Source organism: Amblyomma mixtum, chromosome 7 (assembly GCF_055824585.1).
Source record: "Amblyomma mixtum isolate Tamu chromosome 7, ASM5582458v1, whole genome shotgun sequence".
Taxonomy (NCBI): domain Eukaryota; kingdom Metazoa; phylum Arthropoda; class Arachnida; order Ixodida; family Ixodidae; genus Amblyomma; species Amblyomma mixtum.
The window spans coordinates 70,949,207-71,236,286 of record NC_143018.1 but is presented as its reverse complement, the minus strand read 5'-3'; the positions used below and the strand labels follow the sequence as shown (position 1 = coordinate 71,236,286).

At 46.9% G+C, this 287,080-nt stretch overlaps 11 protein-coding genes, 1 long non-coding RNA gene and 1 pseudogene across 15 annotated transcripts in view; 5 read left to right on the top strand and 8 right to left on the bottom strand.

Annotated features, from left to right (window-relative positions):
- Window positions 1-73,889, bottom strand: part of mib1 (E3 ubiquitin-protein ligase mind bomb 1) — a 547,510-nt gene extending 473,621 nt beyond the window's left edge. The window contains exons 1-12 of the mRNA XM_089552897.1: window positions 73,510-73,889; window positions 71,802-71,973; window positions 70,091-70,325; window positions 67,881-67,947; window positions 67,544-67,674; window positions 65,786-65,862; window positions 64,205-64,406; window positions 62,010-62,154; window positions 58,699-58,832; window positions 55,375-55,482; window positions 52,216-52,413; window positions 50,369-50,520 (exon numbers count right to left, since the gene is read on the bottom strand). Of these exons, the coding sequence (XP_089409023.1) occupies window positions 50,369-50,520; window positions 52,216-52,413; window positions 55,375-55,482; window positions 58,699-58,832; window positions 62,010-62,154; window positions 64,205-64,406; window positions 65,786-65,862; window positions 67,544-67,674; window positions 67,881-67,947; window positions 70,091-70,325; window positions 71,802-71,973; window positions 73,510-73,750 (1,862 nt within the window). The 5' untranslated portion in view covers window positions 73,751-73,889. The remainder of the gene's footprint in view (window positions 1-50,368; window positions 50,521-52,215; window positions 52,414-55,374; window positions 55,483-58,698; window positions 58,833-62,009; window positions 62,155-64,204; window positions 64,407-65,785; window positions 65,863-67,543; window positions 67,675-67,880; window positions 67,948-70,090; window positions 70,326-71,801; window positions 71,974-73,509) is intronic.
- Window positions 73,890-79,862: 5,973 nt separating this feature from the next.
- On the top strand, window positions 79,863-133,552 carry LOC149336434 (uncharacterized). 2 transcript variants are annotated; one of them, XM_089552896.1, is made up of 3 exons: window positions 79,863-79,985; window positions 106,230-106,401; window positions 129,121-133,552. In XM_089552896.1, the coding sequence occupies exons 2-3, from the start codon at window positions 106,362-106,364 to the stop codon at window positions 129,438-129,440; spliced, it is 360 nt and encodes a 119-aa protein (XP_089409022.1). In that variant the 5' UTR covers window positions 79,863-79,985; window positions 106,230-106,361; the 3' UTR covers window positions 129,441-133,552. The 2 variants fall into 2 exon arrangements, with proteins under 2 accessions (XP_089409022.1, XP_089409021.1); XM_089552895.1 differs by lacking the exons at window positions 79,863-79,985; window positions 106,230-106,401 and adding an exon at window positions 81,596-81,881.
- Window positions 98,852-102,433, bottom strand: LOC149336436 (uncharacterized). The gene is made up of 2 exons (XM_089552894.1): window positions 101,734-102,433; window positions 98,852-100,637 (listed from the first exon to the last, which is right to left on the bottom strand). The coding sequence occupies exons 1-2, from the start codon at window positions 102,007-102,009 to the stop codon at window positions 99,609-99,611; spliced, it is 1,305 nt and encodes a 434-aa protein (XP_089409020.1). The 5' UTR covers window positions 102,010-102,433; the 3' UTR covers window positions 98,852-99,608.
- LOC149336435 (uncharacterized) lies at window positions 111,753-113,725 on the bottom strand (annotated as a pseudogene).
- Window positions 133,553-138,502: 4,950 nt separating the features above from the next.
- On the top strand, window positions 138,503-143,895 carry LOC149336433 (uncharacterized). The gene is made up of 2 exons (XR_016284279.1): window positions 138,503-139,039; window positions 139,486-143,895. It is a non-coding gene; the product is annotated as an uncharacterized LOC149336433 (long non-coding RNA).
- A 2,823-nt stretch (window positions 143,896-146,718) lies between these two features.
- Window positions 146,719-186,164, bottom strand: LOC149336432 (uncharacterized). The gene is made up of 10 exons (XM_089552893.1): window positions 185,966-186,164; window positions 168,669-168,885; window positions 165,166-165,314; window positions 161,508-161,625; window positions 159,616-159,674; window positions 157,268-157,384; window positions 156,119-156,196; window positions 152,868-152,934; window positions 151,029-151,115; window positions 146,719-148,603 (listed from the first exon to the last, which is right to left on the bottom strand). Exons 1-10 carry the CDS (start codon window positions 186,029-186,031, stop codon window positions 148,545-148,547), a joined length of 1,017 nt encoding a protein of 338 aa, XP_089409019.1. The 5' UTR covers window positions 186,032-186,164; the 3' UTR covers window positions 146,719-148,544.
- A 1,079-nt stretch (window positions 186,165-187,243) lies between these two features.
- On the bottom strand, window positions 187,244-189,292 carry LOC149336431 (RING-type E3 ubiquitin-protein ligase PPIL2). Its single transcript, XM_089552892.1, has one exon. It carries the CDS (start codon window positions 189,186-189,188, stop codon window positions 187,629-187,631), a length of 1,560 nt encoding a protein of 519 aa, XP_089409018.1. The 5' UTR covers window positions 189,189-189,292; the 3' UTR covers window positions 187,244-187,628.
- Window positions 189,293-193,168: 3,876 nt separating this feature from the next.
- On the bottom strand, window positions 193,169-226,973 carry GlnRS (Glutaminyl-tRNA synthetase). Its single transcript, XM_089552891.1, has 16 exons — window positions 226,816-226,973; window positions 226,452-226,605; window positions 223,126-223,311; window positions 221,718-221,848; window positions 218,320-218,389; window positions 214,342-214,502; window positions 211,329-211,515; window positions 209,506-209,693; window positions 206,627-206,988; window positions 204,481-204,568; window positions 202,785-202,870; window positions 201,208-201,469; window positions 201,009-201,136; window positions 199,277-199,343; window positions 195,595-195,720; window positions 193,169-193,733 (listed from the first exon to the last, which is right to left on the bottom strand). The coding sequence occupies exons 1-16, from the start codon at window positions 226,948-226,950 to the stop codon at window positions 193,683-193,685; spliced, it is 2,382 nt and encodes a 793-aa protein (XP_089409017.1). The 5' UTR covers window positions 226,951-226,973; the 3' UTR covers window positions 193,169-193,682.
- A 5,774-nt stretch (window positions 226,974-232,747) lies between these two features.
- Window positions 232,748-233,535, top strand: LOC149336429 (uncharacterized). Its single transcript, XM_089554713.1, has one exon. It carries the CDS (start codon window positions 232,956-232,958, stop codon window positions 233,385-233,387), a length of 432 nt encoding a protein of 143 aa, XP_089410839.1. The 5' UTR covers window positions 232,748-232,955; the 3' UTR covers window positions 233,388-233,535.
- Window positions 233,536-234,823: 1,288 nt separating this feature from the next.
- Window positions 234,824-249,567, bottom strand: Sec6 (Exocyst complex component Sec6). The gene is made up of 9 exons (XM_089552890.1): window positions 248,999-249,567; window positions 245,461-245,790; window positions 244,441-244,572; window positions 242,095-242,273; window positions 240,942-241,314; window positions 239,397-239,666; window positions 238,136-238,426; window positions 237,120-237,213; window positions 234,824-236,079 (listed from the first exon to the last, which is right to left on the bottom strand). Exons 1-9 carry the CDS (start codon window positions 249,296-249,298, stop codon window positions 235,781-235,783), a joined length of 2,268 nt encoding a protein of 755 aa, XP_089409016.1. The 5' UTR covers window positions 249,299-249,567; the 3' UTR covers window positions 234,824-235,780.
- Window positions 249,568-250,733: 1,166 nt separating this feature from the next.
- Window positions 250,734-252,160, top strand: LOC149336427 (non-selective voltage-gated ion channel VDAC2-like). The gene has a single exon (XM_089552888.1). It carries the CDS (start codon window positions 250,839-250,841, stop codon window positions 251,685-251,687), a length of 849 nt encoding a protein of 282 aa, XP_089409014.1. The 5' UTR covers window positions 250,734-250,838; the 3' UTR covers window positions 251,688-252,160.
- SerRS (Seryl-tRNA synthetase) lies at window positions 250,773-268,320 on the bottom strand. The gene is made up of 11 exons (XM_089552887.1): window positions 268,104-268,320; window positions 267,826-267,896; window positions 267,369-267,452; window positions 266,270-266,428; window positions 265,268-265,408; window positions 264,128-264,283; window positions 262,690-262,899; window positions 259,607-259,736; window positions 258,661-258,818; window positions 255,076-255,205; window positions 250,773-253,852 (listed from the first exon to the last, which is right to left on the bottom strand). Exons 1-11 carry the CDS (start codon window positions 268,237-268,239, stop codon window positions 253,731-253,733), a joined length of 1,497 nt encoding a protein of 498 aa, XP_089409013.1. The 5' UTR covers window positions 268,240-268,320; the 3' UTR covers window positions 250,773-253,730.
- Window positions 268,321-268,442: 122 nt separating this feature from the next.
- LOC149336425 (uncharacterized) lies at window positions 268,443-278,123 on the top strand. 3 transcript variants are annotated; one of them, XR_016284278.1, is made up of 7 exons: window positions 268,453-268,558; window positions 269,539-269,647; window positions 272,936-273,094; window positions 273,163-273,294; window positions 277,112-277,273; window positions 277,381-277,542; window positions 277,655-278,123. XR_016284278.1 is itself a non-coding variant. In XM_089552886.1 (5 exons), exons 1-3 carry the CDS (start codon window positions 268,505-268,507, stop codon window positions 277,247-277,249), a joined length of 351 nt encoding a protein of 116 aa, XP_089409012.1. In that variant the 5' UTR covers window positions 268,449-268,504; the 3' UTR covers window positions 277,250-277,273; window positions 277,381-277,542; window positions 277,655-278,123. The 3 variants fall into 3 exon arrangements, 1 of the variants encoding a protein (XP_089409012.1); XR_016284277.1 differs by lacking the exon at window positions 269,539-269,647 and having other exon boundaries at window positions 268,443-268,558; XM_089552886.1 differs by lacking the exons at window positions 269,539-269,647; window positions 273,163-273,294 and having other exon boundaries at window positions 268,449-268,558.
- The last annotated feature ends 8,957 nt before the right edge of the window (window positions 278,124-287,080 follow it).

Sequence of the window (287,080 nt, the reverse complement as noted above, 5' to 3'; positions counted from 1 at the left end):
GTAAGAGCACTGCATTGAAATTAGGCAAGAAAAACAATAGTTACAAGCTATGCGCTTAATAATGGCGACAATACTCTCAAATATCTGACAGCGGGAGACCTCCAAATACGCGTATAGTTGTTTCTTTGAACCACCATCAACGTGAAATGCAACGCGCACAGCACGATTGAAACGTAAAGACAAAAAAAAACACAAATAATAGTTCGTGATTCGTTAACACCTCCACGAACGCCCGCCGCGGTGGCTCAGTGGTTACGGCGCTCGGCTGCTGACCCGAAAGACGCGGGTTCGATCCCGGCCGCGGCGGCCGAATTTCGATGGAGGCGAAATTCTAGAGGCCCGTGTACTGTGCGATGTCAGAGCACGTTAAAGAACCCCAGGTGGTCGAAATTTCCGGAGCTCTTCACTACGGCGTCCCTCATAGCCTGAGTTGCTTTGGGACGTTAAAACCCCAATAAACCAATAAACTAAACCTCCACGAACGGTTTTCGCAACACCGAAGTAAAAAATCAAACACCCTGGTATTCAGTCTACTTCAACTAAACACTTCTCAACCTGCTGTTCCTCGTTTAGTTCCTCGCTGACGGTACGTACGTTTACATGACGCTGTCTCTGGTCGAAATCCTTCCGCTAAACTTTCCTGCGGCGTCCCTAATACACAAACTTTCTCACGGAAAAATGCGTGAACTTAATTCTGATAAGCTCTCATTGCCGAAGATACGGAGAGAGTAAAGTTTACGCACGTTTATTCCCCAGTTCCCAAACATAAAATTAAATGTTAGAAACTCTCACGAAGCGAAACTCAAGAAGCGCGAATATTTGGGCAAAAAGAAAGAAAACTGAAACGCCCGAATGCAAGCGATGCGAGTCGGAACGACTTCAAATTATCAAGGGCACAAAAAAAAAAACACAAGAAAAAGAAAGGCCTCAACTCAAGCGCCTCGAAGCAACAATGCTCCGAGCTCCGACACAAGGGTCCTGGTTGGCGATGTCGGCGTGAATGATTAATGACTCGGCGACGTGCTAAGAAGAGGCTCGCAGTATCCGCGCTCGCTCCCGATCGCATCGATATCGATTCTGCGAACTCCCAGCAAAAAAAAAAATACAAAAAACGTAAGCAGGCAAGAAGGGATTCCCCGGCAATATATTCGCCTCAGTGAAGCCGCACCACCGGGATGCGCGTCGGAATCCGCTTCCCCGTACTGCGCGCCACTGGCGGGAGCGTATGTCGAGGGAGGAGTATCCGGGCGTCGCCTCAAAGTTTGGCGCCACAGTGAACGACGAAAGCGAGAGAAGCAGAGAGAAAAAAAAAGACGTTCGAATTCCAGCAATTCGTGCGCGTTTTTCTTTTTTTCCGTCTGAAGCAGCACCCGGACAGTGATAGTATACGAATGGCACGGGCTTATAACGTATCGGCGCTGCAAGCGAGAACAACGCAAAGAAAGAAAGAAAGAAAGAAAGAAAGAAAGAAAGAAAGAAAGAAAGAAAGAAAGAAAGAAAGAAAGAACGAAGGAAAGAAGGGAAGAAAGGAAGGAAGAAAGGAAGGAAGAAAGAAACAAAGAAAAGAAAGGAAGAAAGAAAGAAAGACAGAAAGAAGGAAAGAAAGTAAGAAAGAAAGAAGGAAAGAAAGAAAGGAAGAAAGATAGAAGAAAGAGAGAAGGAAAGAAGGGAAGAAAGGAAGAAAGAAAGAGAGAAGGAAGGAAGGAAAGAAAGGAAGAAAGAAACAAAAAGGAAGAAAAAAGGAAGAAAGAAAGAAATGAAGAAAGAAAGAAACAAAGAAAAGAAAGGAAGAAAGAAAGACAGAAAGAAAGAAAGGAAAGTAAGAAAGAAAGAAGGAAAGAAAAAAAGAAAGGAAGAAAAAAAGAAAGCAAGAAAAAAACAAGGAAAGAAAGAAAGAAAGAAAGAAAGAAAGAAAGAAAGAAAGAAAGAAAGAAAGAAAGAAAGAAAGAAAGAAAGAAAGAAAGAAAGAAAGAAAGAAAGAAAGAAAGAAAGAAAGAAAGAAAGACCCAAGAGCCACGTTACACGTTGACATATTTACTTGCTGATCACAGTGAAACCGTGCAATTCGAAACCAGGAGCCTTTCGAAGGGGGGCGCGCCAAGAGGCAGCCTTCCTTAGAACATCCTAGTCTTCGCTCTGAGAGCTTAAACTTTCCTGCAGGGAAAGTGCAGGTAGAAGCTCTGTGAAAGGGAACACCTCCCACGCGAGCAACGGTAGCGTCAACGTTACGTGCTGAAAGGGACTCCTTCCTGTAGTATACCCGACAACGGAGAGGGCGGAAAACACTACCCACCTCTCTGCTGCCCGGATCGGGGGCGGTATTCCCGTTTATTTTCCTCTCGCGAAACAACGCTCCAATAATCACCCGAACTGTTCCAATAGGGACGCGAGGTAGAAACGGGAAGAATTAAAGGGAGGGTGACTGACCGACAGCGGTTATCGGACAAGCTCCCCCCCCCCCCCCCCCCCCCCCCGGAGGGTACAAGCTGCGGGTCCATCCCCAAGCAGCCAGACCGCGCAGGCCCGATGGGGGGGACTCTAATGAACAAAAATTGGCTGCGGCTAAACTCAGTTATGCCTGGATGTGAGTAGCGAGAGGTACGGTTAATCTTATTGTTTAGCTTGGTTATCTCTCGGGTTACATCTTTATCGTTTAGCTTGGTACGTCTCAGTGTTTAGGTTTTGTTGTTACCTATCGTTAAGTCATGGTCACATTAAAGACTATGTATTTTTAAAGTGTAACGCGTTTATCTTCAAAGTCTCCATCTTGTTGTTTCTCAACTGCCACAAAGACGGCCCGATGGTCGGTGAAGTAGCATGCAGCCGTCTCAATGGCTCCGACACAGTACTGGCGTCAGCCCTGGCACGGCGAACTAGCCGACGAACCATCCTCATCTGAATCCACTCGCCAGGCCGCTTCGTACTTACGACGCTTCTCGAGGCGTGCGGCTCGTTCTTCCTCCGTCTCCTCGGCTCGCTGCCTCCTCTTGGTTTCGTTCCGACGACGAAGCCTGGCTTCTTTCAGTCTCTCCGACTCACTTTCCATATCTGCCGACGAATCCCACCCAGCCGCCCCTTATATAAATACGATTCGACGCCGGCTCCTCCTCTGACGTCATGCCAGATGGCGCGGCGAGCGGCGCAGCCAGCTGCGACGGTTGCTAGGCAACGGCTCAGCTCGCGGTGCGGCCACCGGCCACAGCGAAACGGCGAGAATGCGGCCAATGTAGCTCTCGCTACAAAACGGTAGCAGCGACCTCGCATTCGGCTCCCTCAGGAGGCACAATGCCCCTAAGTGCTAACGAACACATTCACTTCCAGCTTCGTCAACCGTCCAGCTTCGTCAACCGTCGAGCTTCGTCAGCCCTCAGTACCCGTCATTCCAGCACTCCTTCCAAACTAACCAGTCTTCGGTGCTCCCGCCAACTGGAAGACCACGGGCGGTGTTCGGCATTAGGAGAGCGTTCCCGGACACATTGCGGCATTTGTCTTCAAGAACGCCGAAGAACTCTCCGAAAAAAAGACACAGCTCCAAAACGTCATCGAAGCGATGCCGCACAAACATACACCCCCCCCCCCCCCCTCCCCTTCCCTCCGAGCAAAACAAAAACATGCATCCCGGGCAGCACTCCCCAGCAGCGTTCGCCGCGCGCATAACAGATGGCAAAAAATGGGGTAATTTGAATGCGTCTCGTTTCGGACCCCGTCGACTCGGGGCGCGGAAGCAAAATTCCATTCCATTACCGAGCTGCAAACATTCATTTCCTCCTCCTCCTCCTCCTTTTCTACCATCCTCCCAACGTCCAGTTAAGCACAGCGCATAGGCAGCCAGGCAACTAAGTCCCGCGCAGAGCAAGACGCTTCTGTCCGTACAGCCCCCCCCCCCCCCTCTCCTCGCTCTTCTTGGTGTTCAACGCTGTGGCCGCGGCAGCCGTACGCAGTGGAGCGCGTGCATGCCGTTTGCTAGCTGTCCCCGCTTTTGTCTCTCTCTCTCTCTCTCTTTCTCTCTATGCCAAGCAATGCAGCGCAGAAACGGTCGGCGAGTTATGCGCATTTCAAATGAGAAAAGAACGCTTCACCCGTTTGCCACACATGCCCCCCTCACCTCCCGGACGAACACGCCCCCTGGCGGAGGGAAGAAGCGTTCGCCACAGCACGCATGGCGTAGCAGAGTCCACATCCATCTCGCTGTTTGTTGCTCGCCGTCCCCGTTTCCCCCAGCGTATTCCCCGTCCGCTCGCTGCGAGTCGCCCCTGTCCAGCTCCCGAGCAGTATTTCAGCCGCCTCGGTCGTCGTGTAAACGCCGGAAATGATGACGAGAGAAGCGACGCAAACCGAGCTTCGCATCGTTCGTTTTTCCATTTGTCTCTTTTGATTTTTTTTTTCCTTTTTTTGTTCCGATTCAACGCCGTAGCGCGAAATGGTTCCGGGGTAATGTTTCGGACACGATTCATTAGGGAGAGTTAGGGAAGCGAAAAGAGCGCGAAACAAAAAGCGCGCGCAAACCGAGGGCGAGAGAAAAAAGGGGAGAGAGACGTCCCTGTCAGAGTCCGTCAGGCCGACTAGCCACAGTTCGTCGCCCCTCTCTCCCATCGCTGGATCGATAGTATAACTTTTGGGTTCATCAAAATGAGGAGGCTCATGGGGAGAGGGACATAGTTATCAGGAGAACACAGTGCACACTTTTTTTTGCTGTTTTTGTTGTTTTCTCAGCGATAGCTCGGGTTCGGTTTACAGGCTGCGGTGGTAGGCAGAGAGGTTCATGTTCCCGCCTGAATATCGTACACAGACTTTCCCGGCAAACTCCGCACCGCTAAAGCTCGCCGCAGAATAAGATATCCCGCGGACGTCGCAATCACGGTGGACTGAGGTCGAATGATAGGAGCGCGATCATATGTTGACAGAGGCTGTGTCCCGTTTACGTTTCCTATCAATAACCAAACACCGTCCCGAACGAGAGACCGGGCGAGACACATCCATACGCTCCGGCATGTTTCGGATCAAAAGGGGGGAGACAGTTGAGAAAGGTTTCATCGACCGCCCTGATTAAGAACTTTCAGCGCAAGCAGTGGATGCCGGAGCCGAGATGCACTGCTCCGAAACACGGCCTTCTTTACTGGACTATACCGGGCAATAACTTGATACTAGCACAGTGCGTTTTTGTATAAAACTCTAACAGGAAGAGAGACGACGTAGCATCATGACGAGCAAACTAAGCGCTGAATTTTTAATTGAAGATGGGGTGTTTCAGAGCCTCTACTCTATCGAAAATAACTTCGATAATATATGCCGTCAAGTCAAGATGTCACTAAAGGCGTCAATGCGACCAAAACTAGCCGCGCATGCGTATTTACAAGCAACGGGCATTCCGCATTTACCGGTTTTGTCCTACTGCGTGACATCATCGTTGAGTTCGGTGGTATAATTTGTCATTTCAATTTACACTAAGTAGCGGATACACACCTATATTCAAAAGCGCCTCTCGTATTAAAATTAACTTGCTAGCGCAAGGTCGCCCTGTGCCGCCTCTTCAACTTCCGTTCTACTTGCGAACTCCACACGTATTTTCGTTCAGCAATAAAAAGAACCGAAACCTCATTACCTGAAGCCTTCGGTTTGGCACCCACCCCCAAAGCTCAACAGGTGCGCGTGCATAAGCGTAGAAAGAAGATATGACTCGAACGGGACATACACGGCTACTCCATCGGACGATACGAGATAGAGACAGACACGCAGTTTGTTCCCTTTTACATAAAGGCCCCACACAAGGTGCACGGTCGGAGAGGTGCTCCCTCCATCGCTTGTTTCCGGCTGGGCCGACCGTCGCACTAAAGGACAGGCCAGGAACGCTCAACGAGAGCAGAGAAAGGCGGGGGGGGGTAAGGAAGCAACCGGAAGCACATAGCCAGCCACGATAAGGCTGACTACGTAAACGACGCCAACGAAGACGATGCGAATGAATTGCAGCCTCACATCGAGAGGGTCACTGGGGCTGGAGATAAAAGGAAGGAACAGGACTCGGAAGCAGATGAGGAAGTGGAAGCAGGAACAAGCAACGAGGAGAAAGAGAGCGGAAGTAGTAACGACCAGGAGAGAGAAAAAAAAAAGGAGCGACATCCAGGGGACAACAAACGAGAGTCTGACCGGTACTGGGACGAAGAAAAATGGAAAACAATGGTTGCTGTGTAGATGTGGGCTAGGTTGGGTGTTTGGTTATTTCGCGTAAAAACAAGTGACACTAGCGCGCTACAAACAGAGATTTGAGGGTGTACTCTTTCTCTCAAAAAAAAAAAAAAAACAAACTCAGTGTTTCGGTAACGCGGTATCTTTCGGGGAGGCTTAAACAGGACATATACAAGTACGTTTAACGCTATACATGAGACTACATCATGAAGAATAAAACGGTGAGAAAAAGAAACACGCGAGAAAAGTGAAAACAAGAAGAAATAAAAAAGATGCAGGGTGCGTAGACAGAAAGCGCTCCACCATTTACGTTCAGCGAAACACCAAACAACAAAGCGATTAACAAAAAGCGACCAAGAGAAGCGAGATCAGGGGTCTCCCCGGCAGTGACCTTAACAGTCCCGCAAAGAGGTGCTGCACACAGAGTTCGGAAACAAAAACAAGAAAAGCAAGGCATGGAGCAAAAATTTGTTTTAACTGAAGAAATGAAAATAAAAGCGGGAAAAGAAAGAACCCACCGCGTTCTTCCCCACTTGGGAAAAATGAAATTGGCTTGACACAACCCCTACTTGACTTGTTTTTTTTTCTTTTCGTGAGTAGTACATATAGTTCACTGCAATGGGCTACTGAGCAAAAAAAAAAGCGCAGTTCCTAGGTGGAACCGACAGGCTCGACCTCTACACAGCCCTTGCCTGTTCCGAACCCCGCCTCGGGGTCGACGTAGCTTCCAGCCAAGCTCATTAAAAACAACGCTTGAATAACACGTCCCGAGATAGTCGGTTGCTCATGACGAAGCAAAACAGCCCCAACTTCACAAAGCAGACAGAAACAGCGCCAGTGTATCGTCTTTTCTTTCCGTGCACTTTGCGAAGTTTTCGCTCCTTCGCTTCGTGAAAAATAACGCAGCGAAAAAAGCGACAACACAACTCCCACCCGCGCGCCTCAGACTCCTCGGACATCGAGGTAGGACTAAAGATACAGGCATGAGACAAAGTCAACCTCCTGCACTTCACTCCGCAAGAGCGTCTTCCTCCACGCCGAAGCACCGCTCCAAAAAGAAAACAAAAAAGGGAAATGAGGAAGCAGTACTTGGAAGGAGAAAAGGATACAAGGAAGGCAAGACGGGAGAGAGGGCGGAACTGCAACAACTAGCGGAGCGTCGGAAGGGGACGCTGGGAGCTACTAGCTACCTGTCAGATGGCCCCTCGTCTGCACTTCCGGGTTCCGCTACTTCCGGGGAGTCCTTCCGGGCCGAGGACAATCTTCCAAGGCCGGAAGCCATTGTGTCTCTCGCCGACAGCGCGCAACCCGCGGAGAAAGGGAAGACGCGGGGAGAGGGGAATAGGGGAGGGAGAGAAGGAGCTATAAGTTTGGCAGGGCCGATTAGGCGATGCGGCCCGATGGGCGCACCGTTGGCGGCCGCGGAGAAGACACTCGAGAATTTTTCGCGTCAATTTACGAGCCACATTGCTCGGACGGGAAGGCCCAACTAAGAGTATGCCAAAAACGCCGCAGTGCTGCGCGAGAACCCCACGTCATGTTGAAAAAAAAAAAAAAAATCCGAAGCCCCCTCCCCCCCCCCCCCCTTCCTTAGTACGGCGTCCATCACAGCCTACACAAAGCCAGGTATGGGGACGTAAAGAAAAAGAGAGAGAGAGAGAGAGACTTCAAATTCTTTTCTGGTGCTGACAGTAGGGAGTTTTAGCATAGTACTGACGCACTAGCGTAGACGTATAGAGGGTTACCGGACGCCTTGTGAGCGCGCACAGTGGCAGGGGCGGAGCTAAATGGGGCCACTGCGCATGCGCACCCGGTAATCCGGTATACGTCTACGCTAGTGCGTCTGTACTATGCTAAAGGTAGCCCATCACGTGCACGGGTTCTACGCTACCGCGTAAGAAGCGAGCTTGTAAACGTGTTTTTCGCGTGCAATGCGTTACCGTGAACGCCTACGGGGTAGCCGAGTCAGTGACGTAAAAATGCCAAGGTTTCTGACTGAGGCGGTTTGCTTTCCGTGACAACACGCGACCATCGCTCACCTTACGACGGAATCGATCACTCTGATGCTACTAGACACCTTTAGCATACCGTGTACCGTGTTCCCGGAACCGGAGTACCGGGAGCCCGCGCGCAGCCAATGCGCATGTGGAAATCTCCTTGATGTCGCCAGATGGCGCCACGTACCCGGCAGCTACGCGAGCGCTTGCAGCATCGGGACCAATCAACGCGTACTCACCGGCGGTGGGCGGGCTCCCGGTACTCCGGTAACGGTAACGGTAGTACGGTACACGGTATACTAAAGGTGTCTAATAGCAGAGCTTATACCACCGGAGTCACCAAAGCGGGTTATAGCCCAGCGATGAGCATCCTCGGATATCACCCCACTGAGCCAAAGTGGCTTTCATCAAGCAGTAAGTATATTCCAACCGCTCTCCGTAGTTTATCTCCTTTCTACCCAAACAGGGCGGTGCTCTTTCACTCCATTTTCCTCGCTAACTCTTCGGCGACTTTACAGCCACACTCAACAAGAAGCAATTCGATCTAATCCCTTCTTTATTTACTCGGACATGACTTTCCAGACTATCTGTCGCTCTACCTGTTGCACCCTGCAGCGACGTCAAGCAGTCCTCGCACAGACTCCGCAAATTTAGCCAAACATGGTTCATCAGCGATCGATCGACACGTAGGAAGACCAAGGAAAACCGAGAAAGCCTGGTCGAGGCTGGATTCAATCGGTCGACAATTAGATTCTAAGAAAGGCGAGCTACCGACAGCTTGTGAGCCCCTCTTTTGTTTTTTCACACGCGTTTGACACGGAGAAAAAAGGACACACATCTCCATCGGGAAAGAAATAACACAAATAAAAGGAGCTTATACTTAAAGAACGGAAAGCTATCGATATGCCCTTCCATTAGCATAACAGTACTTGCGCCGTGGTACCACGACGTAAGTGTGCAGCTTAAGTGCACGACCTAAGTGCAATTGAGCTCATTGAGCTGCAGAGTTCCAGATAGTAAGGCGCGACACCTGTCAAAGCAATCTTCGCGCGCGGTAGCAAAACAGACCCAGGCGACGATCAGGCAACGCATCCCATGATGCTAACGACTATCTTATCATGCACTCCTAGTGATTGTTCCTTCCTTCCAGCTGCTGACTAGCGATAACCTGGAGGACCAACGGGCCCTCATACAACAGGACCGCAGGGCAGCTCAAGCCAGTGGAGCCCTGGAATCAGGACTCCACCCATAAGCTCGCACAACTCCCCTTCACTGTAATCAAGTTTTCCCTCTCCCTCCTCCACCTCGAGCTATGCGACAGACTAATTTCGCTTTATTTTTAACCTCCTTCAGCCAAAATAGTCGTATTTTGCGCTCCGATATCTACTTACACGCTGTATCTACTTATCGATATCTACTTATCGCTTTTTTGTTGCGAAAGCAACACTACGCGACTCGCCGAGCCATTTCGCGGAGCTGACGAAAGGCCATACTGCACATGCGCGAGGAGCAGTGACGTCACACGGCGCACAGCAGCGCGCCGCCGCCGTCGCTGCGCGGGTGACTCGCAGGCGCCGCCGCCGCGCTCGCCAGTTGTGCATGCGCAGTAGCGACGCATAGCTAGCGTGCTGGGGCCGCCGCGCGCTCTCCATCACCTCTCTCTCTCTCCTCGTTGCTTTCGCAATCCTCCAGGTTTAACCAGGCCGAAACCACTGCCCATTTTTATGCTTTGTTTCTCACTTACGGAGCACAGAACAACACCATGCGAAAGCTTCGAAATGCAGCCAACGTCGCCAGAACTCGAGAGTAATAAAACAAACGTATCGGCAGCGCCAGATGTGACACTGCGTTATCATTTCTTTGTTAGACAAACAAACATCGAAAAGCAGTGGCAACGTTTAGCTTGACGCCAGCCGATGAAGTTTCAGATAACAACCTCGAAACGAAGGGCTCCCATTAATGATACCGAAACACATAGCAATAGTTCGGCGATGTTCGTCTTGCATTTCGGATGATTTTGCGCTTGACAATGGCAGCGTTTCGCTTTGAAACGAGATCACTAGTCATTTCGCTTTGAAGCCTGCCGCGTACTTATTCAAGTAAGAGAGAGGCAGATCCCGTCGATTCCACGTTTTCAAGACACCCACACATACCCGCACACAGACGCCCATATAACATGACACGCACAGAAAATCTATGAACAAAGACTGCTGAGCCTGCGGCTATCAAGTTTTTGCCGCTTGCTAGGAACGATTTTGGTCAGATCTGACGACGGTACATAAAACTTACCGGTCAAAATACGAATTTCCACTCAATCTCACTAATGTCGAAACCGACCCGCCTCGCGAGTATCTCACTAAGTTATTACAACTGGCGCACTAAAACGAAATGAGTCGTCCCATTCGCTTAAATGAGCCCCGGCAAACTTCCCACACAGCACTGTCTTTCAAACAGCCGAGAGAAAAAAAAAACGGCCAATTATTTCAAGAAGCAGTTGTATTAATGCGACGATCAAAGCCCGCACCATTGTCCGATGGACCCACATGAGCGCCGTCTGCCGGCCGGTACACCTCACTTTCAGACCGGAGATTTTAGAGCGTTCGCGTTAGAACGGAACATATGACACAAAAGGTCATTCAAATGGGACCAGTGGGTGGTACCATTGGTACGCAGATTGTGGACCACCTAACTGGCGTAGAATGTTCGGAGTGGTATCAAAGGATTCAGCGTGTTACGAAGCATAAGATTACTAGTAGAATCAAAGCGTAGCATATCGTAGGGATTCGCAACGACAACCTTTGGTTCCCCAAACCGTGGCATATTGAAACTTCAAACGTCCATTACGACCAAACTAATTGGTGTGGGTCGTTCGAAGTGGTCTGAAACGATTTGTGTTCTTGCACTGTATACGTTGCCATCAAAAAGTAGATGCCCGGATGTAACGAAAAATTTGTACCCGATATAGCGAATATGGCTAATGACGCAATATTTGTTCGATATTGCTAACGCTCGATACTAATACGTTGCCCCAGCGTTTTACCAGGTTTCTTTTTTCATTCAAGTTTCTTCACGCATTCCAGAACAATCCGGGAGTCAGAAAAATCGACCAGGAAGGCGTTTTTCTCTACTGTCTGCCAGCTCACAACGGCAGTATCAAATACAATGCTCATTGAACGGCGAAGAAACGGCGCATTTCAAAGGCACATATGCAGGAAGTGAGAGAACCGAAATGTATTCCTATTCCTATTGTATGTTCCAGCAAACGTGGTACAAAACAAGGCAATATGCTTTCAAAACTCCTTCCTTTTCTCACCGACAGACTCTAAGCAAACAGTGAAATCACCGCCGACAGTATAACATCGAAAATACGCAAGACAAATGCAGGAAATCAGTGCCGTTAAAGAATGTCTCGACAAAAAAAAAAGAAAAAATAAAACAAGCAAGTCTATTTGCTTGAAGACCAAACAAAAACGTAAGTAAAGAGACGACGTGTTCGTAATGCAATCGAAACACAAAAGCGCCTTGAACACAGGAGAGGAAATGAAGGGTAAGAAAGCGCATATAGTATATCACAAAGACACAGACATCTCGAAAACACACACGGCGCATATTTCACTCTTCTTAGAAAAAAAAACAAGAATCCTGCGGCTTTTAGGAACACGAGGAGGTTTGTTTCATATCTCTAAGACGGTGAAATCGAATTGAGCCGGCCGGTTATAAAGCCCAACGAAACAGCGCGCCAGAACCGCGTCCAGCTCCCATCCTGAAGCCTCGGTTCCCCCCTTGAAACGAATTTCTCAGAAAGGTGCCGACTGTGGTTACTCTTTTTCCCACCGCAACTTTCCGCTCCCTTTGTAGTTCCTCCCGTTAGCAAACACCAGCCGCTCCACAATTGTGGAGCCTGGACTGCCGAACGCTGGGCAATCTCGCGAAAATACGAAGGACGGTAAGTCCGCGGTGCCGATGTTTGTGAAAGCAGAAATGACAAAAGAAAAAATTAGCAGACGCTGAGGCAGCGATCGCATATCGAGCGTTAACGCGCCTAACATAGGTCGCCGGTTCGAATCCCTGCCGCGAGCTAGAATCTAACTTAAGTGGTGCCTTTATGCTGCACGAAACGCGAAATCGTATGCCACCACCCCGAACACTCTGTGACGAACGGTTGAGGCGCTATGTTCATATGAAGATTAGTAGAGACGTGCGATTGGGGATACATAGGTCACCGGTTCGAATCCCTGCCGCGAGCTAGACTCTAACTTAACTAATAGGTTTATGCTGCACGAAACGCTGAACCGTATGACACCGGTGATCCGGAAAATTTTGCGGCAAACGGTTGACCTACAAATTTTACACGAATGTCGGGGCTAAGTGGCCCGACTTTGATGCCTGATATATATACAATCGGAGGTCGTGGGTTCGGTTGCCGCCGGCGGCATGTGGTTGTTTTTTTCTTCTGCTTTTCTAATCAATTAGATTTAAGCGATAACATATTCTGTAATATCATCCATTGATCACCGCCCAAAATAAATAAATATAAAAAAATCCCCTGTGTTCCCTTGGTTTCTGTGGCTGTTGGCTTCTCTCATATGTATAACGAGCCTCTCATTCCCCTTTCTTTGTCTGCTTAGTCGCTTAACGAGGGCCTTGGTTCTGCCAGCCTTGATGCCATAGGAAGCATAAGAGGGTTCTCACACAGCTTCCACCCTCGCCGTTCGATGACGTTCCACGTCACATCAGCGGTAACTCAGGGCGTACTACGTCCGCCGCTTAAGAACGTGGGTGGCGCTGATGAACACTCTCAAGGTTAGGTTACTGGTAAACATAAATACCCCCGAAAGCAGAAGATCTGACAGCCGTCGCCGTAACTCAGTTGGTAAGAGGACCGGACGCGTAATTCGGAGGTCGTGGGTTCGGATCCCACCGGCGGCATGTGGTTGTTTTTTCTTCTGCTTTTCTAATCAATTAGCTTTAAGCGTTAGCATATTCAGTAATATACTCCATTGATCAACACCACAAATAAATAAATATAAAAAATTCCCGTGTTCCTTGGTTTCTGTGGCTGTTGGCTTCTTGCGTGCGTGCGTGCGTGCGTGCGTGTGCGTGTGCGTGTGTGTGTGTGTGTGTGTGTGTGTGTGTGTGTGTGTGTGTGTGTGTGTGTGTGTGTGTGTGTGTGTGTGTGTGTGTGTGTACCGGACCGGCATGGTTTAATTTCGAGTTGTGGTGCTCGGGTATCACGATGCCACCTGTTATTATTTTACTTCATCATGTAACCACCTCGGTTACCATGACAACCACTTAGGTACAGTGTCGTTGCTATGAGGCCGCCATCTTGAATTCTATCCATGGAATCAGCATAGCTCGAAGCGCGACCAGTAGAGCCAGCGCTCCAAAAGCGAAATGAAATCGCCAAAGCCACGAAAGCAAGAAGAAAAAGGGCGCGAAGACAGGCAAGGAGCGGCGCAATCACCGACGCTACCACGGATGGACTAAAAGAAAATTGAAGGAGCGAAAAGCAAACAAGAAAAAGGCGCTTTCCCGTCGAGTATACAGGGCTGAATAGCTAGGTACATTTTGAAACGACGCGAAAATAACCGAAGAGGTGAGACCCACGAACAGGCGAATCTTCACGGCGATCAATCTAAAACAAACAATGCGCTAAGCGAAAAGTGGAGAATAAGCTTGGAAATGCAGGGGGGGGGGGGGGGGGGGGGGGCAACGCATGCAGCAACGCGTGGACCGGCATGGAGCAACGCTCCATGCCGGTTGCAGCCCGTGAATGCAAAAAAAAAAACAGAAGCGGCATATACCCCATTGCGCTGTGCCGTTATGTTTCTTCTCTTCCTGTGTTTCTGCGCTGTGTTAAAAGGCAACTGAATCGGTTTCAGAATTCCATGAGTTTAAGGTTGCCGAATGTGCAAAATGCGGAGGTAAAGCCTGCGAAATGGTTTTGCTCTAGCATTTGAAATGGTGGCGTAATCGCCGAATAAAGTCTTCGTCCGCGTTCAGGCTTCTCTGAAGTGCACAGCGACGGGCAGAGGCCTCGATCATGACGTCACGTATGACGGCACTACGTTTCCAGCGAAGAAACGGTTATTGCGTGGAAGAAAACCGGCGCCATCGGAGGTGAAGCTCACAATGCATTGTTTGGCACCATCTCACGACGCACAGCAGCATGCAGGCGTAAGCAGCGGACATCTGAAATTTCGGAAACAATGACGTCACCGCCGAGTTTCCTCGCACTCCTCCAATGTAGTGAGGAGAAGACTAAACATCATCGCGGTTTTAATCGAAGATTGTGCCATCATTTTAAATGCTAGTGCAAAAATACTCTGCATGCTTCATCCAGAAGCTTGATAGATTCGAATTCTTGAATAACCTCGAATCCTCAAAAAACCGTTTCAGCTTCCCTTTAACTAGAATATATCAACCTGCCCGTCTCCGCCTTAACTAATTCAAAGTAGGGACGAAAGAGGAAACAGGGAAGAGGAGGGGTCAGAGTGTGGGTTGTGGAAGCGCGCAGCATTTCCTTCGAATATGTCGCCAATGAATTCATGATGATGATGACGATGATGTTTACGGCGCAAGGGCAGCTTCTGGTCAAAAAGAGCCGCGGCATAAGGAATTTTTTTCCACTACACAAGCTGGGGTCACAGGACCATTTTTCAAACATTTTACTCAAAAGGATCCGAGCACCAGGCAAGCGAAAAGGTTGCACCCATCGTACCATCGACGGGTAACGGCCGCACTGGTGATCGAACCCCACACCTCCCGCACGAGAGGCGAATGCTGAAACGACTAGGCCATCACTGCTTTTTTTTTCTTTATTGTCTAGGCCATCACTGCGGTGTTAATGTATTCGCGACGAGCGTCAAACATTGCTTCTCAACCTGATAGGATACGATATGCCTCTGAACAGCGCCCCAGAGGAACAGCAAAAAACATCAACAACACAAGCTGAACACGATCAACATAATGACGTCTGAGAGGTGAGAGAGAAAAAATATCGGGCGATTAATGCGACCGATGCGGAGAGGGATGCGTTTGCATGAGGGCTCCAACTTCGTGAGCGACTAATGTTGAACTGAATTCATTCACACCAATGACGATTTAGGTATCGGTCTTACAAATTACATCCTTGCGTGTTTTAAAAGTCTTCCAAACCATTTGGGCTACCGTCCAATAATGAGATGTCCAGTAGCCATCGAGCGCAGGCTTCAATCCGGCCACGCGTTCGAACTTTGCCTCTCGCTTCCAAGTGCCCGCGTATACGCTAACGTTTGCAAGCGGTCGCACAAAACTGGCCGCGGTTTCGAACATGGGCTCGCAAGTGCAGGTGTCCGCGTGCTATGGCATTTGGACTGTGTCGCTAAATAGGCGCACACGACGATATTCTGAAGACATCGCGAGAAGCCGGTATTAACACGACAGGAGAAAGGCTGCGGCGACGGCCGTGCGGTCCAAAGCAGCGGCAAGCGAAGGTGATGTGCTCACACCACCGCGGTTCGAATCCCATTCGAGGCCATAGGCATGGTAAGTGGTTTCAGTGCGCCAACACTTATAGTGATTAAGCAAACAAGGGAAGGGGAATGAGGGGCTCGTTATAAATATGACAGAAGCCAACAGCCACAGAAACCAAGGGGCACAGGGGATTTTTTTAAATTTATTTATTTAATTTGTGGTGTTGATCAATTTAGAATATTACTGAGTATGTTATCGCTTAAAGCTAATTGATTAGAAAAGCAGAAGAAAAAACAACCACATGCCGCCGGTGGGATCCGCACCCACGACCTCCGAATTACGCGTCCGGTGCTCTACCTCTGAGCTACGGCGACGGCTGTCAAATCTTCTGCTTTCGGGGGTATTTATGTTTACAAGTAACCTAACCTTGAGAGTGTTCATCAGCGCCACCCACGTTCATAAGCGGCGGACGTGGAACGTCCTGAGTTACCGCAGGTGTGACGTAGAACGTCATCGAACGGAGAGGGTGGAAGCTGCGTGAGAACCCTCTTATGCTTCCTATGGCGTCAAGGCTGCCGAACGTCGTGGGTTCGGATCCCACCGGCGGCATGTGGTTGTTTTTTCTTCTGCTTTTCTAATCAATTAGCTTTAAGCGATAACATACTCAGTAATATTCTAAATTGATCAACACCACAAATTAAATAAATAAATTTAAAAAAATCCCCTGTGCCCCTTGGTTTCTGTGGCTGTTGGCTTCTGTCATAACACTTATAGTGGCCATTCCTAGCATTTAGCCTTTGTTTGTTTGTTTGTTTGTTTGTTTGTTTGTTTGTTTGTTTGTTTGTTTGTTTGTTTGTTTGTTTGTTTAAAGCCTGTTTCAAGTCAGCCTGCTCACCTACCCACAGTGACAGGCGGCAGCCCATGTAATCGTGAGAGGTTGCTCGGGAAGAGCAGCCTGGGTCGCAACCCTAGTCCCACTGATGCGAACACCTGTCACAGAAGGGCAGTGGCGCATCGCTTGACCGCTGCACCAGGAGTGGTAGAAAGAGTCCCAGGGATCTACGAACATAGTGAATGACCAGTTTCGCATATATGGACATTGTCCCCATTATCGCTATCCGAACAACTGGCATCCGTGAACGCACAGGATCTGAGCACAGGAACCGAAGTGAAAACCGAACTGCTAACGCACCTAATTCGAATCTGGTCAAAAATCAACCATAATTTTTTTTTCCTGCTCCCTCTTTACGGTCAGAAATCGCTGCGGAGGAGGTTTTAACGCTGACAAAATATACTACATGACCTATAGATCACGAATACGCTGCTCAAAAGAAACGGCGGTTTCGACACCTCCAAGACGCAATCGAATCCTATTTCTCGGACTACAAACCTTAGCATCGCATCCATACATACAATAACACAATATGGGTTACTATTTATTTTTACGCGACCAACGCAATGGCTACGAGGAACGCCCTTGTGGGGGGCTACACATCACATTTTCGACCACCTGAAGTGCTTGCACGTGCACTGAAATCTCAGTACACGCGATGGGTGTTCTCACATTCCGCCTCCACCACAATGGGGTCACCGCAGCAAGAAATCGCACCCACGACCTCGCGTTCAGGGTCGGAACGCCACAGAGTCACTGCGCCGCCGCGAAGGGCCCCATGTTCGCGTGAGCCAGGCTGGCGGGCTGAAGTGCTCGACTCAATGTCGACGTCTTCTCGGAATCGGCTGCCAGCTAATTTCCGGGCCCTATTGTTTCCTCCTCAGACATTCCTTTCGTCGCCTTTCTTCTGTTCCTTTGCCGCTTCTTCCTCTCGCTTCTCAACTATCTCGTCCAGTCTCCGGAGTAATCATCAAGAGTACGGACACCTGCCCCAAAGCAGCACCGATATCTTTGGCATTTACCATTGTTCTCTCTCTCTCTTTATCTCTCTCTTTGTTATCTCTTCCTCCCTCTCTCTTATATATCTTTATCTTTCTTATCTCTTTCTCTCTTTTTCTCCCTCTGTCTTTCTTCCCTCTCTCCTTGTCTCCCTCTTATCTCTCCTTTTCTCTCTCTCTTTCTTATCTCTCTTCCTCCCTCTCTCCTTATCTCTCTTCCTCCCTCTCTCTTATATATCTTTATCTTTCTTATCTCTTTCTCTCTTTTTCTCGCTCTGTCTTTCTTCCCTCTCTCCTTGTCTCCCTCTTATCTCTCCTTTTCTCTCTCTCTCTTTCTTATCTCTCTTCCTCCCTCTCTCCTTATCTCTCTTTCTCCCTCTCTCTTATATATCTTTATCTTTCTTATCTCTTTCTCTCTTTCTTATCTCTCTTTTTCTCGCTCTGTCTTTCTTCCCTCTCTCCTTGTCTCCCTCTTATCTCTCCTTTTCTCTCTCTCTCTTTCTTATCTCTCTTCCTCCCTCTCTCCTTATCTCTCTTTCTCCCTCTCTCTTTTTCTCTGTTATCTCTCTCTCTCCTACTACTCACCATACCATTTCCTACAATTAGTTCGCATGTTCAGTGGGACGAGCAGTCGCAAACTTTCGTGCAGCGCCGCCGCCAATATACAACAAGATCCAACTCCCAGACACAGCAATCCCACGCACGCGACACGAGTGGGGGGATCCTGCGTAGCGACCTAAGAACGAACCCGCACGCTCTTTCTTTCACTCTCACTCTCTCTTCTTCACTCTCTCCCTCATACACAATCGCGCGCAGTGCTGTTCCAACCCAGCGCCCACGGGGCACCCGAACGACGATCCGACGCACCGGCGCGGCGGCAGTTGCGAGATCGCGCGCGCCTGCTACCGCATGCGTGAAAATCGAAATCGCTCGGCGGCGGCACACCCGACCAACTCCCCGAGCGGCGTGCCATGCTTGCACTGAGGGAGAAAGAGGGAGAGGGAGACAGTGAGGACGCATCGTTATCCCACTCCGGCCGAACCGGCGACGCAGGGAGGACCGCTGCGGCGTGCCATCCACGTTGGCGCCAGGGAGATTTCGATCCTCCGTTTCGACCCGGCAAGACCGTCACGCACCGTGTCCACCCTTCTCCCCTCGTAGCCGGTCGTCGATGACGCGGCGAACTGTGGACGCCGGTGTGTGCTCCCAAATCAACCGGAGGCGCATTTGGTCGGTACACTCTCGCCGCAAAGAAAGCGGGGCGCAGCATTTCGGGTGTAATGCGGCAGGGCAGCGCGGGTCCAGTGCAGGCGACCGCTGAAAGGGACGAAGACGGTTATGCGCGAGAGCTGTTTTGCTGAGCCGCCTTTCTCAGCTGAATGGACGTCGCGCTGACGCTGCCGTGATCGCTGCCATATGACCCACCTACCCCCTTACACAGGAAACGCCAGGCGGGTCTGGGGGTCGGGTGTACGCACAACGGGCGCGAGGAATGCGATACTTTTATTAATGAGAAAGCATTTCTTGGCTGTGTTGATTGGTTTCTTGGTTTCGTGTCCGCAGAAAGGACATAAAACGTGTCGGCAGCCCTTGCGTCGTTCCAGGGTAAAATAATGACTGAATGTGATAGAGAATGATAAAATGTCGTTGCGCGTCAAAATTGGCTGACGTGGAGTCATTAGTTAATTAATTGCAGGCGAAAAAGTAGATTAGACGTCGAAATAACTCCGGACGTCGATATAGTGGGCGGACGTCAAAATAGCCGTGGACGTCGAAATTGTGAAAAAATACACAACTAAGCCGGACGAAGGTTTCGCAGTAGATTAAAAAGTGAGTAATTAACGTTAATTAGTCAACTGAAAAAAGCTTTCGTTTATGTGGAGTAATAAGAAGCGATTAAAACCATGGACGTCGATGTAGTGAGAGGACGTCAAAACAGCCTCGGACGTCGAAAGAGTACAAGCCCGCCAATGCATTCGCATTCTCCCAATGCGGGTCGCCTCAGTGATTTCACCGGTTTTTTTTTTTTTTTCTTTTTAACGCGGACGCTACATCATTCGGTCCGTCGTACTGGCAAGTGAACCCTCAAGAGTTTTCGGCTACAACGCACAACGACTGCGTTTACGCGAAAGAACGCCCGATATACAGCAATCCTTGCAAAGCAGAGGTCAGAACAGTCCCAAGCGCTCACTGACCACGCCGCAAGACACCGGCGGCACAATACAGGTACGGTCCATGGTTCGAGCGTGACAGCGAACCCGTCCGTCCAGGCAAGCAGAGTCGAAAAGCGGCCCGCTCCCGAGAACGTATATTCACAGACCACGGTCCCGACAGTGTCGAATCAAAGAGCGTCGCGTCGAGGCAGCTGCCCGGAAAGAATGACGGCGCTCGGCTCTCCGCCGCATGGCAAGAGACGGGGGGAATTGTTCAGAACCGCTTACATACGAGCTCAGCCCAGGCAGCAACGGCCGGGCCGGCGGGAAAAGAAACGCATAAGGGGTTTTACCTCCCTTCCCCACCCGAACGCCTCTCTTCGTCCCCTTCCCGACACCACTTGAACGGCGCGCGACAGCCGACGTCGCCCTGAGCCGAACGCAACGCCGAATACCCACGCACGCACAGACAGGCAGACACGAAGACGCACGCGCGCACACAGAAGACAGCGCAACGGTCGTTTCCGAAACGCGCTGCTGGCACCAAGAACCCGCCCTGTGCGCCGCTCCTTCCTTTCTTGTCCCCTTTCTCGCCATTTCCTTCATTCCTTCCCTTTCTTTGTCTCGATCCCTTATACCGGCACCCGCCGTCTCTACGCCCGCACACGGACGCACGCACACACACACACACACGTATCGAACAAGAGGAAAGCGACCGATCGCTGCTGGCGTTCGGTAAATGGAAAAATCGATGCCCCTATAAATCTCCCCTCCTCTCTCTCTCCATCTTCCGACGCCCTCCCCGTCCACCTTTTGTTCCCCGTTTCTCCTTTTGTCTCTCCTTGTTTTTTTTTCCTCGCCACGAGGTACACATCTCGCGCGCAGTAACCTGCCCGCCCCCTCATCCCCATTTGCTTCCTTTCTTTCCCCTTCTTTTCCTTAGTTACTTCCCACCACTGCTACCGCCAAGCCGCTGCCGTTTCTTCCATCCCGTTTCATCCCCGCAAGCAAAAAAAGAAAGGCGCCGCGAGGGAAGGGAGGAGAGGCTGACACAAGGAAAACTGTTTTCTTTTGTTAGGATTATTGGCGCGGCTCGCAGGCTAGCCAGCGAGCGAACGCAGCGAAACGGGTTCTCTTTCTCGACTTTACAACGCCCCTTTTTTCTTTTTAGACCGTTTCTGAGCGTGCTATTTGTTGGCGTTTAGTTTGTCTCCAGTCCGAACTCAATTTGTTTAGGGCGTGCGCCAGCATGCGCGCAGTTATGCCATCTTTGTTCTTCGCCCCGGGTAACCAGACTGCGCCTTCTCCTCTGCCGCTATTCCCTTTCCTCGTTTACTCTTCTGGTCTCGAAAGAGCTCGATCCACCACCTTTTGTTTCCCTCCCTCCCTTTTTTTACCCCTTCTTGAGAACCAGTTTTCGTCTCCACTCCCGTTTTCCCCATTTTCGTCTCGCTTGTATTAACCAAATTTACCCGCAGCTCTTTGACGACCCCGGCCGTTATAACTTCTGTCGTCTTTATTGATCCCCGCTGCTTCCCCTTACATTCTTCCACTCTCGTAATACACGTGGTCTTTCTCTGGCGGTGCAGCTTACTACGCTGTCTCAACCGTTCTCCTTTGAAGCCCACAGCCTCGTTCTGATGCATTGAGGAGCAGACGCGTCCCCCCTTCGAACCTGCCTTAAAGCCTTCCTCTACGAGGCGACGTTGTAATTCGTTTCCCAAAGCGTTTACCCGCCGCGGTGGCTCAGTGGTAAGGCGCTCGTCTACCGAGCCGGAGTACCCGGGTTCCAACCCGACCGCGGCGGCCGCGTTTCGTTGGAGGCGAAACGCAAGAGGCACCCGTGTGCTGTGCGATGTCAGTGCACGTTAAAGATCCCCAAATGGTCGAAATTACTCCGGAGACCTCCACTACGGCACCTCTTTCTCCCTTTCTTCTTTCACTCCCATCTTCCTCCCTTCCCTTACGACGAGGTTCAGGTGTCCGCCGAGATTTGTGAGACAGATACTGCGCCATTTCCTTTCCTCAGATAACCAATTTAATTTAATTCAATTTAATTTAAACACCGCGCTTCGTTACAGAGCGTTCGCTCCAACCGTAAGCGCCGAGATCCCCGACTGCTTTCAGTTTCTCAGACCCGACGCACTGCGGCGACACGATGTCGGTCCGCACAGAATGCCAGAAATCGAAACGTGACGAAAAACGGAACCGCAAACTCGGCAACCACGCGGGCCGACACAAAACAAAAAAGAAAAAGAAAAAAAAGGAAACACAAGAGAGAGGCGCGCTTGCGTCTCAGAATGGCAGTAATGTAGCGGCTGCAGCATCTCTGCCCTTGGCGCGCGCGCCAGCACCGCTGCGTCAGCGGAACCAAGTCGAACGCCGGGTTCTGTTCCGCGCCACTCGTGACATTCCACGCGATCCGCCCTGCCACCCCCTCCAGAAAAAAAAAAATAAACGAACTGCAGCATTTGTTCGTCGATATTTCGCCACGCTCTCTGTTTTGATCTGTTTGTCTGACGCGAAGAGAAAGTAGTGCGCAAATTGTATTCGAAAAGCAGAACTCCTTTGTATATATTCACGTAGAATGGACAGGCGAAACGGCAGATGCACACCCCCGAACGCGGCCAATGGGTCGCACGCCAAAACCGACGGACGCGATGTTACCCCCACATTACATACATACATACATACATGCATACATACATACATACATACATACATACATACATACATACATACATACATACATACATACATACATACATACATACATACATACATACATACATACATACATACATACATACATACATACATACATACATACATACATACATACATACATACATACGTATGTACGTACGTACGTACATACATACATACATACAAAAACCTATAATGTACCACAAGACTGACAGACTTTCCCAATTTACCTAGCCCAGTGCTTTCTGTAATCTCTCTTGTACTACTTGATAAATAAAAGTACAATTATAACGTAAACATATTATCGGATTTTTTTCCTTCTATCCAGTCCTCACGATAACGCTGCAGCAGTGGAATTTTTTAAGCCGCAGTCAGCAGCAGCAGTAATGCGGTTAAAAAAAAACACCAAGGAAGTTCCGTACCAGACAAAATAAAACCTACGGTGCAAAAGAACCGCTGCTTGGACAAGAAAATACGTCCGCTTCGGGCAGGCGTGAGAGGCCCTCTCTAAACTTTACTCTCCTCCTACGCAAACAAGGCGACGATTATTATTCTTTTTTTCTCTCTCTCTTTCTTACTCAGAAAATATCGTCTCCTGTGCAAAACCCCGAGCAAGCAGGCGGCATACATCTATTTCCCAGTCGCCGATACTCAGCAGGAAAATTACAAACCTACGCCTCTCTATTCCTCTTCCAGAGTCAGACATGCCATGCATAATTTGCGTCACCGACTGCATCCACTAATGCGTAAAGTAAGCCGACGGCGAAAATTTCCCACTCCGAAAATCTACAGCAGCGAGGCCTCAAAAACCGGCCTTCAAAGAGCAAATTTGCAAACACGCGAACCGCTGCGTCGTTTTTAAGATTCCACGCCAGTCGCCCCATATCCGCTTCCAAAGCGCTTCATGGTGAGCGAACAAACATTCCGTTCTTAATATAGCCGCACGACGATCGCGTCGTGTTTACGTAAACACCGCTTTCCAAATAAACAAGCTTAAAAGCGAGCGTTCAAACATCTCCCCTTAACGATCCATATGCTGCAACTGTACGAACCTGACTGCGACAGGTGGACCGAAGACGCGACCTCTGCAGAAATGTCATGCGTGCGACATTTGAGTAAACATAGCGGTGCGGCGCGAAGCCTGTTCGGTCTCAACGATGAATGCGACACGAAAAAGCAATAAAAACACGCCTACGTGTACGCCACGCGGACGCTGAAGACACAGTGAAATTGGCTTGCATCGCCTGATACCTGCGTACTAATCACAACCGGCCTACTTTATTGAAAAATGATTTCTTATAAACTAGAAAACACCCAATAAATTAAACGCAGCCGTTCTCATTAAAACTGCTCTCACGCCAAGTGCTACCTTTCTTTTTAATTCAGATCTCTGAGGCTAGAAGGCACGGCGATCCACTTCGAGCTGACGATCACGGAGTCCTCAAGAACTCGTCATAATTAACGTCACAGATCTCAAACGAGTGGCGTAAAAAAAAAACGGCTACGTTTCTAAATAAAAAACTTTCAATAACAGGTAGTTTTTTTGCTGCCAAACAAACGTCAGCAAAGCAAGAATAAAGCCGCCAAACAACCGAATAGTACTGAGGTGAAAACTCTTGCCCTCAGTGTGCTTTTGGTTTCGTTCATTAGGGTTTAACGTCCCAGAGCGACTCAGGCTGTGACCGACGCCGTAGTGGAGGGCTCCGGAAATTTAAACCACCTTGGGATCTTTAACGTGAACTGACATCGTGCAGTACACGGGCCTCTAGAATTTCACCTGCATCGAAATTCGGCCGCCACGGCCGGGATCGAACCCACGTCTTTCGGGTCAGCAGCCGAGAGCCGCAACCCCTGCGGCGGGGCCCTCAGAGTGCTTTTAAAACACCACAACTGTCTTTCTAGCCTAAGCTCCAGTTCCTGGAAACAAATGAAGCAATAAAGCTAAGCGTTCTTTACTGACCCTCGAAGCTCGCAAAACCGTGTGATCTGAGGAGAAAGAATTTCTGCAATAAAGTAAATAGCCTTTTTCCAGGCGCCTCTGCCACGGTTGACTAAAATCTATGCTCTCTGTAAGGGCATTTTCGTGAACTGCGAAACACTGGAACGCACTCCTCTTTTTTGTATGATTCTGGTTTCTATTCATTTTTTTTTTCAGCATCAATACACTATAAACACGAATACGCCTATATGGAAGTAAAAAACTATGGGGGCACTTTGGCAGCCTAAAGTGCGCTAGGCGAAAGCCTTTGTCGCGCTCCTTCGACTGCCAGTGACTTCCTATGTTTTGATACGGCTGCACCGCCAATTGGGAGCCATCCTCCTCCACTAGCTGCCGCACACCGACTGACGACGGAGCAGCGCTCGACGCCGACAGCTCCACCTGTCGACGAAGATGACGTCACCTGTTGGCAGCTGCGCTCGTCGATGAGTCACCCCAGGCGCTGCATGGATGTAACGCCGGACGGACGGGAGAATGAGCCATTATAGGCTTTCGCCTTTAGCACACTTCCTTTTATAAAAGGGAGGACCGTTCACTTCCTTTTTACTCTTTTCAGTTTAGAGTGTAGCTTGCTCCAGTGAGCAGACGACGCGAGGTCTACGATACACACACGCCGCACAGCGACACAACGCTATCGAATGCGATCACTCACGTGACTCTCTTGACGTCAGCCGTCACCTCCGTAACGTTTTTCGAAGCGGGCGATTCCGCGCACATTCGCCAAAGTCGGACCTATGCACTGCATCCTTCCATCTTCGGTACACTCCTTTCTAAACTATTCTCGCAGACGTGATGATAAGCGTTGAAGGAGGACGCCCAACAAATAGAAACTTCCCGCGTGTTGCAATAAAACACGCGACGTGCATGCCGAACGTGGACTCTTTCTAGGCCAAAAAAAATACAAAAAAGCGAACCCCCCTGAACTAGAAGGAGACGGCATGCAAAGTAAAATGGTAATGGCTCGTACACCTTTACAGAAAGAAGGGTGTCCTCCATTCGTCCATTAACCCCCCCCCTCCCCTCCCTCCTCGACCCCATCTCACCGCAGGGCATGTGTCCAGAACTCGATCTACGTAAGTGGCACCAGCACTCGACAGAAAAAAAAAAAAATATTTAAAACGAAATGGCAGCAAACGCGCCGGGGCAGCGGATGCGATGCCAACGACGCAAGAAACGCAATCGGAATTCATGATGGCAGCAAAAGGGCCCACTTTCGCGGCGGGTTTTGCATCTCCGTCTCTCTTTTTTTCTTTTCTGACCTTCTTTTCTTATTCTTTTAAAACGGAACGCAAGAGCTGGCATTATTACGCCAGGTTGGGCCCCTGGCGCAGGCGCACCCTGACGTCTCCCGGTCAGCGTGCGCAGTGCGGAGGTCTCTGTAGCACGCCTTGGGATACATCTAAAGCGTGCACAGTAAGCATAGGCGCCCGAGACATCGGGCCTAACCCGATGTCTCCTAACCACCGACCTCATAACCACCGACATGACTTCTAATGTGCACGCTCCAATGACTCACGCCAACGGTGTATATCAAGCTCAATCGCAGCGACCTGCCTTTGTTAAGGCGAAGCAATAGGAGACGGGGTATTAGGACACTTATCAAGTGCCCAGCGGCATTACATTGTTCAAAAGAAAGACTCTCACACAGACCTTCCACCCTCCCTTCAACTTCCCTCGAAACCAAGTCGCAGGAATCGTTGCACACTGCCTGACCGACAGCGGATCACATGACAACAGTTCCAGGACATCCACGTTCCAACAAGAGCATTCATTTTTCAGCCCACGTACTCTTCCCCTTTGGCTCCAGTCTGGATAACCGATAGCGAAGGATTTTAGCCTTCCCACAGTGAAAGGTCAACACAGCTGCCTCCCTATCTTAGCTCCCGTAGAAGCAAGAATTCGGAAGTTCACTGCAGGGTAGTAAACACAGCTGCTCGCTTTAGCCGACGCCTCCTACAACCAAACGTTCCTGCTGGACGCCAGAGCCCTCAGCTCTCGCCTCCGGACTCTACTCATATACAGGGCTACGGAACAGGGCAGCTTCAATGTAAAGACGCTCATTGTAACCTAAACAAAGAAGATACAACAGGAGAGAGTGAAGCAAAATATAACCGATGACGGTGCGACAGTATACCGGGCGAACCACAACAATGAACAGATTTTCGCCGCCGCGACCGAAAAAAAATACACAACAATCAACAAAGAACATCTCGCTTCTCCTACCACAGGAGTGCACAAAATGAAGCACGCTTTCCAAAACTATGAAAACGAGAGCAATGTTCGCTTCTCCTGTTCGCTTCTCCTCGCGCACAGGTGCACAAGGTGAAGCACGCTTTCCGGAACTACGAAAAATGAGAGGAGTGCATCTGCTCGCTTCTCCTCGCCCATAGGTGCACAAGGTGAAGCACGCTTTCCAAAACTACGAAAATGAGAGCAATGCATCTGCTCGCTTCTCCTCGCGCAGAGGTACACAAGGTGAAGCACGCTTTCCGGAACTAATAAAAACGGGACCAATGCGTCTGCTCGCGATTCTACGGCACCGAGAAAGAACAAAGACGATGTTTCGTTCGATTTCTTCTAAGGCTTTCTTTACTGACAGGATGTACCATTGCTGTGCGCTACTGTCTCTCTCGTTAACGTTCTGATTGCATTGGCTACTGTATAGATGTGTGCAGAACTCTTCGGCTATTTTAACTGTCTTATCCATATTGCTAATGACATTGCCCGTTTTGTCTCTTAATGCATACATCTGGTTTTTACTGCGTTTTATACGTATAGCGGAGAACATTTTGCACACACGCTGTTTTTTGTCTGTGCATTTTTTATTTTGAGCTATAAGCTTATGTTTGCAATTTTTCCGATCTCAAAACTTTTGTTTCGCGAATTTTTCAGTGAATGTTCAAATCCCTACGTAATAGTTTCCACTTAATTAAAGCACGTTCATTTAGCTCGATTTCTGTTAAGCTAACCAGCATAATGAGTCAAGCCGCCTCTTAAAACAAAAATAAGGATCAAGATCAATAAAAACTGCTTTTTTACCATGGTAGGGAGAAAGATAAACGTAAATTGGTACCTTCACCGATAATTAGAGCCTTGCGCAGTCATGCCTGGGCCCACAGTCAATAGAGCAATGCACCTGCGACACACACACCGACGAACATTGCCGTTCATGTTGCTTAGCTCCCAGCAAAAAGAAGAAAAAAGCTCTCCCTACCACGCTACACTGCACTTATGATATGAACACCCGGTGGCACTTCCTACTGTGGTTTTTTTTACCGATTATTTTATAAATCGAGGAACCAGCGAGGGACAGAGATTCAAATAAAAAATTTCGGTCTCTCTCGACCCTTATGGCCTTCTGGAGCCAATTAGCTGCAAGTACCTCAATTTTCTTGCCGTCTCGCTTTCGTCGCATGTGGCCCGGTCGCTCTGTAGTTAATCAGTGCAACCAAACCAATTCATTCAAGTCTCTTCTTTCTTGCAGTCTGCTTCCTACCCTTTCCACTGCGAACAATACCAACCACCTTCACTTTTCTTGTTTTGCTTTGTATTTCAGCGATATTTCCAAGGCGAAATTCTCGGATGTGAATGGCGCAGCATACGGGGTAGTATGCCGTAACCGGAAACATACTATCGCTGCAATTTCGGTCGCTACCCGCGTCAACTTCCTTCACCCCGGGCTGTGCTGAAATTCTACCGGATTTGTTCAATTCCAAACCCGGCACAAGCTTTCAGAGCATAATCTGCTACTACAGGCGCATTAGCAATTCCCGTTAGAGAAAAACAGTGCAGTCGACCCTCGTTACAACTAAGTCAAACGTGCGCCGCGATTTCTTCGTTATAGCTGCTGCTTCGTTATTGCGGTGCGCGACCTTGGTTGCAACTGTCGTGTGCCAGTTACCTGCTGATATGTACATAACAAGGACAACAAACGCGGCGTTAAGCGTACCACCGATGCGCGTTTCGGGAGCCTTCAACATTCGCCAAGATCTTCCCCCAGATATGTAGCCGAATGCAAGTACACCAAGTATGTCAGACATAGCAACGCGCATCCGTTTCTTCAGCGAACCACATGGTCTCCAGTGCTTAGACAACCTCTCTTGGACGAATAATGTTGTGTAGGGAAGGCAGAAACCTGATCACAGTATTTAGCTTCGTTTTCTGGCTGCTGAAGACTATACTGGCTATTGTAAAAGAGGACGCGAAGCGCCCATGATGTCGCCAGTATCTATTTTTTTTTGGCTTCGCCGATGAGCCCACCCTTTAGCATAACTGAAATGTCTTGTGAAGAACGCGTATGCCAGATGGAAGGCTTTGATGACGGCTAACTTCTGGTCAATAAAAATTGCCTCACGCTTTCGTTTACCGCAGCTGAGTCCTGAGAAACCAGCGGGACCTCGATACCGTCAAGCACAACCAAACACACTGCCAAGCGGTTTTAACCATGTGACCATTTTGCGAGAACGGAAACTAAACTGCAAGTGGAACTAGAGATGTAGGGAGCGCTCACAGTGGGTCTTGTGCGGCGAGGAGGTTTGAGCACGGGGGGGACTGCAGTTGGCCACTTCCAAGTCGCTACGGAGGTGCTGGACATCGTTACAAATTGACATACACATCGCTAAATTGTCAGCGGGGTACTTTAGGTTCGTTATATAGTGATGTAGGAAAATTTTACTTCGTAAAAACGAGATATCAAATCTATGGACTTCTACGGGAGCTTCCAGAAAGAACACAACGTTTTGCCTTGTCTCTTCTCTCGTCCTTGAGCAAGTGCGCTGTTTTAGCCTTATTAAGTCATACCAACTTGCCCATCAGTCTGCGTTGTTTCAAAGGGAATCGTCATTCATTCGTTATATCGATTAATTTGTTATGATGAGGTTCGACAGTGACTACAAGCTTTCAGCCGTCCTCAAAGAAGACACCAAGAAAACAGATGAGGATTCAAGCAGAAGGTATTAGGCCAGCGCTCTAGGCTTTTTTTTTTTAACAATTGAGCCAGGGATGGTCTAGACTAGCCGCAAGATGCGTGACGAACACAGACACACCGAGCCCCTTTGACCGCGTCTTCTTTATTGCCTCGCCTAATCAAGGTCGCGTTAGAGCCAGACGTGATCAAGCGAACAGATGCAGGGAAGAAATGAGGACACAAACAAAAAGCGAGGACATGAAAGGAGTGCGAAGAGCAGCATTTCAGCGCGAAACACAAAGGGCCCAAAACATGGGCCCGGTAAATTGAGGGTGCCCGAGGAAATGAAACGCAGAAAAAAAAACAATAAGGGATAAATATATGCAGACAAATCTGTAAAGTAGTCACAATAAACGAACCGACACGTGGCCTACAAGAACCAGAAATAGTGCAGCGACGCAGAGGGCAGAAAACACGAGAGAGACAAAAACACAATATGGGAAACGCACGAGCAAACTACTTTTCGCGGCAAGAACCCCCTGGCCCATGTACAAGAAACACACCCACGTGGAAATAACCCGAACAGTCAAAAAAAAAAGAACAAACCAACGCTATAATAAAACAGAAAGAAAAACGCGATGAAAAGAGTTCTAAAGCTAGAGAGCACCAACTAGAGCAAGGATTGAGGAAAAAGGCCGTCATACTCTTTACCACCCTTTCCCCATCTCCTGCTTTCTCGAAGACAAGCCTCAACGACGAAGGACGTATTAAAACACAAAATGCAAGTCAGGTACAGAAATAAAACAAAAACAAGACATAGGTACAACGACGATCGCACAGCGTGAGTTCATGCACGAAGGAACACGAAATTAGATTACGCGCGCCGATGCGGCGGCCATGTTGATGCCCTTCCCCACCGCTTCCGACCCCCCCTTTCCCCCCTGCACACACAAGCACGGCCGCAGAACTAAAGAAGCTCAAGCTTCTCCTCTTCCTTCCCTCCTCCCTCCCACCTACCGCGCCACCAATCCCGCTCATCTGCCGCCTTAACTCGGTGCCTTTTCACGCATATACATCTTCCGCCTTGACTTTTTTTCACTCTCTCTCTCTCTCTCGCTCTCTCAACTCCTCGGTCTCATCACGCACCTTTGTTAGCCGCCTTGCTTGTATTTTGCTTCCGGCGCACCCTTCCCCGGAGTGGAAAGGTAGAGTAACGCGTCTTCCTCTGTAACGTTCCTCTCCTAACTTTAATGTGTTTCCGTCCTTTAATTTTTTTTTATTTTTTTACGTTTCGCTCGCCAGTGGAAAGCGGTAAGAGCGAAGCGGAGGCACCGATCATGAAATGGGCACGTAGCAAAAAAAAAAAAAAGAAGCCAGGTTTACAGGAACGGGAATGAGAATGAAGAATAGTAGCTGGCGCGCCGCAAGGCGCGGGTTCTCGGTTCCGACGTCAGAAGTTCCGACGTCAGAGAATAAAAAAATAACGACCTCGATGGACGAGGAACACCTAGCAGCCAGGCACGTATTAAAGCGAGGACCACGCATAGAACAGTATCGAGAACAAAGCCGAAGTGTGTGTAACCAAGCGCGCAGGGTAGACAGACAAGGTAACTCCGATATGAGAAAACAAGGAAAAAGCGATGGTGTTCAAAATGAGAATACCCCGAAACTGCCGAAAGAGGAATGCAGCAAAAAAGAGAGTAAGTGAGAGTAAGAGGCAGATGAATTATATGAACAAGAAAAGAACTGCGGCCCGCGGCGCGAGTGAACAAAGTTTCAAGACCGAGATAACGATACAGACGCCAGGGAGCAACAATGCGAGAGATAGGGAAATGAGGACGATGCGGTGCGGAGGAAGAAGCCGAGACCGACAGTTCCCCAAAAGGGAGATGAAGGCACTAGGAGGAGTGGAGGCCTCCCTGTGGCAATAAGGAAGGGAGAGGGGAAAAGGGGAAGCGTGAGCCGCAAATTAACTCTCGCGAGAAACTCGCGCCCGGTTTGAAGAATTAAGGCGGCGCGAGCCCCCAAGAAATTAGAGGCAACATTCTTCTGCCGTCATGGAAAGGGCTCAAGAAGAAAGGGCCGGAATTAAAGCAGCAGGGGAATAAATAGAAAGAAAGAAGGGAAAACGCAATCAAAGTGGTTACTCGCTGAAGCGTAGCGCAACGCCCTGGCAGCAGCAAAACGACGTCGGAAGGGACAGAATAGTAGGGAAAAGATGGGGAAAGGAAGGTACTAATATAGGTAGCAAGTAAATACTTTGTACAGGCGCGGCCATAAGTAAACGGAGCACGCTATTGCGTTCGAAGTGCAATCACGCTTTCTCTATTGGTAATGAAGAAGCGTTGTTTGTCTACAAGAAAACCCACCAATCTCCGCTACCAGCATGCGCGCACCACTGCTGGATATTTCAATTAGGTGACGCGTGAAAAATATTCGAAGACAGTTGCGTGCTCCGTTTACTTTCGTCCGCGCCTGTACGTTAGAGTCGCTGGCACTGCGAAGAACACAAGGTAAATACGGGAGTAACAAAAGAACGAAGTACATACAGTGAAGCGTACGTCACGTACAAAGGTGGTAAGAAAACGTCGTTAAATGTCACGCTGGTTAACTGGACCCCACATAGCTGTTGAAAAGGTTGAAAAACAACAGCAAAGTGCTGTCACAACCCGTGGTATTGAATAAAACCAATAGCGCCGAAAATAACCAATAAATACACAACGTTCGATGCATACGTTCCGATCGAAAACGCCACCAAAACAAAGTGCCGAACAACGTGCTGTGATCCCAGTAGCGCGCGCGCTGAGGTCCCACCATCGAAATGTCAACTATAATTTGAAGAAGTTGATGGTTTATGCAGTTTAACATCCCAAACCGATTCAGGCTATGAAAGACGCCGTAGTGGAGGGTTCCGGAAATTTCGACCACCTGGGGTTTTTTAACGTGCACTGACATTGCACAGTACACGGGCCTCTAGAATTTCGCCTCCATCGAAATTCCGCCACCGCGGCCGGCACCGAACCTGCATCTTTCGGGTCAGCAGCCGAACGCCATAACCACTGAGCCACCACGGCGGCCCTCATTCAAGAAAAGTTCTGAGGGAATCTGCTTCGGTATTCAACCAACGCTTCCGATAAAGAAACTACGGTCAAGAGAAATCTCGGGGAGCAGATCAGTACAAAACACGATGACGTCAAAAGTTTACCCTGAACCACGAGGCAAATACGCTTTCTACGCTTTCACCTCAGCAGTTACACGCAGCCCTCCTCTTTAAGGGCTCTCTCTAAATACATACAAAAGCAAGGATCCGTAGCCTGTCAGGATCACTACCAGGAAAACATCGCAAGTAATAACTGAAGTGTGCCTCCACATCCTCCGTAGCCTGAGTGCCACCCCCTCACACCACCGCCGTCTGAACCGAGCCGAATAACATGAGAAAATTTTAACACAGTGCGACGAGCTACCAGGATACGCTTACGCTGGAACATAAGTACGTCTGCACAGTGGCAGATACGCCGCCGCGGTGGCTCAGTGGCTATGGTGCTCGGCTGCTGGCCCGAAAGACGCGGGTTCGATCCCGGCCGCGGCGGCTGAATTTCTTTGGAGGAGAAATTCTAGAGGCCCGTGTACTGTGCGATGTCAGTGCACGTTAAAGAACCCCAGGTGGTCGAAATTTCCGGAGCCCTCCACTACGGCGTCTCTCATAGCCTTAGCCGCTTTGGGACGTTAAACACCATAAACCAACCACCAGATTTTCCCCGCTTCTGCGCATCTGTGCATGAGCAGTTGGGGACACGCTGACGTGCACGTACGCAGAAAGCAATATGAGAAAACGGATCACGCTTCCCTAAAACTGTAATGAATAACAATACGTAAACGTTCGCAGTTAAACGGTATTAATGAGAACTGAGCACGCTGCACTCGAAGGCAGCGTCTAAACGAAGAGAAACGCAGAGCCGTGCGCCGTGCAGACCAGGGAACGGAAACTCGGCTCGAAATCAAAACATGGCGACGATGCCACCGGCGCCAATAAGTCGAGTTTAGTCGAAGCAACGAAGTACTGCCATCATTCGAACCGCACATCCCCGGTTAAGCTCACCCTACTTGCTCGTACTCTCCGAAAAAAAATCAGCGTAAATGGAAAGAAGCACTTTACATATGCTAATCAGATGATCGGCACCGCAGCTTCGAGTACATGAGCCCATGCATAATTTACTGGGTTACATGCAAAAGCCGTTAGTGAACGGCCCCAGTTTAAAAAAATATGATGTAAACAAGAAGCAGATCACAACTGACAACAGTACTTGAGAGCGCTTAGCAATTCACAAATTCGGCAGACACTTGATAACGTGCTATCCAGGCGCTCGTTACTAATGAATGCACGATAACGAGGAATGAATTTTATGCCAAAAACTAGTGAGCTTTTGAAAGCTAATTTGGTATCGCTCGTATTGCTTCGCAGATCGTCCCGTGCTCCACACAAGTGAGTTATCGCTGCGCAACAACAACAGAAACAAAATAAATCTGTGCATTGTTATGTTCTTAAGTTTTAACCTATAGCCAGTTATGAGCACTGTAGCGGTGTTCTGTGGCTTAATTATCAGATACTTAGAGCCGTTTAAATAGACTATAAGCTCCTAAATGAGTTCAGTCTAAACTGACACACACCCTATCAAAGATAATAAATCTCCAAATTTGAGTAAAAATAGAGCTATCTTGAAGAGAACAGCGGGACCGTCCGCAGTGCCGGAGGGCTTTTGCGGGCAACGGACACTGGCAATTTTAACGCGATAGAGTTACAGCGGGCGTTCGGAGGAAAAGCCGTGCGCGTTGTCACACTAATTCAGGATTGGTCGGCAGAGGTCGTGACGTCACACCGCAATCAACCACTAAGAGGGAGACGCCGCTCATTGGATGCCAAAGCGGACGACGCATGACGTCACATATATCACTGGCAGCAGTCTACTTAGCGTTGCAAAATGGTGGCTGCCGTGCCTCTATACCGCACCGTTCCCAAGCATCGCTGAGGTGCAGCCTATGCAGAAAAACTATCTCCTTACTTCCTGTATCACGGCAGCTGCAGCTGGCGTTGCTACACTCTAAACACGAATACGCCCACATGAGAGTAAAAAGGGAGTAAACTGTCAGTTTGCTCCCTTTTTACTTTTTTTACTCCCTTTTTACTCTCATGTGGGCGTATTCGTGTTTAGAGTGTAGTAGCGGGCGCTGCTACACTCTAAACAGGAATACGCCCACATGAGAGTAAAAAGGGAGTAAACTGTCAGTTTGCTCCCTTTTTACTCCCTTTTTACTCTCATGTGGGCGTATTCGTGTTTAGAGTGTAGTAGCGGGCGCTGCTACACTCTAAACAGGAATACGCCCACATGAGAGTAAAAAGGGAGTAAACTGTCAGTTTGCTCCCTTTTTACTTTTTTTACTCCCTTTTTACTCTCATGTGGGCGTATTCGTGTTTAGAGTGTAGTAGCGGGCGCTGCTACACTCTAAACAGGAATACGCCCACATGAGAGTAAAAAGGGAGTAAACTGTCAGTTTGCTCCATTTTTACTTTTTTTACTCCCTTTTTACTCTCATGTGGGCGTATTCGTGTTTAGAGTGTAGTAGCGGGCGCTGCTACACTCTAAACACGAATACGCCCACATGAGAGTAAAAAGGGAGTAAACTGTCAGTTTTCTCCCTTTTTACTTTTTTTACTCCCTTTTTACTCTCATGTGGGCGTATTCGTGTTTAGAGTGTAGTAGCGGGCGCTGCTACACTCTAAACACGAATACGCCCACATGAGAGTAAAAAGGGAGTAAACTGTCAGTTTGCTCCCTTTTTACTTTTTTTACTCCCTTTTTACTCTCATGTGGGCGTATTCGTGTTTAGAGTGTAGTAGCGGGCGCTACTACACTCTAAACACGAATACGTCCACATGAGAGTAAAAAGGGAGTAAACTGTCAGTTTGCTCCATTTTTACTTTTTTTGCTCCCTTTTTACTCTCATGTGGGCGTATTCGTGTTTAGAGTGTAGTAGCGGGCGCTGCTACACTCTAAACACGAATACGCCTACATGAGAGTACAAAGGGAGTAAACTGTCAGTTTACACCCTTTTCACTTTTTTACTTCCTTTTTACTCTCATGTAGGCGTATTCGTGTTTAGAGTGTAGTAGCGGGCGCTGCTACACTCTAAACAGGAATACGCCTACATGAGAGTACAAAGGGAGTAAACTGTCAGTTTACACCCTTTTCACTTTTTTACTTCCTTTTTACTCTCATGTAGGCGTATTCGTGTTTAGAGTGTAGTAGCGGGCGCTGCTACACTCTAAACACGAATACGCCTACATGAGAGTACAAAGGGAGTAAACTGTCAGTTTACACCCTTTTCACTTTTTTACTTCCTTTTTACTCTCATGTAGGCGTATTCGTGTTTAGAGTGTAGTAGCGGGCGCTGCTACACTCTAAACACGAATACGCCCACATGAGAGTAAAAAGGGAGTAAAAAAAGTAAAAAGGGAGCAAAAAGGGAGTAAACTGTCAGTTTGCTCCCTTTTTACTTTTTTTACTCCCTTTTTACTCTCATGTGGGCGTATTCGTGTTTAGAGTGTAGTAGCGGGCGCTGCTACACTCTAAACAGGAATACGCCTACATGAGAGTACAAAGGGAGTAAACTGTCAGTTTACACCCTTTTCACTTTTTTACTTCCTTTTTACTCTCATGTAGGCGTATTCGTGTTTAGAGTGTAGTAGCGGGCGCTGCTACACTCTAAACACGAATACGCCTACATGAGAGTACAAAGGGAGTAAACTGTCAGTTTACACCCTTTTCACTTTTTTACTTCCTTTTTACTCTCATGTAGGCGTATTCGTGTTTAGAGTGTAGTAGCGGGCGCTGCTACACTCTAAACAAGAATACGCCCATATGAGAGTAGAAAGAGAATCAACAGTCAGTTTACACCCTTTTTACTTTTTCTAGTTATAGTTTAGTTATCACTCCGTTTACAGTAATCAAGTGGAATGCAGGAGCATTTTGTAAACACACTGTGGACCCCATAAGCATACTGGGGACCCCATAAGGATTGGCGGGGAGGATCAGTTATGAGAAAGTACTGCACTTTCTCATTACTTTATTTTAGGGCGTTTCACATTAGTGAGAATATGGTATTACTATCAAGGAAAAACAAGAGAAACCTGCGAGAAGTCCTTGTTTTTTCCCCACGGCAGGGAAATAGCTGAGCGCTGCCACACTCCTCCTGGCTCCCACTGCGTAACATTTTCGGCGGGCTAAACGAGCAGTACGCAGATTTGGGCAGTGCGTCAGACGAGATACGCCGTCGAGGGCCGTTGCGAGCGTCCAAAGGCGGCGGACGGAGTCCATAAAATAACGCGGCGTTTCCATTTATTTTTTCTCTTTCCAGAAACTCCCAAGTAATCACACCAGACCCGACGCGCCCTGGACTTCGTCACGACTGGTCGTGCGTCTTGCCACGCTGTACAACGGCACAAGGGCCTAACGGAAGCAACAGGCGAATGCCGATAAGTGTCCCGATTATTTCGTACTTTTCATATTTTATTCCCTTAAACTGCTGAGAAAAAAAAAATCGAAAAAAAAAGGATTTCCTCAAACGGAGCACGGCGTACACGTATTACTATACGGCTCGGGCGTGCTGACCAGAATTAACCGCGAAGTATTCCAGCAACTGCAAGCAAAAAGATATACAAAAAATCCCACACACTTTCAGCGATATTAGGCTTATAAATTATAGTCGAACGCCAGCAAGCAGCAATATTCCTTCTCCGGCCGAATAAATGGTGGAATGGGAGAGCCGCATGGTATTACGGGCATTAGCGGCGTCTCTAGTGCACGGGGCCTGGGTTCCTTCGCGATCTCGGCGCTGAAGAGATCCAGAGGTGGTGTCAAGAACAGCGCGCCGCATCCCAAGTCGCGCCGCACGGGATTCTCGTTAAAAACCTCCCGAGCGCGGCCTGCATTAGGGCGTTAAGTGAATACGACCGAAGGACTTGGGCGCTCTGCTCACGTCTGCGTTAAATCACCGCACGCGCAACAACGTCCCGGAGTTCTCCGAAGAAAAAAAAAGATCCGGACCAGAAGCAAGGACTGTACATGCGGACGCTCTCCTGAAGCGTGGTAACAACGCCAGAGGCCAGTAGTAGAGTAGTAAATAATAACAATAGTTACAGGACGTGTTAAGGACAGGGTTAATTGGAGAGACACGGGAGAGGCCTTTTCCCTGCAGTAGGCGTAGTCAGGCTGATGATCATGACGATTACAGGACGCTTCGGTGAGCCGTGCCGTTGTCGGGTGCTATGAATCAATTTCGGCCTGCTGTGATTCTTTAATGAAATCGAGGACAAGGGTGTTTTCATTGCATCTCCCAACCACTACCAGAATGGAGCCTCGCCAAGGCCAAATTTGAGCCCGCGACGTCGTGTTCATCATGCAACGGCGCGCCATGGCCGCTTAGAACGGTTCGCGATCCGCAACCGTGACTCGCTTACGCGGGCACGCAGCTGCGCCTCCGCAGTGACAGGCGTATGCGCGGACCTGGCACATCGGTACCGCCTGCGCATGCGCAGTAGGCCCCAGGCGGAACCGAATCGCGGTAGTGGATCGCGCTATACTAAATCTCCCTAGTATGAAATTCCTAAATTCCTGAAAATCGCAATAGAAACCTTTAGCATACCGTGTACCGTGTTACAGTTACCGGAGTACCGGAAGCCTGCCCGCCGTCAGTGCGCACTCGCTGATTGGACGCGATGCGGCAGGCGCACGCGCCGCTGCCGCGTACCTGGCGCCATCTGGCGTCCTCAAGACGACCTGCGCGTGCGCACTGGCGGTGCACGGGCTCCCGGTACTCCGGTAACTTTAACACGGTACACGGTATGCTAAAGGTGTCTAATGATCGTAGCGCAACGCATAATGCGAGACTGACTACGCTCCCCTTCGCTAATGAAGTCATCTCAAGAAATAAGAGCCCGAGATTCGACGCCGAAACAGTGAAGCACTGGACTGGTCGGCAACGGCGACATAATACTATAGTAGCATACAATTTAAAAAAAAAAGCAGTTGTTAACACTGGGCCACGGCATCCTGTATTACGCTGCTAGCCAATCACAACAATAAACGAAATCAGCTTTTTAATGTCTGACTATTAAACGAGATCGGTACCAAAATTCTATAGCTTATGATTGTCTTCGTGCGACTAGATTCTTATTTAGGTAACAAGTTTTAACGGACTGCCTTTTTGTCAGGGAGAAATTCTGTGCGGCGGACCTGAATGTTGGCGGAGCTTTAATGAAGAGCGCGTTCCGCTGCCATTAGCAGCTCCCGCGGGGCGCCACTGCGCATGCGCAGATCGTCCTGAGGGCGCCAGATGGCGCCAGGTGTCGGCAAGCCACGAGATCAATTAGCGCATACGCACTTGCAGTGTGGAAGCGGATCACGGCAGCGAATTGCGGATCGCGCTATGCTTTAACTCTAACGAGGCCACATGCGTAGAAGGCTATCCTAAGCCACCCTAAAAAATTGGCAGTGGTTTAGCTCCGGTTAAACCTGGAGGCTTGCGAAAGCAACAAGGAGAGAGAGAGGGGGGGGGGGGGGGGGGCGATGGTGAGCGCGCGGCAGCGACGGCGGCGGCCCCGGCACGCTAGCTATGCGCCGCTACTGCGCATGCGCAACTGGCGAGCGCGGCGGCGGCACCTCTGAGTCACCCGCGCAGCGACGGCGGCGGCGCCAGCTGTGCGCCGTGTGACGTCACTGCATCCTCGCGCATGCGCAGTATGGCCTTTCGTCAGCTCCGCGAAATGGCTCGGCGACGTTGCTTTCGCAACGAGCGATTCAACGAGTGCGCCTAGCGATATCCTTGAGCATCATTTAGAAGGATATACTTCTTGCCTGAGCAGTATTCCTTCAGAAACGCGATGCTGCGAAGAGAAACTCGAGAGGGAGATTCTCAGAGACATCAAAAACAATCTCGAGATTACAATCTCGAGCTTATAATGACATGCCTCAATGACGCCGCCTCAGACGCACAGCCACACGAGGAGCGAAAAGTTTTTCAGGCATTTCGTGCAGTTTTATTTCTAATGGGAATTTCTCCGCCATTTCAATCGTTTTATGCACAAGGCACACGTGTTGGTGCGTTGCGACCACCTTCCTTTTATGCTATGCTCACTTTTATGTTCCAGATCCCGCGCGCGTCCAGTTTCCGTTTTTCACTTTAACGCTCCTTTGCGTCAGGCGCTTTAGGAAACCGAATGCACTGGCTTCTTGTGGTTAAATTCGGTTCCTAGTCGCGCTCGTTTTTGTCTTATCCTGTCGTCTTCGTCCGGTTTGGCATATAGCGTGTTTGAAGAAGTTGAATACAGTCCTTTTCACGCGCTTTCAAGTCCGATGCAGAAGTAACAGTAATCTTGGGCTTCAGTCCGATCGAAGTGCTAGCTTTAGTTCTTCTGGCACCCTGTACACGTGCGGGAGGGGCCGGGGTATCCCTCATCCCCCCCCCCCCCCCCCCCCCCCGCTGCACAGCTAATGTGCCCAATATCACGGTCTCACAAAGGACCAGAGTGATGCAACCATCCACTTCCAACATTGGACCCACTGCCTGTGTTGCTTGGGCCAACACATTACGTATATGCTTTGCATTCAGTGCTTTTTTCAAACTCCCACCAGCGACAACCAGCTGCCCACGCCAGTACATGCCACCCACGCTGACGTTCAAAAGCTAACGGTCAGGGACGGACGATGAAAAGCGGGAATAGCTACAGAGCAATAAAACAACCCCAGACCAGTTTTTTTTTTCTTTCCGACAACACAAACGCAAAACAAACATGCGCCGAAGGAAACTAGACAAAGGAAAAATGTGGCAGTACAAATCGGTCGCCATACAGCGGCGAGACACCGCGAGCCCAAAGAATCCCACGCAACCCTCTCTCCGGACGCATTCGGAATCAAAGAGCCCACGCGACGAGAGAATGGATAGATGAATGAATGATCGGATGGATGAATGGTCGATGCTAGGTGGCGCCGCCGGCGCCACCTCAAGGAGGAGGAGGGGTGTCTACGGGCGAGAAACACGACGATGCAACAGGACAGCGGCATTACGAGAGCTATTCGCGAGGCGGCGGCAGGGTTGAAACCTCGGCGAAGGAGGCGACGCAAAAAAGCAGCGAGGAGCCGAGTCTGGAGTGCGTGCGAGCTGGCCAGACAGAAAACAAAAATAAAATAAGAGGCAGGTGATCGATGAGTGAGACAGCCACGCAGTGCAGCATGGGCGATACATAGGGAGCTCGGAGACATCATCAACCCGGCATCGCCAGCACCACCAACAGCGGAGAGAAATACGGGCGCCGGGCCGCCCAGGGCGTATAAGGCACGAGAAGTAGCAGCAGCCGCATGCGGTCCGGAGAGCAGAGGCCCCCCACAGACGGCGCGGCCTCTCTCTCTCTCTCTCTGTGCAAGCGCGCTCTGCAACAAAGACGTTGATGGTCCGGAGAAACTACTACGCGGCCCCGGCGGCGAGGTCTCACACCCCAAAGCAAGCGACCCGTTCGATAAGGCGCCGCCGACGACGACGAAGAATGGAGGAGGCCCCGGCAGCATAAAGAGGGGAAGGAAGTGAGGGGGGGGGGGAGTCTCTACGATGACCCGGCCCGATTACGGAGACGACCGAGCACGACGACGGTGGGGGTACGCGCACACAAAGATGGCGGCGGCGACGCAACGGTGAAAGAGAGAGAGATCCGATGGTGGTGATGACGTTGATGATGATCACGACGGATACCGGGAGGGGGGAGGGCGCACTGATTCGAAAAAGTTAAAAGGCAAGGGGAAAGGGGAACAGGTGTAGGTGTCCTCCGAGCCAATGCGCTGATAGCGACGACGGCCTGGACGCCCGCTCGACTGGCCATCGAGTCCCCTTATACGACGGCGGAGGAGGCGCTGAAAGTCAGTCTTAAGAAGTTAAGAGATAGAGAGAGATAACATTTATTGACACACGTCAAAAGGTTGACCCGGATCCGAGTCGCAGCTCGGTCCCAGCCATGTCCTCCCCTTTAACCGTCGACCGGAATCTCCTGGATCTCGGCAGCAGCCTCCCAGGACTCAGCAGTTCTGTAAGGCTCTCCAAAGAAGTTAAACTTTAGTTTAAAGGCTTGCTTAACAATGAGGAGACGCATCAGCGTAGGCGGACACCAGACCAGTTGGATGCTGCGCTTGCGCAGTGTCAGGTCCGCGACATCATATAGCCACTGCGCGTGCGCAACATACGTCTCCGCTTTTAAGTCCGTGGCACTGCGCAAGGACAGTGATTGGAGGGGAGGGGGGCTGCGCGTGCTCACACGGCTTCCGGCAAACGGGCATACATCTACGCTACAGACAGATACAAGTCGAGAAAAAAGCGGCTTTTCCCCGTCAAAGGACCCCCTTCTAGCCAGTGGCGTCGGCCGATTCTCATGAACCTAGCGGTCAGCGTGACAATGCAGGCAGCGACAGATGGAAGGGGATAGCACCCTTACTCCATGGTCGGGGATATTCCGGCTACCCTGCATTGTCACGCCGCTCCCTGCACTGCCACGCTAGGAGGTTCATGAGATTCGGCCGGCGCCAATGGCTGGAAGGGGACCCTTTGACGGGGAAAAGCGGCTTTTTTTTCTCGACTTGCGCTCGACTGCAGTGCCTCCGCTAAGAGAAATCAGTGGCCTGTAGCGCCTCTCACTCGACAGAATTTAGAGGTTGAGAAAGCGTTCACATCAGCAGAGGTAGATATACCGGCCGTGTCTGTCCCTGGCTTGCTATTCCCGAGGCGGACCACACTGCTTGTTCTCTCTCTCTCTCTTCCCTCTCAGCGTACCTTTTTCCAAGACATCAATAGTTGCGCAAGCAAGCTAGTGAAGTATCCAAGACGACCGCGATGATACAACCCCCCTGCCCCAAGACAAAAAAGATGCCCAGGCTTAGCTTGGTTAAGCCAAGAATGCGTTGCATATTGCGCGGTCTTTTTGCGCGAGGTATTGCTTGGCGGCACTCGATTTTCTCAGCAGTTTTTCCTCCGTGACGTATGGATGGATGGATGGATGGATAGGAGCGCCCCCTTTGAAACGGGGCGGTGCCAACCGCCACCATGCTCAGCCGTTCTTTTTTTTGTTTTTGTTTTTTTTTCCCTTTTACTATGTTTGCAATTCTCACCAAGAATCGCCATCATCTTTACCTACGGTTTTTCCTCCGGCTGTCGTCACGTCACGTCACGTGGTTTGGTGGCTGCCCGGCCGCGCCCAAGGGCTGAACTGAGTGATTGCAATATGCTACGCATAAAATGTAGAGAATGAGGGAGGGCAGAGGACCACTAAGCGGACCGTGAAGGACGAAGATGATCACGAGAACACGCTCAGGGACCTCGTGACGAGGAGACAGGCAAGACTGAAAGCGCGCAGAACGTGAGCGGCTGAATCGCGGAGACGTCCAGACGACGACGACGACAGCACGGAGCATGTTGGCGACGCCAATAACGTTGATGAAGGCGGAGAACACGCACACAAACCGGGGCCCAGAAAAAGAGATGCCACGGACGTGACTCGGGTGGCGACAGGGTGCCTGAGACGGCAACAGCATGTGCCACTTGATGAACCGACGTGGCAGTCTGCAAGCGCACGATGACTGTTGTTGAGCTTCTATTCCTCTCGCAGTATAGAAACCCGGTTCACTAAGCGACACAACCGGCTTCGTTTTCCCAAGTAATGTGGGGGTCATTAAGCGGGGGGGGGGGGGGGGGGGGGGGGAGTGATTACTGTTTTCAGAAACTGCCTCGTGAATTGTGAGTGGAAGATTCCCAAACAAAACAGACGCGTCTGTAGCGGCCTGAATTCGAAGCCCGAGTTTTCGCAAACGGGCTGATTCGAGAACCTCAGTTTTAACGAACAACACTGATCCGAAGCGACCAGTCACGGCGGCTCGCTGGTAATGGCGTTCGGATGCCGGGCGCGCGGTCGTGGGTTCGATTCCCGGCCGCGGCGCCCCCACCGCTTCCATCGAAACGCAAAAACGCCCCTACGCAGAAACTACCCGAGGTATCCAAAGAAATCCGCGGCCCTCAACTACAGAAGGCCTCAAGAAACGAAACTGTCGCTTTGTCCGGTATACAAATGAATCGGCGAATGACGGAAGCGACGACTGAGCCGCTGTGCTGCGCCTATCACAGCTTTCTCCCTCAGCCCACATCTTTCATACAAACATACGAGATGAACCGAAGTATTCAGGCCTGCGTCATTCAGTGAAATGACGCAGGCCTACAAAGCCGAGCGTCGGCTCTACCCCCCACCTCATCCTTCCCTCGACAATTACCATCAGACACTTTGGAGGCGGCTCCAAACACGCACTTTGCCCTCCCCTTATATACGCTCGCGATATCACCCAGTCCACACGAACCCTTCATGTACCCTCTGCCACCACCCCAAAGCCACCCTCGACCATATTCTTTTCCTCTGCCCGGCGGATCCTCCCCGCGGGGCCTGGAGCACCTTACCTCATGGGAGGCTTGGGAGACCCTACTGCGCTCCGAGGACCCGGCCAAGCAAGCCATCGCCACCGGCCGGGCTGCCAGCGTCATGAGCCTCCGGGACATGAACGTTTGAGTGCAGTGGGGCCGTGCGGGGGCCCAAGGACCGACGTGTCCAAAACTCCCTTGTTATAAATAAAGTTTTCATCATCATCATCATCAGCCACTGGAACATCGATTTATGCCAGATGACGCAACGCAACGAGGAAAGGAAAGGCGCAGTACCCGTCTCGCATCTCGGTGGACACCTCAACCACGCCGTAAGGAAAGGGATGAAGGAGGGAGTGAAAGAGGGGAAAAGGTGCCATTGTAGAGGGCACCAGCTTAATTTCGCCAACACGGGGTTCCTTTAACGTGCACACATCGCACAGCACACGGGCGTCTCTCGCGTTTCGCCTCAATCGAAGCGCCGCGGCCGGGACGGAACCCGCGTCCTCGGGCTCACCATCCGACCGCTGTAACCACTCAGTTTCAATTATCAGGACCAGAATTCCAAAAAAAAAAATAAAGCATGGTATAGACACTGTCATGACCCTTCCAGCATTTTTTACTGTAGGAAGCATCTACTACAGCGCCTACCTTCCTCTCCTCCTCTCCCCTACGGCGCGGTTCAGGTGTCCACCGAGATATATGTGAGACAGATACTGCGCCATTTCCCTACCCGCCGCGGTGGCTCAGTGGTAAGGCGCTCGTCTACCGAGCCAGAGTACCCGGGTTCGAACCCGACCGCGGCGGCCGCGTTTCGATAGAGGCCAAACACAAGAGGCGCCCGTGTGCTGTGCGATGTCAGTGCACGTTAAAGATCCCCAGGCGGTCAAAATTATTCCGGAGACCTCCACTGCGGCACCTCTTTCTCTCTTTCCTCTTTCACTCCCACCTTCCTCCCTTCCCTTACGGCGCGGTTCAGGTGTCCGCCGAGATATGTGAAACAGATACTGCGCCATTTCCTTTCCTCAAAAACCAATTTACCATTTCCCTTAAAAACCAATTTACCAATTTAGCGCCTGGGGGCACGTCGCCTCAACCCCTTCACTGCACTTCTACAGGCAAGTACTGCCACGCTATTCCCACAGTCTAATTAATGTTCGATGTGACGGCGGCCATCGACATCCCTGCGAAACGGTCTTTTTAGAGTTTTTAGCCTGGCAGCATAGCCCCATTATAGCCGCTGATCTGCTTGCTGCCTGCATCTGACGGCACTGCTTCCACAGTGTCTGCGCCGGGCGCAGAAAGCAGTCAAGTGAGCAACACGGCGTCGCCCAGATTATAAAGGTCTATACGCGTGATGCTTCTCGATGTACGCGCTACGGCGCAGTACAGAACCGCCAGTAGACCACCCGCGAGAAAAGCCGAAGACCGGCACATATGAGGACCGCGTTGACAGCACCGGGGCGAACAGCAATAATGAGCGCGACTGCAAACATCACGTGCAAAAATATAAGTAGCCTCATCCGGGCGCAACAGCAACTCCAGACCCCAGAAGCCACGCTGCTGCAGGCTCGAAGAAACCGCAAAGCACAACAAAACACACCGACTCCCAAGATCACTCGGCACGGCACGTGTGCAAGGCTAAGTCAATATGGCGGTGGCGTGGAGGCGCGGAACGGAAACGGAACGAAGCAACAAAAACAGAACGAGCGAATTAAACGAGGCGCGCGCACTCTGCCGAGCCGAAAGGCAAAAATGCTTAGGCCATCGGGGCCAAGTGTCTCCGCGGGCGTTGGTCGGCAGAGCTAACCACTAATTGGCCGCGTCTCTGATGATGTTTTTCTTTTTCCCATCTTCTTCCAGCGCCAGCGTGCGAGTGTATGGGCGCGCCGCAGAGGTACACGTGTCGGCATTATCCCGCCGACAGCGCGGAATTAGTACCGGGAAGAAGACGACGACGACAGGTCGCTTACTCCCCCAGTTCTCCCTATTTTTGTATTTCCCCCGCTTTTTCTCCCTAATGGGGAGCAACGGCGCGAGACAAGAACCTCATTCGGTCGCTTAATTAGGGAGCCGCGAGTGCCCGGAACGTAATCGTGCGCGGCCAAAAAACAAAGCGCACAAAAAAGAGGGGGAATTCGCGGTGTGTGGGCCTAGGGCACCGAAATGCCGGAGGAATGCGACGGCGCGTTTTGAATCCCAGCACCAGTGGGAAGATCTCGGCGGTCGAATTGGGCAGAGGGGTGCGGCGGCGCCATCTCTCGGTGGCTTGCGTGACTTGAGCGGTAGGGGCGGAGCAGGCGTTTGAAAAGGCTTGCTTACCACAGTGCTCCATACGTGGTCGGCGTTTGCAGAACGCGCTCCTAGCATATGGATGGATAAACATCGCCACGTGCATTCATTGAATGTTGTCTGCACCTACCTGTATGCTCAGTCAATAGGCAGCTGCTGTCTCGCTAGTGAGAGATAGCTTAATGACTGTTTTGCTGAGAAGACAGAGCGAGCATCATAGGTGTCTTTTCCTATACATAGCTTGCACATGAGATCATTTCTGCCCCCACCAAGTACTGGCACCAAGCTGCGGAACCACTTGGCCGTTCCCGCCCGTCCACCCTGTGATGCATGACTGCTCCTGGGACGCTTTGGATTACTTTCTTATCCTTTTGGGCACGGCGCCTACTCCACAGAGGAATGAGCCATTCAGTGCAGGCTACTACTCTGAAAATATTCGATCGGCATGCGTACGCTACGCAGACAAAGTGAAAATTTGCGACAATATGGGTCTGCACACATTGTGACCGTGAGTCGGCATGACGATGGGCGTTGATGTGTTCCCTGAAGTGACCCACGGGGATATCGTGCACTCTTCCAGCTTTGTGACGTTAGAAGAAATGAAAGCCTTCAAATACTAATTGGAGGCACACAAGGATTTCTACAGCAGGTGGGCGAGAAGCCTGTTTGCAATGTGCCTACAAGACGAAAAGCTCAGCCTCGGAATGCCGCATTCTCTGCCATCGTTGCTCGCTGCGGTCATGGTGACCCGAACTGGCTTGAATAGTGCTGTAGCCAAGATGCAGCGACACGGAACCCAGTCAAGGTTTGTGTTGTCAGACAAATCAGACGGCATCATGGAGGAAGAAAAGAACTAAGGAGAGGCCCTGACGTCACTTTTTGTGAAGCCGCCCCGCAACCGGAAGTTGGCTCGGCTCTCCTCACTATCTTTCTTCTCCACCGAGCTACGGGGCGGAGATCGCGCGCGGCTCGCAAGCGCTTCGTAAAAGAAAGGTATCAAAAAAACCGCGCCGCTCGCCGCTACACTCCTACACCTCCCTCCCCGTAAACACGCACCTCGACACAGACCGGCGCACAGGTGCGGTGAACCTTTGCCGACGCCAGGCGAAGACGACATTGCGCGCCGCTTATAGCTCAGCTCACCATCCTCCTCGGGCTGCCGTACACCCACCGTGTGGTCTTCGAAACGCAGCTCAGCATCGCCGAGAGCGGCTTCATGTTTCTGTGCTGTTTGGTGAGGTGCGAAAGTTCGCTGATCAAAACAATCAACGCTTCTTCGCGTGTCGAAGCGCAGTTCCAGAGTGCCACCTTTTTGCGAGATTCATTTCAATGCATCGATCGCTCCGCGTAACGACACCAAGTTTGACAAACAAAATATCAAATGAGCGGTTATTTGCTGCATTTAAAAGCAATCTTAGATGCGTGCGTAACGTCACGACGCCAGGCATGTAGACTTTAGCACGCAAGGCCGAACACACCGTGCCGAAAGCCCGTCCACCGCCACCCGAGAAACACTCGGGCCCGTAGCAACAACGACGCTAACGACGCCGTACGCCGTTGCTAGTGGCCCGAGTTTTCTTAGCAACAACGACAACGTTGCTAGTGGCCCGACTTTTTAAGCCTAAATTTTGACGTCACTTCCGCCACATTCTCGTCAATGCATTGAGAATACGAAGGGCCTCTCCTTAGTTTTCCTTCCTCCATGGACGGCATCAATCAAAGCAGCAGCATTTACTTCATGGCGCAGTCCTTGCTTCCCACGTTTTTGCAAACATATAGTTCATGGCACAAGCCTCTTACCTGTCACAAAGTGTGCACCGCACACAAGTAAATTGGGGTTGTCGGGGTGTAACTCATCGTGCTCAATGCGAGCCAGCCACAGCCCGCGCCGATTCATAGAGAGCCTTGGAGCGCTCACACTTGCACGCCTACGATTATTTTACGAATGCGGATGAAGTTCGTGTTAATCGGCTACTCCTTTCGCCTGGAGCCGTCGCTACGGTTGAAGCAACCAAGGGTGGCACATAAAACCGTATCGAAGCTACAGATGGACGAGAACCGATATGATGCAAGTTCACAGAGGCGGCGGTAAGCTAGAAGCGGTCTGGCGTTGGTTCAGCAGCATGGCCGACTGGCATCCTGCGGCGACGTCGGTGCAAGCTATGTATACATTGAAAGGAAAGCTTGGAGCAATACTCTTTTGTCCCGTCTGTTTTGCACAAACTTTTCCTAGCAATGTTCGTTCATCAATTGACCCAACAGCCAGCATTACTCAACATCGTTTCCTGGTTTTGGTACGTGATAACAGAAAATGTGCAACGTTCAGAAAATGCCAGCCTGTGCAGCAGTCATATAGATGTCAATAGCGATCGGGTAACAATGTCAACTAAGTATTTAGAAACCTTCTGCATAAACTGAGAGTTCAGGTTGCATATCATAAGCCTGTGACTTAAGGGGGGATGAGAGGATCGAAGCCAACTTTTCTATTTTTCAACTTAGAGTGATGAATTTTGGCAGACTGGCTTAAATCAGCATCAAACAATCAGATATAAAGTTTCACAATGACAGCGTCAGTAGGTTCCCTTTTATCATTGTTTATACGTTGTCCCCATGTTGCTTGCTTGTGGAAAGCCTAACATGACAAAAAAACAGGCTACAGGTCTGTAAATCCTTTTAATATTTACTAAGAAGTGTGGTATAAGTCAAGACTCTCTTACTTTTTTTTAAATTTCTCTGCTTTTTTTTTAAAGGACACAATATGCACCTTCTTTTATGATTAGCATGTATTATGCTCTAATTACCATGTAATAAAAACATATGAGCCTAAATTGTAAATCTGAGACTGTCTTGATGCAGACCACATTTCAGTGATCACAACAAACACTCTTCATGCACTCATTGCTGTGCTATGCTTTCCACAAGCAAGGTATTAAGCTGAAAACAAACTTTAGGGAAAACAAGCCTAAAAGTTCTAAGCTAGCACCGACAGTCTATGTGCAGATGCCGACAAATATATTTATTTGGAGCGCTTAAAGTTTATTTTTGGGTGAAATATTTCAGTACAACATAGAAACAGTGTTGGAGATGCCAAAAAGTATACTTTTCAAAAATCGACTTTTTTCGTGATTTTTGTGATCTGATCCTCATTCCCCCTTAATGGAACATGCCACATTATGAGAACATGTGAAATAGATATTCATGCTCGTGGTGGGAAATTTACATGAAAAGTTTTACTTTAAGTCAGTCTAAGGACGTGCACTTTCCAAGCGAATTCTTTTCTCAATGACGATAAATTAGACACTTGGAATGTATGGGGCTTATTGTCTTTTTGTGTGCACAATGTTACACGCAACTAGAAACCATTAACTTTGGCAACACATTGGTGTTATTCCCTGTTTGGTAAGCCATCAAGGAGCAGCAATGCCAAGGCCGAGGAAATCGTCAAGGGGCAGCAACACAAGCTATGACGACTACGCGTCTTCCACACTGATTTTCTTAACGTCCTCACGAAGCCAATGATCAGCGTAGTCTGAGGAAGCGCAGAGGTTGTGTTCCACGTCATCGATGTCTTCTGCATCTTTTAGATGCCACCATTAAGGGGGGACACTGGTCTTGAAAAAAAAATTTTTATTAATGAAGTCACAGTTATGAAATCTTCAGGGAATATGTATTTTTGTGTGCTGATTCTAAATATGTCATTTAATTCCATGTAAAACAATTCCTTGAGCATTTATGCACTTTTTATGCTAGTATTTTGCGGAGAGTTTTGATGAAAATTTGCTGTGGGAAACTAGCTGAAATGTATGCCATTGGGTTCTCTTGACACCAAGGAATACAATAAGGGTGAAATTGTCTTTCTGCCTATCATAGAACTTAAGTTATGGAGTTTTGAAGTTGTCGCTTCAGAAATGAGAAGGAAAGTGTGTATTCCTGTTTCTGAAGTGGCAGCTTCAATACCCTATTACTCAAGTTCTATGAGAGCCAGGATGATAATTTCACCCTTATTGTATTCCTTGGCGTCAAGAGAACCCAATGGCATACATTTCAGCGAGTTTCCTGCAGCAAATTTTCTTCAAAACTCTCCGCAAAATACTTGCATAAAAAGCGCATAAGTGCTCAAGGAATTGTTTTACATGAAATTAAATGACATATCTAGAATCAGCGCACAAAAATACATGTGCCCTGAAAATTTCATAACTACGACTAAATTAATAAAATTTTCTTTTCAAGACCAGTGTCCCCCCCTTAAAGGAGGCAAGTGAGGGGGGAAAAGAAAGACAGCACAGACCTTGGGTTGCCCCGGAGCGCCGCGTGGTGGAGGGCGTTGAAGCCGTTGTTGTTGGTGAGCGTGATGTCCGCGTTGTGGTCCAGCAGAAGGGTGAGCATGTCGTCTCGCTTCTTGCTGATGGCATCGTGCAGTGGCGTGTCCCCCTCACAGTCCTGAGATAACAGAAAGGAGGCACACGCCTAGGACTGCAGGCATATTTATATCTCTATGGTAATATCAAGTAAAAGCTGGGACGGAAAACAAGATAAAACAGCTTTGCAGTGGGCTTTGCAGGATGATCACGCGTTTACACGGATCAACTAATGCCTTTAACAAATCTTTTTTGCCAGCCGCTATTCAAGATTGGAATCGGCTTCCAGAATCGGTTGTCATTGAAAGCGATCCAGTAAGGTTTAAAGAACGTCTGGTGTGTCATCTTGCTGTATAAATTGTTTCATTTCCCTTTCGTGACTTTATTTCTCTTTATGCTTTTGTTGTGTGTGTGTTTTCTTGTTTGTTCTTTTTTTTTATTCTTTTTTCCCCACCAATGTGAGTCATGTTGAATGTACTACTCCCCCCCCCCTTATGTAATACCCCCCCAGGGGCCTTTAAGGGCCAAATAAATGATGATGATGATAATGATGATGATGATGATGAAATTCCTGCTTAACACTTATCAGTTCCTGCCCATAGCGATACACATGCAATTTTCATCTTTCTTTCCATGTCCACCCGCCGCGGTGGCTCAGTGGTTACGGCGCTCGGCTGCTGACCCGAAAGACGCGGGTTCCATCCCGGCTGCGGCGGCCGAATTTCGATGGAGGCGAAATTCTAGAGGCCCGTGTACTGTGCAATGTCAGTGCATGTTAAAGAACCCCAGGTGGTCGAAATTTCCGCAGCCCTTCACTACGACATCCCTCATAGCCTGAGTCGCTCTAGGACGTTAAACCCCATAAACCAAACCAAACCATCTTTCTTTGTTTTAGAAGAAGACATTGTTCTTATCTCCAAAGGCTCTGATGAAAAATTTTCTCTCTTGTCACCAAGCACAGTATTAGCGTAGCACATTCAAGGGTGATACACAGATATTGCTATATTGCTCACAGCATTCTAAGAATCAGCCAACAATCATCGGCTTTTCTCCAGCGATAGCAATGTGTGTAGCTGCCTTATGACTGCTACATGTGGCCACACTAATCTGCCATGGCCAGCGAAGTTCAGCACTTTGCAGCTTGGGTGTCATGTCAAATGCACATCACCTGGCTGCATCATTATTTGAGCCTTCTGTTATCAGAGACAAACATGGTTTATGCTACTTCCCAGGCCATCGTACCGAGGGTCAAATAGTGCAAAACATCAGACCAGCGGTGGTTTCTGCATTGTGCTGGTGTTGGTTGGTTCCTTCCTGTATTCTTAAACCTTTCAAATGGATATTCAGTTAATCTCAGCATTGATTCCGGAGTCAACTGTGCCACAGATAAGTAAAAACTGCACAGAGAAAGAAACGACAAAGGGCCCTGAGCCAAAATGTTTCGCTCAATTTTATCGGGATTTCAGAACGTCAAAGTCAAAGGCGTTTAATCCTTAACAGTTATCTATAATGGCATATGAGTACAGCCCCAGTTAAACAAAAGATTGCTATGATTTCAAAACTGACTAGCTCCGCCACTTAACCACTACATTATGAATAAAAGGAATGCATGCTCAAATTCATTAAGGAGATGAACCTTCCTAGCTTAGTTCCATATGTGCAGGCACGCACTGTCGTAGCTACATACTTGGAACACCGGAGGGCAAGATTTTCCAAAAAAATTTGTCAAAAACTGCCAATAAACATGTTACCGCTAATGGTGATGAAAGTCGCTCACCTGCAGACTTGGGTGGCATCCCAGCTCGAGCAGGGTCTTGACCACCCCCATGTGGCCTTTGTTAACTGCAATGTGCAGGGGGGTCTGCCGGCGCTTGTTGCGGGCGTTCAGATCAGCCCCCGAACGTGCAAGCAGCTCCATCACGCTCGGCTCATCGCCAAAGGCAGTGTGATGCACCGCACGGTCACCATCCTTGTCCTGTCGCGAGGCAGTGAGGTCATGCGTTGTCATGCACTGTCTCAAACCATGTGCAACGTTCAGTTCCGGTTTAAATTGCCAAAAGCACGTTTTATTCACATACATGTAGTCCTGCATCACCTGTAAGTGGTTCACTTCGCTGCTGCTTCGCTTGCCACTGATTCTCGCAACACTACAGGTGCAGTGCATACGAAAGACTGCAAAGCCCACAACTCGTAAACGCTACAAATGAGGCATCAGAGGCCGCACTCCTAAGAAATCTTTTTCTGCGATGCTTGCTGCTTGCTCTGCTTGGCTGGAAGAAAGGTACCAGGTGGGGCAAAAGAAAACTGTTACCTCCCACAATCACTATCAATGTGCATCTGACACCACACAGCGTTTAAACTGGTTGGCAGAAATTGAAAAATGAAAGGACTTCAGTGACCCTCCAGTAAAGTTTGTAAACCCAAAATTGCCTTCCTGTAAGCCACAAATCTCTTTACATTTACCCCACTGATGACGCCAACACATTCGTTATTGCTAGAGCCAATGTAACCCACATGAAGAAGTGTTCCGAGACCACTATCAAAGCTGAATGTTGACTGAAAGTTTGCAACTGAACAGGGCCGAATACACGCACAACGCAACATATTCAACTGACAGCGTATATAAATGTCCTTTCACCATAACAAGTCATCATGGAGACACTGACCCACACAAAACAACGGGTACTGCCAGATATGATCACTTAAAAACACAGCCTTAGTGATGTACACCAAGTGAATATGGCCCAGTTATGTATGATGAGGGTAGAGCAGTTTTGAAGAAAGTCAAGGCACAGTAAGTCTTACTTCTCGGTGGACACCCAAACCACACCATTAGGGAAAAGATGAAGGAGAGAGTGAAAGGAGAGAGAGATGCTGCAGTGGAGTCTTTCGGGTCAATTTTGAGCACACAGCACGCACTGACGTCACATAGCACAAAGACGACTCTCTGTCTTTTGCTTTCACCAAAAAGTGGCAGCCATGGCCAATATCCATCCATGGCTGCCACTTTTATGCCATGGTAAGCCATCCGTTTGGTCATCGTCATCAGCAGCGTGAGAGAGGGCGAGGGAAGCGAGGCTAGCGGTGGCCGAAGCAGCCGGCGCCTTTATGCTTTGTTGTGTTGCAGCAGTCCTGTTGGTGTTGTCCGCTTAATCCTATCGACAGTAAGTCTTGTTTTGGCCTGTGCCGCCGTTTCCTCGTGTTCTTGTTGCTATGATCGCGGTTATTGAACCGTAAGGCGGCGCCTTTTTTTTGGTAATTGTGCGCTTTGCCAGCATGTTTACTGCGCTGCTTTCAAGTGGGTAGCGCGCAGTGCCTGCGCACCTCGCCTTTGTGTCCTGTCAGCTGACCGAGAATGAAATAATTGAAGAAGTGACAGGTGCTGACAACGACGATTTGTCGGAAGACGACGATTGTGAGCAGTTGCCACAAATGCCGAAGCACATGGTGAAAGAAGCCGCAGAAGCCTTGTCCGTGCTGGAGGACTTCTGTGAACAAATCCCTGACCGTGCGTGTGCTGCAGAGCACCTGGCAGCTGTTAGAGCTATCGTAGTCGCTCGAATTCTCCCGAAAAAGCAGACGACGATAATAGATTTCTTTGCCGAATAAAGGTACGTCCTGTTGCAGCAAACATTGTTTTTTGTTGTTCGTTCGATATTTCGACATTCGGATAATTCGACAATTTTTCGCGGTCCCGTCAGTGTCGAATCAACGAGCTTTTACTGTACATCAGGTTGTAGCAGTAGTTCTCTATTTAAAGGGCCACCCTCGCAAACTCGGTTTTTTAAAATCGTCTAGGGCAGGAAATGTGCGAAATTTTTGCACCAAAATTTGCAGATAGGTACGGAAACGTGCCAGGATCACAAAAATAGTGACACTGAAAATTCAGTTTTTGGGTCAATTTTCAATCCCAAAGACCCAGGTCCCTCCTTAAGCACAGAACCAGCATGCATTTTCTTTGAATACTAAGGCTTCCTTCGGAATTCTCAGTTGATTTCCTGAACAGGCACAAGTTATGTCCTCACGGAAAGCCTGCCCTGTTACAAGCACCGCACTTGATAGGTGGATAAAGTTTCTTTTCTCTAAAATTTCTCCAGCTGAAAATCATGTTCTTACATCCCCGCAATTTTTTTCTAAAGCCCAACATGAGTGGTGCCCCCACCAACACTTATCTATGAGTGTCACTGATGCACAAATTTCAAAGATCATAATGTGTCGAAGAGGGTTCAGCTTAAGTTGAGGACAACGCAGCGAGCTATGGAAAGAAAAATGATAGGGGTAACATTAAGGGATCGGAAGAGGGCGGAATGGGTGAGGGAACAAACGCGCGTTAATGACATCCTAGTTGAAATCAAGAGCAAGAAGTGGGCTTGGGAAGGGCATGTAATGCGAAGGCAAGATAACCGATGGTCCTTAAGGGTAACAGAGTGGATTCCAAGAGAAGGCAAACGTAGCAGGGGACGGCAGAAAGTTAGGTGGGCGGATGAGATTAAGAAGTTTGCGGGGATACAGTGGCCGCAACTGGCGAAGGACAGGATTAATTGGAGAGACATGGGAGAGGCCTTTGCCCTGCAGTGGGCGTAGTCAGGCTGATGATGATGATGATGAATGTGTCGAATAATCAGTACTCAAGAGGTACTATGGTTCTTGCCACTTTAATTTTAGTCTCATCAGTCACCACCCAATTGCAATTTAAAAGTTTATAATATATTGTATAATAAAGAAACTTTTCATGTTCTCCTTTATGGCTTTGTTCATTCCATTCACATTCTTCATACCATAGTAAAATTTCAAATTCGGATTGGACAGCTTTTCCCACAATGAAAGTTGCACTATGCCTCAAGGACACTGTTAAACATTATTTATATGGTAACTGCTATATATAAAGCAATACAGGTTTTGACGCAGTTTGTTTCACAGTTGGAGGGCAACTCACCTCAATCTCAACATCAGCATTGTGACGCAACAGGATCTTGACAACCTCAACGTGGCCATTCTGGCTGGCGGCCTGGAGGGCAGTGTGACTCGCAAACACACCATTCACCTGGTCATGGAACAACCAAACGAAAAAGACAGGACCATTAATGCTTAGCCACCAGACCTACGTCTTCTATGAAATTCTTGCATTAAACACATGAACAACACAGCTGCTATCTTGCACTGGCCTGCCTTGAACAGATTCACTCCAATTTCCCAATCCAAACTTTATTATATCCCTTTATTCCACATTCACCCACAGCCACTTAAACTACGCTATCTCATCTTGCGATAACGCCTACCATATTCATCTCTGAACTTTAATAAAACTACAAAAGCAAGCCATGCGCATCATAACCTATACCCCTCGAATGTCACCCTCAGGCATTTTGTTCATAGATTTAAACGTTCCACCTATCTCGGCCCTTTATCTTTACAATATTGGTATCCTATTTTTTAAGATTCTTCACCAGCAGCTCCCGCTAAACATATTTTCTCCCGGCGCGATCGTAAGCAACATCGTCACACGTTTTGTGCTGCGTAATAACTTTTTACTACCTAAGGTCAGAACTAACTACGGGAAACAATGCCTTCATTTTTCATCCATATCATTTTGGAATTCTCTGAACTTAGACATCAAACAAACTATTACGCTTTCTTTGTTCAAGGTCAAATTGAAGCTTTCCATTCTCAATGTGTGATTTTTTTTTTGTTATTCATCCTATGTATCACGGCATCTGTGAGTGTTATATGGTACATTCTCCTGCATTATATTGTTTGTATTTAAATGTTTCGGTACCTCATATTACACTATGTATCTATCATTCTACTCTCTGCGTCACTAATTATGTGTTGTGTATTTCCTATTTTGCTCCTTACTGAAATTTGTTTTCATGGGAGGTCTTGCCCACGGTCTTGTACCATGGGACCTCTCGCTGTATACACTTGTAACTTTCAACTTCAACTGCAATGCAGTTCCAATGCAGTACTGCATTCCCTAGAATACAGACTTTTCACCCAAAACGTTTAAAAAAGTTTTGGTAGTGCAGTCACAACAAGGCATAACATATCAGAAAAACATTGGTGTATTTTGACAACCAAAATAGCCGTGCTTCTTTATCTGAGTGTGTCTATTACGCCACTAAATACAGTAAACACTCAATCCGATGGAAACCTAAAACTTACAAAAAACGCCAGCCCAGTTTCAAGCTGTACCAGGGTGAAAGAGATGATAACATAAAGGCAATCCCAAGACAATGCTTTTTAGCTCGGGTGCCTCAAGAGGCTTCCAGTATGCGATGTCATGTATCTAGCCGAAATCTAAAGAATACCAACGTCAATGTTTTCATAAAAAACAACTCTGTATCATTTAATTAAGTGTATGAGTCCTTTGCGTAGTGTCTCGCATTGAAATTTAATTAAATGTATAAGTTTTTTCCGTAGTGTCTCGCATTGAGATAACCATTTAGACAGCGTATTCTCAAAAACAATTCACAGGAGAGCAACTACTGAGCTTGTTTGCAAAGAACTATAAATCATAGATGCTAACTAGGTATTAGCTATTCTGCGAAACAAGCAATGAAATCATGCAAAAGCTCTGCCATGTTTAGAACATGTTTAGAACATCACAGATGATGCCCGAGTTCATCAAAACAAGGCAAGAAGTTTAGCCATGCTTCAAAGCTGGATGGTTGGTTCAATTCCGCAAATGCTGCAGTACAGTTGCACACAAAGACAAGGACAGTTAAAAAAAAAGGAGACACACTGTGAAATGCAAATTACGAACAGGTTTTCGTAATAACAGCACGCCAGTTGATAGTTCGTCCTGAATGCATCTGACCAGCCCTGGTCATCCTGTTCTCCTCAGTTCTTCTTTAGTGCCTCTTTTCACCCAAACCTCTCAACCCCTTCATGGACGGCTTGCTTACATTGGACCAGCTCGATTGCCAGCTGGTCTTGGCAGAGCAGGACCAGGAAATTGAGTGCACCTAAGGGCTGCATTCCGAATTAAATTTTGCTCTTTACTCCCTTTCACTTTGTGCCACGGTGCTCTTAGGCTAAAAGCTGCTCTAGTGCCATAAAAACTAATTACCATCATCATTTTTCCCTCTATCTCATGGTTAGCTTTTCCTTAATTTGCGCTACAAACTCAAAATGCAACCACATTTCTACCTCAGCCCACAATGTGCCCACTATGGCCACCTATCAAGATGCTTGTATGTAGCGCAATCCCTAAGTACCGTATCTTCCGGTGTATAAGACGCGGCTTTTTTTCAAAAATCTTGCTGGTGCGTCCTATACAAGGGTGTGTCTTACACGCAAATTTTTCGTTTTTTTTTTTTTTTGCAAGTTCAGAAATTCCTCAGGTTCATGTTCAAGCTTTTTTCACCGAAAAAATATCACTACCAACGACGTGGTTGTAACAGGGTTAATATTTCAATACGGGGACAGCCGTGCAGAACTTTTTTTAGGTGTACTTTATCATGAAACGGCAGGGATGACAACTTCCGGGATCACATGCGACCATTTCGGAGGCCCCAAGCAAAAGTAATGTGAAATGCCAAAAGATGCCGACAATCGCGCTTCTCGCCATTGTCAAGACAAGCCAGCGTTCTTTTTTAGCCACCCTTTGCAACTTTGTTTGCTCCGTGTATGTAGTACATACGTAGTGCGAAGAGAATGTTTCAGCTGCGTTGCCTCCAGAAATGGGCGAACTTTTTGATAGCGCATCCGAAGATGAAGACTTCGAAGGTTTTAAGCAGAAATAAAATGTTGTTATGGACATACGGTAGAGCTATGTTGTTTTTGCTTTCTGTTTTCTAAAATGTGGACGGGTATGACGTGAGTGTTGCCTTTTTCGATCACTTAGCGTTGCTTAAGAATTTCTCACAGGTACGGTGAATTTTGCGATGGTCGCGCAAGCGTGTTTAATTAAGCCTCACTAGCCTGAGTAAACTGGGGTGCATCTTATACACGGGTTCGCCTTATATACGAACTTTTTCAATGACATCCTGCATATATGGCGGGTGCTTCTTATACAAGGGTGCATATTATACACCGAAAAATACGGTACTGAGATATACCTGTCAAATGCAAGCACAATAAACAATGGTAGCAGATACAATAAATGAAAAACCATCAGAAAGATCCACTATCCGATTTGACAAGCTATTTTGTTGCCACAGGTTCACCCTGCAAGGAGCATGTTCCCAACTCTGCACAGCCCTCTTCTTCCCCAGCTGCTAGTGACGACATCCCAAAATACCAGATTGTCCCAACTCACGTTGGCCTCGGGGTGCTTCAGAATTTCCTCGCACTTCTGTGGATCGCCGTTGGCCGCCGCCTTGACCAGCTCTTCGTTGACGTCCCCAGAGACGTGGTTCTCAAACAGCTTCTTCAGCAGCGCACTCAGCCGCTCTGTCAACATGGCCATCGAGAGAAGAAAAGGAAAAGAAACAATGCAGCGTTCAGACCACAACAGCTCTTCATGCGGATAAGGTAGGTAAAGGACAAGACTAGCTCACTGATACTGTAAACCAGAGCACTTGGAAAAAAAATGAAAGGTGTTTTGCTTCTCCCTGGTGTGGAGAAGTGGCTGCGATAGCAGTATGTACTACAGTACTTGCTCCTGGTTCAATTGAATTGGCCCACAGATGGCACCACATTTCCGAAAGTGCCCACATTATCCGCCCGTTAGTTTCTTATGGCTCTCGTCCATCTGGGAAACATTTTCTGCATTCAGTAGCAGACCTGGCAGTTTTGGCTAGCATGTACCGTATTTACTCGCATAATAGGCGCACTTTTTTGCCAGAAAATCCGGCTCAAAGTTCGGGGTGCGCCTATTACGCGGGGTAAAATTTCCGGAAATTTTTCGACTCGCAAAATTGAACACACCGCGTAAACGCACTCGTGTACGGGCCGCACCCCGTTTTCGCGAAGAAAATGTTAAAAAAAAAAGATCCGTGTAAGGGCCACACCGAAACTTTCCGCGACACACGCGGGAATAGCCTTCGGCTTCGGAATGCACGCGCCGAGGCCTCCGTGATCGGCTCCGGCTGCGCGCAACGGGCGCTTGATCGCGGAGGCCACACACGTGCACAGGAGCTTTCAGACCCCGCCCACGGAGGGCGCCCAAGGCCAAGCTCATCATCATCATCATCGTTTTTCTCCGCCGCGAGCTTTCGCTATCTATATCGCCATCAGCATCTCCAGCTCGTTTTTTTTTTTGTTGTTGTTGTTGTTGCTGTCAAGTGCTGGGATTTGCGGTAGTGCGATAGTTATCGTGGTTTATGGCTTTGCCGCGGAGCGTTCCTGTTTTAGCTCGACGGGCAAGCACCTTAACAGCTACACGGCTGGGAGTTTGCTCTCGAACACGGCAAGCATGCGGCAGGTCGGAAAATACGACGTGGCCGAGAAGTGCGGCAGTTGCGACTGCGGCGTCCCGTGTGTTCGTTCTTTTTCCGTGGTTTTTTAGCGCTCAACAATTCCTTCAAGTATGTTTAAATTTTCGTACGCGACTCCAAGCGCCGAGGTTTTCATGGGCCTAAGTCGGGAACGTTTCCGGCTGGAGATGAAGCTTTCCAAACAGACGTTTAAAGTGAGCATCCCTGAAAACTGCGTGCGGCTGTTCTACGCGATGTCGTTGTACGTGCTGTGGGTCCGCAGCAGCTGCGACGGCAGCAGCACTAGTAGGGACTAGTAGTCAGTTCAGCAAAAACTTTGTTAAAATAAAGATTGGGAAGCGGGGGGTGGCGAGGCGTCGGCTTGCAATCGTGTAAATACAGTACTGATCACAGTGCAGAGTTCGGGGTGCGCCTATTATGCGCGGAAATAAAAAAATCTGATTTTTCGCGCCCTAACTAGGGGTGCGCCTATTATGCGAGTGCGCCTATTACGCGAGTAAATACGGTACTCCCGAAAAGAAAATGACAGGTGTAATGTTAAGAGACAAATAACAGCAGAGTGGGTGAGGGAACGAACACGAGTCAATGACATCCCAGTCGAAATCAAGAAGAAATGGGCATGGGCAGAGATATGACACGAAAGCAAGATAAGCAATGGTCTCCTAGGGTAATGGAGTGGATTCCAAGGGAAGGCAAACATTTCAGGGGGTGGCAAAGAGTGAGGTGGGTGGCTGGAACACGGATAGGGTGGCCACAGTTGAGTAGGTGCAGGATAGGGCTAACTGGAGGTAAGTCCTCTCTTCTGCACTATATGTAGTTAGCTGATGATGATGACACTGACATACTGGGTCCAGATCATTTAGTTCAAACATACAGCTATCCATACAGAGCAAAGTTCCATGTACTAGCTGATCCAATCAATCAAGAGCAGAGAAATAGGCTTACTACATTCAATATTTTTGTGGCGTATAACAAATGACGAGATATATATTTACTAAATAGTTGTACCACAACAAGCTCTTAGAATGATACCACAATAACTGGTGCGGCTTTTCACAACAAGTACAAAACTTCCACGACAATTTCCATGTGCACGGGACGAAACCACGGGAGCCTAACCCTAATGCACAGCAACTCACTCAATGAGCTTGTCGTACCACAACTACAACATGCACCTCCCCACCAGTTTTAGCACAGGATACTCAACACTACTGATTCAGATAACAGCGGAACAGACAAACCAGCATCATGATCCATCATTAACAGTTGCTACGCTCGCCTTTCACACAGCACCGTCATTCTCATCCATAATCTCATGTCTCATCCATACTCTGTACTCATCAAATTCTTCCTCTGCTATCTTTCTTTCTTGTCCCTTCCCAAGAGTAGGATGGCATAGCAAACCAGACCTTGGTTTGGTTTCCTACCTCTTCATCATCATCATCAGCCTGACTGTGCCCACTGAGGGCAAAGGCCTCTCCCATGTCTTTCCAATTAACCCTGTCCTGTGCCAATAATGGCCACCGTATCCCCGCAAACTCCTTAATCTCATCCGCCCACCTAACCTTCTGCCGCCCCTTGCTACACTTGCCTTCTCTGGGAATCTACTCCGTTACGCTTAAGGACCAGTGGTTAACTTGCCTTCGCATTGCATGCCCTGCCCAAGCCCACTTCTCCCTCTTGATTTCGACTAGGATGTCATTAACCCGCGTTTGTTCTCTCCCCAACTCTGTCCGCTTCGATCTCTTAACGTTACACCTATAATTTTTTTCTCCATAGCTCGCTTCGTTGTCCTTAACCTAAGCTGAACCGTCTTTGACTGCCCCATAGGAGAGTACCGGTAAGATACAGCTGTTGTATACTTTTCTCTTCATGGTGCATAAAAACTGCAATACAGATTATGGTGATTCAAACTCTCGATTGCACGGTGAACTGCACAAATAATCTTTACATAAAATAGAAACTAATTTATAAGTTTCCAGTGCAACCAAGAGCTACGATACAAAAAAAAAAGGCTCCAATGGTAGAAGGTTGACATTCTTTACGTAGAACCTTATAAAATAAGCATTTTCCACTCCTTCAAAACCCTGGCATAATCAAGTTTGTAGCAAGCTGTAACAGGAATCTGACCAGTGTGTAATTCAATTCGATTAAAATGTCACCTTTGCTAATGGCGACGACGTGCACTTACCGCCACTAGACACGCCGGCAACCGCACCATCCGAAGCCATCTTGGTGACCGCCAAGGGGTTGTAAGTCCAGGACGTACCACAGACCTCGACTTTGAGGTCGTTGTCATGGTAGATCTGCTGCACTCGACCTATCTTGCCCAGGGTCTAGGAGAACAATGGCAAGAGGGCGAGAAATGAAGCTCTCCGTGACAACTGACACACTAGCGCTCAAAATGCAGGAAGGCTGCAATGGCTCCCATACAAAGCATAATCAGCGTCACTGTTTTCTCTTTCCCGCCCATGAGCCAACTAATGGGGGAAGCTCGAATTTATTTGTACACTTGTTGATTTTAAGGTTAGATCACACAATGCTAGGCGTAAATAAATCAAGGAATAAAGTCCTTCATTGAGAGAACGAACCAATACCTATATATGGTCCAATTTTTACGGGAATCCCCCAAGGTGGAGTAGATTTGTAATAAGGAAGTAATTACACATTGACGTCCACCCGAGCGCAGCCAACTCCACCTTGGGGGATTCCCGTAAAAACTGGACCAACACTGTTCCCACTTCGAGTTATGGATCAATTTGCTCTCGCCCTACCATAAGCTTGCCGTCCCGGTTAGCTCAATTGGTAGAGCGACTGCTCCGGTGAAGCGGTGGTTCCGGGTTCGAACCCCGGACCAGGACGAATTTTTTTTTAACTGCGAAGTTTCTGAGAAAGCTGTATAGCTTTCCTGTGCAGCCATATGGCTGCGCTCGGGTGGACATCAATGAGTAATTACTCCCTTATTACAATATGTACCTACATATGTGTGAGTCTGACTCTGAAATGGTCACCACAGCAGAGATCAAAGATATATTAAGATACAGCAAAGTTTGGCTTTGGTATGAAAAAAACTGTAAAGCAGTTTGTTCTACATAGTCAAACAGAAGTCAGCATCGGACTTCTCGCATTTTGCCTGGGTTTTTGAACTGCACCAGGGAAGTCCAAGTGTGCACTATTTTGATGCCCCGTGTTGGGCACTTTCCCAAACTAGCCAGACAGGTTTATTTCACAACCCTCACGAATGTGCGAGTTGGGCTGGAACACACCGACGTTGCCTCAGTGTAGAAAATAATTTTTTTTTATGCATCCACACGTTTCACGGGGCAGGAAGGAAAGGAGAGAGAGAGAAGAAGAAGAGGAAAGGCAGGGAGGTTAACCACAAGAGTTACAGACTTCGGAACACACCTGCCATCTGGAGTTTCCCACGCACTCAACTCTCACCAGAAATGGCAACTATCAGTGTCGCAAAGAAGTTAGCGTTCAGAGTTCTGCGATGTGTGCTAGCCTTTTCCTTATTGGTTGCTTTTGGGCTTCAGTTACATCAAAAACCACCCCACAAGGATTTGCACCACTGACCAACAAATACGCCACAGCACATCCTAGTCACCCGTCAATGTCATATGCCGTGCTCCGACTATTTGCCCACCACTGTTTACTCTGAAATGTTTCTGTGACAAAACTCGAATATCTTCAATCCAAGCCTACAAAAACTTGAAAAAAGTGCCATCAGCCAGCGCTCAACATATGCCTCAGGTCGCAACGCAAACCAACAAACAAATCCACGCTAGTGCGCTGCCCTAAACCCATACCTGTCCCCACGCTGCACCATACTTCTCGCGTCTGTGGTGTTAAAATTCCACACCCTGTTTCAAAGCTTGGAGAACTGACAGCTGACACGTGAGGCAAAGACACGAGTTCGTTTCTAAGGGCAATGGTGACCAGCATACCAAGAGGGGGGATAGACAGGATGGAGACTATGCCTCTGCATCCTGCATTAGTAGCAGCACTATCTGAGCTGACATTTCCGGTGTGTACACAAGCCTTTGTTGCTACCTCCACCATAAATCTTGCCACTGCCATGTTATCATTTAGGCCATGCACTCCTATTGGTCAGACGTGCCTCATGAGCTGCTATGCTGCTACATGCAAATGGTTTTATTACAGTTGGCACCCAATACTTTGAACTCAAAGTACACCGAAAATTTGTCCAAATTATGCGGTGCTCAAATCAGAGGTGCATTTTTGATACACCTGATGTTGACGAAAGCGAAGAGCCAGTTCCAGCAAATCAATACTCAAAATCAAAATGAGCAATGGCTTTGCTGCATACAATAAAACTGCCGTCCATGTCATTCTCATTGAAAGACCACGAGTTGTCCAACTCACGGGGGCCATCGCTTCAGCCCATTCGCCGTGACCCCTCTGGAGGATCTTGATGCGCTCGAGGTCACTGCAGATCTGGACCAAGTCGCCGACGGCAAACTGCTGCGATGACGCGGAGTCCCCCGAGCCACTGCCACTGGCCGATGATGTTGATGCAGTTGGAGCGGTGTTGACACGGGTCAGCACCGCAGGGTTGAATGTCCACCTGGAAGCAAGAAAAAAAAAATAAAATTGAAGCTTTAAATCCCCGCCGCAGTGGCTCAGTGGTTAAGGCACTCATCTACTGAGACGAAGTACCCGGGTTCGAATCCAGCCGTGGCGGCCGTGTTTCAATGGAGGCAAAGCGCAAAAGATTCCCGTGTGCTGTGAGATGTTAGTGCACATTAAAGATCCCCATGAGGTCCAAATTATTCCCGAGACCTCCACTACCCACAACTTTCTTCCTTCTTTCTTTCTTTCTTTCTTTCCTTCCTTCCTTCCTTCCTTCCTTCCTTCCTTCTTTCTTTCTTTCTTTCCTTCTTTCCTTCTTTTTTCTTCCTTTCCTTCTTTCTTTCTTCCTTTCTTTCCTTCTATCTTTCTTTCTTTCCTTCTTTCTTTCTTTCTCTTTATTTCTTTCTTTCTTTTCCTTTCTTTCTTTCCTTCTTTCTTTTCGTTTCTTCCTTTCTTTTTCTTTCTTTCTTTCTTTCTTTCCTTCTTTCTTTTCCTTTCTTTCTTTCTTTTTCTTTCTTTCTTTCTTTCCTTCTTTCTTCCTTTCTTTCCTTCTTTCTTTCTTCCTTTCCTTCTTTCTTTCTTTCTTTCTTCCTTTCCTTCTTTCTTTCTTTCCTTCTTTCTTTTCCTTTCTTTCTTTCTTTTTCTTTCTTTCTTTCCTTCTTTCTTCCTTTCTTTCTTCCTTTCTTTCCTTCTTTCTTTCTTCCTTTCCTTCTTTCTTTCCCTCCCTCCTTTATCCCTTCCTGAACCCACCAAGATTTGCCAGACAATTACAGCGCCATTTCCTTTCCTCAAATACAATTTTCATTTTCTTTCTTTAAACTTAAGAGTTGTTACATTTGTATTGTAACTCTATGCAATGTTATCTGGCTATTCGGATTAAAGCATGTGCTCATACATTCATCAGTGAGCATCAAATGGCCTAGCAATGATGACACCTGTTTGCGCAACATGCACAGTGTCCCCAAAAAATTACGCATGTGACAACGTTTTTCAGAAAGAAAAATTCCGTCTGACCAGAGAATCCAATCAAGCAAGGATGCCTTGTGGATGTCAAAGTGAGCACTAACTAGGTAGAACATACGGTGATACAGACAAAAGTTTGCAGATCACACGACATACCAATACGTCCTTCAAAGAACGGTCAAACATTACAGTATTAAAGTATACAAAATTTACATGAGCTGTGGCCATCCTGAATTCAGAGAAATCACACAGCCCCTCCGAAAGTGCATAATCAATTCTAACAGATAACTGACTGAAATGAAAAGAATATTACATTCTTTTAAACATGCCACATGGTGGATAATTATTAAACTGCAATTTAAACAGTGACACTACCGAGTGAATAGGCATAGGTACTGTCGTGGTTCATACCTGTTCGCACTTGGATAAGAGACTACAATGTCGTGGTCTTCGTCAACTCCAATCACTGTACCCGTCGTTCCAAGGCACTGTTAGGAGAAAGGCACAACATGTTCGTGATGAGGCCAACACCCCAGGCAACAATCAGGATGAGCTTTAGGGCATCAATTTAACAACACTGGCCATGACCACTTCCGCCGAGCAGACAGCCCAAGATTCTAATTTCCTCAAACAGCAGCCCTCTTCTCGCCATCACCAATTTTAAGTGTGCTTCAATCGAGTGAATCAACAGCATTTCAAGCTTAAAAATGTATTTTGCTCTTGTACACCTCACAACACTGACAGGTATGCTACCTCTTTTATTTGTGAACAAGTCATTGACAAGACACCACAACTTTAAAAACACATCTCATTTTCCAGATGTAAGGCTTCTTTTAGGAATTCTGTGCCTGACAGCAAACATGGTACGACATAGGTGCCTAACTTTCTGCGGCGGAAAATTTTCGATTCCGTGAACTGAGAACAAAAATCCGCGAAATTAAGCGGGAGACATCAAACAATGCTGCAGGATGCACCTCGCGTATATTCAGAACCAAGGTGTGAGTACAGCGTGAATTTTTTTTTTCCCCAGTTTTTCAAGGTAGCTAAAGCAACCTTCGCCACTACGCTTGAGAGCCTCTAGGAGAAGCCATCTCTTTAATGATTTAGCGGCAAAGACGCGGCATGCAAGTGCGAAGATGAAGAAAGAATTTGGAAAGAAGGAAAGAAGGTGGTTTGGCCCGTGAGAAAAAGAGGAGACTGAAAGAGGGAAAGCAAAGGCTGAATGGGCATAGGACTGAGCAACTCGAAAAACCAAGTGGGGGACCATGGCAGTGACAGCAGCTGCTGCTGTGTGGGAGGCTGTGTGCGTTGAGTATCAGAGGCTTGGAATCTCTCGATTGCTGTGCGCGCATCGAAAGCGTTGCCTCTTATACATGTTGACATATCCGCTGCTTCTGTATTTTAGCGTGCGCCTGCGTTTCCTGGGGGACCCTCGGCTATGGTTGGCCTGGACAATTTGAGATAGCATTTCAACCATACAAATACTAATATAAAGAAAAAAATTCTCCTAAGTTCTCAAACTTCCCCTTGCACTATATTTGTGCAAGTACTTAGTTTTCACTGATGTCATAGTGGCCACTATCTTTGGGACCAAATGTATAGCAAAAACTGATATTGTGAAGACTAGCCTCAGTATCCAAAGATGGCGCCCCTAACATCCTTTGAAAACTAGCTACAGGCCAAAATTGTCGTTTTTCATTATACTTACGTTCCTATTTATGCCCATAAAGCAATCGCGTCAAATAGGGAATATGACTGCTAACATCTAATTTTCATAAAAAACGATTAAATCTGTGATTTTTCGTGCGATCGCAGTATAGGGGCCTTAAGTATGACAGAACAGCCCAGCTTTTGTGTCACATGTGCTGGACAAAAGTGCAATGAGGTAGCAAGCCTAGCAAGACAAATGTATGTCAAACAACACAAACATACAGGTATAAGACAGCAATAACAGTGCACACATAAGGCATCACAATGTTACACAGCTGTACAGTCTTGCAGGCTCGTGCTGAAGAATTTCCAAAAAGCCTGCAATGCTGCTATCCTAATGGCATCAACTAAACTTTTTTTGTACGTACAAAGAATAGAAACAGACTTTCATGCAAGCTACCACGTACTGCGTCTTTTCAAAATCACTGCACAGACATTTTTAAAAAGCATTCAACGTACCTCATACATTCCGTCTGTCCACCCTCCATGGCCATGTTGCAGCGATTGAACGATTTCTAGATCTAGATCGACGTTGACCTGGTCGCCCACTTGGAAGCCCGCACCTCCCGATCGGCCTGGACCCTGCTCCCCTGCAAGCGAAGGTTTTTCAAACAAGTTTTTTCAGGTGACCAGCGAGCCAGCCAGGACACACAATGATACGCCATTAGTGTTCCATCACTCAGTCTAAAGCAAATGGCTGTAAGCTGGTAGAACTCATTCGACAAAGAGTGAGCTCTTGCACAACACAAAGAGATAAACAGAATGTAGTGGTCGTGCTGAAACTCTGCAGCCTTACCTAGCAGAGGTAGGTGATCCCTATAGACAGTGCCACCCTTTGCATCGTTGACAACCTTGAGGTCCGCCTGGATATAAAAGGAAGCATGTGTCTGACATCAGATGAACAACTTGTGATCGTGCCACACAAGCCAAATTTGGAATGTACACATAGGGCCCTTTGTTTATGAATAAAACCTGATTTCACCCAACACTTGCACCAAACAGGTTCCTTGAAATTTGGGTCAAACACAATTTTCTACCTAAAAATGCATTTTTTGCAGAACATAGTTTTGCACTGCACATAGCTAAAGTCACCACACAATAATTAGCGGGCATCTTACGCTTATCCCCACGTAGTATTTTCAGTTTTAAACCTTTTTTAATGCTTGCTATCCATGATGCAGCTTAATTTGAAGCAAAGTTTGAAAAGTGCGTTGATAAGCGAGAGACCAAAGCACTGCTACTAGCCAGGCATCTTACTGGAGTCACTGAGAAACCAAGTGCTACCTAATCTAACAACTTCCTGCTCTAAAGCTCTTGTGCATTTAAAACGGTCGACGAGATAATGTAAACATACTTTTTCACTGCACAAACAAGGACAGGTTCCGCATGGATGCAGAAGTGCTCAGCAAAAGTTGGTGCTGTTTGCAACAAAACCATTCAAACAAATGACAAAAAAAAAAAAACAGATTGGGTAGGCACCTTTTAATGTAGCCTGCCATTTTCATGTTGTGCAGTAAAATAGCAGTTTATGTCCCGCATGGAAAATGAGCATTCCTAGTAAATTAATGTCCCTATTTATATTTTTCAAACTTTCCGCTGAATAACCCAATTTGCACTCGAATTTTAGCTAACAAAAATGTCGCACAATTTTTACCCCAGAATACAAAAAAAAAAACTGAAAACAAATGGCTCTATGCACACAGGGAATCTCATTCAAAGACAGCCCGCAAAAGTGCCTGTTCAGAGCAAGAAGGCCACTAATAAGCAAGAAAGACCGCTATATTCAACATGTATGTGCCAGGGAGAAAAAAACACTCGCAAGATGTGCACACAAGCGTCTTCCCAGGGCGTCCCAATACATTTCAATCTAACACATAAAACTTAAGAAGGTGGCAGCCATGAAATGACAGTATACCGCGTGCACTTCTCATAACATGCTCCCCAAAGGACCCTCCTGCGTACAGCTTGTTTGTTCAAGCAAACACCTAATTACACTTTGGTGAGATGTGCACATTCCTCTTGTGCATAGGAGCGCACGTAAAATGCTTCTGCTCCTTTTGTCACATCCCTCCCCAAATCCACCACCGTTACACATATAAGCAAACACAGTGCACTGCTCCCATCTGCTATCAACAACACCTTTAATTTTTGTACTGCGTTGTACCTTTTATCCTCACAAATAACAAGATAAGAGAACCTTGCTTTCCATTGTAGAGAGAAATTGGGTAGATCATTCTTGATAATCACAAATGGAATCAGGGAAAGGAAAGCCTTAGGGTTCTTGCCAACGTTTCGACAAAAGGAAGAGACCCAGACGAAGCCAAGTCCTCTCTTCAAGCACCCTGAGGCTCTTTCCTCCCTTGTTCCCTTTGTGAGAACCTTGCGTTTTGTGATGTCAATGCACAGCTCCAAACAAAAAAATAAAATAAACAGGGCTACCTTTTAGCAGGACACATTCACTGCAAATGGACACATCACTGCAAAAAGTACATCACTAGAGCAGGTCCAATGTATTCTTTCTTCTAAGTTAGAGATAAGGTTATCGATAGCGATTTTTTTAGATACCGAATTAACGACATATTGAACCATTTCGCTATGCCCTTCGAGTCCGCTATATGCAAGTTTGACTGTACATTAGGCTACTGAAACACCTCTCCAGGCAGATAACTAGAGGTACAATATACTGAAAACAATTTTAATAATACATAAATAGTGCCAACTGCATTCCTGCCACTTCAAAACACTCTGGGCCAGCAAGTAAATGAAGGAATGAAGTAAAATCCAGCAATGCAGAAAGTTGGGCGAGTTAGTAATACATGTTGAACTTAGCAAAGCGCAATTAAAAGACAGAGACATAGAAGAAGAAGCACACAGGACAAATGCTTGTGCACAAGCGTTTGTCCTGTGTGCTTCTTTTTCTATGTCCCTGTCTTTTAATTGAGCTTTGCTAAGTTCAAGAAGTCAAATCCTTCGTTTACTTGCTGCCAAACAAGACGACACACGTACCATGCCTTCAAAGCCAACACGGTAGAGGTTCTTGGCGCCATTGTCCCACACCACGTAGGCCGCACTGCGGGGGCTCGCAGCGCTCCAGTCTTGGATCTCGGTCACCTTTCCCCTGCGCCCATTGCCCCCGTCCTGATCTTCCCACTGCCAGTCGACACCACGGACGACTCTCGCACCGGGGAACATGCCACGGACGCCCATCTTTTTGCTCTTGCGACGAGGTTCCATCAATGCTCTGCATTGTCAAGGGACACGAAAACTCATTTAACTTAAAAATAAAGGGGGGAGAGGGGATTATGTATAGACAAAGAAAAAGGGAAGACACCCGGGACAAGGCTCGGATAGCTCTCTACATGACTAGAGGGTTATGGTTAGAAAAAAAAAAAGGGAAGACACACTGAATAAGGCTCAGATAGCTCTCTACATGACTAATAGAAGAATGAGATGAATTACCTGATGCTCCTATGTTATTTTACAGTGAGCTCTAGTTGATTCCACATTACTTAACATAAACTGGTAAATTGGTTTTTGAGGAAAGGAAATGGCGCAGTATCTGTCTCATATACCTCCACGGACACCTGAACCGCACAGTAAGGGAAGGGAGGAAGGTGGGAGTGAAAGAAGAAAGAGAGAAAGAGGTGCCCTAGTGGAGGTCTCCGGCAATAATTTCTACCACCTGGGGTTCTTTAACGTGCACTGACATCGCACAGCACACGGGTGCCTCTTGCGTTTAGCCTCCATCGAAACGTGGCCGCCGCGGTCGGGTTCGAACCCAGGTACTCCGGCTTGGTAGACGAGCGCCTTACCACTGAGCCACCGCGGCAGGTTTACTTAACATCCACGTTATTTGAACTCAGTCTGGTCCTGTTAGCATCACATGTATTAGAATACCTCCCCTTTATTCAAACTCGGTGAAATTTGAACAAGTTTTCAGTCTAGTTCTCTTCAAGTTCGAATTTTTCAGACTTAACCGCAGTGTGATGCTGCAAACTCCGGCTATATTTATGCGACTAGGCACAAACACCACTTTGGCAGTGAGCGAAGGCATCATCACAACTATGGAGGCTCAGGAAAATAAACAAGCATATATCTGTCGTACTGCCGGCATAGCATGGATGCAATTAGTAACATGAGTTTACATTTTTGTCCCATTATTTTGGTGCAGTACCCCAAAAGCTTCAGCTCGCATTGTTACAACAAACCAGAAAGTGTGGTACATCTCATATTATACGATCACATATCTGTATCATCAGTACACAGTTAACAGCAGTTCACTGGTTTGGACTGGTGCAAGATTAAAAATGAGTGAGGCCATATTAGAAAATAAATATGAAAGCGAACATTGCTATAATAAATACCCGCCCATATTTTCCACTTTGAGGGCAATGCAAGAGCGGGGGCTCGTTGGTGCTTCATACTGATCAAATCGCGCTAAAAGGCACAGAAAGACGAAAACACAGCCAGACGAAGCGCATACTTTATAAAAGCGATACGTTTTGTGAAGTAAACTAGTTGAAAGTATGTGCTTCGTCTGTCTGTGTTTTAGTCTTTCTGTGCCTTTTAGTGCGATTTGATCAGTAGGGGTAACACTGTTTGTTACCCGTCAAGGACATCTGCCTGAGTTTTCACCGTGCACTGCACTACTTTTCTTTCCAGTGTTACCATTACCATTAGAGCTCGACCAGATAGTACTTGCACACATGCAACTTACCGCTCACTGCCCGGATTGGTTATGCGAAAAAACCGGTGCCGAAGCTGGTGTTTGTCTCCGTGGTAGCACATGGAGCAAAGGTCATAGTTGGAGCACTCAGCACACTTCCACCGGATTCCAAAGATGGGCTGCTGACGACAAGTGTCACACATGGTTCCCTCATGCTTGATCCCTGCGGAAGGGAAAGAGAACCCAATCGTTGCTTTCCTTGAACCTAGACAGACCGGCTCGTAAATACCAAGGTTTCCCGACAACAATCTCTGAGTGCGCAACACAGGTACAACTCAAAAGATGGCTCCGATTTATGACTAGTGTCGTACGTGCCGAAGTGCAAGAGATGATACTCAATTATGACCAGTGTCTCCCTTCTGCCCCCAATAATTAGAAAGCACATGTCTCTCATATTTTGGCCTGCAGGCATGCAGTACAGTAGGAATCATAGCATACAATGTATTTTTGCTCAAGGCTAGAGTCGTGTTGGTATATTTACCATCGAGCCAGTCACATCACTTTGAGACGGTTGTCATGCAAGTGAAGTCTATGCAAAGCTGGCTCTTCCATATTCCGATATCTTATGGTGTGACCACACATAAACCAGTTTACACATGAGCAATGCTTAGTAACCAATGTAAGCACACATCATACTCTGTCTGTAAGTTAGAGCATTATGTCGTCCGGACATTCTCAAGCCAGTTCTTTAAAAAAAGAAGTGAGTTTTAAAGTCAGTTTGCAAACAGAATAATTTTGGAAACCAGAAGAAATAAAGCGGACGGCGCGAATTCTGCCTCGCATCAAAGTCGAAGGAAAACGCGTGCTCTAGGAGAAGAATTCGTTCGGTGCGTCGGTTTCTCGCCACACAGCAAGCAGGCGTCTTTTGAAGTTTTCTTACACGAGTAACCGAGGGGAAAGATACAGCAGCCTTTGTTGTGGGGCGAAGTTAATGCGAGCAAAGCGAGCGCGGTAACTGTGATAGATCGCGCATATGTGCGCCTGTGTTCTGCTCATGGACACGAAAGGGAGAAGAAAAACGGATTGAAGCGGCACAACTTGAACAAAATAAATAAATAAATAAAACAGTGGCGAGCCGTACGCGCAGCGCGAAAAATAAATAAAAGAGGCGAGTTTTTTATGAATGACGGCATCGTTGCTACTGCGCAAAGGTATTTTTCGGCGGCCCACGAAATGACTAAACTTTTTTATCCGATTTACTGCACGATAGAGTTTTGACTTAGGATCTGTAGGATGTTTTTCTTGAGTACTGTCTTCGTGAAACGAGCCTTGCAAGCATCAGAACAAGGGAACACAGGGCTCGCTCCAAAGTCCGTTAGAACTCTGACTCAAGCGTCGGCACAAAGTCGACGAGTGAACCTGGCATTAAAACGTTACCACACGATTCCAGCACGGGCTTTAAACTTACCATGATTCCTACCATGGCTGACGAGAAATCATAAAGCGCTCGACAACATGTTTCAAACAGCACGCAACAAATCAAAAGCAGCAGCAATAGTTTTTCCTTCCGTTTCACTCGGAAATGGTACTCTACTCGCTTGTGCAAAGCGGCGGTCTCGGCCTTCTTAATTAAGTTAGGCAGGTAACCGCGCGAAGCCGCGGGTAACCTGAGCGATCAGAACAGTTTCACATTTGATCCCATCCAAAGAGTTCCTACGGAAGCCAAGTTTATTTTTTTTTTCGAGCGCTCCAAACCCACCTGTGGGTGCACTGTCAACGATGCGGAGATCGTAAGTGCCCGCGCAGCGATAGTTGGCTGCCGTGCCGTTATCCCAAACTACGACGACTTCTTCCAGCGACTCGAAGTTGCGCACGGTGCCCAGGTGTCCATCCCCGCCGTCTTGCTTGCCCCATTTCCAATCGGGACCACGGATCACGCGCGATCCGACGCCTTCCATGACATTCGTCCGGTTCGTCCGCGATGGCCCGCACTGATCCATGCCTTAAAAATAGTAGGGCATGCCCTTCCAAGGTTAGCTGGGAAGAGAGCGCGCGATCCGGGCCGCAGAGTTCGGCCTCCCGAGTACGACGACGGAACTGTTTCCTTTCTGACCGCCGACCGACGCCGACAGCGCAAGGTTTTCTCACTTTTAAACGTCGCAATAGTAGGAGAGGAATATCGACGTCCTAGCAAGACGTCTGGATAACCTGCGAGTTATTCTCCCGGAGAGAAGAACTGCGCATGCTCAGTGCAAATATTTACTAGGCGCGTACTTTGAATGGCTTACAACGCGGCGAGATGCTCGCGGCATTCAGGGCGGTGGGACTTCGTTCGTAGTTGTGAAAATTTTCAGTGTCGGAATGCGACTCTTCGGCATCAAAGATGTAATCGCCAAATACTATACGATGAAGTTGAAATTCAACCTAGCGATTTGTTTATTTCAGCATACTGCAGGCCCCTAGACAAAATAGATGTTCACATCTCTAAAACAATCGATCACCTCGTACGCACAAATCCGCTGACATTTTCCGCTAAAGTTATATCGAAATTCAATGCTCTCGTGAGTATGGCTTAGACAAAATTTCTGTAACCACTGATATGAACCAAATGAGAGAAGTTAAAGCATTATTGTTTTAAGCAACCTTCGTGGTGTACTTCCAACTGAGAACTATTTGGATTCTTATTAACTCTTGACAACGTAATGCATGCAAGAAATATTTCCCGTATTTAGTTTTCTGAATTAATTGCTCGAGTTTTTACTTTTAGTGCAATCACTGCTCTGATCTGTTTCCGTATTAAAAGACAGAAGGTTATTGTTCTCGTTATCATTATTATATTGCTAATCACATGCAGCAGTGAAAGACAATATAGCTCTGTACAGTATCGTACAGCAGATTTATTCAGAATCCCCACAAGCATGGACCAAGGATGTGGTTCCGTTTTCTCCATTTCCGACTCTGGTGAGGAATCAGATAGCGGTTTCAAACACTCGGCCCGCCGGACCTCCTCGTGTGACCCCCTGGCACTAAGCAAAGTGTCATGCTGGAGATTTCTTCTTTTTTTTTTCTTTTTCCATCCGTTTCGCACCTCTTCAAAGCTGTTCACACCGTGACATAGGGCAGTTGCTTACTCACCGGTAGTCTTCACTTTGAGTCACCAGCTGATGTTCACTACGTCTAACACAGTCCAATTTAAAAAAACAAAAAACTTAGGCGCCATGACCGCTAGTGTTCCTCCTCCAATATTCCTTTCCTCCTCTCTCTTTTTCGGATGCTGACCCGCAGGACTGTGCCATGCGACCCACGAGGCGAGATGTGTTTGAGACCACCTGGCATCAGCGAATGACGTGTTCCTACCAAGTGGTGTTTCAGGGAAGTACGCCACCAATTTTTAAAAAGATGTTTTGGAGGTGAAGAGGTGCTTTTTGGGGCTTAGTAATCCCAGTGTTGGTGCACACCAAAAAACAGGCGAATCATGTTAATTAATAAAGTGGTTAACTAAATACTAAATGTCTATGCGTGGTTGTAATTAGATAAATGTAGCTGACCATTCCATATCAGATTTGATGGACGTTGCTGTGCGTGCACCAAAGGCGCGCGATTTTTGAATCGCGTGAGAGACGGCCAAACTTTGCTGAGCCGCAACGGCCAGGGTAATCAGGTTTTCTAGACTCTAAAATCTGATACGGATGTAACTAACGGCCGGCTGCAAACCCCTAATTGCAATCAGGCGCCTATCGGCAATAGTTAAGAGTGGACAATCAAAATTAAATTAATCAATTTGCTGGTTACCATGATTCTCCTGTTTTGTGGCATCCGCTAACACTGCAATTACTATGGTGAAAAAAGCGCATCTTTAACTCAAAAAAACTTATTTGAAGAAATTACTTTCGGGCCTCTGTGAAACACCTGGTATAATCTGAATACAGACGTCTCAGAAACCATGAAAAAAAAAGACGTACGCTTTCAAGTACGCAGCCAATCACAGTGCCGATTTTATACGTAAACTAATACCCACATTTGAGCCGATTGGTACAGTGCTTGTAGCTTTCTCTCTGCTTGTGGTGTCTCTTTTCTGCATCCGTCGTATTTTTGCATTCTTTTTTCCAAGATTACAAGCGTGAAGTTCGTTTATTTTCGTTGTTTCTGCCTGAAGAACTTTTATAGAGTGCACACACACGCTCTCTGGTAGGAAGAACACTTTATTTAGAAACTATTTTTTTATGGGGTTTAATGTCCCAAAGCAACTAAGGCTATGAGAGACGCCGTAGTGGAGGGCTCCGGAAATTTCGACCACCTGGGGTTCTTTAACGTGCACTGACATCGCACAGTATACACTGGCCTCTAGAATTTCTCCTCCAAAGAAATTCTAGCCGCCGCGGCCGGGATCGAACCCGCGTCTTTCGGGTTCGATCCCCTCTGCATTGCTGCCCCCTCTGCATTGCTTGGCAATAAATGTTTCCACCACCATCATCATGTAACTTGAACCAAAATTTGAAAACAAGCAGTGCAACGGTGCTTGGTGAGGCCTACAACATATTGCTCCTCGTCGTGTAACGCACCACAAATGATTTTTTTTAAATTCCACTTAATTAGTTATTTAGTAAGATTAAGTAATAAGGGAGTAATTACTCATTGGCATTCACCCGAGCGCAGCCATACGGCTACAAAGGAAAGCTATACAGCTTTCTCAGAAACTTCGTAGTTAAAGAAAAATTCGTCCTGGTCCGGGGATCGAACCCAGGACCACCGCTTCACCGGAGCAGTCGCTCTACCAATTGAGCTAACCAGGACGGCAAGCTTATGGCAAGTATTCAAAATTTGTATTATTCACGTTGGCAACCCGCCGCGGTGGCTCATAGCCTGAGTCGCTTTGGGACGTTGAACATCCCATAAACTATAAACCATAAAAATCCCCAGGTAGTCGAAATTATTCCGGAGCCCTCCACTACGGCACATCTTTCTCTTTCCTCTTTCACTCCAACCTTCCACTCTTCCCTCGTGGCATGGTTGAGGGGTCCACCGAGAAGTGAGGCAGACACCGCGCCTTTCAATTCCTGATAACCAATCATTGTCATCGGCGAAGGCACTAAGCAGCGTTTTCATTTCCTCCATGGTTTGATTACGTGTGCATGTCAGGAACAGATCATGCCTGGTCGACTATGCTTTACATGGTGTGGGCCTGCCCCGCCAACCCGGCTATTCCCCCCATCCCCAACCCAACCCGGGAGGACTGGGAGGCGATCCTGCTCGGCTGCCAAGACTTAGAGGCTCAACAAGCCTTAATCGGGCGCGCCCGGGCGGCGGCCACCGCCACTGGGGTTCCTAGTGCTAGAGTTACTGTATATGGTAGCATATACAGTAACTCTACCTAGTGCTTGCAAGGAGCGATCCCTTACGTGCTATTCCAAGCATACTTCCTGTACATTTTTTGCCTAATAAATGTTTTCACCACCACCAAGTCAGGCGGAGCCGACTTCCTCGAGAGTGGGCACTCGCAGACGTCGGGCCGAGTCTTCTCATCCGGCCGACATAGCCAACCGCGCGATTTAGCAATCGATAGGGAGCGCAAACGCGCTAAACGGGCAGCTGAAACCGATGAAGAGCGGGAGCTTTGAAAGCAACGGAAAGGCGCATAACAGAAACCTAGACGATGCTTCCATCACAGCCCTCACGCATTTTGCGAACGAGTGTTGGAGGGAGGGAAAACTCCCAGCGGCTTGGAAAATGCCATCGTTAAATTCATCCCAAAACCGGGCAAAAAGCTCGCACTCGAAAACCTCAGACCTATTTCGCTTACATCTTGCATAGGAAAACTGATAGAGCACGTCATACTAGACAGACTCCAGTCTCACATGCACAAAGACAATTTATATCCACACACTATGATTGGCTTTAGAACACATTTATCAACACAGGACACGATGCTCAGACTAGCAAACGAAGTCCTATCTCAGGAGCAACAAAGGAGCACCAGGGCAATCCTAGCTCTAGATTTAACAAAAGCGTTTGATAACGTCAAACACAAAGCAATCCTAGAATCTCTTTCACCGTTGAATGTGGGCGAAAGAGCGTTTATCTACATCAAGGACTTTCTCTCCGATAGAACGGCTAAAATTCAAATTGGCGCAATCAAATCCGACACCTTCAGTTTAGGAGACAGAGGAACGCCGCAAGGATCGGTCCTCTCCCCCTTCTTATTCAATATAACCCTCATCAAAATGGCACACGCACTCGCAAAAATCCCAGACCTAGAACACTCTTTGTACGCGGACGATATCACCCTTTGGACCACCAAGGGGAGTATCGCCACAATACAAGATACGCTACAACAAGCGGCAGATGTAGTAGTAGAGGAGGCACAAGCCGCAGGACTCGCGTGTTCCCCCCAAAAATCTGAAGTCCTCATCCTACACCCAAAACGTCAAAGGAAAAATAAAGCGCCTGAGATCAAAATCTACGCGGAAGGGGCAGCCATCCCAGAAGTGGACACACTAAGAATCTTAGGAATGCTGATACAGTCAAACCAAAAAAACGACACGTTAATTAAGAAACTGAGAAACACTGTCAACCAAATCTCCTTCCTCATCAGACGCATCGCGAATAGGCGAGGAGGAGTTAAAGAAGCCGAGACCAGGAGACTAATACAAGCCTTCGTTCTCAGCAGGGTCAACTACACTACACCATACGTCACCCTCACAGTAAGAGAAAGAGACGACCTGGATTCTCTAATTAGACAGTCATACAAAATTGCGCTGAACCTCCCTCGTCATACTCCAAATGAAAAACTATTACAGTTAGGAATTCATAACACCTTAGCGGAAATGATAGAAGCACACCTCACCGCACAATATGAAAGACTATCAGGCACTGAAACGGGGCGTTTCATCCTAAAGAAAGCAGGAATACAATATGAAGGAATCCGTACACCCACCTTGCCAATTCCAAGACACGTGCACGAACATCTAACAGTACCTCTTCTGCCCAAAAACATGCATCCACACTACAATACGGACAGAAGAAAGGCTAGGGCACAAAAACTTCACGAAAGATTTTCAGTTCAGAAAGACACGGCGCACGTGGACGTGGCAGAACATGCGGACAGAGACGCCTTTTCTCTGGCAGTTGTCGATCATCGAGGTTCTCCCCTTGCATCGGCGACAATAGATAAAACAAAATTTCCGGAGGAGGCCGAAGAAGCTGCCATAGATTTAGCCATTACCTCCACCACTGCCAAATACATCATAAGTGACTCCAAAACAGCAATTCGAAATTTTGCAAAAGGAAGGGCCCACTCAGCAGCCATCAAAATCTTACAAAAAATCTCCAATATCCGCTAGATAACATTGATCTGGGTCCCCGCCCATTCGGACCATCCTGGAAACGAGGCGGCGCACCAATTTGCCCGAGGATTCGTGGTTAACCGGGAGGTGCGCTACCCCGAGCTCAGGTCGGCCAAGGAGCGAATGACAACCTACAAAGAAATTACTACCCACTTCAAGAAAGAAAGACAGATCTTCCCATAACCACATAAATCCCTCAGTAAAACACAACAAGTCAGTTGGCGGCAGCTCCAAACAGACACTTTCTTTAATCCGTACATGTACTCCATATGGTTCCCCGAGCAGTACAGCCCCGTCTGTTCTCTCTGTGGAAAAAAAAACGGGCAGGGCACTTTTTTTTTTCTTATTTATTTTTAAGCCCACACTAATATCTGTGGGCACCAAAAGGCAGACACACCGCACATCCTATACTCATGTACTCAAGACAAGCCATCGCACAGTCTGCAGCTCTGTACCCAATCTCAGTGGGAGGTTGCGCTGCTCAGCTCGGACCCGGAGGTTCAACTTCGAGCCACAGAGCGAGTCGAAGAGGTCGCCGAACGACATCGTCGGTCGGCCACCTGGCGTCCGGCCTAGAAGAGGAGCCCACCGCGGGGAGGGGAACATGACCCCAATCCGCGCCTAAGACCTCTTTTTTAATAAAGTTTACCTCCTCCTCCACCCCTGGGGACAGTGGACACCTTAGTCGTGCTTTAAGGTATACGTGGCGTGGCGGTAGTGACAGATGCGCGCTGCAAAGCGTTGGCACTGACAACGTTGTGGCAGAAACGCAGCGAGCGCCTCGGTACGGAGGTGTGCTCGTCTTGTCGTGAGGCTGTTATTCGAGGAACGCCGCGGAAGAAAGCATTGACGTCGGCCCGGAAAGAGAGTGCACTTATTGCGGCAGCAAACCGTGAGTTCACGAAGCTTTCCATGAACGTTCCTCGTGTGTTCGGGCTGCTAAAAAGAAGGGGAGTTGTCGCTAACGGGGCGATGAGTTCGTGAGTGTCCGTCACTGTCTAATTTGCTTTGGTTTTTATAGGTTTAACGTACCAAAGCAACTCAGGCTACGTGGGACGCCGTAGTAAAGGGCTCCGGAAAATTTCGACCGCGCGGGTTCTTTAACGTGCGCTGACGTGACACCATGCACGGGTCTCTAGTATTTCGCATCCATCGATATGTGACCGCAGGGATCGAAGCAGTTTTTCGGGTCAGCAGCCGAGCACCATAACCAGTGAGCCACCGCGGCGGCTCCATTCTCTAACTTGTTCTGTCGGAGTGCTGTTTCTGACGGTATACGGCGTCTGTCGCGCTGTCAACGCGCAACGCGCTCTAGCGCCGACGAGCCGCTTTAGGAAGGTTTGGTTTGGTTTATTAAGGCGAAAGCCTTTAATGCCTCATACTGTCGTTAGCAGACGCGTCGGAAGCCGTGTCGACAGACGCGTCGGCAGGAGTGCCGACAGACGCGTCGGCAGCCGTGTCGATAGACGCGTCGGCAGATTCGCCCGCCTTTCGGCGTCACTGCTTAAAAGGCTCAAGGTTCCAGCTTGAATAAAGGCGCATCTAGTGAATGCATGGGCTTCATAAATAAAATAAAAGGAGTAAACTCAAGAAAAGGAAAATAAAAATTAGAAAATAAACAAAAAACAAAATAAATATAAGATGCGAAAATAAAAAAAAACAAAATTAAGAAAAGGAGCAAAAATAAATAAAAAAACAAAATATTAAAAATAAAAAATAAATAAAAACAAACAGTGGCCAGGAAACGCTTTCGCCTTGCAGCACAAACGCTTTCGCCTTGCAGCACTTTAGAGAGCCAAAGTGCCCCCTGAATTTTTGGGTTTTAACGTCCCAAAGCAACTCAGGCTATGAGGGACGCCGTAGTGAAGGGCTCCGGAAATTTCGACCACCTGTTGTTCTTTAACGTGCACTGACATCGCACTGTACACGGGCCTCTAGAATATCGCCTTCATCAAAATTCGGCCGCCGCGGCTTTAGGAAGGATTCGAAGGACATGGCGGACGCCGAAAGGTCGTTGTTATCATCAATGCAGCGGCGGACCTGCGACGCGGTGGTCGCGAGCGCACTTTTGTCGACAGCGATTATGCATACTCGTTTGGAGGTGAAGCCGAGTTGTCTTTGGCGTTCACCACAGGAGTCGCGATAGGCGAAAAAAAATATTAATGGTCAAGCTCCCGCGCTCGAACCCGGCCGCGGCGAGCGCGTTTCGATGGAGGCGAAACGCAAAGGCACCCAATGTCAGTGCAATGTCAGTAAACGTTAAAGATCCCCAGGTGGTAAAAATTATACCGGAGCTCTCCACTGCCTCACCTATTTCCCTCTTTCTTCTTTGGTTGAATTTCGATGGAGGCGAAATTCTAGAGGCCCGTGTACTGTGCGATGTCAGTGCACGTTAAAGAACTCAAGGCGGTCGAAATTTCCGGAGCCCTTCACTACGGCGTCCCTCATAGCCTGAGTCGTTACATGAAGGCTCCCTAGACGCCGCGCACTCGCCACGCTATCTGGCATGACGTCACACCGCGCGCCTCGCCGCCGCCGCCATTTGGTATGACGTCACCGTTTGGTATGACGTCATTTGGCGTGACGTCGTCGTTGCGCTCGCCTCCGCTCGCTTCTCCAGCTGTGTCGCATACCTGAGTACATGTCGGAGGATTGAAAAGAAGAGCTCGCGTTCGCCGCAACCACAGTTAAGGCGGCAGTATGGACGGCTACAAGTCTGCTAAGCAGAAGAAGGCCTGGAATCGACATCGGGACAAGATAAAGAGGGAACGAATCACCCAGGAAACAGGTACAGAGCGCCGAACGACTGGCTAAACGCCGGGAATATGCCGCCGTGAGCTTTCGCTACGTACATCCTGGCATAGCCGAGCTAAGCCACTGCCACTTTTATTGCGAAAGCAATACTACGCTAATGAATGGCCTTTCGTGTAGCGGCGGCCGGTAGCCACGTTTGATCTTTAGAATGAACTCTGACGTCATACCAGGGTGAGATATGGGCTACCAAGTCGAGTCGTCGCGCAGCGGCGGCCGGTAGCCACGCGTGACCTGTAGACGCGGCGCACTGCGTTCCTTCTTTAGACGCGGCGCGCCGCGTTCCTTCCGTTAGAGGCGCTGCGCTCGCTTAAAGGGTCAGTCTACTCACCGAGATGAGTGTATAAATAATGGCATAATCTGGTAGTTGGCACCCTATAACATCAATAACGAGGGGTCTGCGCCCGGTTTAGGCAGGAATTTATATTTTATTTCGGCGTTAAAAGTCGCGTAAAAAAGCATGGTGGCGACCCCAAACGTTCATTTTGTTCAAGAAAGTGGTAGTCTTTTTTTGTAGAAGCATAAGTGAATATACTACGTACCATTTGTATGCCCCAATGTCAGAGAAACGCACGTTTTGTTCTAGTAAACTGTAGAAGGCGTACCGCTCGCCTTTTCTGTAAATCACATGAATATTTATAGTTACACGTGCGCAAAACGCAGGCACATTCCCACTTTTAGTTCAGCGTATGCTAGCAGAAACGCAAAAATAAACTCAGCCTATAGTGGCGCCATCTGGTCGTCAGGACGGGAACCATTGCTGTAAACAAACCGACTCTCCACTTAAGCCTAGGAGCGGCAGAATCGTCACTCTAATTATTAAAATAAAGCAAATTTATCTCTTATATGTTTTCTTATAGGCGAGATGAGACGAAGCGAAAGACAGGCGCCCCATTTATGGCCAATTAACGCACTGAAAAAGGCAGCAACAACGAAAATTCAGTCCGAAGCGAGAGGTCCGGCTTCGACGGGCGCCGCCATGTTTGTCGCCGCTCGGCGGAAATCCAGATGGTTGCCAGATGAGACTACCATCTCATACAGATGTGTTCCCAGATTAATAAATTCTATTTTAAAATGTTCTACCGCACTCCTTGGCACCACAGCTGGCTAAACGGTAATTTGAGTAAAGAGCTATCGGTTGCCGCAAAGAAAATATGGTCGATAAAATTCAGTAGACTGACCCTTTAAGCAACCTACCAGGCTTAATCAAAGCCCGCCAATTTTTATTCTCTCAGCTCAGTTTTGGCTCACAATGTTACTTTTTGTGTTGACTATCGCTTAGGCATGCGGCTGAAGCATATGTTGACTATTTGGCAATAAAACGCTTAAATTACTTTGTGGTATAAATGAAAAAAGAATCTTTTATATCCGGCTTAAAATCGGCGAGGACGATACCTGAGTTTTCATCGCTTTTGTGCCGTGGCGCCCCGAATTGTTTCGGAAATGCTAATTTCCCTCCATCGGGCTGACAGTTAAGGTATCCACACTCCGCCTTGTGTGTGAATGCTACTTCGTGGAGCAGTTCATCGAACGGAACTACACATTTATCACTGGAGGTAATGCTTTTAGCCATATCAAAATAATTTCCCACGTAGCGTGCTACGAGCACGAACGGTATGGGCCGAATTCTATTTTTTTTTTTTTGGTGCTGGCGCTCCCATTTCCCTGTGGCGTCGGCCACTTGCCAGATTGTGCGAACACGGAAAGCCTCTTATTTCCGCATGATGTTCTGAACACCTTCGCGATCGCTCGCACCTTCGCTTGCTCGGTCAGTGTGAGAAAGCATAGGCGAGTTTGCCTGACTTCTCCTATAGCTCTTTACCACAGCTCTAGCCGCCCTAATGAGAGCGGACGTAAGCAGCATGTATGACCTACTCGTGAACCGTGTCACCAAGCTTCAACCTATCGCAAGCCCTCATTTCATACATGATCAAGACCCCTCTCCCTGAAAGAAAAAAATGGTGGGGTTTAACGCAGTTGAACCGAGAACACATGCGAAAGCAGGGGTTCATTCTTCAAATGGAGGGGGCACTTAAGCTCCGCCTTAAGAGCACGACGCGATGCCAGTAGAGGGTGAATGCACATGCATGCGGAATTTTTCATTCTTTACTTAACATTCATAGATGGCGTTGAGTCCTCATACCACTACCAGCGCAGTGGAGATGTCCCACTCGCGCAGCTGGCGCGACGCTCTTCCGAACTTACTCGAGCTCACCCGAGTAACTCGGGTAAGCGGTTGCCAAGTAAGCCTATCGGTTGTGTGGGGTTTAAAATGGGGAGATAAATGCGTTCTCCCCGTTTAACCGCGGCTGACCCAGTTCAAAACCGCGCGGACCCCACCCCGTGGTCGCGTACGCTACCGAGCGCTCGCCGACCACGGCGGGTCTTGCTCTGCGGGAACAAAGGAACGCCACACTGGCTGACACAAACAAGGCATTTATTGCTATAACAACAATAACGCCAGCTAGCAACAAAATACACTGAGGAATCGAGGACGTCCGACTCACCAGCACGGTTACGAGCGAACGTTCGCCCACGGTAGGGCAGGGGAAAAACTCCGAGGACGGACGGGACGAGCTGAGGGGAACATGTTTCCACACGAGGCCGCCCGCCGGCGAAGAGCGGAGCGTTCCGCGTGAACGTCCACGCGCTTCCCCGGTCCCGAGCAAAAGAGAACCCGTCTTCCCCCGCGCGCGAGCGGCAAAACACGCCATCCGTGGAGCTGGTGTCGCTGCGACGCGAGCGCCCTCCCCTGTTAGTTAGAGTAACACAACTAAAGGGAGTGCATTGCGAGGAAGCTAACCACAGGGAACTAGTGCGTTGCGGGAAAGCGAACGCAGGGGACGAAGGCGTCCCCACAGTTGCCAGGTAAGCCAAGTAAGCCTAGCTTGCTTGGCTGTCGCCTTAGAGTTAAGCTGTTCAGAAGCAATAGAGTAACTAGATTCAGATATAGACTCTTCGTCGGTGACTCCCTGGCGAGACTCCTCGAGGAGCGCGGCACGACCGGCTGCTCCTGGCTGCGGTGGAAAGAGCAAGCTGACGTCACGCGTCGCCATAGCAACGAAGAGTCTGACGTCACATCATCTGTTAGGCGCGGCGGCGGCTCCTCGAGGAGCAGGGGGTTCCACGGACCACGCGACGAGCGGTTAGACCTGGCGTAGTATTGCTTTCGCAATAAAAGTAAAAATGGTGCTTGGTTAAAACTTTGCGAAAGAAGTGTATCGCTGAGATGCGTGCTAGAATGCATGGACTTCTTTATTAGTGCTAGTAAACACTCCTATGACCCTGATTTACGTTACTTGACTCATTTACTCATTCGCGTCACTCCACCCAGAGTCTTGTTTCAAATGTAAGTTCATATTCTATCTGTCGATCGAACATTTCCTATTCGCGAGGTACCTGTTCGTCGTGTAAGTGCACTAAGCACGCATTGCGTTAAAATAGATGGCATACGGTTACTCAACGGTGCAGATATTTCCAGCGCTGGAATATTTGACGGACCAGTACCGCACTGACATTGAGGTGATCAGCGGCAGCTCTTATGTGGCGCGCTGACATAAAGGGGTGACCACCGTTAAGTAGTGGCGCGCTGACATAAAGGGGTCCACACAAGCCGCAGCAACCGCCATTCAGTCCTCGTCTTGCGTTGTCTTCGGACTACAATCTTGGTGAGTCTTCGACGAGCCCTTCACCTCTGAAAGCCTGCACAAAACGATATGTCACGGAGCTCAGCTACACTCTTAACAGAAAGGATTAAAAAGGGAGTAAACTGCCCTCTAGCGCACACTCTTATATAAAATAATGTGGGCTAGAGGGCAATTTACTACCTTTTTCCTCCCACATAGGCGTATTCGTGTTTGGAGAGAAGGAAAAGCTTCATGGCGCGTCCAGTAGCGCGGTTGGCGCGGCGAACGAGGACCAAATCGCCGGGTTGAAGGTATGTCAGTGGCTGGGCCGCCCAACTGACCGCTTGCGCATGCGCATGAGCCTTGAAGAGGCTGCTCTGGGCCTTGAGACGGGCGAGACGAAGCCATCGGGTAGAGTCATGCGGGGACTCAGTAAAAGGGGGGTGCTGGCCTAGCTGCGGGTCTAGTAGATTCAAGGGCGTTCTGCCGTAGAGGTCTGGAAGCGGCGTCATATGCGCGGTTTTTTGCGTTGCAGTGTTGACGGCGAAAGCTACGGCAGGGGACAAAGCGGTTCCAGTTCGTTTGTGACAAAGCTGCGTAGAACACAAGTATGCCCATCATAGTACTTTAACTTTTTCCACGAAGCAACTGCTCTGCGGGTGATTTACGGACGTAGTAGAGTGCTGGATACCGAAAGAGCGTAGGGCTCGCTCTAATTCATAAGACATCAAGGAGCTCCACGGTCCGTGATATCAGGCTTTAGGGTACGCCATCCCGGAAAATGAGGTGCCCCTCCACAAACAACAAGGCATGATGGGACGACGTGTCAGAGACGGCCAATGCTTCGACCCACTTGAAGTGGTCGATTGTGACCAGAACATATAGCTGTTGCCGGCGCGCGTCTTGGGAAACGGACCCAAATGGCATAGCTTTGTCCAATCAGTTCGAAAGGCATACTCGGTGGCAGAAAAAGCCTGCAGGAGTGGCTTTGGCGCTCTCGTAGACGGCTTCCTATACTGGCACGTCTGGAACGACGCCATGTTGTTCCTCGCGTCGCTGAACTTGTTGGGCCACCAAAAGAGCTCCGTCGAGCGCGCGTGAGTCTTTCCGCGAACAGGGTGGCGCGTGCCGTGGGAGAGTCATGGAAACCGCGCAAGACATGTGGCCGCAAAATTTTCCGGAACCACAGGCAACCACAGGGGAGGTCGGCCACGGAGCCGCTTCACATGGTTCAGGGGGACAGCCTCCACCCGGCATAACCGGCGCCGCTTGTGGTTGTGCGTCCTGCTATCGGCGCTGAGGGACCGCGGAATGTAGCAACAGGGTTGAGATCTTGGGCTTGCGCAGTCTTCAGGTCCGTCAAAGGCGTCACAGAAAGAGGGCGGCGTGAAAGGAAATCGGCATCTCGATGGGCGTAGCCACGTCGATGCAAGATCGTGAAATTACACCCTTGAAATTGGAGGCCAGCGCACGCCTTCGTAGTCGAATGTTTGGAGGGCTGCAGCCAAGAAGGAGTGCTGTTGTCTGTGGCTTTGGTACAGTGGCAGGCTTACCGGTTGGGACGGAACTTCTCGACGGTCCAGACAGCGGCGAGGCATTCGAGCTCCGAAGAGTGGCGGAGCCGCTCAACGTCCGAGAGCTGGCATAAGCCAGGAATCTGTGGTCTCCCGACTCGTCTTCCTGTAGAACCGCGCCCAGCCGCTTGCGTCCATGCGGTGAACGGTTGGTCCGGTGTACAAATCCACGCGGCATTCTTCTTCAGCAGTACTGTTAAAGGCGCGCTGCGCTTGGCAAAAGACAAGTTTGAGGCGTCTCTGATGCTCTTCGAAACTATAGACGCATGGACAATCACACCATCCAGATATGCCGACACCATAGTCCCCTTCATATGGCGTGAAAGGTGGCCGGAGCATTCCGGAGACCGAAGGGCATACCGGTAAAGGCATACTGGTAAAGAAGGTACGGAAGGGCATACTGGTACGGAAGGGCATACTGGTAAAGGCCGTCGGGGGCCGCGCCGTTTTTTCTCCGTTGTAGGCGTGAATAGGCACCTGCCAGCAGCCCGAAAGGGTGTCTAAGGTGGGAAAATATAGCGACTCCTTCAGGTGGTCAAGCGCGTCGTCGAGGCGAGGAAGCCGATACACGTAGAGTTGGGTAATGGCGTTTAGCTTATTATAATCAACCTAGAAGCGAATCATCCCATCCTTCTACGGCACAAGGACGACAGGGGAGGACGACTCTACGTGAAGGGAAATGGTGGCCTGGTCGAGCTGGCCGGCTTCATGCTTCGGGATGACCCGCCGATCGGCGGGTGCCACACTGCGCGGTTTGTGATGAATGGACCCACGGCGTTCGAGGTCGATGCGGTGTTGAGACCAGGAAGTGCACCCGAGCCCACCGGTACTAAGGGCAAGGCAACTGCGGTGTTCTTGTGCGGTGTCTTCGGGGAGGCGAGCTCTGCGTTGGTCAGGTTGGAGCCAAAGTTTAATGACTTAGCTTCCACGGTATGACTTCTATCCCTTGCGTGTGGATAGCTGGAGCCGCTGGCTGAAGAGATGCAACTGGCGAATCTAGGCTCAGAACTGACTCAGGGTCCAGCGGGGACCCGCCAGTCAGTACGAGAGGTTGGCACCTCATGTTGAGAAACACATGGGCCACTCCTTTCACCACACACAGAAGGCTTCGAGGTGAGGTCATCTCGCGGGCGGGAGGCGAACACCGGATTGGTACGAAACACACTTCCGCTGTGACCAGGCTACCGAGCTGACCATGCAACCATGCACCTTACCCGAGGGAGTTTGGTGTATGTATGGCTTTGGTGTCGCAAAACTGACAACAATCCCCGGTTGCTGGCACCAGCCGGAGTCTAGGACCGCCGGCTAAAATCGACTGTCCACGACCACAGCCTCTGTCGAGAATGTGCCGCTGCTGCTACCCGCCACCGCCATGCCGTGCAGCTTAATTCATTCCATCAGGCATATATTGGGCTGCTGCTCGCTATAGCACCATGTCGTGTGGCTTAGATTCATTGCTATAGGTGTATCTTAAGTTGGGCTGCTGCTCAATACCGCTATGTTGTGCCATTTAGATTCATTACTATAGGCATATATTAGGCTGCTGCTCGCTACCGCCATGTTGTGCCGCTTAGATTCATTCCTATAAGGATGTCTTGGGCTGCTGCTCACTACCGCCATGTTCTGCCGCTTAGATTCATTCCTATAGGGATGTCTTGTGCTGCTGCTCGCTACCGCCATGTTGTGCCGCTTAGATTCATTCCTATAGGCATGTCTTGGACTACTGCTCGCTACCGCCATGTTGTGCCGCTTAGATTCATTTCAATAGGGATGTCTTGGGCTGCTGCTCGATACCGCCATGTTGTGCCGCTTAGATTCATTCCTATAGGCATGTCTTGGACTACTGCTCGCTACCGCCATGTTGTGCCGCTTAGATTCATTCCAATAGGGATGTCTTGGACTACTGCTCGCTACCGCCATGTTGTGCCGCTTAGATTCATTCCAATAGGGATGTCTTGGGCTGCTGCTCGCTACCGCCATGTTGTGCCTCTTAGATTCATTCCTATAGGCATGTCTTGGACTACTGCTCGCTACCGCCATGTTGTGCCGCTTAGATTCATTCCAATAGGGATGTCTTGGGCTGCTGCTCGCTACCGCCATGTTGTGCCGTTTAGATTCATTCCAATAGGGATGTCTTGGGCTGCTGCTCGCTACCGCCATGCTGTGACGAGTAGGTTCATTCCTGTAGGGATGTCTTGGGCTGCTGCTCGCTACCATCATGTTGTGCCGCTTATATTCGTCACTGAATCATATCTTGAGCTGCTGCTCGTTACCAGCATGTTGTGTCGCTTATATTGATGACTGTAGCATATCTTGGGCTCCTGCTCGCTACCGCCATATTGTGCTGCTTAGATTCGTTTCTGAATCATATCTTGGGCTGCTGCTCGCTACCGCCATGTTTTGCCGCTTGCATTCATGACTGTATGCATATCTTTGGTTGCTGCTCGCTACCGCCATGTTGAGCCGCTTAGATTAATGACTGTATGCATATCTAGGGCTGCTGCTCGATACCGCCATGTTGTGCCACTTATATTCATTACTTTATGCATATCTTGGGCTGCTTCTCGATACCGCCATGTTGTGCCGCTTATGTTCATTACTGTATACATATCTTGGGCTGCTGCCCGCTACCGCCATGTTGTGCCGCTTAGATTCGTTTCTGAATCATATCTTGAGCTGCTGCTCGATACCGCCATGTTGTGCCACTTATACTCATGACTGTATGCATATCTTGGGCTGCTGCTCACTACCGCCATGTTGTGCCGCTTAGATTAGTTTCTGAATCATATCTTGGGCTACTGCTCGTTACCGTCATGCCGCTTATATTCATGTATATGCTGGGCAGCTGCTCGCTACCCCCATGTTGAGCCGCTTAGATTAATGGCTGTATGCATATCTTAGGCTGCTGCTCGCTATCGCCATGTTGTGCCGCTTAAATTCATGACTGTATGCATATCTTCGGCTGCTGCTCGCTACCGCCATGTTGTGCCGCTTATATTCATGACTGTATGCATATATTAGGCTGCTGCTCGCTACCGCCATGTTGTGCCGCTTAGATTCGTTTCTGAATCATATCTTGGGCTGCTGCTCGATACCGCCATGTTGTGCCACTTATATATTCATGACTGTATGCATATCTTGGGCTGCTGCTCGCTACCGCCATGTTGTGCCGCTTAGATTCGTTTCTGAATCATATTTTGGGCTGTTGCTCGCTACCGCCATGTCATGCCGCTTAGATTCATGCAGGTGTTGGGCAGCTACTCGCTACCGCCATGTCGTGCCACTTATATTAATTCCTGCAGACATATCTTGGGCTGCTGCTCGCTACCGCCATGTTGTGCCGCTTGAGATTCGTTTCTGAATCATATTTTGGGCTCCTGCTCGCTACCGCCATGTCATGCCGCTTATATTCATGCATATGTTGGGCAGCTACTCGCTACCGCCGTGTCGTGTCAATTATATTCATTCCTGTAGACATATCTTGGGCTGCTGCTCGCTACCGCCATGGTGTGCCGCTTATATTCATGCATATGTTGGGCAGCTGCTCGCTACCGTCATGTCGTGCCACTTATATTCATTCCTGTACACATATCTTGGGCTGCTGCGCGCTACCACCATGTTGTGCCGCTTATATTCATGCATATGTTGGGCAGCTACTCGCTATCGCCATGTCGTGCCACTTATATTCATTCCTGTAGACATATCTTGGGCTGCTGCTCGCTACCGTCATGTTGTGCTGCTTAAATTCGTTTCTGAATCACATCTTGGGCTGCTGCTCGCTACTGCCATGTCGTGCCACTTATATTCATTCCTGTACACATATCTTGGGCTGCTGCTCGCTACCGCCATGTTGTGCCGCTTAGATTCATGCATATGTTGGGCAGCTACTCGCAACCGCCATGTCGTGCCACTTATATTCATTCCTGTAGACATATCTTGGGCTGCTGCTCGCTACCACCATGTTGTGCCGCTTAGATTCATGCTTATGTTGGGCAGCTACTCGCTACCGCCATGTCGTGCCACTTATATTCATTCCTGTAGACATATCTTGGGCTGCTGCTCGCTACCGCCATGTTGTGCCACTTATATTCGTTCCTGTACACATATCTTGGGCTGTTGCTCGCTACCGCCATGTTGTGCCGCTTATATTCATGCATATGTTGGGCAGCTGCTCGCTACCGCCATGTCTGCCACTTATATTCATTCCTGTAGACATATCTTGGGCTGCTGCTCGCTACCGCAATGTTGTGCCGCTTAGGTTCATTACTGTATGCATATTTTGGGCTGCTGCTCGCTACCGCCATGTCGTGCCGTTTATTCGAGACCGTTTTTTGGCTAAATTGGACATCGTCATATTAATGGACAGCTGGTAAAGATTTTGAATTCAGGAGCTAGTGTAAATGTTGGCATTATTACAATACTCTTATCTTGGTGTGTGGTCCGCATACAGTGCATTCATTACTGCCATGTTCGAAGACTCCCGGGAAGCATTCTGCATGGCAGAGAAATCCGACGCGAAGACAGGCCTCTGTGAGGTCGAGATTTTGCCTCACTGCAAGCGTCGCCGCGTTCCGGCGTATGCTAGTACCGCTTCCCGCGAACACGCTACCCTCCTGAAATGCGCAATTGCCCATTTAATTCTCCCTTAGGAACAGGTTGTTCAATCTGCACCACTGAGCTATGCCAGGTAGAAGACGAAATCGGAGCATAAGTTGTAAGGTAAGAAGAGGGTAAGAAGAAGAGAAGAAGTTAAGAGATCGGAAGAGGGCGGAGTGGGTGAGGGAACAAACGCGGGTTAATGACATCTTAGTTGAAATCAAGAAGAAGAAATGGGCTTGGGCAGGGCATGTAATGCGAAGGCAAGATAACCGCTGGTCCTTAAGGGTAACGGAGTGGATTCCAAGAGAAAGCAAACGTAGCAGGGAACGGCAGAAGTTAGGTGGGCGGATGAGATTAAGAAGTTTGCGGGGATACAGTGGCGTCAACTGACAAAGGACAGGGTTAATTGGAGAGACATGGGAGAGGCCTTTGCCCTGCAGTGGGTGTAGTCAGGCTGATGATGATGATGATGATGAAGGAGAAGAAAACTTAACGGAGCATGCAAAATGCTTCGGAAAGATTTGTAACGATGGCTGGAGGAAATGCGGTCGTGTGCACGACCCGAGAACGGAGACTTTTTCAGCTGCATCGAAGACACTTATTTTCAGGTATAGGTATTTATGGCTGGCGTCGTTCTTTCCGATTTAGTAATATAAAATGCGTCTGCATTTAATCAGGACACTAATCAGCCTGTGCTCAAGCGCTCGGAACAGCAGTGATTGCTGTAACACTGTTTTCTTCTAGACGCTGCGAGATTGGATGGGGCTGCTCCCCGCTAATCGTGCCTATACGCGCTGAAAAGCATGTATATCACGAATTTCGATGCGTTACGAAAGTGTGATGGAGTTATCTTGCTGAGGTCCGTCAGGAGCCATGGGGAAGAGACTGGCCGTACTCTCGGACACGCATCACTTTTTTTTTTCCACGAAACCACACGCACAAATCTAACCTGTAAACATAGCCTACATGACAAGCAAATAAACAATGCAACAATGTCAATTAGGTGCCCGCTGCGATTACTATGCGCCTTTCACTCGCGGCTTTTAGTTTGAAATGTATCTGTAACCAGCAGCCGGGCGCCTCTCTGCTTAAAGTGAGACAACATGCAAGTTCTTCTGAGGCAGAGCATAGAACTGCTCAGGTTAGGATTTTATGTCGGGACTGGCAGCCATTTCGGCCAGTCTTAGTCAGTGTTAGCAGTCATGAAGTCTCGCGCTTCTTATCGCGTTACCAGGCGTAGAAGACCTAAGAAAGCCCGTCTTGGACAAGCCGGTTTATAGCGCTATCTGCCTTTACATACGCCTTGAAAGACGACTGGGTGGCAGTGCGTTTCGCCTTCGGTATCCATTGCCGCTCTCCGTGCCCTATGTTTGCACGAATGCTTCGCGGGATCTGACCGGGCGGGTACTGCTCTCCGGGCCAATAGGGCTGGCTGTCAGATTCGGCAGGCATTCGCCTTTGACGAGTATCCCGTCTCCATCCGCAGTCTACCGGTATCGCCTCGGGAGCTGATCACTTCGGCGGTGGGTGCTATACACACCCACGAATCACATTCTAATTCGTGAGAGTATGTGGAGCCCACTTTGCGATGCAGGTTTTTCAGTTCTGGTCAACACTGCCCGCTTGTGCTACTTGCGGCTGTGACGATTCTGTATGGAAACTTTAGTCGACAGTAGCTGGCGGTCCTGTGACACCGCTGATCGCTTCCTCTGCACTCATCAAAAAAATTCAGGGGGGCACTCTGTTGACCTAAAGTGCGGTGAGGCAAAAGCCTTAAGCGCGGTGTTGCTGCTTCTGTCACTGATGTGGGGTTAAGATTTCGCCTCCAAGAGTGGAACGCGACAGCGTCTTGCAACGCTGCCAGGGAGTCCATAGAACGCCATCGCCCGTTCGGTTCTCGGTTAATTGGTTTTTGAGGAAAGGAAATGTATCTGTCTCGCATACCTCGGTGGACACGTGAACCTCGCCGTAACGGGAAGGGAGGAAGATGGGAGTGAACGAAGGCACCGTATTCACTAGACGCGCCTTTGTTCATTCCAAACCATCGAGCTGGCATGGCGGAGTAGTTAGCATGCTCGTCTCGCACTCCGGAGACCGGGGTTCGATTCCCGAGCTCAACCAATTTCCTACTCTGATTTATTTATTTATCTGGCCTGACTATAAAGGTTAAGCTAACTTGGTAATTAAGCAATTAACTAAACTCATTCCCACTTACTTGGAGCATCACTATACGATCCCTTTAATTGGTTGCATGGTTACTAGCAAAATTACAATTGGCATCGTTTGAAATTCGCGCACTGTGACGCCATGACCGTTTCGACCAACTGAAAAGCGTGACGTTTCTGTCGACAACTCCTGCTTACAACGATGAGGCATTAAAAAAGCCCAAGTGTACCTCCTGAAAGAACGAGAACAGAGCCTGGTTGGTTTTACATCATGCATGCAACCCGCTATGCACTTTACTGACGACCACGAAACGTGCCATATGCTTCGTGGTCGTCAGTGAAGTTTACAGCGAGTTGTATGTATGAAGTGCACCTCGTAAGCGCGGAAATGCCTGTTGGCAAAAGTTGGGCTAGTTCCTGACTCATTCTATGAAAACAAAAATAAACGCTTCACAAGGGACAGCTGGAGAGGAATGTGGACAGGGCCTACACTAAATAATGCGCCTTAGGCTGCAGACTGGCATCTGCGTCGTAACGAGTGTTTTCCATGTTTATGAGGAAAACAGGAGTAGCCTCGAGCAGCAGGAAGCGGAACTTGCCAGCTCGGAGCCCTCAACCAATCTGCAGCTGGTGATGGGGACCTGGCGGACACCAGCCGGCCTCGGACTTCCGGAGTTGGGAGAACCAACCCCTTAAACTGTAATGATCCCAGCAAACCAAAAACCTCTCAGAGACGTCTAGCTAGACGTCTCTGAGCGGTTTTTGGTTTACTGGGATCAGTTAAATGCCTCTCTCCCTCACGTTTTCAGTCCATTTACTATGAACTGCTATGGCCGTCCTATATTGTGTGTAAGAGGACTTTCAGTTTTAGTTGCCTTCGTGTTAGGTTCGTTAATTTAATAAATCATTTCGCACCTTGTGCGGGTTTTGTGCCTTTCAGGTTCCCCTTTCCAAGATTTCGTAATTAAAAATTGCGACGACACTTTGGCAACTGAAGTGTTGAGAGGCGAAAGCCGAGGTCGCCGTGACGACTTCCGGTGGATGTGACGTCACACCGTTCCCGTGGCTATATCGACGTTTTGCGCTATTTCGACGCAATTTTGACATTTTTGCCTATAATTAACTAATTAATCTACAGTCACCGAACTTGGCTTCTAGGTTCAGTTTTTCCTCCTCTATCTGAAGCAACCATTGGTTTTCTTCTATCTTTCTTTAATTCCCGAGTTAAACGCGTGTGACACGCTTTGTTAACGGACGACAGTATGATGCTTTCATCTTAAAACGCTTAGTGTAATCGGTACGTCTCCTAGTTCTCGCCTCGTCTGGCGTGCTGTGTGGGCACACGGAGTGGTCTTCCCCCCCACTCCGCGGAAGCGACTTCTATGCCGAACGACCGTGGAGGTGACCGTGCTCGAGGGAACAAAGGGGAAACAACACGTCTGTACTTGCGTGTTACTTATCAATGCGAGAGCATTATATGGCTCTGTGGCGTCAGCAAAACGATCCGCAATGTAGTCCGCACGATTACATCGTTCTCTGAAGATAAATGTGTGAAAGTGTGATTGTGACAGATACTGTGTGATAAAATGTTGCCGTGGCAAAAAATTTGCTTGATGAGCTGTAATTAGTTAATTAAACGCGAAGAAATGCGCTTAGACGTCAAGATAGCCATGGACGTAGATATAGTACATGGACGTCAGAACAGCCACGGACGTCGATATAATATACGGACGTTTTTGTGTTCGCATTGCTCCAATGTGGGTCGCCGCAATGATCTCAAAGTTTTGCACGTGCAAGTAATACGGAGTGGGTCAGCTAGGTACAAAACATCAACGAGGCAATCTTCGGAACGAGGAGGCTGCGTAAGAAGGGCTTCCGACTTACCGGCTCAAAGTTCGCTCAGGGTACGGGCGCGACTTCGATGGAACTGTTTGCCCGCGCCAAGAATGGCGGCAGCGCGCGACGGGTTCTTCCGTGCGCGCCGCTTTTTTCGGGCAAAGCTATCCCCGGTCTCCTGCGGCGGTAGGCGGCGAGAGAGTGCGGTAACTGCAGCTTGCTTCGCTGTCCGGAACCGGAACACTCTCTCACCTGCTGAGCGAAATTCTCCGTAGCCGTCTAGGTGGTACTACCGTCGCTACTTCCACTTCCTCCATAAGGGAACTAATAGAGATCTCTACCATACCGTGTACCTCTAGCGTTCCCGGAGTACCCGGAGCCCGACTGCGCATGCGCCACCGCGTACCGTAATAACGCGTTCGAAAAAGTTGATCGTGATCCCGCACTGTACAGTACCAGGAACCCTCGGCAACACAAGCGACGTTGTTTTGTAGACGGTGGCGAGTACCGCTGCGTTGACGGTGGCAGTACGCTTAGCGTTAGCCTAACTACGCAGTGCAAAGAAGAGAGACCACTTTCCTATGTTTTACATGCTTCTCGCATGAAATTTACTTTTCGGCCTTGTTTAACATACTCTTGATCATTTAAAAAGGCTCTTTGCGCCGCAGTACAAGCGCTGGCGTCCATTCTTGACTGCGACGACTGTCGAATCGCATTTACTCGTTCGGATATGAGCGTACATTAGGATAACCAAAGAACGTGAATGCAGTGAGTAGAGAAGATAGTGTATGTCACTTGCAGAAGTGGGTCTTCTATATAGCCCTTCATTACGGCGTCCCTCATAGCCTGAGTCGCTTTGGGACGCTAAACCCCCATAAACCTGAACCTTTTTCACGCTACATGTATGACATCGCATGGAGGTATAAATCACGTGGTTGATAGTGCAGATATGGTCTGTTGTCGAGTAGCCTTCAGGGAGAGCGGGTTTTAACGTCCCAAACGACTCGGGCTATGAGGGACCATTCATGCAGTGACTAAGAGCGTCGATACGCCTTTAACTACCCGAATTCAGTAGTTGTCCACTGATATATTTGTGCAGTACTGCCTCAGGTGAAAATTCCCACGTGTGTTTTTAAACGGCCTTTCGCAATAAAGTTGCTGGTTTGGTTTATGGGGTTTAACGTCCCAAAGCGACTCAGGCTATGAGAGACGCCGTAGTGGAGGGCTCCAGAAATTTCGACCACCTGGGGTTCTTTAACGTGCACTGACATCGCACAGTACACAGGCCTTTAGAATTTCTCCTCCAAAGAAATTCAACCGCCGCGGCCGGGATCGAACCCGCGTCTTTCGGGTCAGCAGCCGAGCACCATAACCACTGAGCCACCGCGGCGGCGCAATAAAGTTGCGGTATGCCGTGGACGCTCCACGAATATTCTTTGGCAAGAATTTTTTTTTTTAGTGCGCTTCGTAGAAGCTGAGTTATCTGTAGTCAAGATTTGAATTTCAGTGTGTTCGCGCCTTTTCCTCTCCTCTCGTCACGCTGGAAGGTCGGAGAGCATGCAATAGAGAAGGGCGATAGCATAAAAAAAAAGTAGCCGTACAGGACTCGCGAACTTTCGCGCGTGATTTTGGGTTTTATACTGCGTGTAGAAGTGGCGGCGCTAAAGAAACGGGAACGTAGACGTAGAATGGACCACAGGACAGCGCCTGTCGTGTCGTCCATGTCTCTACATTATCGTCCGCGTTTTGCGCTGCCACTTTGCATGATGAATCACCGACTAGCCCTCACCAAGATATTAATCGATGTATTATTTTGCTCAGGCGCTCGTGACAACACAGTGCAGTGCGTGAGCGAGTTTAAGTACTCTCCTCAGAAGGTGTTCCAGAGCCCCTTTAGACGATAGCTTTTAGGGTCCCGGGTCTCAGGAAAAGCGTCGTCGTCGGTGTTGACCGGAGCGAAAAATTCCGGATTCGATTGGTTCTTAATTACACGTAATCGTGATGCCCGCTTACATCTACGAAGATATCGCTTAAAGGGACCCTGAAATGATTTCGATGGGCATTGTGACGACCCCACATAATGCGCAGGTCCACACGGGACGGAGAGGCAAGAAGACACCGTATGGCTCAGTTTAAACAAAATGATGTAATCAATAATTATACATGGTACATCAGAGGCTGGGGTGTCCGAGCTTACGTGGCGACGCCGTCATGGGGGCGATGGAGGGGCTCCGGAGTTGCGATCCGTCGGTTGCTGGCAGAAGCTGCGCGCCGTCCGGCTTCGGCGCTGAAGGACCCTTTTTTCTGTACGATCTCGTCCTCAGCGTGCCTTTCGTCCGCCCAGGCCAGCTATATCTGCTCCGCCGGCCACGCCCGATCTCCTGTCCTCCAGGCTGGATTGTTTCCTTCTTCCTCCTTTCCACGGCGGCGCCTGCGGCACCCCCGACCTCCCTCGTTGGAATGTCGTTTGTCTCCCGTCGGCAGCTTTCTTCTCTTGTCCGGTTGTCAGCCTCCCCTGCCGACCTGCCTCGTTGGGATGTCGTTTGTCTCCCGTCGGCAGCTTTCTACCATTGTACCCCTTCAGTGGCTTTGCCGCCGCTGGGGGCTCCGTCTACGCGGCGCCGCCGAACGCGGACCGTTTAAGGGGAGACAAGGGAGTAGGACGGTTGAGCACAGAGAAGATTCCGCCGAAGATATGGGCCCTGGTATTTCACGCACGGAACGTCACAGCATATTCTAATGCAACAGATAATATAGAGGTGGCCTTCGCAGGTTTTCGAGTCAGATTTGGAAACTCTGCGTGGAGCCCATTATATAGCATGCGTACTGACGTCATCGAGGTGGGGCACGCAGCGGTGAGGTGACGCCCTAATCTGTTGCGCGCTGTTGCGGACAGAGATTTTTAAAAGCTATTTCTTAATTGAAGGGTCCACGAACAGCTTTCAAATTTGACTCGAATACCTGCAAAAGACCACGTCTACAGATCTGTTGCTCTAGAAATGCCCATCGAAATCATTTCAGGGACCCTTTAAGTGTCCCCCGAATTTCTCTTTTCGTGTCAGTCAAGCCTTCCCCGATTGTGACCTTCTCAGTGCCTTTAACTGTTCCTTCATGGCGAGTCATTTCACTAAACATTCGATACTTTATTACATCCGTTTTATTCTTGTGAAACGTATGCACATTCGTGGATTGATGGGCGTGCGGAAATTTGCACAACCAAAAAGTCAGACATAAATCGCCAAAAATAAATGTAGCCCAGTAAAATTGCTGGAATATAAATACGCAGTCTAGATCAAACTGTTTACAAGCTCTACGTCGCACTGTTTGTCAGACGTGCAAAAAAAAAAGACGTGCGTGGTGACGAGCACAACAAAGGAGGCTGGTAGAAGTCGCCGCACGGTTTAAGGCCATTATCTTGATCTGCAAACTGGATTTGGCATCGGCAAAGTTGCAAAGGTTCGCAACGACGCTGCTGTGCACTCAGCGTGATGACAGTTGCCTTTTATAATGCCAGTAGGCCTGTTGCGGATTTCTGGTCTGATGTTCACATAATTGGCCGAATGTCATTCATGGCAGCGTTGCCTTAGGAACAAAGAATGACACCTGGGACATTCGATATTCTCTCTCTCTCTGTCCGTAAAGCTCGCATTTCGCTTTCGTGAATGATAACAGGCCGATATGAGTTGAGCTGTTCCGATATCTCATGCTGCAAGGTAGAGCGATTAAGTGTCAGTGATAGCCGTGAAGCCACTACATTTTACTGTCCTGCGATTGATTATATAAAATAAAGTTCTTTTCCTCAGAACATTCCCACTTTTTGCATTTGGAGAATTAGCGCGGTGCTCCAGGCGGTTAGGGACACTGCATTAATCATCAGTGCGCCTTCGAGTGAACCCCTCTAAGTTCACTGCCGAACCTTCCTCAGCTCAACTAGGAGATCAATTTGTGTCCGGCCATCAGAAGTCTTCTTACAGTCTTGCGATGTCAAATCACACATGCACCGCAAACTTCTGTCCTCAACTGAGAAGCAGAAATCGGATTTCTTCAACTTCATAACATGGACACGCCAGTCCTTCAGTGCTGGTGACTTCAGATCGTCGCCGCTCACCTGCCGTATGACGGGCAAGCTCCACTCTGTTGGCAGGGTCGATTTCGCGTAGACAGCGAAGAAATTAGATAGTCTGGAAGTCAGGCAGGCAATGTAAACACCCGTTTGGTTTTGCTCGATGGGAATGGGAAATTCCAGAAACTGACATAGCTTGTTCCCAGGCTCGTTCCACGGCTGGTTGATAAGCGTGACCACGACGTAATACACATCAGCCGGAGCGCCGTCGACAAGCGTGCTGAGAGACGAACCATCGCCCGGACCAGCCGCGAACGGCGCCGAGGGACAGAGACGCTGACCGCTTGCGGTGAGAGCGTTTTCCAAGCACTGCGGAAGTGCGCCGACCACTTCTCGCGGCAGAGACTGCTTCAAGTCGTGAAAGCTTTGTTTCAGCGCGGCCTTTGTCGCGTTAAGTGCCTCTAGCACAGGACCCAGGTCCACGTCTTGTCGACGACTTCTAGTGTCGCTGGAACTGTCCTCCCCGTCCTCTACAGGCCGGTCGCCAATGTGAACGACCGCTTCTGCCAGCTCGTTCAGCCTGCTTTGTATTGATGCTAGAATGTCGTGGTACGAGCACGAATCCACCGCTATGCCAGGAGCGTCGCCCGTCGGAGGGGCGATGACAGCGCCGCCGCCGGCTGCCGTCCGCCTCAAGATGGCGCTGGCGCACTCCGCCCGGTAGTGCCGCGGCAGTTCCCTGCGAAGCACGGTTTCCAGGCAGCGTGGACAAGAGGTGCAATGGAAGGCGCACTGCGTCTCAAAGTGCTCTAGAAGATCTCCTGCGGGACCCTCGAAGTCGCAGCCGTGGTCGGCATTCCAGCAGCGAACCTTCGAGCGAGAAAAAAAAATCATTTAGAAAGGCTGAAGAAAGTTATTTCTTTCTTAACTTTTGAGTACTGTCGGATTTATTGCTCCTTAAGACGCCAGCCTTAATTTGCAAGAAAAAAGAAGGAAGCCATCTTCCTTACAGCTACACTGCGCATGAATCTATTGAGGCGCTTTCTTTGTTTTGGGGGAAGTGTTCTTTGTTTTACTGGGTTAGCAGCATGACCAACATTTCCCCAAACGGCAACTTTTGAAGCCTCCAGCCCCTCGTCAGATCATCTGCAACTAGTATACGCTCCGTCAACGCCAAGTTCACGGGGCAGTAACGGAGCTCTGGACACGCGAAACACACCTGGAGAATTGTTGCCGAGCATTGTTACGCTTTTACTTTTCCTTTCACGGGCAACATAGATCGCACATTTTCTTTTCGTCTACGATTAGCGTAACCGCATTTTTCGCGAAGGGCTCGGTATACCGACGTTCTTCGCTACCAGGAAGAGTTAGTCATCCCGGAACTAAGAGCCGTGAGGCCCGTTCGTTCAGCGCTTGCGCATTGTAAATTGATGGTCAAGTCTGCGAGGACCCCCAGAATAATCCAAGAAAACAAAACTGCATGCCTCTTCCCGTTTTGCCAAGTGTCGCTCCGCAGCGAAAGGCAACACGCCATATGCTTCACCCGTCACCGGCTTAGGAGGACGCTTGCCAGACATCGAAGTGGCAATTGGCACCAGCTCCGATCTAAGTACGGCGCGCGTAAGGTAGGAGTGACTGTACAAAGATGCCTGCAAGGGGCGAAAGAGCGGGGGTGCGCCGTTAGGTGGCGCAGAGCGCAGTTTTGCCACGTTTTCCCACGTCCCGCAGTATTGTGATCGCGGCAGTACGTGAGATGCTGGACAGTATGAGGTTAAATATGATCATAACAGTAATCTGATGAAATGAAGGATGCAGTATCTATCTCCCTATAGGTCAGCACTTGAACGATACAGGAGGGGTGAATCAAGAAGGAGACGCCGAGGTGGAGAGCTCCTGTCTCACTACGACCACCTGGGGTTCGTTAACATGCATCAACACCGCACAGCACGCGGTAAAACGCACATACCTGCAGCTTGGCGAGGTGCCCACGCGGAGGCGATATCCAGCATACGTCGGCGCCGACTTCGAACGGTGTCTCGTCCATGGCGCAGGCGAAGCCGTCGCCCTGGGCGCAGCCTTCCACGCACGACTCGCACAGGACGTGCGAGCAGGGCAGGACGGCCATCTTGGCGGGAACGAAACCGCACAGGTCGCAGATCCGCGCGTACGGCAGACGCTTCTTAAACGTCACGGGTCGCCAGTCAACGCCGCTTGCGAAGCCGCACAGGCGGTAGGTCGTCATGGCCGGTACCCGCACTACCAGGCGCTGCCTCCCACTCCCGAGTGTTTCGCACGGCCGCTCCGCGCATGCGCACCTCTCCTCCTCTGCCTTCTCCCCAGCTTCACTCTTTGAAAGGAAGGAGGCGGGCCTCCGTCACCGTACAGTGTCGCAGCGCCAGATAATCAGGCCACTAAACGCGGCCTGTCGTCCTTAGCATTCTGGGTTTTTTTGCGCAAAAGACACGACACAAAAGACACGAGGTAGACAGGACAAGCGCTTACTAACAACTCAGGTGTTTATTGACGGAACATTTGCTTAAAAACAGCAGCTGCTCTTATCAAACAAGAAGAGGGAAAGAAGAGACTTCGCATACATACATATCAGATCAGCATAGCATTTGTGTCGTGTCTTTTGCGCAAAAAAAAACCAGAGTGCTTAGGCACCAACCAGCCTGCAAAAGCATACTCGCTGTCGTCCTTCTTGTTCTTGTGCTTCGTTTTTGTGCGTTGAGTCCCGCTAGAATGGAATCAAACAAACTAGCCCGACAAGTATTGCACAGTAAACGCGGGTTCCCCCGGGAAACGAAGACTGAAGCTTCGCTCGACGAAACAACGCCTTGACCGCCACTCGCGGAGCCGTGCTCTTGTTGAGAGCGAAAGAGGGGTAGAATATTTTGCGCAAAATGTTGCCCTCGTACGCGTCGTCTCCGGGGCTGTTCTCTGGCAGGGAATGACGCTTTCATCACAACGCCGCTTCCGGCGACGGTTTATCAGCGTGGCGTCCGGTAGCAGCGGCAGAAAACAATATTTGCATGATTGGCGGCTGGTACGGCATGAAAAGAGCGCGCTTCTGAACTCCCGTCGCTGCGCTCCGATAAGACACCGGGCGCAGCGGCCAAAGGCATTATTGGTTATCAGAGAATTTGAGATATGAAGGCGATCGCTCGGCACTGCTTGCGCGCCAGCACAAATATCCTATTGTTTTGGGGGCATCAAGTTTTCAACGCTTCCGGGTGTCTACAAGTCACGTGTCCTTCCGCACGTGGATGATGGGCCAGCGGCAGGCGGTCTCAGCACCGATGAAGAGGCGCCAGTCGCCGAGAGAGCAGCACTTCTTAAACCCAGTGGGAAGCGCAGTTTGAGCTCGGGCTAAGGGCACGCTGTGGAGGGGCCACCAACGGCAGGCGTAGGCCATAACATCCACATTGCCTTTCACCGAGGAACACCGGACACATCGCACCACTGCGCGCTGCGGCGGTGCAGTCACACCGCCGCTATACCAGAAAGGTATTTGTTTACGACAGCAGCACTGTAAGAACAGATTAAGTGCTGCAGGCCTTCAGCGAGGAAAGATGGGAAGCTTAGAATTATTGCCGCGAAAACGTCTTGCACCGAACCAAATACGCGCGCTCCGCAACACTGGATACCTCCTCCGTTGTACGTCACCTCGGCAGAAGTCGCGGATGACGGCCTCGACGTTGGGGCTGGTCGCCGAAAAATGTCCGTCTTCAAAGAGGTACAGCTTGGACCTCCTTCCCCTAACGGCGTTTAAGCGATGTCGCCATCATTGTGGTGGCTAGAGACCACACCATCGTCTCCTCCGTTGTCTGTCCCCCATCGGCTCGATCTACACATTCCAAGCATTCTTAGAAGCTTCGAATTATTGCCCTGTGCGGCCGATTCCCACAATTTAAATCGGATTAAACGTCCCGGCTCCCGCCTTTCCTTGAACTCTCCGCAGACGGTAGGAGGAGTCTAACGCGTGGAGTGCCTTTGAGGCAGTCGCGTGGCGGCTTCGCTTTTAGTATGTTTTTTTTTAGGTTGCCGTGACTAAATAGATCCAGTCAGAGGCTACATAGCCGCAAATTAGGTTTGGTTTGGTTTATGGGGTTTAACATCCCAAAGGCTATGAAAGACGTCGTAGCGGAGGGCTCCGGAAATTTCGACCACCTGGGGTTCTTTAACGTGCCCTGACATCCTAGAATTTCTCCTCCAAAGAAATTCAACCGCCGCGGCCGGGATAGAACCCGAGTCTTTCGGGTCAGCAGCCGAGCGCCATAACCACTGAGCCACCGCGGCGGCCTTAGCCGCAAATTAGGCCCACGGAAATAAAAATACGCGGGGACTCTTTGCTTTCGCCGATCGGTACGTATCACTTCGCCGATGGCAGAGAGGCAAAGGTTGGTTGACTCCTCCTACCGTCTGCAACGAGTTCAAAAATGGCGGGAGCCGGGACGTTTAACCCGGTTTAAATTATGGAACTCTGCCGCACAGGAAATAATTCGAAGTTTCTTAGAATGCTCGGAACGTGTAGATCGAGTTCTGTAGTGCACCTTTAAATCACTAGAGACCTTCAGCATATCGTGTTTCCGATATTCCATGACTACATAGCAACGAACGGGACAATAAGGACGACACAGGCAGGGGCACAACACAGCTCTGAGTTGTGTCCCTGCCTGTGTTGTGTCCCTGGCTGTGTCCTTCTTCTTGTCCGGTTCGTTGCGCTGTAGTCATGGAATATCGGAACCAACTCGCCCAGCAGCTTACCTTGTCAAGTGTTTCCGTTGCCGTTTCCGGAGTGCCGCGAGCCCACGCGCCGTCAGTGTGCCTGCGCAGATGGCCTTGAGAGCGCCAGATGGCGCCAGGTACCTGGCAGCTGCGCATATACGCCTGCCGCGACGCGACCAATCAGCGCATGCGCACTGGCGGCGCGTGAGCTCCCAGTACTCCGGTAACGGTAACAAGTTACATGGTATGCTAAAGCTGTCTGCTGCCTCCGCGACAACTGCCGCGTGCCGCTTCCCGGCGCTTTTTTGCGTTCCACTTTCTTGCTCTACCCCGTCTCACGCATTTAAATGGCCTTTTGTGATCAAACATAGGTTTAGAACTTTAGACACTGCAACCTGAAATATTTCGAACCATTGTAATTTTTTCAACGCCGCAAGCACGCGCATTGCATGCAGCAGCGTTGGTGGTGACCACACAAATTTTGGCAATGATGACATACTGACAAAAATTTATACCCATCGATGACCTGTGGAGCACAGATAAGCGGGACGTATACGACAGCCTATAGATTGCATACGAACGTTGCGAGATCCGTAACTTTCAAATGATTTTGGATTGAGCTATGACCTTTGATGCAACGTTGATCTATGGAAAGGTCTCGATGAGGTCCTTCCAACGGCAACGCCTAAAACTTGGAAACAAATATCAAAAGAAGAGATAATGAGAAAGGCAAAAGCATTTCCCCATTTTCATAACTGATATAGTGTCAGTCGGTCTCGCGCCTTCTTAGTTCGGTGTCCTCTTCTTTCAAGTGCCAGGTTCTCTGTCTCGCTCACGTCAGCAATACCTACTGTCGCTTTTTGGGAGCGCGCTTCTCTGGAATCTGCTTAAGGAACACTGGAAGCCCAACTTGCGATCGGTTTAAAGCCTCGGACAATGTAACAGCAGCCCGGTGTTCACCAGCGAATAGCTGTCAAATGTGACGATTGATATGGCCGCACCATAGGAATGTGTGCATGGTCAGTGTGAGTTTGAAGAGGGGGGGGGGGGGGGGGAGAAAGCTTGATTTCGACGGAGCATGCTAACCCGTTCCCTTTTTCACTACGCGCCTGGCTTCCCAAGTAGATGTGTCTATTGTCGACACAACCAAGTCTGCAGTGAAGCTCCGCCCACATTCGGGACCACCTAACAGAATTCCTCCACGACAAAAAGTAGTCCGTCGTTAAACCTTGTCTTGTTACCTAAACAAAAATCTATTCCTCGAGTCGAAATTACACGCTGTAGGGTTTTGATGCATATGGCTGGTTTGATACAAAAAAAATTCATTTTGTTCAACTGGCGCGACTGGCCAGGAGACTATAGCATGCAGTAACAGCGTGTAGCAGAGCACGGTTGCGACATTCACTCGTTTATTTGGGGTTCTAGACACTTTTCCGTGTACGAGGAGTGAGCCAGGTCAACATTTCAGGCCCGGTAAACAGATGCGCCAGTTTACAAAAGCCGCCGCTGTAAATGTGCTCGATTCATTTCAGTGCAATTGTGTTGCCGCTTGTACGTCGGAAGCTCTCTGCGCAGTGTCACCGGGTAGTCCCTCAAGCCAATACCCGCATTAGTAACATTGGGTCCGCATATTGGCGGTAGTCAAGAGATATAGGCCGTTGTATTATTCATCATCCAGACCGATAAGAGCGCCTGCAGGTCATATGCCTTCTACAGGAGCTACAGGAGCTACAGGAGCTACAGGAGCTTCGCGGTAGTAGTGCGTGAAGACGAGTCCCAAGAGGACTCCCATGACGTGGCCCACGGTGGAACCGCGCGGCATGAAGAAGTGCAGGTGAGCCAGCTCTAGCGGCACGCACGTCCAGAATGGCATCGGGATGGGAAATGACGCCACCTGGTAGTTGCGGTAAGGATGCCTCTTCTGGTGTATTATCTTCATAGCCAGCAGAGTACCGACCAGACCAGCGCTGCTAGAGCTCGAAAGCGGCACCGGTGTCGGGAAGTCGCCTCGAAAAGCGGTGAGGTACTTCCAGAGGATCCAGGACAGGCCGTCTTGGAGGACGTTCACGGCAAACAGCAACCCGAAGGCAAGGCGCAGAAAGCTGCACCGGAATTTATATGTTAAGCTTGGAGGAACGAAGAGAACAGTTTTCTCAATGGCGGAGATAAATATAAATAACAGCAAAATACTATATCAAGAGCGTTTCACGTTAGGTGTTCTGGTTTGGTTTATGGGGTTTAACGTCCCAAACCGCCTCAGGCTATGAGAGACGCCGTAGTGAAGGGCTCCGGAAATTTCGAGTGAGGTTCTTTAACGTGAACTGGTGTCGCACAGTACACGGGCCACTAGAATTTCGCTTTCATCGAAATTTGACCGCCGCGGCCGTGATCGAACCCGCTTCTTTCGGGTCAGCAGGCGAGCACCATAACTACTGGGCCACCGCGGCGACTGTAAGGTGTTCTGTAAAATATTGGTTGGTTGGTTTATGCGGTTTAACGTCCCAAAGCGACTAAGGCTATGAGAGACGCCGTAGTGGAGGGCTCCGGAAATTTCGTAATATGTATATATGTAAATAATGTAAATATGGACGCGTTTCGCAAGAATGAAAACAAAGTGGTATTGTTGGTAGTCGATTGCATTCTGTCTGTTGATTTGCTTTTGAGGTGTGTAGTGGATGTTTAATTAGAAAAAACAATTGAAACCATTTGGAAACTAAGTTGAGTGGAGGAAAAATAAACTTCACAAAACATATCTATACACATATGTCAAAAAGTGGTATCCATTCGATTTTTTTTGTCGTACTCTTAAACAGGAGCGGCTGACACCTCGCGCGCTGACAGCTGACTGGTTAAAAGGACCAATTTCCGGGACACAAGCTCCGCCTTAAGGGTATGACATAATAGCTTACATGGGTTCCTTCAGTGGCCTGTGGTCCTCCTTGCATATCACTGCGCGGACAAGGACACTGTTTATTATATTTTTACGTTTCATTTCATTTTTAATATTTTTTCAATTCATAAACGATACACACTAGACCTCTCTTCAATAAAGTCCATCGAACGTGCCTTAATATCCTAGGGTGCCACGTGTCTGACTCCCAAGGGTCCCAGGTTCGATTCCGATGCTCACCCCATTTTCCTTTTAGCTAATTTAGCTGGTATAATCGATTTAAATTCCGTGTGTCTTCACGACCCTCTTGACCAACGAGAAATATTTTTCTCACACCCCTGGGTTTTCCGCTGAAAACCCAGGGGTGTTAAAAGCATTGGTTGTCAGTCAGCAGCCCCTGATGTGCCCTCTCTCGTCCTTTCGTGCTAGCGTTTTCGCTCTGGGGACGAAGACCTCAAATTTAAGCATCATGGCCAAACCAGCTTCACAGCTGATTGTACAACATGCATTTAAGCGTTAGTCGGGAAAAGATGTCTCATTGATCACAGCTTCCAGGCGGCTTTCTCATAAACAGGCGGTCTTCACCGGATACTGCAGTGTGCGGCTCCTGTAGTTCCTTCAATGCTCCGATGTGGCCCAATCAGCGTCTGCATGCATTGTCCTGACGCTTAGTCTCGCGTGCATCGAAGTACCGTGAGAGAGAGAGAACAACTTTTATTTAGAAAGCCTGCAGAGTCGGTTAGGCTCCCTCCAAGCAGGGAGGACAAGCTTTTACCGCGACGCGGCCACTACGTCAATCGCGTGCGTTGTGCTCCTTGAGGTCTTGTTACGTCCCTCGCTACTTCCGCGGGTTCGAGAGGGCCGCCGCCGCCTTCCTGGGGGCGCCGCCCCCCTCTCCTCGGTTTCGCTCGGTCGCTGCCTCTCGAGAGCTGCCGAGACCTGCTGGACGGCCTTGAGTTGTGTCTTTTGATCACAGCTCCTCGTTGCAGCCTCTAGCTGCGGCGGGATCGTCGTCTTCTCGCTGGCTTCGCGCGGATTTACGCTACAGTCCCAAAGGATGTGAGCCGCGGTGGCTCTCTCCTTCGCGCACAGTCTGCATATGTCGCTCGCGTGCACACTCGGACACACGTGCTTAGCTAGCACCGGGGTGAGCAGGGACCCCGTCTGTAACTGTCTATATAACACTGCCTCCTTCCGGGTAAGCCCCGGGTGAGGTGGCGGCATAGTCTGTCTGTTCAGTCTGTACCATTTCACTATTTCGTTGAAGGTGGTCATCTTGTCCTTGGCACTGCGCCGCGACCAGGACTGCGAGTCGGCCGTGCTTTCAGCCGCGCGGTTGGTTAGTCCTCGCGCGGCCGAGTTGGCCGTCTCGTTGTGGTTCACGTTTCCGCGTTCCGACACGTCACTGCCCATGTGGGCCGGAAACCACTTGATCACCACAGGACTGTTGCGTCCGATGTCTTCGGCCTTGCGCAGTATGCGCGCGGCCTCACTACATACCCTACCCTTGGCGTAGTTCTTCACTGCCGTTCTAGAGTCACACAACACTGTAGTACATCCGGGGTCGGAAACGGCCAAGGCGATGGCCACCTCCTCCGCCCGGTGCGCTTCTCGAGTCCGGACGCTCACCGCGGTCTTCGTTGCACCCGTCGATGCCCCGACAACCACCGCCGCGTATGCGTCGGTGGTTGCTCTGTCGGTGCTCCCTTGATACTCTGCCGCGTCCACGTAGGCGGCGCCTTCTTCTCTGGCGTGGAGGTCCACGAGAGCCCTGGCCCTCGCCAACCTCCGCTCCCTGTTGTGCTCGGGGTTCACGTTCTTCGAGATCGGGAAGACCCTGAGCTTTCTGTTGATGCTATCTGGTATAGGTACGTCTTTCTGCTGCTTGCCTTCCCTCGGTTCGAGGCCAAGGTCCCGCAGTATCTGTCTTCCGGTTCTCGTTTCGGAGAGACGCTCGAGTTGCGCCGTTCTCTGTGCTTCGGCTATTTCGTCCAGCGTGTTGTGGACTCCCAGCGCCATGAATTTTTCGATGCTCGTGCCCCCGAGGAGACCGAGTGCCGCCTTATACGCCTTGCGTATGGTGGCGTCTATCTTGTTACGTTCACTCGGCCTCCAGTTGTGGAAGGCGGCCACGTACGTTATGTGGCTAACTGCGAAGGATTGAACGAGCCTAGTCAGGCTCTCCTCCTTCATCCCCGCTTTTCTGTTGGACACCCTCTTGATGAGTCTCATTGCCGCAGCCGCCTTGCCCGCGAGCTTGTTGACCGTTTCACCGTTGACTCGGTTTCGCTGGACGAGCAGCCCGAGTACCCGAATCTTCTCGACCTCCGGTATTACCTGTCCTCCCGCCGTCTTGACCGTGATCTTGGGACGCTCGTACTTGACTTCCATATTCTGTCTTTTCCTGCACGATCCTTTCGGGGGAATCACCAGCAGTTCTGACTTGGCCGGGGAGCAAACGAGTCCAGACCCGTCCAGCTGCTCCTCGATGGCGTTGACCGCTTCTTGCAGCGTTGTCTCGATGTGTCCGTCGCTTCCTCCCGGTACCCATAGCGTCACGTCGTCGGCGTAGATGGTGTGCCGAACTCCCGCTACTCTTTCTAGCCGGGTGGCCACCCCGATCATCACGAGGTTGAAGAGTAGCGGGGAGATCACCGACCCCTGCGGAGTTCCGACGCTGCCCAGCTTCTTCTCTTCGAGCTGTAGGTCTCCCGCACAGATTTCGGTGGTTCGTTCCGTCAGGAAGTCTTTGATGTACTGGTATGTCCTCCTGCCCATGTTTAGCCTGGATACTTGGGCCAGGATAGCCGAGTGCCTCACTTTATCAAAGGCGCTCTGCAAGTCCAGCCCGAGTACGGCTCTGTTGTCCTTGGTGCCCGTCGTATCGTCGATGATCTCGTTCTTCAGTAAGATCATGGCGTCTTGCGTCCCGAGTTTGTTCCGAAACCCGATGATGGAGTTTGGGTAAAGCTCCGATTCTTCCAGGTAACGCTGCCACCTGTTCATGAGAACGTGCTCGAGGACCTTTCCCACGCACGAAGTGAGTGAGATCGGCCTGAGGTTCTCTATGTTGGGCGGCCTGCCAGGCTTGGGGATGAGGATCGTCTTGGCTGCTTTCCATTGCTTGGGTAGCCTTCCTTCTTGCCAGCACTTGTTGTAGAAGTTCGTGAGCGTTTCGATGGTCGCTTCGTTGAGGTTCTTGAGCGCTCTGTTGGTCACTCGATCGGGACCCGCGGCAGACCTTCCATTGAGTTCCTGCAGGGCAACTCTTACTTCCCAGGTCTGGATGTCGCGATCTAGCGTCTCGTTCTCCTTGCCTTGGTAATCCGGGTGTCTTTCCGTGGGGGTGGTCGGCAGGTACTTGGCGTCCAAGCGCCGCTTGACCTCGTCCTCCCCGTGTTCGCAGATTGCCTTGTGTAGGATCCTGGCCAGGTTGTTGTGTTGGTGGCCCTTGGTCTTGGTTCCGTCGAGGAGGTGCCGCAGCATGTTCCACGTCTTGCCCTTGTGCATCTGTCCGTCGGCTTCGTTGCAGGCCTCGTTCCACTGTTGGGTGCATAGCACCCTGCAGTGGACCTCGATCTGCCTGTTGAGCTCGGCGATCTTCTTCCTTAGACTTCGGTTGGCTCGTCGCTTCTGCCACCTCGCCTTTATGGACTGCTTGGCTTCTATCAGGTGGGCCAGCCGACTGTCCATCTTGTCTATCCGTTCGTCCGTCTCTAGCTCTTTGGTGGCTCCTTCCGTCGTCTCAACGACGTTGGCCGCCCATTGCTCGATGTCCGTAATGTCCTCTTGCACCGCGGGTAGCGCCTTTCGAAAGGCGTCCCAGTCCGTAATGCGATGCTTTCTTATGCCGGTGTTGCCTTGGCCTTCGAGCAGTATGACGACCTCTACGATGTAGTGATCGCTGCCCAGCTCTTGGCCCGTGTTTCTCCATTTCGCTTCTCTTGATCCTCCTTCAGTTTTGATGAAGGTAAGGTCCGGAGTTGTGTCTCTCGTAACAGATGTGCCGATCCTGGTGGGAAAGGCCGGATCCGTGATTAGGTTCAGTCCGACGTCGGTGGCGTCTTGCATCAGCTCTCTCCCCTTGACCGTCGTTCTGTGGTAGCCCCAGTCTTGGCTCGGTGCGTTAAAGTCTCCGCACACTACGAGCGTATTGCTTCCCGCGACTGAAGCTGCCTTGTGGAACAGTGCCTTGAATTTCTGTTGTCCGTGGGACGGGTTGCTGTAGACGTTCACCAGGAAAGTGCTCTCCCTCCTCTTCTTCCCCGTGATTACTTCCACCGTGCAGTGTTCGATGACGCTTCTGCCGATCATTTCGTGTTCCACGAAGGTGATCCCTCTCCTAACGAAGGTGCAGACCCCTCTGCCCTTGCCCTTGGACGTGTCCCTTTTGCTCGGCGGGCTGTCGTGCGACCGGTAGCCCGGTAGTTTCGGCGTCTCTTCGCTGTGTGTTTCTTGAATCATTATGACGTCTGGTTTCCTCGTTAGTTGCTGCAAGTGTTGCTGCAGCACTGCTCTCTTGCCGGTAAAGCCGTTGCAGTTCCAGTGCCAGACCAAGAGGTCTCTCACTGGGGGTGTGGATGCTGCTGTACTTGCTGTCCCGTCCCTGATTGGTGCAGTTTGGCGGTGATCTGTGCTTCCATACATTGTATTTGTGCCTGTATCTGCGTCTGCAGCTGTGCTTGCATTTGCGCCATCATGTTCTGGATCGTGCTCTGTATATTCGTTGTCATCTGCTGAACCGTTTGCGCGAGCGGTCGAGACGGTCGAGTCTGACGTCCTGTTTTTCGATTCTCTCCATTGTCTTTCGTTCCTTGGCGACCTCTATGGCTCTCCTCTTGGGAGCCGGTCCCGCCGTTTTCGTGGCTCTCGGGTCCACCTCGACCTCTAGTTCGTCCTCGGTTATCTCTTCTTGTTCCCTCTCTTGTGCGGGCTTCGGCAGCAGCTGCTGCTGTTGCTGCATCGCAATTAATGTCGTTAGCTTCGCGTTGATTTCCTTGATGGTTGCGTCCTGCTCGGCGATTCTCTGCTTTAGCTTCTCGTTCTCGTCTCTTAGGGCTTTTATTACCATTCCATTCTCTTCTTGGAACTTCTTCGTGGCGTTTTGCGCCGGTGGTTGTCTCTTCTCTGCCATGTTAGCCTTGACTGCTTCGGCCCAGGTGACTCTTTCCCCCGACTGCGACGGTCTGTGGCGGCTGGCGCTCCTGCCTCCCTTGCTGTTGTCCCTCTTGCGGCTGCTGTCGCGCTGCCTCGAATCCCCGCGGGGTCTCTCAGCAGACGGCGCTCGCAGCGGCGGAAAGCTTTTCGGATCCAGTTGTTGCTGCATGGCTTCCATCTTGCGTTCCCATTGCCGTTTTTTGACCACATACGGCATCTTGTACTTGTTTTTGCATTCCCTCTCGCCCGTTGGATGCTGTCCCCCGCAGAGCTTGCACTTGGGCTTGCATTCGCGTTTGTGATCCTCGCTGGGGTTCACGATTCCGCAGCCGAAGCATACTTTGGCATTGGGATTCGGGCATACGTCTCTTCTATGGCCGATCCTGCCGCATTGGCTGCACACGTCAAAGTGCTTGCGGTAAAGCCCGCACCTGACTAATATCGAGCCATACTTGACGTAGTTCGGTACTTTTTGTCCAGCGAAGAGTACTATCACTGTGGTTGTATTGCCGATTCTGTGCGCCTCCACCGCTAGGGGGTTGCATGGGTTCACGATGTTTTCGGTTATCTCTTCCGGGGTGTCGTGTACGGCTATGCCTCGGATGACTCCCTTGACCGTGCCGTCCGGCGCCGTTCGGTAGGCGCTGACTTCGTATGCCTTGTCTCCTACGTTTAGGGTTTTGACCTTAGAGTACAGCGTGGCACGCCTCTCGTCCGGGGTGCTGACCACGATGATGTTTTGCTGCGCGTTCGTGCAGATGGTGTCTGCTTTGGCTTCTTCCTTCGTTATTCGAACCGCCGTCATGACGGCCGACATAATTATTGAAACCTCAGTTCTCGCTACGTTGAGACCTCCCCGTGGTCTCATGACTATCTTGGTGTCTTCCTTCGGCATGTCTATCGGCATCATCGCCGCTTTCGTTACCGAGGCTGCAACTCTCTTAGCAAAATTGGCCCTAGTCTTGGGTCTAGACTGGCGAGTAGTGGCGGCGGACTCACCGTTTTCCTTGCCGGCCATGATCTGCTTGATGCGCTTGCCGGAGGCCGACCAGCCTTCGGCTTCTTCCGGTGTAATGTCCTCTCCGGGAACTTCAATGGACGTACGCCCGCCGAGACTGCCGATGCTCGGCGCTGACGTTATGTTGTCTCCCATCGACGTGGCCACTTCCATGTCGGACGCCATCTTGGTCGTACTCGTCGTCGGGTTAGGCCTAGCGGCCGGGCCCGTCGCCACCGGTGGCCGTACTTGTGGTAGGCCGACGCTAGGCCTAGCACCGCACCAGAGAAAAGTCCTCGTAAATCGGGAGAATCACGTACCGCTTGGTCAAAACTGGTACCAGTCGATGCCCCGCACCTTCGCGCACACTTTGATACCAATATATCGCGGTAACTGTAAATTAACACTGCGTTAATTGGCATAATAGCAGGGGCCGATGAGAAGCGCGTCCCCTCCCGTCGGCGACCGCAGCGCCACCTCCTCGAAGTACCGTACACTCTAATCCTTTCGACCATTACTATAGATGCACACACTTTCAAAAATATGTGCACCGTCAATTTTTAGTGTTACATCATACGTATACTTTTTACGGGTTACGCTGTACCTTTCAATTTACCGTCGGCTATGAAATGTCTGCAGGTTATAAAGGATGTGGGCACTATGCGATCACTATGTGGGCACTATGTGGTCTTTATCTGCACCTGTCTCTCTCTCTCTCTCGCTATTTCACTCCTCTATCCCTTCCCTCATAGCTCAGGCGTATCCACATAGTGTAAGACAGTTACCTCGCCATTCTTTTCTCCACAACTTCCGCCTTCAGTGCACCGCAGAAAAAGGTTGTGAAGAGAGTAAAAGCGCGGTAGCTTTCTCGTAATGTGGACCCACAGGCTCTGTGGGTCCAGCCTACGAAAGCTCGAGTCCCAACTTTACCGAAAAGTTCCATATGACGAATTCCATAATTCCATAGGTTTCCATATAGATTTTATGTAGTCGTTATGGAGCACACGGAGTCGGTATGGACTATATGGAAAGCACTTATGGACGTTTATAAACTACATATGACGTCATGCGCACTGTGTAGAAATCATATGGAAATTATGTGGAATCCTTACAGACTCCGTACAGAGATATAGACGACCATATATTTTTTTTCCATATCTTACGGACTCTTCACTAACTCATAGCGACGCTGAGCAACAACGTTCCCTTGCTGTCATGCGTCGCCATGAGATACCTAGACTCGCTGTCCCTGCATGTAGCTGACAACTCCGCCGTTTTGTACGGAGACGTGCTTATTGAAGCGGTTTGGTGCGAAAGGCAACGTTGTTATGAATCTGCGGAGACAAGATGCGCTGCAAAAAATGTCATCAGGAGTGCTATTCGTGTTCCGCGGGTGGGAACATGGAAGACTTGTCGTCCTCATCAAAGCTTGTCTGACCTGTAGTGACCGAAGTCCCGTTCGAGCTCCTGGCCGACTGCCAGCAGAGTGAGCACGACGTAGGTCAGTTGGTAGGCATTACTCAAGTACAACGCCGGTAGGATCGGCGGTTGCCAGACGGGGTACCGGAACGTCATTGCCGACCCCGTCGTGGCAGAAGGGTCCGAGTACGGTCCGTACAGGAAGGCCACAATGATAAAAGCGACGAACAGGAACGTGGCGGGCGCGTTGGGAAGGACGTAGAAGTATATGTGCCGCCTGCGGTATTGGATCCTGCAAGATTGCAAAGCACCAACGTCTCTGTTAAAAACACATCACGAGTGTTTGAATTATGCTCTGCGTATCAGAACAAGGAAGAAGTGTCCGAAGCTACACTTAGGATAGGGGGGATGCCGTATTGGACCGCTTCGGATTGATTTCGATCCCCTGGGATTCCTTAATGTACACCGACATCAAACGCGTTTTATTCAGGTAATGAAATGCGAGAACAAATATGATACGTTTCAGTGATACCATACCATACTCGGTTGCGATACCACTGAAGTGGCCGAGGTACCTCATCTACTGCAGAGGTATCGCCACCGTGTGGATCGAACTGTGCACGAGCACGCAACTTTATAAATGGGGTAGTGAGAGTTTGCGCTGCAGAGCACGACAGAACGGTAAAAGTACACCGAACAACGTACCGTTACCGGTAAGTAAAAAATATCTGTGGGACAAGTACGTCATGAAGTACTTCCATTGAGGTCAGTGGCAATTTCTCGCGCTGTTGCGTGTAGTGAGAGTACGCCTCGCCAATGTCATTTTTCAACAGTTTCCTTGAGCCACAAAGCCAACGTTTTTAGCCGCATGCAGTCTTTAACGGAAGAGCTTAGTTTTCTGTGCGTCCATTTATACACAATACCCTCATGATTGATAAAAATTATTCCCTGAGAAAGGCACATTGCCCCCATTTCTAGAGTAAACTGTTCAACGACTGTATTGTGCAAACAGGACAAGCAAATGCCGCATTGAAGGGCTGCTCATAATAACGCCCTCCTTTATCCTGTCTGAGGTGAGGCTGAAAGTTTAGTTTAGTTTAGTTTAGTTTATGGGGTTTAACGTCCCAAAGCGACTAAGGCTATGAGAGACGCCGTAGTGGAGGGCTCCGGAAATTTCGACCACCTGGGGTTCTTTAACGTGCACTGACATCGCACAGTACACGGGCCTCTAGAATTTCTCCTCCAAAGAAATTCCAGCCGCCGCGGCCGGGATCGAACCCGCGTCTTTTGGGTCAGCAGCCGAGCACCATAACCGCTGAGCCACCGCGGCGGCTGAGGCTGAAAGATTCTCGCCATTAAGCCACAGGTAACCCTAGAGTCTGCCTTCAGCCTTGCAGATACTAGCTTAGAAGATGGCTCAGTAACGTCGGTAGAATCTGGCTAATCACCTTGCTCGGAAATATGTACCGTTGCGTTAAGTGCTGCTGTGGTTTTTTACGCAGAAAGAACAAGAACCTCACCTGGTGATGAATTTCCCTAGTGATGTTTTATAGAGGAAAGCGCTCGCCACAAGTCCGCTGATCATCGGCAGAGGATTGTTCTTGGAAGACGCGTACAACACGAGCAGTTCGAAGAGAACGAACGCCAGAGGCCTGAGTCCGAACTCGTACTTGCCGTAGTGGATCCTCGAGTAGTTAAAGTACTTGCGAGTAAGAACCTCGAGACACACGATGACGCCTGCGAACGTGTGCATGCATATTACGCGCACATACGACAGGCTGGTGACTTCATACAACATCAGTAGGGCCAGTGCGTTCAGCAGTCCTACGAGAACGACCACAGTCGCCAGGAGAGAGGCGAAGTGAATCGGACCCAGAGCCGTTTCGAGAAGGAGACCCTTGAAGAAGAAGGAGAACATGTTGGACGTGAGGTGCAAGATGTCGCTGTGATGGAAGGCTGCGAACGCTACCCGATCCCAGTGACCGCCATCGAGTATGGCGGCGACGCTGGCACACCGTTCGGTATGGTGCTTGTGCAAGTAGCTCCAGTGAGCTTGCACGTGGATCCCCATGATGATGAACGTGGCCCACGGAACGCGAGGTGCGGCGAACAATTCATCAGCCTCGGCGGCGCCCAGAGGAGGCATGTGCGGTTCGGCGTCCTGTCCCGAAGGGCGAATGGTAGATTCCGAGGAAGCTACCTGTTCGGGGTTTGTTGCAGACGCGTGCGTGATGGCTCCCAGGGTTCCACGCATCGTGTCGAGCCTCCAAGGGATCTCACTTCCAGACTGCAGTGACCTTGGATTGAGAGCGCCCTGTGATTGCGCTAACGGTTTCTCCTCTCCGCCGAGTCTTTCACTCGAAGGCTGCGTCTCACTGTCCAGAGCGGCAGCCATCGGAACCGTCGATACTCCTGAAGAACTCATGGTCCTTACTGGTGACGGAGGCTGCTCGAGCGCTGACTTGCGTCTGACTTGAGGCTGACCTGCGCCTGTCAAAAGCCACGTCGGCGAAGAGCACTGGGGATCAGCGGACGAAAAGCCGTCCGAGAAGACGCGTATGGACCCTGGATTGTATGGAGGCGTTTCTTGGCGCTGAGCTCCCATGGAAAGTGGTTGAGTGCTTGAGGGACTAGAGTCTGGACTGGCGGAAGACTGGTTCGATCTTGACCTCTGTTCGCTCAACTTCACGGGAGTGAACTTGAGAGTCAAGTGCCCATACTCAACGATCTCAGGCTCCGATGTCCGGCGTGCTTCCGACAGCTCAAAAGCACATTGCTTTAATGACGTAGGAAACGGAGTGACCAGTTCTGATTGTTCTTGCCGCGAATACGACACGTCTGCTGCTAGTGGTGAAGACGGCGTTCCAGGCACTCCTGAGTCCATTTTAAACGAGCCAAGTAGCTCCTTGGACCTTGGTCCAGTAGCAGTGACGTCAACTTGAGCGTTCATTCCCGACGGTTGCGCTTCGTGGCGACCTGTTAGATCATCCGGGTCGGCTGGTGAAGACCGATGGTATCTTTTTCCTCTGTACTTCGCTAGGCTCTTTTTGCCGCTTCGTGCATGCGACATACTCGGGCAACGCGGTGAGCCCGGCTAATAAAGCTGGCGCACTGGCCAGGGCCTAGCAACTCGTGGCTGCGAGTTTCTTGCCAAAGGGGGGAATCACTTGAGGAAGCTCAGGCCGCTTACCTCGCAGGTAATATGCGTTGTTGCTTTCAGCAGGAGCTGGCGCTCTCTTCCTCAGCTAGCCGGTGCGCGGATGACGCTGTTCTTGTTCTTCTTGTTGCCTCTCAAGCGATGGCACACCTACCCAGAAGAGGTGGCCACTTCTTCCTCTTCGTCTGCTTACTTGCTCTCGCATGCAGCCATGCCGAGGGATGGACAAAATGTTGTTCTTGCCTCTTCTGTGTTTTTTAGGGCTATAGCGTGTATAGTGGCCATTCCCCACATTTAGCCGTTGCCGGCCTGCCTGTTTGCTTGTTTGTTGCAGGCTTTAGCAACGCCACACAATATATCACTGAATTTCCGGGCGAAGGACACTATTTGCTCTGTGTAATTGAAATGAGCAAACCTCACAATTATTGGATTGCATGTTGTGCCTCAAAGTCCCTCTGTTCTGCGATTTCACAGCCAAGCTGCATATGAAAAACTCTACACAAGCCTGATTATGTAGCGAAAGCCACATTGGCCACGAACTTGCGATTTCGCTGTGGCGGTGCTCCGAGGAGGCACAGAGACCGACCTTGAGCCGTTGCCTAGCAACCGCCGCAGCTGGCGGACGCCGCGCGCTCGCCGCGCCATCTGGCATGACGTCACACCGCGCGCATCGCCGCGGAGCCGCCACCGTTGGGTATGACGTCACACCGCTTGCCTCATCGTTGCGCTCGCCTCCGCTCGCTTCGCCAGATGTGTCGCATGCCTGATAACATGTCGGAGGATTGAAAAGGAGAGCTCGCGAGCGCCGCAATTACAGTTGAGGCGACATTATGGGCGACGACAAGTCTGCTAAGCAGAAGGAGGCCTGGAATCGACATCGGAACGATATGAAGAGGAAACGAATCGCCCAGGAAACAGAGGAACAGCGCGCCGAACGACTGGCTAAACACCGGGAATATGCCGCCGCGAGATGGGCACGTTTAACGTCCGATGTCTCGACCGCAAGCAGCAGCGACAGCAGCCGGAGGAGAGACCGGAGTCCTGCTTTCGCTACGTATATCCTGGCATAGCCGAGCTAAGCTACTGCCAATTTTGTGCACAGCCAAGAGCACACATAACCCAGCACAGCAAAGCATGCCGGCAACAAAGTAATTAATAAAGAGAATGCAATGAAATGAATTTCATTCTTTGATTGGCGTTGGCGTTGACAACCTTGTAGACTAAGGAAAAGCCGATTACTGGCTCCCTGGGTCAGTGGACACCTCAATCGCGCTATGAGGTACGTGGCGGTGGTGTCCACCAGCAAAATAACGTACTTTCACACAATATTCCAAGCTTAGCCATGGTAAACCGCCAGTCAAGTTTTTTATTCCCCTCCTCTTCCTCTCTCCCTTTCCTTCGTTTCTTCTACTACTCATGTTCTCCAGTCGCGCGCGCTCTCATTGGTTCTCCTCGAGGGCGCAAACCTGTTCCTCTTTCGTCATTTCCACATTTGTCTTTCTCGCTCCTTCTGCCTTTCTCCTTTGGCGCGGCCGCTCTTGCTCCTGGTCGAAACTATTCCGGAGCCCTCCACGACGGCTCCTCTTTCTCTCTTTCCTCTTTCACTCCCACCTTCCTCCCTTTCCTCACAGTGTGGTTGAGGTATTGAGGTGTCCACCGAGAAGTCAGACAGCTACGGCGCCACAGAAGCCACTAATGCTCCTTCCTCCTCTCCACTTTTCCCCTGTATTTCTTGCTTCTTCTTCCCTCTTCCTCCTTCCTCGCGGCGTTCCTTCCCTCCGCAGCGCGGCTTCAATGCCTGTAATGCTCAAGCTTTGGTTTAGGTTTGTGACGGTTGAACGTCCCAAAGCGACTAAGGCTATGAGGGACGTCGGAGTGAATGAAGGGCTCCGGAAATTTCGACCAGCTCGGGTTCTGTAACGTGCGCTCCTCAATCTGTTTGTCTATGTGAGCTACTCGACGCCGAAGTTTTCTATTATGGCGCTGTTTTTTTTTTTCCAGTGGTGCTTTCGCGGGCCTGCCATAGGTGGAGGAGACGGCTGTCTGTATTGGATTGATTCTTTAGTAGTAGCAGAGCCTGCACCACTCGCCTGACCACCGTCGCGGCCACGCCACCACCGCTGTGCACCGCTATACCAGGTGTTTCAGCGAACACTTTCAAAAATTCTTTAAAATAGGCTTTTGAAAGAGGCGTAAGCGCACCCGCTCACTTTGTGAACGTAGTCGCCGCGCTCTGCGGCGTGATGTAACCCTATTCCATTGCAGCTAGGAATTCTACCTCTGCTCTGGAGTAGCATGCTAGGCTCATGACCAGGCAGACCTCCCCTTTGTTCATTAAAGTCTCTCTCTCTCTGCATGGATCGACGTAGCCGCCACCGCACCCCTTCTGATCTGCGCAGTTGTGCAGTGGTTAAGCGGTGCGCGACTTCGATAGTGTACTGCTCGAGTTAAACTCGGTCCTCGAAATGCTTTGTTGCCAAAGGACGAATACCTGTTAACAAACTGCCGCCGCGGTGGCTCAGCGGTTATGGTGCTCGGCTGCTGACCCAAAAGACGCGGGTTCGATCCCGGCCGCGGCGGCTAGAATTTCTTTGGAGGAGAAATTCTAGAGGCCCGTGTGCTGTGCGATGTCAGTGCACGTTAAAGAACCCCAGGTGGTCGAAATTTCCGGAGCCCTCCACTACGGCGTCTCTAATAGCCTTAGTCGCTTTGGGACGTTAAACCCCATTAAACCTAAACCTATTAACAAACAAGTTTTATGTTCGATATATTAGCCATGGTAGCGGAAGGTCAAGGATGGCAGGTGCTGCCACCGGTGGGACTTCTGCGATCCAGGTTGTCCCGAGCAACCTCGCGCGACAAATTATTAATTTAACCGCCGCCTGCCAGACTCCATGAGGACGCCATTTTTATGGGTACCATCTGCTGCGCTCGGAGGACCCGGCCGTGCAGACCATCGCCACCGGCCGGACTGCCAGTGTTATGGACCTTAGGAACATAAACACTTGAGTGCAGTGGGGTCGTGCGGGGACCCTGGGGCGTGCCCCGAATTCCTGTTGAAATAAAGTTTTTTCTCTCTCTCTCGAGTGTTATCACACACACACACACACAAATGGGGCAAGTAAGGCTTACGCCTTAAAAGAAATCCTCTACAGGAGGAAACTCAGCTGCGGCGGACGTCAGTAATTGTAAACTACGTGCTAACAAGCTGATTACATATAGGTAAAATTTGGTAATTAACTTTTGAATGAACGAAGTCTGGAGGTTATTGCCAATGACGAGTTTGCAGCCACGGAAAAGACGATGTCGTATCAGTTTTTAAAGCGAAGAAAAAGCCCTGCAGCGCAAAAAAAAATCTCGTTTTTTTTTTTTTGCAGCAGAACGGAACAGCGCATGACCAGTGTCGGAAGCCAAGTGCAAACGCAACGTCAGCTGGTGACATGTTGCCAATGGCCGCGGCGGCCAATTCGAATTTCGTGTCCTACTTTCCCTGGCTAGCCAGCCTCGACGCTGGGCTTATACAGCGGCTGGCGCTATCTTTTTCTTCTTCGCTCGGCGCAACAAAAAGGCTAGTCATCGCTAACTACGCGGCCTTGTTTTTGAGAACCTTGATACACTCCAAACGCGAATTCGCTTACATGGGAGTAAGCTGTCCTGTACACTCTAAGCAGAAAGGAGTAAAAAAGGAATACCTGTCATCTACACTCTAAATAAAAAAAAAGTAAAAAGGAGTAAAAGAGTAAAAGGGAGTAAGCTGTCCTCTAGCGCACTCCCCTTGGCCGTGTCTTGGCCGTGGCATCCTCCTTGGCCGTGGCAGCAGCATCCGCGTCGTTGTTCCGAGCATCAGCAGATGCGACCACCGGAAATGCAGAAAGACAATCGTCGTACGTCATGTCCGGCTTCAAAAAAATGTGACGTAACGGCCCCTCCTAAATTTCCTTCCTCCATGGTTTCCTGCTTGGAGTATATTTGTTATCAAACCCAACCAGGCAGACAGTTCTGCCAAAATGTTTAGTTTTCGGGCTATCCGTGCAGACTTCGGCCTAGAGACCTTTCCATTGAGGGCTTCCTGGGCATCACCGCATTGCTCGCTGGACTGTTGTGTTCACTTGGCGCAAGCACAGTGGAAGCGGCAGCGGAACTGGTTTGCAACAGCCCAGAGAGGAGGCGTTTCGACATTCTCCTTGCCCGATGATAGGGTCTACAACCAAAGTTCCGCCCACGTTCAGGACAACCGAGAGAATTCCACCGTGACAAAAAAATAGGCTGTTGTTAACGCTTTTCTTCTTACCTAAACAAGAAGCTAATCGATAAACGAAATTATAAGCTCATGACTTTTGGTTGCCTCTGGTTTGTATGATAGAGTAAAGCATTGAAAAGCTAGCTAATTTTGTTCACTGTGTAGATGTCTCGCAGTTTACTATCAATTCCACCCTTTAATGCAAACAAATGATATTGTAGGTGCATGAAAGACTTGATGCGGGCACGGCGTCGGCGGTCGTACGCCGCAATCTAAAATTTTTTCCCAAACTCCCGAAAACTCCTCAAAGATTATGATCTCTCCTCTGGTCATGTTGTCTAAGTGGGCGTGAGAGTGTAGGTGCACTCAAGGGGAGGGAGGTTTGGGAGTGGTTCACCTATCGCTATACTTCTTACACCCGCGGTGGAGCGATTTCTTTTTTCACCTTCCTTTGCTGTTTCGTTACCGTGGTCTTGCCAGAGCCACCTAGTCTGCATGGGAATCACCCGCTCCATCAGTGGGAAAAAGTTAAGTCATTTGGTTACATACCGTCATATTTTTCTCCATTCCTGTTCGAAAGCGCACATAAATGGTCGAATGAGGCGCCTTTGAAATCAAGTTCGGGAACACCGGCGCAGAAATTCGGGTGTCACTTCCTCATTGAGCCAATCGTGCAATTTTCGGAAGTGCTGTGTATTTCTTTCGTCTATAATATACGGAATATATTTTTGGGCTCTATGTCCTACATTCCTGGCGCTGCAGTATTGTAGCATATTCGTGCTATTCGTGCCTTTGAGTTGAGCGCCGTGAAGTATGTTAGGTGAGTGGATGAATGATGAAAGTGCATCTTTGAGGTTTGTAGATACATGACGCAATTCGTCAAGCCCTTTTACTTGTGTCACATCTTTTTACGGTCTTCTCACATTTCTTTACTTCGTTCATAGTCGCGCGAACACAACATTTTGTAAAATCTGTGTTTTTATGATGCCCTAGCAGGCACCACCGGCATCTAGACAACATTCCAACCATAGCAAATCCAAAGCCAGCGTCGTTCCGCCGCTATGGCATCGAGCGGCCGATCCCCTTTCGATCTCGGAAGCCGGTTTTCTCTTCCTGGGGTGATTTAATGGGTTCACGATGGGTGCTTCCAAAGTTGGCGTTGTCTTAGCAAGCAGAAACATTGGATAATATGCGACTACGATGTGACAGCTGCGTGCGTAGAAAGATGCGAAGAGTTTTCCGATTGCTCAAGCCCTCCGAGTGACATATCCCGCGCGATGCTTCGCAGGCCGTGGTGGCTGTGATATTATTGCTCTTGTTTGTTCTTGTTTGTGATTGTTGTGAGGCGAGAGTGCCGAGTGCCACAGGTGAGTTCGGAAAGCCGTCGGTCAGTCGGGGAAAGTCCGGACTGTCCACTTTCCGTATCACTCGCCATATTTCTGGCTGATTGTGTCGTCTGCAGGCGTGTCTTGGATTATGCGCATGTACTCCTGACGTCGGTGCGTATGGTGAAGTTATCGGACTGACCATCAACCATAGATTACGGGTTCATTTTGTTCACTTCTGCCAGTGCGTGATATTTGGAACGGGCGTTCCCACCTTGATTGGTTGAGCAATGCGGTGTATGCCCGTTTGGTCTCCAAATGAGCGTTGTATGATGAACGCCTTTCGTATGTGCACTCTAATGCTAGTAGCTGTGTGGTCCATTACTACTGTTTCATGTACGCGTCTGCGCAAATGGAACACAATGTTGCGCTCAGGAGCCGTCAGGAGGCCCCTCTGAGTCACAGGGTAGTCATTGCAACAAGAGTATCCTGTGAAGTTCTGCGCGTTCGACACTCGACTTAGTCACGCCGCCGTTTCTCCGCTTCCACTAACGCGTTGCACTAACAGCGTCTCCTGTATCCAGTGCTGCATGCAGCGCCGTGTTATGCCTCGTAATTCTCAAGATGTATTTAAAAAATAATTGAGATCATTACGATTTGAAAAAAAAAAAAAACGTTTTCTCTCGTAATTTTTCGACTTCAAACTGCTGGCTTCGTTTAAAACACGTGAAAAGACAGCCTTGGCCGGACCGGTTTACTTAGTTCACTCTATTGTGATCTCATGTTTTCTGACATAGAATTGGTATGGAACTGTGAAGGAATTTTGAGCCTAGGCTATAATGAACAGAGTCTTCCGGCGTTATTGCGTATGCACCTTAGCTTTAGATGATTTACCTTTTATATATTAATTTGATCCTCTTTCTCCACTGAAAATATACTCCATCAAAGCGCAAGCCTGGTACATCAATAAAGAGAACATCTTGAGATTGCTAGAATAGTTCCTACAGCTGCTTTAGCTGTTGTGTCAGAGGCACCGTGTTGTTGGACCACGCATAGTTTTCACCAGACTTCCACTGAGCAGAGGCGATAAGCATATAGAAGGGCAAACATGTGTTCAGCGTGCTTCTGTTCCACTAACATATAGTCGGTGCAAGCCATTTATAGCATGGTTAATGCAACTTTGAGCCAGCCGATCTGCCGTGGTATCCGAGCTGGATTCTGTATGCAACTTGGTTTCAAAGCATTGCATTTTTTGTTGTGTAACTAAATTACTGGATGGGATGTAATGTAGTGAGTCGACTACAATCGCTCATTCTGTGTCGCGTTTTGTTCAGACTTGTTATGACCAAACGTATGCCTTTGCTGACTGCTTGACCATTACTGGCATGCGTGAGGTATATAGTGTTGTGTGTTTACTGGAGCTTGTAAAATTGTTTTGCACAGAACGCATTATGTCGCCAAGTGTCCTGGTTTCTGCTCCAAAATTTTTAACAATAGCAGTGGTTCTTTACACTAATCGGCATCTATTATTTTTTTTTACTGTTTGACAGGTCTTTGTATGCCTTGTTAAGATTTTGTGAATAGCAATCACTTGTCTCTTCTGTGTTAAAACACGGTTATGTGTGTCATCATTTAGTAGTATTGCGTGAAGCTTTTGCATAGCCTGAAGTGTCGCATGAATTATGCTTGCCCCTTCCTGGATCAAAAACACAACAATATTGATAACATTTTTTACTTGTGTAGCTTGTTTCATTACTTAATTATGGTTTTTAATAGGTAGCAATTACTCATTGACATCCACCCGAGCGCAGCCATACGGCTACTAAGGAAAGCTATACAGCTTTCTCAGAAACTTCGTAGTTAAAGAAAAATTCGTCCTGGTCCGGGGTTCGAACCTGGGACCGCCGCTTCACCGGAGCAGTTGCTCTACCAAATGAGCTAACCAGGACGGCAAGCTTATGGTAGGGCGAGAGCGAATTGATCAGTAACTCGAAGTGGGAACAGTGTTGGTCAAAAGTTTAGGGGAATCCCCCAAGGTGGAGTAGATTTGTAATAAGGGAGCAATTACTCATTGACATCCACCCGAGCGCAGCCATACGGCTACAAAGGAAAGCTATACAGATTTCTCAGAAATTTCGTAGTTAAAGAAAAAATCGTCCTGGTCTGGGGTTCGAAACCGGGACCACCGCTTCACTGAAGCGGTGAAGCGGTTTTGTTCTACTTGGTTTTGTTCTACTTGTTTGCATAAAAGCTTGAAGCACTGACTACCCACTAAGTGGTCAAGAAGGCTATGCCAAAAGCAGAACATTTTTAAAGAATGAAATGAAAAGTGGAAAAAAAAAAAAGGAATTCTGTAATTTTGTCACAAAGTCATGTAACACGGCATTGTGAACAGTAAAGTAATGACACTTGTTTTACTTCAGTAAAGTATCTCACTTTGGACTGTCAGGTGTGAACACATTAATTTTACTTCATCAAATACACTGTATGAAAGTTAAGCAATTTGTCTGTATTTCTTCAAGAAGGGAACATTTCAGTAATAATGCTAAAGCTGCAATGCTTCATTTGTTGGAAAGTGTGGTCTGTTCTCGCATTTTTGCTGCTGGAATGGCTATATTCATTTATTTGACAACAATGGAAAAAATGGCTTTCATGAAAAAGTTCACTCTCATCCTTTCACTTGTCAGCATGACAGTAAAGCACATGCGCTCCAGTACAGTGCAGTGTGTCTGTGGATTTGATATTGGCCACATCCCACAGAAAAATGCAGTGGAGCTTTGGTTGATGCCAGCAAGCGCTTGTGCCATATAGCATACTGACCTGCCTCCATGCCATGCTGTATCTCATATATACTGTGGTCATACTGTTGTATGCAATGTGAACAATTGCTCTCACCAAAAATTTCACCATGTACTGACCTGGTACAGTTTTACATTGATACTATGTCAGTCTGACATGCAATAGTGTCACAGGATTATGTAAAGCCTTACTTGGTACCTAGGCTCTCAAGGAATGTTAGATTTTTTTTTTTTTTGCAGATGTTTTTCTCGACTTGTTCTACTCAGGTGAAATCTCAGCTGTATCTAACTGTTAAGCTTGAAGTTTAAGCATGTACAAGCTATTTGCACCACTGTACAGACTGGTGATTTGCAAAGAACATTTTATACCGAGGCTTCTCTCTCTCTCTTTTTTGCTTCTATTGCAGCTGACAATGTTCCTTCTCTGGTTTCAGGGCCGCAGTCATCATCGTACAAGCCATTTGTGACAGTGCCAAATGCCATCTGGGTCAAAAGTCTCCAGGACAGGCAAACAGAGATGCGTGGCTTCACTATCAGCCAGTGACTTGCGACAACTGCGTATAGAGCTGAAGTGGAGTGCATTTTTCTCATCCCTTTGTTGTGAAGTTAAACAAGTTCTGGCAAACAGTGCACATACGCACCTTAGTCGACACTTTCACTTTCTGGAGACTTTTGTCTTTGATGGCACTGGCTCGTGCCACACACGGATACGTTGGCTACTTGACAAGGTACCAGCCGTTGAACCTGCAAGCCCTGATGTGAACCAGCTACCATGGGAATGTAGCCTGTGTAGCTTGATGTTGGAGTGTGAAAGAAGTTGTCAAGGTGCTGCCAAGCCTTCAGATTGCAGCCGTTGTCTTGCCACCTTTTGTCAATCACACGACTAAACCCGCGGCCATATGCACACAGGCATACTGAGACACAAACTTGAACATTGTTTCATTGTTCTAATTGTTATAAACACAGCTGCATGTTTTGAGCATTGTCTGTCCAAAGTGTGTTGTTTTATGTGACAAAGTTTTCATGTACCCCATCCAAGCCAATGGCAGCAGCCTATTTTCATGAACCTGCTAGTGTGACAATGCATGGAGTGTCATATAAAAGAGGATAGTCCCCTCCCTGTGGTTGTCCGAGATAGTTGCCTCCCTGCTTTGTCACACCACTCCCTGCATTATCACACTCAGGTTCATGAGAACAAGTGATGCTGTTGGCTGGAAGGGGGCCTTTTGACGGGGAAAAGTCACTTTTTTCTTGACTTTTGTCCGACTATAGGAGATTCTGCCTCTACGCCACTGTCTTGTTCAAGCTTAGCAAGAAGAAATTTTCATTCTCTTTATAGCGTTCTGACTCCTTTTTACTTCTAAAGTTGCTCTGCACCTTTTTTGCTGTTGCTGAGCACATTGCTCTCGCAACTGTTATAACTGTAGTGCTTGCAGAACATTGGTAAAGCTCTTAAGATTAAAATGCATGTACTACAGTGCAGTTTATCTGCAGATCGTATGGAGGCGGCTGAGCAATGCCTCAAAACTCCTCGAAATGCCTTGGACACTCGAAAGAACGCTGTGTTCGAAATCCACAAAGATATTTTCATGCCAATTTGTATTAACAGAACTAAGATGGGCCAAACGTTGATTTTTCTCCTTGTTTTTGTAGTGTCGTAGGTTGTGACTATCCACTACTGCAATTAATGCTTCTCCCTCTGGCATAATCATGCTGTACTTCATTTCCTTTATTTTTGCACCAGGTTCAACTCAGTGGGCTGTGATCACCACCTTTGTGACTTGATGAAAACATACAGTATTGGGGGAGCTAAAACTAGTATCCGCTTGCTTGCCTTACAAGTGCTTGTCCTATGTTCTGAATATGTTCCTTTTGTGCCTGTATACATTTACTGAGGCTATGCACTGGTTATCCTCTAATTTGATTACAGCCTCAAAAGCCCTAAATGCATTATTAAAGTGTAAATAAACACTAGAACACATACATTGGTCAACTTTTACTATGTGTTTTCGAACGTTATCTATGTATCCTCTTCCTCAATGCTTGCTCCAAGATTAACAAAACACCAACTAGGTTGTTCTTATATTTTAATAGATGTATGTGCATCATTTGTTAAATTTTCACTAATGGCCACACATGTTTAGCAAATGATGTACGGTGAGCGGTAAAATTTGACTCCACAGTTTTGCAGTGTTGCGATATTTTAGCAATGTATTTTTGTTATGATTCTGATGCAAAAAAGGTTTCAACATTTGCAACACTTAAAGGACAGCACAAAACAGAGATATCACGGCACCGATCAAAGTGTTCTTAAGAGGCATCACTGCAAGAAAACTTGTCTCTCATTCAGAATGTAGCGTATTAAAAATTCTTGCTGATGTCTGAAAAAAGGATTGGTTATGGCTACTGAAAAACATCAGCAATTTCCATTTCTTGATATGTGAAGTAAGGGTTTGTGAGGTCTTGAAGTTTGAATGACGGAAATGGGTCGGTTGCTTATGGGTGGTTTTTGAGCGCGTTGTATCCCTGCTCGTCATTAGGCCTCCTTAGCTCTGCAAATGCCTCAAAATATGGGTGACCAACTTGGCCACAAAACTTGGTTGTTCTTGCCTTTAAGTAACCCTTGCCTGCATTTGCTTCAGTCGTTCTGCAGGTTGAGAACGGCCTCATGCGGAAGCGTGCCAAGGGTGTCAGCCACTGGGTGTGCAAGCAGTGCAACTACACCACCCGTCACCGCGGCCACCTCAACCAGCACATGGTGGTGCACTCGGGCAAGAGGCCCTTCGAGTGCACCATGTGCCCCATGGCGTTCAGCCGCCGAGCCACACTGGCCAATCACCTGCAGCTGCACGACCGCGAGAAGAAATTCCAGTGCCGCTTCTGTCCCGTGGCATTTCAAGTCAGGTCTGCGCTGGAGCAACACATGAGTACGCATCTGACATCACAGCCACACCTGCAGTGATGTTCCACTCGTCATCTGTGTGGAGCAGTGATGACGACATCATCACGCGACTTGCGAGGCATGCGCCTTGCACCATAGCTGTGGGAAGACCTCATATGCCAACCTACTGTGGCGTTCCAGTGTTATGACGTACATCAGTGATGAGAGACGTAGATAACTGATACGAGTCTGATGTGATACGAGCACCCTGCGTCGTAGCCATGGCCACGCGTCGGATGTCCTGGACATGCCAACTGCAGGACTCCATCACCGTGTGATGTGCATTGCCCGGGCAAAGCATTTGTGGTGGTTTATGTGAGGACCGGGCTGTGTGCTTGCATTATGCAATGCGCAGGCTTGCATCTAATACCCTAGACGTGCCACCTTCAAGACTCCCGGTGTGTGACGTGTCACTGATTTTGCGTGTTGATGACGACTGGTGCGATTTGCGTGGTGATTTATGTGATGTTTGTCATCATCGTGTGACGTATGTATCACGCAGCATTGCACTCATATGACTGGTTTCACTGACCATGTGATCTCCACTAGTAGTGTGCATTATAGGCAGTTCTATGTTGTGTCAGCAGTTTATGCCATGGAGGATAATTCGTGTCATTCTTGTAATCATTCATCTGATGCATGCCACCGTCATAGGTTGCGTATTCGTGCTGTATTATAATTCCATCAGTGATACTATTGATGATGTGATCTGTGCCACAAGTTTGCAGTACATCTGTGCTTGTGTGATGTCTTATCAAGAACAAGTTGAACATTTCAGCATATGAATTAGTACCATTTAAGCTGTGTAGGGAATCATAGATGATGTTAACAAAAAAAAAATCTCTTTCGTTCCAATCTCATGTTTCATTTGGATCCCAAGCTAGGTGCTTTTGTTCTTGCACATGCTGTTAAGGTCTAATAAATGTTTTGTGTATTGTGATGACTGCCATTTTAAAGTAACAGGGATTTAGTGCTCTCTGGGACTCTTTTTCTGCCAGCTTAGACAACATGCTGTGTGGTCTGGATAAGGACTTTTGAGTTAATGCGGTGCAGGAATTTGTGTTCACCTGGTCAGTTTCATAATGCATCGAAGCATTAGACCATTCCTGTAATTAGTTAGTTGACTTCCCTGAGTGTTTAAAGTGTTCTGTTCTCTTAACAATGGCAGACAGTCAGCATACCTTCTTATCTTTCATTTTATGCATTGTTTCATTTAGCCGTAGTTCAGTGAAGTGTCTTGTCAAGTGTGATGTTGCTCCATCTGGTGAATGTGTGTTTGCAGCATACGTACACAAAAAGTCTTTGAGCTTACTGGCAGTCGCACGTGTTGAAAGCTTACATGTATGCATCTGTGACAACAGCAGTTATGGAGGCTATTTAACAACAAACAAAACCGCCATTGCTCAGCATAGTAATGTCCTAGTGTTCTTATTCGTTGCCAGTTTCTGCGTAGTTATTGATACATCCTGAAATAGTGTCAGGTTACTGCAGTTAAGTAGCACCTGCCGTCATCCCCTTTCTGGACAAAGGCTTCTCATTGGAAACCACTTATGCTCCTAATTAATCTCTCTTTTGTCCTAACTACAGGAAATATGGATCTAGAAAGAGCTTAATTCATGATGTTTATGTAATTATGTAACACAGGGATGCCCTTTCATCTCACTTTGTTAACAGACTTCACGTTTCATTTCTTGTGCAGTTGTGAGGAATGCAGATTATTGTAACGTCTTTCACCATTTTGCATGCCAACAGCTGAGATGAAAAACTCAAGTTAATTTGCTCAAATTGGTTGATTTGGCCATGGCCACCTGGAGAAAGTTCAAGAGAGCTGGGAACCCCAACTTGGTGGTTCATTTGTCATTTTTTCTTTCAGTTGCTTAACTCATGCTCAAGTATTAACGAAGCATTAACGAAGTATTAACTGGGGATAACCCCATCCAATTTAGTTCATGGCAAAATTTGATTCTATGGTTCTTTATAGGTATGCTGATGCTCATCCTGCTGCAAAAGGCAAATTAATAGCTGGGAAAATTGAATGTAAAAATTTCCCACCACTCCATTCAAAATTGTGATGTCTATGCTGAAAAAGACTCTTGTGATCACTCTGTTAAAGTGAATGGCAGTGAAGCCTAGCCTCTGCAGTCCATGCCAAAAAAACTCGAAGCACTCATTTCACTTGTGAAACCGGCCAGTTATGGCAATACCTGTCCTTCCTTTTTTGCCATTATCTAATTATCTAGGTTAGGTTATAAAAGCTCTGTTTTCAGTGAAAGTACCATCTTTGCCATTCGAACGCGGTAATCCATCGATACAGGCCAACTTCAGTTTGTCCTTAGTGTCCCTTTAATTTGCAAATGATTGCTCGCAAGCACTAGTAATGAGTGCCTTGTGCTTCACACAGGTTCCTGCGCTTTCTCGTAAAGACTGCCCTAGATAACAGTTCTTATATAAAAGTTGGCGAAGCGTACAGTGGGAACAGTGAAGGTGAAACACTTGACAACCAAGTGAAATTAGTGAAGGCCCCTGAACGAACCTGTGCTTTTCTACGTTTTTGAGGCTTTTTCTCTCCTCTCGAGATCTGCCTTTTGCTGGAAGCTACCGAGGCACACCCAAGCACACACAAGCTAAAGACCAGATGCATGACACAGCTCATTGTGTTTCACTGCGTCATATGCAGAACATGTTTGTGGTGCGTTCTTAAATGCATTCACTTTTCCCGTCAGGCGAGGACGTTCGCCAGTGATGGCGTGTCATTTCTCAATTGTGCCCATGACACCACAAGCTAAAATGCAAATTATGTGAAGAAGGGTGAGCGGTTAAAAAACACTTAAAGATCTCGTAAAGGCGGATCAGGGGTCTTTTAATGAAGATGAACCTGAAGCTATGGGCAGCATTTGTGTTAGAACATTGTGTGTAAGGAAGTCTATCACCCCAAAAGTGCTAAATGTTTTGAAAACCTTGATTGAGACTTAGCAAATATATACTGCAGCAGTGTCACAGAAAATCAGTAGTTAGGGCGGTGAATTGTTTTCTAGTTAAATGTCCATGATGCCAGATCATATCACGGGCACACTATCATAAGAAAACTTCAGCATGGCAAGTGAGCACAGGGACTACTTAGCACTGCATTTTCAAAAACTGGCTTTGAGGATGGAATAAAAAGATTGTCTATGAGGTACAAATTATTGATGTACTGTTTGGAATGTCTGCGACACAAAGAGAGCTATCTGCCTTCTCATTTGGTTGTGCAATGTTAGACCGGTGTCAAGCATTGCATTGTGTCTGTGAGAGAGTTGAGCAAAATCGCCAGTGCAGTTTATCTGTCATTTTTCACTGCAGTCATGTGTCATTGCATAATTCAATTGGATTGGTCGTGTGGTAGGAAAATGTACACTAATAAGTACTCTTCTAACTCTATGCCATTTCCACACTTTGGTATGCTGCTGTCAATACAAGTCATTGCTAGCTATTGCATGCCAAAAGAATGTTTCTTCTGAAGCTGAGTATTGAGCTCAAGTTGATCTCATATAGTATTTGAATGGCGTACTGAATCATGTGTGGTGCAGTGACCTGTAATATGGGGTGTGCAATGCCCATGTCACTCGTTGCAGGTTCAGCCTCATCGCTGCCATTGTAGGTCGAAGCTTTGTTTTGTAGATATGAAGTGTTTGGATTCATTTTGTTTGCCAGTATTATGCATCATTTTACTTTGATGGCTGCTTTATTTACAAAAGCAGCCATCTTGATCAATCAGCCTATTTTTGTTCTTTGATCTTTCGGTTATTCCTTTTATTTACTCAGAAAGGTAGCTTGTTAACCTGAAGTCTCTTTGTCCATTTAGCAAAGGAGATGCAAGTTTGAATTGTAGGCTCTTAGACCGCAGGCATTTGTGTAGTCATTTCGTTGATCAGTACCTTGTAGCTGATACCTTGCTTTGCTACTGCTAAACCTTATTCAGCTCCGCATGCAAAACAGGAACTCTGCCTCAGCGGTGTTGCTTCAAGGCCACTGAGCAATATGTAGGCCGTCAGTGATAGCTGCAAAGAAAAGTGCTCACCTGTGTTCTGACAACTGACTCTACGTGCCAATAAACGGGCCAATGCCAGCACATGCTGTGTATGGTCAAAGCTCAACACTGGTGTAGTTTAGTCATTTACATTTGTTGCTCCTCCACGTTGCGGCAAAAAAACAGCGTCTTGCCCTGAACCAATACCTCCTAGAAAGACTTCAAAGTCTTTCTAGGAGGTATTGCCTGAACCCTTATATCTGCTCTAATTCTGTTTTGTTATGGGTAACCACAATAGATTTTAAAATCTAACGATTGACGAAAACTTGCCTGGTCGGGTAGGAGATTCATGTATTTAAGGGAAGGAACGCCGACCAAAAGTTGTTGTTAATACGAAGACGTTCCGACTTCGATACAGAAGCCTTGATCACCGGCTTCCGGATGGAAGTCGAAACGTCTTCGTATTAACAACCTTTGGTCGGCGTTCCTTCCCTTAAATACATCAATAGATATTAATGGTGCAAGGGTAGCATGGGCAAAGAGCGTCAACGTTAAAACGCCTTTTCTGCATAAGGTGGAGTCTGACGCATCTTCACAAGCATTTTGCATCACTAGACAGTTCTCTGGCCTATGGCCTATAGGCCAGAGAAAAGTTTGTAATTACCACAATGGAGCTTTATACAAACTGAGACTTAATGCTGTCGGGGAATTTATGTGCAGCTCTTTCAAGGGGTGGTTGAGGGGCGGCTGGGATCATTTCTTCGAAAAAGTGGGAGCCAATACTGTTTTTCCAAGGTTCTTTTCTTTTTTTTTTTGCATGTATACGTAAACGCTAACGCATTACGCGACCATTTCACCTACCAGTTACAACATATATTCGTGGAAGAGAACAACCAGCGTATTATTCTGAAAACAATCTCTGAAAACAATCTTTCAAAACGCGCGTTCAGAATTTCAAGTAGCGTGCACCAAACCATGCTGCATAAACAGGAAGAAAACGTTAAGCGTTGTCGCACAGGTGGGATTTAGATTTAACTACCGATCAACTCCTCCGTCACAAGTAGGGACCGCCGCCGCGGTGGCTCAGCGGTTATGGTGCTCGGCTGCTGACCCAAAAGACGCGGGTTCGATCCCGGCCGCGGCGGCTAGAATTTCTTCGGAGGAGAAATTCTAGAGGCCCGTGTACTGTGCGATGTCAGTGCACGTTAAAGAACCCCAGGTGGTCGAAATTTACGGAGCCCTCCTCTACGGCGTCTCTCATAGCCTTAGTCGCTTTGGGACGTTAAACCCCATAAACCAAACCAAACCAAACAAGTAGGGACCAATGACCATAATCACAAGCGCCCATGGAGGTCTCAACCAGAACCGGAACTAGATAGGCACAGCGTTCCACAGTTCCATCGTCATTGCCAGCATGCTCATGGCGTTTCTTCGGTTTGTTGTTGTTACTTGAAAGCGTTTTTCACCTGCGGGTTCTCGAAAGACCACGGCTGGTCTTCGTAGGGGGATATGCGAAGCGTCCCGCCGCGTTTTTGTTCTCGCTTTTGCATACTTCTAACTGCCGGTTCGTCAGTTCGCACGATGTGCTCGGTGCTCGCGCTTCAGTTGCCGATTATTCGTTCTTGTTTGTAAACATCGCGAGCAGTCAGCCGCACTCCGAAGGTAAGTGCTGCGCCCGATGCCGCCAAGGTAAGTGACATCTGCTCGGCAGGATGTTTTACGCCGGCGATGGACAAAGCCAGGTGTTCGATCGAGGTCAGCGTCTGTTACCGTCTCGGGGTCCGCCACTCGCCCTCCGTAGCAGTTTCGCGTCTCATTGTTCCTGCTGAAATGTTTCTCTTCTTGCTTCTCTGTCACGTTGACTGGCGAACAGACCGTTATTTTCCTTAACCTTGTCACGGATTTCTTTCAGAGCGCCTTTCCGAAGCCTCTTTTCAAGCGCTTGCTTTGTTGCTTCAGCTCACGCTGGGGAACTTGAAAAATCGCCGAGCACTCTTGAGAACTGTCATAAGGCGGTGACTGAAAGGTGGTTGTGTAAATAACTGGTAAACTGGTAGCAGCACGCCGCGCGGTTTGTGCTCACTTTACCGGTCGATTGATCATTACACTGCGTTGCTTGCAACTTTAAAGTCATCTTTTGTGGTTTTAACTCGGTACAAAATCATGTTATCGCTCAGCACTGAGCGAACATTCAGTAGAAAACCCCGAGGAAGTCTACAATAGAGTGTTGTAGTTACTCGCCAATCTTGCTGTCATGAAATAGTTATTAGTGTGTGATCAAAGAAAAAAAGACAAAAGCTTTAATTTTACTGAAAGTTGCTAAGCATGTATACTTTCCACAACTGCAGCAAGAAGGAACTAACTTCAATTTGTTGTGTGGTGACATTTCATATGACCCACCACTCGCTTTGTTTTGAGATGAAATCAACCATAGCGCTTATTTGTGAATGGAATTACTAACAAGCAAATCTTCAACTTCCTGGTGCATCAAACTGCAGCTACCGTTCTGCTGTAGTTCAGGATGTTTACCTTTATTTTCATGAAGCCTTGCGAACGAAATTTTTGAGTCTTTCAATTTATGCCGTTGTTTTCTTCATTAATTTCTGACTTTACGCAATACACTGTTGATGTTTTCTTTTGTGTCAGTTGCAGACTGGCATTTTTTTTTTTTTCGAGACATTGGTGTGATCATTTTTAAAATACTCATAGGTTCCATCAGCTTCTGGAGCACATATGCTTGTTTGAACTTTACCCGGTTTGCTTGCACTGAGCCTCATAGACTTTGTCAAAGCCACTGATGCTCACATTCACAATGAACTCAGGGTCACTTGACACTGCACACATTGGCTCATATGAAGTCAGACTGACATAGCTTGTGATGCCACAGATTCTAATCTAATGTAAGTACCAACACAGGTTGCCCCAAGCGCAGTTCTGAGTGAGTACTTTCTAATCGGTTATCTTTCAGCCATAAAATGATTACACCAATAATTTGCCATTGATCAGCATGACAGATAAATAAAGGGAATAAAAAAAAAGTCTCTTATCCTTTTCTAGGTTTGGATAGCTGTTGGCTTCCTACATTGCCCAATATGCGTGATAAAATAAAAACTGTTCTATACCATATCTTTTGCATTTTTTTATTTGTTCATGCACAGGAGGCCTTTCTTTGGATGCAGCCATCTGTCTACCAAGAGATTTTCTTGTGTCTGTTCTGTTGATTAAATGGTGTGGGTCCTCCATAACAGCTTGCACCAACGTTCCTAGACCATCATCCACAGGACTTTAGTTGCTGTAGCAAAGTTTTTCCCGTCAGCATCTAAAACAAAGCTAGAGCTGCCTAGCTATGTGTTCAGCAAAAAAAGGCACATTAAAAAATTAGTTGATATTTGCTTTGCCTGCTTGCGGCTTTTTTTTTTTTCTAGTAGACCAGTAACATGCATAAAGATACTTGAATGTTGTTTAACCTATGATTTTTGGGCACTTTCTTGGGAACTTCTGGTATTGGTTTCAATTCAGTTCTTTTTCCCATGTTGCTGCTTCCAAAGATGTTCCAAATATAGCAGGAAAACTTAGTAGCCTATAGTAGATTCTATGGAAAAAGTTAAAAGGAAAGCATTATTTGATGCAATACTTGATGTTTCACATATTCGCACAGCTGCAGTTGCAAGATGCTATAACTGAAACAGAGAAGTGCTAATGTGATTTAGAGCCCTTACAAGTGCTCGTTTGTTTTGCATTTGCAGGTGGGCCACAGGGGATGTGAAAGAAACATTTTTGTCCAAGTGATAAACCTAACATAATTGCTTTGTTTTTGTTTGTTGCTTGTTTTTCAGGAGGCGTTTCTACTGAATAAGACATGTCGTGGAATCTGAGAAATGTTCTAACTGGCACATCCAGCACAGTTTAAAGACGTGCACCTGGGTCGCGTGCATTCTGTATTCGTGTAGTCAAGAAGAAATTATCCTCTTAGTCGTTTTTTTTTTTTTTTTTTAGTAAGAAAAGTGCTCAATAAAATTGTCTAAGTAGTCATCAGCCAGATTTAGGTGTGGTACTTGTATAAAGAAAATTCTGGCTTGTTCATGTATACCTCTAGAAAGTCCCGACTTCTTTTTATTTATTTTGCTGCTATTCCTCTTGAACTAAAAGAACATGTTTATTCAGTACCAGCTCACACATCTGGTATGAATCAAGTTTGTGTGACTTATCTTGGCCAAGACAGTATATTAATCTGTGACTGTCACCATAAGAAAGATATGCAGTGCGGTAAAGACATCTCAGTAGAGGGTATGTCTAATGAACAACCTATCTGGAATGTATTTCACTGCCCCAAAGGTCAACAATGCACTTATTCTGTTCACATATAGTAGCATGTTGTTATATGTACACTTAGTACTGCAAAAGTGGCGTTCCTAAGCTGTTATAGGGTTCTTGTTGGAATGTCTACTGATCAGTGCTTTACTACATGAATGCACAGAAAATGAAATACATATAGTGTACTTCTGCCTTTTCTTTCTTCTTTCTTTCGGAGAGTTCAGCTGCATTGGACTCATTCCTTTGATACAATGACAGGAGTCTTTCTTTAACATTATTTTGGCTGGAGTGTGTTTAAAGAGTGCAAATGTTTTATTTCCAGGATTTGCCAAGCACCATTTCATGAAGAATCGAGAAGGAAGTGGGGACGCTTCTCCCAAGTTTTATCGCTTGCAACACTTGTCTTGGGGACCGTTTGATCTTGCTCCGTTACTGCAACCAGAGATTTAGATGGAACTGTTGACAGCGTTGTCCATGGTGCTTTGTTCGTGGTTCCAGTGCCTCTGTAACTACCTCTGTACTTTATTTCACAACCAGTTTGCAGCAGTGTGGAACCTACAGCTGTCTTGTCTAATCAGAGCAGCAGGAACACAACAAATAGTTCCTCAAATATTGGAACAATGTTGAACTATTTTTTAGACAATTATTACAGTAATCAAAAAGTTAATTCTGACATTTTTTTTTTATTTTTTTTTTGGAAGTGCAGCGAGCATTTCATTCACTGCTTAAATTAGCAGAGCAAGACCGCACTAACACAGCACTGTTGAGACCTACTGCGAAGTGGTCCATTGTCATTTGCAAACATGGCGTCTACTGTGTCTCCTGTGTGCAGCAGCTGTTTTTGGTTTTGTGGCACCTATGCAGTGTTTCTCTTCCCTCATTAACATTGGCAGAATTCAGAGTTAATATGGTTAGTTAAACGTATATCTGCTGTGAAGTTCATTAGTGTCTTGGTTTTTTGGCTGTTTGTATTTTAATTGGAAACAGAGTGAATAAGTCTGACATATATGCCTTTCACCATCTCCCCGCTGTGTTCCCCACGGTACTCTCCTGTTTGCAGACGTCTACACTTTGTTGGTACAGTTCCTGCACTGTTTAAGTGTTGTGGCTGCAGTTAGCTTCTTATATTTACTGCTTTTGAGACGTCATCTTTGGAATGGCATTCATTTGTGATCAGCTGGCTCTTAATTCAGATTTGTGAGTCAAGGTTTGGGCATCGGATGAAAGTGCTCGTGGCCATTCTTGGTTAGTCTTTATTGTGGCTCGAATGCTGTGCATCTTCTCATTGGAGAGTGCCTTGGTCAGTAACTCTTGCTTATTGTTACCTGTAGAACTGCACGAGTCTCATGCCATAAACAGCAACTTTTGATTATTACGATGGCTGCCTGAGGCACTCGTTTTCCGAGACCGATATAGCAGCCATGCGTCTGCAGCTTGAAAAAGTGATGAACGTGCGTCATTTGGTGCGCTTGCAGATGTTTCTGTGACTTACCGAATGAAAAGTTATTCAGCAACATCAATCTCTTTTGTCTGAGCCAGTGTGGGTTTTGTCTTCTTTCTATGCTCGCTGTGCTTAAACTTTCCAAACCTTTAAACTTTATTTGCTCACGAGAAAGAGCTTGAGACAAATTGAGCACAGTTGTACTGTTGGTATCACTCAGCAGCTCAGCACCACAAAAAAAAAAATGCTGTTCATTCCACCCAGTTGATTGGCCCTTTGTGTTCTGTTCCACCACCTATAACCAGGCCGCCCTCAAGACTGGCACCTGCAGCTGAGCTCACACTTCCTGCGGCCCAACCAGTTCCGGTGCCATCGGTGCTCGCGGATGTTCACGCGCCGCAGCAGCCTCGAGCGGCATGCGCTCATCCACACGGGGGACAGGCCCTTCCGGTGCCTCTACTGCGGCGCCTCGTTCGCCCTCAAGCAGACCCTGTCGCGGCACATCCTGACACACACGGGCGAGAAGCCACACAAGTGCGACTTTTGCCTGCGCACCTTCATCCAGCGCTCCATCCTGGTGCGGCACCGTAAGAAGCACCTCCAGGAACAGGGCATCGCTGTGAGCTGAGGGGGTGCTGTACGTGCTCTGGCTGGCTGCCTTCGGCCACCCACTCAGCCATCTGTTCGACCGGCAGTGCGCTTCAAGACTGGCACGTGCTTGGCCAGTGATGCAGATGCATAGGGCATAGGGAAGCTCGGCACTGAACACTGCATTCACACCCTCACCCTTCCAGTGACCCAGTCAGCCAAATGTGCAGCTGCACGAAGCATCAACCAGGAAGCATGCTTGTTGGGACGAGTCCACATCGTTGGCTAGAGCCGGACGCTTGGCGATGGTGGCCACAGTTTCCGAGCATCCGGTGCTTTCAGCAGAGCCTGCGCTTTTGGCTCCTGTCGTGTTGCTGTCACAGTTTCTGTGTTTGTACTGTTCTTGCCATGTGGCAACGCTTGCTGCTACTTGATGGTCCCGGTCTTTACGAGGTGCCTGTATTGTGGTGCCTTGTTTGCTTGCAAACAACCTCCCCAGGCAGACCTTCGTTTGGTGGATAATTCCAGTGTGTTGTATGCAAAAAGTTGGTTCAGGAATCGCCCACATATGTCTACCAGGTAGATCTGTCAGCTGTTGTGCCCATCTGCACCCGTTGCCCTCTGCTCACTAAACTTTGAACCATAACAATACACAGCAGGGTGTCTTCAGCTTCCTACATCATTGCTGAGAATAGGCGGTTTGAGTTGACATAATGTGGCTGCGGCCAACAACTTGGTATATAAGGTGGCTTTTGTACATTTGGCTAAGTCGTCTCATTGCAGAAACATGTACAGTTTCTAGCTTAAAACTGGACATTGCTTACTTGCTTACAACTCTCGGCGTGTTCTTAACATTAATTTGTGCGCATAAAATGCAGCATCACAGCACCATGTGGCGTGGTGACAAAGATGGCATGGCATTACTGCAAGCTTATTATAAATTATAAATGACCAGAATATGCTAGTTTTGTTGCAAATGGATAGCTCAGTCAGTCGTACTCCATACCTTTTTGTTTTTGTTTGTTTGTTTCTTGTGTTGTAGTATGTACTGCAGTAGCAGATATCTTTACCAGTGTTCTTTATTGCAGATGGTTGTGCTTATTGAAAGCTAGGCCCAGAGTACAATAGAGGAAATCTCGCAGAGCATCAGTTCTCACAGACCCGATTGCTCTAGATGAGGTGACATTTAATGTGATGGACTTTGGGGTAGAATGTGTAGTAGTATATCTGTGGCCGCAGCAACTGATGTGTTTCGTAGCGTGGGCATGATTTAGTGCTTTTACTGACGATCTAAACAGGCAGCTTGATTTTTCGTTTTATGACTGGTGATAAAATGTTAAAAAGAACAAAAGGTTATGAACACTCTCCCACCAGGCTGAAGCCATATTCTTTGTTGTGTGTTTGTGTAACCTGTGCTCTGTGTGTTGTTAGCAGCTGTGTGTGGGCGTGGTTTGCTCGCCCTTTTTAACAAACACTGGACAGAAACACAGTTCCTGGTACTCAAGGATGCCAGTATCAGTGTCAGCGCAGTTTAGCATGTTCGAGGGTCACCCCTGTGCCAACATGATATCATCTGCTATCTTCAATGCATAAAAGGCAGCATTGTGGATATAATCAGTTCTGGGAAGTGGATTTGCCCAAACTAGAACCTTGAAAATCTCAGCTGGCATGCAGGAGTATCTTTTTTTTTCCATTCACGTGCAAAATATTGCAGGCTACTATTATTATATAAGGAACCTTCAGTTGCAATATGCTAGGTAGTCTCCATTTTCATAAGAAATGGACTATACACCAGACATCCAAAGAAGTTAACAGGCACTAATATCCTTACTTTATAATAAACTCAAGAGCGAGTGGATACTCTCTACTGAAATGCTCGTCAGCGTCCATAAAGGAATGCCGGTCACTACCTCAGGGAAAAATGCGAAGATAAAATCTCGCAAGTTCTTGAAACAGCAGTAAAAGATTATCCTTTTCATCCTTTTATGGTAGCAAAACTGCTACATGAATGCTGGAACATTGTGTTCAAGCCACAAAACCTCAACTTTTATCACTGTTAAAATTCACACCAAATATTAAAGTGTGGTAGTAATGGTAAGCTCGTTGCATACACAGACCTAACTATCAGTGCTAGCAGGGACGCAGAGGAGGACCCCAGATGGCACTCTGCTAGACAGCCGCGTTGCGCTTACCTACAAAATGCATTTGAAGGTAAAACTACATATGTGATGGTGAATGCACAAGTTATTGCAGTGTGTTAATTATATTCGTACAAGCCCCATGGGTGCAAAAATCAGCCTTGCAGAAAAAAGAATGAGACAGTATCAACACTCATTCCACGACACTTTTGAATAGAAAGGTTAGTTACTAGCACTGAAAGACCTGCTCGAGATGTGCACAAGGATTTTTATAGCACACTGTGCCAGCCTGCACATATGCCACATGTATACCATAATTACTCGATTATAACACACTCTTGACAGTAACGCCTACTCGTTTAAAGCATCATTTCGAATTTGTATCCATTGCAATGCACATGCCATTTTGAGTTTTGATTTTCCTTTAAAAAAACGCACATGCTAGAATCAGGTAAATTCAGTATTTCCTACATTGAAATGCTTTTATCAGTAAATGTCATTCAATTACCATCCTTTTCTTTTGTCTTTTTGGCCTAACTGTTGTCAAGGGGTTCCTTGCACTGAGCCAATTTTGAGTAATGTGTATGTTTTTCTTTCGCAGCAAAGAACAAATTTTGATGCGTGTAGGCTGAAAGAGGTGGCATCATAATCTCCTCTCGAACATGTGCAACTTTGCAGTGTCATACTGTGTCAGGTGTGCTAGTTTGTTTGTACAGAAAGAACTTGAAAGAGTCTTTTTTGTTGCCCTTAAAGGCCACAGTACTCCCATGGTCACTTGTGTGAAGAGAGAAGTTGTGCTGAAACTCAATCCTAAAAAAAAAATGCACACTGCATATACCTCACCATACTCAAACTACTTATGTTGCTTAGACTGCTTGGAACAAGCAGTTGCTGTAACCTCAACTTGTCTGTATGTTGCTACAACTGAAGTTGGAGTTTCTCCTTTTAGTTTTTTTTAAAACTGTGCCAGTGAATGAAAAACAGCTTGTACCATTGCTTCGGGCAACACTGTCAGTGCCAATCACAACTGCGGAATGTTTTCTTGCGGCAGCTTTACTTATGAAGATTACTTTCTTTTTGTTTCTTACACAGGTTCATGTTGCTTCATGTTGACATGTAAAGCGCGATTAAAGTGTTAAGCCTAACAAAAGCTGCAGTAGTATCAGACAGTATGGCACACAAAGGAACTCAAGAGAGCAGTACTTTGAAGCTTAAAATTATGGGAAAAAAAGAGTAGATATTATTTAAGCTAATCCCTCACAAGCACACTTAAGCTTCTAGGAAAATACGAATCATTATTTATTGCCTATTTATGTCTTGGTCCATGAGCTGCGACAGATGAACTAGAAGAAAGCGACTCTCAGAATGTATGTTTGTTGGAACCTTATTCATATGCTCAGGGAAGCTACTGAGAAGGTGTAGAAATATGCTACTCCTAAGGCTTGGTGAAACATTTTCCTGGCATACTCGGCCGTTTTAATTCCATTGTGAAGCAATGATGACTGCTGGGGCTTTTTTACATTCTTATGCTTTCGCTTATCTCAGTCCACTGACATTCTTTCTCAAGGGCCATTACAACTTTTTTAGCTTCCGAAGGTATTGTTGGACGATTCAACAAGGAGCCTTCCATTCTTCACAGTGGTTGAAGCAGGCCTCAGCATTGCATGCGGCTCAAACCAAGTTTTTAACAGACTGCCACACCATTTATCGCACAATGCTTCATTTTTTACCCCAATGCTCTCACATGCGTGATAAAAGAAAACTCTGAGAAAGACTGTCAAAGTGCTTGAAAGTTCTGCACGTAGCTACTGCTCCTACGCGGGTGCTTTACAAATGCCTGCTGCGGCAGTTATATTCTCAGATTACTGCAGCATTGTAAACGTTGGAAACATGTTTTCACTGATTGCGCTTTTTTTTCTTGCACCGAAAAAAAAAGTGAGATTCATGCTCAACTTGTGTCTCGTAGTAATAAAGTTGCACTTGATATTACACTGTTGTGCTGTTTGAATTCCAAGAAACAGCACTGCTCTACAAACTCCTTCTTGACTAACCAAACCTGAGGTTTTGGGGGAAAATGTCCTGGACTATTGGTTTAAGTCAGTTAAACGGCAGTGTGATGCTTGTCAGATGCCTGTTAGTCACAGTGCTGCGTGCAGGAATGCCACTTCATGGTAAGGACTTGAGACCAGGTCTACACTCTGAACAGAAAGGAGTTAAAAGGGAGTAAGCCATCCTTTAGTGCTCATTTTGGCTGAGCGTTTCCTACATTAATACACCTGTATGGGAGTAAGATATCCTCTAGTGCTGCACTAGAGCATATCTTACTCCCTTTTTAGTCCCATACAGGTGTATTAATGTAGAAAATGCTCAGCCAAAATGAGCCAAAGAATGAAGCTTGCTTCAGAGGATTAAAGGAACGGCAAGACTCAAAACAGCCACAACTATGCAAAGCAACATTTCGGAAACATTTTGCTGGTATGGCTTCTCTTGGCAGCATCACCATCCACCGCACAATGATTTTTACGCCATGCTTAGCAGTCCAGAAATGCCACTCAACACAGTGTGGGCAACACATAACCTTTACAAATGCCTGCAGTAAACCTTAAATGTGTACTGGACTTGCTTGGTAAGCCTCAACATTGACTGTTACTGCCAGTACTGCTCGTATATTTCCAGTGCACGATACGATAACCAGAGCTCCCATGCAGTATAATAAGCATAGGCAAAAGCACCTGAAAAAAAAAATAAATTTTCCATTGCTAGCAGTTTAGAAACTGCATATCGTGCAGTACGGCTATGAATCAGCCACATAACATAAGCCTAGCTGATAAGACCAAAAGATAATAAAAGCTGCTTAAAGGGGTGGAGACACCAAATTTGTGGTTGGCGCGTTCTTTGTTTCAAACATTTCTTATTGCTCCAGGAAGCATGATACACATTCAAAGATTCGTATATTCACAGTGAATAATTCAATATCGCATTTTTAGGTGAACAATTTTCGGTTTCAGAACGCCGAGTTGGACAGTGGCGTAGCTATCTAGGATGCTCAACTACTTTGCGTGGTCACGTGGGCCCACAAAGTTGTGACGCACCTACTGCCGCATAGTCTGCTTTCTCACACACGTGCTGACCAGCACATGAAAACAAATAACGGCAGGGCTAGTCCCAGCAACTCGGATTTTGACGAATCTGATTCCAATGAGGACATCGCCTTTTTTTTGATCGCATGCTAATATCGCCTTCGCGGCTTCACGTGAGGATGCAAAGCACTTTGCAAAATGCCAGTAAGCATGGCTAGTTCGGTAATACATTGACAAAAACTAACCGAACAAGAGGCAGTTCACAGCAAATGCGGCTCGTCACTCGTGCCTCATGGCTGCAGCTGTGGCCTACTCATTGTACGTCACTCTATTTCGGTATGACGTCACTGAAACGTTGGTTACTCTACCAGCGTAGTGACATCAGTGTTGGTCGCGCCAGAGATGGTTCTAGATCGTGAGAGTGAGCATTTAGGTAATCTTTGGAACCGAATTAAAATATTTTTAAACGCTCGTTGTGTCCAACACCTGGCTGTGAGTGCCCTTGCGTACAGATGAATCCCACAGCAGGCTTTCTATAACCTCAAAATTTGGTGTCTCCACCCCTTTAAAATCTGACAGAGTGGCCCAGGACTGCCATGCTGCTGTAATAACTATCAATGGCAACATTTGGATGTGACCTAGCGGGTAAAAGTCTTGTTCAGGCAAACTTGTGAGCTTAGTCCTCCAGCCATTTAACATTTTTTAAGAGCCATTTCCAATAGTGTTTTAAGAGATACAAAGAATATGCTCGGACGAGCAAAAGAATTAAAAACAAAATGACCCTTCCCATGCCACCAACCACATATAACAAACACGTTTGACAGGTACAAGAAGAATCGAGTGACATATATGCTCACTTCGAGAACAGACTGAGAAACCACTCAGTACTCATAGAGTGCGAATGTTTATGCAGTCCTCAAATTAAAAATTGCAGACCTGAAGCAGCCCTTACAGCAGGTTTGCTGTTAAGCAAGAGTACACTGAAGTGCTTACACGCTGAAGCTGTCAAATATTTATTTTTACAGCATGAAGAAATGGGGACAATGAACATATATAATGTAAGAGCTACTGGTAAATAGTGCAGAGTTTATTTCAGTATGCAAAAAAGGTGCTGCACTTTTAAAGCTTGTCAAAACTTGAGTTTTAATTTCTAGTCAATTCAAATGTCCAGCCCACTGCCATGTGTCAATTTGCCTGCAGTTCAGCAATCAGTAAACATCTGAATGATGAACCAATTCATGAGTGAACAGCATGGATTGAAGTCGATGAGTTGTATCTTAAGTAATAGCCTTCTGAACCAGCCATTGAAGGTAGGAGGACTGATCGAACGGCAACCACAACCATATAAGTTTGTTAGGAAAGTTGAAGCACATGCAAATGAGCATACCTGCTGGACAGGCTGAACCGGATGGAAAAAGAGAAGCACATATACGCACAAAAAATAACAAAACACAAACAATGACATATACAAGTGGAGGCTCTGAGTAATGCGTTTTCATGGTAGCTTTTATGCACTCTACCAAAGACAGAACATTCATGTTTATGACAGGCCGCAGAAAATGAAAGTTCCCTCCCGACTGCGGGTTCACAACTTATACTTCCTTTGCATGGCTGCAGTCAGGTTTATTACTTTGTGCGAGAAAAAAAAAATGCAGGCACATGCATTTAGTCAGCTATGTCAACAAAATCACATTATCACCATTTAGATTAAGCATACCACAGACAATGTAAAAAAAAATACGAATGCATTTATTCCACTGCTGGAAACAAACAACAGGGCAAGCGGACTGCACTCCATAATTACACATTCAATATTATATCGTTCTCCTCAGGGTACAACACAAGACAACGCCATGATTTTACAGTAACACCATTAAACGCACAAATTAACACCTTTAAGTACTCCTTTTTCCCCAGAACGATTAGAGACTGGAATAATCTAACTAATGATGCAGTAACCCAAACTTCACTAAAAAGGTTTGAAAGCCACCTTTAACTTTTTTATAATGTCGTACCGCTACATTTCTGTGTTTCGTTTGTACTTTTTGCAATTGTGTTCTTGATCTTAAATTGTTGATCAATTGTTCTTGTATTGTTTGCAGAATTTATGTATTGTGTGCCCACCCTGCGAAGGTCTTGTAAAAGATCGCAGTATCAATAAAAAAATAATAATAATAATTCCATCACAAGCTTGCCGCAGAAAGGAGTGCAGAAAAATCACAGGGCACTGCACATGCACATCATTTGTACAATAAGCTCGAAAAGACTAATCCGTAATTCATTCGCAGCTTATGCTCTTCAGTAAAATTGTCTTTTCTTCACCATCTGTCATCTGTTCATATCTCGCTAAGGCCTTCCAACACAATCAATTTCAACCAAAATGATGCGACTGTTTTGTAGAAAACCATACAGTTTTGTGACCTTCTTCGTGTGTGCCCTGAAAAGTTATCTCGAGGCACAATATGCAGTAGATGACCCATATGCAAAACCTGGACTGCACAAAGGTTTAAATGGTACACAAGTGCCGAACATTAGTTTTCATTTAAGGTCCTTTCAAGGTTTCAACATTTACCGGTATATCCTTCAAAATCATTCTTCTTGCATGCAGAGGCTTGTTTATGCCACAATCTATGTCTTTTCGAGCACAAAAAACAAAAGCTTTGAGTTATATGAACAACAGTTCATTCCAGCAATGCTGTACTATATTTACAAGTTTCTCAGTGAGCTTATAAAGAAATTAGTTTGTTAGTAAGCTAGCCAATTAACATTGATAATATCAAGTACACACTAAATTTTTGAAGGGTAAACAGGAATTTGTAATGTTATTAGGTCCAGAAAGGCTTTTGACAGTCATCAGTGTGTTATTATACTTGCAGAAAAAAAGAAATTGAGATTCAAGACAACCTGTACTGTCAAATGCTACAGTCTTGTCCGTCAAATATCTTCAAAAGCAGCACAGCCAGATAGTTCCGTGCTCTACAGCTTGCGAGGGACATCTAGCCTTGAACAATTTGTAAGAAATACTGGCAGACATCGACACTAAACAAACCGCTCACAGTCTCATCTGTAAGAACAGGTATGCAGAGGATGCAACTGTGAAACTATAAACTGAGACAGGCTAGCTTAAGATAACATGAAAATAAGAATAAAGTGTTAAAATTCATATATAACAGCTTAAAATCTGAAAAATTTGCGAAAAACAGCAAACAATAGCTGTCCAGCAAGGGAGATGTTATAGTGATCTCTAAGTTGCCAAAATCCGCCCAACACTTGACTGACGGCATCAAAATAGTTGACTGCACAATAAAAATGGCGACATAAACATTACTGCATAGGCTGCCTTATATGTTACATGTAACACATGGACCGGGCCATGTTAGTCAGCTTAACTATTCCCACCAAGCACAAGGGGTTAAATTCCATGCTTCATCTCGCACCTCATGGTCGCAGTTGAGCACCGTCAAGAAGCAGGTGGTCCTGTCAAGATTGGCTGGATGTAACAATGCACACGCAATGCGTGTGCTATGCATCATTAATTGCTTGGCACGTATAATAAATTCAATGTCTCCTCCCCGACAGCAGGCCAGTCGTCTCCGGCGTCAGGAGGCCCAGGAATGCTTATGCAAGGAGAAGCAAAGGAAGGCACAAAGCATTCATTGACAAGAAAAAAACAAACATACAATCACAGAATTGATTCTTAATCATTAAAACACCTATCATAAACTTAAACAGTACAAAAAAGAAACAATGCATCACAGTGCCACCCTGCAGTCAGAAAGCGCCAAGATTGAAAAGTGAACTGCAAATATTATTTGAACAGGTCATGGAATAGTAAGTCACTTGACGCAATGCAGTTTTGTATTCCGGTAAGTAATACAGTAATACCTAGAGCTTATTATTCCAGTTTTTATGGGGGCAAAATGAATGAATGAATTAGGTTTGAGTGCCCTGGATGTACTGTTTATTCTAATACTTGTTGCTGAAATGCAAAACGCAACTCTTCCCACACGGAAATCGTTCATGCTATGTCACAGGCCAATGACTTCCAAAGCACCGACTACAATGCCGGCTTTGATAAGCTGCTAGCCTGAACTCTGCGCACTTTTGCCCATAAATATGTCCTTGTTGTACAATCTTTCATGACTCCTGAAGGCTACATTCATCTGCAACACGACTGCCACAACTTAAGAGCGATAATGATGGCAGTACGAGTGAAACGCAGGGAAGGCTGCATCAACAACAGCATATCTGGGATGTTCCGTGGTGCTGCCTCCTCCAAGCAGAGATCAATGCATCAGATGACCTACCACTTGTGAACGTCATATACTACGTTCAATAACACGCTACCCAAATTTGTAAACACAGTACTGAGTGCAGCGTGAAAGTTTCAGGATGGTTCGGTGCTCTTACCGTATTTGATTAAAGCATTTGCGTTTGAACAGAGCCTACCAATTCAAGTGCTGCTAGCAAGCAAGGCTAAAAGTACTACGAAATGCTGACACTTCGTAAATCACCTTAGGTCTCTTCGATTTAGCTGCACTAGTTCTGTTAAGTTCCAAAGTAGCACCGCGAGCGCGCAGCATCAGTTCAAATGCAGCTTGGCACTGTCTGCTTCCAAAACAAATACTAGTTGAGTGCAGGCCTAGTCGTCTGCTAGCCACGGCATTGCCACCGAATTCCAGCCTGCCGCATGCTGTCGACATCGATGGCCACCAAACTCTCGAACCACGTGAAGAATTTTCGAGCAGCAAATCGCAATAAGTGTTGCCATGAACCATTCCCAGGAAATCGCATTGTTTTACTGAAAAAAAAGTGGTAGCATGTATATGCGCAGATGATTCACGAATATGCACTGAAATGCTGCTCACGGGGATCGACTCGACCGCTTAGGTTTACAATTCTGACACCATAAAGTTACCCGCTTCCTTCTTTCAAGAATGAAAAGTAATCATGTCATTTAAACTACGGTCACATCTTCTCCGACCTTCACACGGAGGCCGCCATATTGCTGAACCACAGCTACACTTCCACTTTGGAGAGCTCAAGCCAGCCAAGAACTCGTGCTGCACAGGGCTGGCACTTTTGCAAAACGAAAATGGAAGTGCAGTGGGCACACGCTGCACTGACAAAACGAAGGCGAAAGTGCTGCACTCCTTGTAATGATACAGCAAGTGCAGCCGAATCAAAGAGACCCCATGTCAGAGCTGTCACAGTAGTAGCAACGAAAAACACCACACAAAAGCCTCCCTATCTCCGCTAGGATATCCTTTGCAACCAGCCTGCTTTCGCTGCCAATGTGCAGCAAGTTCCCCAGTCACGGGACTGTTTGGGGTTGTAGTCTGAAGCAGAATGGAGCCATTCCTAGATGATCCTGTTAAGGCAGGCATGCTCAGGACCTTTTAGGCAAGGGCTAAAGGATCTGCTGATTTCCGTACCTATTTCTCTTTAACCTTCCTTTCTTGCTGTTTTGTCCTGCTGCTCCTCCACACACTGCAATTCTGTTCAGGAAAGTAAAAACAGCGCTAAATTTTACACAAAGCACAGTGCCCGTCCTGTCTGTCTTTCTATGTGCTTTGTGTAAAATTTAGCGCTGTTTTTACTTTCCTGAACACAATGTCACACCAACTAGCCCAGCAAAAGGTACTGCTAAACTGCAATTCTGCATGGGCTTATTAACAGTAACTATTTTGGATATTCAACTAGGTACAGCAGAACCACTCTGTTAAGTTCCCGGGTGCTGCATTTTCCCAGCTGGTACATCGATGCATGCTAGTCCCATTGTAGTGCCAATGGAAGCTCATGCAAAAAAAAACTTGGCTGTTATAGTGCAAATGTATGCTTCTACGGCCCCCCTTTCAATTTCTACTTTCACATGCCCGGCTATGCGCATGCTTTCATCACTTGAATGTGTCAGAGTCATTCCTTTCCTGTGCTTCTTATAACCAAGAAGTAGCACACAAAAAGAAAACGTTCAACCAGCTATCCCCAATAGCAGTGTTATTAAAACAAAAAGAGGGCAGCAGGTTTTAGCATATCGAATACCTTGGTTGACAAGTCCGCAGTTGAAATTCTTGAAGACTCGTAGCAATTCAATGTGAAGGTAGACCCTCATAAGGATGCAGAAGGCACCTGCAAGTCACCAGAAAAGTCACTACATGTCAGGTTTCCGACAAAATGATGCGCATCCCACGTGCTTACCATGTAGTCCAGCAAAAAAATCAAGTATTCCTTACAGAGGCAATTTGTTTCCTTTGAACAAGAAGAGAGCCTACCTAATATTATATCTCACGCTAATTTTTTCTTAATTTTTCCCTTCTTTCAACTAGATTTTCAACTGGCACGAGATAAGAGAGGAGTGCAGTGATGACAGTCTGTGCTATTCTCTATTCCATTAAATAGTGCCAGGCAGTCGTAGGTCAGCCTTCTATTTCCTTCCTGTTGGTTACTGATGCTCATCTACCTCAACTACAAATAAGCAGGGCAAAAATACCAATACAGAAACACGGTGCTGGCATATGAGAATGCAATAACGAAATGGGAAATGAAATGGTTCAGTGGTTCAAGCAAAGAAATGGTTCAGTGGGAAACCCAGCGGCGGTGTAAGCGAAAGATCCTCATAGAACCAACACTGGTGGCAGTTGGGCCACCTAGGTAGTGTCACCCTGTGATGTCATCACAACCTGCCCACTTGACTGTGAGCAAACTGTCAACCGTGACAGACGGCAGTTAGATTAACGATTGGCACAAGCCCCACAGGTGGCAGCACCTGCCATTGCAGAGCAGTGACGCATCACTTAGCTACTTCACCACAGCGGCAGGATTGGTATGAGGACTGCCAGGTATTTATGAGTGTTACGCAGAGAACGACAAATTCCGCACATATGGGCATTAAACCATTAACACTATCACGTCGTACCCTTAAGGTGTAGCTTAAGCGTCATCTCCAGCTTTCTTGCAAACATATGGATTTCCAAGTTGGGGCTCAAGCAAAGTCTGAAGCAGCAGGCACAGAGTCAGAGTTATAATCTTGACCTTGCAGATCAAGTCACACTCCCTGCTTTCAATAACATCTAAAAATTTGGGGTATTTGCAGTCTGCATCCACTTCAGCACCAAAAAGCAGCGCATGAATTTCAGCGCCCCTGAAACCTGTCTTGCCGCAATGCCATGGTCACGTTAAAAAGAAGCGGCGAGAGAATTTTTTTTTCCTACAATATATTTTTGAAATTAGTGAGCGACTAGTGTCATCTGGCATGAAAACTACTATCCAAAAATTAGCAGCCAAGCATCTGTTGACGCCTATTAAAAGTAGACACTTGAAAGCGAGGACAACAAATTGCAGTCTTCAGAAGCAAATGGGTTAACACGCACTCCTGCACTGCAGAATGAGAACAAATAAACGCTTCTTGTATGTTGTTTAATAAACCAAGGAGGCAATGGTTAATTGCAGGTGGCCTTCTATATAATAACGCGTAATTGAGCACATGCAGCCTTTCAAGCAAAAGTAAAGTTTATGCAGGAGCGTTGCAACCGTGAGAAAGCTTTTCCGGATATTAAGAAAATGTTCTATCATGTGGAAAAAAACAATGCTGCTAAAACCCACAATGACGGAATACTTGACTGCAGACTGTGTGTGGGATTTCTAAACGTATTTGTTTTCCAGAGTGGTAACACATATTTCTTAGTGCACGCTTTTTTACTTATGTTTGCTCTATTACTGGTACATCACTCATCACTACATGGCCATACACAACCTTACATTTGAGGTTCGTCTGTTAAGCTGAACTTTTGATGACCAGGACAAATTTACAAGGTCCTGTGACATTCACCTCAAAGACAGTCTTGTGCAGAAAAGTGAAAAGATAAGATATCAGGACCCTACCTGAAACAAGATGCACAATCGGTGCATCGGCAATCTGAACTGGCTTGTTTGGAAACCGGGCACTTATCTGAAACAGCAGCAGAAATTCTACTTTAACTTAGATCCAAGTGTAACACACAGCACACACTAAGGCACAGATTTAGAGCAGACGGTGAGAAATGTCATAACTTGCAACACGCAACACTTATTCGCACTACCAGGCTGAAACGAAATGCTAGTGAAAGAAAAAAATAAGAACAGTGAGTACACTTTAACCATTACTTCTTTGAGTCCATGATTTGACACTGATAGACTTTTCCAATAAACACTCCCTAAGTGCCACCACAGTCCTCGCTGGACTCTTGTACATAAAATCTCAATGATACGGTCATGGCTGATACCAAATGATACGGATGATACCGTCACGGCTCTGGCCAAATCGCACTGTGTAAAATCGGGAGAATTTCGGCTGTTCCGAATGCTTTCCCTCACCACTACGGATGATACGAACGCGGAGCTGTGACTGCACCAGCGAGCACTGAGTGCTGTTCCTTAATTGCAAACAGTCACGTAGTATGCATCGCGAACACTAAACGGTGGCGTGAGGCTAGCACATCACTGATGACTCTTCATTCCAAACTGACATCATTTTTTTAGACTTTTCTAAGGCTTTCGATCGCGTACCCCACCATCGTCTCATGTCTAAACTTTCCGGTCTGTCCATTGACCCTCTAATTGTAGCATGGATACACTGTTTTCTAATAGGTCGTTCTCAGTACACGGTAATAGACAATCATTGTTCAGGTCCTACTAAAGTGCTGTCTGGTGTACCACAAGGGTCGGTCCTTGGCCCTCTTCTCTTTCTCATCTTCATTAATGATCTTCCCTCTGGTATTTCTTCCACAATTCGCCTCTTTGCAGATGATTGCATTCTTTATCGCCGCATTGCTGCTAACAGGGACCAATTATTACTCCAGAACGACTTGAACATAATTGAACGATGGTGCTCTGAGTGGCTTATGTCGCTAAACATCTCAAAATGCCAATACATGCAAGTGTCTCGCAAACATTCCAACCTCACTTACGCTTATTCATTGCTTTCAAACACATTAACAAACGTGCAATCCTACCAATACCTCGGAGTCACCATTTCCAGCAATTTAACCTGGTCCAATCACATCTTGAAATTAGCAGCCAATTCATCCAAATCACTCGGCTTCATCAGACGATCGTTATACTTGGCTCCTCCTTCTGTCCGTAAATTAGCATATGAAACCTTCATCCGTAGTAAACTAACTTGAATATGAATCTTCTATATGGAACCCTCATCAGGCGTACTTAATTAACACCCTAGAAGCTATTCAGAACCGCGCAGCACGTTACATTACCTCAAATTATGACAGATACTGCAGCATCACCAGGATTAAATCAACACTCAACCTTCTACCACTTGAGAACCGTCGAAAAATCTCACGACTTTGCTTTTTTCACAAATTGTATTACAACTTTCCTTACCTCCGCGACTCATTACTCCTACCTCCCACCAGAACATCGCGTCGCCTCTTCAATTCCCTGAGTGTTCAGCGTTTACATGGTTCTACAATCGCCTTCAATAAATCATTTCTACCTACAGCAATAGAAAATTGGAACCAGTTACCAGACCACATTGTAAACAAGCGTGACGCTAGTAAATTTAGAGACGCACTAATCGAACATTACAGCAAATGAAAAAACAACCGCATGCTTTGATTTTTACCATTTACTTTTCTTGTTACTATTCCTTCCTTTAGCCTACCCGCCACCATGTATTGATTAGAACTGCATCTTAACATTTCCTAGTGTACTCCAGTTCTTTTTGTTTTGTTTTTTTTGTTTTTTTATTCTTCTTGCATTGCTTTGTGTTGTATTTTACTGTATTAACATTGTTATTCTCTTTACTTTGTATTTCAACTGTTCCCCCCCCCCCCCCCCCCCCTTATGTAATGCCCGAAAAGGGCCTTTAAGGGTACAATAAATGAATGAATGAATGAATGCGCTGATCGCTACTAACGCACATGATCAGTGAGTGGTGGCGTGTGGCTGTGAATAAATTCCGTCAGCCAAAAACATATAAGCTTGGTTACGTTTCCTGTGCTTCTGCAAACGGATGTTCATTTTCAGATTATAGAAATTTCGAGTGATTCGAACATTTCTCACGACCCCATAAAATTCATATCACCAAGATTCTACGTATGTACAGTCTGACATCATTTGAAGGTCATCATTTCAGGCTTAACCTACTCGGATTAAAGTAGTCTTACACAGTTATTCTGGCAAAAAAGGCTTAGCTAGCTGAGGGATTCCTCTATCCTGCAACATCTTTATTGCAGACTAAATGACTGTCAAGCCAGAAAAAATTGATCAGTCAATTTTTGCCAGAATGACTGCGATAACACTCAAATCACGCGAGACTGCACCTAGCATGGGTGCAGTGGAAGTAGTAACGCGAGCTCTCCACACCCGTTTGCAACAGTCCAAAGAGCAGGAGTCTCAAAATCTGCGTCCGGCCAATGGAAAAGTCCATAACTATAGTCGGATACACCTTAAGAAGGCAGCGGCTTTTCCCCGTCAAAGGACCCCCTTCCAGCCAATGGCGTCGGCCGGTTCTCATGACCCCGCTAGGGTGACAAAGCAGGTAGTGGTAGATGAAAGGGGATAGTCCCTTCCCTCCATGGTCAGGGATAGACGGGGAAAAGCTGCTGCGTTCTTGAGCTGTATCCAACTGCAGTTACTAATTTTAGGTGTCTAATTTAGATTTCAGTTTAGATTTTTAAATTAGATTTTAGTTTAGACTTTAAGCTTAGGTTTGGATGAAGGGAAGGTTTTGTACAGAGACACCAGTGTGCTGACATTTCAGTGCAAGTTAAGGAGCTCTAAAGAGTTGAAATCAACCCATAGCCCTCCACTATAATGCGCTAAATAACTCAAAAACACTTTTTCAGTGCAAGTTAAGGGGCTCCAGGGAGTTGAAATCAATCCGTAGCTTTCCACTATAATGCGCTAAATAACTCAAAAACAGCTTTGGAGTTTAAAATAGATTAGCAAGAAATGCGAAACATGCATTATCCCATGAACTGGTTACGTTCCTTTTCGAGGTGACAGCACATTTGCATTTGCAGCAATTTTTTCAGCCATGATCTCAATGCACGTCAGGCTCAAACTCCAGGAACTAGCACATTTAAGTATGAATTTCATCTAGCATGCTACCCGCTGCCCAGCATGCCCTCACTTACCTCTAGTGGCAGAAACAGCGGGGCTATCATGCTGAGTGCAACATAAGTGTACACTAAAAGCTGCCGTTCTTTCCTCACCTGCAATGCAAGGGTTTGAGGTCACCCATTAGTTACAAGGATACAAGAGAAAACATCAGAATTAGTTGCAGACTCCACATTCTATGATGAATTCTAATCACTGATTTGGAGCACTTCCGGATGAACTTTTTGGGCACAATTTTGAGCAAGGCTATTTCAATGGCTGATAGGGGTCGTGGGTTGCATTTTCCAGTGGCAGATTGGGAGCAGCTGCCAAGCCAACATCATTCCAGTGAGCAGTGCAGAAAGCTCCCCCAAAATCGGCGGATTTGATCGTAAGTGTGCACGACGTATATTTCCTTTAGCGGAGCACTTGCTTCTAGCATCCTGCCGTCTCCCGTTTGTTCTGTGGCATAAACACGCAAGGGAGGGTGCAAGGGATGCCGAGTACTTTCTCCGTCAGCAGTATGCAAGCACCCTCCGCTCGCTCCAGCCGACTCTGCTCTCTGCCGAATTGACATGCTCTAGCGTGGAGCGGGTGGAATGCTAAGGGTTCGCAACGGCAGTTCACTACTATAACTGACTACAGAACAAACCTACAATGAACAATAGAAAGAAATCACTGCAACCTCTATTACGTCAGCTGAGAACACAGCGAACGTAGGCCGGTATTTCAGCATTTAGTGCAAGAGCAGACGGGAAAACAAACGCTAAATACAACGCAAAAGAAAACCCAAGAGCACACATCTAATGCAGAATGTGCAGTCGTTCATGAACGTGACCGCGATACAAAGTGAAAACAATATTTCAGAATTCACAAAGAAGTATAGGTTTTTACAAGAGTTATAGTAGAGGCATGGCAAAGGAAGAAAAAACCTGAGCAGCAGTCTCTGTAAACAAGGCATGATCTTTTTCTTTTGACCTGATACACAGACAACGAATATCACCAACACAAGAGAAAGGCCACATTATTCACATGAACGCAAATATAATGGATTTTTTGAAACAGCTTCTCTGCTGGAATTCATGGCAGCTGATCAGTCAGTCAGAAAAGAAACACTACATCTTTGATAAGCACTGAAAACCAAAAGAAAGAAGCAAGCAAGGTGAAACAACAAAAACCACACTCACAGCCAGCGATCCGATACTCCAAAGGACCACACTGTACACGATGATGATCGCCATTGTTGAGAACTGCCACGGAGTACTATGAACACCAGCATTCAGCACGAGGATTCCGAATATAGTCTGCATCAAACAAGGCATCCTATTCTAGCAGCCATCGACAACAAGGCCAGCCCAACTGCATGCAAGGTGTCACACAGTGAGCAATGGGGGGGGGGGGGGGGGGGGTACTTTTAGCCAACACAGAAATGGATCTCTGAGCATGTGATCATTTGAGCGATTTGTGAAACAATGTGGTCCTTGGCATGCAGGCCAAAGTTGTCTGTCGGTGCTCAATAGTTACTGTGCTCAATGGCCCCAGCCCGGGTGTACCCAGGCCAATGCTACATACACGCTTATAGGCTGCGTGAAGTTGTGGCTACTGTGATACAAGGACGAATGACCAAAGACACAAAAAACGAAACTGCGCCGCAGAAGACAGCGCACAGGCAGCACTGTACCGAATGGGGCCGCGTGGGTTGGCTCCTAGGCTTTCTCTTCTGTCATCAATTTTTATTGTGACCCCTGAAGCTTAAAAGACACGATTTCTATACTCCAAAAGATGATGACTGAGTAGGATTAAAGCAGCCGCCTTGAAGACAGCACTGAAAGCTTCGCCCGCTCTGCACACACTCCCTCCTCGCTGCTGCCTCCCTTCCATAGACAGCTCCTCAGGCAGACGGAGGGCCATCACTGCATGAGCATTTCAGGAATATCGCGTGCATGCAGAACTATCGCAAGAGCCACAAAGTCTTGCAAATTGCAGAGGACTATGTTGCGTTTAGAGTTAAAAAAAAAAAAATATGCAGACAAACAATGATGTACAATTTTTTCATTTTCAAGTGCTCTATTCGCCTACTATGTTTCCTGGCTGGTACCCCTTTTTTTTTTCACAGTTCCACGAAAGATGCAACAGCAAAGTTATTCTGTACACCGATGAGATGACACTAGCCCGTTTGTCACTGCATTTACAGTCAAAGAGCTATCCCGTATTGGTAACCCACATTAAAGGGGCCCATAAACACAATCTTAGTTGACTGTTTTGCCTGTTGATTGTATACAGCGAGCTACCATGGTGCTATTAGAGTCAGTAATACAACGCATATTCCGTTTTTTAATATTTTAATGTCCTCCCAAAAACAAATTCATGCCTCTGATGGTGTCCCCACACAGTGGCGGGTTTCAGCAGCGGATATGACATCACCTGGCGCAAGCTTGATGATTGGACAAACAGTAAGTATACTGCCAGTTGTGTGAATAAATAGAGACACATTTTGTCACCTGTCGGTGTTTTATATTAGATCAACAAAAACAACTTGTTCGTCTCAGATAAAAGCCCTGCAAAGAAAGTAAAATAAAAATACACCACCAGGGGCTCTGGCATGGAAACGACGCTGTCAGTCTCAGCAAGAACGAGTTACAGAGAGCAGGCAAACATGGAGTGCAAACTTCCGCGACGTGCTCTGGCTGGCTGTTTTGATTGGTTGCGCCAGGTGCCGTCATCGGGAGGGTGAAATAGGAGTGGGAAGCCCCGCCAAAATCAAGTTGAGGGCAGCATTTTGTTTGCTTGTATTTTGAAATTTCTTCATTGAATAACTCCCGTTCCTGTGCATTGATTCCTGTAATTCTTTTTAAGTCAGCATCTGTGTGACATAAAGAATCCACCTGAAGTATAGCCGGTATCCCCCCAAGCAGTGTTTCGCAGCCCCTTTAAAAGAATTGCATTAATGAAGCACAAGTACCTCATTAATTATTATAATGCACAGAAGACAAAAGCAACTGCATTTAGAACTAAAACCACCGTAATACAAACTGCACCAGACCTGTTTTTAGGAATCGCAAACACACCTTGCATGAGAGACAACAAAACTCACAAAGTATTGCCTAACAAACACCTACCCTGAAGCGTCCACTTTGAGGGCCTAAAAGAAAAGCTGTCAAAAGCATAGTTATTAACAAATTTAAGCTCCTCAAATGCAGCCACATAAGAGAAAGTTAGACAGATTTCTCAATGTTGAACTAAAAGAGCAAGAGAACAATACTGCCTCATGAAATCTTATGAAGTGTTTATGAAGTTGCAGTCAAATGTCATACGACTTGCCAGATTTACAGCTGCAGTCCAACCACCAGAAACAAATGTACTGTTGGCTTCCTTTATGAATGTGCGTCGTAGTTAATTTGTAACCACATACTACACCAATGAAACATGCGCTGGGCCATGCTAAACAAAAGGTAGCTGAAATACTGCTAAAACATAAGCATATTCAAAGGACTGCCGCCAAGATCGAGTATTCAGCCACAATGTTCCAACTCACATAAGACAAGAACTCCAGCTTCAACAGGGCAAGAAACTTGCAAAATGTCCTGTACATCTCTGGAACAACAAAAAAAAAACAGCTATTAGGCAACACCCGTGCCTCACAGTATACACTCCTCTTGCAGTTAATTAGCAGAACTATAAACCATTCTTGTTTTACAGGCTGACGAAAAGCTGCACAAATTGAGATAATAGTGGCAATGCAAGTGTTTGAGCAGAAATGCTACCCGTTGTTTACAATGCCTTTGCGCCACATCCGGTAACCTCAATACAACAACACACGTGCAAGCACACAGACCCACACACAAGTTTTGCCCCACCGTGGTGGCTCAGTGGTTATGGCACTCGGCTGCTGACCCGAAAGACACGGGCTCGACCCCGGCCACGGCGGCCGAATTTCGATGGAGGCGAAATTCTAGATGCCAGTGTACTGTTTGGCGTCAGTGCACGTTAAAGAACCCCAGGTGGTCGAAAATTCCCGTAGCCCTTCACTACGGCGTCCCTCATAGCCTGAGTTGCTTCGGGATGTTAAACCCCAATAAACCAACCACACAAAAGTTTTTCCTTTTCCCTCTTTGTCCTGTTGGCTGGAACTGGCCGCTTTATAACGCATGCGCAAACCCTGTGCAATACAAAACTAAGCTTTGAATACAGAGGACTTTTCATCAATTAACCTACCAATACTGGGGCTCTGAGCTTGTTTGGATTAAATAAAGCACATGCCTCTGCTGCTGCCCAATAGTTATAAAACATCCTGCCTGGCATGGAAAACAGGGGCCATTACAATGCACTCCTAACCATTCCTGCATTCACTGCCTTGGCCTTTCCGATCCTCTCGCTCTGTAGCATGACAATCCAGGCAAAAAGGTGCAAAAACTTTGCATTTGAGACAAAAGCTGACGTCATGCCAATTATAAATGAAGCATAAAAAGCAATGCAAGTGACTTTTATGACTTCCTCTTTAGAATCAAGTGGCTCATTTTTCTTTTGGCTATGTTCAGTACACTAACTTCATGCTCACAATAATGATAACATGCCTGTTATGTATCATACCACGATAAACAAAATGGCTTTATTTGCCAAGAAATACCTACTTCTAAAAGACTAAAAATAGGAACGCAGGCTATCTTTCTCATATATTCCAAAAAACAAGGAAATGCGTGAAAATCTTCACACTACAGAGACACTGAACGTGTCTCTTTGCACTTTTAGGGGGACGCTGTGGTCAACTCTATTCAATATTTTCTGTTAAAAAGTTCTTGCTTTCTGAGGCTCCGTCGATACTTGTTTGGCACCAAGAGATGCATTTACTGCCGAGAAATTTTTCATTTAAACTCATGGCGTCAGTGAAAAAAAGGACTCCTCAGAGATCTGTGTCTAAGAAGAAAAAGCACTGCCATCACCGCAGTTTGGTAGTGAAAACGGTTGGCAGTGAATAAAGCTGTACTTCTTTTTTTGGTATTTTCTAGCTCAAAAAACCTGTTTTCAGCGGAAGCAGCCTCTTTGCCATTAGGACACAGTAATCAATCAATATATTTATTTATTTATTGCAAGTACCTACAGCGCCCATGAGGCATTATTGCAGGGGGATATTACTACATACAATAACACATGCAAAGAAGATATTGGGAAACATGTCAGCAAGGATAACACAACATACTAAAAGAAGACTAAATGAGTGCACAAGTAGTATGAATGATAACACATTGGCACAGCACTGGCAAACACACGAGACCTGGAAGAAATACACCTGATTATAATTTCAACATCACTTTGGAAATCAGGTGCACAAACCACACAGACCAACAGCATTTCATCCTCAGTGTAACTTTAAAACAAGACAACACCCTGCAACACAGCCTAAAAAGGGAAAAAGAAAGAAGGCCCTACCTATCATTCCCTCAGAGACTCCAACGAGCACAAATTCAGTCCAAGTTGGGTGGAAGACAGTCCTGGTGGCCAGGACAGCCGATATGCTTGTCATGGTTGCTGCCACCAGTGCTCGATACTGTGAAAAACAAAAAGCAAATAAGGACCTGCAGGTCCCCTCAAGAAATTAGGAAGATGTGGAAAACCACTCCGAGAACCAGAAAATGCAAAACTTTCACTCTGAACGAAATGTATCCATGACGGCCTAGCAACTACATCCTTCTCCTACTTAGCATGATGCCGTGAAATTGAACCAAACTGTGTCAGCTGCTTTCAAATAGAGGCAAAATGCAAACCCACCCGTGTGCTCAGTTTGGACAAACATTTTGAGACTGGTTGCCCCTTGCATGTAGGGTAATAAGGGAGTAATTACTCGTTGACATCCACCCGAGCGCAGCCATACGGCTACAAAGGAAAGCTATACAGCTTTCTCAGTTTCTCAGAAACTTCACAGTTAAAGAAAAATTCGTCCTGGTCCGGGGTTCGAGCCCGGGACCACCGCTTCACCGGAACAGTCACTCTACCAACTGAGCTAACCGGGACGGCAAGCTTATGGTAGGGCGAGAGCGAACTGGTCAATAACTCGAAGTGGGAACAGTGTTGGTCAAGGTATATGCAAGATGCATGTAAGGTTGATGAACGGTAGACTGGCATGACCCTATACCTATGCAGCATGTTCCTACGCACATAGTAAAATATAGATGCTACTGATGACGACAGTGAAATTTTATGGTGCATAGGTATATGCGGCTAAATAGCACCATGGCACAAGGTATTTTTGTTGACTGAAGGTAGGGTCAGAGAACATTTCCCAAGCATTTCACCCTGATTAAGCCGAGCACCAGGCCAGGGGAAAGCTTGTGCCCATGGTATCACCGGTGGGTACCCGGCGGCACTGGGAATCGAACCCCACACCTCCCGGATGCGAGGCGGATGCTCAAGCCACTAGGACACTGCCTGCAGTTATAGATGCTAGTAACATCTGGTTAATTAGACTCTCGTTAATTTGGAAAAGTGGATGGACACCCCATCCAGTCCTGTCAAACATAAGTACTATTCTATGGCCTAAACTCGTTAATATGGAGGAATCTGGCTGTACTTCAGTCAATTTGAATAGTGGCAGAGCTCGCATGGAGCGATGATGGTGTTGAGTGAGTGACTCAGAAGTCTGGCCGCTATGGCACGAGTGATGCTGGCATCCAACCAAAATGTTAAGCACTGTGCTCACCGCGATGATCATCGGTTGAGAAGTCATTTACTTGTTTTTGCTGCATGCACGTTGCGAACCGTGCTGTCAGCATTCTTCATGTTAACATGGCACTCGCAATCATTTTACACTGTCGTGTCCGTGCACAAAAGGCTTCTTTTTTTTTCCGCAGGGTGTGTGCACAAGTAGGGGGAGGCTGCTGATGCCATCGGACACATTATGTGCTGAACTGTGAAAATATAGTTATTTTATCAGGCAGTCCATCAACAATGTGGATGTTGAAAATAAGAAACTGAACAAAAACTGATTTTCACCCAAAGTTTTTATGTCAGGCAATCAACCAAACTTTTTCAAGAAATAAAGGTGTGGTGATGCGAAGCATTTTGTAACTAGTTTTTTTTTTTTCGGACCCCTGACAATTCGACATTCAGTTAATTCAAACGTGTTCTCTGCTCTTGTGAAATTCAAATTAAGAGGGTTTTCGTACATTCTCCTATTATGTCCTCCAATGTCACAGACTAAGAAAATTTAGCCTTTCTCTGTAAGCATTAAATTCAAGTATATGCTGGACACTTCCAAAAGAAACAGTGCTGCCTTTAATTAGTCTACTGTTGGGTCTAATCTAATATCGCAGTTTGATTTAATGCTTACACAACAAAGAAGTTAACTGAATGCTGCCATAGGTTAATTATCTCTCACCCCTACTTTGCCAGTGTATGTAGGGGTTTGGTTGATTGCCTGACATGAAAACTTTGGGTGAAAATCACTTTCCGTTCAGTTTCCTTATTTTCGGCATCCACATTGTTGACGGACCCCTTGATAAAATAACTGTATTTACACAGTTAAATACATGTGTCCGATGACATCAACAGCCTAACCCTACGTACACTGGCAAAGTAGGGGTGAGAGATAATTACACTATGGCAGCATTCAGTTAACTTCTTTGTTGTGTAAGCATTAAATCAAACTGTGATATTAGATTTTTTTTCACTGACAGAAATTATTATTCAAACAATCATAAACAAAGTATTAGTCTACAAAATAAAGTTAATTGCCATTACTACAATATGACTCCCACTTCTTTATTTAATGCCTGGTAAGCATTACAAATACAACAAATTATAGTGCTGATGGGCGAAAACACAATTTGTCTGCAATATCTTTGTCTCTTTTCATAGCTGTATTTTGCGTAAAAGCGTTATTCTTTATTTTGAACTACCTGTGTTGATAATATAAATTATTTGGTTCGATTTGCGACCAATTTTTATTATTCGTGATTGCTTCGCACCCAAAAATTTCATATCCGCACACCCTCTAATAATTTCTTTTTTCTTTACTGGCCATATTTCGCAGAACATTTCATCGGCAATTTAACTCGGCAGTATTCAAAAAATATTTGATTCAATTCAGACTCAATTTTTAATATTCGAACTCGCTTCGGACACGAAGTTTTGCTAGTATTCACACAGCTTTAGTTATAATTGCAAGGAGGCCAAGTGTTTCTTTCCTCATGCGTGTTTACTAATCGTTACTACTAGGAACCCGCACACGGCACACACCAAGCACTCAGGATCAAGAAGCATATATGCAAGGTGTCACCTGCAGACTCCAAGGACAAGGAAGCATTTGAACAGTAAACAATAAGAACCACACTTCAACAGTCATGCTTCAGCACACGGAGGACAATGATTACATGCTATCCTGCCCTGAACAACAAGAAATAACTTGTTAGTGCTCAAGCGACAACTATACTAAAAACATTAGATTAACCAGTGTTTGCTGATTACAGCAAACCAGTAATGTGATTGACTACCAGCCTTGTGGGACAATCTCAAGGGAGACAAGGGCAACACTATCCTGTGAATGCAGATCAGCTAGCTGCCCTTAATCTTACTGCACAGAACAGCTAAAAGAAAAAAAGAGGGAGAATGGGAGATAGACATGGAGGCCGACATTGTAAAGGGACACTGTGCACAACTCCATCCAATTTCTGTTTTTTAAAAAAACTGATATTTTGGCCCTCTGCGGCCATGCTGATGTTTGTGTGGTAGCGATAGATGTGTTTATTGTCGCAAAAATTTGACCAAATTCACTTTCTCCCACTGAATTTTAAGTCATGATGACGTCAGTGACAAAAAGGACTGTGCAATCATCAGTTAGAAGTGAAGGGCAGTCCAGCCTGGCCTCAGAGACCTACGGCCTTGATCTCATCATAATCTGCTTGTGAAAATGACTACTATTCACCTTACGTTGTTTTGTTGTTTTTTTTGCCCTTTTCTCGCTTAGGAAAGTTATGTTTTCAGTGGAGGCAGCCTCTTTGTCATTATGAGGCAGTGATCTATCCGTACAAGGAAACTTCAACTTGTCCTCGGCCTTCCTTTGAATGTGCGTACGTGTGGGAAAACTGCCTACCAACATGAGCGAAGAGTTGTGGCTGTCTCCACAGACAAAGTACTCTGTGGCACTGTAGACCGACGCCAGTACCATGCAGGCCACGTGCAGTGCGATCTCGTACTCGTGCTCCAAGAGGACTCCAGACACCCCAAACCATGCTCCAAATACTGGCAGCCAAAGAGAAGGAACAATAACTCGCTGCAACATTCTCTGCTCAGACACTCTGCGACATGCAGCACACCCATGCTAGTGCACACATTACCGTATGGCCCAGTATGGCACACAACACCTAGGGTATTTTGACCAAATGTTTTAGGGGAATCCCCCAAGGTGGAGAAGATTTGTAATAAGGGAGTAATTACTCACTGACATCCACCCGAGCGCAGCCATACGGCTACAGAGGAAAGCTATACAGCTTTCTCAGAAACTTCGTAGTTAAAGAAAAATTCGTCCTGGTCCGGGGATCGAACCCGGGACCACCGCTTCACCGGAGCAGTCGCTCTACCAATTGAGCTAACCGGGACGGCAATTTTTCTTTAACTACGAAGTTTCTGAGAAAGCTGTATAACTTTCCTCTGTAGCCGTATGGCTGCGCTCGGGTGGATGTCAATGAGTAATTACTCCCTTATAACACCTAGGGTACAATAGAAACTGAAAAAAAAAAAGATAACTAGTTGGCAACAAAAGACCACGGCCTGCAGAATCATAGCAATAAACAAAGTAAATATCACAATGTTCCCTTCAATTAAACAATTCAGAGGCATCAAAATCTTAGTGCTTATAAGTTCGCCTAGTGATCAGCATTTTCTTCAAGTAACAAGAAAAGCTTTAACAACGGACAACTTCCTTGTCACAAAGGACAGTGCGTGCTGATCATGAATGTGGGCGGAGCTTAACTGCTGAGTGAAGTTGTATCCAACTAGAGTCAGTTTAGAAACGACCAGTTCAGTGGAGACCATTTATAACGTAACCGCTTATGGTGCGGGACCGGATATAGTGCGGTTTTTGCCGGCTACCGGTCTGCTTCCCATAGGACTCAATGTAAAGTAATACCGCTTAAAATGCGGTCGCGAGAAGTGAAGTACCGGTAACAGAGCAGTTTTAAAATCTGCTCGGTGACTGTGTGCAACAGCAAGTGCGCTTCCCTGTGCGGCACCGAAGGCTTCTGAGGCGCGCTGCTGTTTACTCCGCAAAATAAACATGACAAAAAATTATGCAGCAATTCATGGTGCCTCAGATAATGATGCTTTAGCATACCGCATGCAGCGCAACCGCGTTGGTGGAATTCGGCATGTGCTGATATCACGCACATGCGCAGTTTCGCGACGGCCGTTGCAGTAACTTCTGCAGGTCTGCGGTCGCATTGTGCTAAAACTAATCTAAGCATGCAGCGGACTTCGTGGGTTGCTTTTTGTTCAGTGATAAATACAGCATTTTTGAAAGGGAAGCTACCCATCTAGCGTGTACTTTGACCTCAAAAAAAGCTGTTTTGGTTATAGTGTGGTACCCCTTATAGAGCGGATTTTCGCAGCTACCGTGACAAACATTATAAGCAGTCTGCGCTATACTTCCAACAAGGTAAAGAATTATACACAAACAGTACTTTGTTTTATAATTGATGTACAAACAGAACGACACCGTAAGCCCTTCATTGCAAATTTGTTACGTCTGTAATATCAGGCTATACTGTACCTAAACATCTATATACCTAATAGGACAACCGAGTTGATAACGTCCACATTACATGGCACTCTACTCACAGACCAACTGAATCAAATGAATTAGTAAAATATCAAGGGAGCAATGAATACAAGCTTTCTTTTTTTTTCATAATAGGCTCTAAACTAATGCTACCAATGCTATGTGGTCATGGGTTTTGTATGTACAACGGAACAACTGCCACCTTTACATCAACTAATTTACTTTTAACTCCTGAACTGGGGAGTGCATCTTTGACATCCGCCTCTGGCATTCTCACCCCATGAAGCAGGTCTAAAGACTTCAAATGTGCAACAAACAAGACCAGCTGCTTCCACCTATCGCAACTAATAAGAACTATATGTCTAAATATGTCTAATTTCATTTATTTGCAATAGGTAGACTGAATATTGACTGTTTTTGGAGGTAATCATGAAGTGCAAGCTGCCCTCTGTATCACACCCTTCTTCAATATACTAATCACATAAAGAAAAACATGAGCAACAAAAGAATTTTCCTTCAAAAAAATTGACAGGACAGTTACCACTGGTTAACGCAAGATTCAGCGACAGATGTTAAGGTATTTGTACTTTACTGTATGTTGTGATCGACAATATGAAAGCACCCTCACATCTGTATAGTTCTAGGGTGCTCGTATTGTTTTTCCACACATAGCCATTTTTTGTCTACGTCTCCTCTTCAGACCACCGCTCTAGAAGTAGTGCGTTGCCAATGATCCTCTCCTCGGGCAGCGCGTTTCGCAGCGGCTGCCGCAGATGGACCGTGCTACATTCCTCCACTCTTTCCATACCATTCCTCTTCCTTGCAGGGTAATCAGATTCCAGATGGTTACTGTGGTACGCCTTCTTACACTCTCGCCATAACCTCCTCCTCTTGCCATACCCACGTTCCATAGCAACCCTCCTTTTCCTTCTAGGGTAACTACCCTCCAATTGGTTCCCATGGCAACCACGCACCAGGTGTGCCACCTCACGCTCTCGCCATAACATCCTCTTTCCATGGTAATCGCCTTCCAGACGATTACTGTAGTAACCCCCCTTTGGTTACACTTTCCTACCCATAAAGCCTCCTTTCATGGTAACCCTCCTTCTCATCCTTACAAAGCAACTACCCTCCGGGTGGTTTCCGTGGCAAGCGCCAACCAGTTGCGCCTCCTTACGCTCTCGCCATAACCTCCTTTTTCCAGTGGAGACATCCTCCAGTTGGGAATTCCTGCGCCCTCCCGATACCCCCCTCCTTCCAAGGTAACCACACTTCCAATGGTTCCTGTGGTAACCACCCACCGGTTATGCATTTCTCGGCTCACATACCTTCCTCTTTGAACTACTCTGCGAGTGGTTCCCATTGCAATACACCCACCAGTTACACGGACAACTACGACAGACGACACACTACTATGACGCGAAACCCCGGAATGGGTGCTTAACAGTTCTTACTGTAAAATGCCATATTAAACATGTCATGACTTTCAAGGAAATAGGAATTGGGATTTATTTGTTTAGTGTAACAAGCAGTAAAATGCCATATTAAACATGTCATGACTTTCAAGGAAATAGGAAATGGGATTTATTTGTTTAGTGTAACAAGCAGTTGCGTTCACTTTCAGCAAAACACTCCCCAGGGCATACCGGCAAGGAAAACAAGTCCTCAGTTAGATGGTCTAGTACCCTATGCAATGGGAATATTAGAGGCCATGCCAACAGCCAACGGTACACAGGCAGCCTTTACCTACACTGCGCTCAAAGCTTACAATCCGTCCTGACTGACATCCGATGGACACAAGCGCAAAGGTTGACACTAACCGACCGTAAAGATCACGATGACATCAAAGGCAAATGGGTCATAGGGCTGAACTGGCAGCATGTTGCTGCCACTCGTGCCGTTGATGGGCACGGCCAGCACCTCCTGGGCTGACTCGATGAGCAGCGGGACGCCCATGCCGAGTTGAACCACCACGTTGATGACATTGCAGAAGAGCAGCAGCAGCTCATGACAGGTGTACTTGAGGTAGAGGACACTCTGCAGAGAACAAGAAACATGGCATGCAATATCAAAACAAAAAAATTGCTGAGGCTTAGCTAAGGTTAAGCCTAGTCAGATGCGAAGCATACTGGTGGCTAGGATTGGTAATACATGGCTTTCCTTGGTTGAATACTTGGTCATTTTAATACAAGCCTTCGTCGTGGGGGAAGACAACGGCATGGCTACAGCGGAACGCCGACTAACCCCGAGATGCGCGTTGGGTGAGCGCCTGGATTGCCACAGAAGCCGCGTCCGCCTGCCCAGTAGAGCGAGTGTTTCACCTACACTGAGTGTGAACGCGCGTTCGAAATGCGCGGGAATGCCGCTCGAGGACATTCCGGCGTCTGTGCCATGGCATCGTTCTCCCTCTCCCAGCGCGTGACGGCGATCTGTCGTGACGTCATGTGTCACGTGGTATGTCACATGGTGTGACATCACTGTACCACGTGGTGTGCACGGCGTGTAACCACGGCGAAGGGCTGTAGTGTACCTCTAGTAATATGCTTCGCATAAAAAAAATGGTTGGTTGGTTGGTTTATGGGGTTTAATGTCCCAAAGCGACTCAGGCTATGAGAGATGCCATAGTGAAGAACACCGGAAATTTCGACCACCTGGGGTTCTTTAACGTGCACTGACATCGCACACAAAACAAAACAAAAAAAGATGTATATGGGGCTACGAGCACATAAAAACCTCAAGTGCTACGGAAATTTTTAGACGGAGTTCAGTTCACAGTGCAGCTCAGTTCTGTTCACACTTCCACAGGATAGGAATTTCCTAGCTGAATCGCGTAATTTACATTTGGATTTGTGCTAAAAAAATTGAAAGCTACAAGGAGCCTGCCATGTACAAAAACCAAAAATAAAGAATACTTTTTCAGATGCGACATGTAGTGGAGGTGGAGATAAGGTGTCTGGAAGACCAAGACATCTTAGAACAGGTAACAGGCCCAACCCCATGGGTCCCGCCCATTGTAATTGTGCTTAAGCACAATGACATGCAATAAGCAAACAAAGCCATTGCCTTAGAACATCAGATCATGCATAACGTCGAAGAGGCCATCAGCATTCTAAATGATGCAGCATTATTTTCGAAGTTGGATCTCAACGAGTGGTAGCACCACCTAAAGCTGGAAGAAGGTTCATGAATGGTAACGACCTTTTCCATACACGATGGACTGAGAAGGCAAAAAAGGCTCTTGTTTGGAGTCAATGCTGTTGCGGAGATATTCGAGGACACCATAAGAAAGACAACTGCTGCCTAGTGAAGAAGGCATCGTTAATATCAGTGGTGACATTCTTCCCTGAGGCAGCACGACAGCATAATTGAAGAACATGGCTGACAGCTGTGGCTGGAGCTCAAGCACTTTTGAGATGCAGGGCTCATCCTGAAGGAGGAAAAGTGCATGATAGAATCCAGGAGACCAACATCCTTCAGTCATGTGTTCTCTCCTATCAGAGTCAGTGTAGATCCCGAAAAAGTGGAAGCAATGGCGAAGATAACCGAACTGAAGTCGCAAGCCTACTTGGGATGACAAATTACTGCAGCTCTTTCATTCCTCACCTGCCACAAATAGTTGAACCACTAAAGTGCCTCACCCATGCTCACAGAGAGTTCTCTTGGATGAAGCAGCACCACAAAGCCCTGGATTATTTAAAACAGGAGTTAGGGGAGGATGCGGGTCTTGAGATCATAGAAAATTGTGAAAAAGTGCACTTTTTATAAAAGCATTTTTTCGTACTAAATTACTACTACTTCGTACTAAATTTCGTACTAAATATTAGACTATATCTCTGAAAAGTATCCGCACTCAAAACAATCCCAAAGTACAAAAAAATATTTTAAGAGCCGCGTAGCTGAAAAATGAAACACGAGCTTTCGTCGATTAGCGCCCTTTTGTATGGCAGCTTCCAAGATGGCAACGAAGCAGCGCAGCTAGTGCAGCCAACACTACAGCTGTTTTCAAGTGATCCAATTTCCCGCACTCAATAAGTGCTCACAGACTTCAAATGTCTATGTCATTCATAACATTATAAATACAGCCTCCACCTTACAAAGTTTTTCTCTGGTTTGCCTTGGGCGATGGAGAGATTGAAATGACGTTACTATCAATTTATTAGGGAGGAGAACTGTACGGTGATGTTTTTTTTGCTAGCTTTTACATTATGAATCAAATTTAACCAGTAGCTTTCCTAAATTACCAGCCGACTCATTTTGTACACTCTATTTATATTTTTTTACCAATGTATTTTCTGTGAGGCAAGTGCTAAAACAGCATCACTGCACAAAGTGCATCTTAGGGAATGCAGCTTTGTAAATGTTTGTAATAATTTCTAAATATTTTCTGGCTAACGGCCTGTAACGAAGGGCTTAATTAAAACCATAAAACTCCGTATGTAGCCCATATGCTAGTTGAGGTCTTTAAAACCTAATTGCATATCCGGACTCTACATAAAAAAGCACACTTTTACAGTAACTATGATAAAGATTAAGCCAGAAATAAAAGGTAGTTCTAAGACCATTATCCACCCTTAAAAAGATCTCGCATGTTAGCATATTCTGAAGCCAACAGAGAAATATATGTCATCACTGATCCCAACCTGACAGGATAGCACCAGTGTTGGTCCAAGAAATGCCAATGAAAAGGAAACCCAACATCTTTGCATGCTACCGCCGAGTGCTAACACCAACTGAGAAAAACCACACATAGACTGGCAAAGGGATGCTGGCTATTATGTCCATGACTGAACACTTCAACTGCCTGATTGGAGGCAAATCCACAGTGAAGACCAACTCCCTACCACTAACTAGTGCATCCACAATCAAGCACCGAAGTGCAAAGCTATCAGAGAGACTGGAATGTTTTAACCTGAGGCCACAGCACTACACTTCTGGCATCCAGCACACATAGGGAGGAAACCCGACCAACTACGTGTACGGACAACCACCACTGCTGATGTGGAAGGTTTAACGGTGGTCCCAGGTTCGAACTCCGGACCAGGATGAATTTTTCCTTAATTATGAAGTCTCGGTGAAAGCTGTATAGCTTTTCTTTGTAGCTGTATGGCTTCGCTTGGGTGGATGCCAATGATGGTTTGGTTTATGGGGTTTAAGGTGGCGGTCCCACTCTGACGGTGAGCGGGAACCATTTTTGGTGATATTTGTACGTCGACTGTACCTCGCTCGTTCGCTTCATAAATATGGTTCAGATATCTCCGAAAAGCTACTTTTCTCTGCTTTCAAAAGATGCATTTTGTTTAACGGTAGCTGCAAATTTGATTCAACTGTAAAAGAAAACGCAAAGATGAAAACTGGCAGTTGAGCTCAACTTGTCTCAGGAAATGCAAAATTGTGAAAAACCTCTTACACCTAGAGAAATATCTTTCGAGATACTTTGAGATCGGATGCTAATCACCATATTTAAGCATTTAGAAGTACGTGTATAGATTAGTTTATTAGCCACGCATGTTTGAAAAGCATAGAAAACAGAACAATGTAATCTGCAATAACTTTTGGGATATGCATTGCACTGCGGCGCCTTTTTGTACAGTTTGAGATCGTCTAATCGCCCTTCCATTCTGCAAATTTCATCCGTCTGCCTTGTTTAGTTTAAAAGTTATTCCTGATCAAAGTTAGCGTTTTTTCGAAATAGTCAAAAACGGAATGCAAAACTGTTCAGGTAACCAGAGCGTGGCAGTTTTGAGATTTTGCGTGAAGAAACTTAATACTTCGCTCTACGCGGCTAAGCATCGCCTTTACTCTACGGCTTTTGGGGAATGCGCAATGTCTAGTTGATTTTAGCTACCTTTTTTGTTCTCCTCATGAAGGACACAAGCTCTTGAAACGTTCCGCGGCTTCTTTTTTTCTGGCAAATATACTCTTAAAATGTCGGTCTCTCATTCCTTTAATCAACTTGTAACAATTGCCAAGAACAAAGTCCACAGAATACAAACAATAATAGCAATAACGCAGCGACATGCGATAAATGTAGATAAATTTAGTAAGTGGCGCCATCTACACACATGCACGTGTACTAAATAATCACAGTTAAAAAAAATAACGAGTGTGGCGCTGCTAAACATTTACAATCAGGAGGTGTTCACGAGAGGGAACGATACCTCTACGATGTTCGCACGTTTCCCTCGATTTTGCCCTATGTAGTGTGTGTCGAACTTCCAAGCAGATTTCCGCCATATTGCTTTGCTGGATTGTTTTGTAGCGTAAAGCTAATAAAGCCACACTACGCGGGTCAGAGCCGAGTTTTGCGCGAGTGTGCGCCGCCTGTTATGCGCATGCGCGAGAACCGCGTGACGTCACGAGAGGCGCAGATCCGCCGGTGCGTCGCCTCCTCGCCACAGCCGGTGCGAGCTCCTCGCTGCCGGCGTGCGCTCCTCTCCGACGCGTGACCTCGTGTTTACGACAGTTGCGCCGCGCGCTAAGGAGAGTCGAGCCGCTGCCAAACGGCGCAGAAGACTGGAAAATGTAAATTCTTCCGATCCCGAGGTTGTCGCCTGGCAGTTTGCCGTCGAGCAGCCAAGGCGAAACGTGCGGCCGAAACACCGGATCACTTTACGCTACGTATATCCAGGCATAGCAGAGCTAAGCCACTGCCAATTTTTTTCACCTGACGCTACGAAACGCATTCTGGGCGTCGTATTATTTTTCGAGGACAGCTTTGGCATTGCTAAAGCGACAGGAAAGGGAAGAGACAGGCTTTCGCTTCGTGCTGCCGGTTGTTCGTTGTTCCGGCTAGCGCTGTGGAGGGGAAGTTGGAGAGCGCTCGATTCGCCTGCACTCAATGCACCAGTTCGGCAAAGTTCTGCGGCAGCGGCGGTGCGGCGGGTGTGTACCGCTAGTTCCGGCACTTTGAGCGCAGTTTGGCACTGTCTGCTTCCAAAACGGATGGTCGAGTGCAGGCCTGGTCGTCGCTAGCCTTTGTGATGCCAATGAATTGCAGCCAGCTGTTTACAGCCTACATCAGCGGCAGCCAACCTCTCGTATCTCATGAAGAAATGTGCAAACCGCACATCACAATAACATGTTGCCATGAACCAGCCTCGATCCGTTTCTTTGGAGAACTCGAGCAGCGTTCTAGCTTGTCGACGAGTGAAAGTTACTTGAGTCTCCGCCGTTTATCACAACCCGCAAACCATCATCTGCTTCCATGGCGGCTGCAGCTGCACTATTTCAGCACTAACCATGGAGCAGGTGCAGTTTTCCTGAACTAGACTCGCACTTCTTTCAAACGAATGCCGTGGTTCAGAGGGCGCCATGTTCCTCCGCTGAAATGAATCCATGTGGTATATAAGTCGGGTACAACTCAAGAACGAAGCAACACATGCCCATCAAAGGAGACCGCCCAGCCAAGCGCGTCGACCGAACAGTTTTCTGTTCGGTCTCCACCGGTCCACCGGTGCGCCGCGACAGCACAGGTGGAGACTGAAGCCGCCACGACCGTCTGATGCCGAATATGACCCCACCTGTAACATTCAGCGCTTTTGCGAAAAAGACGCTCTCGCGCGGATCTATGCGAAAGGTGAGCAGCCCAGCCCTCTCCCCCTTTAGTGGCCAGTGCAGCTGAGACAATAAACGGGGGCACCACACCTACTAGTACCTTCGCCTTTCTCCCTGTCTTTTCCCCTGCTCCTGCTCAGGTGCTCCTAGAGACGATGGCGGATGCCGGGGCAGCAAAATCTTTTCCTTTCTTTTTGCGTTATTATTCTTTTAGCCTAATCCCGAACAAAGGACATCCACTGTCGGCGACACGAGGACAAAGCGCCGACTCCTTCGCTCTCTTTCGCAGGCTTGGCTGCATGCACAGCCACACAAATCGATGTGATTGGCTGGAGAGCTCCGTCTGAGTTGCGTGTGCCGCTTCGTTCTTTTGTTGTAACCGACTATAGTGCTGAGAAGTCCCCTTTTCGGGAACTGGCACAAAGGACCGCCCCCTCCCCTTGCTGCGCGCCCCTCCTGCAGGCGGGGTAGACTAGCGCCGCAGGAAAAGGAATTCTCGGAAAATGATTACAAGCACGTTATAAGCGGTGTTTACATGACCGGTTGAGTGGAGGATTTGAGCTGAAAACCGGTTACTGGGTTCATGTAAACGAGTCGGGTCCGGGAGTCGAGGGAGCGAGTCCAGTCAACTCCGCTGCAGGGGGTGGGTTGACTCACTCGACCCCAACAGCAGATAGCACGTAAACCGGTCTGAGTCGGGTTAGTGGAAGGAGGGGTGATAAATGCGAACCTGTTATTCGCTTGCGCCGTAGCGCCTGCGAGGCAGCCGTGCATGCCGCAATTTTCCCGGCTGCCACTGCCCTTTCCCGCTGCGCCGTTCGACGCTTGGTGCCGCTGCTGTTGAACCGGTCGCGACTCGCTAAAATCGAGTTCATGTAAACATGCAGTCAAGTTGGGCTGACCTTCCTCAACTCGATCTCCTGGCTCGACCCGCCGAAGTCGGGTTCATGTAAACGAGGCTATAGTTTCCTGACAATAGACGGTGTGAAAATAGCAGCTGTTCCTACAGTTTCCAGGTACGCGCGCGTGGACACGCACGCATACACACACACATACGCGGGCGCACTTTTTCAATCTTTGATCCCACCAAATCGAGGCAAATCGACGCAAGGTTAGAAAGATATACATTTCAGCACGCGATGGAAAATTCTGGAAGGAATAAGCAACCTAATGATGCAAACTGGATACAAGAAAGACGTACGTCTAAAATGAATAAGAGCACGCAGTTTAGGGTCCAAACGAGAGAGGGGAGGGGGTCGCCCTAAGTGCCTACAGAACTATCGCTTTGTAGCCGACCCCTTTTTTCTGGCAGCATTCCTGCACACCTCGCCCCCCCCCCCCCCGTTTTTCTTCGTACAATGTCTATAAAAAAGTCTCGAGTCCGCCTCGTGAATGGTATGCATCTGTATACTGCATTTTTGTGAGCCTTGGCAAAATTCCGTCGAAGTTGATCGAATTGGTTGCAAGGTGCCGCCGCATGTACGACGAATATTTGCTTCTGAGGTAAACACATTCCGACACCCTGCGGTGCTAACCCTCTCAATAGCAATTTCACGTCTCTTGCGCAATGTCGATTCATCTCAAGGGTAAACAGAAATTGACAATTGCCCACTTCTCTCTGCCTTTTTCTTTACCAACCATAGTTTATAAGGTTGGACAGGCATACGCTGAGCGTTGACTAAATTGTATAGCTGTCTTTGTTATAGTTTTCTTATCATGGATGCAATATCATTTGATAAAAAAATATATATTTTTTCAGCGCTATAGTTAGCAGGTTACACTCTAGACCAGGAGTGTTCCGACTACTACTAATATTACTATGCATCAACAGTGACGAAGTGATTGAACGCGCAAAAGACGAGGGCAGAAGGAAGGACACAAGAAAGGCACCGATTTCAACTATAAGGTTCATTGAAAAAAAAAAACGCTAGAAATACATACATGGGACATAAACATAATTAATTTTCTTTATTTCACACCTTCCTTATTTTCGGCGTCCGCTTCCTCTTTTCGCTTACTTACTAATTTGCTCTGTGCAATTATGTCGACAATTATCACTAACTCTCCCAAGTTTCCACTGTGTCGACGTTGTGCCTTTTGCGATGCGGGCTGGGCAGCATTATTTTTTTCTTTTTCTTTGCTCCCACTAATATATGTCACGACATTGAAAACAGGAAAGTCTGTAGTCGCGTAAAACTCAAGAACGAAACGGCACATTCCCTCAAAGGAGGCCCTCCAGATAGTAACATCGACGGTACAGCTTTCTGCGGCTATTTAGCCAAGGCTAAACAAGAGAGAGAAGGAAACGGTCCTCTGTTCCCGTGCTGGCATCCTTATCCCGAACAAGGATCACCTCACCTCTGACGCCGTTTGGACAAAGACGGTACCCTCTTTGCCCCGGCTCTCCAACTTTTTCCCTTCACCCTTCCGGAACCATAGACCGAATAAAGGAAGCCCCACTCTCTTTGGCTTTGGCGAGGGACAGGCAGAGAAAGAAGCATGCGGAACCACCCCAGCCAACACCTCCCCCCACGCACGACGGGGACTAGCAGCCGGGCTTGCCATGGTTCGTTTGTAATCCTCTGAAGGCAGGCGCAGCAACAAAAGAAAAGCCTTCACGCAGCACGGGTGCACGGGTCAAGAAAGGACCGGACACGTATCTCAACATCTCAACCAAAACCAGTCTCGGGTCGCTGGGGGCAAGACGGGTAGACACTTTTTCAGTGATGGATCAGTGTCGTAGCCTGGTGGCAGAATATGAACTACTCGCAAGATGGCGGCAGTGGAACCGCCACCTTAACGTCCCAAAGCGACTAAGGCTATGAGAGACGCCGTAGTGGAGGGCTCCAGAAGTTTCGACCACCTGGGGTTCTTTAACGTGCACTGACATCGCACAGTACACGGGCCTCTAGAATTTCTCCTACAAAGAAATTCCAGCCGCCGCGGCCGGGATCGAACCCGCGTCTTTCGGGTCAGCAGCCGAGCACCATAACCGCTGAGCCACCGCGGCGGCTGGATGCCAATGAGTAAGTATTCCGTTATCACATCCAGAGAGTATGCTGCAACAGATGAGTATGTTTCCTTCATCCTGCAGACTGGTACACCGATAGCACTGACAATGCAGAGAAAAGGCATGAAAAAATGACCTGAAAATGAGACTGCTCATCACAGAACTAAAAACAAGTGATTGGACATTACCTGAGAGACTCAAAAGATGATGATCTAAGTACCTTCATCCAGATCAGGAGTGAACTAATAGTCACTAGTAGTGATGATGTTTTGAGGGGAACAAGGCTGGTAATACCAGAAGAAGCTCAGTCACAAACCATCAACCTGGCACACAGAGAACATGAAGGCATGAATTATACCAAACTGGTCAAGATGAAGATATGGTTCCCAGGAATTGACAAAAAAGCAGAGTCAGCTATCAAAAACTGTGAAGATTGCCACAGAAGAGTTGCAGAAAAATAAGTCCACCATTGTGCATGATGCCACTCCTAGATGAACCATAACAGCCACTGGCAGCAGACTTTGCATTGAATGTAGAAACTGTGGCAGCAAAGCTGAACAACATGTTCTCACACCATGGAAAATTTCACGTATTGAAGAGCAACAATCGTCCCCCTTTCCTCGGGAAGGAATTTCCTGCATCCCTCGAGCTCACGGGCATTCGGCATCACAGGGCAACACCCCTGTGGCCACAAGAAAACGGCGAGGTTGAGAGATTTATTATAAACGTAAAAAAAACAGCCGAGACAGCAGGAAGCAACTGGAAAAAACATCTCTGTGAGTTTCTTCTGAACTAGGGAACAATGCTATATCCCTGAACACATCAGCTGAAATCCTCCTGTCGTGTCCGGTCGCTGTGTTGAATGCAGCGAAGACGCACACGGTACTTTAAGACTTCGTTTATTTAAAGCCGATGAGGGTGCGACCAGCGTCGACCGAGGCAGGAGCCGAACTGGCCGCCCGAAGAAAGGAGGGAGCTGAGAAGCGTCCACGGGAGGGAGTGGCTTCCCAGAACAGGAGGAGGGTGCGGGGGCGCACCGTGGGGGGGGGCATCTGGTGACAGCGTGCGACGAGGGGCAAGCGGTCGTTAGGAGGAGGATTGAGTGGTCGTTAGGAGGAGGATGCGAACTGTCGTTAGGAGGAGGACGCGGGGGCGCACACACACAAAAGCAATAAGGGGACACAACACTTCCTTCCCCCTTAGAAAGTTGCCTGGTATCGTGCAGGGGGTCGGCGCTCACGCGTGGAGGCGCGCTGGCTTTGTGCGCTCGGGGGAGAAACACTTGTAGGCTGGCTGTTGTTCGCTGTGTCTCCTAGGTCTGTCCTGGGCGAAGTCTCTTCTTCCGGGAAGAGGTGCCAGGCTATGTGGGAAGATGGTGCACGTGTTCTCTCCGCTGGCGGACAGCTCTCAGACGGCGTCGTAAATCTACGCAGCTGGTTGAGATGTCGGCGTGCTACTGTGCCATGTATGTTGACGAGCCAAGAGCGCAGGCCTATGCGTCTGACAATTGTAGCTTCCTCCCAGCGTGGCTTTTTCAGAAACTGTCGGGCGAGGACGCGCTGCCCCTCATTAAGCGTGCCGCAGCGCGGAATTGCTTTTTCTTCCCGGAACGTCTCTGCCTTTGGCTCGGGGAGGATGGCTGTGAGCTGGGTTCGCATTTCACGCTCGAACATCATTTTCGAGGGGGTCTCGCCTGTTGTGCTCTGAACCGTCGTGTGCTGCTTGAAGAGAAAGCGCGCAAGGCGGCGCTGCAGCGAGCCTGTCTGATCTCTTTCAAGGGCGCGTTTTAGCTCGGCTACGTAGCGCTCGGCTTGTCCGTTTGTCGCTGGGTGGTAGGGGGCCGATGTAACTGATGAGATCCCGTTGTCGCGATAAAACTTGAGGATCTCCGCAGACACAAACGGTGTTCCGTTGTCCGACACTACCTTGCGCGGCAGGCCGAACGTTGCAAATAGTGATCGGAGGTTGTCAATGACTGCTGCCGAAGTCGTCTGTCCCATTTGCCTTATCTCAAGCCACTTTGTGTAGGCATCTACGACCACAAGGAAAGTGCAGCCCTCAATTGGTCCTGCAAAATCAATGTGCAGTGTGTGCCATGGTGTGTCTGGCTTTTCCCATTCTGGGACAGGAGCTTTCGGCGGGGCGCTCCGGCTGCTCTGGCAAGGCTTGCATTCTCGCACCACTGTTTCGATGTCGTTGTCAATGCCAGGCCACCACATGTAGCTTCTGGCACACTTTTTCATTGCAACGATGCCCCGATGTCCGGCGTGGATGAGAGACATAGCTTGTGCGCGTAGTTCTCTCGGCATCACAACTCGGGACCCAAATATGATGCAGCCGCGATGGGTGCTCAACTCTGTAGCTCGCCTGTGGTAAGCGTCGAAGTTGTCCCCTTTGAGTTTATGCACGTTGCCTTGTTGAACAGCTGTGTAAACTAGCCGGAGAGCTGCGCACTTCTGCGTAGATGCTGCAACTGTGCCTGCTGTAAGCGGAGGTTCTGGCAGTGCTTCGAACATCAGAACGTCTCCTGGTGGAAATGGTTCGTCAACAGTTGCGTCTAGTGGCAGACGGCTTAGCGCATCGGCGTTTTGATGTTTGCCGCATATCATCACGCCTAGTGGAGAAAACCAATTTCTCCCTAGAAGGCTTGATCCTGTGCCCTTCACAACAAGCAGAGGTAGCGTATGGGTCTGGCCGTTGTAGTTAACCTGCACGTTGGCAGAGCCCAATAGTGGCAGATTCTGTCCTGACCACGTTCGCAGGTGCGTGTCGTCTTGTTGCAGGGCGGGTGCGTCAGATGGCCATGAAGTTCGGAACGTGTCCTCACTGATCAGAGTACAGGCTGCGCCGGAGTCCACCTCGAACTTAATCAGCTGGTGATGTACGCTTACTTCTGTAAAAATCTTCGGTCGCGTGCCGAGATTCATGGTGTTCAGGTCGTACAACACAGATGGTGTTGCTGATGTTGTTCCATGGAGATCAGATAGCGGCGTATTCTCTGAGGCGTTGACGCTGTGATTAGGCTGGGAAGGTGACTTTATCTTGGCAAGTCTCCGTTTCGTAATGCATGCTCTTTCGATATGCCCTCGCTTGTGGCAAAAATTACACGTGGCTGACTGGAATCGACATCCCTGGGGGTTGTGTTGGTCGTCACACCGCCAGCAGCGTTGTGCCTTTTTGACCGATTTTACAACAACAGAAGGCTTGCGCACCTGGTTGCTTGTCTGGTGTACCGGCTCGGTGTTCCGGCGAATCCCTCTCTGCTGGTGACCGGCGCTCTCCGCTCGAACGGCGATGTCGTAAGCTTTGCTGAATGTGAGGTCCTTCTCAGCGAACAGGCGCTGCTGCAGTGACTCGTCACTCAGTCCGCACACAAATCTGTCGCGTAACATCACATCCAAGGGAAGCATGGTGGTGTTAGCAGAAGAAGCTGCGTCTCCCTCCTGCCCGGTAGCTGTTGTCGACAGCGTTCCAAAATTGCAGTCAGCAGCGAGCTTCTTGAGCGCGGCTACGTAGGCGCTCACAGTTTCTCCTTCCAGTTGATCTCGTCGTTGGAAGCGAGCCCGGCTGTAGACCTCGGATGGCCTTGGGTCGTAGTGCTTTTGCAGCGCTTTTACGATGTCATCGTAAGACACTGCCGCTGGTGTGCTTGGCTGAATAAGGGCGCAGACAGTATCGTAGGTCTGCTCCCCGCACAGCGTCAGCAGGTTGGCCCTCTTCAAGGCTGGGTCTGTGATGTTGTTAGCTTCAAAGTAGAACTGAAGGCGTCCAACCCACGATGACCACGATGAGCCGTTGAACTCTGGTATCTGATTGGGAAACCCTCGCGTAGCCATGGCTTGTCAATAGCGTTGCGTAGCGCGGGTCGAATCCACTTTCTCGTCGCCACTGTCGTGTCCGGTCGCTGTGTTGAATGCAGCGAAGACGCACACGGTACTTTAAGACTTCGTTTATTTAAAGCCGATGAGGGTGCGACCAGCGTCGACCGAGGCAGGAGCCGAACTGGCCGCCCGAAGAAAGGAGGGAGCTGAGAAGCGTCCACGGGAGGGAGTGGCTTCCCAGAACAGGAGGAGGGTGCGGGGGCGCACCGTGGGGGGGGGCATCTGGTGACAGCGTGCGACGAGGGGCAAGCGGTCGTTAGGAGGAGGATTGAGTGGTCGTTAGGAGGAGGATGCGAACTGTCGTTAGGAGGAGGACGCGGGGGCGCACACACACAAAAGCAATAAGGGGACACAACACCTCCTTGAAAGGAAGATTCACACCAACATCTGAAGAGGAAACATCATCACAAAGAACTCGAAACAACTGACAAAGAAAAGAAGCAGAAGACGAAGAGCTATGCTGATGAGAAATGAACAGCGATGCCTCTCATGGCTTTTAAGAAGGGGGCATAGTGCTGCTAAAGCACTCATCACCATGCACTCATGAACCCCCTTACGAACTGCGGCCTTATACAGTAACCAGGGTTCAGCAAACAGCTATCACTACTGAGAGAGCAAAGAGGGCCCTCAGCAATGCTCATTCTTCACGCTCAAACCCCAGGGAAGTCAGCAAACCCAAGGCACTGAAGAATGGGACCACTGTAATACCCTCAAGAGATGCACGTTCGATCCCGGTTGGGGCGGTCGAATTTCGAAGGAGGCGAAATGCTAGAGGCCCATGTACTGTGCCATATCAGTGCACGTTAAAAGGACACTGAGGAGAAATTGAAGTTGGCTTGTATCGACAGAATACCAGCTCCTGATTACAAATACGCCACTCATACTGACAACAAAGCTCTTGTAACGTAGAAAAGAGCAAGAACCAAAATACAGGTATCGCCGCCACAGGCCAAACTCGCAAGTACAAGCGTGATGACGTCATAGGACAAAGCAGTGTTGCTAGAACCAATGGTTCTAGTAACACTGGGACACGAGGAGCCACAAATCACTGAGGCGCAGCCAATGCATGCATAAATCTCCTTGACGTCACCAGATGGCGCCACGTACCCGGCAGCTACGCGCGCACCTGCAGCATCAGGACCAATCAGCACCTGCTCACCGGCTATAGGCGGGCTCCCGGTATTCCGCTAACAGTAACAAGGTACATGGTATGCTAAAGGTGTCTATTTGCGAGAACTTCGTTGACGACTTCGAGAACAGGATCCATCGTAACGCTGGCGAAACGCCGATGCAAACGTAAGCGAAGCGACGGTAGCGGCGGGCACAATAGCCGATAGATGCCTTCAACGTGAGGCCGGCGGTAGCTTTCATTTCGGCTGCTGCTAGGCCGCTGTGCTGGCGGTCAGAAATCACGGAGTCTGCGTTACGTCATGTTTCACGTCATGTTTCACGTCACTTAGTCCTGTGTCGTCATAGGAGAATCCCAGGTTTGAATCTGAGCGGCGGGAAACACTTTTTCAACTTCGAATCCAAATTTCTCAGAAATAAATGCATCTTTTGCTGCCGGCCAAGTGGCAACAAAGCCATGAAATGCCGAACTATCGGATTTTGCTATAAAAAAATATTAACAGAGCTCTCCTCACTGTCCCTTTAACCGCCAATTTATTTTCCGAAAAACGTACCAAAATCGCCAATTTTTTTAAAGTGACTCTAATTTTCTCCATGTAATTCTGTTTCTGAAAATATATTACTTCGATGGTTTCTGGCGAAAATTAACACAAAAAGTTCAAAAAGAAAAACAGTTTATGAGGGTGGCTTTCCCACAGTGGATGCTGTAGTAATGCGAAGAACGCATTGAAACACCGCGGATTTATTTCATATTATACACTGTGATACAAAAGAAAGTGAATAGACATTACTTCGTCCTAAAAGGAAGGCCTCGTTCAGCTTCGAGATAACGGGCCACAATTTCCAGAGCCTGGGGTGCGGGTGAGTCGCTTCATCCATGGTTTCCATATCGGTGAAATGGAGGAAGCGCATCAACGCGTTGAAGCGATTCCTGCTCATGGCCTTCCTGAACACTGGTGTCTGCAAAATTTCTTTTGTAGACCAGTACATTTCCACTCGAGGATCACCAACAATACCCTGCAATTTTATCAGAGCTAGGAAGACCACGATCTCATCGCGGTCTGCCGGTTTCCATGCAGAACGCCAAGCAGCAAAGTACTCTACCGCATAGCGGTTCGTCTCTGTGACGATTACGTCAATGATGTCCCGGTCAAAAAATGCCTAAAACCAGCCGAGAATGCCGTGCTCGTCAGTGGGCTGCCGCAAGATCCCAGGCACTGAAGAAAAATGGAACCGTGGAGGCGCGAGCGGCGGGTTTTTCGTGCTCGCACGCTGCTACACACGTGCAGCGACTCACCCTCTTCGTCATCGCTGCTTTTGCCGTCATCTGAAGCCGACTCCAGCACGTACAAAGTCCGAGTCACTTTCAGACACAAATTTCATATTCTCAGAATTGCTGCTGTCACAACTGCTTGAAGAAGCAGCTATTTTTTCTCAGGACACTGCCACCACCAGCATTCCTCATGGATGACGCCGGCGCAAAATCCGTTTTTTTATAGTCGACCACCGCCCTCTAGTGTTCAAAATCGCAACCAGTGCAATTGACAACCGTAACTCGTCTTTTGAGGCGGCAGCACCGCAATATCGGGCCGGACGAGTGTGCCTCGTCAATGGCGATTTTGGTACAATCTCCCATGACGAGTACAGCTCGGGGCTGGCGGTTAAAGGGTTAAAGAACCCCAGGTGGCCGAAATTTCCGGAGCCCTTCACTACGAGGTCCCTCATAGCCCAAGTCGCTTTGGGACGTTAAATTGCTCTAAACTATAAACCAAAAACCATAACATCCTGAAAAATCACCACGTGACGCAGATTATCCGCAAGGTGGACCAGTGGCTGAAAATTCAGGCCCTTCAGAAATCTGGCCAGTCATGAACGATGCTCATCACAACTCCAGGTTGACCTCCATCCAGGAATCAGGCAAAGCCCTGGCTGCCAAGCCCACAGGGAGCTGCTGAACAAATTAGAGGACTTCACTCTTGGCTGATGCATTCCAACTAATTAGAGGCCGAGAGAAATTTAGTGTTCTGGAATAAAAGTTGGTGCCTCCAGGATGCGCTGCTGGATTGTAAAAAGAAAGCCACAGTGGAAGAGAGGTTTGGTTTGGTTTATGGGGTTTAATGTCCCAAAGCGACACAGTCTATGAGAGCCGCCGTAGTGAAGGGCTCCGGAAATTTCGACCACACGAGGTTCTCTAATGTGCACTGACATCGCACAGCACACGGGCCTCTAGAATTTCGCCTCCATCGAAATTCGACCACCGCAGCCCAAAAAGAACATGAAAGTATGTGTTTATTTTTGTGAGAGTTAATCGGTTTGAATCCACCTGAAATAACTGGCTAAAATGATGTCCTAAATGGGAACATTCCAGTAGTGTGCCATGTGCATAATGCAAGATGCACCGGCTTAAAGAGGCTATTGTAACAACACACACGCTTCAAGAAGTCAAAAGGGTATTCTTACACGCAGCCAGACCAGACACCTTCTATTCAAATCCTTGACTAAGAAGTCAATTGTTGCGAAATCATATGCATCAATAAGGCATATGCCGTGTGTTTTGGTGAACAGTAAACAAAAAAAAAACTTGCTGACTGCGCGAAACTTGCTAACAGCTCAGCATCCGTTTCTACCCACAAGCTGTGACAGCTACTCCAGCTATTTGTAAACTCAGTTGGGGCGGAAATGTACGTTACAGCGAGCTTCTGAATATTTCTTTCCTCGAGCAATTATTCGATCCCTAACGGATGCATAACTATTAGTTTCGTGCGAGAAAGATTTGCCAAGAAACCACATAGTACTGCACTTTCCGAGTAGATAGGCGAAACCCGCCACAGAGCTGCATGTCAGTTTGGATAATATTACTCACCAAGCGTCCAGACACGGTGAGTAATAACAAAATCCGCCCAATAACCCCCGCCCATAAGAAAGGGAGCCCTTGACCCTCTTGGAAACAAGTGCATGTAGCTGCATTTCCTGTTCTTTTTCTGTTGCATTTACTGGCGTTTTTCAATATAAGACGGTTACAGTTAAAGTTCAGACAGCGATCTGTACCAAATAGTTGCAGCTACGGTGCAGAGAGTGTCGGGCACGTACTACAGCACATACGTGACGCGCCCGGGACGCGAAAACATGAAAAAAACGCGAAACCACTGTGTTTTAAGCAGTTTCTGTTAACGGTCGCGTACAGCTGTCGTCCTGCGAATTAATTCATGGAGGTTTAGGTATGCCATACACAATATGGCAATACTCATGACATATGCAAAGCCGAAGCTGTCTAGTTGCAATGCCAGCTACAATACTGCAGGTAGTAATTGCAAATCTCCGTTCGACTTTGCATTTTTGCGAAAGTACCACCAACTAGTATGTTCTGACACGTTTGCGGACAAACGGAGGTTAAATATGGGCCGGACACAACGCCGGCAACACGCTGTCACAAGGAAAGTGAATCTGATACAGGTACAAATGATCGAGTGTCCACTCATCTTATACCAGCCGTATCAATCGGTGTTTCGAGTTTATCTTGGAGAGAGCCGATATATTTACTTACGCCGCGGTAGATCCTCGTGTAGGAGCCAGAATTCTCGTACGCGGGCAAAAAGTCGACCCGAGGCATCGCCGCCTCTTATCGCTGTAAGCATAACTGTCATCAGAGAACTCACGCTGCAATCAGCCAGCGAAGAGCACGTGCTTTCTTGTTTATAGTTTTTTTTTTTCTCGGCGCGCTCCTGGGCGCGGCAGTCGGTGGTTTTCACATTTCCTTTCCCTCTACCTGTCTCCCTCCCCATCCTCCTTTGTCCATGGTTGCCGAACGCAGAGTTGTCAACGCGCCAAGCAAAACGCCATCGCCGCAACGTATCGATTTGTCGAGACCGTTGAAAAGTAGCGACAGCACACATCGCCTTTAACATCGGTAAAAACGCGAACCCGATGATCATATGCCGATGTGGCGCAAGGAGAGCTACGGCCAAAGAGCGCCAAACAGTAATAAGCTGCACAAGCTGTCCAGCGAAAATCTGTAGTACATACAAAAACAAAGTTTAACATGCATCAAAATATTGCTTTCCCACCTTGTGATAAGGACAACGTTAAGGACAACGCAGCGAGCTATGGAAAGAAAAATGATAGGTATAACTTTAGGAGATCGGAAGCGGGCGGAGTGGGTGAGGGAACAAACGCGGGTTAATGACATCCTAGTCGAAATCAGGAGGAAGAAGTGAGCTTGGGCAGGGCATGTAATGCGAAGGCAAGACAACCGCTGGTCCTTAAGAATAACGGTGTGGATTCCAAGAGAAGGCAAACGTAGCAGGAGGCGGCAAAAAGTTAGGTGGACGGATGAGATTAAGAAGTTTGCGGGGATAGGGTGGCCGCAACTGGCAAAGGACAGGGTTAATTGGAGAGACATTGCAGATGCCTTTTGCCCTGCAGTGGGAGTAGTCACGCTGATGACCTTGTGATCTACCATCCTCAAGATGTATCGCCAATTTTACTGCGTAAGCACTACCAGTATTAACAATGTAAAAAAGATGGGGTCTTGTCTGGATTGGAGTAAAAGTATCCAAGCAGCCATCGAGGGTACAGTGAACTCTAGGTCACTGTATCGAGGGTAAATCCAACTGCTTACTGAGAATTGTCACATCAGATGTCCGAGAGTCCCCCCGTTTTTCCTGCATACAATAGAACACCGTTGCTCAATGCTCATGACAGTCAGAGCAGGCAAGGAAGAACAGATAAACAATCTTCGTGCTGGGCTAGTTGGTGGGACATAGTTGAAACTTGGTTCAGCGCAAAAGATGAACACAAAGAAAGGAAACGACACACACGGAACCAAGTTTCAACAGATAAACATTTTATATGCACTGTTTGCATGTTCTGAATGAATAAATGACAAATGAAAAAAAAACATTTCTTTATACAAGTGCTTCTTTCTTCCAAGTTGTGCCGATACCTGCCCAAAACCATTCAAAGGGCAGATAGAAATCACAGCTTGTTACTGTGATTTTAAAAATGTGATGCAGCCTTCTTTTTCAGAAAAGCACATATATGTTTCAGAACTCCATCAGTAAACTGAATTTCACAGTATGTTGCAAGCATGAATGTGCTGTCCCACATCAGTCCCGCAGTCAGCATGACTGCAGCTTAAACTGCTTCTTGGCAGCAGCTCAAGCAGATGAACAAACAATAAAACAGGAGACTGACACACTTCAGATTCATCACCAACAGCTGAAGTCACCAAACTTCCCAGTCACTGTTTTCACTTTCTTCTCTGGGACCTCAGCCTCCTTTTCTTCACCACCTAGTTTGGTAGTCTCTGGGTTGATGTACTTGCCAACTCCCTTGTGGAATTCTTTGAGAACCCTTTTTGCTTTCAGCTTTCCCCTCTCACTGTGCTCACTGCTTTCCTGCTTCTTTTTAGCCTCCTCCTCCTCTCTTTTCTTCTTCAACTCCTCATCAACTTCTTCAAAAGGATCCACAAACACAACAGCCTTTAGAATGACAATGTCTTCAATGGGACGGTCCTTGTTGTCAGTTTCAACTGCCTCTATGGCGTTCAGTGCGTCCATGCCACCGACCAGCTTTCCGAACACGGAGTGCTTTGAATCCAGGTGACGGCAAGACCGATAGGTCACGAAGAACTGAGACTTGTTAGTGTTCGGGCCTTCATTTGCCATACTCAGCATTCCCCTGCCCTGGTGAACGAGGTTGGGTTTGAACTCATCCTTGAAAGGCTTTCCCCACAGTGACTCCCCTCCTTTGCCAGTCCCTGTTGGGTCCCCACCCTGAATCATGAAGTGACGAATGGACCGGTGAAATTTTGTGTTGTCGTAGTACCCCTTTTTGCACAAGCCCATGAAATTCTCGCATGTCTTGGACACGGCGTCGCAGTAGAGCTCGAAGTTGAGGTTTCCGTGAGTCGTCTGAAGTTGGACGTAGCCTTTCTTCTTGACCATGGAGTACCGCACCACGTCATCTGCCAACACGGCAGGCTCATGCGCCGTCGCGACTTCCATCACTGTCGACGTGAACGACGCGGCCACGGCTCCCGTCGAGTAGTGGGCGGCGTTGAATTTGTCCGCCTTTCTGACCGTCGCCTCCGTCTTCTCAGCAGGCGGCTTGTACTCCTTGTCCAAGGTATCGAGGATTGTGCGTGTTTCGGCATTAATCTTGCGCAGGGTGTACTTGGGGTCGGATTTGAGCCTCTCCTCTTCGGGATCCAGCACCTTGAGGTTGTGCTTGAGGTGGTGGAATCGCGAGAGGTTAAACTTCTCGAGGTTGCTCGGGTCCTGCAAGGTGATGATATCCTGTCTCGTGAACGGTTCGTCCGTTAGCAGGTCCTTGAAGTTCTTGGCTCTGAGGTTGAGCTGGTCGATGGCTTCATAAGAAAACACGTTCCCCGTCGTCTTTATGGCGATGATGTGAGAGTTTTCGTTGAACACCTTGTACAGGACGGGGCAGTGGTACTTGCCGTCGGCATTCTTCTTGAAGTTGAGTTTGATGAGCTTCTTGGCTTCAAGGGGCTTACCAGTGGCGGGATCGATCCCGTACTTCTTGATGAAAGGAACGATGTTCATGATATCGTAGATTACGCCTTCGGGTGTGCACAGTGGGTGCTCGAAAGGCTGCAGCGACAGTGCGCAGTGGTCGAACGGCAGTCGCTTGAACTCGGAACCTTCGCCCTGGCGTGCCGAGGCGGCTCGGCGACCGCCGTATATGGTCGACCATTCTGTGGTCGTCAGGTAGAGCTTGTCCTTCTGATGCTGACGCTTTCCCATTTTGTATTCGAGGCTGTATTACACTTCGAAACAAGCGTCTACATGGGAAAAGAAAGCGACACTGCGCAGCAACAGAAACGACGAAAGCTTCTGCAAGCAGCCATTACGTGATGTCACTGCCGCTACTGCAGCCACTTCCCCGTTTACAAGCTCATGACAATTTATCAGTTTCGGTTTCGCATTAGAGAAAATGCGCTACATTAGCTGTTTGCCTGGAAAAAAGAGAGCCCGCAAAGGACAGAACGCCCAAGACAAGTAGAAGCCAACATATTCGCCTCAATACCTTCAAGAAATGTTTTCAGTGGACTGCGCACCCTCAAATTTCTCAGAAGCTTGGCATCGGTGCCTGCATCTTCTGCACAATATAAATGGGAAATCACCACCGCTGGCGAACGCCCTCATGTGCTGTGCGATGTCAGCGCACGAAGATCCCCAGGTGGTCGAAATTATTCCGGAGCCCTCCACTACAGCGCGACAGTTACAAACGGGACAAACCCACCCTATACCACACCACATGGGCTTGCCAGAAAATAGACGAGTTAGCCATAAAACAAAACCCGAGTGCGGAAAAGTGGGATAGGATGCTATCCAGCGACATCCTGAAAGTTCAACGAGGCAGCTACCTTCAGCGGAGCCCTGGACTAGGAGAACCGATCCTGAAGAGAAGATGGAAGACTCCATCTGAAGCTGCAAAAACCACGGTAAAATAGAGCAAATAAACGTTTCTACCACCACCACTACCACCTACAACGCCTTTTTTTCTCTTTCTTCTTTCACTCCCACCTTCCTCCTTTCCCCGCGCGATTCGGGTGTCCCCGAGATATGAGTAAATTACTAACCAATTTTATTTTTGATCCTCTTCCCTGACCTGGTTTACAGTTTAGGGGGGGACACTGGTCTTTGAAACCAAAAAATGACCAAAAAATCGGTTTTCAAAAAGTGACATCTGTGGATCTCCAGCTATTATTTTCTAATTGTACCAATTTTTCCTTTCAAGAAATCAGCATTTTGGCCATAGTATTAAATTCAGAGATCATCATGTGAGCTGAATCTATGCAGGAGCAGACAGTTAATTGGAATGAAAATTTTGGACATCTGGCTGTCTTAGTTATGTCGATATCTCTAATTTAGGACAGATAGAGATGTCATATTGTTTGCTAAGGGAAGCTGAAAGCAAAATGTGTAAGCAGATTTGTTCAATCGCACTTCAAAAATTTATAATATCGCAAAGTTTATCGATGCAATGCATTCATGCCTTGAATATTGATATTCCAAGTGCTGTAATATTACTAATGAGGGTAAAATGGCAAAATGGTTTTGATTGTTGCACTCTTTACTCACCATGCTACGTAGCCATGGATTAAAAAATGATTTTTTATTGAGCAGTCTTTTTTGCACAGAGGTACTAATGAATGAATAAAATTAATCATCTTGGGAACCGACTAGTTTATGAGAAAGGTGATTTTATTGTTGAAATCGGTACAAAAAACTGAGCAAGGTGGTATATTTTAATTAGGATTGGACTAAAAATAAGGAAAATAGGTCTAAGACCAGTGTCCCCCTTAACGAGCAACCAATGAGGCCAGCAGGTTTTGGTTCTAGGTGGCAGTATATTCTGGCGACTGGTTTATTCGCATTCAAATTCATACAGAGATTGTAATTGTGGTCTTACTAGGATTTTCAGCCATGTCCGAGATTTGTCGACGGGGGTGCCGCAGGAACGCACGAGCTTGTGCGTCTTCCTCTCACAACCACGCAGTGCTAAGCAGCTTTCCTCGATTATACTTCCTCGCAATGCCAAATGTGGCCAAGCAAGACTATCCGAGTGTTCCCGCACCTTTCTACTTCTCATACCCTTCTCCTTCGCGTAACATTAAAGGGACCCTGAAATGATTTTGATGGTTACATTCCACGCAAAAAATTTGTGGAAGTGGTCTTTGTGAGTAATCTAGTCAAATTTGAAGGCTCTGCATGGATCCTGTCATCTAGAAATAATTTTTAAGAACTGCTGTTCGCAATTAACCCATTAGGGCAACACCTGACCGCCCGTTTTTAGCCACCAGACTCCTGCAGACGTAGAGAGGGGCAATGGGGTGATGGAATATCAGTTGCTCGCGTGCTTTTCCTAACCTTATTATATTTTTTTATGCTCCTTTCAACCCTCAGTCAGTTGGTGAATTTTTCTGGGAACAAATGGATGGATGCGAGAGCCTTAGAATGCAAACGTTAAATGCATTAACCCTGCATTAAAAACAGATAGTCTACCAATCTGCCTCTCAAAAAAGCAAGCTCGGAGAGATGCGGGAACCGGCGTAGGCATCTGCGGAGTAGAAATGAGGCCAGCAAAATCAAGAAGCACTGGCACATGGCACCTCCGTAGGCTGAGTAGATAATGAAAAAATTCCATGCTGTTTGCTTGTCTCGACCAAAGTCATGGGACATTTCTCGCTTCATTCAGAGTAAATAACAACGGCCAGTGATGTCCTGCTTTTAGTGTCAGTTCTTATACAGCAGATGGCAACATCGCTCCCTGCAGTTTGCCAATCTCATTCTTGTGAAAGCCAGGGTTGCATATATCGCGTGTTGCGGAAATAAACGCGACCCGTAAAATGCTTCTTTCAGCTAAACGGGCTCATTGTTCGAGCTCAAATTTCGCATAGAAATGGCATTTGGTCGGCAGAATTGTTTAATACCACGTTTTCTTGGGGTACTTACCTGATTCGAACAGAATAAGTCGGATATTCACATCGTCTGCGCCGACGACGAAGGAAATTAAGCTGCTCTGTCAGCTATCGCACCGGTGGCGCCATCTCGTTTGTTGGTCATGAACAATCAGCAAAGGAGGGGGTTTCGGGGGGTTTGAAGACGCTCTTTCAACTGGTTTTCTAATGCTCACAGAAAACTTAGCTTGCTGAAAACTTAGTTTTGCCAAGCTAAGTTTTCTGTGAGCATTAAAAAACCAGTTGAAAGAGCGTCTTCAAACCCCCCGAAACCCCCTCTGCTGATTGTTCACGACCAACAAACGAGATGGCGCCACCGGTGCGATAGCTGACAGAGCAGCTTAATTTCCTTTGTCGTCGGCGCAGACGATCTGAATATCAGATTTATTCCGTTCGAATCAGGTAAGTACCCGAAGCAAATGTGGTATTAAACAATTCTGCCGACCAAATGCCATTTCTACGCGAAATTTGAGCTCGAACAATGAGCCCGTTTAGCTGAAAGAAGCATTTTATGGGGCGCGTTTATTTCCGCAACAGTCGATAGAGGAGGTGTTTAATTATCCCTGTTTACTGCATGTACCAAAAAATCAGATTCCAAATGCATTAGTATAAGAGGCTGATCATAAAAATGCCATCTCTGAGCAAAACTCCAGCACAAACAAACCAGCGGTACAAACCAACGGTCATGGGGTACTGCACTTGCCATATCTAAACAGGCAGTCTTCACTGGCTTATGTAGCTCCTCTGTTCACAGTAGTGTAGCCATATATATGTCCATATATAGCCATATATAGTGTAGCCATATATATATGTAGCCATATATGTCCAGCCTTTGTCAAAAATATAAAGCCCAAGGGGTTTGCTTCTGAGCCACGTAGCGGGGCTCTCTAGCATATTTGCCACTCCTCAGTTTGGGAAGTTTGAGGCCGCGAGTGCCTCTCACTGTCAAGAGACCAGGGTAGGTGAGGAAGCAAAATCAGCCAGTCTGCAGGACCGAGAAAAACCTCCTTGGACTACACTTTTTTGTCAAAGGCTATACTAGTGGCCAGTTGTTATCAATGGGGCCATCTAAATAAAGAAAGGAACAGCGTAAAAAAAACACGGACCAGCAGGAAACAAGACAGGCGCAGACTCACAACTGATTTCGTTCCAAAGTACACGAATTTTATACCTTCACAGATGCCAGTTACTGAATTAAGCAAAATTCAAGAACCTACTTCCAATACAAGGTGATAAAGGAAGAATCAGACAATATACGTATTTTTGTGTAAATTCCTTTATGCACAATTTTTTCATCAACATACAAATGTCACCCCAAAAGGCTTTTCCCTTAAACGCATTTAAATAAACTAATCAACGTGCATCGGAATGGCAGTCCTGTGAAAAATGGCTTTGCCACAGCGCTAGCTGAGTAGAAAAAACATTAAATAGAGCTCCGCGCAAAGAACAGAATCCAGGCGACAGAACTACAACACCCACAGCTCACTGTTCTCCCCATTCATAACAGGGACGTAAGCGCTCAAATTGTCGGGCAGCATTGTACACGAGAGAATCATCATGAATGGTGTGTTCCGGATGACACTTGCCTCCACTGCATTTGCAGCAAAGAACAAACAGGGCTTTGGCAGGCTTGCATTGGAAAGAAGGCAGAGTAGTGTTCCGATAACCGTCGTCTGTACAAAAATCAGAAAATAGAATCCTTGTGCGTTGTCGTGCGTTTTGTTCGCAACACGTCAAACAAACTGTGGCACCTAGAATGTCCACATCCTCGCTGTTAGTTCTTGCCAGAGTCTTCTTTTAGTGTTACGGTCCTGTTAAAGACGATCTGGAAGAAGGGGGGGAAAAAGAAAGCAAAAATGAAAGTTCATACGACAGCTCTTTAGCATTGTCATTTCCAAATGAGGGATATTTATCCCGCTCTCATCCAAGGCATAACCACAGTTTTATATGCCAGCCTCGAACAGACTCGCAGGGTAAATCGTGAAAGAACAAAAGAAGGTTAAAGGTGCACTGAAGAGGAATTTGAACTCATATTTTTACCCCTGAAACTTGATCTACACGTTCCAAGCGTTCTTGAAAACTTCGAATTATTGCCCTGTGCAGCTGATTTCCCTAGTTTAAACCGGATTAACATCCAGTTCCCGCCTTTTATTTTTTAATTCCCCGCAAACGATGAGAGGAGTCGACCAACCTTTCACCCAGTCCCGTGGCAGCTTGCAGCTCTGTCATCGGCGGAGTGATACATAGTGATCGGAGAAAGCAAAGAGTCCACGCGTATTTTTGTTTCCGTGGGCCTAATTTGCAGCTATGTAGTCTCTGACTAGACCTATATTCACGGAAACCTAAAAGAAACAAAATAAAAGCGAAAGCAAAGCCGCCACGCAACTGCCTGAAAGGCACTCCATGCGTTGGTCGACTCCTCCCACCATATGCGGGCAATTAAAAAAAAAAGGCGGGAGCCAGATGTTAATTCGATTTAATTAGGGAAATCAGCCGCACAGGGCAATAAATTGAAGTTTCTAAGAATGCTGGTAACGTGTAGATCGAGTTCCCGCGGCAAGAAGACAAGTTCAGATTCCTCTTCAGTGCACCTTCAAGCGATATCTAAGATGGGTGATGTATTCCTCCCAAAGTGAGGGTGATCAGGCATCACGTGACCGAAATGTCATGCCTTGAGAGATAGTGCGACCAAACTGTTTGTTTGGTCGGCATAAATGGTCTTTTCTCCCCACCCTTCTAGGCAAGAGGTGAGCAGTGTTTTCTTCGCATGTGCCTGGCACATTAGCATTTTGTGCTCCGAGAGATCTCAGCAGCAGTATTCATTGTTCACTGTAGTGCATTCAGTCAAATATAGGACCTCCTCCCTTTTTTTTTTCCTTCACACTCATCATTCAAATGCAGGAGAGATCGAGCTCAGGCATCCAAACTGGAATTTGTTCGAGACTGAGCAGCAGATATAAAATATTAACTTAACGTTGTTTTCTTTTGCAGTGCTGTTTGAAAAGCAAAGTAAGAGAGAAGGAGAGGCCAGGAACAAGAAAATACATCACAATTAAGGCCTCCCTTTAACTGCCAAGTTAATTACTTGAAACATGTACCAAAATCATCTAACCGTTTGGGGATTTCTGGTGAAAATGACTGCTGTCAGGCTTAAAACACGTGCATGAAGTACAAATTAATGAGCTTTTACTGTATACCAGCTGTTGGTGAGGGCATGACTCTCAGGATGCACCTATCAGTTCATTTGCAATTTACTAAACACGTAATGATTTAATTTCAGTTCTTACAATTGATGTTATCACTTTTTTTTTTTTAAATCTCATAGAAGTACCTTATTTGCTCGAATATATAATGTGGCCACAAATACAATGCATCGGCAGAGTCTGAGTCCATATAAAAACAAAAGCGTTGCACGAGCGAGGTTTTGCCTTCCACAGCCTTAGTGCCGTTTAAATGGCAACAGTCAAGAAATGCGCGCAGCATAATGCTAAATTTATTGGCTGCACACAGGTTATCACCCTAATGCACACAACACAATGCTGAACTTATTGACTACATAGAGGTTATCACCCTAAGTGTACAAAAACTTTGTCACCAGTTTTAAGCAACTCATTACTGACCAAATAATAACAAAATCAAACTGTCCACAAAAGAGTTCCAAGTGTGAACCTTCTGTTCGGCCTCACCTTCTCAGGTGTGGTGTCCTGGTCGACACAAAAGTAGCCCAGGCGTTCAAACTGGAACTTGTCCAAGACTGAACAGCTGGTCAGGGACTTGTCGATCATTGAGTCAGTGCAGATCGTCATGGCATCCTAGGAACACAAAGTCGATTTTACCACTTGGGATGCCTGAGACATTTATAGCACCAAATGCTGGCTAATCACGATCAGCAGAAAGCCAGAGAAGGGAAGATGGGAGACAATGACTAAAAAATCCGAGCTATAACTTGTGCTACTGAAACATCAAAGGTGTTCCACCCCACTACTGTCATCAGGCATGCATACAAGGACACAGTTAAAACTTTTGTGGCAGTGCCTTTGAAAGGCATGAACTGCCCAGCAAGCCCTCCCCATCAATATAATACCCATGCCACACGCGCACAAGAAATGGCAGTAAATGCTTAAGGCCTTAAGTTTGTTAATGCCATTATTTTCGGAGTTGGTGCTACACGTCCACATTTAATGCCATTATCGAAAGTGACGATGACGATAACGCTTGCAAGGTAGTTAAAAGTTTCATCTTAATACAGTGGAACCTCGATTATACGACGTTCAGGGGACCGCGCAAAACCGTCATATAATCCGGGTGTCGTATAACCGAAAATCAAAGAATGCGGCCAGTGCCGCTCGGCCTTGCGCCGAAAACTGTTGACCGGCTTCAAGCCCGCGGCAAGTACGCCAATCAGATTAAAAAAGACAAAACCCAGCATTTGTTTGAAACAGATTTGCAAAAAAATCTTTATTACCGTTTAAAAAAAATCGGTAATTTTTTTTTTTTTGCACCTTTGCCCAACCTCGGCGCATCAAGTTTCTTTCAACGGCTGCCACGTCCGGCAGTAGGTCGCCAACATCGTCGCGCGCGCAAGCAAAGCGCCGGATGTTGTCGACGCTCTGCAACACGTCCGCGTAACTAGGAATCACTTCGGAAGTTTTATCGTGGGGCACAAGCATCCATTACTTCCATTACTTGGGCGAGCGCGGCCTCGCCCGCTTATCTGTTTTTTCATCAGCGTCGGCTCCTGCGGACGCATCTGTTGCTGGGACGCGCGTCATATCTTTTCTCTTTATCTTTCCTCTGATCTTTTAACTCTCCTCGGCAGCGGTGGTGGCTTGGCTCACGCCAGTGGGCGGGCCCGTGCGCTTTCCTTTTCATCCTTCTCTCAGTCGCAACAACAACACGCAGGCCGCGCCTCCTTGGGACTCCGACTGCACAGGCTCGACGAAAAAGAGAGCAAGTGCACTTGGCGGCCTCGGTAACGCTCTCTTCCGCGCAAAAACGGGGGTCATCAAAGTTTTTTTTTTTCAGAACATAGGGGGGGTGCTTAGAATCGCAAAAATACGGTACATCCCGGCCTGCGTTTGCTGACGACCTTTTTTGACGGACGGTACGAGCCAGCCGTCGTACGAAGCGGGGTCCTTCTAAAATTTGCGTCGTATAACCGAGGTTTTTAATGCATTGTCTCTATGGGGGTTTTGCCGGGACCGCACAAATTCGTCGTAAAATGCGGGTCGTCGCATGACCGGGGGACGTATAATCGAGGTTCCACTGTATAAACATTCCTAATGAGCAGAATATATCGGGAATGATGTTCAAATGTAATGTAAAAACGATTTTCCAGAAAATACGGCTGCTCCTGCTTTACAAGTCGAAAAAGTAGCCATAAACTCGCATGTCAGCACATAAGTCGAGAGTACCAGTCAATAAGGCTGGTTAAAATGGCTCTCTTCGCATCGAAAATGCGGTTTAGGTGCCTCATCTGGCTGAAAGTTAAGAATTAACTATTTTATAGTGGGCTAGGCAGTTGTAACTGACAAAGCTGCATGCTTTTCTGCGTGTGGAATGGGAACGAGAGTACACATTGCACGGGCGAATGAGTTGTGGCGAACTCAGTAGGTCGCGAATGGCAGTAAGGCTAATGCCATTAAATTTATGCGTGTGGCACCGCACGAATGCCATTAAAACTTAAGGCAGTAAGCACTTAATGGCATTAAATCTGTCCGTGTGGCACGGGTATAAGATATACTTTAGGCCTACCGCTCCAAAAAAAATTCTGCTACGTGCTTGACTGCCACACTTTTGTCCTATAACAATGAAATAGAAAGCACTGCTAAGAAGGTTGCAAGAAAATTAACTACAATGGCTAATTAACACAATGTAGTCAAATGCCTTGTAACTTTCTTAGCCAAGCATTCTTTTTCACACTACAGTGAACTCTCACTTGAGTGAACTTCAAGGGACCGAAGGAAATAGTTCACTTAACTGAAAGTTCACTAAACTGAATATTCACTAGGCTAACATAAGACATGGCATCCATAGTGTCAAAAGTGTGAAATGGAATTTATACGTAACTTATACAAGGTGCATAGCAGTTAAAACGCTGCCTTTCTCACTTTGAAAAAAAAATCAGTAATCTTCTTCTGCACTGGTACATTTAAAGCACAAGAAGTTACAAAACTATCAAAAGAGTCAATGTTTTTGTAAACTTCTTCTGGCACAGCTTGCTGTTGAGACACAGTCTCTGAACTTTCCGATGCACCCTACAACCTCAGCTAGAGTTATATAGGGCTTGAAACTGGCTCTGCAGTTGCCTCCTCTTCATTGCACTCGTCTTCCTCTGGACAAACACTGGAAAGAATCTCCAGTTCAGTCTATCCAGCACAGGTAATCAGTGCACTGTCACACAGTGCATAGTCTTCAAACGAAGTACTATTGCTATCGACCTCCAGCTGATGACAGATCTCTGTCATGAAGGCGGGCATCGGTTGTGCCTGCAGTGGAGGGCTCAAAACTTCGTTGAACTGATCGGAAAAATAAGCCTGGGTCCTCTGAGCGAGTTCGTTAAACTGAAATATTCACTATTCCGAAATTCGTTTAAGTGAAACATTTGCACATAGAATCTATAAGAAAACTGCCGGGGCTTTTTAAAAAGTTCATTATTCTGAAATATTCGATAAACCGGAGTTCGTACAACTGAGAGTTCACTGTATTTTGTCCTACTGACAAGCCTAAACCGAGGCTTTGCACTACTAGCGCTACATATAACCACATATAAACTATGGACATACTAATTAAGTATGGAAGCAGATACAAACAAACTGATCTAAAAGCTTGAGCACAGTTCCCTAACTTGGTCTAGCTAGTAGTTTCACCGATCCTTCCCTGCTTTTGGTAGTGGCAGAGTAGCGACCCACAGCCTACACTTTAACCCTTTAACCACCAAATAAAACTGTCTAGCGATTTTGGTGAAAATGACTGTTAGGCTTAAAAGCATGCCCTAAAGGCGCAAAACCCATTTAATGGACAGCTACCGCCCTCCGGTGTTGAAAAATTGCGCCGAACTAGATTGCCGACTGTAACTCGTCTTGGTGGTGAGAGCAGCGCAACATCGGGCCAGATGAGCGTGACTCGTCATTGGTGATATTGGTACTATCTCCCACGATGAGTATAGCTCGGGGTTGGTGGTTAAATGGTTAAAGCTGTTCTATTATTAAATGCAGACAACCAAAGGCTCTTCCCCCATCCCAAAGAGAAAAGAAAAAATGCCCCCAGTCACACTTAACACACCAACTGTATCAGGAATGCATTCTACAAAAGGTAAACAAGTGAAGGTAGCAAGATAACACAAGTGCCAAAGGCTGTACAACTTACATGATTCACATCACAGAGATAACCACCGACAACTTCACTAGCATCCTCCGGATTTTTATGGAAAAATCTGCAAACAGTGTGAAAAAGACAGTAGTGTATTATGACCTCTAATATGCAACTGTTACCAAGTGCCCATTCAGTATGTCAAAGACAAACATGGAGTAAAATGGCGGAGACAAACACTGAAAACAAACTAAGAAAAAAGGGTAAACTGGCCTGTCATATTGAAAAAAAAAAAGACATAAGCCCAAATTGCTTTGTAGTCACTACAGTTCTTACTATTTGGCACAAGGAGCTATAAAATAAAGGCCCACACTTCTAAGCAGCTCAACTGTTTACTGCTGTTTTTATAGGCTCCCAGTTCAATGCCACCATCTCTCTCCTTGAGCTTTCTCAAGTGACATCAGTGATCTTCACAGTGGAAGGAATGGCCATGAGCGTTTTGGAGCAGATGCGATCACTTTTGTAGTAGACACATAAACCTCAGAAGAGCGTAAAACATGAATTTATATCTTTTTAATTTGTAAAAGAATCTCTTGTAAATATCACAAATAAAAAAAACGAATACAGCTAAGCACAGAGCAACTGATGAAAATAAAACTGAGTATGACAAACAAGTCCATAGAGGACTGCAAGAAAGTAGAACTGTGCTTTTTCTTATGGCTATAAACTGTAACAAATCTCACATAGCTAACTAACTAGCTAGCTAGCTAGCTAGCTGGACTTGCCTTGGCTAGGCTAGGCCAGAAATAAATAAATAAATAAATAAATAAATAAATAAATAAATAAATAAATAAATAAATAAATAAATAAATAAATAAAACAATGCTTCCATTCACATTTATAGTTCAAATCTGTTCTTTACTGAACAGATATATGAAGAGCTTGCATGTGATTTCAGAGAACTTTACTGCAACTAGCACACTTCATAGCATTGCACATGGCAATCTGAAATTACTCAGTGACGGCAAATGGCTACTCAGCACATTTCTCAGGTTTCCATGCTAAGCAGTTTTCCTACCCTAGACGCATACAGTAAAAATACACACTTTTTTCCATAAGCGACTGACTGTTGCCATTCACTTTACTTCCTTCTGATCCTTTAGGTTTCAATTCTGACAAATACTGCACCGCTGTGGTGCAATACACAGAGGCAACCAAAATTGAAAAACTTCCCTTTTAGTTTTAAGAATCCCACTGTGACGTCGCCGGGACCACATGCGGGCAAGAGCACATGTTCCCTCTCTGGACGCCAAGGCCACACTGCAGTGACTCACGCCACCGGAGGTGACAGAACAGAAGCGCAGAGAGAATCATTAGCGTGCACAGCCGGCTGCACTGACCTGCCCTAAACTGACCCGCCTTAAGACTTCCCTAAACTTTATTGGACTGCACCTCATTGGCTGCCCTTTCAGGCTTGAACGGCGGAGAAATGCAGTGACCACATTACGCATTAGGCAGCTAACTCCACCTGCCTTGTGTTGGCGACTGCTCACCTTGGAGCAGCTTTGGCACAGTTTTGCACATTGGAATGGCGCATGTTGGTGCAATGGGGCACAGGTTTCCCACCACTGTCTCCAGCTTCGCAGCCTCACAGCCTCGCAGCATTTTGCACAGAAATAAAGCATTCTTTTCTTTTCTCTGTGACACTGCACCCTATATACGGCTATTTCTCTGCATGAATGTGGCAGCTCCCACTCCTCGGGCAGAACCAAACCAACTGCACACTTACAGCCGGTCGTAGAGCCGCACTTCGCAGCTGACCGGCTTGGAGACCCAGTGGATGAATGCACGGGGCTTCTCAGCCTCCTCCGCTTTCTGGCACGTTGCCTCCAGCTCCTGAACATTTCCCGCAGCATCCTGCACGGAAAAAAAATGTGCCAACAGTTGCTGCAAAGCCTACTTAATTGTCGCCTTTAAGCGGCACTGACCTTGATCACTTTGCTGACTGAGATTATGAGGCCAGTATGCCGGAGGCCCACCGACTGCTTGGGTGTGAGGCGCCGAAAGGACTTGTCGGCGGTCTCCCTGAAGTCGGCCACCTCAATGTAGACCACACTGGCAAGGGTGACCGTGTGCGAACCCTTCTCGGGAAACGCTGGGAAGTCGGGCACTGTGACTGGCACCTCCTTGTCCCGGCCGTACGGGAAGTTGGTGATGGTCACCCGGATCGGTTCCACCACGCACATGACCCTGGGTGAATGCAGCGGGGAAAGGGCGTGACAAGTCTGCAAGTAATCCTCTATGAATAGTCATCAGTTGCACACCTATACAAAAAACAATGACTGCAGTAACTTTCTTCTGAGAAGGGCAAGATTAAATGTGTGCTGGTTGCTATGCAGACATGCAGTTTGTGTTTCAGTGCAAGGTCTGCTTTATTTGCTCACCAAAATGCTCACAGTATTTTTTCAAACTGTGGAAATGTGTTCACTGTAAGCAGAACTTGAAACGTTAAATGCATTGAGGGCAGCCGAAATGCAAGCTACAAATTTCATTGTTTACCTATCAAGTTGGCCAGATATGCCATAGCTAAGTTTTTACCTGCATTAGAGTAGAACGTTATACTACAGCCAACAGAAACAAAGAAACAAAAAAGTTTATCATTAGGTTCGTTCATAAAGTCATTTAGTAATAAGTACTGCCGCACTTGCATGCCAATTTAACCTGCAGCCCATGGTAGATTATTTCCTGCCAGTTAAGTCTTGCTCTTCCCTGCATTGTTTGAATAGAACCAATATCATTAATGCTTTAAAAATTCTCGTCGATCTGTCTAAAATCTCATTCAGATCAGGCAAAGGCTTGCTGCCTTTTTCTCATGACTTCTTCATAGCAGTGAAAACAATGAATGGTGCACCTCTTCTCGGGCAGTCTAATCAAGTGCAAATACATCTTAAGAATCAGCTCTGCAATGTACTAGTTGGCTGATCACTGTAAGCGCCAGGAATGAAGTGCAATTGACAGTAGAATCTCGATGATACGATCTTGGTTGATGCAAACTTCAGGATGATACGAATTCATAAAATGCACTAGCCGGACTGCATTGTGTGCAATGGGCAGATTCGGATGTTACGAACAACCCCCGCCTCGCTGCGGATGATACAAATTTCGTACAAATATTTTTCGTGACCTTGTGAGATTCGTATGATCAAGATTCTACTGTATTTGTTTTCCAAATAAATCCTTACGTTGCGCTGTGTTTTTTTGATGAATTTAAAGATAGCTTTCCATCAGTGTTCCTGCTGTTGCTATAATGATCTATAGCAACCTTTCCATTTGTAGAAGTGCTGACTGCTACACTCAAGTTATGACACCTCCTGGCATCACCGTGCCAATGATTGACACAGGCACTTTCCAACAGCCTGAGTCTTGAAGGCTTTTTTCACAAAAAAAGGTTAACATGTCAAGTTTCCCATGCACACTCACATAGAAATGTGACTGGAATTGCACAGCACAACCAACAAAGCTGTAAGCTAACCCAACCTAACAATAATGCCAGGCCAAGACCAACCTTGGAGCGGTCAGGTTGAGTGAGTCCCTGACACAGGCCTCCAGCAACTGAGGGTCCACGGCAGACAGTGAGCCTGTCAGCCCCAGCTGTAATGAGACAACCATTGCACGATGTCATATGAACAAGAGAACACATCTGATTTGAGTACAGTGGAACCTCGATTATATGACGTTCAGGGGACCGCGCGAAACCGTCGTATAATCCGGGTGTCGTATAATCGAAAATCAAGCGTGATATTTTTTAACGTCTGAACTTCGTCATCTTTTTTTTTTTTTTTTTTCGGAACACAAATGCAGCACATTTTTGCCGGCAGAGGGCTAGTCTTCAACAAACAAGATAAAATGGCCATTGAGGCTGCCGTGAGCAGCGGGGCAGCGGCTCCCGCAGTTTTCTTGATAGGTGGAAAGATTAAGGCGCACCGGTTATCGACTGGCTAAAGTGTGCCTACCATATTTACTCGATTCTAAGCACCCCCTTTTTTTCACGATCGCGATGCCCAAAGTGAGAGGGGGTGCTTAGATTCGAAAAATCTAAACTGAACCCCCCCCCCCCGGGCCCCTCTTTTCGCGGTGAAATCTCGATGAAACGGGCGCGAGAAAAAACATTTTATTTAGGAAACATTCAAAAGAAAAATAGCTGCAGACAGTTCTGTGCCGCCATCTGTCTTGTAGTGTCGGAACGCAGCAACACAAAAAGCGCCGTGGACGCCGCTGTCCTCGCTTCGGCGAGCGCGGCCTGGCCCGCTTATCTGTTTTTTCGGCAGCGTCCGCTCCGGCGGACGCATTTGTTGCTGTTGCTGTGACGGGCGTCTTATCTTTTCTCTTTATCTTTCCTCTGATCTTTCAACTCTCCCCTATCTGCACTTGGCAGCGGTGGTGGCTTAGCTCGAGCCAGTAGGCAGGCCTGTGCAATTTCCTTTTCATCCTTCTCTCAGTCACAACAACAACAACGCGCAGGCGGCTCCTCCTCGGGACTCCGACTGCACAGGCTCGACGAAAAAGAGAGCAAGTGCACTTGGCGGCCTCGGCAACGCTCTCTTCCGCGCAGAAAAAAGGGTGCTTAGATTCGCATGCAAAGTTTTTTTTTTCAGAAATTTTTTTACGAAAATAGGGGGGAGGGGGGGGGTGCTTATATTCGGGGGGTGCTTAGAATCGCGAAAATACGGTACATCCCGGCCTGCGTTTGCTGACGACCTTTTTTGACGGACGGTACGAGCCAGACGTCGTCGTACGAAGCGGGGCCCTTCTAAAATTTGCGTCGTATAACCGAGGTTTTTAATGCATTGTCTCTATGGGGGTTCTGCCGGGACCGCACAAATTCGTCGTAAAATACGGGTCGTCGCATGACCGGGGGACGTATAATCGAGGTTCCACTGTACCTTGAATTCAAAGCTTTGGTACAACTGACCTATCACTTGTGTATGACATTCAATCTACTCACGCCATAATTTACACTTAGGCATTAGAACAGCCAAAACTTGAAACACTTCAAATTACTGACACAGCAACCGCACACGGTATCAAAGTACACGAAAGAGGCAGGAACTAAACTAAAACTGCCATTGCCTGTCATTCGTTTTGATACAATGATGCAACAAGCATGCGCAGGTCGGCGTTAGTTGCAGTGGCACGATACAGTTTGCTGTGATCAGAGGCATCAAATGTGGTTAGTGTGAACGCTATTTCGTCTGCTGTACCTTGGCACAAAAGTTGTTGATGGCATCTGCAGGAAATCCACGTCGCCTCAGCGCTGTTAATGTGTACAGCCTAGGGTCGTCCCAGTCCCTGAAACAACAATAGAAAAAGATCAGTTGCTAGAACCACAAGGAGCCAGTGTAGAAGATTTATGGTAGACCATCACTAACTCAAACTCACAGGTCTCAAAATATTGGTCAGAACATTTTTTTGCGCCACCAAAAAGGCATTGTCTATTCATCACTGACTGTCTGGAAATGTCTTCATGGTGAAATTAGGACACCTCGAAATCTGGCCTGTGAAAACTAGACAAAAGGGAAGCACCTGCCAGCAGTTTGCAGAGCCTTTAGGTCATGCTTTGAACCAACAATCAAGTCTGTGCTGGCGCTGCCAGTGCTGCTGCCATGTTATCAACGCAATTGCACACTCCTTGTCAGCCATGTTTTTTTGACGTGCCGTGACACTACACAGCATTCACACATTGCCAAGTTTTAAAGGTGCACTGAAGAGGAATCTGAACTTGTCTTTTTGCCGCGGGAACTCAATCTGCACGTTCCGAGCATTCTGAGAAACTGTGATTTACTGCCCTGTGTGGCCAATTTCCCCAATTAAATCGAATTAACGTCCGGCTCCCGCCTTTTTTTTTTAAATTCTGCCTCGTACGGTGGGCGGAGTCGACCAACACGTGGAGCGCCTTTCACCCAGTCCCGTGGCGGCTTGCCGCTCTGCCATCGGCGGAGTAATACGTAGTACTCCGTAGTAGCAAATAGTCCGCGCGTAATTTTATTTCTTCGGGCTTATTTTGCGGCTATATTATCTTCGAATTAAACTATTTATTCATGGAAACCTAAAAAACAAAATAAAGCGAAAGCAAAGCCTCCATGGGACTGGGTGAAAGGCGCTCCAAGCGTTGGTCGACTCCGCCCACCGTACGAGGCAGAATTAAAAAAGAAAGGCGGGAGCCGGACGTTGATTCGTTTTAATTGGGGAAATCGGTCACACAGGGCAATAAGTCACTGTTTCTAAGAATGCTCAGAACGTGTGGATCGAGTTCCCGCGGCAAAAAGACATGTTCAGAATCCTCTTCAGTGCACCTTTAACTAAGTGCTTGGTTTGCATCAAATTTTTGCCCTGGATAATAAAGCTAAACAGATGGCTTGAATTTTTACAATGCCCAATCTGCACACTGAGAATCTGTGCACTGCGTATCTGTGTGTAGAAATTTTTAACTGTATTTATGAGTTCAAGTTAAGAATGGTTTACTGTAGCATAATTTTCCTGCGGTGCCACCAGTCAGAATGTTCGTTAGCCCAAAATTTAACGCGATACCAATAAGGATCCTATTCTGCAGAAAACCCGGCGTAGTCGTTGTCACCGTCATTGCAACATTTGCTGCAGGCATGATGCCATGGCAACACTTCCATTAGGGGTACAGCCATGTACAGTCCTCTCCACCGCCGCCATGCACGCCCGGATTGAAGGGGTGGAGGAAGAAAAACGCATATGTGCTGCCGCCTACAGTTGGCCCATGTGTCAGGCGAGTCCCACGAACCCGCTAACGAGACATTGCTGCCGTCGCTAATGTTCAGCAGCATGTGTCCACACTGGGCATACTTGAAGGGTTCAAAGCCAATCGTGCTGGTCACTGGCATAAGTCTCATTTTGAGCCCCGGGTCCATAATACGCTTGAAATGACAGCGGTAACAGGTACAGGAGCGACTGTGCCAACAGGCCAAAAGCAGGTGTGGCACCGGAAGTAAATGAACCAGGGCGTCGAAGTGCGACTTATTCACAAGCGAGAAGCAGTCGGCACTAGATGTCACTAGGAGGACTTCGCAACGATATTTGCCGAGGTTAAGTAAAGTGAATGAGCACAACGAAAAATGTCACAAGCAATAATAGTAGTGTCAACGACGGAAATGGCTTGCCGTGATATGAGAAGCAAGTTCATCTGCCAATAAACACTCTTACTCTACTACTGTGCCCTGTACCTAACAGTAGCACCCATTACTGCCCCCAGTTACGGCTACGGACACTGGTCTACAGTTATGGAAAGGGTTTACCAATACGCTTTCTAAGCATTTCAAGCTGAAAGCCAGCAAAAAACTGGCAGACACAACACAGAAGGCCCAGACACAGCCCCCTCACCTGACAACGCCCTGTTCGATGAGCTTGGCGATCTTGCGCTTGGAGACGACCGTGTAGTTAAGGTTGAGCCGTCCGTACTCCCACTGCACGGGGCAGTAGACGTCGACGGCGTTGCAGAGCCAGTAGTAGGAGGAGCGGCGTGACTGGAACTCCTTGGTGCACAGCGAGTGGGTGATGTGCTCGAGCGAGTCGCACAGGCAGTGGGTGAAGTCGTACGTCGGGTAGATGCACCACTTGTCGCCCGAGCGGGGGTGGGGCACGAAGCGCACCCGGTAGGCCACGGGGTCCTGCTTGCCCTCCTCCAGGGTCACCTTCATGCGCAGCGTGGCCTCGCCCTCTCCAAACTTGCCCTTGCGCATGTCCTGGCAAAGGAGGCAAGAAGGGCATTCGAGGAAAGGCTTTTGTAAAGGCCGTCAGTTAAGGGGGGACACTGGTCTTGAAAAAAAAAAATTTTATTAATGAAGTCAGAGTTACGAAATCTTCAGGGAATATGTATTTTTGTGTGCTGATTCTAAATATGTCATTTAATTTCATGTAAAACAATTCCTTGAGCACTTATGCACTTTCTATGCTAGTATTTTGCGGATAGTTTTGAAGAAAATTTGCTGCGAGAAACTCGCCGAAATGTATGCCATTGGGTTCTCTTGACGCCAAGGAATACAATAAGGGTGAAATTGTCTTCCTGCCTATCATAGAACTTAAGTTATATAGTTTTGAAGTTGTTGCTTTAGAAATGAGAAGGAAAGTGTATATTCCTGTTTCTGAAGTGGCAGCTTCAATACCCTATTACTCAAGTTCTATGAGAGCCAGGATGATAATTTTACCCTTATTGTATTCCTTCGTGTCAAGAGAACCCAATGGCATACATTTCAGCGAGTTTCCTGCAGCAAATTTTCTTCAAAACTCTCTGCAAAATACTTGCATAAAAAGCGCATAAGTGCTCAAGGAATTGTTTTACATGAAATTAAATGACATATCTAGAATCAGCGCACAAAAATACATGTGCCCTGAAAATTTCATAACTATGACTAAATTGATAAAAATTTTTTTTCAAGACCAGTGTCCCCCCTTAAGAGTTTCAACCCTTTCAGGCGCTTTGTACACAATCGTGTATACAGCAAACTCGCAGCTTTTTCTGAGAGACTGGTGCACCTAGAAGTGCTTTCATTGTTTCAGTCGAATTGAGCACCCTTATTGCATCAAGTAAGTTGAAGTTGAAGTTGAAGTTGAAGTTTATTTCTCGCTCTCAGTGGTACAAGTATTACTTACAGTATTACAAGTATTACAGTGGTACAAGTACAAGTATTTCTGGGAGTACAAGTATTTGTACAAGTATTTGTGCCATGTAGCGAGCGCAGTAAATAATATTTCACATAAGAGTGAGCTAGGTAGCACTTTGTCCACCATTTTTGTGCAGACAGATTTTGCTGCAAGTGAAAACGTTGACTGTTTTTGCTCTATTTCAGGCATAATGTGCATCTTCGAAATGCAAAATGATTCCACGATTCCTGGGGTGCTTACCTGACACACGAGAACATTTCGATGTTACTATTTCTAACAAATTAGTCACTTTGTATGGAAATCTGCACATCGTTGTAAAAACTTGTCCGCCGGTCTTTCACGCTCAAAAACTAACAAACTCCCGTTCTTGAGGCCTGAATGTACTACTTAGGTGAAAAAAATAACTGATTTCATGCCTAAAAGGGTTAACGAGGACTGTACAATGATCATAGCACGAACTACAAAAAAAGTTCCAGCCAATCAGGCTAACAGCATGTAACCAAAAAATGCATTTATTCAGTTGCACATGAAAGCACTGATTTGAACACCAAGTTGTCTGCCAGGCTGCAAGGCAATTCTTACACCAGTAAGCGGGTTCGTTTCACAAACTTTTCAGCCAATGGTAGTAACCCGCAATGATGCACCTCTGCCTGTAGATGTGTAAAAATTTTTAACCGAGTACAAATACCATGCTGCAGAACAAGGCCAGGGCACTAAGGATCTCTCTGCTTGCTTTGTTAGCAAACAGAAAACACTCTTCTGTGAGCCCTGATGGAAAAGCTAACCTTGGAGTACAAGTGCATCAGTTCCATGAGGTGATCAGAGTATTGAGACCCCTATAGGCAGGCAGTGCGTAGAGAAGTGAATGATCCATATGTCAAGTCAACCAACGATAGCCGTATTCCCACACGGTCAATCAAGTCCAGAATTCATCCACTCTTCCTGTATTCCTTTTTCAGCACATTCCATCATTCCTTGCACTGTTTGTGTCCATATATTTCTGTACTGACAAGAGCTAAGTACCTGCTTTTGTGCATTTTGATGAAAGTGCCAGTAAGCAGCTAAAAGATATACTTTCATCAGTGCGACGTTTGCTGAAACGAGCTGGCACAAACTATTACATGAGATATCGGCATTCACAGGCCATAATTCTTACGTGTAAAACAAAGTGTGTCACAGACTGCCTGTGTGGCTACGTGGGATGATATTCAAAACCTCCACTGTCTCATCTCAAACAACTGCTCTACATTATGTGCACTAAGTCAGATACCTGCAAATGATGCGAAAGTCCTTGCATTTGGGAATGTTTAGTGTAAAGTGAAAAATGCACAACAATATATTATATTGCTCCCACTGGATACAGTTCCACCAACAAGGTTACAAATGCTTAGCACTCGCATGCTTAAAAAATGTGCAACAGGAGAACTTATTCTATTCTCCACTGAAAATAGTTTACCACTCTTTCAACCATCCCTTAAAGCGTTGACACTAAAGCTCTCTTGCTAAGGTGGCTAAGCATTTCACTGATTCCATCCATAAGCTCACAAACTCGCAAAGCTCACAAAAGCTCTATCTTGTTGACCAAAAGAAAAACCTGCCTCGAAAAGCCGCAGGTTCTCTTCGACGGTGCGATCACGGTAAGGCGAGGGTGGAGGGTTGAAACCCTTAAGCTCCTCCGCGGTCTGGTGACAGACGTAAGCCAGGCCACGCTGTATCAGCCGCACAGCCAGGACGTAGAGGTCGTCAAAGTAGTCAGAGGCATGGGTCACACGGAACGGTTCATAACCTGTGGACAGAGAGCAGGGGGAAAAAAGATCTTCCCTCACTCCTCCGAAAAAACTCCCCTGAGCCACATTACACAAGAACGGATGCACGGTACGGCATAAGCACAGCAGCAATGCTCAGCATTAGTGACACTTTTCTGGGTGACATGTCCTTCTCAATGAAATTGCGCTGAACTAATGTCCCAGACTTCAAACCAACTCATCAAACAGCTCATCTTGCTTAGTTATATACCTCCTCACTAATACTTCAGACCAATTAACTAGTATCCAAAGTGAGCAGGCAAGAATACTGCTACAATCGAACACGGGGCTACATGGTCATGCATAAGCTATAGAAAAACGACATGAAATAGAGAGGTGAAAAGACGTGACAATGTCTCATTGCTTCTCTCCTTTGTCTTGTTTGATGCATCGTTTTCTCGGTTCTGGGAAAAAGTCGAGACAAATAAATGCATGTCCTAAGTACCAAAACCAAGAGTTTGAAAAGCAACGGTTAGAAAAAGAAAAAAAGCAAACAAACAAATGAATCCATGCAAGAGACTAAAAAAAATGTAGGGGACTTCACCCGGCCATGTCACGTGACCAGTACACCTGCCAACTACCAGCTACCAACTGCCAACTTGGCCATGTCATGTGGTAGCACGACATCACACATCCTGTCAACCAATCAGCACTAGGCCATGTCATGTGGTCTCATGATGTCACGCACCCTGTTGACCACTCAGTGAATTTTATAACAGACTCCACCAGATTTCTTTTTCCAATGAGACTTTTAATGCTCTTGCAATAAAAAGAAAAGTGTGGAGTCACTCTATCCTAGTAAACACAAGCTTTGGACAAAACAAGCGGCCAAGACCAACCAAGCTGGACGTTACGAGTATGTATCTTCGGAATGGCAAAAGTGCAAATTAAAATAGTATGTTTCATAACCTAAGCTTTAAACATCAGCTGCCTTGAAGGGACCATCTGCGCACTACAGAAGATTGGCGCGCAGTTGTTACAGACACAGTTAAGAGCTAGACCAGCAAACCGATACCCCAGGATGTTGGGCAAAGACGCTTCTTTTACGTTTACACTGCCCCCTTCTTTCCAATTACAAAAAAACCTCTGCTGTATTCAACGCTTTGCACATCCTGAATAAAATGACTGATACACTCACAAGCATAAGATTTATGAAATACACTTATATGCGCCAATGAAGTCCCATCATTTCAAGACTTTTCTAGAAAAAGTAATGGTGAACTTGTTTTAAAGAGCCAAGATAAGCCTGAGAGACAGTTAGCCTGAGAGACAGTTAGCCTGAGAGATAGCTAGCCTGAGAGACAGCTAGCCTGAGAGACAGCTAGCCTGAGAGACAGCTAGCCTGAGAGACAGCTAGCCTACGAGACAGCTAGCCTACGAGACAGCTAGCCTACGAGACAGCTAGCCTACGAGACAGCTAGCCTACGAGATAGCTAGCTGTACGAGATAGCCTATGAGAAATGAAATTCATGGTGGTATTTCTTCCACATATATGCAGATCACTAAAAGAGATCTTTCTTCTGAAGTGCACTTATGGCGACATGGGCAACAATGAAGACCATCATTCTGGCAGATGAAACAGCTTCGCCAAGAGTACGGCACCTCAGATAGCTTACCCAGCCACTGCACCATGTCTTGGATTCCGGCGAAAAAGCGCTCCTCTTCCTTCTCGGGGTTGGTGTCGTCGTAGCGCAGGAAGCAGACGCCACCCTGCGACTTGGCATAGCCGAAGTTCACGTTGATGGCCTTCGCATGCCCTATGTGCAGGATGCCGTTGGGCTCCGGCGGGAACCGCGTCCGCACCTGCCAAAATCAGACACGAAGAGACAGCCAGTTGCTGCGTTATGGCGAGGGTCAAAATCCAACAGCACTGTCAATACAGGAAGTCACTGACAGACACCGAGGACAAACTGAAGTTGGCCAGTGTCAATAGATTACAGTGTTCTAACGTCAAAGATGGTTTAGTTTGGCTTTATGGGGTTTAATGTCCCAAAGCTACTTAGGCTGTGAGAGATGCCGTAGTGGAGGGCTCCGGAAATTTCGACCACCTGGTCTTTAACATGCACTGAGAACTGCCAAGGATAACTTTAACGTGAGAAGAACTGCTAAGGATAACCGCCTTCCATTCACACAACACGAAACATGCATGTATGAACAAACACATGAGATTTTGGACAACGTAGACTGCAAGACATTATCCCTGTGCCACATTATCTTGGGATGCAGCGTGAACATATTCTGATGATTCTTTTGAATTTGCGTCCTTGGCGTCAAAAGTGTGTGTGTGTGCGTGAACATATATATACAGAAACCAAGGGAGAGAGGGGATTTTTAATTAATTTATTTATTTTGTGGTGTTGTTTGATTTAGAATATTACTGAATATGTCATCGCTTAAAGCTAATTGATTTGAAAAGCAGAAGAAAAGACCACATGCCGCCGGTGGGATCCGGCGGCATGTAGTTGTTTTTTTCTTCTGCTTTTCTAATCAATTAGCTTTAAGCGATGACATATTCAGTAATATTCTAAATCAAACAACACCACAAAATAAATACATTAATTAAAAATCCCCTCTGTCCCTTGGTTTCTGTGGCTGTTGGCTTCTCTCATATATATATACAGTCAGACCCACTTATAACAATATTCAAGTGCCATGAAAATACCATTGTTATAACCAATAATTAATATAACAGGGTTGTGCCGAAAAAAAGATAAGATGGCAAATTTCAGAGCATTTATTGACAGCAAATACCCAGAGGGGTTTGATTGTTCTAATGCATGTAAAGCTCGTTAATTCGAACTTCAGGGGACCGGAAAAATGTTACCATTCACCGATGACCAAAGCACCGCCATCAATGCACCGGCAGGAGCTTCGCGTACCTCCATGTCGCAGGAATTAAGCCGGCTTTCCGGAAGCGATTCTTGCGGGAAATTCAAGAAGCATGCAGAACCAAGGGTGCGGTGACAGCTGACAAGAGAAAAACTGCACTAGCTGCACGAGCACACTGCACCGACTGACTGGGAGTACGCATGGCGCGCGCAGCCAATGCAGCAATGCAGCAGCTCGCCTGACGTGATGAATCCTGCCCCTGGGACACTTGAAATTTGTGAAGTGGGGACCGTGGGGAAGTTAGCGAAGAACAAGGGAAGATGGGACAACGTACGCGCTGCCGGTGCCAGCCGTAGCTCAGAGTGTGAAAACAAAAAAAAAAAGGCGTCTGCGCATTTTTTTTTCTGCAAGTGGCGCACCCCTCAGTAACGTTAATAATTAGGGGTGTGCGAATATTCAAAATTTTCGAATATAATTCGAATATTATATTTTTAGTATTCGTATTCAATTCGAAATCCAAGTATTCGTGTTGTCTCGAATATTCGACCCGACGCGAATATTCGTATCTAGCCGAATATTCATTGTGAGCACCAGCGTTCATTTCGGTCCGCAAGCCCTATCGACAAAGACATAACAACAAGGCGGCGCCCAGAGCAATGTGCATGGACCTCAAGGGCCATGCCGTAGCTGACTACGCTGGTGAGCTTCTTTGTGGCTATACTTGCGAAGCTGGTGTAGTCAGAGCTTTGCACGAAGTACCTCGCAATACGTGCCAGTTCAGTGCCAAGTGAGAGGGCATTTTCTGTGGCCGGAGGAGTCATTTCAGCTAGAAGGGAACTACTTCTGCCTGACCATGTGGAGCAGCGGGTTTTCCTTCACGACAACCTTTTATGTTCATCCCAACAACACGCGTTCGTGCTGATGGCAAGCTAGCCTTAATCAATGCTGTGTACCAGCCATCTTCTCTGATATTTCCTCTCTTCTAAGAATAATGTTCGAGACTGATACTTTTTGTGCAGCCACACACACCTTTTGTGTTCATTTAATCATCGATAGTTGAACTGTTATGTTCTTGGGTGCTCAAATAAATGTTTTGTAGTGGTTAAATGCGTCTGTCCTTGATTATTCGATATTCGATGCGATATTCGGAGCCAAGTATTCGTATTCGATTCGTATTCGAAGAATTTGATATTCGCACACCCCTATTAATAATGGACTGCTCCGCCAAGGCTCCCTACCATGCTCCCTACTTTCTTCTCTGCGTGGGCCTTTTGCTTAGGGAAACGTATCTGTCGTTTCTCCTGCCTGTGTCACGGCGACACTCAAGCATCCTTGGCGCGCCTGGTGGCAGCGTTTCCGAGTGCGTGGTCACGGGTTCTTTTGCTTTCGTGGCATCGCTGAGCCGGCTCAGTCAGTTGGTCGGCCCCACACGCGCGCGCTTTTGTGTTGTAAGCATGGTTTTGCTGCTGTGGTTGTAGCATTTCCTTGCTTTTTTTCTATTATGATTGACACTCAATTACCAGATTTAACTGTTATAACCAATAATGTGCCTTGACAGCATTGCTATAAGAAGTTTATTTTACCATACAACACATGATAAAGCTGATGGTGCCGCGGCTGACCATTTTTATATCTGATATACTGTTATATAACCAGTATTGTCCCCCCCTCCCCTCCCCCCCCACACACGCACACACGCACGCACGCACACACGCACGCACGCACGCACGCACGCACACGCACGCACACACACACACACACACACACACTCTCTCTCTCTCTGCACAGTTGCCAGCCCACCTTGCCACCGGTGACCTTGAGGTGGTTCTTGAGGTGTGCCATGGTGGTCTCGGTGACAACATACCCTTCCGTCTTGTGGTTCTCACCGGGCTTGTGGAAGTGCACCTTAGTCCGGAAAAGCTCCTCCATCGTGTTGGCGCCGGTGTCGGCAGACAAGCCGTCTGATCAGATTGGAAGCAATGAAAGAGAAGAGTAAGTATGAGTATGAGTAAGAGTAAGTCATCCTGTCATATATAAACCCTTCGCTCACGGTGCCTCCATGCGTACACAATGCCTCGTTTAGTCGTGTGCGGCCTATAATTGAAACCCATTACCATTTGAACTCAGGCGTGTGAAATGAGCATGAAGAACCATTCCTGAGATGGATGCCTCCATTCTATGGGAGCTTTATAAAGCGTTTTTTTTTTTACTGTCTTGCAAGGATGAGCTATTTAAGAGGCCTAAAATGTACTGATCTGTTTACATAACTACTAGCTGAGAATCAGCCAAAAGAAGTACAGTATAGACTCTGAAAGCAGCATTGGGTCATGATGTACATGCGGACTCTGGGAAGATGGAAATTTGTTTTGTGTAATTTTGGCATTAGAGCACAGTGCAAGAAGACAGCACAGAACACAGCACAAAAACACAAAAACACAGGACGGGCGCAGGACAGGACAGCGCCCATCCTGTGTTTTTGTGCTGTGCTCTGTCCTGTCTTCTTGCGCTGCCCTCTAATGTTTCAAGTATGAACCAACTAGCCAAAGCTCAAATTTCAATCTTGGCAATTCCTAAAAACCACAGGAAAATTTCAGGATAACAGTTCGTGACTAAAGATAATGAACTGCTGAGCAGCCTGCATAGTCACCACTAGTGCCAACGACGCACACGCAACTCAGCAATGCACAGTCCAGGCTTAGCCAAACAGATGAGAAATTTACGGACACAAGCTTTCTTCATTCCAGTGGACGAATTGCACTTTCCGGGCACTGTCTGATGCCCAGAATGCTTTTAAAAGTTTCCCCTCGGTTTTACTGGACAAGTAATTAGCCAAATAATGCCTACTAAAGAACTCTTTTGAATGAGGTTCTTTTTCTAATAAGATGTACTTATTAAATTATAGTCACATCTGGACTAAAGCGATGTCCCCAATTCCAATCCAAGCTTCAGGCTTTTAGCATTTCACTAAACATTTGACAAGAACACTGCAAGAAACTTCTGTGCAGTCCCTGTTCACATGAGAACAGCAGCACTTATATGATTAGGGAGGTCTTCTAGAGGCACAAACAAGAAAGTGTCACCAATGCAGCAAAGTCTTGTCAATACGAAGTGAATGGGACTGCAAAAAATATTTGAATTAGGCATGCTTTCGAACAGCCCCGCCGCGGTGGCTCAGTGGTTACGGTGCTCGGCTGCTGGCCCAAAAGACGCAGGTTCGATCCCGGCCGCGGTGGTCACATTTTGATGCAGGCAAAATGCTAGAGGCCCGTGTGCTGTGCGATGCCAGTGCACGTTAAAGAACCCCAGGTGGTTGAAATTTCCGGAGCCCTTCACTACAGCGTCCCTCATAGCCTGAGTGGCTTCGGGACGTTAAACCCCAATAAACCAAACCAAACGAATAGCCCGAGCACAGGGAAAAAAAAAAAAAAGATTTCGGGCAAAAATTTCGCTGTGGGAACGTGCTACCTTTATAGGATGAACTTTGCGATTCCTTAACCCTTTGAGGTTCGAATTATTTTGAAGAAAACTTTCCCAGGTGGTCAAATTATTTTACTGCGGATCTTGAATATACAAAATGTATATAATCGAAAATAAATAGTAAAAAAAAAATTAGGAACAGTACTTTGGTGACAGCATCACTCACAACTGGAAAATGCCGCAGAGAGCGAGAATACCTCGCGAGCAACGGTGATAAGCAAGCTAAGAGCAGCGCTAATAAAGACAGAAATCAACTTCGGCAGCCCCTGCAAGATAGTGCTGACAAAAAGAAAACTCAAATTTCGCGCGACTCTGTTGCGATCACGCGGCGAAACCAAAACTACAAGAGGGGTGTTGCCGCAGTCTGTGCCGCCGCGCTAAAGCTAGACATGAGTTCTGCTTATCTCCGTAAGAAGGCAGCACAAAATTCAAACACTTCTTGTAAGTCCTAAGAGGTGGCAGCACCCCCCAGTGAGCACGCATTGTTCTTTTGGCGCAAAATTTCAAACGGAAGATCGAAACCGTACCCATACGGCAAAGACCTTGCGGGACAGAAAACCGCCGCCGTACATATACGGCAAAAACCTTCAAAGGGTTAAAGTAACCAGGGATGCTAGTACCCATAGTTATCCGACCACGGCCCCCAGTTGCACAGCTAATGTGCCCAATATTGGAAATGTATTGGCAAAGGACCGCAGTGAAGGCATCCATTTCGAAACCTGTGCTGCTTGGGGCACACCACGTAAAGAAATGGCACAGGCCAGCGTGGCGCGCAGTCAAGCGTCGCGTCAGGGCATGGAGCAAGGATGGCTGCATCACAGGATATGCGCTTTCACCGCCGATGTTGCTAGGAGTAGGAGGTGCTTCTATGGCAGCGCCTCCACTAGACTCCGCCTTGATGCACTGCTGAGAGCACGTGACAGTCAAACAGCAATTCCTTGCTGCACTGTCTTCTCCTCTGTGAGTACACTTTGGCGGTGTACGAGCCGTACCATGAACTTGCACTGGGAGTACTGGTGCTGGGGCACTTCGCTTATTAAAGGGCAACTGAAGTGGTTTTAGAATTCAATGAGTTTAAACGAGCCAAATGTGTGAAACTTCCAGGTAAAGCATGCGAAGTCTTTTTGCGCTGGAATCTAAGATGGCGACGTAATCGCCAACTAAAGGAGAATCAACATTCAGGCTTCTCTGCAGTGCACAGCGCTGCCGCTTCACTGGGTTCAGGTGAAAATCGGGATCGGGCATCTCCACATAGCATCCAAGATTTCAGAATTGACCGGGATGGCGCAGGCCGCCGATTTGAATTATCCGGCAAAATTTACGTTAGAAACTACGGGACCAATAGAAATTCTTGAAACTAAAGCAGAGTCCAAATGATTTGCTTCCGAGCCGTGTAATATTGAGAGATGACGATGAGAGTTGCTCTTTTCCAAGAGGTCTGGAATACTCGTGATGCATAACAGCATAGTCCAGAAACAAATAGCTTGGACTGTAAACTTTAACAAAGGCTATGCATAATGAGCCCTTTCTACAGTTTCATAGTCTTACCTTTTAATAATGTCTACATAATATGCTGCACTATTTGCAGTTTCATCCGATCTTGGACCAAAGGTATTCTCTGGTCCTAATTTTCAGGTAATCTTGGTCAACTGCAAGCAATGCAAATATAAAAGAAGCAAGAAAGGCAGAGCGAAGAATGTGCACGGCCCCTTACCCGACGCTGTGGAATGCATCGTCTTTCGCCGGTGACCGAGGCCTGACCTTGCTAACTCATTCCAGGCAAGCAAGAGGCACGCAGCATGGTTTTTATAAAGTGCATGACAGAATTCAGATGATATGAGAGAGGAAGGAAGGAAGGAGAAAGCACAAACAATGAAGCTGTGGAGATGAAAGCACAAAGAGCAGCATGAAAGAAAAAAAAAGAACACATTAACACAGAGCATGCTTGCAGAAAAGAGCGTTAAGACATAAAGCAATACATAGTGTAATGCACAGAGGAAAACAGCGGAAGATTATGAGGAAATGAAGAAGGCAATGCTAAATGCATACACTGTCACATACCTTGTTGCTGCGTCTTTTTGCCAGAGACCGATTGCCACGTGAGTGAGGTTATGAATTTATTTTTTTTTAAATGTGCGGGCTTTGCAGAACCTTCAAATCTACTCCCAAGTGCAGGGACCATAAAATGGCTAGTATAAACCCCAGTGCATCTCAGGCATTTGAGGTAGCCGGTACACACACATACTGTCAGTCAACCAACAAAACAAAATTGTGAGCATCTATAGGAAGTCATGAGCTCACCAATACTTGGCTGCAGTTCCACTGACAATGTGTCACGAGGGGAGCATGTCTTAGGGCGCTCCTTGCCTCCCTGAAATTTTAGAGACCACAGGTTTTAGTTCCAGTTCATGTGCAGCCTCTGCACAGCAAAAGAGGCAAGACCACTACTAATAACTAGTTTATTTGACACTCCAGGGATGGCATTCCAAGGCTTTATCACATCACGTGCGCACAATGGGGCAGTGCCAGCCGTAAACATGCTACTGTCATGGCTCACACTCACTTATCTAATTGTAACAAGCAACAAGAAATGATTATGATGTGAACAAGATATGAATGAACAAAATGCATCAAGCAACAGCAACCAAAAAGCCTTTCAGCTCCTTTTTCGTACACTTTTCAAGAAAACCGAGCTTGACAGAGTACAACAATATCAAAGCATTGCTGATGCACGGGTCTGCCTTTTTGTGTATGTGGACGGCCTCCAGCAATAGCCTTGATTCAGTACTTGCACCTCCGCCCAGCATCTTTGCCTTTTGAAAACGTGGCACGCACTTGCACTATGTTACATGCGAGATTAAATTCGCGAGCTTATCTTGTTGCGTTAGGTTTTGCGCATGCCCCTTAAACGGGCGCTGAGGCAACACCCTGTCTGCCCGTTATTCATGCTGCTTTTCGTGACTACACTCATCAACACTGCAGATCCAGTAGCAGAGCTTTGCCAACGTATTTGGCACGGAGAAAACAAGTGGCACGCTGTGCTTGCTGACCACTTTTTTCAGGTTATGTGTAACCTTAAGAACAAGGTATTATCTCAGGTTTGGCTTTCACATGTTCAGTTTCAGCCATCTTTTGTCTGTGTCCAATTTCTAGGAGGGTTTCAGCAACAGCCATAAGAATCGAACAGGAGAAGCCTGCAGCCAAAAGTATGTGTACCTGATGTTCAAAACTATCATGCATTTCATGCGGATATGGCTCTTGAAGTGCAGATTCCAATGCAGAGGGAAGCAATGGTTCTTCTTACAGTCTTTTTACAGAGCCATTGCTTCCCTCTGGATGGAATCTGCATGGAGGACGTGTTACCAAGTTGACCGTTTTAAGAAATATTACTTACTCCGTTTCCTAGCCAGCATACATAAAGCATCCTATTTGTTAAGCATACTAACTTGCTTCAAGCAAAGAAATAGCTGATAGGTGTAACACACCCTCAGAAAAGGCCCCCCGAGTTCACTATATACACATTTGTGCACATAGCGTCCTGAAGAATTAGACTCATCTGAAATTACAAATCAGACTAAAAATGCACTACCATTTGATGATAGAGCCACATTACTTTTTTAAAAATGCACTGCCACTGGATGATAGAGGCACATTACTTTTTTTTTTTTTCAGCCATTAAAGTTCTTCTCTGCTACTAGTACTAAAACAAAAAAATTTGTCGTCCAAGCTACAAGTAGTAGATTATTCACATACAGTTACAGCACACAAACCCACACACACATAAAAAAAAGAACCTACATTGTGTACAGAGGGGAATTGTGAGAACGCACGCTCCAGGTAAATGTTCTGGTTTGGTTTGGTTTATGGGGTTTAACGTACCAAAGCGACTCAGGCTATGAGAGACGCCGTAGTGGAGGGCTCCGGAAATTTCGACCACCTGGGGTTCTTTAACGTGCACTGACATCGCACAGTACACGGGCCTCTAGAATATCTCCTCCAAAGAAATTCAACCGCCGCGGCCGGCATCGAACCCGCGTCTTTCGGGTCAGCAGCCGAGCACCATAGCCACTGAGCCACCACGGCGGCTGGTAAATGTTCTGTTAAGTAAATTAAGCTTGCTGTTTCTTAGAGAAAATTGTAGAACCGCTATGTCTAATGGAAATAGTGTCACATTCAAAGCTTCACTTAAGGGGGGACGAGGGTCTTAAAACTGACCTTTTTATTTGTGGATAGAATCTCATGAAATTTTGCACACAGATGTGTTTTTCTCTTGTGATTTCAAAAATGCAGTGATAATTAAGCTGGTGGTCTCAGATCAAAAGTTATTTTAAATTGTAGAGTGTAATTAGGTAATTTCTTACGCAGCTTTAATGAAATTTCTCATTGCATTTTGTTCCTTTTAATTACATGAATTGAGAGCTAGCAAATTCCCATACCTGATGCCATTCTTACTTTTTTTGTTTAGGCCATGTATAAATGGCAATTTACAATTAACTTAATGAGTTGCAGTGTAAAATACTGCAACCTTTTACTCTTGACACAGTATATCAGGATGACATGCATTTATAGAAAAAGTAAGAATGTCATCGGGTATGGGAACTCTCTGCCTATCAATTGATGTAAATAAAAGCAACAAAATGCGAAGAGAATGTTCATTAAATCTGTGTAAGAAATCACCTAATTACATTCTCGACTTTGTATGATCTAAGACCACCAGCTCAATTATGATTACATATTTGGAATCAGAAGAGAAAAATACACCGGTGTGCAAAATTTCATGAGATTCTAGCCATAAACAAAAAAGTTAGTTTTAAGACCCTTGTCCCCCCTTAAAGGGCGACCCACATGGAGCGAACTTGCGCTGCGGATTTTGAGCGGCGCGGCGGAACGCGGACGCACCGCCGCTGTGCCGCACCACAAGAGGCGGAAAACGGGCGGCTGCCGCCAAACCGCTGCCGACAAAAACAAAACAAAAAAAGATTTGTAAGCTTACTCTAAAGCCATTGCTTATTGGAGGGCGCATTCTCACTTTTTAGTTCAGCGTATGCTATCTCCCCTCTCCACTCCACCCCCACTCGGTTTCACCCTGCGCGCCGAGCCACCGGCAGCTGCTGCTAGCAGAGACGCAAAAATAGACTCAGCCTATAGTAGCGCCATCTGGTTCTCGGGACAGGAACCATTATTGTAAACAAACCGGCTCTCCTCTTAAGCCTAGAAGTGGGAGAATCGTCACGCTAAATAAAAAAATAAGGCAAATTTATCACTTATAAGTTTTATTATAGGCAAGGTGAGACGAAGCGAAAGACCGGTGCTCCATTTACGGCCAGTGAACGCAGTGAAAAAGGCAGCAACAACGAGAATTCAGTCCAAAGCGAGGGGTCCGGCTTCGAAAGGCGCCACCATGTTTGTCGCCGCGCGCGGGCGGAAGCTAGATGCGGGAAGAGAGCGCCCTCATTGGTCCGCGCTGACAGCCCGCATTCGCCGCTTCCGGTGAGCGGCTGACCGCCGGGCGAACGTATCTAGCACTGCTTGGTCGGCGACGAACGGCCGCCGGCGGCCAAGCGGCGGCCGCCGGGCGGCCGTACGCAGGTTTTCCGCGAGAAAACCGCTCCATGTGGGTCGGGCTTAAGAGAAGACTCTGGGCCAATCACCTCCCCCACTCTCATTCACTTGTGGCAGTGAAGTGCGTGGCCGCCCACCTTGGTCTTAGGCCGAGCCGCTTTCTGGAGGTCAGCGTCCGACTTAGGGCCAAGCAGATGCAGTACCTGGAGGTCCACCTCGTTCTTGATGCACTTCCCCTCGGCAAAAGGCAGCTTGGAACGGGCCTCCGCTGCAGCACGGAAAGGAGAAACAACTCGCATCCTCCTTTCCCATTGCACGGCACACGGAGGCCAACACAAAGCACTGACTTGGGCAGTGGGACTGGGTGTGACAAACAAAACCAATGGGAATTCGAATAGCCTTTGTCAGCCACATAGCATATGAATGATGAACAGCTGAACTATGAAGGTTGGAACTATATCTACTAATAAGGGAGCAATTACACCTTGACATCCACCTGAGCGCAGCCATACGGCTCACATGAAAGCTATACAGCTTTCTCAGAAACTTCGTAGTTACAGAAAATTCGTCCTGGTCCAGGGTTCGAACCCGGAACCACCGCTTCATCGGAGCAGTCGCTCTACCAACTGAGCTAAGCTGGACGGCAAGCTTATGGTAGGGCGAGAGCGAATTGATCAAGAACTCGAAGTGGAAACTGGGTTGGTCCAATGTTTTAGGGGAATCCCCCAAGGTGGAGTAGATTTGTAATAAGGGAGTAATTACTCATTGGCATCCACCTGAGAGCACCCAAACGGCTACAAAGGAAAGCTATGCAGCTTTCTCAGAAACTTCGTAGTTAAAAACTCAGAATTCTGAGAAAGCTGTACAGCTTTCCTTTGTAGCCGCATGACTGCGCTGGGGTGGATGCCAATGAGTAATTACTCCCTTATTACAAATCTAATCCACCTTGGGGGATTCCCCTAAAACATTGGACCAACTATATCTACTACGGGCTTTCTCACAAACCATCTTCATTGTTGTATTTCCGCAAACCACAAAAGCTGGCCCTGCTGATAAGGCAGTGCACTATCATTACTGAAACCCTCTCAATAAGCTGCAAAAGTGTACTATTTGAGCAAACTGCACATTCCTTACACCATGAGTACAACAGGCATCTGGACACCTATACTGCTGCCCTGTTTGTAACACTGTGACATCACAGCTCTGCGGTTTGCAATCCGATAGCTGCCAAGAAAAAAGAAACCTGCAGAGCAAAGAAACACTATTAGGTGGGCCAGCCCACTGATTTGCACGGTGAAGAAACCAGTTAAGATGGCATTCAGTTAAGATGGCTGCAATGATGAGAGCTACCAAATGGGCCTCACTAAGTTTATTAGAACTTCACATGGGCATATTATTCATAAGGCTATGGCAATATGGCCGTACTTTTTTTGCAAAACACGATCACACTAAATTGGATCTCGGAAAAAAAAAATAAAAATAAAATACACATCGTGTTCAAAGTTGTTGAACCACACAGAAGGTAGACCAGTGCCTCTTCCTCACCAAGCAGAATGCCGACGTTGAACTGGTACCGGTCCTCCACCAGCTTCTCGCGGTGCTTGGCAATGACATCCTCAACAGCTTTCTCAATCTGGTCAGGTGAGACGACAACGCCAACGCCGCTGAACGATTCAAACGCTTTCGTGTCAAGTGGGGGCTCCGGGTGCATCAGCAGGTAGTCCATGGCCGCTGTGCAAGGTGGAAGCAAGAGGCGGACAAGACAGAATGCCTCTTATAAGTGGCACTTTCGCAAGAGTCTTTCATACCAAGATATTTATTGGCATTGCCAGTTATTAATGACAACTGGTCAAACGTGCTTAGAGATTATGGTGAAAATGTTGATAGAACCAAGAGATGCATAGCCACAAAATGAAAATTTATATAACTTGGCATCAAAAGTTTCATAAAACAAGCTGAAGCAACGCTCTGGAGTGAAACCTTAGTATTACGGGTGTATCCCACCACGTGACCATGTCTTGGTAAAATATGACCTATAAGTTCTCAGGTGCATATTTTTTCATTAAAACATGTTTGTCATTTTATTATGGTTGACATTCTATCAATACAACTTTTGATAAAAAGCGATGCTTCCTTTCCATCACCAATACACTGCTTTGTATCGTCACTAGAAGCCACCACAGCATTCTCCAATCCTTGGTTGAACAGGCAGCCATGGTGCACTAACACTGTCATCAACAAGACATAAATCACTATGCTGTAACGCCTTCACTCATGGAAAAGCATGAGGACGCTACGCTACACTAAAACTGTACAATAATTATTTTGCAGGTTGGGACCACGCTAGTTTTTGATTCCCAATTTTTGCCCACGTGCAATCACTATCATGCTAGCTGACAGTGGTTGACAGCATCGGGATACATAAAATTCTCAGTAAAAATCATTTACGATATTTCCAATGAAAGTGTTGCGGGATCGGACAGCTTGGACACTAAGCTTCCTATTGCAAAAAAAAGAAAATCAGTAAAACTGAATTTTTGGTCCTTACAGAGACCATGAAATGCTATTTACCGAGGATAGAAAAAGCACACAAGCGATCGGTATTTCATCACTCATCACCAAACCGCAAAAATATTTAAGCTAGTTTCATTTGCACCGAAGATATTGGCAATTAAAAATGATAATCCCTCTCTTCCCCCTTAGCTCATACACACTGATGCCAGAAAAAAAATGAAGAAAGAAAACAGGTCATGACTGCATCCCGCCACATCCCATTTAGTCCTATCCCACCTATGTAACCCAATGAGAAGGCTTGCCCAGATTTCCCATTTACGTTATCGAGGGAGGGGTGGCTAAGAATGTGATGTGTGGCGAGGAACTGGCCTAATCGATGACGATTGCAAGCTATTGCAAGCAGCAATTTTTAAAAATTATTTGTAAATTATAAGGTGCACGCAGAGCTTTTAAATTTGACTCGAATACTCACAAAGACCACCTCTGTTGCACTAGAATATGAACATCAAAATCATTTCAGGGTCCCTTTAACATATTAATCTTGCCAACCAAGTGAATAGCAGAAAATAAGAGGAGTGATGCTTCAAATACAACTTACTGCACTGCTTATTTGAATAAGGTAAGAGGCTACTCAAATTTATTATGACAAAATTACTAAACTTTTGTCATTTTGTCCTGCTTTGAAGCAGCGGAGACTAGATGCTCTTTGAAATTCGCAGACACAGTTGACATGCCCTGCAGGTAGCCTAGTAAAAGCACACATGAATGAATGGCTAGTGCAGGCTCACACTCAGCATACTATGTCACACAATCTACTACAGTCAGACGAAGCGGCTATTCCTCATCAAAGGACACCTCCCAGCCAATGGCGTTGGCCGATTCTTATGAACCTGCCAGCGTGACAATACAGGAAAGGGATAATCCCCGATCACCGAGGGAGGGGACTATCCCCTTTCATCTGCCACTCCCTGCTTTGTCACGATAGCAGGTAGCTGTATCCGACGATAGCTTTTCCTGAAGCTATGTCAAGCTTCCAAGCTCACTTTCATGATGAATGGTCAATGGTCAAGCATGTTACTCTTCATCTATTAGCCCTAAAATGTATTAAGCACAGCCCAAGCACCCATTCCAGCACCTCTATATTGGTGTTATGTGTGTGTGACCATGTTATAGATGGGGCATAGTTAGAAGAATCCTGGAACAATGGAGAAAAAAACAGAACAAGGGACACCAAAACAAATTCACTAGACGACGCTTGCAGAAGCAATCTTCAATGCGGTAGAGTCATTACTCAATAAAGTAGCTTGGTGTCTACAGCAAAGATGAATAAAATGGCATGCGCACTTCCTGTACATTTGTACCTGCAGCGAACCTTCATCCCGTCATCATGTTCCCCACTAGACTGTTATGCGCATGTGATGGCAAGCAAGGAGTAGAAGAGGGGTGAGTTCCGGAAGGTGCTTTTAACCATTCGAATACAATGCGTTTCACTCATATGTGCCAGTAATGCAAAGGACTTTTAGATGAGAACTCTAGGCACTAGCGCAGCCAGCTTCTTTTCCATACAAATAAAGGGCTGTTTCTGAAGGTAGCCACTAACCTATCTCTATGCTTTAATTTTTGTTTCAAACAATTTCCAGGTAGCAAATATGGGCTTGAACATGTTAACGCTCAGTTGCTGCCATGCAGTTCATGTCATTAGCTCCAAGCTTACAAACATCTATAAGAAATCTTCCACCTTGCTTTCATCTTTATAATCGTATAAGCACCTTCATAAAAACTCCCTGCAATTCTCTGTGTTGGTTTTTCTCAGCCAGTAGTGGCTTCTCAATTGCTTTTAGCTTCCTTAATAGAAAAGCAACTCTCTCTGTAGTATTCTGCGGTAGAAGTATTACAGTAACCAGCGAAACTGCCCGCCTCAAATGAAACGAAAACTTTCTCCCTCGCCAAACCACCCCAATGAGGACAGATACAATTCTCTCAATGCCCAATGCTACAACTATTTTTCTTCGCAAAAACCTTCAGGCACGACAACGAAGGACTGGACCCATTGTTTTGGTATTGATTACTATTTTCAGCACTGATCGAACACGGCGCCGTTTCTCTAAGTCGACACTTAGGACAAAAAAAAAAAAAAAAGATAGATTGAATTTCGACAGCTTCAAGCCCTCAATGTGCCCAGCACGCCGCAAGATGCCCAGAAGAAAATAAAAATAAATGCTGCCAAGCAAGCTTTCGCGCAGGCCGAACGTAAGCAGGGTGATTGAAATCTGCCTGCCAAGCACGACAAGGCCGTAAAAACAAGCCAGCGCAACTGCCCCCACTCAGCGTGCGCTCGTGACACGCAGCTTGCGTACCCGTGAGCTTCGCCTCGGAGTCCAGCTTGCCCGTAGCGACGTAGTCGATGAGCAGTGGCTCGTACTGTTTTATTTGTCCTTTCATTTTGGTCACGGTGTGGTACAGGAGTGTTCCCATCGCCTTCGGAATCGGCTGGTCCGTGCGTTTTTCAGCCTGTCAATTGAAAGAAAGGCGCCATTTCGCCACAGGGAGATCATTTCTGCGAGTAAATAAAGCGTACAACGTTGCACAACATTCCTCAGCGTCGAATTTCACGGATGACGCAAAGAAAGCGGCACGCGGTTCATTTGGAACGGCACAGCCGGCGTGCCGGCGCGCCCCGAAGATCGTAAAGAAAAAGCATCGTCCCGGTTTGAGACTCACCGCAAGGATGGCGTCGAAAAGGTTCTGCGAGAGGACCGCATTTTTTGCAGTTTCTTTCGCCTTCTGCTCGCTGAGACCGATCTGAACGAACTTTCGCTCGCGTTCGCTCATCGGCGAGTTCACAGAAGCTGCCATGTTGGCTAGAACAAGAACCGGAAACGAGAAAACTTTTTGTAGTTGCCCCTAGACATATAGCACGTATATAATGAAACTGGATGCATGAAAGGTAATATTCACGGTTTAGGCGGATAGACGATATGCGAAAATGCTTGGTGGTCTGGCAACACCGCGCCCACAACTTCCGGTTTCCATCTTGGCTCGGGCGAGCTCGTCGAGCTGGTGCATCGTTTGCTGCGTACATTCTTGATATCGGTATAGCTGTCATGAATCTTGCGCGTGAAATTTCAACAGGCAAGCTTCAACTGCTGCGTTGTTTTCACTGCTGATCTTTTACCAAATGTAGGTACTTTCAGTGAGCGCCAACTTCCTCCGACCGTGTCCTGAGCTTCGCTTGAAGTCTGGCGTTGATGATAGCCAGAATCGGCGCTGGGAAGTGTGATGGCAAGTCGAACTCTGCGCCATTGTCATTTTAATTCGCGCATTAAAGCACCGGTTCAAGCATCACGCATTATCACGGCTATTTTATTCCCAGGTGGACGCGATTTCATCTGGTGGGGTAGCGAGCGGTTATTTTGCGCTGAGTGCACAGATATGTCTTGACAAACTTCTGTGACAGTGTGAACTTTCGTTCGCGCCGACGCCAGGAGCTTCGTGCATTGCAGTATATTCACACAGGACCCTCGACCAGCTGCGTAATGTGATTCCTTTAGTGCAATGTACAATGCACATCCGCGGTTTTCAGCGTCACCGTTTCAGAGCCCGGCGTCGGCTGGTTTTCGCCGCAATTCGTTGAAACCGCGTCTTGCTTAAGACGCAGTTGCAGCGAGTATTGCGATGTTGTCAGTCGATATTAACAAGAGTAAAGTGGGCACATATAATTCAAAATATTGTAAGCAAAGACGCAGTTTTTTTTTTTCAGATAAGCACTGAGCTACCGCGGCGGCTTGATTAGAGAAAGAGCGTACAGCTGTAGGTGCCTGCACGGACTAGAAACGCTGGTCAAGCTGTGTATGCGGGGGTGAAATTCGCATGTTCGGTTGCCTCCGACACTTAATTCGCTTCCTCCCAAACCTACACAAATTTCTTTGTTGCGAAGCAAGCTGTTGCAGCTTGCCACAACGATAAAATCTGATGGCCTGAAGAGTTTTCAGTACAATGTTGCACGTACTTTCTAGCTTGGAAATGCGTCCCGCCTTCACAATAAAGTAGCTTTTTTTTTTTCAGACTTTCGCCGCCGGAGATATCGAATGTATAGGAATCCTCAAAAAATAGAGCATTCGCACCTCAGTTTATATACGTAGGATGTATTGCTTCACAAAGACGCGTTAATGCGCATAACATATGCGGGCGCGATCACGTACGACATTATAAGAAAACAATGTGTGGGATCTTGCAACAACCCCATGGTCCAGAGAGATTGCTAGCCCTTCCAAAACTAATCGAACACGGGAAAAACGTAATTGAACACGTAACAAAAGCAGTAATGTGCGTGCGGTTCTTCGAGTGCGCTTAGTACGCCACGGCATGAGCAATCGAGGTTTTTAAATGGAGCGCACTGAGTGCCCATGGCCGCGATTTACCTGCACATTAATGAACGTACTTCTTCCCGACTGGAATACACGCTTGAGGAACACAGGCGTAGGCTCGCTCAAAAAAATTACCTTCTCTATTACGTTGCTCAAGTATGCGTCTACATATATTCACGCCCAACCGGAGAGTTAATAAATGCACTAAATCGTCTTCTAATTTTGATCAAAGGCAACAAAGGATGTGGTCCGTATCTTAATGTAAACGCAAATCACCTAGAAAGCTTTGTGAAAAATCAGAGCAGAAAGCGCAAGCTGCGCACTGAATGGCTTGCTGACACACGATACCTCACATGGCATTTGCTGTTACTGAAACGTTGGGACAGAGTAAAGAAAAAATAGAAAAGCGAAAAGCTGGAACGCACCTAGTTCTGGCACGCATCGTAGTTTCTATGCATAGTGGACAGCACAGCGTAAGAGCGCATCGTCATTCCACTTTTCAAACGAAGCGCAGCCGTTTTAACCCAACGCAGGGCCGCGGTTTCGTTTTCTGTACCGTACCAACATGGAGGACTTAGTTCTCGGAGCGCCGAGAGATGGCGCTGCGCATTTCGCATATCGTCTATTGCGCCAACGTTACTAGAACGACTAGAACCAGGTTCGTTTGGGCTAGTTGGTAATGCATTCATCGACAATTTTTGGCGCAAAATCCAGAACGGGACATCAATACAAGAACACACATGTGTGTGTCCTGTTTTCATGGCGCGTCATGTGTTTGCCCAAAAGTGTCGATCACTTTATCATAATCAAAATGGTTACCTTCTCGTTCATTAATCGTCCATCCACTTCAATTTTCTTGTTTTTTTACTCCAATATTTATCGAAGCAGAGCTTGGCTCGTTCATAAATGCAGCGCTGAGGCTGACAGCGGCCAGTTTTTTTTGTGACCGTTATCTTTAAAGGGTCAGTCTACTCACCGAGATGAGTGTATAAATAATGGCATATTCTGGTAGTTGGCACCCTATAACATCAATAACGAGGGGTCTGCGCCCGGTTTAGGCAGGAATTTATATTTTATTTCGGCGTTAAAAGTCGCGTAAAAAAGCATGGTGGCGCCCCCAAACGTTCATTTTGTTCAAGAAAGTGGTAGTCTTTTTTTGTAGAAGCAGAAGTGAATATACTACGTACGATTTGTATGCCCCAATGTCAGAGAAACGCACGTTTTCTTCTAGTAAACTGTAGAAGGCGTACCGCTCGCTTTTTCTGTAAATCACATGAATATTTATAGTTACACGTACGCAAAACGCAGCCACATTCCCACATTTAGTTCAGCGTATGCTAGCAGAGACGCAAAAATAAACTCAGCCTATAGTGGCGCCATCTGGTCGTCAGGACGGGAACCATTGCTGTAAACAAACCGACTCTCCACTTAAGCCTAGGAGCGGCAGAATCATCACTCTAATTATTAAAATAAAGCAAAATTATCTCTTATATGTTTTCTTATAGGCGAGATGAGACGAAGCGAAAGACAGGCGCCCCATTTATGGCCAGTGAACGCACTGAAAAAGGCAGCAACAATGAGAATTCAGTGCGAAGCGAGAGGTCCGGCTTCGACGGGCGCCGCCATGTTTGTCGCCGCGCTGCAGAAATTCAGATGGTTGCCAGATGAGACTACCATCTCATACAGATGTGTTCCCACATTAATAAATTCTGTTTTAAAATGTTCTACCGCACTCCTTGGCACCACAGCTGGCTAAACGGTAATTTGAGTAAAGAGCTATCGGTTGCCGCAAAGAAAATAGGATCGATAAAATTCAGTAGACTGACCCTTTAAATCCTATATTCCTAGTTTGGAAAGCCTAGAAAGATCTTTTATTTCTCTACAATTTTTTTTTATTTCGCTGCCAGGTGACTGCGGTCGATTCATGGCATTACGCAAACATCACCTCTCGTCTCGATCAGTAAACTTCAAGAGTCTAGAATTTACTGACTAGTGAGCCAACCGCGGCCTCCCTGGTGGCCCCGCGAGCGATGGATGCCGACAGCCGCCGCATGGAACGCTGCAAGTCGGGAGGGTGTAAAGCATGTGTAAAGTCACTGGAACTTTAGGAGGGTGTAAAGCAACATGGTTACAGTGTACCCTTCTAGTGCACTGTAACATGGTGTAAAGGTGTAAAGTGCCTTTAGGAGGGTGCGGGCCCATCCGCCTCGCTAGGGTCCCTATTTCTAGGGGCCCTAGCCTCGCTCTCGTGATATCAGCAACTGTCATGGAGGCAGCTCAATGAAGATTTCAGTGTTTCTTTTGAGTCTCCGACTAGAAGCTGCATATTTTCATGTCGCTTGCGCGAAAGCTTCTATGCTTTCACACAGCGGCACAAACCGAGTATTTTTGCACTGGAAGCACTTTGGTTTGGGCTAGTTGGTTCGTAGCCATGTTTGAAACAGAATGGCGCAAAAGGGACAAGGACAAGAATTAGGAACGTGAAGCAACAGGACAGGCGCCGACTATCAACTGAGGTTTATTGCACCACTCCCTGCATTTATACGCCACACCCAGCGTGTATCACAGAAGCCAAACACACACTTTTGCATTAAATTTGACAGGAAAATATGTCACGAAGTATATGGGTGCCACAGACGACCCGATACACGTACACGCCTCTTTTTTGGACAAAGGAACTCCCTTCAAACGATATATGGCGGTGGAGTTCAAGTAAAATTCAAGCAGGCCAACTGTCACTGCAGATTCCAGCTTTATTTCGGAACTGAATTTCGCGCGGTTGGCGTAATCTTCATGAGGGATAGAATAGCGCAAGTTCTTGCCAATCGAAGAACCAATACGCATTCCTTGGAGGCAAAGACTCAAGTTCCTGTACGACGTGAGAAGTACGCACAAGGAAGGGGCCATCGCTCACCAAGTGCCAATTAAGGCCTCTGAAGGCCCGTAGCCGTATTCTTTTTTCCGAGACGATGGTGCGTAGAGGCATTCCAGGTTTTGGGCTTCGACCGTGAAGAATATATACTTCAAGGAATTAAGCCATTATCTTTATCTGCAGCTCTCTTCTTGATGGCATCCAAATGCAACTCATCCAGGATCTTCATTGCATGTCGCCTTTGAGTACGTGCGTTGAACTTGACACGTACGTTTGAAGTTCTTGCGATGGCCGCCAAAGCCTATTCCCGGAACAGGCCCGTAGGCAGCACAGCGAAACCACTTTCTTTCTCAGATTAGAGCGCTAGAAGACCATTTTTCTTTGACAGCATTCGACACTTCTTTCAACGGGGCACATTTTGGTAGGTTGGCCCCAGCGCATGTCTACCCACGCAGGCGACGCCGCTCCGATGACCCTTTCTTCATCTCACTCGCTTTTTGATTTCTTAGGTGACATGTCTACTGTCCTGAGGTGTTTTCCTGCCAGTCACCTCGATCGCTTGTAATTTTGTTCATTAGTCCTTTTTCTGGTGTTTGGCTTGTGATACGGTTGGGTGTTGCGTATAAATGCAGGGAGTGGTGCAATAAACCTCAGTTGATAGTTGGCGCCTGTCCCGTTGCTTCACGTTCCTTCTTGTCCTCGTCCCTTTTGCGCCTCTCTGTTTCAAACATATCTTTGCCCGGTCACTTTGGCTTTTACATCTTTTTGCCCAATCCCATGTAGCTCGTTTAGTGACGAGTGGAGGAAAGGAACAATCGGGAGCGCAGTCCATTATTTGACTACATGATGAAAGCACTCAGAAGGGAAGCACACGCGCACAGAAAGCGCGCACAGTACCGACGGAATCCCCACGGAACTACGGGGAGGAGCAGACACGGTACTCAGTAAGGCATGTTGACGGTCTAGTTGGTTTTTTTCATCTTGAAACTTGGGAAAAAACCCACCTAGGCGCAAATGATTTCACGACACAAAAAGAGACGAGGAGACAGTTGGAAGTTGGCGTCTGTCCGTCTCCTCGTCTCTTTTTGTGTCGTGAAATCATTCGCGCCTAGGTGGGTTTTTTCCCCAGTTTCAAGACACGGTACTTGCACGTGCAAGCAGCCACACAGGATAACAAACAATGCACCTCGGTCAACAGAAAATACGCGTTCAAGCAGATTAATCACGCACGCATAATGGCCAGGTTGCTGCCTTTTGAAGCGAGAAAACCGCGTCGTCTGCTGCGGCAGCACCCTCCCGACAAGAGCGCCCTCTGCCGCCATCGGTGGGCTTTCATTGCAAACGGCGCCACCTCCTCCATTGCGTAGCGCTGGCGCTCGTCACTGTACATTCTAGGCACTATCAGAGCTGTTTAGTTGCAGTCGTAAGCTGGTTTTGTTGTGGGAAGCGCAAGCAGGTCTGCTTGACAGAACCGTTCGCACGTACTACAGCAACGACTGTCTTGTGACTGAAGCACGCGTAGCTGAAGCGTCGTCAGGGTTCTAGATTAGACAGCGTGTCGGGGATAGCTCTTAAAGAGAGTCCTATCTTGAGCGTCGAGCGTTCTCCTGCCTGGCGGAAGCATGGGAGCCCTGTACCAGGGAGACTGTCTCGAGGACGACCTGGACCCGTGGTTGGACGAGACTGACCCGTGGATCGACAGGGTCTACCGGTTCAGCGAAGACGACTCGGAGGAAGCGGACGCCGTCATCTCGCACTACCTGACGGACGACGAGCTGTACAAGACGCTGGCTTTCCCCGCCGACTACGACTGGTCGACGACAGTGATATTCAAGTTCGACGTGGGCTGTCCCGACATATTGCATAAGCTGCTCAGATTCATCGATCGCTGCCCCCAGGTGAAGTTCGGCGGCTGGGCGCGGACGAGGGTGGAGTACGTGCACCTCATCAAGACGTGGACGGTGGACGAGGCGGACTTCCTGATCGGGAAGAGGGAGATTGACATCGAAGGCGTCCACTGCCGTATCCTGCCCGTCAGGGTTGTGCCGGCCTGAAATACTTTTGTGGTGTGCGTGTCGGTCACACTGTGGTCATGTTGTTACTGCGTTTCGTGTGGTCGAAGTCGATGTGCACGCGTTTTGGTAGGCATCATTAAAGAGGGCCAATACTCGTTCGTTCCTCACCCCTCTCTCTTGACCGAAAGCTGCGTTTTTCATTTTTTTGCATACGCTGCCTACTTTAGCGGGCTGCTGTTTCACATCACAAATAAGCAGCATACATTATGAATTAGTGTTCTGCAACTTCATCGTAGCCATCTTGGAAAATTTTCCCACCGGTGGAGGCGGGAAAATTTCCCAAGATGGCTACGATAAAGTTGCAGAACACTGTAAAGGGTTTTCACTGCATGTCAGGCAAGGGAATGACGATGTCAAGTGACAATCCGCAATTTGTGATGCGACCAATTATCCAGCGTCACAAAGAACCAAATGCAGGCAACTGGGTGGTAATGTTTACCATTATTTTGCAGAGGCCCATGCTTGGCATTGTCTTCACGCATTTTTTTTCATTCCAGTAAATTGCTGTGAAAGCATGTAGCACATACAGTGTCATATGCATCATTACATGTACCAGACAAAATCCTCTCTGCAAGTTTAGAGCTCAGACAAGAAAGTATTTCTAGCATATAGTGCTTGACTAGAGTTGCAGAGTACAGAAGGAAATGAGCAACAGCAGATATGAGAAACAGCCATAGAAGTGCACTTTAGAAGAGAATATCGGCGTGATGGTGGTTCATGCGTAGACGCCTAATTTTGGTGCCATGTTTTCTTTACAATGATGCGGAAGACACTACTATGCATGAATCGCCACATGGCATTCACCTGCGACTGCTAAATTTATAATCAGATTTTTTATAATGCTGTTTATAATACTGTTTCAACAGCCAAACGATGACTGACGTCAACATGTGCTTATAGGTAACGCGAAGAATGAAAAAACTGCAATCGCTGCTTCTACATTCATTGTCATTCCGGCTCTTGAGACAGGCTGGCTTTGGCATTGTAGTGAATTAGAACAACGAAGCTGCAATTATATGCATGATTATATGAAGCTGCATGTCTCACGTGACCTATGAGCACACCTTGACATCATAGTCATAGTTTAGTTCGGCTGCTGAAACCAAAACGGTATGCGAAAAAAAATCAATTATATAAATTATTTAGCGGTTGTAGGAGAATACCTCGTGGTAATTGTCGTATAATAATGCCTTACGCATCATTGCAAAGAAGAAGACATGCACCCATAAGTTAGGTGTCTATACTTAATAGTGCACAAAAGAAAACTGGACGGACGAGAAGTCTCTGACAAGTGCTTGTCCGTGTCTTCTTGTTCATTTTGTCTTCTTTTGTGCACTGTTATTTCTTTTTAGTCATAGAGGTTCATAGTGCACACCATGCACAGTGCATCAGTAATTGCCTTCAGTGCTTCGAAGTGGGCCTGAAGATTGTTTTAATGTCCATTGCGTCAGTCAATTCCTAGAGGAAAGTAACACTGCTACAAAAATCCCTGGGGAAGAGCAACAAAAATAATTAAGCAATACTTGTAATGTGTCACAACCTATCAACCTCTATCAAATTTCATGGGAGCCTGAAACTAATGCAATCAATGCAATGCAAAACATTTATGGTTCTACACATACAGGCTGTGATCATGGCACAGCAAAAGCTAACGTCCACAAAAAAAATTTCTGAACGCCTGTCACAACACACTATGCAATTCCAGTTCATTCCTGACAAAAAATATACAAAGATAAATAAAGTATACAGAGATAAAGTTCTCGGCACAAAGCAGATGAAGCTTCATCCAGCTTTAGCTGACGAGCTGCTTTTCACAGATAGCAATTCAGCAACCATTCAGCCCTAAGTTATGCTTGGGGCAGACTCGGCATAGACATCCACACACGACTGTCAAATTGGCATCAGTGAAACGAACAACGTGACAGGGGCATATTGATATGACCAATATTTGGCTTGGTTGTAGAACTAAGACTGATCCGCACTGTTCACAGCACTGTGTTGCCACACCTTGAGATGCCTTAACAGCACAAAATGAAACCCACTGTATTCGGAGATAAGCACTGCATTTAAACTGCAACCTAGCCATTCCATAGCATTTCGGAAACAGGAGAACATAAGTCAGCAAACGACAAACAGCGTGAGCAGTCAGGTGAGCAAGCTCGCGTGAGATTATTTAAACAGCAAATGTTAACTAGACACAACCCTATAAAAGACGCATTACTCTTCCAAACGCAAGTTCAACTTGCAGGTCCTGATGAAGTGCAGTGAATTCATGTCCATCATACTTCATACTACTGCCCGTGTACGAATGCTCTCTGTCGCTCTTCCGCTGACCAAGCACACACCAGAGGAGTCCACACAGTCTCTAGTGACTATGTCAGCACGATCTCTGAGAAGACGCTCTTGGGCACGCCCACCCCATGGGGCTGGTCATCCGAGCGCATCTCAGCCACCAGGGTGCGTGCCTCGTTGCGCGACATGTCGCCACGGAGCATGAGCAGCGACTGCAGGTGCTCGCCCGAGATGTCGGGGTAGCGCTTGATGAGCCCCGACACCTCCAGGCTGAGCAGGCTGGTGTCCTTCATCTTGATCACCTCTGCGAGCAACGGGAGGGTGTCCAGCGGCGAAGAGCCCGGCGATGCCGAGCCCACGCTGCCAGTCCTGCGGGAACCTGCTCCCGAGCAAGAAAGAACCGGGGACCAACTTTTTGCGGATGTGCAAGTACAGTTGAAATTAATATTGTTACATTAGGCGGTGCATGCACTGATATGCGCATAAGGAAGGAAGAAGAAGAAGCTCGTGGGTTTTTGGAGAAGACGACGGTCGAGCAGTGTCGGCTGGTGCCTGCAGTAAATGCCTGTTGTTTGGAACCCCTGTCTTCCGTGTCCGCTCTCTGCAATCCCAAGCGGAACTACCCCGTATCACCTTGGTGGAGGTGCAGTCACTCCAAGTTTAACCTACTCGGATAAATTGCACTGCCACAGTTCACACTTGCAAGAAGGGTGAACAACATGCAAATTGTTAATTGTGGATTGTGGGGTTAACGTCCCAAAGTGACACACAGGATCTGAGGGATGCTGTAGTGGACAGCTCTAGGTTAATTTAGAATGCCTCAGATTCTTTAACCTGCACTGACATCGTACAGCACATGGGCGCCTTTTGCATTTTGCCTCCGTCGAAACACTGGTGCCACAGTGGGGTTGAAGCCGCGTCCTACAGTACCCGAGCATCAGCCACCGCAGCGAGTCATGTATGAGTACGGCTGGCCCATTGGTTCTTCTGCCTTTCACCACCACTTTGCACCTTACCACTTCAAGGGCCTTGGTAAACTTATCCTTCTCGCTTATGGCCACAGCTAAGGCCAGTATATGAGCTGAACTGTAGGACTGCTCATTCCAATGGAAACTACAGAGCCATTAGGCTTTGCACCAAGAAAAGAGCCGGCACTTTGTGTGTTCCCTCCATTGATCTTTGTCTTTTTGTGCTATAGGTATTGTTGCATCAACATTTATGCTATGGTTTGATGACTATTCTAATTCGATTCTGTTATCTAAAAGGCTGTCCATGATCAGCTTAAGTGTTCCCTTGCCACTGTTATCATGCAGATTGGGCTGTTGGCATAGATTTCATCCAGGGAACAGAACTGGGTGAAAAGAAGTGGCATAAAAAAAGTAAGCGCAAGGATGTTGTGGAAAATGCGTCCCCACCTACCTCCAGTTTGTGGCATGGCCTTCTTGAAAAGGTCGGAAAGTTTCTGACCCTCCCGATTAATCTTCTCAGCCGCAACCTTGCGCTCCTCGTAACCCTGCAACAAAATGAAAGCTCATACACTCGCATACCTCCGAATAACGCCAGTGCTGCTATTGCCAAACTGTGATTCGGAGTAATTTTTGGAGCATGACTTTGGAGCACTTTGAAACATCATGACAGGCAATTTGGAGCAGTTTGGAGTGGCTGTGCATCGTTCCTAGAGGTGCGCTTGCCCACGAAGCAACCAACTTTAAAGCAGAATTATATTGTGACTAGATCAAAACATGTCTAAAATGTTGCTGTTGGCTTCTCTGACCATTATTCGAAGCTGTTCTGGAGGAAAACACATTACATGTATTATTACATGCATTATTATTTACGCCAGTGATTCTCAGTATCATGCAATCAAAAATGAAATCAAATGGGATCGAACTCGCGTCATTCGGGTCAGCAGCCGAGCATTGCAACTACTCAGCCAACGTGGTAGCAGCACGTATCATCATCATCATCATCAGCCTGACTACACCCACTGCAGGGCAAAGGCCTCTCCCATGTCTCTCTAATTAACCCTGTCCTTTGTGAGTTGCCGCCAATGTATCCCCGCAAACTTCTTAATCGCATCCGCCCACCTAACTTTCTGCCGTCCCCTACTACGTTTGCTTTCTCTTGGAATCCACTCCGTTACCCTTAAGGACCAGCGGTTGTCTTGCCTTCGCATTACATGCCCTGCCCAAGCCCACTTCTTCCTCTTGATTTCAACTAAGATGTCATTAACCCGCGTTTGTTCCCTCACCCACTCCGCCCTCTTCCGATCTCTTAATGTTACACCTGCCATTTTCCTTTCCATAGCTCGCTAAGTTGTTCTTAACTTAAGCACATATAGCAGCTGGCAATGATGGCCACTAGAGTTCTGCTATTTGCCGGCTCTATTAGCATGACCACATGACATGGAAAACACAACACATCCCCTTTCATACCTTGAAAGCGATCTTCCGCTGAAGGATGGCGTGCACGTATGACCGAGCCAGGGCCCACTGCACCTTGCCGACCAGTAGCTCGAGGTTCCGCGGCAGCAGGCGAGCATAGTCACGCAAGTAGTCCTCCACTGTGAGAGTCACCGTATCGATGACGCTAGCCTCTGACGTCAGCCAGTTGCGCGTCATTACGTCTGCCAGCTCCTTGTTGACGTCCAGGAAGAGCTCGTCACGCAGCGCGTCCAGCGCGCGCTCCTGCAGTCGCTCCAGGCTCTGCTGCAGCCGGTGGTAGACCTGTAAACACCGAGCAACCTTCAGCAAGCAAGCTCGGTCGTCAAAGCACAGCGTGTTTATATTCCTTCTTCTGATACCATTTCTTCATGACAAAGACGACGCAAGACATACAGATGTACTACTATCAGCAATGAATGAAACGCAAACGAGCAAATTGAGGTGGGGACACAAAAACACCAATATATTATCCATAATGAAGTTAGCGCCAAAAACGAGGACTAAAGTAGGAGAGAAGACACAACACGAGCGCCTCTCTCCTCTTCTCTCCTACTTTAGTCCTCGTTTTTGGCGCTAACTTCATCATGAATAAGATTCAACTCGCCCAACTTTCCACCTTACTACCAATATATTAGCTCCTAAAGAGGAAATACAAGCGAGGTTGATTACCACTTCTGAAGAAGAGCCCTCGCACTTTTGAAGAGAAATTGCCCTCTGCTAGTATTAAGCTTCCCCTGGCTAAGAGCTTCGTATTTTGTAGCTCAACTGTATTGTTCGCGTTTTATTCCTTGCTGATATTACAGTCATGGCCAGAATTATGCACTGCCTAGCAAAAAAAAAAAAAAGGGGGAATATTTACTCGTGTAAGTGCCACCTGTGCGGTTGTGCATTAGCGCAGCAAACCACCCCATCTCCCTTGCAAGGCGAAAGAGGATTTAGAATGCCAAAGTATACGCTGCATTATTCTGGCCGTAACCTTACTCCAATGCTTGCTTCTTGGCATCAGATTCAACTCGAAAACGAAGGGGCAGAAGCTCCTCAAAGGAAGCCCTCCAGCCAATTGCGTCTGCTCATGACCCCATATTTAATCCCCTTGGAGCTGCTAGCGTGACATTGCAGGGGGTGGTGGATGAAAGGGCATTAACCACAGCTTAATCGGGTTAACCATGGCGTCACTAAAATCAGTCAGCCCGTGCACACTGCACCGCATCGCACACTGTGCACAAAGCTAGCGCATGCTCGTGATCACTACCTGAGATATCTCGTTGTCCCCTTTCGCTAGGGCCCCTTGTCCGGTGCAGCAGTCCGTGTATGACTTCTCGAAGAGCTGCTTGAACTGGAGGCAGTTGTTGGCCACGGCTATGACGTAGTGGGTGAAGTACTTGCGCAAGCTGCGGTCCTCAAAGTGCCGGTCCCGGAACTCGGTCACCGCCTCCATGTACGAGGCCACAAACTTGGTCGTCTGCTCCAAGCTGATCGACAGCACCTTGCGCACTAGGTCGGGTCCCACCGTTTTGGCAACCTGGGGTTGAACATTGAACAGTAGTCAGTGCCTGGTCTGAAAACTGCACGCGCAGAACCAGCTACAGTTTCAGCTGCAGTCACATACAAGACCGCACTGAAGTCTAGTGTCTAGCTTGACTACTGAACCCCGGAGAGTGGTGCTAGTTCATGCTAGAACTGCAGTCAAAAGTGTTATGGACTTGGCACAAAAAATTACGGCTGCCTACAATATTCTTGAGTGTAGCTGAATGCAGGTAGCAGTAGTCACTCATCTCATGTGGCTGGCTGGCTGGCTCACAGCAGATAAGCACAAGCAGCATAGCATGTTGCCATGTGAAGGTGAGGCATAAGAAGCAGGGGCAAACACCGAAGGAGGGCAGGCAGTTGGGCACATGCGCTGTCCAAACTTCCTACTTGAGCAGGCCTGCACCGCAGAACTGCAATAGCTAAAGACCTAAGCAATAAATGCGCTAAGCCATAGAAGATGATGATGTTCTAAACCCCATGTTTGTCCTCACAGACCAAATCCTACTTCACCGCCCAGCAAAACGGACAGTGAGCTCAGTAACAAATTGATGCCGCAGAATTTTGTACCTCAAGTCATTTAGAGCCCATCTATGACTGATGCCATCTCACTCTGAGAGTACAAAATGCAAAAAGAAAAAGCACATGCATGCAACATCACAAGCCTGTGTAGCAGTGAATGATTCAATGACTATCAACATAAATCAATCGCACGCGCCGCTGCATTCAGTCCGGCTATGGCGTATAAATGCCACAAAATTCGACATTTAAAAATTACTTCCAAGGGCAAGCACGGCGAGAGCAAGGCGAATTCCACAGTGGCGCTCTGAAGACATCGTGCAAACCCTGTGCAGCATGGCACCCAGAGACACAAATGCAAAGGCCCACAAAGGAAAGGGCTCACACAGGATTCAGTTGAAAAAATTCACGTGTAGTGCAATGAATGCGAGGGGTGAACATAATGCAAAGGGGTGTGGCACAAACGATGTTGGCGAACAACAAAGGCAACAGCATGTTCCCATGCAAACATGGTGGTACAGTCTTTGTCAAAAGTTTAGAGTCCAGGTAGTTTGCTTCTAAGCGTCGCTGTGGGACTCCTGTAACATTCGTGGTAGTCCTACCCATTGGAGGAGGCACGACCAGAAATCTTCTTACCTTCAGCAAATTTGGAGCACTGGAGATGCATTACGAACCAGACCGTGTGCTTCAGAAGCAAACTCCCTGGGCTCCAAACTTTTGACAAAGGCTGTACATTCCGAGGCCAGCCCACCTGCAGGTGCTGGTCGACCATTTGGAAGACGATCATGGGTGCCGACGTGTGGTAGCAGCCACGGCTGTCGACGTCCGGCTCGCATTCGCGGTGCCAGTCCTTTCGGTCCGACTGGAGCGCATTGCGGAGCCAGTCCTGGTAGTTGGCCACCAGCGTGCTGAGGTACTTGTCGATGAGCTGCTGCACGTCGCTGCGGCCCAGGAGGGGCTCCAGGGACGCTGCGTCCAGGCCCAGGTCGGGGTGGCCCATGAGCTCCTCGCCCATGTACACCGTCAGCCAGCCCAGCACCGTGATGTACTCGTTGCCCTCCAGCTCATTGGCGATGATGCTCTGCAGGTGCCGCGACAGGCAACTGTGGTACATGCGCACATACCTGCCCAGGGACAAACAAAACACGAAGAGCAGTTGACGACCACATCTTGAACCACAACAAAATTGCGAGGACACTTTGGCAACTGAAGTGCTGAGAGGTGAAAGCCGAGGACACTATGCCGTGACAACTTCCAGTGAATGTGACGTCACACTGTTCCCGTGGCTATACCGATACTCAAATTACACATCTTTCGGGGATCTGTAGTGGTATTCAGTCTCCCTCAACTGAAAACTTCTCCTTTTGCCATCCCAGTTTCAGTTGTCTTGATCTCATTTCACTTGAAGCTGACAGTACATACACTGTCTAGGCATTAGCACCAGAAAGATGCAAAACAATCCATGCACCATTCAGGAAAATTTCTTTGCACAGCCCAGGACAAATGTACTTCAAGCTGTAGTCTACTCTCAATGAGAAGACAGACCAGCATTTCCTCATCGATGGATACAAAAATAAATTGGTTTGGTAAACTGGTTCTTGAGCAAAGGAAATGGCCCAATATTTGTCTTGCATACCTCAGTGGACACCTGAACCACACTGTAAGGGAAGGGAGGAAGGTGGGAGTGAAAAAAAAAGAGAGAGAGAGAAAGAGGTGCTGTAAATAATTTTGACCACTTGGGGATCTTTACATTTTGTTTTTTTCAGAGGTTCCCTGCACCAGAAGCACAAATAGGTTACACGTTACTCGCCTCTGTAAACGGGGCAAGCCCCGCTGTAGAAATAAGGGCCCTTTCAAAGCTACTCATTTAGCATCTCACAGAGGGTGGAAAGGGCGGCACGGACCTGTTGAAGATGTCGTATTCTGGTGGGAAGCAGGGCACACAGACAGTCTTGACGGTCCTCAGGTCGTCCAGGACAATCTGCCGAGTGACTTCCAGGTGACGCACCAGCCACATCTTGTTTTCGTGCCGGTCTTCAAACTGGTTGCCTTCAATGCGATCCTCAACTGCACTTTCGAGCACCTGCACGGTGAATATGAGTGCATTCGATGGACTGCTTCAACAGGAAGCATTTGCAAGTGCATGCAATCATTTGGAGGTAGACCAATTCGCGCGGCTGAATTTCTGTTGCCAGCTGGTCATCTTCAAGGACAAAGTGAGAGTGACTAGCCATCCTGTAACAGGTATAGTTTCCTCCTCATCTAGTCCATTCCTTTGATGTTCAATTCCCCACCCTCACTTCTCTAAAAAATTTTCAGACCTCACCATTGGTGACCGTGCAGCCAGGGTAAAACACACATAAGTCAAAAGAAGTCTCTCGTATAGCTGTGCAACAAAAAGTCCCGTCCTAGTTAGCTAAGAGGTTCAATTGCAATGTGCAGCATCTTTTTAAAAATTTTGGTTTAGATGCCCTTTGCCCTCGCCATCCAAAAGTGTAAGTGCACTCCAGATTTAGTACAACAAAAACACAGCTACTTATCTTTACCAAAGTCATCCGCTCGAGCAAAATTTTGCCTTATTTTATGTTAAACGCCCACACAGTGACATTACATACCTGTATGCGCAATGTCAAAAGCTTAGTGAAAAAATTTACTTTCATCACTAGCTTTCAATGCACCCTGGAATGTATGTATGCAGACAATTCTGACTGCGCAATGTGACTTGAATGCAAATAAATTGAATTTCTTCCACTCTATCTCCTTCTGTAGACTTTTGACGGCGGGTGTATATGGAACATGAAGCACAATTCCTTCCACCAAAACTATGCTAAAGTCTTATACTTAGTGGGCCCAACCACAGTATGTGACCCAGGCGAATGTTTCCTTGATGCCTTAAAAAGCAAATCAAAATCTGGAATTTTCCCAAAATGCAAAAAAAGATGGAAAATTTTTAATTAACACTGAGCTGTGACAAAACGCACGCCTGCAGATCTCGTTTTTGTTAACCACAGCTCTACAGCCCGGTTTTGTTACACTTTTATTTTTTGGGCAAGCCACTTGTGCCTCGAGTGGATGACACAAACCTGAGTGCTAGGCTGTTGTCGCACATCCCCCGTCGCACCCTCACAGTGCCCACACTACAGACACCTACCCACCACCTACTACATGGTATGGCAGTTCCATGTCATTCCTAAGCTCCAACCCATCTCTAACCCGACCAAAGTCCCCTGGGAAACCTTAGTTATGTGCAAATTACCGTATTTTCTGGTGTATAAGACGCGGCTTTTTTTCCAAAATCTTGCTGGTGCGTCCTATACAAAGGTGCGTCTTATATGCGAATTTTTCGGCTTTTTTTTGTGAGTTTAGAAATTACTCAGGTTCATGTTGAAGCTTTTTTCACCGAAAAAATATCGCTACCAATAACGCGGTTGTAACACGCCTATAATACGGGGACTGCCATGTGCAACTTTTTTAGGTGAACTTTTAGGTGAACACGCGACCGTTTCGGAGGCCTCAAGCAAAAGTAATGTGAAATGCCAAAAAGATGGCGACGATCGCGCTTTTCGCCATTGTCAAGACAAGCCGGCATTTTTTTTAGTCTCCCTTTGCAACTTTGTTTGCTCTGTGTACGTAGTACGTGCATTGTGCCAAGAGAATGTTTCAGCTGCATTGCCTCCAGAAAGGGGCAAACTTTTTGATAGCGCATCCGAAGATGAAGACTTCGAAGGCTTTAAGTGAAAATAAAATGTTGTTATGGACATAAGGAGAGTTCTTTCGTTTTTTTTTGCTAAAACGTGGGCGGGTATGGCACGAGTGTTGCCTTATTGATCACTTAGCGTTGCTTAAGAACTCACAGGTACGGTGCATTTCATGATGGTCACACAAGCATGTTTAATTAAGTCTAACTAGCCTAACTGGGTAAATTGGGGTGCGTCTTATATACGGATGCGTCTTATATGCCAGCTTTTTCAATAACAGCCTGCATATATGGCAGGTGCGTCTTATACACCGGAAAATACGGTATTTAGTTGATCCTGCACGGGCAAGTGGCTCCGCCTAGGGGCACCTAAGTGAAAGCAAGCAGAACAAGACCACAGGTGAAAAGAAGAAACAGCAGTAAAAATTGAAGTTTGTTAGATCCCTTATATGTTCTCCCTTTTTTCCCTTCTTTTCTTGCCCTGTCGCGGAAAGCAAGTAATGCATGGAGTCAGGACATTCAGCACGAGGGCATCTGTGACAGACACACACACCTCAAAGCACCGCTTCCTCCACTGCTTGGGCCTGCCCGGTGGCAGGAAACCGCCGGAGGACTTCTGACGCTCCAGCGCTGCCTGGTCACGCCGCTCCTCGCGTTCGATGATGCGCAACGCTGTCACCACCACCTGCAACATGCGTGGCCAATGGCACGGAAGTCTATCTCAGCTTAGGGCAAAGACACTAAGCAGCAATATACGGGCAGACGAACTCCCCAGCGGCTCAATCGCACGCTGGTGACTGTATCACCATCATCAGCAGCAGAATAATAATTATCAGCAACCAGGCTATGCCCACTGTGGGAAAAAGGCCTCTATCACTGATCTCCAATATCAACCCCCTCCAGCGTCAGCCACTGACCACCCTTTCCTAATCTCCCCTAACCTCAGGGAACTTCCGAACCTTATCTCTCCCCATTTGGCTCTCTGCCGCTTCTGGTTGGGTTGCAAGTGATCATTAAGCAAACCAGAATTATCAAAGTCACTGCATCAAGTACTCCGATCGTTCTGTTTTGCAGAATATAGAAACAAATCGCAATATGTTTCTCAAAAATTTTCCTTCAAGCAAAACAGAGTGGGGCTCAAAAACGGGAAGCTCTTCACCCTGTAAAAAAAAGCGGCACACATACAACACACAGAGGAGTACTATTAGTGGCACAACCCAGGTGGCAAGATGCCTGGCTTGGTACCAAGTTGGATGCTGCCAATCCACTGCATTCACTTTACTGTTGAGGGCAAGCCTGCACTTAAAAATAATGAAACCAAGCTAATTCCAACTGCCATAGAATGTGTGTCACAAAAATTGACAGAGGACTGCGATAGTCAGTAATAGGAGGTTTGAGCGCAGCTTTTCACATGGCACCTGCCATCACTGGCAGGTGGTGTGTTATGCTGCTAGCTACCCTCCAGGATCTTTCCTGTTACTTAGACACCCGGTTACACTGATGTGAAATGCAGGAACGAGTGCCAAGAGCTGCGTTCTAAAAAATTGCACCCTTCACCCTCCATGCTGCTGACCTGCGGTTCCTTGCGCACCGAGTTGAGTGTCCTCTTCAACACCAGCCAGATCTGCTTGCCCAGGTCTTCCGACAGCTTCTCCACGTCCGCAAAGTACTGCTTCAGCATGTTGCGATCCGTCACGCTCTGGCTGGGGAGCTTGTGCAGCTCAAAGAGCAGGTCGTCCCGAGAGTTCTCCAGGTCTGACAGAGCCTGGTGCGCCAGCAGCAGCTTGTCGTTGGCGATCAGCTCCTGCGTCTTCTGCACGCTGCCCGGGACGTTGAAGATGTGCTTGAGGTTCTCGATGGCCGCGCCATACTGTGAGTGGCGGATGCTCTCTTCTTTCACTTCCTGCGGCATTCAAATAACATAGCCAAAATGGTTAAGTTTGTTTATTGGGGTTTAACGTCACAAAGCGACTCAGGCTATGAGGGACGCCGTAGTGAAGGGCTCCGGAAATTTCGACCACGCGAGGTTCTCTAATGTGCACTGACATCGCACAGTACACGAGCCTCTAGAATTTCGCCTCCATCGATATTCGACCGCGGCAGCCGGATAAAACCCACGTCTTTCGGGCCAGCAGCCGAGCACCATAACCACTGAGCCACAGCGGCATCGTTTCGAAAATTTCACTGTGACTTTTAGTAACAACATGGTGAAGTATAAGCTTTGAAATGTAAAAGATTCCCACCTTGGAGTCACTGAAGGGGACACTATCATAAAAAGTACTCTCCTAAACCATTTGCTCAATAAATATTTAAAGATGCACTTCAATAATCCTTGAGGTAATCCGTGTCCAATCTAATAATGAGACCCAGATGAATGCAGACCTAGACTTGGGCCACATAAGTAAATCTTAGTTGTCTTCTTCACTACCTCTCTCAACTTCTCCAGGACGGGCCATGCATTTAAAAAGAAAAGGTTGTGTTTTTGATAAAAAAACTTCTGTTTCAAAATCGCAAGGAAGCTTGCCATTTGCATGCATTATACTAGGTTATAAGTGCCCCCAGTGAGCTATACAATTTTTTATAGTGAGAGCTCTTATAGCTTTCGTTTATCCATATAGCCCTTCATTCTACTGTGGAATCAACAGCATCAGACATAAGACCTTAATTACTTAGTGAATTAATTCAAAATAATGTAATTCAATCTAAGATAATTAAATTCAATTCCCACCTGCCACAGCTGGCAAGCAGCAAAGTGGAGAAAGGAAAATCCCCCTCTCTACATTTAGGGAGGAGGCCTAGATCTGCTTTCACTGATTTACATGAGCACAGCTAGGCTTTCTCTTACGGCTGATGACGAGACTTCCATGGCCATATACAGGACTAAATGGATAAACTAAAACTATAACAGGTTTCACTGGTTAATGCGTTAAGAAGCGTAGCGCTACGAATAGCATGAAAAGTAGCTCCGCTTTTTGCTTTCACTTATCAACGAAGAAAATTTCTGAATTTGGTGGAAAGGTAAAACTAACAGAGGTAAGGATTTAATTATGTCTGTGAGAAAATTTCACTCTCCAAAAGGCTCAACGCTTTACCTAAAATCACACTATGCTGAAAAGAAAGAAGCGATGAGCAGAGGCTTAAAGATGGAAAGGTACTATTTTTGTTAGAGTAGTAGTACTAAAGCGGAGGAAAAGAATTCCCGAGAAATGTACACTATCTTCCTCTTCAGTTTGATGCTGCTTGTTCACCATATTAACATCTGTCTGTTGTTTGCTGTTCTGGAGTATTTAGCTTGGAGTATTTAGCTAGTAACAAGAACTTCTTAACCATCTTCCCAACATGCTTTGTCACGTACTGCCACAGGCCATATCCTACTCCTTCAGTATTGCCCAAATACTGCCTGGGCACACACTGCACACTACAGCAGCTTGTGTTGCTGACATCTGTCTCTGCAGGCAAATCTTGTTCTGGGTTGCCATTCGCAAACCACGTTGTTGGAAGAGTTGCAACCATTTGGGGTTTCCATTTTTGAATACTGTGCAATGCGTGCTTTCTCAACATGGGTGCAGAGCAGCAACTGGCTCTGTATCAATGTTCCGGCTAAATGCAGAACAGTGACTCTGCAGCAGAATTGTCAGCTTGCCAGCAATTTAAGCAAGGACGGACACCCGCAATAGGGGCACCACGATTCCTCTCTATAGAGGAAGGACTGCAAGAGCTGCTTCTTTTTCACAGCACTGATCAATGTGTATGCAAGTATGCAAATAAATATCCTTCAATAAAAAAAAGAAAACTGCTATTACCCAGAAAAGCAGTTGTTTTGGGCCGAAGGCAACAATACTTCCTCCTTATCAAATGTTTTTTAGGGGAATCCCCCAAGGTGGAGTAGATTTGTAATAAGGGAGTAATTACTCATTGGCATCCACCCGAGCGCAGCCATGCGGCTACAAAGGAAAGCTATACAGCTTTCTCAGAAACTTCGTAGTTAAAGAAAAATTCGTCCTGGTCAGGAGTTTGAACCCGGGACCACCGCTACACTGGAGCAGTCGCTCTACCAATTGAGCTAACCGGGACGGCAAGCGGGACGAGAGCGAATTGATCAATTGACCCACTTCGAGTTATTGATCAATTCGCTCTCGCCCTACCATAAGCTTGCCGTCCCGGTTAGCTCAATTGGTAGAGCGACTGCTCCGGTGTAGCGGTGGTCCTGGGTTCGAACCCCGGACCAGGACGAATTTTTCTTTAACTACGAAGTTTCTGAGAAAGCTGTATAGCTTTCCTTTGTAGCCGTATGGCTGCGCTCGGGTGGATGCCAATGAGTAATTACTCCCTTATTACTTCCCCCTTATGTAAGGCCTGAAACACAAGTGAATTGCCACAGGCTTTGAGGAGTGCAGTAGCAAACGAAATCAAGGAGAACTTTAAACGAACTGCTGGAGAGTATGTATGCAGTTGACAGCCCAGCCTACAGTTGCCAGAACTCTACCTCCGAGAAGAGTATAGGCGATGTCACATTTCAAAGCACACTACCAGACAGCATCTGTGACACTATCCTGCTGTAAAACAATCTGTGGCTGCACATGCCCTTAGCAACAAGCTAATAAATTGGCACTATTCTGAAATTAACGCAAAATAATGCCAGAACAGCATAACTGCTTTCGGAAATGTTTCATCATCATCAACAGCAGCCTGACTACACCCACTGCAGGGCAAAGGCCTCTCCCATGTCTCTCCAATTAATCCTGTCCTTTGCCAGTTGCGGCCACCGCATCCCCGCATGTAATTAAAAGGAATCCCAGAACAGTGCCCTTTCCCAGGACGAAGATAGCAGTACTGACATGTGCCTTCCTGCGTTGTCTTAACCCAGACCCACCCCACGTCCCTTTCACACACCTCCTTCACACACTGCTATTGATCAGCTGCAGCGCGTCACACGTACGCAAACTACGTTCGAAGTTTCATTGCGGTGTCATTGTGTCGAAACCTTCAACGTTTTTTTTTCGACATCCGGCCGATTTCCAGTCTCCGATAGTGTTTGGAAGGACGGAAATAGAATGCTTGGGATTGATATATAAGCGCTGCGCGTAAGCACGCAGAGCCTGCGGCCACACCTGCAAGCGCTCGGTGAGCGCAGGTAGCGCCTTGAAGATGTCCTGGATGTCCTCGTTGAGGTTGTGCCGGACCTCCAGGAGGTCGTTGGGGATGGACTTCTGGAGCGTGAGCGCAGTCCGGAAGCCGTCCAGCTGGGACTGGAGGGCCGTCTTGAGCATGGCCTCGACGGACGCCTTCTTGCGGCTCACGCGCTTCTTGTACTGCTGCACCTTCTCCAGTTGCTCGGGCATCTGCAGCATCGTGGTGATGTGCTTGATGGCCGTCGCCTTGGCCTCAGCTTCGAGCGCGTTCACGTCCATGGTGCCGAGTGCGGGACGAGCGTCTGCTCGCGATTTCTACCTCCCTTGCGGTGTCCGGCGCGTCTGTCAGCGATCCGCCGAGAACCCAGAGGCTGTTGCCATGCTCTCGGACAGCTCCTGCGGCTGCTGCTTACTCCTCTGTCACATTAAACACATGACAAAGTTTGAAGGCTAGTAACGCGAAAATGTAGGAAGCAGGGCGAAATCCAGCCCAACGCCCCCACTTTCTAGGGCATGCCGGTGTGCCCCAAATAACAACCAAGTATATTCACTCCACGCGCCCCAAATGTTAGAAGAACACAGCCAGAGAAGATGGCGCTCATGTCGCAAGTTGACTAATTTTGGCCGAACGTTATGGTATGTTTATTTTATTTAAATAACACTACTGATTGCGGTCCTCAGTTGCCAAGCGGCTGGGGAGTTTGTACTATACATAGGACGAGCCCTCCGAGTCCGGCTTGTGATCAAATGAGCAATTTTAATTTTGAAAGAGGAGGAGCTCATCTTCTACCATCGCTCTGCTAGAAGAACGACCCGATCGAGTGCGCGGCATCGTTCTCTTCGTAATTACTTCTTGCAGTTGTAGGTAGCTAGGCGGCTAGGGGAATAATAACTAAGGCAGAAGCTGGAAACACGCTAGAAGGAACGTTCCAATGTCAGGAGAACGGTTAACGTTAAAAGAGACGCTACATTTTTTGGTTGCATGGCGTCATGAACAAGTGGTGATCATGTACCCTGATTATCGCGAACCAGATGGATCACACAGATGCGTGCAGTAGGCAGACTGTGCCCTGAAATAATTCTTTAAGGTTTTTGGTTTGCTGGGTAGTTTCCTTCGCGCTGCAAAGAGAGAGAGAGAGATCCCTTTAATGGAAAAGCAGAAAAAGCGCTACTATTCCAGCCACTGTAGCGCTACAACGGACGTGTGCCACTCGGCCAACTCAGCTTCGCAAGAAAAAATGGAACACAAGCGCCACTACTGCATTTTTCATAAAGGAGCTATGGTTTGACTCCACTAAAATTCTACGCACTACCGACGAAATGATGGTGCTGATAATGAACCTCCTGTTCGCTGTCAGAACATAATGGGATTTTTGTCGAGTCCAATGAACCACTTAAAAATGCAATGACCGTTATCGAAGGCCAAGTTATTGTCCGTAAATTAAGCGTGGTCTGAAATCAGAAATGTGGTCCTGAGCACCGTAGTTCCGAGTTTCATTTTCGCAGCGAGATACAATAAAATATATTTGTTAAAGTAATAGTGCTAACTTAAACATTATTTTTGTCAGAATGCTTCATAGTTTTTACTGGTTTTTAGAGTGCATTGCCACTAGCTGTGCTGAATCATCAATGTCCGGCAGGCCCGAGCAAGCTTGAGCAAGCCCGGGGCCACGTACTAAGCGGCGTCTGCGCGGCAACGACACGCTCTTTCTTTCCCCCTCGCTCTCTCCTTGGCAGCGTCCCCATCTTTGGCTTTTGCGCCGCCATCTCGGCTCGCGGGAGTGGTCTTTTCTCACGCCACACGCCGTAGCTCACAGCCATGGCCCCACCGTGCTACGCCGACTTGGGCAAGCAGGCGCGCGACCTGTTCAACAAGAACTACCACTTCGGCGTCGTGAAGCTCGACTGCAAGTCGACCACCCAGACGGGCGTCGAGTTCAACGTGAGCGGCACCAGCCTCAATGACACCGGCAAGGTGAATGCCTCGCTCGAGACCAAGTACAAGATCCCCGAGTACGGGCTCACGCTGAAGGAGAAATGGAACACAGACAACACGCTCTCCACGGAGGTCTGCTCCGAGGAGAAGCTGGCGCGGGGCGTCAAGGTGGCCTTCCACGCAAACTTCGCGCCCCAGACGGGCAAGAAGTCGGGCGCTCTGCGGACGGCCTACAAGCTCGAGAACGTGCACCTAAACGGTGACGTCGACCTCGGCCCTCCCGGCCCCATCGTGCACGGCGCCGCGGTGCTTCACTACCAGGGCTGGCTCGCCGGCGGCCAGGTCTCTTTCGACACGACCAAGAATCGCCTGAGCAAGACCAACTTCGCCGTCGGCTTCCAGGCGGGCGACTTCGCTGTCCACACCAACGTGAACGACGGCCAGGAGTTCGCCGGCTCCGTGTTTCAGCGGGTGAACCCGAACCTGCAGACCGGTGTGCAACTGGCGTGGACGGCCGGCACCAACGCGACGCGCTTCGGTCTGGGCTGCGTCTACGACCTGGACCAGGAGACATCGGTGCGCGCCAAGGTGAACAACTCGGGCCAGATCGGGCTCGGCTTCACGCATCGCCTGCGACCGGGCATCAGCCTGACCCTGTCCACCATGCTGGACGGCAAGAACTTCAACCAGGGAGGCCACAAGCTCGGACTGGGGCTCGACCTTTCGGCGTGATTCGGCGTCGTTATATTCCCCTTGCCTAGAGTCGGTGCAGCCTCCACAATTTGCTATTAGGCCCAACAAACGCACCACCACGTCGCGTGACTCGACCGACCCCACCTTGTCTCGTTAACTTTTTTTTTTCGCCCCGGGAAAAGGAAACTTGGTTTTTCTAGTAAACAACGGGACTGAGCAATAGCGAAAACAGTCTTGTCTGCATTTTGAAGTTTTTTTACATCACAGTATTTCTCAATCTTGTCACGTGGCGAGTGCTCACGGAAGTGTGCATTCTAGAATACATTGGTCTATAATATAGTGTATCAACCGCGATCTTTTTTTCCGGTGTCTTTCCGAGTGAAAATAGTGAAGTCTAGTTGTTGAGTGACTGAAGAGTTGTAGGTGTTCGTTGTGCTTTCTTTATTACATTTATTCCTGCATCTCCTAGGAGAGGCACTGAAAATGGAAATAAAAACAGTTCAATAAGCTCAGCAGCATTTCTCTGTGCCATCCCTGAAACACCTTCCCAGTGACCTTGTGTACTGTAGTGCACAGTACTTGTGCACTGTCAAGATGTTTGGCTTCCATCATGCCTGCAGTTGCAAAAATGATCTTTGCTGCAAACAGCCTTGCTTAGCGTGAAAGTTGCGAAGTGCGCTATGCACTGTAGCATGACACACCCAGTTTTTCATGAACTGCAATGAAATGAAACCAAACATTTATGAACAGCACGGATTGGAATATGAGCAGCTCTGAAGGTAAGTACGAAGAGCCTCTGCTGTGATGCATCCTACAGAAATACACCCAGCTTTTCATGAACTGCAATGAAATGAAACCAAACATTTATGAACAGCACGGATTGGAATATGAGCAACTTTGAAGGCGGGTACGGAGAGCCTCTGCTGTGATCCATCCTACAGAAATAGTCAACTACACAGCCAGTAACAATGACATGGCTGTTTGTTCCCATTTATTTTGGCGCAATACATCCAGGATCGTTTTTAAGCCCATACTATATCATTTCAGAAGTACTAAAACTAGCTCAGGTCAGCTCTGAAGCACGTGAGGAATGGAAGGACTGGATCAAGTTGAAACTGAATTAGCACTGGACTGGGTATGCTCCGTACTCTACTGCAAAGAAAAAAAGAAAAGCTCCAACAGAAGCCCCATCACTCAAAACTTGTCATGCAAGCATGCTTTGTTCTTGCATCACTCAGACCCTCAAGCTGTCTGGCCGCAGTCCATCCAGTAAACTGCTCGCTGGACTCCAGCTGAAGATGTCCTTCAGCAGCTGTTTGGCTTCCGCAGACTTCTCAAGGAATCGCGTCGCCCTTGTAGATTTGAAAGAACTGTAAAAATTGTTTCATTTACTTATGCTCTCTGCATTAATTTCTCATCTCCCTCAAAGCTTGGTCAAGGTTTTTTGATTACCGAATGAAACAAGCAGAAAAGAATTGTTTAATTGCTGGCAGAGCAGTTGCTAAAGTATATCGGACGTGCCGGTTAGTACATTCGCAGTGTAGCTTGGAAGGGGTGTACACTGTGGCCACTTCTCAGGAACACCTGAAGAAGCATTTCAGCTGAGCAAGTTAGCCATTCCACGACCTGGTGGCAAACTAACGAAACACACAAACTGCCTCCACTGCACAACAAGGCCACAGGAGGGTATGAGCAGTTCACTATGTCGCATGTGATGCCTCTCAAATTGCCTCCGCTTAATGACTCGGCGGAACGCATGCTCTCCCCCTGTATACCCTGTATGCAGATACGTCGATTGCTGTACTCAAGCCACAGACAATTCGGAATAAAGGGACTGATCCTCAACGGTCCGGTGGACGCTAGCGAAATGCTGAAGGCTCTGCCTCGCAATGTGGACAACCAAGCTAAACCGCGAACACGGTTCAACCTTAGCTGAAACCCTGCAAATTTTTTTGATTGCAACTGCACTGCAGTACAACTTGGATGTTTAGTGGTTTGGAAGATATGTTACAAAAGGCACAAAAATAATGAAGAAGAAAGCAGGATTGACAACACAAGTTGCAAGGTAAGCATAGCATGGTTCTATTCCTCTTTGTTGTCATCGCCACCCTTCTTCTCCATGCCTTCACGGTGTTTCCTCTGCTTCTTCGTCTCGGCTTCGTCGATTGGAGCGGGCTTCACAAAGGGGATCAGCTCACGATATGCTGCACGGTGCAAGCAAACAGCAATTCATTAGAAAGTATTCACACGATTGCCGCAAACAAAGTGCTCCACGCAGCTGCAGCATTATGAGCTAAAGATAAGCCTAACTCTACAAGGCGATAACACTGGAGGAACAAAAATAAGACACTTGTCTGTCTCACCAATGCCGACAGCTGTAAGGATGAAATGTTTTACAGTGGAGAACTCAGAGCATTTAATAATACCAAGGAAACTAATGCAAACTTGGCAACCTTTGACATCAGATCAGGTTAGGTTATGAATAAAGGAAGAAAATTAGTGCTTTTTTAGGAACGAAAATGGCATAGTAACTGTCTCGCTCTTTGATGGACACTTCTACTGCACCATGAAGGAAAAGAGATGGTGAGAGTGAAAGAAGAAAAGAGAGAAAGAGGCGGTGTAGTGGAGGGCTCGGAATAATTTTGACCATCTGAGGATCTTTGACGTGCACTGACATCACACAACACACAAGTGCCTCTTGCGTTTTGATGTAGGCGAAACACAAAAGGCACCCATGTGCTGTACAATGTCAGTGCACATTAAAAGGTGCTGTTATGTTATGTACACCTGCACCACACCATGAAGGAAGGGATGAACACAGTCACAAGGGATAGGAGAGCATGAAGTGAATATAGCTCATCCTGTACTATACAGAGAAAATCAGCCAAGTACCTAAAATACCTGATGCCTCTTGCTATATTGGCATTACAGATCTTGCATCTCCGCTCCTTAATGGCTAAACTGTCCCATAAGTCAAGTTTCTACTTCAGATGTCGTTAGTTTAATGAGTGGCAACACTCCTTTTAGCACCACTTTCAAAGACTCCAGCAGGAAAGGGGACAGATGTCAAATTCAGCTCCAAAATATGCCTCAATTTAGCATGCAAAACAGATTCCTTGAAGAGCTCAGAATGTCACAACAAAGCAATTCACTTTTGAAAGATGCAACTACAGTAAGCAGCATGTGACACAGCTACACACAGAAAATGCATGCAAACATGCAACGCTGTCCTCAGGAAAACAACCCTTTGAGCCTCTAGTCCTGTTTAGCCATGTCTGAGGCAGTATGTATACGGTACGAGGACACGGTGGCCACAAGTGGCGAAGGACAGGGTTAATTGGAGAGACATGAGAGAGGCCTTTGCCCAGCAGTGGGCGCAGTGAGGCTGATGATGATGATTAGGTGGCATGGTGACAGGTTCACTCACTGGCCGGCATGAATGGTCGCAACACCTCGGGCACAATCACTCCTTCCTCCGTCTGGTTGTTCTCCAAGATGGCGCAGATCACTCGGGTGGTGGCACACATTGTCGCATTCAGCATGTGCACATACTCAGTCTAGAAAAAAATATAATAAAGAAGAGAAGCGGCATTTAATTGCGCACACGCATAGTGCTATGGCCCGTCCCAGCAGGAAAGTGCCACTGTGAGTGCCGATCTCCTACTTTAGAGTGCAGGCCTGAAATAGCTCGCGCAAGCTTCACATTTCAAAGCGCAAATGATGCCCAGCCATTTCTTTTCTTGTCCTTCATCTCTCTATATATATTTTTTAAACATTCTGGTTAGTAAATGTGAAACATGTAATTTATGTTTTCATTTGAGACATTAATCTTTGGTTTTTTTCCATTTATCTCGGGCCATGCTACCAGATCTAAACTACATGGGGAACAAACAGTGCACTTGAACTATTCGATTTTTGTGCTGCTATATATGATGCAGTTAGTCACAAAATGACCAGATGCTTGAACTGGTTTGCGGTTTTACAAGGTTTAACACCCCAAAGCGACTGAGGTTATAAGGGACGCCGTAGTGGAGGGCGATGGGTAATTTCGACCACCTGGGGTTCTTTAACATGCACTGACATTGCACGGTACACGAGCCTCTAGAATTTCTCCTCCATCGACATTCCACCGCCGAGGCCGGGATTAACCCGCATTTGTCGGGTCAGTAGCCGAGCACCATAACCACCGAGCCACAGCAGTGACCAGATGCTGAACTGCCAGTGAATGTATCTCTGATAAAGCTTCTGCTCGAAGAATGAAAAGAATCTCTGCAGTAGATAGCCGAATACAACAGTCAGTGACTGCCAATATGGATGATGCACTGTTCAAGTACACAAATGCAGTGCCAGACGTGCAGCCAGCCATGCAAAACAGGGCTAGCTTTCAGAGCTCCTCAGTTGGACGAGTATCTGAATGTTACCCTCAACGTATCGAGCCTTTGTTTTACATTTGTTTTACAAATGTAAAAAACTCTTCATGAGAAATGGGAACTGATGTTTTGACAACACATCGCAAATGGAAAAGAGCGAGGCGTCGAGATAAGACTTTGCACAGTATCAAACTGCCAGGGGTTCACTGTTTATATTGCTTTTTTATTTTACTTTCATTATACCCTTTCACAAGGGTCCTAGTGGTTTTTTCCAGAATCACAGTATTTCTTTGCATACCCCTGGCCACATCTAGAACACCAGAAGAACTGAATGCCTAAACCGAAATGGAAAAGTCTGTAGATAGTTTTGCCTCCGTCATGTCTACGTGTCAACCTGTGTTAATCTTCCTGTGCATTAATCAACTGACATCTTGGTAGAAACAGTACCCACTTCCTGAAACTAACACGTGTTCTTTGCTTGCCACCTGCCTTTTTTGTTCTTCTGGCCAAGGGATCTAGACACTGACCAACATCACAATTTTTAAGCTGCGCACCTTTTCCACACCCCTCTGCAAAGCGGTCTTCTCTTGTCACCAAGAGTAGTTCAAAGCAAGAAACACCTCCTCACCAAGGTACACTACAGATCGGCAAAGTCACTGCAATGACACTTTGTCTCGTTTGGACTACATACCAGACATGCATGTAATACAGGTGCGCTCCATGCAAACTGCCACCAGAAAAGTGGTGCAAGCCATTACTGCCACTCAGCAGCAGGAACACCAAACGTTTTGCGTACCATGTCTCCGTTTCAATCCCACAAGTCCACCCCTTTCACTTTGAATCTATCCAAGTACACTCTTTAAATTTCAAACTCAAAGGAATCCAAAAAGTTCTTCAAATTACGCATTTCGAAGTGAAAAAAAGACTTTTTAATGCACTTGATGTTAACGGAGGGACCTATACTTCCCATGGAATGATTGATGACACTGCAAGTCGACAGGACAGTCGAGCGTGGGGGGGGCATCTCACAGCAACAGACATGCAACAGCATACTAACTAATCACAAAGCCAACAGTCAAAGACAAATGGAGATTGAAGACGACAAAATGATACACATTTCGCAGCCGTGCCCTCTGCAATTACGACCGACTAAACTGATCAGTGGCAAACCAAACCACAGAATGGCCAACAGCCAGATTCCAATGTGACACCTACTCTCTTGCACCACTAGAAGTTACTAACCGAGAAAAAGATCTGCCCAGAAGTAAAAAGTTTGGCCACCTAGAAAACGCCCATAAGTACACGCAACTTGTGTTCTCGCTGGTAGACCCGACTAGCGTATGAATTAAGTTTTTTTTTTTATACATGCAGCCCATGTGTTCTGGTGAATCAGAGGTAAGTAGCCCAAATAATTTTGAACCTCGGCTCAGTGAGGTTCAAAGTAACAAGCTTTCACCACTTGCAGCACAACTTTTGAAAACGAAACTACAGCTCAAGCTGGCTCAACCACTAGGCTCGTGAGCTACGATGAGAAGCTAACTTTTAAAAGCCCTTTGGGCCTTAGAGGCAAAGCGCTCAGCGCGCACAAGAAATATATAAAAACAAATGGCTATGGACGTGGCAAGAAGATTGAAGGGAAGGAGGAATAGCGAAGAGAGAAAAACAGGTGCATGGAAACAACACTGGGACGAAGTGCAAAGCATTGCAACAGCGTGAGGTTCTGCTGCAATCGGTTGTGTCGCGTGCCTCTCTCTCTTTAATGACACCGAGTGCCCGGAACACAACGCTGCATTCCCATGAAGGGTTTGCTTTCAAACAGGCTCAACACCCCCCTATGCCATATTTGCGCAAGTATGGCAATTCCACAAAACAGATGAAATCGAGAAATGCAGTAACATGATATCTGATAGCTGAAAATAAATCACCAGTACATAAAGGGATGATTACAGCAGTAAGGAAGGCGCTTCTATGTGTTTCTTTTCTAAACCAACAAACACACTACAAGTTTGTAACAGAGTGCATACTTCTCATAGTCATGATGTTTCCAGCAACTTATAGCAATTCTACTGTAATTCACAGTTTTCTTGTACGCCCCCTAAGAAGAATTAATACACTAAGTGCCAGCCTAAAGGAGATGCTTTAAAGTTTTTGTGGATTGTTTTGAGGCTCACTGCCTTTGGATGGACACCTAACAGCAACAGAGAACGAAGAATAATTTAAAGGGACACTGCAGACAAACTGACATATCGAGTGCTCACCACATTCTAATGACAAAGAAGCTACTTCCAGCGGAAACTGAGTTTCCACATAAGCTAGAAAGCACCAAAAATGTTAATGATGTTTATGCTTTCTGCGTAAATCCTAAATTCAGCGAAAAAGAAAACTACGATGACATCGAGACCTCTTACTTTCTTTATGCTGACCTCTTGAGTCTAGACCACACTACCACCACTTCCAGTCGATCACAGAGTCCATAATTCCAGCATCAATGCCGCTCCTTTTATTGAGAGACTTGAAATTTCTCAGCAATAAACATGTCTTTTACTCTCAAAACAAACATCAACAAAGCAATAAAAAAGCAAACAACAGATTTTTTTTCGGTACCCGTCTAATACCTGAAACGAAAAAGGAAAAACAACCACCTGTGCGTTCATCTTTTTGGTCTGGCCGTAGCGAACCAGCAGCCGACGTGCCTGGTAGTCTAGGCAGTTTGAGCAGGACACCAGCTCCCGGTAGGCGCCAGAGCCAGGGAACCAGGCTTCCAAGTCATGTTTCTTGGCCGCAGCATTGTTCAGGGCACCTGGAATTGCAACGCAGGCACATTACGTGACAGAGAACGAAAAGAATCTCGCATGCCAAACTGGGTCACCAACTAAACCCAGCATGGCTGAGACAAAACAAACAATAAGCACGAAGGTTGCAAAGGCAGGAGTCCTATCTAAAAAACCAAGAGATTGATGTGCATCATCATCAGTTGCGTCAAACTACATCAATGCATCATACGGGCCAAAGATTGACTGAGGCTTCCTCTGAACCATAGGTGTCTCATTTGATGTGCCTGACTATCGAAAGTACTGACCCGGTTTCGCCTGATGCCAGGCTTAACATGTGGTATGATGCCATTCTAACTGTCTATCTGGAACACAAAGTACAGTGGTGAGCAGCCTTGTCTAGAGCGCTTGAGCAGTGCGCACTTGGTAACAAAAACCGAAATTAGAGAGCAGCCCCTCATTACAGGGCAAAGTTTTCGTGCCTGCTTTGTTTACGAGGCTATCTGGCGCTACTTCCGTGCAAGCGTTGCAGCTGGACCCTAGAGGCTGCCACAAAATCTGGATTGGTTTGCAAGGAAGTGCACCGCCCGAGCGCTCTAGACAAGGCTGCTCACCACTGTACTCATCTACTGTACCCGACTGGTTAACCAAAGATGCATGTTAAGTCAGACAGTAGTAAATGTACGACTGCTGTGGTCATTTGCATGTTCCAAGTTCGAGTTTACTTTGCAAGAAATTTTACTTCCACAAATATTTTCTGAGGCATAAACGATACAATTTAATCTCCTCGGTACGGCTGCAGAAAAGGGCTGCTCACCTGAAACGATGCTGACGATGCGGTACGGAATGCCAAGCTTTTGGCAGAACTCCTCTGCATTGCCGATCATCTCGTCAAACATCTCCCACGACTTGTTGTCATGGGGTGAGGTGATGCAGAACTGCTCCACCTGATGAGAAGACATTGGCAACAGCGTCAGATGTTATGCGGCTGCTGTAGACACTGCATCTCTGCTATCAGACCAGCACAAAACACAGCAAAATGATTTAAGGGGGGAAGAGGGTCCTAGAAATAAATTTTTAATCATGAAGTCACAACTATGAAATCTTCAGGGAACATGCATTTTTGTGAGACGATTGCAATACATAACTTAATTTTATGTACAAGTCCTTGTGCACTTATGCAATATGTTAGGCAGCTTTTGTCGAGCGTTTGAAAGACATTCTACTGCAGGGAACTTGTTAGATTGCATTCCGTTGGTTTCTCTTAGCATCAAGCTATGCAATAAGGGTGAAATTATCATCCTGCCTGCTATAGAAGGTGAGTTATAGGATTTTTAAATCATCAGTTTCTTCCCCTTTGTGAAGTGGCAAATTCAAAACCCTGTAACTCGATTTCTGTGATAGGCAGGATGATAATTTTGCCCTTACTGCATAGTTTGATGTCAAGACAAGCCAATGGCGTGCATCCTAGCAAGTTTCCTGCAGCAAAATTTACTGAAAGCTCTCAGCAAAAAGTTACATGAAATATTTATATGCGCACAAGGACTTGTTTGTACATAAAATTAAATTACATATTTGGAATCAGCACGCAAAAATACATGTTTTTTGAAGATTCCACTATTGTGACTTCATTAACAAAAATTTGTTTCCTAAGACCAGCTTCCCCCCTTAAAACCAACATATACAGACAAATTTATGACACTACAGTATCACCTTGCTGTAACATTCCTAGGTGCTGCATTTTCCTGGCAGCGACATCTTCAAGTGCGGCACGTGGATTACGCAATGGAGGGGCCTCACACCGCCCACTCACTTCTCTCACCACATGCCCACAACAGCACATAACAACACGGTAGGCCGAAATGTCTGCCAAGTTTGCTTTCAGTTTGGTGCCACATTTGGCCTGCAGTTCAGCATCACGTTGTGAATTTGGATCACCATCATGTCCTCCCTACAGTTCACCGTCTAGTTCTCCCTCCGGTTCACCGTCATGTTCTCTCTTTTTTGGCTTCAGGATCCCAGCTATGACTCACCATGCATTGCCGACAACAAACTAAAAGCATTTCATACTTAAAAACAGGCGGAAATTGATGTACATTTTTTTTTCAAGTGCACTTCAAGGCTACTACATTTTCCGCCTGATACGTATATTTTTCCATGCTCCCATGAAAAACTTAATAGCAGGGTCCTACTCCTTCAGGTACTGCTGTGCCCTTCAAATGCTCTAACAAGCATAGTGTGAGGTTGCATATCTGGACATCACTTAGTAGCACGTGCGTTCTGATTTTGGTGTTTTGTTTGTTTTCTGTTTCCTTTTATAAGCGTGTTTCCTGTGATTAAACTTTAGTTGAGAGTCAGCGCTTGTTCCTGTGTATTCTTCGTCTCGTCCCCGTTTGTTTGCGCTGTTTTTTTGCATAAAGCATAGTCTGCAATACCTTCACAAAAGCTTTCATAACGAAACTACATTTTTAAAAGTTCAAAGTACACTGCAGGATAGTGAAATTCTGATCCTTCAGCCACTGAATTCAGCAATCTTTACCTCTCAAAACACAGCCTAGAACTCTTGCTGTAAGGAGAGTGAGGTGCCATTCTGCACTGTGCAGTTCCCTTTTAGCTACCATAGAACACGACACAACAACCGGCTACTCCAGCTACCATGCTCTCTCTTGCATGCTTCTGCCCTCCATGAGCACAACAGCTACTCTGGGGCCTTCCTATTACCAGTGTGCTGGTGGCCTAATTTTTACGATGCTTGTCTCAATTTTCAGAGATAAAGACGCAGTGACACTAGTTTGAATCCAAATTTCTTCATTTTGAGAGAGCAAACGCGGGTTAATGACATCCTAGTTGAAATCAAGAGGAAGAAATGGGCTTGGACAGGGCATGTAATGCGAAGGCAAGATAACCGCTGGTCCTTAAGGGTAACGGAGTGGATTCCAAGAGAAGGCAAACGTAGCAGGGGGCAGCAGAAAGTTAGGTGGGCGGATGAGATTAAGAAACCTGTGGGGATACGGTGGCCACAACTGGCAAAGGACAGGGCTAATTGGAGAGACATGGGAGAGGCCTTTGAAAGAACAAATGCGGGTTAATGACATCCTAGTTGAAACTAAGAGGAAGAAGTGGGCTTGGGCAGGGCATGTGATGTGAAGGCAGGATAACCGCTGGTCCTTAAGGGTAACAGAGTGGATTCCAAGAGAAGGCAAGCGTAGCAGGGGGCGGCAGAAGGTTAGGTGGGCGGATGAGATTAAGAAACCTGCGGGGATACATTGGCGGCAACTGGCAAAGGACAGGGCTAATTGGAGAGACATGGGAGAGGCCTTTGAGAGAACAAATGCGGGTTAATGACATCCTAGTTGAAACTAAGAGGAAGAAGTGGGCTTGGACAGGGCATGTGATGTGAAGGCAGGATAACCGCTGGTCCTTAAGGGTAACAGAGTGGATTCCAAGAGAAGGCAAGTGTAGCAGGGGGCGGCAGAAGGTTAGGTGGGCGGATGAGATTAAGAAACCTGCGGGGATACATTGGCGGCAACTGGCAAAGGACAGGGCTAATTGGAGAGACATGGGAGAGGCCTTTGAGAGAACAAATGCAGGTTAATGACATCCTAGTTGAAACTAAGAGGAAGAAGTGGGCTTGGGCAGGGCATGTGATGTGAAGGCAGGATAACCGCTGGTCCTTACGGGTAACGGAGTGGACTCCAAGAGAAGGCAAGCGTAGCAGGGGGCGGCAGAAAGTTAGATGGGCGGATGAGATCAAGAAGTTTGCGGGAATACAGCGGCCGCAGCTGGCGAAGGACAGGGTTAATTGGAGAGACATGGGAGAGGCCTTTGCCCTGCAGTGGGCGCAGTCAGGCTGATGATGATGATGACCTTTGCTGATGGGCTAAGCTTGCACACACTGACCTTCTCAAACTGGTGCACACGGAAGATGCCACGGGTGTCCCGTCCATGCGAGCCAACCTCCTGGCGGAAGCAGGAAGAGATGCCGGCATAGCGGATCGGCAGGGCCTCTGGCGACAGCCACTCATCCCGGTGGAAGGCAGCGATGGGCTGCTCCGAGGTGGCAATGAGGTACTTCTCGTCCACTGCTCCGTCACCGCCTTTGCCAACTACCTGGAGTCGACAGGTGGTACCGCCACGCATATAGGCAAAAAAAAAAAAAAACACCATGTTAGGAGCAGCCACAGTGCTGTGCTCGGTAACACGTTATGAGCATGACAGATGAGCACAAAGCACACAATTTGCATGTGAGAAAATAAAAAACTGTGGCCTGTTCCACAGCAAGAAGAACTAAGCATGCCATGAAAAAAAATTATGGCAGCATCTTTATAATATTTTGCATGAAAAGAATCTGCACGAAGTGTTACTGGGATGTACAAATCAGAACTGTGCCAGAACATAATGACCAGAGAAGCAGAAGTAAGCATACAATTACCAAGGTCCCCACAATGATTATCTTAGAATGTAAATCCAGAGCGGCTTTTTTTTTTTTTGAAGAGTTAGTTCATTCAACGCGCAGAAAAGAAGCCATAATATACATTTCAGCACATTCTATGCGGAGATAAGCCCTATGAAACTATCAGTTATCAGTGACTCACTCTTAAAGCTATCAGCGACCTTCTCTACAGAGCAATTATTTCAGTCATACAAATCATAATCGGTAAACAGAGTCTATGGCAAGTCACAGAGCAGAAATAAGCAAAGCTGGCCCAATTTTACCACCATATGATCCCTATTGAGCTGAGATGGACTGCAGAAATGAACCACAGCTCAAAATACAACTCACCCAGACTGCCAAAGGTAAGGCATGCAAGTAACTTTTGCTAGGGGCCTCTGTTGAAAAAGAGAGTGCTAGCGACTGTGGAAAACAAGGCGCTGTTTTCTCGAGTGATCATTTTCTGAGCGCCTCTAGTACTCGCCCATAAGCTGGAGTACTGCAGCTGGACGAGACAAAAAAGAAAAAAAGGGGGGTCTGGCCTCACAAACTTTTGTTTTCAACATCCAAGAACATGTCTTTCTGCAAGCCACAAACGTCTCTGCATTGTCCCTGCTCACAAAAATGATGTCCTCGTCACCACAGGATGCACCTGATATGCCCAGGAAAGTGATGTGACACCATTTTTGGCATCATGATTAGACTCTGTACAAGCAGGCTGATCGTGGTCAACAGAACAAGCCAGCAAAAATGCAAAGGTGGTAGCAACTGGAATGTGTTGGATCTTGCACATCCCAAATATGAGAAAGGACTGTCTGTTCAAGAACATAAGGCCTAGTTTCTTGATGGCCGGTATTGGTACAAGGCAAGACAGGCTACAAGAATTAGGAGGGCAGTGCTACCCACCTTGTAGAGTTCTTCGTCGAACTGACTCAGTTGTGCCACTTCTTGCATGACCTCCTTGCGCATGAAAAACGGTGTGTACAGGGGACTGTAGCCCTTTTCGTGCAGCATCTGCAGGGCAAGCTGGAGGAGGGCTTGCTCCAGGAACACGGCCGCATTCTGTGCGAGATGGAAAAAACAACTCACGTCACTCACCAGACTGGTATTTCCCAGTTCAAGGGTTGATGCCTCAGGGCGTACGCGCATTATTTTACGAAGGCCATCCCAGGACACACAAAGACAAAGGAAGCAGACACACATTAAGAGCTGCTTCTTACATTACTGCTTACCCAAAAAAAGGTACGATAATAATGACCTAGCCTTTGCATATGAATCAAGATTTTCAATCATTTGCCTTGGCTTGGAGCCGGAACAGACTGGTAGCAAACAACATCCTTCTGTTTCTATTGGACCATTTTTGTACAACAAGTCTCCTATTTCATTAGACTGACAGCAACAATTGAAAGCTTGAAACCTAGTACTAGTCTTCGTAATCCTCATTCCAAGACAACTACAGCAAAACCTGGCACTGAAGTTCTGAACTGTGCTCCACATTTTAATGCTCCCAATGCATGGCACCAGTTATCACAGGATGTCATGTATTGCCTCACCTCTAGTGTAATCAGAGCAGCCCATCAGTGCGGGCTAATTGTCGTTCCACTGAAGGTTCCATCAGACTAATAAGCCTATCTAGTAAAAAATTTTCTAAGTTCTTTGAGATGCGAACAAGAAATTAAAATGTGATTACCTGTGAGCTCCTCATTACACATTTCACACACAGGCTCGTCTTTTTTTGTTAATAAGAAGCTATGGGTAGTTTGTCATAGTGAAATACACAGCTAGCCAGAATTTAGCACACTTTTAGCGGTGCATAGATTAAACTGTACTTTCCCATGTGGCTAATCTTTTATGTTTTGTGCATTTCATGCACTCACCATAATTTAAGAACATAAAGCAACAATAACCCAGTACATTTAAAGTATATATAGCATGCCGATGGTGTCAGCCTCTCTCCGTGCATAACCAAAGGCCAGCCACTTGCAATCCTGGGAGAAGTAATGACGCGTCTATAACATGCTTCTCAGACCAAAATACCGCACTAACCATGAGGTAGTAGCCACGCCCTCCTGCCGTGACTGCACCCCTGTCGCCGTCCATACCGTTGATCATCACAATCAGGTCAACATGGGAGTACTTCTTCTTCGTCTCGACATCACCATGTGTCTTTATCACAGCATTCTCATCCTACAAGTGAGGATAGACACGCTGACATACACACAGGTTCCTTTTCACTCACCGCTTCCACGAATGCTCAGTTAAGGACAGTGCATACATCTACACATCAGTACTTCTTTACTTTTAGCAGCTCAAAATGATGTTTTCCTTGTGACTCAAACACTGTTCTTGGCTCCAAAGGAATGACGCAGGCTTTTACAAATATGCATTTACTGGAAAAATGCCACCAAGAAACTTTTGCACCAGAACTCAGAAATGTGTTTGGAGGCATGAAATGAAAACTGGCATGCTCTTTTTCTGAGAATGACATCTAAATTGACTTATGCACAGTTGTATCTGAACCACCAGGTCACAGTCGTCTACATAATGCAAAGTTTCTTTCTGTAGCGACAGATGATAACACAGAATGTAGCGCCATGGTGTGTCTTGATGTGTGTCAGTGCTCGCAGCAGATACGACGGTTCCCTGACTATCTCAGCTGACAGAATTTGACCACGCGAGCATTTGGTGTGGTCATATAAACTTTCTGAATCTCCATCTGAAACAAGAATTTGATGCCTGGCAATACTTTTGTGCCATGTCCCGGCCTGCAGAACTATGAATGCTGCCTTCCACAATGACATGTAGTTGCACCATCGAACCAAAACAGTACAAGCACCCTGAAAAACGACACTAGATATCAAGGCACACTACAGTTCTAAGCACTTCACGTCACTGTCACAACACAACACAGCAATAAGTAAATAACTGTAATGCCCAAAACCGGACAGTTTCCACTGCAGTAACCACCGCAACAAAGGGTTTACCAAATCCATATGGAGTGCTAAGCGTCGCTGGATCACACAAAGGACAGGAGGGAAAAACACGCACCTCGTCATTGGAGACGACGCAAGACTCATGAAGCCAGTTGCCCATCTCCCTGAGAGCAGCATTGCGTTCCGCTTCATAGGTGTCTAAGTCCTTGTTACACTGCACTATCGCTTCATCGATGAGTACCCTGATTCGTTTTATCTGGTTAACTGTGAGGCTCTGTAAAAAGAGAATAAATGCATGGATGTCAACGATGATGACAAAATGACAAAGTAACAAATCCTACATGGGCGAGCTGATACCGAAAATTTAAGTTCACAGTTTTCCAGGCAACAGCACAAGGCCAAAGAAGGTAAGAAGTACGGGAAGAAAGATGAACATAGCACTGCTTAATGAAAACACTAAAGGAAAGTGAACCCGATGTATAAGAAATGTACTTCCGTAGAGTTAGCTATCGGGCTAGTTGGTATTAAAGCTCTCATCCTTATTCTTACCATTTTTGGCCTTGTGCGGCTGTGCTCGAAAACTATGACCTTAAATCTACAATACCAACTAGCCCAACAGCTACTCTACTGATACCGAAAAATTATTTAAAAAGCCATGCAATCTTCAAAAAGTTGGTTTAAGCAGTTAAACGCATACTTTTTCGAGAGGAAACCATTTAAAAACTACTACAGAACAAAATAGCAAAGACCGATGAGGTTAATGTACAGATACCGATCCAAGATACAACGCGTTACCTCCTGCCATAGCTGGAACTAAAATGCAATTCAATAGAAACCGGATGTATGCTGCCATTGAACATAATACATAAAAAAAGGGCTCGATGTTAGAAGTCTGAATGTGCCCCATTATTTTAAAAATGTGGTGAAAGATCAGTTAGCACAACACACATAATGAACATGGCCACAATGTGAAACAATGTCACTATGCCAGAAGTAGGCGACCTGACATTCGTTCGCTAATGCTGTTAAAAGAGGTAGTAACAGGCAACGAATTCTGCTGCGTGGCCACAATGTGAAACAATGTAATATGCCAGAAGTAGGCGACCTGACATTCGTTCTCTAATGCTGTAAAGAGGTAGTAATAGGCAACGAATTCTGCTGCGTAGCTGGAGCGTTGCAAGTTCTTTAACACATTGCACAGTAGTGTTATTTACCTGCAGCACCTCAGAGGTAAGTTCACTAAGCTTTTCAACAACACCATCGGGCAGGTGGTCGCCTTCACCGACGTTCTCTTTTTTCTGAAATTGAGAACAATAATAACACAACAAAGAATTAGGCAGCTTTTTCCATCCGCCAAAGTTTGGCAGGACAATGGAACAGACTCGCACACAGCTAGCGCAAGGCAGTACTACAATAAGCCCCGCAAAACTTACGCGAAACCGAAAGAGATACACCTTAGTGCCGAGCTAACGTTAGCAGCCTAAAGGCGGAAAACGCTTGATGACGCCGTAACTTAATCGAAGATGAGATAAGCCCGACGTAAACACGTTCAAATCTCCTCACACGAAACCTTAGTGAAGTTTCATCAGCTTCGACTGCCGGTTTTGTCTACGAGACCTCAGTGCGGGAGGCTAATCCATTTGAGAAAGTAGCGCTTCACAGTCCTCCTACCTTCATTTTCTGGCCAATTTCTTTGCTGCAGAGGTTTTTCAGCTTGTTCCAGTTGTCCAGTTGGTGCCTCACTGCAATAAATCAAGCACGGCGGCGAAGCGTGATCAGTTGTGCCGCTCGTAAACATCTTCAAGAAAGACGGTGCGAACTTGTTTTCAAGTCCGACAAACTTTTATGGGGGAAAATCGCGAAACGGCTGCCGCGAGAGCCGCACATGCCACGCGCATGCAGAGCAGAAACGTGCTGGGCTGGCTTGTCACTCGCCAGACACAACTCACGCTTTCGCCACACTGTGTCGGCATCGACAACTTTGTCCACGAGTCCGGGATCCTTGAATCGTCTCCGCTGGTTCTCCCGAATCTTTTCGGGGTCCCCGCCCTTGTCGGCGCGGAAAAGTTCTAGGTCCAAAACCATTTTACTTTTTGCCGGCTGATCAACTGAGCACGGTAGGAGTGAGGGGCAAGGTGTGGACAGGGAGCCAGGGAGCTGACGAAACAAGCAACGCGTGGCAGGCTTTGGACGCATGAGGGCAGCACCGACTTTCTCTATTCGAGCCTTGATACGTGAGCATTTATTTCTCCAGGGTCTAGACGAGCTCAAGAGTTGCCAGACTGGCAGGGAGCAAACAAGCGGTAACTTTACAAGCGGGCTCGCACATGGAGGTTCCTTTCCTTCCACCATGTGGGCCTCGCACAGTCTGATATCGCCCGTTGAAAGAGAAGTTACCTCAACGGTATGTTGAATTGGAGTTACGTGATGCATTTCGTTGTTAGCAATCTGTCGCGGTCGCAGCTGAAGCGCGTGCGAGGGGTTGGTCTCCAGGGTCACTTGTTTTTGATAACTGTCAACCCTTCCAACTGCACCGAATGCAGGCTGCTCAGTACTTGCAATTTTCTCAGGTTACCGAGTGCAGCGCAGCTGGCAAGGCAATCGCCGCTAGTTATCTTTAATTATTTTTTTTTCGCGCAGGCTGCTAGTGCATCTGAACCACGCATATACGCGCCATTTATAACGAACGCTTTCTAATTACGAACGAGCCATTTGCTACCATCAAAATATCTATTGCGGCACTGACATTGCGTCTCAGATACAAAAAAAAAACCTGTGACTGTACAACTCGGATACAGCGAACTCGTGCTTCCGGCAATGTGCATGACGAACTCCAGAAAAAACGTGGCGGCCAAATAAATGCTATGAAAAGGCGGCAGTGAAACTGTAAGTAACCGCAGGTGAGCACGCGTCGACGGCCTAGAGTGTCAATGCGTTCGTGTGTGCGGCTGGGCAAAGCATCTGAAGTGGAAAGAGAAGTGTGGCGAGCGTGAGACTGTGGCAGCGTTGAAAGCGAAACTATACAGCGCGGTTGGTAATCAATCAATAGCAGCGATTTGTGACGTTCGGATGCTCACCGTGATATGCTTGCAGACACAGTCAGTCATGTGGCATGCGTCGCCTGCCCAGTCGGTTCTCTTCCTGCGTTGCTATCCGATGCGTTCAGGCAGCATATGCATGCAGCCAGTATATAGAGTGAAGCTAATTGGTTTGATGCGCTCTGTGCGCACGTCTTTTGCTCAAGCCTCGTCGCGGAACGAGACCAGGAACTACAGATGAGGTGGTCGGCACCTACATAATCAGTCAATTGCATGTTAACATCTGGTGACATGTCTATGGTGCACAGCTGGCTGTATTATATGTCCCCTGGGATGTTTTTGTTAGTGCGGATGATGACGTTGCACACCCACGAGCATTCCCTGACTGCCAGGGATCTGATCAAGGCGGTGACAAGGAGGCTGACCTACCATCAGTTGCCGTGAACGTTTAAAAGGTGAATAATTATATCGCATCTCTAGAGCAGTTATTTGTCGGCAAGGGTATCTTGGTGAGGACATGAAATTGAGACAAGCACATACTGCGCTGGAAAGTTTGGGAGCGCTGTGGTAGAGCCTTCTTTGAAGGAGATGCACATAACAAAAAAAAAGCCACTTTCTGTGTGAGTTAGCATTTTTGGTTGTAATATGGTAAGTCCATTTACTGTGAACTTTGGATGTCATGAACGCAATCCACGTGACTTTCATGTTTGTTGTAACAGGGCTCAATTGTAGTCATTAGCGAGAAAATGAGAGAGCTTGCCCGTTACGTTTCCATGGTGGTTCTAATGTCTGGAGGCACACCTTGTCGCGTGCGCTGCAGTGTGTGCTTCTAATTCGAAGAACATTAACAGTGCCGCCAGTTTTTAAAACTGCAGCAGACTGGTAGCTAACATGACGGCCACTGGGCTTGCTCGTTATATATCTTGACTCGTGCTGACATTCTTGGAGCACTAAGCACATCCTTTTAACATTGCCTAAACTGCTGGCAGTGATGCACGGAGACACGTGCCATAGGGAAGCTGTGATTGCGAATGTAGCGGAACACTGCTGCTGTAGTTATGTGGTAGGCAATTCAGAAGCCTTCCTCCAGCAACACTGATGTTGTGTGCATTGATCCGATTTTGTGCCGCTGATCTCCCGATATAAAGGGATAGCCAACAGAATCATCATCATCAGCCTCTGTAAAACGTTCAGAACCATCACTGAGGCATGATAATGCAAAGGATGACATATATATGCACCCATCCTGTTAAACTTTTTCCTGCTTTAGAACCTCAGAATCTTTTATTAATACAATTTTTTACATAATCACATACAGGAGGAGGTCCCAAAGTTCAAGACTGAAATAGGAACTTGTCGTGCCCTTGAAAAACATTGGCATCTTCTGCATTTAGCGCACTTTGCCACATTGTTAGAATACAACAGATGTTTCCGTGTAGCTTGTAAATTGGGCCTAATATTAGTTGCACATGAAACAGCGAAAGTTTATAAGTGAACAGATGACGCGCTCAGCAATTTCATTTATACGAGTACTCGGTCGGTTAAAATTTTAACAAGAACAGACAAGGAACCAAATGTAAAGTCTACTCGTCTTTGTTTATCGCTACACCAGTGGTAGCATGTAGCTCAAGAACGTCATCATGGCATAATGCATAGGCAACATCAAAGAAATCTGATAAGGAAAGCCAGCAAAAGAACTCTAGCTCACATTTTCTAGTGCCATCAGAGGATAATACTTATGCCACACATGCACAAAAAGTGGCAGTAAATGCTTAAGGCCTGATATGTGTTAGTCATTATTTTTGGAGTTAGTGTTTTGGAGTTAGTGCTTACACAATCACATTTAGTGTCCTTATATGAAAGTACCGATCAGGATAACGCCTGCATGGCAGTTAAAAAATTCTCCTGAATACAAATATTGCTAATGAGCACAATATCTCGGCAAAGTCGTTAGAATGTAATATCAAAAACTATTTTGTAGAAAATGGCGCTGTTCTTGCATGACAAGTCGAAAAAGTAGCCATAAACGCGTGTCATCACACAAGCCGGGAGTATCTGTTAGACTTGCTGGTGAAAATGGCCTCCTTCGTATCAAAATTGCAGTACAGATGCCTCGTCTGACTGAAAGTTATTAAACCACTTGCTACTGGATAGGAAGTTGGTATTAATAAAGCTGCATGCTTTTCTGTATGTGGAACAGGGACAAGAGTGCGCATTGCTCGGGCGAATGAGTTGTGGCGAACTTATTTGCCACATTAGCATTAGCCTTACTGGCATTAGCCTTACCGCCACTCATAACCTACCAAGTTCACCGCAACTCATTTGCTCGAGTAATGCGTACTCTTGTCCCCATTCCATACGCAGAAAAGCATGCAACTTTTTGGCAACGACTTCCTATATCAAGTAGCAAATAGTTTATTCATAACTCTCTGTCAGATAAGGCACTTCTGCCTTTTTTATGCGAACGGCGCCATTTTTTCCTGCACCTGTGACAGATACTCTCGGCTTGTTTGCTCACACAGGAGTTTATGGCTCCTTTTTGAACTGTCAAGCAAGACCAGTAGCGCCATCTGCAAAATAATTTTTACATGACACTTAACAACATTTCCGAGATATTGTATTCGTTAGTGCTGTTTATATGTTGGTTAAATTTCTTACTGCCTTGCAGGCATCGTCATCGTGACTTTTGTATAATGACATTACATCTGTACATATAGCATCAACTTCAGAAATAATGGCATTAACAAACTTAAGGCCTGGAGCATTTACTGCCATTTCTTGCACATGTGTGGCACAGGTATAGCTCTGCCTGACATTCAAAACAACCGTGAGTGTTGTTGCTTTCTGTGTTATAAGCCATTTATAGTGTAAGGAAACTGATCAGGTGTGTGCACAAACAGTACAGAGTGAATAACAACAAAATGCCAAATAACACCTGCAACATCGTTTGCCAAATGCGTCTGTGGCATCTCCATTTTGTCGTCAAATTTCACCGCCCAAAAGAAATTATTACAGCTTGAGATGACCAGTAGCGCCATCTGCAAAATAATTTTTACATGACACTTAACAACATTTCCGAGATATTGTGTTCGTTAGTGCTGTTTATATGTTGGTTAAATTTCTTACTGCCTTGCAGGCGTCGTCATCGTGACTTTTGTATAACGACATTAAATCTGTACATATAGCATCAACTTCAGAAATAATGGCATTAACAAACTTAAGGCCTTGAGCATTTACTGCCATTTCTTGCACGTGTGGCACAGATATAGCTCTGCCTGACATTCAAAACAACTGTGAGTGTTGTTGCTTTCTGTGTTATAAGCCATTTATAGTGTAAGGAAACTCATCAGGTGTGAGCACAAACAGTGCAGAGTGAATAACAACAAAATTCCAAATAACATCTGCAACATCGTTTGCCAAATGCGTCTGTGGCATCTCCATTTTGTCGTCAAATTTCACCGCCCAAAAGGAATTATTACAGCTTGAGATGGCACATTCTCAAAGCTGCATGTCTGCTGTAGAAGTGGCAACAGCTGTGTTGAGCGCATAACTACTGCAAAGTAAAAAGCAGCTGTGTTCACTGTTCTTGAATGTTGGCGGAGAGGGCAGTACAGGATTGGAAGCTATGGGTTGGCTCTCCTCGTGTGCTCCTTTTCTTCATGCCACCTGAGCTGCAGCCTGCGTGCAAATGCTGCTGGGCAGTAGTGACATCGGAATGGTCTTTCGCCCGTGTGAATTCGCAGGTGTCTCACAAGGCTCTCCCTCTGGGTGAAGGCTGTAGGGCAGAGGTGGCACTGGAATGGCTTCTCTCCCGTGTGGATGCGGATGTGCTTTATCAGGTTGCTGCGCTTCGTGAAGGCCTTGCCACAGTAGCTGCAGGGGTGACTCTTCATGCTGTCATAGTAAGCTGTGGTGTATATGTTTTCACTGCAATGGGGTAGCCACATTACAGCATGTGAACGTTGTTCAGCTTGCAGGTCACGACTGGGACGTATGTCGCTGAAGCCTGCACGAAGAAAAACAGCGTCAGCTTCTCCGCAGTGAGTGGTATCCCTGCATTGGCAAACCTACGTCTGAGGCAATGAGCTGCAAAACAGGAAAGGTACTCACAATTTTGGTATCCTCAAACCTATTGCTTTGGTGCCTAATGCCAGCGTCATTAGAGGTAAAAACTTATATGACATATCACAGTTGCTTTATGAGGATCATTTTCTACTTTCCATCACCCATGCGAACCATGTCATAATTATTGCCACAGCCTCAGAAAACAGTTGCAATGACTAAACGAGATGTACAACAGTTGCTCACGCCACTGTTAATGATGTAACCTAGTCGTCTCGGAAGAATTACAGTGCCTGATTTGTTATGTGCACAATCAATAATGAACATGTATCACTAATCAGAACAGAAAACCAGTACAGAATAGTTTTAGGATGCAGCAATATGCAGTTAGAACTGTAAGAACATTCAATGCTTATATAAGAGCACCTGGGAACACCATAGTCAACCACTGCCAATTAGATAAGCACATTCTAAAAAACCTCCTCCTTCTCATGGACAAAGCTTACATCTTCCATGGCCCTTGAAATTCACTTATTCCTACTTTAAATCTTCTCACCAAATTGATCATTTGCGTGTGACACCAAGTTGTCACACAGATGCTGTTGGACAAATGTCCCTACAAGCAAAAGTCGAGCAGTCGAAATGTGGTCTCAGCAGCAGAGTGCTAGGCCACAAGGTGATGCACTGATGTATTACAAATGATTGTCATAGTTATGCAATTTTTTATGTGCCAATAATACTTGCTGCCCTGACCGGTCTGGTCACCACAGAGGCTTTCTTGATCATATGCACAGCTATGCAGAGGTGCAGTCTAAATTTGCAAGGACGGCAAAATGAAAATATGTGAGGTAAATCTGTGAAAACGGAGGCAGAGTTATAAACAATGAATACAAAAAAAAATTAAAAAGGCCGTAGTTTTGTGGCAACAGCCTGAAAACTGTGAAGCACATGTGTAGCAAATGCCAAGACATTCTTCAACAACACACTGCACCAATGAAACAAGTGAATAATAATGATTTGGCTGCTATTGATTACAGACTAAGGCAGTGGAGACTTGCACTTTATAAGAAATGTCAAGATTGCTCACAACATGAACAAAGGAAGTGCATAACAACATGTAACCAAGACTTCCTTTCACTCCTCATGGATTTTTATTTGAGACTGTTCCAGCAAAAGCACGAGAAACTATGCACTGTCGTTTCCAAATACAATTTCGGAGTGCAGCAACATTGAATTCGGGTACTGAAAATAAGTGGATCATTGCAGTCTTTGTTGAAGGATTCCAATACTTTAGGCAGAGCATTTTCCAAAGGTCACATTCACTCAAGAACTATCTGTGTTTGCAAAATTATCAGTTTGCTCATTGGCATATAAAAGGTTTCACATATGATGCACTGTCAAAAGAAGCAGAAAAAATATATAATTTGCTCATACCAAATAGAATATATGTCAGTTACAAAATATCTGCTTCATTTGTATCACTTGCACATAGCTAACACAAGCATGACATCAGAAGACTATTCTTGGAGAAGAGCCATAGCCTGAGACTTGTAGCTTAGCATTGGTTTATGCCTCTATTAGAGAAGTAGCATTCATGCAGCATTCTTCGCATTGCAAAACTCTTGTTGGAATCAAATTGCACATTTTACATCGGATTATAAGAAGCAGGTCCTCTATGTGTCAAGGCCCTTGCCTCCCTGAGATTGTTTGATGTCCACACATTCAGTCATAGAATTTCAGAGCATATGACACTAAAAAAAAAGAAAATACCAGGTCTACCCGATGTGAAAAGACTTTGGTTACAGGGCAGGATAGTCGCAATGAATCAACAAGGCAGCATTTTATGAGAATAACAGCAGCAATGACGACCAAAAGCTTGGGCATGGATATTTGCCAAGCATACCAATGGTTCAAAATAACAAGGAAAAGGAGACATCATGCCTTGTGGAATTATTGGTGACTTCAGTCCACTGTTATAGGTGCACTACACGTTGCGATACCAAAATACTTGCTAAACACCCAGCTGTCAGTGCGTAAGCTTAGATACACCAATACTCTTGGTGCAAAGGTGTAAACATATGAAGCACCCTAATGTGCCTATATACTTCCGATGTTGAAATTACTATACTGCAGTGGCTCAGTGGTTGTAGCGCTTGGCTGCTGACCCAAAATACGTGGGTTCGATCTCGGCTGCGGCGGCCGAATTTCGATGGAGGCGAAATTCCAAAGGCTCGTGTACTGTGCAATATCAGTGCATGTTAAAGAACCCCAGGTGGTTGAAATTTCCGGAGCCCTTCACTATGGCGTTCCTCATAGCCTGAGTCGCTTTGGGACTTTAAACCCCCATAAAGCATAAACTATACATGCCATTTTACAGGCTATGACTTGCCTATAAAGATGGGACATGCAGTAGTGCTCGCCTACGAATTTTTTTTAGCTTGTTTATACGGTCTCCGAAATGTGAAAATAAGTGGTGATGCAATGTGTGTACAACAAGAACTTGATACTAAAAACTGCTACCCTTAATTGTTTGCATTTCACAATAACTGTACGGGACAAAAGCCTCCAGGACACGCAAAACACGATCTAGGCTCAGAAATGCAATGACTGCCAACAATCTCCTCGTTTCCCCGCCTCACGTTAGAGTACACGAGTCCGGCAGCACCACTACAAATATATATGGCCTGAATCCACGACCTTATAACAGAGCTATCAGTTTTGACTACCATTCATGTGTCTTAGAGACTTTTGTGCACATCATCTCGAGCACAGAACAAAAGCATAGTGCCTTGTCAGGTACTGTGCTGAAGTGTTCTGTGGATTTCACAAGTAGTTCCCTGTTGCACTCTCATTTGAAGGTCATGTCAGGAAGGGAATGCAAATGATTCGAACAAAGTACCAGTACCTACTAAAACTTCAAACATGGTTGAGACATAACGACGAACATCTTGAATTAGAGTAATGCAAGCAATCAAATACTTTTATCTTGGCGCTAATGACAGAGAAAGCAAAAAAATACAGATATTACAATATGGCGCATAGGAAGCAACAGGTTAGCTCTGCGTAATATATTGGTCACAATTTGTTTCAAATGCAGTCGTACTGAAAATGAATGAAAATGCTTCTATGGTTTTCTGGCAAGGCAGCTGTGACTATTGAAACTAGACAGTGGGTTCAGTTGTTGTGCAGGAGAATGACAGCATTGATAAGCGGCTTTTTCAAATCATTGTGCAGCCTGCAACTCATAAGGTGCTTTCAGTAAGGCCGCAGTTAGCTCGGAGCATAAAAAGAAATTTTGCAAAATGTGTGGTGCCCCAAGAAGTCTGCTTGCACTTGCTGTTTTAGAAAACTATGTCGATTACTGATAGCTAGAGCAAAGACAGTAGAGTAATGGTGGTTGTCTTTAGCTGATCTAGATGGAACTTTAATGACCATAGCAGCACTGCTACAAAATGCTTCAGACTACAAAAAAAAAGGATAACAGACACAGTGTTGCTGATCGCATTGATTACAAAGGAAATGAGATGGTACACATTCCACAATTCTGTCTGCCAGTTTTGCATCTGAACATGAATCATCATGCTCATGGCTTAAATCTGCGCAGAAGTGCCCGAAAAGAACTTTACTTTCGTACAATGAAAATTTAGAACAGTTCCTGTGGTGACAGAAGCAGCGGCACAATGAATGTCGTGTAACGTTGGCAGAACATGTCAGAGCCTTATGGGTTAAGAGATGGAGATTTTTTTTGGGGTAAGAAATTTCTGACAGTTCAGGTACATCTTTTGCACAAATGCCCATGAGCAAAGGGGACTCTAGAGCAGTTTTTCACCCTTGTGGGCTCGTAAATTGTTTTTCAGGGCTGTCCTCTGCTGAAGACCAAGGGGCAAAGGTGGCACTGGTATGGCTTCTCGCCTCCTCGCAAAGCCCTTGCCACAGTGCTTGCACGGCCTGAGGTAGCGGAGGCATTCATAGCATGGGGACTGCTGTCACGCTGAATGTCATTAACGTTGGCAGAAGGGGTAAGAGATTTTTGATAGTTCAATTGCAGCTTTTGCACAAATGCCCATGAGCAAAGGGGACTCTAGAGCAGTTTTTCACCCTTGTGGGCTCGTAAATGGTTTTTCAGGGCTGTCCTCTGCTGAAGACCAAGGGGCAAAGGTGGCACTGGTATGGCTTCTCGCCTCCTCGCAAAGCCCTTGCCACAGTGCTTGCACGGCCTGAGGTGACGGAGGCATTCATAGCATGGGGACTGCTGTCACACTGAATGTCATTAACGTTGGCAGAAGGGGTAAGAGATTTTTGATAGTTCAATTGCAGCTTTTGCACAAATGCCATGCCCATAAGCAAAGGGGACTCTAGAGCAGTTTTTCACCCTTGTGGGCTCGTAAATGGTTTTTCAGGGCTGTCCTCTGCCTGAAGACCAAGGGACAAAGGTGGCACTGGTACGGCTTCTCGCCCGTGTGAATGTGAAGGTGGTCGGCCATGATGCTCCTCCTCGCAAAGCCCTTGCCGCAGTGCTTGCACCGAAAGGGGCGCTCGCCCGTGTGTGTCCTCAGGTGGTTCTTGATGTTGGTGTGAACAGTTGTGGTATACCCACACTCGGGACACAGGAACTTCCGTTTTTCTGCCGGTGACTTTTGTTGAGGCACCAAGCTGTCCGTGCCGCAACTGGTGACCAAGCCTGCACAGCAGAGGAAAGCAGGTGCCTTGAAATGTGAGGCATATGCCTCGGTGCATGAGTGATAGCTGGCCCACAGTTTTGAAAAGTTATTGACTGCAGATCCATTCTTACTCGGGCCCTCTCACATTGCTAGCACGTGTGTTGTCAGTCTCAGTGAGCCCTTGAAATAAAGAATTTTCTCCCTTGCACTTTGTGTACTGTAGTACTTCATGGCAGCGTAACACGACGCAAAGAGCCGGCTATTCCTTAAGAATATTTGGAATTAAGCATGATTCGCATGCTTTTAAGCTCTGCAGCAGTGTTGCGCACAAAAGGAAAGTGCATACAAGAGCGCTATCACGTGATGGTAATGAGTGTCTGTAATAAGAACACGCATGTCTAATCTTTCTCTGCAAGACTGCACTGTGAAAAAATGACATTTGAGAAAGTAAGAAAACAGAACTCTGTGAGTACCGTTGTATATAGCTTGAGACCTGCAGCAAAACTAGAAAAAAAAGTTACATATTATTCGAGCAGGAGTAATGCTTATGCATTGCCCACATTTCATGCTATTTTAACCCCCCCCCCGCCCTCTCCTCATTCAGTCAACATTGCATGATGCTACTAACCAGAAAACTGGAAGCTACAAAATTAGCCCTTGGCGACTGAACCAGAAACAAAATTAGTTATGCATGTAATCCAATCCCCCCTTTTGATTTCCAGAAAATGGAATGTGAATGGATGTCTAACAAATTAATTTACGAGTACAAGGTGCCTATCAATTTTGCTACCATGCGACTACATATTTGATGATGGTACCCAGTTTCCGGGTAGCCATAAATTGGTACTATCTTCCGTAACAGAATTCTGGCTAAAACTGTGATTAAAGTCTGCTATAGTGATTCTGCTGGCACAAAGGCCATCACTATTTTATACTAGTCTTTTCCTTGATTTGGGTGTTGCTACAAGGCATAATGCAGCAATGAATACGGTTCTCTGGTATGGTGACTAAACCCATCAAACTGAAGGAATAACAATGATATATGCTCCGTTCAGTGCCGTAACTGAAGGTGGGCCCAATACATATTGCGGGCAGAACAAAGTAACAAAATAGAAATAAAAGAACACTGCAGAGATTTTCAAAAACCTGCACAAATTAATATGTTTATATAAGAGCCTAGTGTGATACCAACAACTCTTTTCCATGTTGGACCGCATACAGAAACATGCCTTTTCGCACTACTTAAAAGCTCTACAGAAGATGTCAGTGCACATGGGTGAAATCAAAAATTTCGTTTCTTGCAGTTGGCCACATGCTGCATGTTACAAGCAGCCTTACTTGTTACTGTTTCCTTTGTGCACTGTGAACAACCATCAAAAACATCAAGCACAAGCATAAATGTAGAAAATACCACTGGAAACAAACTGCATGTGTGATGCAGTATCTAGACATGTCTCCGTCATTTCTGTATTGCTCTTATATTTTCACAAACGACAGAAAGCAAAAAATTATAACCTGACATCAATGTTGGCATGCTAACAGCTAACACCAACCACTGTGTCGTCTTGAAGCACTGAAGTGACAGTTGCGTAATACAAAATACAACTATGCATGGAAAACCACACAGTATGGATTTTTTTTTGTGCGCGTGTGCTTAGGAGTCAACATATGTCCCTCCAGTCTTCATAAATAGTAGGTGCACTCAGTAATTAAGTATTTTCTGTTTGCAACGAAGTACTAAACCGCACACAAGAATGTGGACTACAATAGAAGGATTTGTAACTGCAACTTAACCTCTCAAACTGACCTACAAACAGTTACTCTGAGCTCTATCAGAGTTCTTAACTTTACCTGTGCAAATGGACCAATCCCAATTTTATATGCAAGTGCAAGCAATGCAATTTCTGCCGCTGCAGTGCAAAAACTTGCTTCGAGCGGTCACGTTGGCAAACTTAAGTGGCCAGAGCAACGGGGTTCAACAGGTTAGAAAATTTTCGCCACAACATACCGCTCAATTGCTCAATTTGCTCTATTGCTTGCATGCGAAACAACCTTAATTACAGTGCATTTGGAAAGGTAGCCACCAACCAACCAAACAAACCTGACCATCATAGCAATTGCTGGGATTGCAGTAACAACCACGCTTTAAAAGTGCAGAAACTAGTGCACTTTTAAAATGTCTGAGCAATGGATAAAGGGATCAACAACCAATTTTTTAGGGACCTTAATTCTTTTTGGCGCAAAGAAGAGGTTGGTGTCCAGAGTGCCCTATCGTGCAACAGGTTTACTGGAAATGCCAAAACATGCTTTGAGGTGAATTTTGTGCTCGATTTAACACTCGTTTTAATGCAACAGCGTTAGGGGTCCCGCTTAGCGGAAAAGCTGGCACCGTTGTAATGTCTATCGAGACACTCATGATTGGTTGAGAGGGTCCTGATGTAACAACTACATCACCTCACATAGCTAATTCAAATGACCCAGAATGACCACACAGAACAGTGATGATGCCACTAAAGGATTTCTCATTAGTCTGCAGGGTTGTTACATCATTCTGCCACTAATACATAGTGCCTCTGAAGAAACAAACGCAATAGTACTGAACAGTGCTATGGGGTCGAACCGGAACTCGAACCGTTGCCTGAGGTCACGAGCTGGATGGCTACCCTTCGACCAATGAGGAACATTCATTTGACTTGTTTAAGGGGAGGCCTTGTATGTCTTGTGGTAATTACAATAAACAAATAAAAATAAAGAACAGTGTTGGTGTCTGCAAAGTGATATGCAAAGAGGACCCCAGGCAGGCACTGAAAACAAATTCGGCTTGAGAGGAGAGAAAGTAACTTGCCGTTTAAGATAACAAAAGTTCTCTATAGACACGTCTTCAGGAATACTGTACTAATCTATGAAAATATACATACAATCTTGTACACACCTTTTTGCATGCACATGTACAAAGCGCTGATGCATATCACCATGTAATGTGGACATATTGCAGCATCATTTCAATTGTCAACACAAAGCTAATCCTCACTTTTCAGCACCAACTTGTTTTTACATTTGAAGCCACATTGAACAAAACATAAATGCTAATATAACATACACATGTGCAAGAAAAAACTACAATGCATTTAACGACAGATAGGTTACGATGTCATGGGATACACAAACCATGCAGTTCACGACAATGTCACAATTATTCCACACGATGAGACTATCTGAATGTGTAATGCCATGTGGCATTGCCATATCATGTCAGCGTGTGAAATGCATGGATAGTACCAAAATTTCGGCATAGTCACTTCACATTGCATTATACAATTTTCAGCGCTGAATGAAAATTTGAATTTTTAACTGACAATACTAGGCCTGATTCTAGAAACATAAGGAAACATCTTTTCAATTATAGTTCCCATTGACACTGAATTTCTTCACTATGCCTGAAAATGTATGCAGAGTCATCTCGAGACTGAAATTTTTTTTGCAGCATCAACAGAAAAAAAAATTGCGAAAGTAAATTATGCTTAGATTAGTTGATGGGTGCAACAGCAAAAAAAAAAAAGAAAACCTAATTCGGGTTTTTCAGTGGCAAATTCCACTGCTTTGTTTCAAAATTCAACACTCGAGGCATACAACAAGTGTCATCTCTGGTTTTACAATGGAGTTGTCACAACCACTCCTGTCACTGCAAGCACACAAGGTTGAGAACGTTACTGTAAAATAAAATGGAACAGTACTAGACACCAAAGACATCTGTCCATGGCCAGTGCACTTACTCCACCTTACAGTGTACTATTCACCAACGGTGCCCCAAAGTCATTCATAGCATTCACACAAAGCATTGTCAGTAGACTAAACTCTTGCTTTCTAAGCTTCAAATTGGAGAAATAAACTCCTACTGTAAGCAGAGCATAAACATAGGCCAGCAAGGTTGCTTCGAAATTTTAGCTAGGAAAGAACATGTGGTGAAGATGGTAACAGCTAATGAAATATTCATGTGCTGCTGCAAGGCAGTTTAGTATTTTATTTATTTGCACATACAGTGAGCTACATCTTTGGTTGAAACAGGAGGGGCTTTGTTACGAAATAAAAAATCACTACAAATAAAAGAGATCAAAACACACTGCGCCAAACTAGGTGCAGAAACACAAATCTTCTAGTCCCTTCACAAAATTTTCAAAAATGAGCTGGAAGGAAGAGAATTCCACTTTGTTTTAGCAGTCTTAGGGGGAAAAAAATGGGGCAGAGTGCTCACCAAACACAGTGGATGGATAGGAACGATTCAGCATGGATAAACATTGCATTTGCCCTGGCATCTTTCCAGAAGTGCAATAGGGGATATTCAAAATTCCGCAAGTGCGCTTTCCCGCATAACAAGGTTGCCCCCAACAAGATGGCGGACCATGCGTTTCCAGGTGAAACAAAGCAAGAAAGACTGGTTTTTTGTTTGATTCTTCCAAAATACGTTTCTTACATTCTATCCACACCTTTAGCGCCTGTCCTGAAGCCCATGTAGTTCCTTTCTAGCGAAGTCGGCCATCTTGTTAGGGGCAACATTGTTATGCGGGAAAGCGCACTTGCAGAATTTTGAATATCCCCTATTACCTTTCCATTTGTGCAACAGCAATGCGTGGCAATGCTACATTTTATACAAAACTTGTAGCATGCAGCAAAATAACAACTAAAAAGAAGTCCTTCTGATCGCATTTTGTTCAGGAAAAGCAAACACTTTGGGCCGGAAATTAACAATCAAGACACATCTGAGTTATCTCACTGTGGTTCTCTAAGCCACGATTCAAACCTACTTTTGCCATGACGAGCACACATGGGTTGGACAGCAGGAAGCAACAGAATATTCTGAACCAAAACAAAAAAAACCAATACACAGCAATTTCACTTGTCCATTGCCAGCAGATTTCCATCACGGTAATGTTCACAAATGGTGCACCAAAACTGTCCACAAGTGTACACCTTGAATATTTAACCACACCTTCAGGCCTTTACCAACATGGCACGATGTAACATATTACAACATGGTCGTTGCCAGAAAGTATCTTCGTGGACTCCTTCAGCAGCATACTCTTTCAACAAAGACCTTACAGCAAACACTGGCTTCCATCTTTAATGGTCAAAAACTGCTAGAAAATGGACTTCTGAATGCCACGAGAACACACTATGGACGTACAGTCGGGGACAAAAGTCTCCGGACCATGTGTTCCGTCAAGGAAGATGATATCTCCGTTATTAGCCGCCGGCTGACGACTACACTTGTGGAGGTGACAGAACATGATTTTGACTTTCACCTCCAGAAGTGCGATCTTTAGACGCTGGCTTATAATTGAGCTCTTGGCTTCATTTACGAAACACATGGTCTAGAGACTTTTGTCCCTGACTGTACAAAACAGTGGAAAACTTGGAATGTGCATTTTGCTCGTGGTACTTCATTTGCAGCCTATGTACAAATTCTTTTGAGCCCAACACACTAAAAAAGTCTTTCGCTCCTGTGATGGGTTCGCACGTGGGTATTTAGGTTTGTCTTCTGCGCGAAGGCCATTGGGCACAGATGGCACTGGTATGGCTTCTCGCCCGTGTGGATGCGAAGGTGCTCAGTAAGGCCACCACTCCTTGAAAAGTCCTTGCCACAATGGCTGCACCGGAAAGGTCGTTCTCCGGTGTGCGTTCTCTGGTGGATCTTGAAATAGGAGCGAGAAGCCGTGGCATAGCCACACTTGGAGCACAGGAACCGCTGCCCTCTTCCATCCCGTTCTCGCCGAGGCAGTGAGGTGCACTTGCTATGACTGGTGGCGCAGCCTGCATGATGGAATGAAGCGTGTCTCTTAAACATCATGGATATGCCTTAATGTGTGCAGAACTGGAATGCCCACCCCTGAAGAATAGTAAACAGCGAGGCTGCTCCCACTTTGGTCCTCCGATGTTGGTGGCATATGTGATGTCAAACTCAACCCGTCACGCTCGATCTAGAATTAGAAGGTTCTCTGAGCTAAACTTCCCACACATGCAAGCTATAAAACTACACTGATACAGCCCAAAATTGCTCAGAGGAGGGTAAAATTGAGCGTAACGCTACATATTTTGATGTGCAACGTAACCTCTGATTGGCGCAACTCGTTAAAATGAGAATGCATGCAAGAACACTTTACACAACTCGTTGCATTTTTTTCATCTTGAATGCAAGTTCTCCAAGTTCACCTTGAGAAAAAAAAAAATTGGAAGCAAGCATTTGAGAACATAATTAAAAAAGGTTAGGGTGACAATGTCGTAGACAAGATTTACAGCAAAAGCAGAAAACAAAAATTAAGAATTAGAAGTAAATAGACGTAGAGCATTAGAAAAAATGCTTCCCTGTTGCTTACATTTCATATTGCTGTATAATTTTGTTCGAGGTCAACACAGTAGTAAAGCAGCAATTCTCTGCTGAACAGAAGAGAATCTGAACAGAAAATTGATTTATGGTTTATGGGGTTTAACATTCTAAAGCCACTCAGGCTATAAATGACGCCGTAGTGGAGGTCTCCGGAATAATTTCGACCACCTGGGGATCTTTAACGTACACTGACATCGCACAGCATAAGGGTATCTAGAATTTCATCTCCATCGAAATGAGACCTCTGTGGCCAGGATCGAAGCCACGTCTTTCAAGTCAGCAGCAGAGTGCCATAACCAATGAGCCACCGTGACTACAAACAGAAAATTAAAATCTAGTAAAACAGGCTTTGCGTCGAGAACCATGGCAAAATGTTTATTAAGAATAGTGGGCATATGCAAGTGTAACCCCATACAATTTAGCAGCCTGCTGATGACTCCTTGTGAATACAACAAGACTGATGCTTTTCAAATGAATTTCTCTGCTTCAAGAACCTGAGCTGCAAACCTCGGCCTTGTAACTACGCTGATGAAAAAACATCTTGGAGGGCCTGAAATTCAGGCAGGTACACATGACGATATTTTTCATAGACCAGAAGGTGTCTGTAAAAAGAAAGGCAACAAAAAGGTCCTCATCTCTCTCTCTCTCACTCACTCGCTCAAGCATGCACACGCACACACACACACACACTTCAATTGCACAACCCGATCGCACAGAAATGAATAGATTTCACCCAAAATATACACCAATGCTGGAGACACATGTCAACAATAACAATACAGTACACATCACTTGATAACAAATTTAACCAGGACCAATACGGGTTGCAGAGAAAACAAAGCAAAAGAACAACAATGAATGATGCATACGGCAGGCCAATGCAAACAAGTATATACAAAATGAAAGTTTTCACAAGTCTAACGGGGTACTAACCATTACTATATACAAGACAGACCGACCATACCAAAAGGCATTTTCATGTTAGCTCCGTCACGGTAGTTGTGCACTTGAAGTTAGCAACACAATGAAAACGAAAAGGACATAAAAATGATGCACACCTCTCGTTCATAATTAGTGGTTTATTTTCAAAAGAAATATACAAAAGGAAGGAGAATATTTTTTTGCTGGTGTATCTGCCACCGTAACCAGAAGCACCTGAGCTGCAGCCAGCGTCACTAAAAGGGATAAGGAGAGGACATGGAGAGGAAACAAAGAGGGGAGCGACAGTAAGACAGGGAAAGGGGTGGAGGGATAATACATGAAAACTGCACACAATATATAGCACCATGCCCACAGTGACTGTCCATTTCTACAACCGGCGGGCACGTGCTTTCGCACTGAGCCTGCATGTGCCGCTCCACAGGAATAAGTTCGTCGCACTCGGGCACATTGGTTTGGTTTGGTTTATTCGGGTTTAACATCCCAAAGCGACTGAGGCTATGAGAGACGCCGTAGTGGAGGGCTCCGGAGATTTCGACCACCTGGGGTTCCTTAACGTGCACTGACATCGCACAGCACACAGGCCTCTAGAATTTTGCCTTCATCGAAATTCAGCCGCGGCGGCCGGGATCGAACCCGCGTCTTTCGGGTCAGCAGCCGAGCGCCGTAACCGCTGAGCCACCGCGGCGGGGCCGGGCACATTGGTACGCTGCCTTTGTTAGTTTTGCAATGTTTATTTGAAGCACATCAGACAAAACAGCCCAAATTTTTGCACTTTTAAACCATGTACAGATATGTTGCGCCTCAACATTCCTTTGTTCTGCGACTTCACAGTCAAGCTGTTTATGAAACTCTACATAAGCTCGGCTTTGTGCACAGCCAAGACAATAACCCAGTATATCAAAGCATGCCAGCAACAATGTAATTAAGAAGAAAAAAATGCAATAAAAGGAATTTCACTGCTTGTTGTTACAAATGTGATAAAAAACTGGACACGATGCAAGACGTTCAAAACAATGTCAGTTTTAATCCTCTACAGCATGTGCTGTGTAGAGACATACAAAAAGGCCGCTGCGGTGGCTCAGTGGTTATGGTGCTCGGCTGCAAACCCGAAAGACGCGGGTTCGATCCCGGCCGTGGCGGCTTAATTTCTTTGGAGGAGAAATTCTAGAGGCCCGTGTGCTGTGCGATGTCAGTGCACGTTAAAGAACCCCAGGTGGTCGAAATTTCCGGAGCCCTTCGCTACGGCGTCTCTCATAGCCCGAGTCGCTTTGGGACGTTAAACCCCACAAACCAAACCAGAGATACAAAAAGACATTAAGTACGAGAGAGCCCTGTCACCCTGACACAAGCTTTCAAGTATATCCATAACTTCAGTCCGCACTGCTTTTGAAACCGGTGTGAGATGCCTGACCTTGATTTTTGCTGGCACTGTTTTTAACAAAAAACATTGGCTTCTGTATGACAGGTATACCTGTTCCACTGATAATGCACGATGCCCAACACATTACATATAGTGCTGAAAAACTGCCATGTAAAGCATGCTGCTGTGTGCACAGTTTTGCTCCATAGCTAATCCTTTGTGAAAATAAAAACAATACAATCCGTCTTCTTTCAAAATTGGCACGAATATGGCCTGAGTAAGTGCTAGGGCAACAGGGTTTTGCCTTAAAACTTGGGCATTCCAGCATAGTGCGCAGCTCTAGATTGAAAGTAACTCGTAACCTAGTAAGAGATGAGACTGCAGAGGTATATACTCCAATATAATCTGTAACGTGAAAGTATAACAAAATGCAGCTTCATTTTAGCTAGGAAAACACATAGCAAACACTGCAGCAATAAGC

What these genes read in the sequence shown, in the direction of transcription:
- LOC149336434 (XM_089552895.1), top strand. Translation starts at nt 81,794, where the DNA reads ATGGACGGCTACAAGTCTGCTAAGCAGAAGAAGGCCTGGAATCGACAT. An exon ending in ACGAATCACCCAGGAAACAG is followed by an intron (nt 81,882 to 129,120) that starts GTACAGAGCGCC and finishes CATTTGCTTCAG; the next exon opens with TCGTTCTGCAGGTTGAGAAC.
- LOC149336436 (XM_089552894.1), bottom strand. Translation starts at nt 102,009, where the DNA reads ATGACGACCTACCGCCTGTGCGGCTTCGCAAGCGGCGTTGACTGGCGA. An exon ending in GGCACCTCGCCAAGCTGCAG is followed by an intron (nt 100,638 to 101,733) that starts GTATGTGCGTTT and finishes TCTCGCTCGAAG; the next exon opens with GTTCGCTGCTGGAATGCCGA.
- LOC149336432 (XM_089552893.1), bottom strand. Translation starts at nt 186,031, where the DNA reads ATGCCTCGGGTCGACTTTTTGCCCGCGTACGAGAATTCTGGCTCCTAC. An exon ending in ACACGAGGATCTACCGCGGC is followed by an intron (nt 168,886 to 185,965) that starts GTAAGTAAATAT and finishes TGTTCTCTGCAG; the next exon opens with AGTGTCCTCTACCTCAAGTA. An exon ending in GATTGTGCATCTTGTTTCAG is followed by an intron (nt 151,116 to 152,867) that starts GTAGGGTCCTGA and finishes GGTGACTTGCAG; the next exon opens with GTGCCTTCTGCATCCTTATG.
- LOC149336431 (XM_089552892.1), bottom strand. Translation starts at nt 189,188, where the DNA reads ATGGGAAAGCGTCAGCATCAGAAGGACAAGCTCTACCTGACGACCACA.
- GlnRS (XM_089552891.1), bottom strand. Translation starts at nt 226,950, where the DNA reads ATGGCAGCTTCTGTGAACTCGCCGATGAGCGAACGCGAGCGAAAGTTC. An exon ending in CTCAACCTGACCGCTCCAAG is followed by an intron (nt 201,470 to 202,784) that starts GTTGGTCTTGGC and finishes GCATTCACCCAG; the next exon opens with GGTCATGTGCGTGGTGGAAC. An exon ending in GTGCGGCTCTACGACCGGCT is followed by an intron (nt 199,344 to 201,008) that starts GTAAGTGTGCAG and finishes CACTGTTTGCAG; the next exon opens with ATTTTTCCATAAAAATCCGG.
- LOC149336429 (XM_089554713.1), top strand. Translation starts at nt 232,956, where the DNA reads ATGGGAGCCCTGTACCAGGGAGACTGTCTCGAGGACGACCTGGACCCG.
- Sec6 (XM_089552890.1), bottom strand. Translation starts at nt 249,298, where the DNA reads ATGGACGTGAACGCGCTCGAAGCTGAGGCCAAGGCGACGGCCATCAAG. An exon ending in GAATACGACATCTTCAACAG is followed by an intron (nt 241,315 to 242,094) that starts GTCCGTGCCGCC and finishes GTCCCTGGGCAG; the next exon opens with GTATGTGCGCATGTACCACA. An exon ending in GGCCATGCCACAAACTGGAG is followed by an intron (nt 236,080 to 237,119) that starts GTAGGTGGGGAC and finishes GCTCGGGAGCAG; the next exon opens with GTTCCCGCAGGACTGGCAGC.
- LOC149336427 (XM_089552888.1), top strand. Translation starts at nt 250,839, where the DNA reads ATGGCCCCACCGTGCTACGCCGACTTGGGCAAGCAGGCGCGCGACCTG.
- SerRS (XM_089552887.1), bottom strand. Translation starts at nt 268,239, where the DNA reads ATGGTTTTGGACCTAGAACTTTTCCGCGCCGACAAGGGCGGGGACCCC. An exon ending in CGACACAGTGTGGCGAAAGC is followed by an intron (nt 267,897 to 268,103) that starts GTGAGTTGTGTC and finishes GATTTATTGCAG; the next exon opens with TGAGGCACCAACTGGACAAC. An exon ending in TCGACGAAGAACTCTACAAG is followed by an intron (nt 262,900 to 264,127) that starts GTGGGTAGCACT and finishes TGTCGACTCCAG; the next exon opens with GTAGTTGGCAAAGGCGGTGA.
- LOC149336425 (XM_089552886.1), top strand. Translation starts at nt 268,505, where the DNA reads ATGTGGGCCTCGCACAGTCTGATATCGCCCGTTGAAAGAGAAGTTACC. An exon ending in AAAGAGAAGTTACCTCAACG is followed by an intron (nt 268,559 to 272,935) that starts GTATGTTGAATT and finishes GTGAATTCGCAG; the next exon opens with GTGTCTCACAAGGCTCTCCC. An exon ending in TGACTCTTCATGCTGTCATA is followed by an intron (nt 273,095 to 277,111) that starts GTAAGCTGTGGT and finishes ATTGTTTTTCAG; the next exon opens with GGCTGTCCTCTGCTGAAGAC.